General features: G+C 39.6%; 3 protein-coding genes across 5 annotated transcripts in view; 1 reads left to right on the forward strand and 2 right to left on the reverse strand.

The window, feature by feature from the left end:
* Positions 1-17626: 17626 nt before the first annotated feature.
* Positions 17627-40459, reverse strand: LOC126358517 (uncharacterized). Its single transcript, XM_050007556.1, has 4 exons — positions 40406-40459; positions 37017-37114; positions 34258-34633; positions 17627-18606 (listed from the first exon to the last, which is right to left on the reverse strand). Exons 2-4 carry the CDS (start codon positions 37106-37108, stop codon positions 18394-18396), a joined length of 681 nt encoding a protein of 226 aa, XP_049863513.1. The 5' UTR covers positions 37109-37114; positions 40406-40459; the 3' UTR covers positions 17627-18393.
* A 14228-nt stretch (positions 40460-54687) lies between these two features.
* Positions 54688-220132, forward strand: LOC126358481 (spermine oxidase-like). Of its 3 annotated transcripts, none has more exons than XM_050007553.1 (10): positions 54688-55015; positions 65238-65443; positions 94692-94956; positions 151556-151778; positions 158126-158374; positions 170562-170693; positions 172175-172374; positions 197036-197159; positions 201947-202053; positions 219955-220132. In XM_050007553.1, exons 1-10 carry the CDS (start codon positions 54981-54983, stop codon positions 219977-219979), a joined length of 1566 nt encoding a protein of 521 aa, XP_049863510.1. In that variant the 5' UTR covers positions 54688-54980; the 3' UTR covers positions 219980-220132. The 3 variants fall into 3 exon arrangements, with proteins under 3 accessions (XP_049863510.1, XP_049863511.1, XP_049863512.1); XM_050007554.1 differs by having other exon boundaries at positions 54975-55067; XM_050007555.1 differs by lacking the exon at positions 54688-55015 and adding an exon at positions 58071-60586.
* Positions 220133-242503: 22371 nt separating this feature from the next.
* LOC126363888 (glycine receptor subunit alpha-3-like) overlaps positions 242504-288358 on the reverse strand; it is a 163068-nt gene continuing 117213 nt past the window's right edge. The window contains exons 7-9 of the mRNA XM_050008005.1: positions 267928-268111; positions 258971-259417; positions 242504-242713 (exon numbers count right to left, since the gene is read on the reverse strand). Of these exons, the coding sequence (XP_049863962.1) occupies positions 242504-242713; positions 258971-259417; positions 267928-268111 (841 nt within the window). The remainder of the gene's footprint in view (positions 242714-258970; positions 259418-267927; positions 268112-288358) is intronic.

Genomic DNA, 288358 nt, shown 5'->3' on the forward strand with positions numbered 1-288358 from the left:
TAACATCATTGTATTTATTGCAGCATTATTTACAAGTGTTATATATGTTTAGGGGAATTTTTGCTGTAACTTCTGTGCAATACCTGAAAAATACTCATTTACATAGTTTGCTAAGTGCTGTGGATCATTTATTACTTTATTGCCCTCCCTTAGCGGCATGTTATTCTGCGTTTGTTTGCCTCTCCCCGTTTCCTTTTTTATAACATCCCAGACTGCTTTGCTTTTATTCTCTGCATTATATATTATTTTGTCATTAAATTACTTTTTTGCAGGAATCAGCACCTTCCTGTAGATGTTTTTGTATGTATGATAGAAATTTAAGAATTCTGGATCATTGTGAATCTTTTTCATGGAACTGAGGTGTTTAAGTGTTTGGGAGGACTTCTTAATACCTGCTGTTGTCCATCTGTTTTTGTGTGATGTTGATACAGACACGCATACTTTCGGAAATGCCTTTTCAAAGTTCAATTTAAACAATGTGGAGAATTAAAAAAATTTCATATTCACATTGGTTTTCTTATATACTTCGTCCAGGCTTTGTTTTTCTAGTTCCTTTGAAAAAACTTTTATTTTGATTTCTGATATTGTTGTTTGTAGGCTTGTAGGTTAGGGAATGATTCGATCCCTGACTTTACTGTTGTTTGACAGAGATGGTCTGATAGTCTCTATTTAATTAGTTTCATTATAACTACTATAGATAAGCACCAGATCTGAGCATGAATGGCTCCATAATGCATGAAACACAGGTGATCACTTTGGCACGAGAATGTTGTTGGCAGTGAATCAGTGTTTCTCTCAATTCTCCCATAGTAAACAATGAATCGTTAGTGAGCAGTGATGAATGAATATAGTTTACTTCAAATTTTGTGCATTGTCAGGTGTAAAAGTATAGTGAGCAGATCGAAAAACTGACCAATATTCATATGATGTGATTCTTCAGTTTCTCCTGGAGAATTTCTTGCTCGAACAGTCCATGGGTATACTGCCGGCCCATAGTGTCCAACGGGTACAATATTTCGATGATCAGACATGTCGCCACCATCAGGTGTACTGAAGAACTGAGCTCCTGAGGGCGGGCAGTTATACAGACACCACCACAGACGCTGATGCCAGCATCTCAGCGACCGCCGATGTGCAGAGAGAATGCCTCACAGGGGGAGGGGATTTAAGACAGCCACTTGCCCTCAGGAGCTCAGTTCATCAGCGCACCTGATGACGGCGGCATGTCTGATTGCTGAAATATTTTACCTGTTGGACATTGTGGACATTGTACACCCATGGACTGTTTGAACCATATTCATATGCTTTTTGTATCATATAAAGGCACAAAAACCAAAAATGAAAGTGGGGGAACTGAAAAACATTACAAGAATAGAGTGAGTCAGACACAAATATATTATGCTCAGAGTAATTGTACTGATGGAAGAAATATAGACCTAGACTGTACCACTGCTGGCTTCAAGAGCTTTGATGAAATGGATAATAGCCTCCTGGTCAACATTTCTGATGGCAGATATTAATGTAAATAAAAGGACATTGATGACAAATAAGTGCAAGGTTTTATTGTATCCATGACAAGTAGACAAAATTATAATTTCAAGAATGGTACATATAGCATAACAGAACATTTCCATTAGGCTACCTGTTGTACCCATGGTAGATTTATTTTAAAGCAATTAGAGGTGCTTTTCTGGCCATGCATAATTCATTGCATTCATCATGTTATAATTCCTGGCAATTGTCATGGTGCATTCATAAGCCATACATTCGCCAATTTCAAGAAGTTCTGTGAATGTTCAAAAATGTCTACGACCTCTGAATGGCATAAAAAGTCAAGTAATTTTGTTAATGTTATGACAGGCAAAACAAATAGCGTTGAGGTACCCATCAGTGAGACTCTTGTGAAGTTGTTGTTGTTTTTGTTGTTGTTGTTGTTGTTGTTGTTGTCTTCAGTCCTGGGACTGGTTTGATGCAGCTCTCCATGCTACTCTGTCCTGTGCAAGCTTCTTCATCTCCCAGTACCTACTGCAACCTACATCCTTCTGTATCTGCTTAGTGTATTCATCTCTTTGTCTCCCTCTACGATTTTTACCCTCCACTCTGCCCTCCAATGCTAAATTTGTGATCCCTTGATGCCTCATGACATGTCCTACCAACCGATCCCTTCTTCTAGTCAAGTTGTGCCACAAACTTCTCTTCTCCCAATCCTATTCAATTTAGTACAAACTAATCATCCAAAGTTGAAATCAGTTACTTTGTGCATATTTTTTGTGTGTTACATTATTACCCTTTAAGAAGAAAAACAAATTCAAACGCTGTTTTTGATTATTTATTTCAATTTAGAGTACAATCAGATAATAAAACATTGTGCAAACATTTTGAAAGTATTCCTAAAAATGCCAACTTTATTTCTCACTGAACCCAAAATGATTTAAATAATGCATGTCCTGAAGTGCTAATAAATGATATTGATTAATGCCATTAATAATAGCAAACCATTTTAGATTTTGTAATCCGAAACAATGGAACTGACAGGCATAGAACATCATCTTCTTGCTGCCCATTATTTTGAATGTGTAGCTAAAACTGTTAGAGGACATTTTCTTGGATTTACACCATTAACAGGGATAAGTGCAAAAAATATTTATAACATAGTAATATTCACTTCATCTGCTTGTGATTTAATTCTAGCTAAATGGTAAGTCAAGTTTATGGTGGATGCAGTAAATGATGGGAAAAATTGTCAGAGTCAGAAATTAATTATTGAGAAATATCCCAAAGCACATTTCTATCTCTGTGCTAGCCACAGGTTTAATTTACTTGTGAATGATTTGAATACCTTCCCAGAGATTAGGAACGTCATTGGTACCATCAAATAAGCAGTGTCTTTCTTCCAGAGATGGATGCAAAGGAAAGACGTAGTAGGGAACTGTCAAAACCTATGTGAGACATGCTAATCTGTGAGGAATAACTCCACAAGGAAAGTTAATGAACCATTTGTAGAAACTGCTGAAGCACTAACAGTTTCAACCAAAGGAGGAGATCAGAATACTAGTCAAAAACCCTGTACTACTTTAGTACACACTTACTTCTGCAACATTCATTGTTAGACTAAAAGTTATAGATAAATATTCAGCCAAAGTAGAACCTGTTACCAATATCATACAGTCATAAACATTGACTTCTTAGAAGTTTTGGAACCTATTTAAGGAATTGGGGAAATGTTAATGAGCATCGAAAAATGTGGAATCCGAATTTTAAATGTGGAAGTAAAGTGCTGAAAGTGATGTTAGTGCACTTAGAATAGGTGTCACTGGTATTTGACAATGATAAGTTGTTGCACAACAAACACATAATCTGAATAACCCATCAGCTTGCATCACTGAGTATCACAGATTTTTTAAAAAATTCTGTTTTGGGTTCCCTAGTGTAGTCCTTACCAGGCATCATTAGAGATTTTCTGTTTGCTCTAAAATTTATGAAGTCTCAAAGTGATGTAGCTGTAGAAAGAATAATAGAAAATATCACTAAATTTTATAGCTATCTTCTAAGCAATTTCACTGGAGAAACATACACCTAGATCTGTATCTGAAAATGTAATGCAGAAACTGAAAGAGATATTGCTGGATTATGCCTGATAGACCTAGTAATGGGCAAATTCTGCGCATTGTAGTTTCTGCCTTTCTGCCCTGGAGATGGCCCTTAACTTCCAGCAACAACCTGCTCCATGCAAAGATCATTCAGGTACTTAATTATCATGTTTATATTTTGTTTTAAGTGATTACTTAATGAGAACTATTTTTACACAATTTCTTAATTCAACTAAAATAGTAACTTCTTTATGTATGTGCATATTTTTTTCTTATTTCTTCTAATGATTTGAAACTCAGTAGAGTAACTGAAAAATATTGCGCAGTATAAGCTAATATAAACCATATTTGTTTGTAGCACTCCATAAAAATGTGTCCAAGAACAACCATGGCAGGTAATCATCTCACTGGTTTGTGTATGATGTCAATTCATTGCAACGAAATCAGATCAGTATTCCTCTATCGAAAAAGTGGTAGCAAGTTATGGGATGGGGCCAAGACAAATTCAGTTAATGTTCAAGTGATGGAGTTATTTGACTAGTTAAGTTGTGCACATTATTAATACTGGAATGAATTTCCACAATCCTATGCTCTTTCTTACTCTTAATATTAAATCAGTAACAAAGGTGAAACAATATTTCAAACTACAGCAACAATTTTATTACATTCTCCTTACAAATGAAATTACAAAACGTGTGAAAGAAATTTGCTCTGATGAATTTGTTGTGGATAATGGAAATTCTTTATATGTATTTAGTTTATTACTGCACAGAATAGAAAGTAAACTATGCTTATATACTTTTCAGTGAACTTGCAGAAAAAAAGTGTCAATTGCAGAAAAATGTAAAATATGGGCAGTCTCATAATACAAAATAAGGCAAAAAAGAATGAATTATTCTTACTTTCACATTGTTTATATGTCTTAAAAAGCTAAATTAATTTACTTTAACTGCTTAAAAATCCAAAACTGTAATTAGTTGTTTTCAACACCTATTAACTCTACTTCTCTCTCGTCAGTGGTATATTTAGTGACAAGGCACTGCACCTCACAATATGCCTTTCTAAGACTACATGCAGAGTATCGCCCCAACACAAACTCTTATAAATTAGACACCTCATTAGCCAAAAGCAAAATGTGTGCAACACAGAAATTCATCTTAAACCCATATGACAGAAACTAAAGTGACTATCAATAAGAATACAGCATTTCATATAAATGTACGCCTTTCAGAGTTCTCATATTTTCTTTCACTGAAATGCATTTTCAGTCTACTGCACTCATCTTCTCTCTACGACTATGCACTGTTTCTGCAATGGGACCAGGTATGGAGGTTTTCCCGCTTGACTTTTCCTTCAGTGTTGCTCACCAGGGTTGGCATTGATCAGTGTGGTATAGCAGTAGAATGATGGTAACTGATAAGTGAATGATAGCAGTAGAATGATGGTAACTGATAAGTGAATGATGATTATCTAGATAATAATGGCTTGGATGTGACAGGTTGAAATGATAATGAATAGGAAATGAGTGGTCTAACAGTCACAAGACCAACCTATGTTTCCAGTTTTGAGTTCCTGTCATGTGTCTTAAGGTTCCAAATGTGCTGGTTTTTTTAGGAAGTATGACAGGAAAGATAAGAACTGGTTACCAACATCCTGTATCTCCAGAGGAGGGATAGGATACCCTCTTTATGATGCAACTCAGCAACCCAAATGCAATATGGAGCTTGTAACACTCACTACAAGGCTATGTTCTGTAGCTAACGTAGCTTCTCAAACTTCTTTGGAGCAGCGTGGGCACACTTAGGATATGTGTATTCTAAAATTACATGATGACATTTGAAACAATCATTCGCAGTTACTACACAACATATTTACAAAACACTGCTGTTATGCACTTCCCATGAAGATTTCACAGCAGTGAATGTAAGCTTAACCAACTTTACGAAGGTGAATGTAATAATCTGATTTTTCGAAATTGTTAGTTTAAATCCAATTGTGTTCTAGCCATGTGCAGTGAATATTGCGCAAAATAGACAAATGAATAAAATTTGTTTTCATGTGTTCAACAAAGTTTCAAATTAATGCAAACATTACAACTGTTGCTGACTTGCTCTTAATTTGATGAACAGTGCTGCTCATCTAGTACTACCGAAAACATTGTTTGCCACTTTTTTTTTAGCACATAAAGTGTATTGGTTGTGACAAGTAGGAAAAAAGAACATTGTATTAAGATAAATTGTTATTTATTTTGCTTAATTCCTTTGTTTAAATATATATTTTTATTGCTTTTAGGAATATTTCACAAACGACTGTCATTTCTAAACAACTTCTCAATATCTATTCAGTCTGTATTTAAGAAACGAGGGTTGCCCAGAAAGAAATGCACTGTATTTCAATGCTGTGAGTGCGAGACATTACATATCTGATATGTATTATTTGAGGTCTCTTGAATGAGCGTGCCAAGTTTGTGTCACTTCCAACAGATGGCATAGTTGCAGGACTGTTCCAAAATGGCATCTTTAGTTGATGTATGTTAAAGCAACATCCCATCATTGAATCTCTCACTGCAGAGAAAGAAACTGTGGGAAATATTCACAAACACTTGTGCAAAGTTTGTGGAGCATCTGCTGTTGACAGAACAATTAGTCACTGGGCACAGACAGTGAGGTCTTCAGAAGGTGCTTTGGCAGAGTTCCATGATTTTCAGCAGTTGGGGAGACCATCCACAGCTGTCACACCTGACATTCTGCAGCAAGCTGATGTTGTCATTAACGAGGACAGATGTATTCATGGAAGATGTTTTGAGGATGATGAAGTGACGCACACAGTGAAACACTGGCTCCATCACCAGGGCAAGAATTGGTACTGGCAGGGCATACATGCCCTTGTTTCATGCTGGAAGAAGGTCATAGAATGGGATGAAGATTATGTGGAAAAATAGGATGTGCAGATAAAACACCATTTTTTGTGTATGTAATTCTCATTATGTTCAATAAAGAATTGTTGAAGAAACAAATGCAGTTTATTACTTTCTGGGTAACTCTACTAATAGATAATTCATTTTTTATCAAATTCAGATGTGCCTTGTTTCTTTCAGCTCTTCCCTTTATATTCAACACAGAAAGAAAGACTCTCTGTGAATGCTGAAGCGGTCAGAATTCACTCTAGATATGATATTAATTTGTACAAATTTGTGATATCAGAAATTTGTCCTATCAAATGTTTGTTGCAACTTCTTCGCAGTGGATAATGCTTCAAAACCTTCAAAAGCATTAGTTTTAATCATATAATTTGTTCAACAACGTAATTTTCTCAAAACGATCATTCATATTTAAATTGCTTAGTATAAATAATCAGTCTTTTGTCACTAAAATCAGACCACCTATTTAGATACTCAAAACCTTTGTCAACAAATAATAAAAATTTTATGTGAATTTTAGTAGTTTAATTTTTTAGCCTGTCTCGTATCCAAAGAAGAGACCCTGTTTTCTTTGTGTTAGTCCATTTTTAAGATTATCCATGATATTATACACATCCAAAATTGTTATGTAGTTTTGCATCCAGGCATTTTACAGTTATATTACACAAATTTAAAAAATGGCTAAAAATGCAAGTGAATTTCAGTCAAGTCATTGCCAGTGTTAAGGATAAATAAGTTTTGTAAAATCATTGAACAGTTTTCTCCTAAGCTTACAAAATAACTTCTGATGGCTTTCCAATTTTTGTAATAATGTATATATCCCACACAGCATATCTCTTCGTGAAAGTCTCCATCCATTGATTCTATAATTTTTTAAAATTCTTCTCATTTTACAATGAAGTTGGAAAAATGAGGATAAATTTACAAAATTACAGTCTCTTGTGTCATATGATAAAAAAAAAAATCCGGGAATGTCTCATACAGTTAGTAAGCAGTAGACCAGGTACGAAATCTGGTCCAGCACAAATTGTAATTTTGGCTCATTGATATAAATCAACATGCCCAATTGATATAAATGAATGTCCTCTGGCAGCTAATGTCTTCAATTTCTTTGTGTCTTGAGTTGTAATGGCTGTAGTATCAAAATTATGTCTGTTCTTTAGGATATGCCTGAAAGAACAGACACCACAAACGCACTATTGGTTATAACACAGAAATTACAGTACATGTATTGTTCCTATTACAGGCTGTCATAAGATTTGTTGAACAATGTAGTGGGTCAATGCTAGCTGGACTCCTTCTAATGAAGTGATGGTGGAACATTGCTGTTCGAAAACGTGTAGAGCACCATAAGAAACAAGCAAAGATTACTGAGTTTTTTGAATGAGTAGTTCATACACTACAACACAACCACCACTCCAGCATCTCAGGCCTAGGTGCTGGAGAGAGAGAGAGAGAGAGAGAGAGAGAGAGAGAGAGAGAGAGAGAGTGTGTGTGTGTGTGTGTGTGTGTGTGTGTGTGTGTGTGTGTGTGTGTGTGTGTGTGTGTGCGCGCGCGCACACACACACGTGCGCACTCAAGCATGCGAAGAAGTGCGCAAGTGCGCGCATGCAATTATTGTGTGTGTCCCTCTCTCTTACTGATGAAGGCTGTGACCAAAAGCTATATGTGTCTGTTTGTTAATTGTACCTGTCTGCAACTTGATGCATCTAATCTATGGTAAGTAGCAATCTGTCTTTTCCTACATCACTGTAATATATATTAGATGTTCATGGCTTAACTAAAAAAAACTGTTATCCAAAATGGCTACCCCTCTTCTAGTTCTGTTAAGTGGTCTTGCACTGTAATTAGATCACACGACAGCCTCATGCATCAGATCAGGTACAATTATAATACAATCAGAGCACACCAAAGCCTAGCTGTGCCTTTTCATTTCACATACAATTATATGAGGCGCAGTTCTACCAATACAGAAAAACAAAGGCCCCATTGTGTTTTGCAAATTGAACTCTTGGTCACACGTTGATGACAGTACAAATGCTATTACTGTATGAAAACCATTCAATGGTTATGCCCTGTTCACCACTCATTATCTTCTAGACACTGGGAGATACACTGTCAGCTGCTGCATCCCTATGATGTCTCCAGTTACAGCCAGCCACACCCCATATTGACCATTCACAGTACAACTGCATTGTTGCCCCAGTCTCTCTTTCTGAATACAAGGCATTGCTAAGCTTGTCCAGGCCCATATACATATCCCAATTCACTGCTGTTCACTGTGCCTCACCTCCTTTCTGATGGAAACTGCAGCTGTGTGACCACCACCAAGCAGGAACACACCCATGTCAGCTACCCAGACAAGCCACAACTCTGAAAAAACAGGCTCAGGTAGCTTGCCATACGAAGACCCTGGTGATGCAGCAAATGCCATCTGTGCATAGCAACCCCAAGGCAGAGGCTCCCAGATACTGCAATGTGGCCAAGCCTTTAGATTACACTCGCACTGCTGCTGCTTCTGTAACTGACAGCAGCCAATTTCTGGGCCTGCCATGCCAGGAAATAAGCAAGGTCTTGCCCATCACTGCTCATGTTGGACAGCCACAGGCATCAAGTTGTTGTGGCTGCTTCAGTTGGCTACTTCTGACTCACTTTTATTCTCCCAGAATGTGGCTTCACACCTCATCAAGTTGCTGTGCTATAATCATCAAGATGCAGATGCGCACTCCCTCTCTGGTGTGTCGGAGAGCATGGGCAATACTGGTGAGGGTCGCTGGATGGGCAGGAATTGAAACATGTTGTGAAATGCTATTTCAGGCATAGTAGCAAGAGCTGTTATCATGTAAGTGTTAAGTGTGTTTTTTGTGCAAGGACTGGTCCAGATGGATACGTTGAGAAATATAAAGATTTCTCATCGAGAGGCTAAACAACCCTATAGTATAGATTACAGTCAAATTTATGCACAGTAGCTAAGCTAAGCACAATTTGTTCAATCTTTAGTGTTAATGCAGCTGACACTGAGAATTCAAGATCATCATGAAACCAATATCACATAACCTCACACCTGAGATTAAATGCTTCAATGATGGTGCAATCAAGTTGAGCCAACAAGCTTAAACATGGAAAATTTTGGAGCATTTCAATTTTTAAGAGTGTAGAACTCTTTCAAAACCTTTTGTAAATGAGCAGAAACATCACAATGAAAAACAAAATATGCAGAGAAATTTAACTTTTCTTATTAAGAGTATTGTTCTTATTATTGTGGTCTTCAGTCCTGATACTGGTTTGATGCAGCTCTCCACGCTACTCTATCCTGTGCAAGCTTCTTCATCTAGTACACACTGCAGCCTACATCCTTCTGAATCTGCTTAGTGTATTCATCTCTTGGTCTCCCTCTATGATTTTTACCCTCCACGTTGCCCTCCAATACTAAATTTGTGATCCCTTGATGCCTCAGAACATGTCCTACCAACTGATCCCTTCTTCTAGTCAATTTGTGCCACAAACTCCTCTTCTCCCCAATCCTATTCAGTACCTCCTCATTAGTTATGTGATCTACCCATCTAATCTTCATCATTCTTCTGTAACATCACATTTCAAAACCTTCTATTCTCTTCTTGTCCAAACTAGTTATTGTCCATGTTTCACTTCCATACATGGCTACACTCCATACATATACTTTTAGAAATGACTTCCTGACCCTTAAATCTATACTCAATGTTAACAAATTTCTCTTCTTCAGAAACGCTTTCCTTGCCATTGCCAGTCTACATTTTATATCCTCTCTACTTCGACTATCATCAGTTATTTTGCTCCCCAAATAGCAAAACTCCTTTACTACTTTAATTGTCTCATTTCCTAATCTAATTCCCTCAGCATCGCCTAACTTAATTTGACTACATTCCATTATCCTCGTTTTGCTTTTGTTGATGTTCATCTTATATCCTCCTTTTAAGACACTGTCCATTACGTTCAACTGCTCTTCCAAGTCCTTTGCTGTCTCTGACAGAATTACAATGTCATCGGCGAACCTTAAAGTTTTTATTTCTTCTCCATGGATTTTAATACCTACTCCAAATTTTTCTTTTGTTTCCTTTACTGCTTGCTCAATATACAGATTGAACAACATCGGGAAGAGGCTAGTTGCACTTGATAATTTCAACGGAAAGAGAATGAAAGTATTTGATGTTATGGTGAGTAGAGATGAATATCCTTTGAACAAATTTATATGCGGGTACTTATTGGAGAAGTATACCATTTAAACAAATTTAGTTGTCAATAAATTAATTCAAATATTAAGTAACAAATAACATATAATGCCACTGTATTTTCTTTGTTTACTTCTTGTACAGAACTAGTATTTGTTCCCTTGGCTCAGTGCAATTTCCATTTGATAAATAACTTAATCATGCTTTGGCTAGAAATGTGCCTTGTGGTTTAGGGGCTTAAATTCCAGACTACAAAACTACTTTATAGTTCAATCACCAGTTAGTTATATGATTTGCTCTGTTACTTATCCCTTCTATCACCTACAGCAGCGACAGTAATACTAAGTCAGGTTGCAGAGTACTTTGGAGTACGTGTTGAAATGTAGATCGCCCTCTAATTAGCTGTATAAGGTGTCTTCAGATGTGGGAGGAATTCATGGGCATGCCAAAATGCATAGCAAAGCTCAAACCAACTTTCAAACTGAGCCTGGCTTTATTTGGTTTACAGTGTAACAAATGAAACATAAAAATACTTACAGGAGGATGGGCGTAACATACACTAGACAGCCTGGCTCAGGTAGCCGCAATGTTGAGCAGCCAGCTGATGGCCTCTTGATAGTGATCGGCTGAGTGAGATGGATGTGGATTAAGTTATGTCCTTTTATCTCATAACAAACACAAAGCCCTGTTATTCAGGCTCACTTTACTATAGTTTTAAAACCGTCCTTTTATTTTCTCTAGGTGATGTGGATTATATGTTCAACAATTACTAACAAAGAGATAGAGGGGCTGGCCAGTACTTACCTCAGCTCAGTACAGCCGATAGAGACACAAAAAACAACCGAAAATTTAAGCTCCTAGCTTTCGGAATAAATGTTCCTTCATCAGGGAGGAGAGAGGGGAAAGAAAGGGAAGAAGGGAAAGTAGATTTAGTTACTCACAACCCAGGTTATGAAGCAACAGGGAAAGGAAAACAGGGAAGGTAGCAAGGATGGAGGCATGGTTGTCAGAGGGAAGCCAAAGATATTCTACTGCAGGTACTGTGCCAGCTTCAAACCAAAGAGGATGCATACAGAAGTAAAGAGGTGTATAGTATAAAGATGTAGGATGGAAAGATGCATGAATGGCTAAAGAGGAAAGGGAAAGAGGAGAAGACTGAAAAGTAAATGGGAGTGAGGTTGTTTAACGTAGGTTTAGTCCAGGGGGATGGCGGGATGAAAGGATGTGCTGGAGTGCAAGTTCCCATCTCCGCAGTTCAGAGGGACTGGTGTTGGGTGGGAGAAGCCAAATGGCACGTACAGTGTAGCAGGTTCCTAGGTCCCTAGAATTATGCTGGAGGGCATGCTCCGCTACTGGGTATTGGACATCTCCTAGGCGGACAGTTCGTCTGTGTCCGTTCATGCGCTCAGCCAGTTTAGTTGTTGTCATACCGATGTAAAAGGCTGTGCAGTGCAGGCATGTCAGCTGATAAATGACATGTGTAGTCTCACACGTGGCCCTTCCTTGAATTGTGTATGTTTTCCTAGTAGTGGGGCTGGAGTAGGTGGTTGTGGGGGGATGCATGGGGCAGGTTTTGCAGCGGGGTCGGTTACAGGGGTAGGAACCGCTGGGTAGAGAAGGTAGTCTGGGAATATTGCAGGGTTTAACAAGGATGTTACGGAGGTTAGGGGGACGACGAAAGGCAACTCTGGGTGGTGTGGGGAGAATTTTGTCAAGGGATGATCTCATTTCAGGGGTTGACTTGAGAAAGTCATATCCCTGGCGGAGTAATTTATTGATGTATTCGAGGCCAGGATAATATTGGGTGACAAGGGGGATGCTTCTGTGTGGTCTGAGGCTAGGAATATTGTTGTTGGACGGGGAGGAATGTATTGCTCGGGAGATCTGTTTGTGGACAAGGTCTGCAGGATAGTTGCGGGAGAGGAAAGCACTGGTCAGGTTATTGGTGTAATTGTTGAGGGATTCGTCACTGGAGCAGATACGTTTGCCACGAATACCTAGGCTGTAGGGAAGGGAGCGTTTGATGTGGAATGGATGGCAGCTATCAAAGTGAAGGTACTGTTGTTTGTTGGTGGGTTTGATATGGACAGAGGTGTGGATGTGAGCTTCAACAAGATGAAGGTCAACATCCAGGAAGGTGGCTTTGGTTTTGGAGAAGGACCAGGTGAAATTCAGATTCGAAAAGGAGTTGAGGTTATGGAGAAAATTAAGGAGTGTTTCTTCACCACGAGTCCAGACCACAAAGATGTCATCTATAAACCTATACCAGGCCAGGGGAAGCAGCTGTTGGGTCTTCAGGAAAGCCTCCTCCATGCGGCCCATGAAGAGGTTGGCATAGGATGGAGCCATCCTGGTTCCCATGGCAGTTCCCCTGATTTGTTTGTAGGTCTGGCCTTCAAAAGTGAAGTAATTATGGGTGAGGATGAAGTTGGTAAGTGTGATAAGGAACGAGGTTTTTGGAAGATCTTCGGGTGGGCGTTGGGAGAGGTAGTGCTCAAGGGCAGAGAGACCATGGATGTGTGGGATGTTTGTGTAAAGGGATGTAGCATCTATGGTGACAAGAAAGGTTTCAGGTGGGAGAGGAGTGGGAATGGATTTGAGGCGTTCTAGGAAGTGGTTTGTGTCCTTGATGTAGGATGGGAGCCTGCAGGTGATAGGTTGGAGGTGTTGGTCTACCAGAGCTGAGATACGTTCTGTTGGGGCTTTGAAGCCTGCTACAATGGGACGGCCAGGATGGTTCTCTTTGTGGATTTTGGGTAATAGGTAGAAGGTAGGGGTACGTGGCTCAGGTGGAGTGAGTAAGTCTATGGAAGCCATTGTGAGGCCTTGTGAGGGACCTTGGATTTTTAGGATTTTCTGCAGCTCAGTCTGAATGGAGGGAATGGGATCCAGGGTAACAGCTTTGTAGGTTGAGGTGTCGGAGAGTTGACGCAATCCTTCTGCCACATACTCCACACGGTCAAGTACCACAGTTGTGGAGCCTTTATCCGCCGGAAGGATTACAATAGAGCGGTCTGTTTTCAGCTGTTTAATGGCACGGGATTCAGCTGGGGTGATGTTGGGGGTTGTCGGAATGTTCTTCAAGAAGGACTGGGAGGCAACACTGGATGTGAGGAATTCCTGAAACGTCTGCAAGGGATGGTTTTGGGGGAGGGGAGGAGGATCCCTTTGAGAAGGCGGTCGGAACTGTTCTAAACAAGGTTCAACACTGGGTCTAGTATTTGGGGGCTGTGTTTGGGTGGTGAAGTGATATTTCCAGTTGAGGTTCCGGGTGAAAGAGAGGAGATCTTTAACCAGGGCAGTGTGGTTGAATTGAGTAACTAAATCTACTTTCCCTTCTTCCCTTTCTTTCCCCTCTCTCCTCCCTGATGAAGGAACATTTATTCCGAAAGCTAGGAGCTTAAATTTTCGGTTGTTTTTTGTGTCTCTATCGGCTGTACTGAGCTGAGGTAAGTACTGGCCAGCCCCTCTATCTCTTTGTTAGTAATTGTTTCACATCTTTGTATGAGATTTTCCATTAATTAGTTGGATTATATGTTCACTTATATACAGTAGATGTTGTGTGATCCATCCATTTTCAAGCAATCAATTTTGCCTGAAAAACCCATTTAATAATAATTTACAAATATCAGACAAAATCTCCAATAGAGTACCAATGCTGAATATCATTATCAGAGATCAGGCAATTGGTTTATCTGAAGATTTAATGTGTTCTTATGGGAGGAAGAAACTGAAAAACACCAAAATAATCTTTAACTACCAACTGTCTCAGGCTAGGCAGTTTATAGTAATGACATTTAGTACTCTGGCAAATAAATGAAGTATTTTTCATCACCCAATGGATGTTCGAGAAGAATTTGTGATTGCCATAATAAAAACATGCTGTGTTTTACAAAATATATATGCCATAAATTTTAAGAGGTGTGTGTGTATCTCCTTACACAATTTGTTCATGTTTGCAGCACTACAAAATGATTAAACCAAGGAAGAACTCAGTGATTGCTAATGACTGATATCGCCAGACTATAGATTAGGAGTCTCCTAAAATGTTTATGGAATTCTACACGAGTTCCTAAGTCATCCAGAGTGTTTAAGGATTAAGCCTAAGTAAGTGTGCCATTAGAATATGGAACAGTTATTCGATCCAACAAGCTTCTATGCAATTACTTAGGGCTTTCGTATTCAAAAATTTCTGAAGACACACGGGTTCGAGTACATAAAGAAGCTCTAATATTACAGCATACTTGCAGCTTTTGTCCAGTGAAAGAGTCAAGAGATGATTGTATGGCAATTTTCACCTTTCTACACCAAACGCAATGAATCCAGCAATGTCTTACACATGATTTAAAAACAAGTACCGTATTTCCTACATATTGCTGTCCATGACCAAGAGATGATTACAACAACTTACAGAGGTATAATAGCCAAAGAAATGTCAAATAGATTGAATTTGTATTCATCATTCACATAAATTTCTTCCAAGTCTAGTAGTAAACAATGTGCATCGCACTTGTCCACACTGCATATTCTCTGCCCATGTGAAAGTGAGTGCAGGCACGTGAAATCTGCAAGGCTGTGGACAAGCCCTCATGTGGCTGTTCCAGCCTCATTGCCGGAGGTACATCCGCTCATGAGACTTTGATCATCATCGATAGTCTTTGACAACTACAACGAATGTTCATGAAGCATATTCACATTCTCACTCGCACACTGCAGGTGCACTTGGGCAAGCAGATAGGCCACACACTTTCAGTTTCCACACTTACCGCTAATTGTTTAGAAGTCTTTTTTATTGTGCCTGCCTGTGATTCAACATCTCCACTATGTGGTGAATAGTAGCTGTCTACCCTTTTCAAAATACTGTAATAATTCCATCCTGGAAATTCCAAAGTTTGATTTTTCCTATTACCAAACAGTTGGAGCACTGATGTACTAGGTGCTTGGAAAGAGGCCTGATTTGGCAAAAAGTGTGAGCTTCCTATTGACTCAGCAGCAACAGAAGATGTAGCGAGACTAAAATGAATATTCTGGTATGCAGTATATGTCACCTAGGTATAGTCTATTATTTCTGTAGTAGCATATTAGATTGCTACAGTGATGCAGACTTTGTGATGAAACTGGTCGGTCAACACCAGGTGTTTTTCTTATACGTGTAGGTAGTGCTACCTGCTAGCTTAGCCAAAGACAGGGAATAACTGTCGCTAGGATGACTAAAACGGTGTTGCGAGCTGCAGAAGAAGCTGCTAAGGAGGTAGATCTGTATAGAGGTTTTAGTGGAGTGAGGAAGCTCACGGAAGTTCAAAAGGTGGATCATAAGGCAACACTGAGATTCAAACTGAATCCCTCATTCCACCATTGCAGAAAACATTTATTTGAGAAAAGGTGACAGGAGTACAGTTAAACATTTCAACATATTTCATCTGATGATCGGTTAGCAGATATACAGTATTGACAATGTCTATAGCTAAACCAAGACTGTCAGTTTTACATTATAAAACTGATCTTTCATATTGTGATATGTGGGCTCTTTTTTCCCTTTCTCTCTTCATTAAATAAAGTTAAGTGTTATGGTTATAAATGTATTTGTATTTAATTTAGTATCGAGCAAAATTAGTAGCACTTTCTGATAAGAAAAGCATCTCCGTGTATGATATTCAACTGTTTCTAGAACAATGCATTATTGAGAATAAAAGTTTCAGTGCAACATAGTTAATCTTTAAACTACAGGTAAACTAAAAAACTCATGGCAGTATAATAAGGAAAGCGGTCTTGATGCCACAAACTTGAAGCCAGTGTCCACCATGTTAGTTGAGTAAAACATTAGCTTCTGATGGAAGTTCTTTGATCAAAAATGCCAGCTAATTTCATTTACAGGTATATTTTTGATTATAGTCTGAAGTATAAAGCAGTCACATTTTATTCATAAGTGAACTCATTCAAGTGATATTTTCTTTTATAAACTTGAAATTTGGTTGCTCAGTTTACTTGTTCTGTAGTAGTTTTATATCTTTCATATTGCTTTAGATTTTCCATCAGTCAACTCAAAAAGATCTCTGGCTGTGAGAAGGAAAGATTGGAAACCAAACACTAATAACAAAACATGTTCTCAGCAGTTTTGGGAAGAGAACATAGATCGAACCCAGTTTTTTCAGTCATTATTTAAGGATAATTCTAGATTATGAAAGCAAACTTGTCACATTACATATTTCTCTTTTTATTTATTCATAACTTATAACAAAAACGAAGTTACATAAACGTGGCAAAATGTCTCATATTACAGGGTCTTCCTGCCACTGTGTTATTCACAAAACCGCTTTAACATTTACTGTGTAGAACAACTGCTACACAACAAAAATTGAAAACAAGAAGCAATTGTAATAGTGTGCTATGTTTTGGGGTATCCAATAGGGTTGCACCAGCTCCAAAGCAATGTACAATTAAATAGTGCATCTCCAATTCTTACACCCACATGTAAAAACTGCTCAATTTAACAAGTGATTCAATAAACTACTTTGCCATCCAGCAAACAATGACAAATATCTCTGGGATACAAGTGTTGTACTCTCAAGGTTGCTTCTTTACTTTCCTCTTTTATTCCTTTTCTTGAGCAGATAACATTGCTAACCACAAAATCTTAAAGCTTAGCATTCCAGTTTTCGTTTCTCTTGAGTATAATAGTTGGTTCAATTGGTTTCTCTCTGAAGCACAACATTGCAAACTGATGCCCTAATCAGCAGACTCTCTCTTTGCTTGTGGGACATTATGTTGTTTACTGTAACCAAACTGAAGATATTCTTCAAAGATAAGTACTGACTATACGACAATTAGGTTAAACAAATGACTGAAAATACATGTTGGGAAAATAGTAGTCTAGGTTATGTAATGTCACACAAGAATATAGACATAAGCAGGCAACATAACAGAAAATTTTATTGTTGTTAAGTTTATACTCCATTAATTAACAAGTCAAATTAATGATGAAGACATCAATAGGACAAAGGGACATGTTCATTCACTCACTCATTCACATGTGATGATGAATGCAAGTTACATGGAAAATAATTATTTGTTCACATTTTCTTCTGCCTTGTCAGAGAGAGAATTGAAGGGTGAAGGGAACCAACTAGGTTATGTGCAGAGACTGCTGCAGTGAAGAAAGGGAAGTAGGATACTCTTTGTTTTCCCAAAATCTCTGCCTTTAGTGAATTCTGAATTGGGTTAATACAGAAGTGTAAAGAAATGATATACTGAAGAATCATAGGTAAGGAACACTTTTAAATCTACTGTAAGTTTAATGTGTAGAATTCTGCTGAGTCATCGATGTGGTTGGTTGGCATGCCAGTTACAATTTAGGCACAACTTGCAAAGTTGAATGTAAACTGTACAGGAAAAGTAGTCTCCCTTCACAGGATATAAATATCACAGATGACTTTTCCCAGCTAATATATTGAGTTCTGTTTACAATTATATTAATTCAATAAGATTTTTTATACAACATTAACAAATAAATTTTACTTCCAGTTACTCCAGATAACAACGAGCTCACAATGCACAAAAAATGGAATCATATATCCATTTTCAAAATTCTGAATACAAAATATAAAAATGAGTACAAAATATAAACATTAGTCAAAAGTGAAAACTAAAACCAAATGTAACCAAGATTTTAGTTATTTCATTTTTCTGCTTTGATCCAGTCTATTTCAAGTGATGACGTCCCTGACTGTTTCACTGGGAGATATACACCACCATAAACTTGAATTCCAAATGATGTTATGCTGCTTTTGTCTAATGGTCCAGCTTCTGATGAATTCAGAGCCCTCCCACGAAAATAAGGTTTAAATTCACTGAGAGGAAGTTCTACTGTGCCAAAGGAACCCATAGGTGCCTGAAATTTACAAAATCACATGTACAGCACAAAGGCTACTCATTTACTTACAGATGCAAAAAATTAGAGATTTATTTTTAAATAACAATTTTAGATTCAAACATTCTATTCACTATCAACAACGTGCATAGGTACAACCAGCACCCCCTCCAACACACACAAGCACATGTGCACAAGCGCGCGTGCGCACACGCGTGGCCACACACACACACACACACACACACACACACACACACACACACACACACACACAAAGAAAGAGACAGAGAGATTTTTTTTGTGGGAGGGGGGGGGGGGGGGGGGGGGAGCGTGTGGCAAAGAAGATACATCCAAAAGAAACAAAAGTAATAAATGTGACAAAAACGAGAAAGAACAAAAAATAATAGTAAGTATACCTCTGTTTTTATGTTTCTGGGATTACCAGTTTCTTGCTATTCATGTCTTTTTCAACTGTTATCATCTTAACTACCACTAAAGCAACACACAGTTTCATCATCATTAAAATGTTTGTACAAATTTTAACTATTTCCAACAATGTGACATTGCATTTGGTTTCTGAAGGAAATTCTCTAATTCCTTTTGAGAAAATTAGTTTCCATAGAAATGATTGTCACATTTTTCTAGTAGCAGACAGCAAAATTTTTACACAAAGCAAATGCATTGTACGTACACAATAAAACAGTAACACTTGAGTAACAACTTCATCACACTTATCACGGTGCTGCTGATGTGAAAGTAACTTTCTCTTTTATCTGCAGCTTTAACAGAGTCTAGGATGGAGAAAACTGAGGATCGTAACTTTTAAAACACTATGGCAGTCTTTTCCAACACTGTTCCATGGAGCAGGGCACTCTTGGATGTTCCTGATTGTGTTCACAAGCAGGTGCATATAGTATAGGCTGCTCACCAGAAAGCCCTGTTGGCATGTTCTGTGTGTGTGTGTGTGTGTGTGTGTGTGTGTGTGTGTGTGTGTGTGTGTGTGTGTGCAGGCTGCTTGGGCACCTGTGTCTATGTGCCATTGGCCGGTGCAGTAAGAGTGAATAGGCTACAATCCACACATCAGACTCTTCCTCACTTACCCATCCATGCCCACTTGGACCCCTGTACCAACCTGGCTGCCCCTGGGCAGACATGGGACCTGGAACAGCCTCCACTATGGTCTTCAAACAATCTTTTATGCAATGACTGGTTAGGGTTGACTTTATTTTATTCATACTAATAACATTAGTACTGAGTAACTGCAGCTTATTTGTGACGTAAATGAACTGCTTTCTTAGGCATACTGACAGAAGTTCAACACTATTATGCAATTCTTAAACCCCATGTACAAATTAGCAGTTCATTTACACCCCCCCCCCCCCCCCTCTCCTCCATCCCAACTCTCTCTCTCTCTCTCTTTCTCTCTCTTTCTCAGTAGCTCAACACTAATCACTCTCTTCTTTCTCAGTTATTGTTCATGTGATTTATTTGTAATAGCTTCTCTTCTTTGCCTACATCATTTGTTTATCTATCGCCCCAGTTAATCACAAATTTTCAGGTTTTCTATTTCCATCCATTTCTTTCATTTCACTTACAATTTAAATCTTTTCTTACCTGTACATTTGAGTCAAATTTTTGTTAGTGTTCTGGGTAAGTATCATGTCTAATATCTGAAAGTGGTATCTCCCCAAAAACTCTTCCTCCCTCTTTTTCTAAAGTGAAGGAATCCGAAATTCCTATCTGGAAAGCAAAGTGTTGCCTTCAATAGCTTAGACACAAAAACTGGATTATTATCTGACTCAATGTGAGGATAACAATTGCTTAAATGATAATAACTATCATGTTATCAAAGGGACAAACAAGTTTTGCAGTGAAGTATGTATTGTGCATGAACTAGTTTTAGTGGTATTTTACAGCCTGCTTGGAGCCATCCACTAATCCTTATCACCAAACTGTGAATTGAAAAACAGAAAAGTTATGTCAAAACCTATTTTTCATTAATTTTATGGACCTAAATAATTTTTCTTCCGTTAAACTGGAGTTTCCTTTAAATGCAGGTTTTACTCAAGTGCACTCAAGGAGTGAAACAGATCCATATTTGTAATATCTTTAGGCCATGAGTAGGCCAGATTCATAACTTGGATAAGTTAAATGTAAATTATCAGCAGCTTAATAGCTTTCCACTTTTAAGCCACATGTAAGAACATTTACTGGAATCTTGGTTTAAAGAAAGAAGCTAGAATAAAGAACAATTTTTTTATTCAGTTTTATTGGATTCCACTAATAGCACAGGATGAACATGACAAGTCAGGAAAAAATTCTCAAGCACTATCCTTTACTTATTGTAAACATCAAGAACAATTCCTGCCAGCATAGTGTGTTGACAGGTGTTGTCACTCAAGCTGGTTGATGCTGTCAAGAAATGATCAATTCTTACTGAAGAAAAGAAAGTTGCCCCTACCAGTATACAGTTCTCACATACCTTCAACAAAACTTGGTGAAGGTAAATCTTCTCACTCCTTCACATAACACCCCCCCCCCCCCCCACACACACACATACACACACGTAAATATACAAAACAACTACATATTTCGTTTCCTCAATGAGCATAACACAGCTCATCCCCATCCAAATTAGGAAAGTTTGGTTATAATATCACAGGAAATAAAGTCATGAAACATTACACCTGGTGAAACAAAAGTTATAATGTTCCACTCTTCTTCAGGTAAATAATTTGCTGCACAAAGTGATGCTGTACCACAACCTGCATTCAAAAAGCATTTCATCTAAATCTACTTCTATACTGTAATAGGTACTTTATGACGCATAGTGGAGGGTATGTCTCATACTTCTAACATTTCTCCTTTCTCATTTATTTCTACGATTCTCAGAAAGGCAGTGTGAACTTGAATTTTCGTTTTTTGCTATTTTCATCTTTTCCAGTACATACAATGTATGGGAAGAAGTAGTACCTTTCCAGATTCTTCTTGCAGCTATGCATCTCAAATTTTAATATTGAACCTCTTTGTGATATTACCACCTTTTTGTAGTGTCTCCCACCGGAGTCTGATGGTCACCTCCATTACACACTTGTGCTCACAAAGCAAATTCTAATGAATCATGTCTATTTTCTTTGGCTCACAACCAGACTCACAACCAATACCCTCAAGCAAGGGTCCTGTAAGCTACTTTTTTTTTTTTTTTTCATGGAAGAATTTACACCTCCTTAGCATTCTTTCAAAGCAGCTCAGTTTGGCATATGCTTTTCCTAGAAACAGCTAGTATTACACAGCTCTTCCACTTTAGATCACTCCCAATGGATTCTACCCAATCTATTACAATTGACTATAAACTGTATAATTATATCATAAAATTAAAAAGGAATAAAGATCTCAGGTGAGGCACAAAGATCATTAACAAACTTTATCATGTGATATAAAATGGTAGCACTAAAACATTACTAAGTCTGGAGTCAGTCATGCAATACTGGAGGTTTTAGAAGTGGTCATTTTGTAGCTTTGGTACCAGAGAAATGCTTCTTTCTCACTAGTAAAATAATGAGCATAAAATAATTTATGGCTATGAAGAAATGAAGTCAGTGAATAAAATACTACTGTCACTCGTTTAAAAACTTTGGCCATTAAATACATCAACATGAGAACAAAGAATGCCATGTACAGTAAAACCTCCATAATTTGAGCCCTGCCGATCCAAGCCTCCACTTGATCTGATATGGATGACAGATTGCTACTGTGTATAAAAAAAACACCTCATAAGAAAATAGAGATGAAATCAAAAATGTGCAGGGAGTGATTGTGATCAGCAGCCAAGATGCGCAAGCATGCATTGTTTTTGATCATGCCCATTTTAGTTCCTATTGTTGTTTCACCTGCTACAAGTGAGCCAGTGTCTACTCAGTCTCAGTGCAGTGTGTAGATGTAGTTTGGTTGTGTTACATATTTATTATTGTTCCTGACATTTTTTGCCAATATGAGCACCAACTCTTCAAAAGCAGAAGGAAATTTGTTTCCTTGGAGATAAAAATCCTAGCGCTGAAAAGATTTGACAGTGGGGAGACTATAAAAAGGTAGCAGCAGATGAAGTAGTGTTAGGTGACTGGCACGAAACAGAACCAAACTACATCAGACATATTATATCAAAGTGTCTTGTTCTTCTTCCAAAAAAAAAAAAAAAAAAAAAAAAAAAAAAAAGTTCACAGATCATAAAACTATGAAAACATTACACCCAAAAGTAAAATATGTACAGTATTAACAGTTGTACAGTTGTTTATTTAATAAATATGTGCTTATAATAAATGTCGAAGTTTGTACTAGAACATTATTTCTGAAACAAATTCTAAGTAATGTGTTAACTGATGAAATAACTTTGTTTACTGTAATAAAAGCGTAATATCAAGTACTATTTTTAAATGAAAGGTCTCTAACATTGTCACTCATCCTGTAATTCAAGTTTTCCCAAATTTTAGCTCTACTCAGACCCATTACCTTGAATTACTGTGGTTTCACTGTAAAATAGTTATATAATGGAACTGCTTATCTTTGTTAAAATTGTGTCAAATGTATTAACACAATCACACAGGATGAGTGTGATATATTATGTATACAAGAGAATTATTTAAACCAGCGGACAGAGACCTAGGCGATAGTTTCGCTGAGATGGGTCTCATGACTGATAACAGATGCAATGAAACGAACATTTCACTGATTCTTAGCTGTAACAAAAGTATTTTTTCCCAATGGAAATCTGAGGTACACATTTATGAATGTTCAACGTTTTCAAGATGAGCAAGTGCTGCCAACTTTTGGGAATCACTATGAAAATATTAGGAAGCCAATGCAGCAATGCACAACAGCTCAAGTCAGTGCGTAGTAGCTTGTAACCACTAGAATACAAAGATGTGGTTAGTTTTCTATATTATACTTATAATTGAATATTGTTATTGTTATTTTGCATGATAATTTTTGACTAATCATTTTACTATTTATTACAACAGAGACTATATCATAATTAGTTGTTTTAGTGCATGAAATGAAGCCAAGTGAACAAAGTATGTTCTGCAACTGGGTACATATTTTTGTATAAATCCTGCATCCAAGATAATTAAAATATCACCCAAGGGCATTAGCACATAAATAAAAATTTTCTTTCATCCAGAAAAAATCCAGGTCTGAAAGGGTTAACTCCATCAGATAAACTCTATTGCTCAGCTGAAATATCTCTACCCTGTATGCCCAGGTAAGTGCCTGCTGTTAACACGAGGTTTAAAGTGAGCACAACAGTACTTGCTCATTGCTTGGTCATACTTCCTCCTCAACGGTTGAGGTCTGGGAAGAACTTCCTGCAATAATCTAAGAAGCTTACTGTATATCCGGAGAAGTGAAATTGAACTGTAGAAGAAGAAGAGAACTCCACAGATCAATGACAGCAGCTGAGTAACTACCCCCCAGAACACAATGAAAATTGGTTCGTACAGAAGTTGCTTAACAGATTACAATTAAGAATGGAAAGATTAGGGCAATATAATGAAATGTGTTTCAATGCTGATGACACATACTGTGAGTGCAGACAAGAGAAAATCACAAACTTCGATTCAGTGCCTTCTGTGTTCCATTTCCTGCACAGGTGATAATGACATCGTTCACACTCCTTTAAAGCCTTGGAGATTGCTAAGTTCTGGGCACATATGACAGGAAGATAGTCTAATTTATCTCTTTCCTGATTTCTCTGTGTGTTTGTTATGTTTGCAACTTGAGAGTAAATAAACTGTGAAAAAAAGAAGCCTCTTAACCTGTCTCTCATGTAATATATGAGGTCTGATTAAAAATTAATGGTAATTTTTTAATTTTGCTGGCTTTATACATCCAATTCTCGAAAAAATGGAATAAAGTGCAGCACTGGCTGTGACTTTGGTGAAATTACTGTGTTGTAATACAAGGGTTTATGAGTGATACAAATGTTCCATTGAGAGTCGAGAAGATGCTTAATGTGACAACTGCCCTGGATGCCCTCGCAAATGAATTACTGATGAAAATGTGGAAGAAGTAAATAAAATAGCTTAGAAAATCACCAAATCACTATCATAAAGGTTGCTAATGATGTCATATCCTTCAGCCTATGCCAAGCAATTTTTTTTAGATGTTTTGGACCTGAAATATGCAGCACGAAAGTTTGTTCCAAAATTGTTGAATTTTGACCAAAAAAGACATCACACAGACATTACTCGGGAATTGCTGAGTGAAGTCAACAATGATCCAGAGCTTCTAAATAAAGTTATAGGAGGTCACAAAACATGGGTATAAGGGTATGACATCAAAACCAACCAACCATACCAATGAAATCTACCTGAAGAGCCAAAACTGAAAAAAAAAAAAAAAAAAAAAAAATGACAAGTTCATGTGAATGTTCTTCTCATTTATTTATTTTCCTCCCCAATTACAATGGGATGGCTCACGAGATCCTGCATTATGGTCATACAGCCAATAAGTAATACCAACTGGAAGTTACGCACAGTTTAAGTGAAGCAGTTTGAAGAAAATGACCAGAATTGTGGCAATGGCACCACGATAATGCTCCTGCTCATACCTCAATGCTGGTTCATAATCTTTAGGCAAAAAACAAAACTGTTATGTTGCCTTAGCCACTGTATTCTCCGGACATGACCACCTGTGACTTCTATCTATCTCAGAAGCTGAAGAGGTAAAAACGTAACTGCTAAAGGAGCTGAACATAATAAAAAGTGAGTTTCAGACATGTTTTCAAGATCGTCAAAAACATTGGCACAAGTACATTATATCTGTGGGTGATTAATCTGCATAGGACAAAATGATGTAGATGAATAAATAAAGATTCTTTAAGAAGAACAAAATTTCCTGTTACTTTTTGAGCACACGTTGTATATCATATGGCACACTATTCCTCACAGATACAATATACAAGGATTTTTTCATATGAATTCAGCCTCCTACAGACCAGATGATTTATTTATGTTTTAACTTCCAGTTTTTCAAATACTGTTTGTTTCAATCAAAATGTTGTGATTTTTCTGTTACCAAACATGTTGCAAAAAGGTCAATTAACATGGTACAAGCCCTCGTCCCCTGATATGAACAGCATGTGGCAGAGACTATACAGCGCAAGAATCGTATGATGGGCAATATTCGTGTTAATCATAGAGTCATTATAGAAGGAACATCTATCAGCACTTCAGATTGCAGATTCTTCAACTCTTCAGAGAAGGCTAATAGCTATTGTGTATACTTTGATCAGCCAGAAAATTAAGACCACCTACCTAACAGCCAGTATGTCCACCTTTGGCATGGATTACACCAAAGACACGTCATGAAATGGAAGCAATGAGGCCTTGGTAGATTTCTGGAAGGAGTTAGCACCACATCTGCACACACAAGTCACCTAATTCCCGTAAATTCCAGGGAGGGAGGCGATCACCTCTGACACAACGTTCAATCACATCCCAGTTGTGTTCAAACAGGTTCAAAGCTGGCGAGCTGAGGGGCCAGCACACCAATTGGAACTTGCCTCTGTGTTCCTCGACCAACTCAACCATACACTTGGCCTGGTGAAATGGCATATTGTCATATTGAAAAATAACACTGCCATCAGGAAACATGATCATCATGAAGGCGTGCCCATCTCTGTCACAGTTGTCAATGTAATGACATCGACAACATTGGCGCATGCATGGGTCATAGGTTGTTGAGGCCCATCCTCAGAAATGTACTGTGTGTTCACATACATTTGTACTCTGTCCACCATAATTGACAGGCTGTCCTGTTTTACCAGTAGCTCAACCTGCAACATAAAGCATCTCTAATGTGGGGTGGCTCCACAACTCCCATGACATCTGGATGTGGTTTCACCTTGGTTTTCCCCTGTGTTAGTGACACTCACCATAGCACTCCTTGAACACCCAACATCTCATGCAGTTTCCAAAATGCTCATGGCGACCTCCAGGACATCAGTCTGCCCTCGGTCAAACTCAAATAGATCATGCGCCTTCCCATTCTACACATGGACAGCACACTTACTGATACCACTTGCATCATGTGTGTGTGGGTCTGACTGGCAGTTATTCTACACCAGATGATGGTGCTATTTTGCCTGGATGGATTTACATTGATAGTAGGTCATTGGTCATAATGTTCTGGCTGATCAGCGTATGTACAATCCACTAACCGGCATGGAGTCCCACGTGTCAAACTATTAAGGTGATCACAAGCATGTCCACTGGAAAGGCTGTTGTCACCTATCTTGGAAGTCTGTGGAATCTCTCATTTTGCCACAACTGCAGCACCTTGTTAGCTCACTTGCTACCAACATCGAACAAACTTACCTGTGGACTGACTCATCCATTGTGCTAGTGTGGTTCCTGTCACCTATGTGGTGGAAAACATCCGTGGGAAACAACCATGTGTCTGAGATATAGGAAATCGCAACAGCTGTGATAGGGAGCCATAAATCTGCAATGGAAAATCCAGCTTATCCGACATTGCAAGGAGTGCCTCAAGCAGACTTGCAAGGAAACAGACTATGAAGGGAGAGCCAGTTGGCTTAAAGAAGACACTGCATCCTGGCCAGTATTAGATATCTCTAACAGTTATGCATTTAAAGAGGTGTCAGAAAAAAGAACAGAATTCCTATGTAATTCCAGCGGGAGTAATCCAAAATGAATGCATCAGTCGATTTGCAAAGTTATCATCAGAAATTATTTTATATTCCGGGCAGCCGCAATTGTAGATAGGCATGATGTTATGAAGAACCCTGTTTACAACTGGTAAAATTGTTGTCTGTTAAAACACTACTGGTTTCACAGCTTCAAGCTGCATCATCATGTGAAACCACATGGTAAAAAGCCAAGTACAGTGTCACCACATTTTGTTTATATTAAAAATTATAAAGGAATGTCTAAAACATACAAACAATATTAAAAAATGACACGGACACCCATCATTTCTATTCAAAATTTACTATTCAGAGAATATCATCAATACTAGAGTGAGCAAAAGGTAAAGAAGACATACTTCATTCTCTAAAATTTGTCTGCATCTAAAAATAAAACAGAAAATATTTACAGTGAGTAGACCCTAATTTTTTTTAACAAGGAGGCTGGATTGGTGATAACACAATTAATCGTGGCACATGCAAATTATTATGTGGAAAGTACGAGGTAGCAGTGTCTTACCAATGTGACAGCAAAGCTGCTGAGCACACGGTAAGGCAAGAGTGGCCTGCACAAATGACAAAAAGAGACTAGCTGGCTGGCAGTACGCAAGCTACCCATGTGGACAGTTTGATGACATATACTCATGATCAAGATTGCTATCTGTACAAGTGAAAATAATACAGAATTTTGTTTCACACTAACAACTACCAAACAATCAAAATTAGCCATAATACTGTAGTGCTTTATTTCCAATTGCGTATTCAACATAAACTGTGTGTTGTCTTTTTCATGTCTAAGAATTTCCCCTTTCTCTAATATATTCAAAAAATAGCTTTTTTTCTTTTTTTGTGAAGTAGTTTTTAATTTTCTGAAGCACTTGTGATGCTGTGGCTGTCATCGTGTAAATGCGTTCTTAATGCAGACCACAGGTTATTTATGTTAAATTGTTCCTTAAATCATTTTCTACCAATTTGTCCTATATATTTCTTAGGGCATTCACTGCATGTAATTCATTATACTCCCACTTCGTTATATCTATTTCCGACAGTTTTTTGCCTGTGATTTTCTGCCTGGATCTGAAAATGTAAAATATGCTGGAATAATTGTTTTGGATCTCATACATCTGCCAATTTTTTGGGTTCTGCACCCAGATGTGGTATTCTACAAAAAATTGAGCCTTCCTTTGTCTGCTTGGCTCATCTCAGGATTATAAGATGTGCCTCTAATCCACTATGGGAAGGCAGATGTTTCTTTTTCAATATACTTCTGTTAATTATGTTACCAAATTACGAACCACAACCATATACTATATAACCTCATATTACACCACTTGAGCTTCTCTGGTAAGGGACAGTTCATACATACGGTTTAACATATGCTTTGGTGGGGGGGTTGGGGGGGGGGGGGCGACCGCAGGCTATAAGAAGAAGAGCTCCTTGCACACTATCTGAATAAAAATTTCCAACATCTTACTAATTTCAGTAGAAAAAATAGGAAATACCTTATAAACAATTTACAGGATGTAATCATACCACCAACCACACATATGACAACATGTATGCTAATATACTTATTGTTCAGGTGGAAAGTATTGTCATGGAGAATCCGGGTACCTTTTCAGAGAGACAACCTAAAGAGGTGGAAGAAATGCTTGGCTTTGTTAAAAATTGTTTTATCTTTAATTATTTTAAATTTGGGGATGATTTTCATTCACAACAATAGGGATAGGCGTTGGGCTCTCCATTTGCCTATTGTAAAACAAATATTTTTATGGCCAACTTTGAGCAAGAATTTATGACAAAAGTCCCTCAACTGCTAGAAGATTAATTTTATGGAACAGGTATGTTTACAATGTTTTCATATTATATGATGGTAATAATACTGGAAGTGACCAGCTTCCTTGGCATCTTAATAGTCTGAATCAAAAGTACACTGGGCAGTGTATTTAGAATTAAAACATTACTATTTTTGGACCTCCAAGAGACTGAAAATGAGGCTCGATATTTACCAAAAGCCAATTACAGATCTTATTATACACAGGCAGTCATGTCAACCTATGAAATATAAAACCACAGCATTCTGAACCATGTTAAACCGCATGTATGAAGTGCCTCTTACCAGAGATGCTCAAGTGGCTAAATATGAGTTTATACAGTATTTAGTGTATCAAAAATGTTACGGTCCAGAATTTGTTAACCCAATTAACAGAAGTATATTGAAAAAGAAAAATCTGCCTTCCCATACTGGATTAGAGGCAGATTTTATAACACTTAGACCAGCTGAACAGACAATTTTTGTAAAATACTACATCTGGGTGCAATATCCAAAAAAATTGCCAGACACATGAGGTCCAAAAACATTATTCCAGCGTATTTGATATTTTCAGTTCTAGAAGGAAATCTCAAGCACAAGGAAGCTGTGGTATTTAAACATAATGAAGAGGAGGTCTACTGCATTACATGCAATGATTGCCCTGAGAAATACATAGGACAAACCAGTAGGTCATATCAAATAAGATTGAAGGAGTAACTTAACTTAAATAACCTGCAATCTGCATTAAAAGCACACTTACATGATGATGGCCACAGCATCACAAGCCCTTCAGGAAATTTAAAAATATTTCACAAAAAAAAAGGAAGCTATTTTTTTTAATATATTAGAGGACATGGAAACTTTTAGACATAAAAAAGACGTGTTCACGTTGAATAATCAATTGGCATTAAAGCACCATAGCATTTTGGCTAATTTTGATTGTTTGTCAGGTATTAGTATATAGTAAAATTCTGTATTATTTTTGCTTACGAAGGTAGCAACCCAGCGCTTCTACTCATGAGTATATGACATCACACTGTTCACACGAATAGCTTCCATTCTGCCAGTCAGTCAGTCTCTTTTTGTCATTCGTATAGGCCACTTCTGCCTTGCCATGCGCTGTTCTGCCATGCAGTCACACTGGTAAGTAATTGCTGCCCGATACTTTCCACAAAATAATATGCGCGTGCCGCAACTAATCATCTTAGCAGTGATAATTCTTTATCGCCAGACCAGCTTCTTTTTTAAAAAATTTTAGCATCTACTCACTATAAATATTTTCATCTTTCTTTTTAGATGCAGGCAGATTTTAAAGAATGAAGCATGTTTTCTTTATCTTTCGCTCACCAGAGTATTGATGATATTGTGTGGGTAGTAAATTTTGGCTAGGATCAATAGGTATGCCTGTGATATTTTAATGCTGTGTGTATATTTTAGGCATGCATTTATTAATTTTAATATCCAAAAAAATGTGGTGACACTGTACTTTAGTTTTTATCTGTAGATTCACCTGATGATTCAGCCTGAAGCTATGAAACTAGTCGTGTTTTAACAAACAGCAATCTTCCAAGTTGTACGCAGAGTTCTTCCTAACACCATGCAAAGTTATCAAAATTGCAGCATGCTGTTCCAGGTTTACATTAACTGCAGGACAGTGGAAGAAACAGGATTAATTATGCAAGTATCTAGCACTGAAGTACATCATCTTTTATCAGAATAGCATAAGAAGTTACATATGCAATGGAAAACCACCAACTGGAGAAGATGCTAATAGAAAAAAATACTAAGCTCAAATCATTGCTTCCCATCAGCAATGACGCAAAATTATTATGGGTTGGAGGCATACTACAAAATGCTGTCATATGAGGAGAAAAATCAACTTGTACTGCTACCTCGCAATCATCTGACAAGACTAATCTTGGAAGCTGAATAATGTCGACTTTCCCACACAGATGTCTGCTGTTGCTTAAATCGCTCAGGAAGCACACAATGAATGTCATATGGATGAAGTGCCATCTAGCATTTCTCCATTAGTACTTCACTTGTCAGGAGCTGAGGGCAAGGCCTGCACAACAGCTCTTGGGAGGCTTGCAGCACTAACTTGTAGAAGCTGTGAGACCTTTCTTCAACTAAGGTATTTAATCATTCTATGTGAAGACTAGCTCATGACTACACAAACTAAAGAAAAATTGCTATGTTGACCTAGTTGTAGCCTAAACAGATGCAGTGTAACTGGAGATATTAGAAACATGACTATTGAAGTATTCCTGTCAGACCTATTAAGATCTGTATCATGATGTAGATGCTAAAATCTCTACAGTTACAAAGGAGCAAATTTTGTTGGGGCAAGTCATGAATCCAGCAAGTTATGAGTTTCTGTGAGCATTCACTATAAGCAGAAACAGATGAAAACCTTTTGTGAATGAAGAATGTATCAACTAGCACTTCATACTTCATTCCTCTGGCATTGTGACTTAGCAGAATGTGGGAAGCAGGAGAGAAGTCTTTCAAGTACCACTTGCGGTGAACTTATGATTAAAATTCAAAGAGCTGACAATACTGACTTGTCAAATTGAGCTGCACGTGATTTCTTGACCTTTCACACCACTGTCTTGTGCTCCTACTGATCCCCAAGTCCTCACCCCAGGTCAATTCCTGATTGGAAACAGAGTCACAAGTATCCCTAAGCCAGTTCTAAGTACAACAGGTCTGAGCTTGCTCTTAAGGTGGGAACTGGTAAGGTGAGAGCTCCGGATGACTTGGCAATACTGACCCTCTGACTATCTACATCACTTGTGCTAGCAGGCCAAGAGGACAATCCCAAGTCAAAATGCAGTGCATTGGTTGCAGCAAGGTAGGACAGCCTGACACTCTACACTTGAAGATAGCCAACACTGAAGGAGTACATCCTGGATGCAATGGAATGGTGTGTGTATGCGTGTGGTCATCATTCGCACACCAGTGTGTGTGTATGTGTGTGTGTGTGTGTGTGTGTGTGTGTGTGTGTGCGTGTGTGAAGTCATCATTCGCACACCACAAGTGTGTTTTCAGGCAACCAATCTACAAACTGTGTCCTTTACCAAGTGAAGTGATGCTAAAGCACTGTATTTGTTCTTTTATCTTGAATGTTTTCTTTTCTGTGTGTGCTTCATTTCAACTGGCTCAGTGTACTGCTCATACATGATTGTAATTTTCAAGAACCAGTACCAAAACTCTACTTCTTCCCAAGTGCAACAAGCTTAGTGATTGACAGAATAGCTTGTTGAAGGGAATAGTGATCTGTGTACTTTCCTGATTTTTCTTTCAAGCTTCAGCAGGACTTCATATTATTTGTAGCATATTGTAAGAAAATTAATCTGTGTACGTTTGGTTGCTAAATTCAACTCAATCACTGGTGAGTGCTGCTTTCTCTGTAGTTACTTTTACTTGAAGTGAATGACAGTAACTCCGTTCATGGGTGCCTAGCAGTACAATCACTCCCTATGAGAGAAAAGCACTGAATGCAACATATTGGTCGCCTTTCATATCCTCATGGTCCACATGTCACCATACAGCTGACTGCCTTGTACATTAAATGACAAAGATGTGTGTCTTGATTTATGAGTACTCAAATATTTGTGAAGAAAAGTGCTTCACCACACTTTCCATTGCTGTTATGCAAATTAACTCTTCTATCTTGCAGAATTTCTTCAAGAATGTTTGACTGTCAGTATCTGCTTTTACAAAGCATGACATGACTGGCTGCTGTGACACATTGGTGTGCTCTACTGTTTCATACTGGCCTTATATGGTCCAATCCAGCTCAGGCTCCTGAAACACAGAATGATCAGCTCATCTAAAGATAGGTCTTGACTTCTGAATGTTTCAACAAAATTCTGCTCTTAGCAATAATTCAATCTTACCAGTTGACAAAAATTCTTGTTTCAGCAAATTTTATGCTCACAAGTTCCATCTATCAAGCTCGATTGTTTGTTCTTGCAAAGGGACAGTTGTCTCTGGCATAACTTAATATTTGACAGACAGGATAGTGTTGCTCATGCAGGAGCCACATCTATAGAGATGAGGTGTTTTGTTTCTAAGAGGGTTACACCTGTTCCTTAAATATGATGTGCCATCTCTGCAGGCCTCTGATATGAAACATGACTCCAGCCCAAAATCAAATAGAAAACAACAAGTATGCCATTTGCGACTGCTGTGTTGCAACTTTATTTTCACTGTCATAAGGAACAGGTGTTAACTCTTGCTTAACTTTAGTTAACAATAAGTCAGTATAACTTATTTGTGTTTATCGTTGTCCACATGATGCATCAGTCCTTCCTTGTGCCATCTTGTATGCATTGCGATCCTGTTTATAGCAATGTGTGATGACATTCTCTGCAAGTATGACAGCTAATGGATTTGCAATCAGAAGCCCTGTGAGCACTCTTAAGACAATTTAACACAAAGTATTGTACATCACAGCAGGTTTGCATTCACTTCCATTGTCCCTAGGTATAAATAACTTCAAAGATGGCAGCACACTCCAGTGACATGACTGAATATAGTGAGCAATCACTTCACCTGCCTCTCCTCCAGTTTATATATGTTGTATGGCTCACTGTTCCAGGCAGATAAAATTTACAACCAACAGTTTCATCTAAACTGGACCTCCTGTAGATCTGATGAATTATTTATGTTTTAACTTTCTGTTGTTTCAATACTGTTTCTTTTGTTCAAAGGGCTGTAATTTTTGACCACACTGTTCAAGTTCTTTTTAGTTTCTTAAGGAGGTAGGATTAAAAAGGTTCTTTTGAAATATACCCCTGTTTAGAACACCCAAATCTTCAGCAATTATGTCTTTCAGATCGTTTCTTTTAACTATCTCCAGCATGAATAGTTTTTTCTGGTTAACCAATCCAATAATTCTCATGCATAGCCCGCCTCCACCCATTGAAACCAAATGTCTGTCAGATTTTACTCTACATTTTTCTATGTTTACAATTAGCGGCAAAGCCAATGAATATGATGTCATGAAAATAATTTTGTTACAGAGTATATATCTGCAAGTTTTGCAAAACTGTGCACTATAGCACAGACTGAATGATTCATTCCGGAACAGTCCTTGAAAAGAGGAAAACAATTTTTGTATGTTATTTTCATTACAATACTAAGAACTCACTGTAAATAACTGTTCGTATGATGGATGTGGCTCAGAATTAAGTCCTTTATGATGAAGGACTACTTTGTAGCCTGAGTTACTGCCTTGACCCCGAACATGCAGCAAAAGCTTATTATAATCCTGAAGATTTATGTCAGTCCTCGTCTGTACACCAGCAAATCCTGCACCATTAGGCTGAGGATTCAACATTGTAAAAAATACAGCACGTTGAAATATCTGTGTTTTTTGCAGTGCAAGCACAGCTTTTGACATTCCCACAGTTCTCACTGTATCAGATACTTCATACCAATCTTGCAGAGATTTACTTGTTGTAAAGTCAAACAATGTCATGTTTTCTTGGGCAGATACATTTGTTAAGCTGAGCCCCAAAACAGACCTGTAAGAAAAAGAAAATTTTTATGCAGTCATCTCCAGGATAAAACAGTTACCTAAAAAAAATTGGCTATATCCATAGCTGCTCTATTAATTATTTTACTTGTGAATAGGCAGCAATGTTAAATGTGTGGGTGGGTGGGGGGGGGGGGGGGGGGGGGATATCATCAGAGTACATTATTTACCAAACAAATGAGTATTATAAGATTTTTTTAAAGCAAGATTTACAGTAAAGTTATAGTGTTGCATATCAGAGAAATTCACCTCAAGCTGAAGATGTTCCATATCAAAAGGGAGGGAGTGGGTTGATTTGAGGTAGGGGGGGGGGGGGGGAGGGATAAATATGTTCACACACACATTTACATATTATTTCCTATGCTTATGCCAAAGTTTTCTTTTCACTGGTAAATAGTGAAATCTGACATAAGGTTATACGCTGTAAACGATTTTGTTACAAAAGTTGTAATCTTTGGGTTTGATTAGCAATCTCATATTTATCAACATTTACTTATAGATAAATTGTAAAAACTGGGGAGAAGAACACAGAAAACATGAACTATTATTATTGAAGACAAATTAATTTGGCTGTGCTCTCACTAAATATGAAAGATGTGACTGACATAACACAAATGCTGTTAAGTAAATGTTGCCTCATATGGTCTGATACATTGGAAAATGAAGTGAAAAATATTAATTTTAGTATGCAGACCCACAAGAAATTTGGTTCCTGATACATATGCATATACCAATCATTTGAAAATGGCCATATTGGCCAAAATCAGCTAACTGTGAAAATAGGTTTTCAATCAATGTGTTACAAGTGTCACTCAGATTTGGAAAAAAGTACATGCACATTAAATTTATGATTTTCAATTCCTATGTTACAGAGAATAATACAGGATCTTTTTAAAAAAAAATATGTATACAAAATTTTAATGAGTTTAGATGAGATACAAAGAAAAACTTTTTTTCATGTCACAAAACATCAAAGGTGCACCATTACCCCATGCAGGCCCATGGCTTTTTTATTAGTGATATTTGGAGATAATATTCAAGCTGCAATGCGATTAATATCATTTTAGAAGTGTTGAAAATGTTCTCCATTTACACTAACACAATGCTAATATCTGCATGTCAATGACTGTCTCTTATGGTCAAAACAACCACGTGTTTCACAAACAATGGCTCCAGGTTCGCTCAAATGGGCAATCAGCTATTCTGGAGTATCTATTGGTATCTCATACAGCAAACACTTCATCTCCATTAGCATAAAAGAAATTCATAGTAACAACGTTGATCTAGTATGGTAGCCACAACAGGCTCTCCCAATCCAACAATTGGGGAAAACCTTGTCTCAATGTTCTCTGACATCAGCAGCAAAGTATGGTGGGGACACATCACGCTGGAGCCATAATCATTGTTTGACTGCTAGTAAGACATTTTCCAACATTTTTGCTAGTACTTCATGGAAAAGGATAACGTAATTTCCTCCACCTTCTGGTAGGCAGAAGATTCAGCCCAATCAAATGGTTGTGAACAATATTAGTCCACACATTTATGGTAAATCTCTGTCAGTGGAACATGTCATTTGCCTTACGATTTTCCAACTCCCAGACATGATTAGTGCCACTGTTGAATATTCCTCTCCTTGTTAAGGCAGTCATCTCAGAAAATAAAATGCATGTTTGGAGGTCAGAGATGTTTACTGCTAGGTTTAGACTCCATTGGTAAAATTCTATGGACCAAAGGAAGTTGTCAGCCAATAAGTTTTATACTTTTGATTTGGTAACCTCAATCCTGGGAAAAGTTGTGCTTACAGGTACCTGTTGTGCCAAGCCTCCCCATAAGTGAAATGCATGCCAACTAACACAGTTAGAGTGTAATCAGCACTCAAGAACCCGTGAACTTCATTAGATACTTTCTTGTAAACACAACATAACGTTAACAGTAATAATGTAATTGTTTATCCAAGAACATGGATACTGCTAGCAGTAATGAAAACTTACTCTTTCTAGCAGTAAGAGGTAACTACTGTAAATCAGTTTCCAGGGCCATTGTGTTGCACTTGAAGCTGTCAAAACAACTGTGAACGTTTGCCTAAGTGAACTCCAGTGTCCAACCTGCCAAGGGCCCCTAGGAATGAAACTGTGCATCTGTGACACTTGGAATCACATAACAAAAGTGTTTCTTTTTTCTTCCCTGTAGTAACTCTATCAATTTGTGTTAACAGTTTTATACATCCTGTACAATTCTAACTGCATTTTTAAAAGTGCTTCTCAGACAAACTTCTACCAAAACAGTGACTACAGGGAGTTAACTGATTCTTTACTAATACCATAATTTCTCACCGAGTTAACTGATTCTTTACTAATACCATAATTTCTCACCATGCTGTACATCTTGTAAAATAATCCACAGGCAGTATTCCTAGGAGACATCCAGCAACACTGGCAGCTCCTATTAGAAGTCTGGTTGACATTGTAACCTAAAATATACCAAAGCACAGATTATAATGTTGATTAAGATGTAATAACTGTCCCAACAGAATGCACAGAGCAGTAGTGGGATAAACAGGAAAAGCTTTACCCCCACCCCCACATCCCTGCACCCACTCACCAAAGTCAAATTTTCTGAATGTGAGACCTCTCCTGGTCTCTATCTCTGTTAGTCCCTTTTCTCAAACTCCTTTTACCCCAGTCTATTATCATTATTTCCAAAGTTGCTTCACATTCTACATGTTACATATATCTGCTTCATTTGGACTCACCAGTTTTTTTCCCCTCTCGTTTCAAATCCTCATAGTAATTTCCCACCTAAGATTTGCTGCAAAGGTTTAAACTATATTTCGTGCACATGCCCGTATTTACACAAGAATGATTTTCCCTAACACCTACATTATTACTCCATCTCCTCATCTTACAAGTTTTCTATGTTCACACCATTTAAATCCCAGTCATATATATATATATATATATATATATATATATAATAGAAAGAAACTTCCACATGGGAAAAAATATTAAAAACAAAGATTCCAAGACTTACCAAGCGGGAAAGCGCCGGTAGATAGGCACAATGAATAAAACACACAAACACACACACAGAATTTTGAGGTTTCGCAACCGGCGGCTGCTTCGTCAGGAAAGAGGGAAGGAAAAGGAAAGATGAAAGGATGTGGGTTTTAAGGGAGAGGGTAAGGAGTCATTCCAATCCCGGGAGCGGAAAGACTTACCTTAGGAAGAAAAAAGGATAGGTATATACTCGCGCGCCACACACACACACACACACACACACACACACACACACACACACACACACACACACACACACACACACAACCTGCTTGTGTCTGTGTATGTATGGATGGATATGTGTGTGTGTGTGTGTGTGTGTGTGTGTGCGCGCGTGTGCACGAGTACATACCTATCCTTTTTTCTTCCTAAGGTAAGTCTTTCCGCTCCCGGGATTGGAATGACTCCTTACCCTCTCCCTTAAAACCCACATCCTTTCATCTTTCCTTTTCCTTCCCTCTTTCCTGACGAAGCAGCTGCCAGTTGCGAAAGCTCGAAATTCTGTGTGTGTGTTTGTGTGTTTTATAGATAGATAGATAGATGGGGGGCATGAGGAGGGGTGAAGAGAGGGCCACACGAGTTCTTGCATGGAAGAGTATTTCTAAGTTTGGCACTAACTATTCATCTGCATTTCTTAAGGCAGTACTTACTGCTTAGCAATCCTACTTGTTAACATCAACCTTCTCACTTCATGTAGATAAGAGGTTTGTTCCCTGTTAGTCAGTGCTATTCTGAATTTCACTGTACTTGAACCAATAACAAAGATGAACATGTCAGCATAACAGATGAAACACATGGTCAAATTTATTTCCGATCATAGCTCCATAAGACCAAAAGCATTTGAGATAAAAACGTCTTTTAATGAAAAAGTACAGTTTACCAAAGACGACATTGTAGATATCCATTTGTTGTTTGTACTAACGCTGTGTTTGTTATATTGTAAGGCTCTGTTTTATGTTATTCCACTGCGGGAAAGAATGAGGGGGGGGGGGGGGGGGATTAAGTTTCACAGTTCAGATACTGTCAGTGATGTAATAATAACTTTTGCAGGGCTCGATATAAGGATAGTAAGAATGTATGCACTTCCTTTGAAATACCAACTGATTAAATAAGAAGTGCCATTAGGTTATATGGTAGATCAATCTCGAATGTTGCTGAAAAGTGATCAGTATCCCACATGTTTCCAGTTCTTAACAGTCTCCAGCAATTTATTTTAATAGAGTTCAAAACCAAACACCGTACTACATAAATATTTGTATCAGGCATCAATAATATACAATGGTAAACTGAGAAGCTTTGCCATACAGAATTCTACCAAACATTTTTTTGCAGGGTGCACCAGAAGATGGCTGCAGCTGCTTAACATGGAGGATGCAAGAGCAGAGCTGCTGACTACCATGAAATTTTGAACACAGACACCACATTATTTCCTAGACTAACAGATACAAAAACCATGGATCAGGGGAAATTTTCATGTTGCAGGTGAAAGGCTAAAGAACATTGACGTAATCCATAAGGAAACCAATCTGTTAACAAGTACAAGGGAGACAAATGAGCTACCAATTCATACACCAAACGAATGAGGTAATGCTGCCTCTGAATGTGCTTCTAGACATACAGAAGAACTATTGACATCTAGTATTGTAACTTCAAATTGAGTATCCAACAGTGATCACCATGATGACAACAACATAGGAAAATTAAACATCTACACAGCCCCAAAGATAGCAAGAGCACACAACCATGAGAACTGCTGCACAATCAGTTTAATCACAGATGCACCCAAGTTACTAACAGGAATAATAAATTAGAACTGAAAAGAAAATTTATGATTTGTTAAATGACAATTTGTTTGACTTTCAGAAAGATAAAGGCACAAGAAAGCAGTTTTCATGCTGCACTTAATAATGGAACCAGGACTTAAGAGAAATTAAGATACATTCTTAGGATCTGTCAAATTAGAAAAAGCATTTGACAACATAAAATGGTGCAGTATGGTTGAGATTCAGAGAAAAATCTGAATAAGGTATGGGAAAAGATAAGTAGCATACAATATGTACAAGAAGCAAGAAAGGATAATATGAGTGGAAAACCAAGAATGAAGCACTCAGGTTAAAAAGTGTCTATGACAGGAATGTACACTTTTGCTTGTCCTATCTATACATCAAAGAAGCAATGACGAATAAATGATAGGTTCATGTGTGCAATTAAGATTCAGGGAGACAGGGTATCAATGATTAAATCTGCTGGCGACATTGCTATCTCCAGTGAAAGTGGTAGACATATTGAATGGAATGAACAGTCTAATGAGTAAAAAATGTGGTTTGAGAGTAAACCAAAGAAAGACAAAAGTAATGAGAAGTAGAAGAAATGAGATTAGCGATAAGTTTAAGACAAAATTAGAAACCATGAAGTACACAATGACATGAAGTCTTGCTACATTGGAAGCAAAATAACACATGACAGACAAAGTAAGTGTCTATAAAAAGTAGACTACCACAGGCAAATAGGGCACTGCGACCCACGAGAAGTCTTATGATATCTAACATAGGCCTTAATTGGCAGAAGAATTTTTTGAGAATGTGTGTTTGGAGCCAGCAATGTACGGTACTGACTCATGGACTGTGGGAAAAAAGGAGAACAACAAAATAGAAGCATTTGAGAAGTGCTGTTATAAAAGGATGTTGAAAATTAGGTGGACTGACAAGATACAGAATGAAGAGGTTCTCCACCGAAGCAGTGAAGAAAGGAATATATGAAAACCACTGACGGGAAGAAGAGAGAGGATGATAAGATGTATGTTAAGACATCAGGGAACAGCTTTTGGGGTATTAGAGGGACTGTACAGGGTAAAAACTGAAGCGGAAGACAGAAATTGGAATACATCCAACACACAACTGAAGACATATGGTATAAGTGCAACTCTGCAATGGAGAGGTTGGCACCAGAGAGGAATGTGTTGAGATGCATCAAACTAGGTAGATGACTGATGATTCAATACACTTACTCAAAACTGGTGACCAAATAGTCGATACATATGCATTCATGGACATCGCTACCATTCCCACCAGGACACAGTCCTTTGGAATTACTGTAAACATGAGTGTTGTTGTTGTGGTCTTCAGTCCTGAGACTGGTTTGATGCAGCTCTCCATGCTACTCTATCTTGTGCAAGCTTCTTCATCTCCCAGTACCAACTGCAATCTACATCCTTCTGAATCTGCTTAGTGTAGTCATCTCTTGGTCTCCCTCTACGATTTTTACCCTCCACGCTGCCCTTTAATACTAAATTGGTGATCCCTTGATGCCTCAAAACATGTCCTATCAACCGATCCCTTCTTCTGGTCAAGTTGTGCCACAAACTTCTCTTCTCTCCAATCCTATTCAATACTTCCTCATTAGTTATGTGATCTACCCATATAATCTTCAGCATTCTTCTGTAGCACCACATTTCGAAAGCTATTCTCTTCTTGTCCATCCTAGTTATCGGTCATGTTTCACTTCCATGCATGACTACACTCCATACAAATAATTTCAGAAATGACTTCCTGACACTTAAATCTATACTCGATGTTAACAAATTTCTCTTCTTCAGAAATGCTTTCCTTGCCATTGCCAGTCTACATTTTATATCCTCTCTACTTCGACCATCATCAGTTATTTTGCTCCCCAAATAGCAAAACTCCTTTACTACTTTAATTGTCTTGTTTCCTAATCTAATTCCCTCAGCATCACCCAACTTTATTCGACTACATTCCATTATCCTCGTTTTGCTTTTGTTGATGTTCATCTTATATCCTCCTTTCAAGACACTATCCAATCCGTTCAACTGCTCTTCCAAGTCCTTTGCTGTCTCTGACAGAATTACGATGTCATTGGCGAACCTCAACATTTTTATTTCTTTTCCATGGATTTTAATACCTACTCCGAATTTTTCTTTTGTTTCCTTTACTGCTTGCTCAATACACAGATTGAATAACATCTCAATACACAGTTGAATAACATCGGGGAGAGACTGCAACCCTGTCTCACTCCCTTCCCAACCACTGCCTTCCTTTCATGTCCCTCGACTCTTATAACTGCCATCTGGTTTCTGTACAAATTGTAAATAGCCTTTCGCTCCCTGCATTTTACCCCTGCTACCTTCAGAATTTGAAAGAGAGTATTCCAATCAACATTGTCAAAAGCTTTCTCTAAGTCTACAAATGCTAGAAATGTAGGTTTGCCCTTCCTTAATCTAGCTTGTAAGATAAGTTGTAGGGTCAGTATTGCCTCACGTGTTCCAACATTTCTACGGAATCCAAACTGATCTTCCCTGAGGTCGCCTTCTACTAGTTTTTCTATTTGTCTGTAAGGAATTCGCATTAGTATTTTGCAGCTGTGACTTATTAAACTGATAGTTCGGTAATTTTCACATCTGTCAACACCTGCTTTCTTTGGAATTGGAATTATTATATTCTTCTTGAAGTCTGAGGGTATTTCACCTGTCTCATACATCTTGCTCACCAGATGGTAGAGTTTTGTCAGGACTGGCTCTCCCAAGGCCGTCAGTAGTTCCAATGGAATGTTGTCTACTCTGGGGGCCTTGTTACGACTCAGGTCTTTCAGTGCTCTGTCGAACTCTTCACGCAGTATCGTATCTCCCATTTCATCTTCATCTACATCCTCTTCCATTTCCATAACATTGTCCTCAAGTACATCGCCCTTGTGTAGACCCTATATATACTCCTTCCACCTTTCTGCTGTCTGCCCCGGTAGCTGAGTGGTGGTCAGCGTGACAGACTGTCAATCCTAAGGGCCCGGGTTCGATTCTCGGCTGGGTCGGAAATTTTCTCCGGGGACTGGGTGTTGTGTTGTACTAATCATCATCATTTCATCCCCATTGACGCGCAGGTCGCCGAAGTGGCGTCAAATTGAGAGACCTGCACCAGGCGAACGGTCTACCCGACGGGAGGCCCTAGCCACATGACATTTCCATTTATATACCTTTCTGCTTTCCCTTCTTTGCTTAGAACTGGGTTTCCATCTGAGCTCTTGATGTTCATGCAAGTGGTTCTCTTATCTCCAAAGGTCTTTTTAATTTTCCTGTAGGCAGTATCTATCTTACCTCTAGTGAGATAAGCCTCTACATCCTTACATGAGTAAGTGAACTATTCAACCAAGTTACAGCTCTACAAGGAGTAAGTGAACTATTCAAGTAAGTTACAGCTATACAAGAAGGGCACTCCACCTATGCATTGCAATGGCAATGCTCTTTGCACGTACGCGCGCGCCTGTGTGTGTGTGTGTGTGTGTGTGTGTGTCTAACACACTGGAGCTGCAATCCAACAATGTTGACTAACCTGTGCCATGGAAAATGCTGTGAAAAATCAGTCTTTCTGGCAGCATATTTTAAATTGGACAGCCTTTGACTGTTCATAACAGACAACTGTACCAAGCTACGATTCCTCATAGTTACAGGTTCTGTCTCAGTTTAATCTTCTTGTCATCAGATGTGGTGAAACACTGGTTGCAATCATCTGCACATTGTGAACATATCTTCCATTAACACCTACAGCCATGTCACCTTGCATCTCATCTTCAATCTTTGACACATGGAGTCTGCTGTCACCAACAAGTTGCACCCAGTTTTTGGAGCGGATTTTGTCAACTTTTATGGCATCTTCACAGATCTTCTCCATCAACATCTCCTAGACTCTACAACACAGCTGTCCAGCTGAGGACACTTATGTCATGCCAGACAAACTCAATATTGCAAAGCCAGAGTTCTCTTTCCTGTTAGCACAAAGGACCTGTCACCCTTTAGACAGTAGCTGAGCCTTGCCACTTCATGTTGTTCCTAAGAAGGTCCATGGTTAGTGACTAATGTCCGTTTACTGCCAGAACAATACCTAAACACTGTCCTAAGTGGTATACCAAAGAATTTGCTATCACATTCAGGACAAGACCGTTTCATGCACAATCGAAAATGGCCATGCTTTTTATCATATACTGACTGCTCTAGATAAAATCCACTGTTTGCACTCCATTCAGACTCCAGAAATTTCTGACGACGCCTGTCAGACTGTGCAATGTTGCCCAGACTTTTTAGCACTTAACTGACGAAATAACCAGAGACATCTGTTACGTCTATATTGATGAACTTGTGGGTCAGAGCTTTCAGCCCATCCACAGCAACTATTCACTATATTTTGGGAACACATTTTAGTCATTTCCATGGTCCACAATAATTTGTGAATTAAGTCACTCTCTGGCATGAATAAATCCTTATCAAGTGTTTTACAGGCAATCATGCATTGCTGTTAGTGCTTCTAAACTATTTCCTAAACAGTTCTCTTTGCCAACACCTGGAGACACACTGCATTTGATTGATGAAAACAAAGCATCTTTCATCAGCGAGAAAGCTGCTATTGAAGAGGTGCATTATTATTAGCTCATCCTCTTTTTATCACACCTCTTGCAATTATACTGGCTGCATCGTTGGAGCTGTATTACAACAACATGCACATGGCTGGCAGCCTTGGTCTTTCTCCACAAAAATTATTACCAGTACAAGCAAATTAGTCATCATGTGGCTGTGGACTCTAAGGGTCTACACCTCAGTTGGAAAGTTTAGCCACACATAAAAAGGTTAACATCCACCCTTACCACAGACCACAAATCACTGACTTGTTATCCTTCAGAAGCCAGACAAGGAATCAATGCACCATTTGGGACCTTTAGACTTCACTGTGCAAATTATATGGCTATTTGACATGTTGCTTAAGAGCTGAATGGACCAGCAAATGCTCTATCTCACATTACTGACACTGCAAAGGAACCTGACTACATAGCACCTGTCAATGCTCATGAAGGAGACAATGAACTGAAGACATTCCTTGCAGAGCCATCAGGTTTACAGCTCTGAGACGTTCATATAACACACTTAAACTGTGCTGTGAGCCATCAACACTGAAAGCATGAGTTTTATAGCAAACTTTTGCCAACACGCAATTTCCTCCATACACCTCACACCCAGGAGTGGCACAGTACCACACAAGTGGCTCGTAGTGAAATTGTGTGCATATGGAATATCGTCTCAGTTATGTGACAGGGTTTGTGATTTCCTGTCAGAGAGGTCACAGTTTGTAGTAATTGATGGAAAGTCATCGAGTAAAACAGAAGTAATTTCTGGCCTTCCCCAAGGTAGTGTTACAGGCCCTTCGCTGTTCCTTGTCAATATAAATGATTTGGGAGACAATCTGAGCAGCCATCTTCAGTTGTTTGCAGAGGACACTGTCATTTATTGAGTAATAAAGTCATCAGAAGATCAAAACAAACTGCAAAATGATTTAGAAAAGATATCTGAATGGTGTGAAAATTGGCAGTTGACCCCAAATAATGAAAAGTGTGAGGTCATCCACATGAGTGCTGTGTAATCTAAAAGCTGTAAATTCAACTAAATACCTAGGTATTATAATTATGAACAACTTACATTGGAAGTAACACATAGAAAATGTTGTGGGGAAGGCTAACCAAAGACTGTGTTTTATTAGCTGGACACTTAGAAAATATAACAGACCTACTAAGGAGACTACCTACACTATGCTTGTCCATCCTCTTTTTAGAGTACTGCTGCACGGTGTGGGATCATTACCAGATAGGACTGACAGAGTACATCGAAAAAGTTCAAAGAAAGGCAACATGTTTTGTATTATCACGAAATATGGGAGAGAGTGTCACAGAAATGATACAGGATTTGGGGTGGACATTATTAAAAGAAGGGCGTTTTTTGTTGTGATAGAATCTTCTCAAGAAATTCCAATCACCAACTTTCTCCTCCGAATGCGAAAATATTTTGTTGACAACGACCTACATAGGGAGGAACAAGCACCACAATAAAATAAGGGAAATCAGAACTCATACAGAAATATATAGGTGTTCATTCTTTTCGCACACTATACGAGAGTAGAATAATAGAAAATTGTGAAGGTGGTTCGATGACCCTTCTGCCAGGCATTTAAATATGATTTGCAGAGTATCCATGTAGATGTACTTGTACACTAGTGAAAATGGCTTTTGATGGCCACATATTAAGAAGTGTTCCAAGGAATTTGTCCACCAGTGCAATGCCTGGCAGCATAACAAAATAACTTTTCATGTTATAGCTCCATTTTGTACTTTTACCCCACTGAGCAAACGGCTTGAGCATGTTTACATTGACATTATTGGACCTTTACCACTATCAGAAGGATACCAATAATGCTCATTATTTCTCTCACTGGTATGAGGTTTATTCAAAGATAGATGGAACAGCAACAACTGTAGCAATGAGCATCTTTTGCTAGCACTTTGCCTGCTTTCCCTACATGTTACCACCGATCGGACAGAAAGTTTTGGGCCACATCTCTTTAAAGCACTTTCAGCACTGCTTGGTGTGAACCAAATCTGAATCCACCACACTATGCTAATGATCTTGTGGGACCGTCTCATCAACAGTTAAAGGTCTTCATCAGATATCCTTCGTATGGAAGTAAATATTTTGTAAACATGTTAGGATTCCTAGAAGCTTGAATTATTGTCTATAGAGTGGATGAAGATGACTACCATAAATACTCTGTTTTGCATGTTCCTGTTCACAAATATTTTGTGCCCATGTGTAAAACATTAATGGAGGAAAATAGCTGAACCCCCACAAAGAAACTCAAAAATAATTATTTTCTGCTTTACAACATGAAGTTACATTTCCTTACTTTCGGAAAATTGATGACACTACTTCTGGTTTAGATTTTGTATAATTCCCCTAGACATGTTCTTTACATCTACATCAACTATATACTGTTTAGTTCTTAGTAGACCTTCCTCACTTCCTGTGGTTGGGTGACCTGCAAGTCTCAATAATACATACGGCCACACCATACATGCAACCACACCAGAAGGACATCTGTAGAGAGGCAAGACAAACATATGCTTCCTGAAGAGGGGCAGCAGCATTTCAGTAGTTGTAGGGCCAATAATCTGGGCGATTGATCTCGCCGTGTAAAATTATCCAACATGGCCTTGCTAAGTTGGGACTGTAAACAGAGAAAGCAAGGGGAAACTACAAGTGTTATTTTTCAATAGGACATGCTGCTCTACTGTATGTCTTCTGAGTAAAACATTGCAGTGATAAAAGAGTATCATACAAGGAACTACAGGTAGGCATTACTCTGGGTGTCAGATTCCTTAATCAGGCAGATACGTTAGAGAAATTGAAAAATGAAATTGTTCCACTGAAGTTGAATATAGAAAGAATTAATGAAGTGAGGTGAAAACTTGGAAAACCCAATTTTGTTGCAGGGATCTTTTCCTTAAATAATTGGTATATTTCTTGCAAATTTTCCAACACTAGCCTCTTTTGAACCTGGATCTTTCCATCTTTATTTCTTATGGTCACACAATCTTTTTTCTCCGACATCATTCTAATAACGTCATCAGAATTGTAGAAGTCTTTTACACAGTCAACAATGTTCTCATTTAGAGTTCTTCCAGGTTTAGGATTAGGATTTGACAAAATTCCTTTTTCTTTTACTAACAGTTTTATTGCACGAGCCATGTAGTTTGTCACTCCACATTATTCTTCTATTTTCTGACAGCTCCAACTCATAGGTAAGATAGACAAAATCATCATGTTTTCACTTCTTTTTGTTGTACTTCCCAGATACCTCTCCCCTTTCTTACAAACTTCTGTGATGTTCACAAAGTGGGAGTGAGGACAGGAGTAACATTGTCAGAGCAGTTCAGGAGTTGTGCATGCACAGCAGTCGGTAGAGAAAATGTCTGCAAAAGGCAAAGGTTCCAGGCTCTAGATTGGCTGGGACACAATTACAGTCTGCCAGGAAGTTTCAAATAAATAGGCACTCTGCTGTAGAGTGAACTCATCCTGGGAACACAAAATCAAACAAAGATAACGCACAAGGTCTAACAATGAATAAGAAATTAGGAATGGTAAACTACTATGAAGATCATAGTCAACACATCACTGCAGCCAAGTTAAAGCCAAGACCCATATATATATATATATATAAAACAGAAAGAAACTTCCACATGGGAAAAATATATTAAAAACAAAGATTCCAAGACTTACCAAGCGGGAAAGCGCCGGCAGACAGGCACATGAACAAAACACACAAACACACACACAGAATTACAGGTTTCTGTGTGTGTGTTTGTGTGTTTTGTTCATGTGCCTGTCTGCCGGCGCTTTCCCGCTTGGTAAGTCTTGGAATCTTTATATATATATATATATATATATATATATATATATAGCGGGAAAGCGCCGGCAGACAGGCACATGAACAAAACACACAAACACACACACAGAATTACGAGCTTTCGCAACTGGCAGTTGCTTCGTCAGGAAAGAGGGAAGGAGAGGGAAAAATGAAAGGATGTGGGTTTTAAGGGAGAGGGTAAGGAGTCATTCCAATCCCGGGAGCGGAAAGACTTCCCTTAGGGGAAAAAAAGGACAGGTGTACACTTGCACACACACACACACATATCCACCCGCACATACACAGACACAAGCAGACATATTAAAAGGCAAAGAGTTAAGGGCAGAGATGTCAGTCGAGGCGGAAGTACAGAGGCAAAGAAGTTGTTGAAAGACAGGTGAGGTATGAGCGGCGGCAACTTGAAATTAGCGGAGGTTGAGGCCTGGCGGATATCGAGAAGAGAGGATATACTGAAGGGCGAGTTCCCATCTCCGGAGTTCGGATAGGTTGGTGTTGGTGGGAAGTATCCAGATAACTCGGACGGTGTAACACTGTGCCAAGATGTGCTGGCCGTGCATCAAGGCATGTTTAGCCACAGGGTGATCCTCATTACCAACAAACACTGTCTGCCTGTGTCCATTCATGCGAATGGACAGTTTGTTGCTGGTCATTCCCACATAGAAAGCATCACAGTGCAGGCAGGTCAGTTGGTAAATCACGTGGGTGCTTTCACATGTGGCTCTCCCTTTGATCGTGTACACCTTCCGGGTTACAGGACTGGAGTAGGTGGTGGTGGGAGGGTGCATAGGACAGGTTTTACACCGGGGGCGGTTGCAAGGGTAGGACGGCCAGCACATCTTGGCACAGTGTTACACCGTCCGAGTTATCTGGATACTTCCCACCAACACCAACCTATCCGAACTCCGGAGATGGGAACTCGCCCTTCAGTATATCCTCTCTTCTAGATATCCGCCAGGCCTCAACCTCCGCTAATTTCAAGTTGCCGCCGCTCATACCTCACCTGTCTTTCAACAACTTCTTTGCCTCTGTACTTCCACCTCGACTGACATCTCTGCCCTTAACTCTTTGCCTTTTAATATGTCTGCTTGTGTCTGTGTATGTGCGGGTGGATATGTGTGTGTGTGTGTGTGTGTGTGTGTGTGTGTGTGTGTGTGTGTGTGTGTGTGTACACCTGTCCTTTTTTTCCCCTAAGGGAAGTCTTTCCGCTCCCGGGATTGGAATGACTCCTTACCCTCTCCCTTAAAACCCACATCCTTTCATTTTTCCCTCTCCTTCCCTCTTTCCTGACGAAGCAACTGCCAGTTGCGAAAGCTCGTAATTCTGTGTGTGTGTTTGTGTGTTTTGTTCATGTGCCTGTCTGCCGGCGCTTTCCCGCTTGGTAAGTCTTGGAATCTTTGTTTTTAATATATTTTTCCCATGTGGAAGTTTCTTTCTGTTTTATATATATATATATATATATATATATATATATATATATATATATATATATATATATACTTTTTGATAGTATAATTTGTTACCTTACAGAAATGGCATCTCAGAAGAGTTGGGCGATTATTGCTGCTAAATGTTGTAACGCTTTTAAAGTGGAACAACATAAGATAGTCCATGTACAATCACTAAGAAATGTAACAGACTGGATGTGCTCTCTATACTTAGGAAGCATTAGTGGCATGAAAATGTGTGATGTATGTCAGTGACAAACACAAAACAGAAGAAGTAGTTATACGCGAAAATGTAAACGATTCTTTTATTGATCCTCAATCTTTCCTAAACTATTTGAACAAGGCACTGGATCTCATTGGTGAGTCACCACTAAAGAAGAAAAAGGTTGCTGTGACTACCTATACAAAAAAAAACTTGATAAAATAAAGTCTAGCTTAGACAAGAACTTACCACCAGAATCGAGCACTGAAGAAGTTATTACTGAACATTCCGAAGATGAATCGGAAATTATTCAACAGTTAAAAGAAAAGTTTGATTAAGACCAAGGGACTGTATCCTGGCTAGAAGTGGCGGCACACATATTGTTTGTGTGTGTACCTTACACCAAAACATTAAGCTAATGGTGAATGTTGCCAAGTTGAAAAATTTTGATGTGGATGGAGACAAAACTGCTTTGAAAGCTTATCATTCCTGATTAGTCTAGATGATGTGCAACCCACCATTGCAACAGTGTTTTATGGATATTTGTAAAGAATGTCCTGATGTTTCCAGACTTAAAGATCTATTGAATGCAAAGTTCACTGATGATACGATTGATGAAGTTACCTACAAAAAGTGGGTAACTGTAGATAGGTGTTTGATGGAAACTGTAATAAAAAGTACTGATGACTATGGATGAGTTTTTGGACTCTCCAATGAAGGTAAAAACTCATTCATTTATAGCTAGTCAGCAGAAAGAATACTGCAGCGAAATCAAGGACAATTTAACTGAAGGCCATGTAGTAGTCAACTGTAATTTTGCAGAAAACGATTCTTTCATAGTACAAAATGAAATACAATAATTCCACTGGACTACCACCCAAGCTACACTGCATCCTTTCATCATATATCATAAATGGAAGGGAAAACTAAAACATCTGCAGTATGTCTTCATATCAGATTGCTTGAAACAAAACACAGTTGCTTTCTATGTACTAAAAAAAACCTGCCAGAAATCATAAAGCAAACCTTTTCTTTTGCACTTACAAAGATTACTTACTTTTCTGATGGCAGCACTGCACAATATAAAAATTAGAAAAACTTCCTTAATTTGTGTTTGCATAAAACTGATTTTGAAGTTGAGGGAGAGTGGGAGTTCTTTGCAACATCTCATGACAAGAGTGCATGTGATGGCCTTGGCGGAACTGCTAGCTGCTACAGCCAGCTTACAAAGGCCGTATGACCAACAAATCTTAACATCCAAATCACTTTATGTATCTGCCATGGAAAACCTAAAAAAACATTGACTTTGAATATTGCACAACAGAGGACTATGAAATGACCAAAGAATACTTAATTCCTTGTTTTAGTGAATCAAAAGTGATTGTGGGAACACAGAAGTTTCACTCATAGAAACCCTGCACAGAGAGTCAAATTACTGTCAAGCCTTATCATTTTAGTCTGGATTAGTCTCTTGAATGTGTGACAACACTGAACCAAATAACACTGTCACATATTAAAAATACTGCTACTGGTTTTGTGACAGTAGCATATGATGACTATTGGTGGCTAGGATGCACTGAAGAAAAATACGACATGTACTGAATAAATTTTTTACACCCAAAGGGTTCAGCCCAGTCTCTTTACTATCCACAACCAAGAGATATATTAGATGGCCCAGGAAATACTCTTTTACAAACAAGCGAATCCAACAACAGCTATGGGAAGAACCTACCCTTTAAGTGCTAAAGAAATGAAGTTGTCCTCTCTTGCTTTGGAAAAATATCTTAAAAGATCATAAAAGAAGCACGTTTAAATATGTTACACCTATCCTCACTAAACACTAAGTTGTAAAAATACCATGTGTATTAACTTTGTAAATACCAATTAGTATTAGAAATACAGTTCTATCCATGCAAATATCAACAAGTTAATATTTTTCCAAAGTGAAATTACTTATATGCCAATTTCTAATATAAGGAACTTGTTGTAAACAATTACAAATAACACTGGAAAACCAAGAAAGAGATAATCTCTCCCATTTACATCTAAGGATGAAGGTGAGTGGCTTTATTCAAAATTTTAACTTGTAGCACATATGTTGTTGTTGTTGTGGTCTTCAGTCCTGAGAGTGGTTTGATGCAGCTCTCCATGCTACTCTATCCTGTGCAAGCTTCTTCATCTCCCAGTACCTACTACAACCTACATCCTTCTGAATCTGCTTAGTGTACTCATCTCTCGGTCTCCCTCTACGATTTTTACCCTCCACACTGCCCTCCAATGCTAAATTTGTGATCCCTTGATGCCTCAAAACATGTCCTACCAACCGATCCCTTCTTCTAGTCAAGTTGTGCCACAAACTTCTCTTCTCCCCAATCCTATTCAATACCTCCTCATTAGTTACGTGATCTATCCACCTTATCTTCAGTATTCTTCTGTAGCACCACATTTTGAAAGCTTCTATTCTCTTCTTGTCCAAACTAGTTATCGTCCATGTTTCACTTCCATACATGGCTACACTCCAAACAAATATTTTCAGAAATGACTTCCTGACACTTAAATCTATATTCGATGTTAACAAATTTCTCTTCTTCAGAAACGCTCTCCTTGCCATTGCCAGTCTACATTTTATATCCTCTCTACTTCGACCATCATCAGTTATTTTACTTCCTAAATAGCAAAACTCCTTTACTACTTTAAGTGTCTCATTTCCTAATCTAATTCCCTCAGCATCACCCGATTTAATTTGACTACATTCCATTATCCTCGTTTTGCTTTTGTTGATGTTCATCTTATATCCTCCTTTCAAGACACTGTCCATTCCGTTCAACTGCTCTTCCAAGTCCTTTGCCGTCTCTGACAGAATTACAATGTCATCGGCGAACCTCAAAGTTTTTACTTCGTCTCCATGAATTTTAATACCTACTCCAAATTTTTCTTTTGTTTCCTTTACTGCTTGCTCAATATACAGATTGAATAACATCGGGGAGAGGCTACAACCCTGTCTCACTCCTTTCCCAACCACTGCTTCCCTTTCATGCCCCTCGACTCTTATTACTGCCATCTGGTTTCTGTACAAATTGTAAATAGCCTTTCGCTCCCTGTATTTTACCCCTGCCACCTTTAGAATTTGAAAAAGAGTATTCCAGTCAACATTGTCAAAAGCTTTCTCTAAGTCTACAAATGCTAGAAACGTAGGTTTGCCTTTTCTTAATCTTTCTTCTAAGATAAGTCGTAAGGTCAGTATTGCCTCACGTGTTCCAACATTTCGACGGAATCCAAACTGATCCTCCCCGAGGTCCGCATCTACCAGTTTTTCCATTCGTCTGTAAAGAATTCGCGTTAGTATTATGCAGCTGTGACTTATTAAACTGATAGTTCGGTAATTTTCACATCTGTCAGCACCTGCTTTCTTTGGTATTGGAATTATTATATTCTTCTTGAAGTCTGAGGGTATTTGGCCTGTCTCATACATCTTGCTCACCAGCTGGTAGAGTTTTGTCATGACTGGCTCTCCCAAGGCCGTCAGTAGTTCTAATGGAATATACTACCAACTAAAATGTGTTCACTTCCTTCTGATACATAGTTAAAAGAATCATGAACATTAAATGAAAACAACACTATATCATTTAATGAATTAAGAAACAATAAGTGGGTATGTTGCATAAAAAGGCTTACATAATAATTTAATTTTGTTAGAATTACATAGGCCTACCTTAGTACTCATAGCCAAGAAATAGTATGTTTTTCACCTCAGTAGTGGTAGTGGTGGTGTTTAACGTCCCGTCGACAATGAGGTCATTAGAGACGGAGCAGAAGCTCGGGTTAGGGAAGGATTGGGAAGGAAATCGGCCGTGCCCTATTCAAAGGAACCATCCTGGCATTTGCCTGAAACAATTTAGGGAAATCACGGAAAACCTAAATCAGGATGGCCGGAGATGGGATTGAACCGTCGTCCTCCCGAATGCGAGTCCAGTGTGCTAACCACTGCGCCACCTCGCTCGGTCCTCAGTAGTGTGTATTGCAGTAGGCCTAGTAAAATATTATTTTATACAAGAACCCATTGAGATCCTATCTTGAAATTTTGCATGCATGTAGTCTGTTAGACTGAACAACACATATAACTTTTATAAAAAAAAATAAAAAATAAAAAAAAATCCGAGGGTATGTATTTTGGAAATTTCAAAAAATGTTTTTTTGAAATAGTTTAAAATTTTCAGATTTAGGTAACATAGTTATGTTACATATCAGATTGAAGGTAATTTTTAGAGGAAAACAATGGTGCAAGTCTGAGCTCTCTAGGTTGTATATTTCTTTAGCTACAGAAATTTAAAACAATCATCGATTGATCAAAAACAGAGGGTTTGCTTTTTTAGTTTTAAACCCTTGAAACTCGAAAACCAAAGGTCAGAAAAATTTTGAAATTTCAAATTTAAACTAGTGTTGGTTGGTACATTCCCTGAAAAAAAAAAAAAATCATCCAGATATGAGAGGTCATGGTTCAAATCATGTGTTACAATTGATTGATTTTGATTTGACATGGAATCACCCAAGAGGCAATGGAAAGGACTCATGACATATCCAGGAAGCATCAGTTTCTCCACTCCTATGTGCAAGGGTCATGCACTATCAATCTTTTGTGCATGAAGAAACTAAAGTTGAAAGATACAGTAATGCCACAAACTCAAAGTGTCCACATGACCAAAGCAATAATGCCACATTTACATCACTTCCTCATGGCACAAGTTTAAAATGTCCCAGAGCTATACTCATTAACATCATCTGACATATTTCACTGACTTACAGTAGGCTCTTTCGAGCACAACAATTTTAGTAATGCCTGAAATATGTTAATGACGTAAGCTGTGCGTCGCTCTGTGCCAACATCACTTAAAACTTAACTATGAAACTATGTCCTGCATACGAGAGACACAAAAAAAAAAAAAAAGACTTTGCAGTAGCCTAATGTTTATGTTTAATACTAAGGGCACGGTATAGTATATTTTTCTCCTTAGGGATCGCGTACTTAAAAATATAAATACATGGAACACATTGCACAAAATCAACACAGGCCAGCAGAGTTAGATTACCAGTCACCAATACTGATTGATTTTCATCCTTTTTTATTCATCGTACAGAAAATACTAGCGCTAATGAACAGCTCGTTAACATATTGTATATGGATTATAAAACGAGTTACAGGCGATTGAATCTCAAGGCTTTACGAATGACACTATTTTTTCTACGGCAATACATGTTCTTTCGCTCATACAACGCGTTAAACTGTTAATAAAGCAAGCGGAATGGATACATATAGTTATAACTTTTAAGTTCGGCGGAACCGGATCATGCATACGAGAAAAATTATTACACAAACGTTCACATGACTTCCTCTTCGGTACTCTTATCTGTAAACAGGTACATAAGAGGTCTTAATAAGAATTAAGTCAGATAACAGGTTCTACAACAGGTATGTGGTTACCAATTTCTTTCAAGACGTACTGTACTGTGGGCCTACTCTTTAATACATACAAATCTACAAAACCAGGGAGGGGGAAAAACAAACGACAGTGGCATATAGCCGCGTTTAAGAATCTTTGAAATTTTTCTTTAGCACTTCGTTTATAAATAATGATTGGTTACTTAACTTTTTGTGGTTTATACGTAAAAGAATGTTGACCTACTACGCGATAACCTTTTCCAGTCACCTTTATCTCTACGCGTGCTAAGTCTCTTTCTTAACTACTGATGTTTCAGACAGCCAAAACATTATTTCATTTTTATTTTGTATTAACAAAACTGCAACCATTTCTTCCACTATTATAGCTTTGCGCGGCTGATTTTTAACCTCAGTCGGTGTTTAAGCAACTCATTTTCTTCCGTCGTTGAGGCTGTAATATTCAACTGCAGCAGTCTAAATTCTGCTGTCACCTATCATGCGTTGCAGAGGGCAACGTGTTATTTAATCGCCAAATCCACCACATGGCAATACCCGATGTAGTAGTTGCAGTTTATTCATACATAGACAATTTACATTGCTTGGATTTCGTCAGAAAAAAAACATAGTATATAGAGATAAATTAAAACACATACACAAAAGGTTGTACGCTACACTACAACTACAAAAGTGCACGTTGCCCTACAGAATCTTACATTAAAAACTGTACATGCAACTTCAATTCATTACATGAAGGATGTTTTTCAGAGATTACTTAATTAAGATTTAATTAAAAACATATTTTAGTTGTAACACTTCTATTCAAAATACTGACTTGGATTGTAGCAAACATTTGACTGAAAATCCTAAATTGACTAAGTCATATAGCATCAAAATAGTACATTAATATAATTACTTGCTACTAAGTTGTTGAAGGTATTCGTTTACAATGTAGTAGCAGTAGGCCATTTAAGACTTGAATATTGCTGCCTTAAATGTAGATAATTTTTACATTTATTTTATATGCACTGGAAGTTTGTTATACAATTTTGTACTTTCAATATTTGTTTCTGTACAATAGTCTTATGCAATCTTTTTACATGGATATCATTGCACACTCTTGTTATTATATGAATGGTGATCAGAGTTGGTTTTGAAATTTTCAACACACTTTTTACATTAGTTACACTTTCTTGTTGGTAGAGGGATGGTAATGGCAGAATATTTAGCTGTTGAAATAGCTGCTTGGAGGGTTTTAGTCTTGGACTGTTAGTAATTATTCAAGCTACTTTTTTTTGTGTGAATATGGGTTTTAGATTTGTCATATTATGACCCCAGAAAGTGAGGCCATAGGTAATAGCTGTATGAATGTAAATAAAGTAGACAGTTCTCCTACAATGTTTACTATACACTTTGCTACTTACACATAGTGTAAAGCAAGCAGAACTTAACTTGCTAGTGGGATAGTGGATGTGAGCTTTTCAATATAAATTTTCATCTATGTGGAAACCTAAAAGTTTTGTGACAGCTATTCTCTTAACTTGTTTAGTTTGTTTTCTGAGGTCCAGGTCATTGTGTGACTTTGTTTTCCTATCATGAATGGAATTACTTTTTGAAATATTTTAAGTTAACGTGTTCGTTTCAAACCAATTTTGTAAATATGCCAAAAGTCTAGTTGCTGATGTTGGCAATACTTTGTTTACATAAGTTACATCAACATTTGTATCATCAGCAAACAGGATTATATGAGTACCACTGAATGGAATTTTTAAATCATTTACATAAATTAGAAATAAGTTAGGTCCTAGAACACTTCCATGTGGAACCCTAATTGGTACAATCTAAAAATCTGATTTGTAAGCAACAATTTGGTTTTTAATGTTAGCCGAGGTACTTTCTACGACATGTCTTCTATTATGGAGATATGACTGGAATTTGTTTTTTCCAACTCATCGTATACCACTAGTTTCTAATTTGTCTTGCAAGGTTTCATGTTGGACAGCATGAAATGCCTTCGATAAGTCCAAATTTCTTCTTCTTGTAGTGTTTTGTTTGTCTAGTCCCATTTTGATATTTCCAATGAATTGGGAAATAGATGATTCTGTAATCAATCCTTTGTGAAAAGGACAAGAGATCGATTTTTCTGTAGGAAATTTCTAAGTCTCTGTTTCATGAGTGTCTCTATTACTTTTAAAAATACAGATAATGAAGCTATTGGTCTATAATTTCCCTCTTCATATATACTGTCCTTTTTATACAACAGTTTTATGTTTGAAATTTTTAGTCTTTGAGAAAACACTCCTTCTGATAATTATAGATTTATGATGTGTGAGAGTGGTTCTGATATGACACTAGCATATCTTATTATGATTGAACTAGATACTTCTTCAGTCCCTGAAAATGTTTCATTCCTCACTGTTTTTATTATTATTAGAACTTCTGGTTTATTTATGGGGCATAGCAATATTGAACTGACACATTATTCTTTTGGAACAGAGGGTCCACTATTCCTAAGGGAATTTGTATTTAGATTGACAAGTAGTATGAAGTAGTCCTTTACGTAACTTGCAAGGATAAGATTTCTGAGTAACGCAACATGATCATTTTTTGAAACGATGTTTATTTCTTTATTTACTACATTCTGTATTGCTTTTTGTTTGTTTCCTGACCCTAACATTATTTTGTTGTTGTGCATTGATTTAGCTTTTTTTAATCTCCTCCCTATAAATGGTCTTGTATCTCTTAACATAAACTGCAAAGTGTTGATCTTTGTTGTATTTTTCAATTTGACTGAGATTATTTTAGAGTTTGACTGGGTACTCTGGTAGCAGATGATATCCAATGGCTGTTATCCCTTGATGTGACATTGATTTTTTAAGCTTTTTTGGAGTGTGAGTCATCAGTTGTTGCTTTTGAAAATACTTTTTACCAGGTTTCCTGTAGATGGTGGGCAGGGGAAAGTAAAAGGACTGGGTGTATTGGTGGAATAGAGGGCTGTGTAGTGCTGGAGGGAACGGAGAAGGGCCTAGATGGGTAGGGACAATGACTAACAAAGGTTGAGGCCAGGAGGGGTACACAGAATGTAGGATATATTGCAGGGGGAGTTCCTACTTGCACAATTCAGAAAAGCTGGTGTTGTTGGGAAGGATCCAGATGGCACAGGCTGTGAAGTACTCTTTGAAATGAAGAACGTCAGCATGCAAAGCAACAGGGTGGTCCAGTTGTTTCTTGGCCAGAGTCTGTTGGTGACCATTCATGCAGACTAATAGCTTGTTGGGTGTTTGGTCAGTTTTGGTGTGATCTCCCTATTTCATTTGTATATGTTCCTATCAAAAACTGCTTAGAACTCATCTCCCAGTTATTGTATAGTACAGTTGTTGGATTGTTTAAGCACACGTTAACACCATTGTGTTTTCTAGATGGTGGTCAGTATTTCAACTAGTTGGACAGAGTGGTGATGGGAAGTCTGTTAGCTCCACCTATAGGCAACCTTTTTATGGAGAAATTTGAAGACTTTGCTATGGACATGGCTGCAGATAAACCAGATTGCTTTTCTTTTTGTTGATGACACCTTTATCATCTGGCTTCATGGATGTGAAAAACTGGGAGAATTCTTAGAACACCTGAACGGTATTCATGACCAGCATAATTGAAGTTGAGATGAATGGTGCATTGCCCTTGATATTCTCATTTGCCAGATGGCCAATGGATGCCTCAGCTACAGTGTGTACAGGAAATCTACACATGCAGATCAGTATCTGCATGCCCTTAGCCACCACCATTGGCACAAAAATGCAGCATTCTCAACACCCTTATCCACTGTGCTGAAGTCATCTCACACTAGAATTAACCACCTCTGAAAATTCTTCCAGGAAAATGGCAACAATCAGCACCAGTAATGCCAGATATTTCTGGTGGGACACAAAGGCAGAACACTGCCAAAGAAGAGAACAAGGAACTTGCTTATTTGCCTTTCTGTGGTACAGTGTCAAGAAAGATTAGTCAGTTCCTGAAGAGACACATCTCATCAATGTTCAGGGCCCCAGGAAAAAAATATGACAGCTCATGAGGTCTGTGAAGAATGATTTGGGACTTAGAATGTCTGCAGTGTGCAAAATACCACACCAATGTGGCTGCTATTACATTGACCAAACAGCCCACACTGTGGAGCAATGCTGGACAGAACACAAGAGCAGATATCCTGAAAAATCGGCTATGGCAGAATATGGTTTTGGAAAAACAACAAAAAGTTCTATTTGATGAAACATCTCTCATTATGAAGATGAAGGGATTTTGGGATAGCATCATAAAAAGTAGTAGGAATATAAATATCGGAAAATGCCACCAACAAGGATGGTGGTTTGCAGATGAAGAGAGCACCAGTGACATCAGAAATCACAGCCACCAGTGCAGCTATATAAGAGCAATGCCACATCATTCACAGTAGTTACTTACCACTTGACAGTGGCCGAGGAGAGCTCAGTTGAGAGCTCATGAGATTTTAATCATCTGACACACACGGTAGCCCGAGAAGATTTTTTAATTCATATTACTCTGAGACCATGCATTAATACGAAGTTTTGTATGTCTCCAATGGGAGATCTATATAGGCATACCACAATTGTTTTGCATTATGATAATTCAGTGTCTGATATTTTAAAATACTTTATATTATTTAGTGTATTAAGTGGAACTAGATGTTTGTAAGGTCTTCATTTTTCAACAAAGATGCAGTTTCCATCAATGTGGATTTTTGTTCTCCAAGTGTAAGCTGCCAGTTCATAGTTGGTATTGCATTCTCTCTTAACCATGCTCATTCACAGTACTGAAGAATCATTGAATTATGGGTTGCTTGATTGAGCTCTTACCTTTGCTTTGCCTTCTGAGTCCTATTTCTTATGAAAGTCTTTGAGCACATGACTTATTTTACTGGGGTACAGAAATCTATCATTTTTCTGTTCTTATTTAAATTGTCACCTGCTTCATTAAAAATGAGTTTCCTTATTTTAATTTTATGTATTTATTTATAATTTATTTGATAAAAGTACACACATCTGGAAATAGTTTATTGCAAGTTTTAAAGACTAACCTATTCAGATGCATTCCACTTTTTGCTAGACACTTACTGATAACTAATTTATTAAGATGTAAAAATACTGCTCCTAAAGTATCACACTGTTCTTACACACAGTCATTTATCTTGTCTCTGTAGCTGTTACCCACTGATCTGTGCATAATTTCACTCATTACTATATCCTGGATAGACTTATTGGTGTTCTAATTACATTTCTTGTTTTGTTTGTGAGCTTACTTTCACTGCAGCTGCAATGACCATTCACCCCATATGCACAAAGAGATAAGTGCTCTGGTGCAAAGGCATTGCAAAAATTAGAAACATAGCAGTACCTCATAAACAACTTTAGAAATTATTTGACGTTTAGCTTCAAGAATTTAAAAATCCTGTTAGCAAGATGAAACACATCGTAGTTCATTGTAAAGATGCAGGACAAGTTGCAATATATTGTAACAGGACTCAATATTTAATGATATAGGTAACTACTTTCTATGAATGTAATCCAGTAAATATTAATCTACCAAATGGAAGATGAACAGTAGCTATTTTATGTGATTGAAGAAATAGCACCTTTTTCAAGTAGCAGTTTTCTTTATAATGCACTTAAATAAATTTAGCTGGCATATGCATGAATTGCATCAAGCAATACAGCCATATGAAACTTCCTGGCAGATTAAAACTGTGTGCCAGACCGAGACTCGAACTCGGGACCTTTGCCTTTCGCTGGCAAGTGCTCTATCATCTGAGCTACCCAAGCACGACTCATGCCCCTTCCTCACAGCCTTACTTCTGCCAGTACCTCATCTCCTACCTTCCAAACTTTACAGAACCTCTCCTGCGAACCTTGCAGAACCAGCACTCCTGAAAGAAAGGATATTGCAGAGATATGGCTTAGCCACAGCCTGGGGGTTCTTTCCAGAATGAAATTTTCACTCTGCGGTGGAGTGTGCACTGATATGAAACTTTCTGGCAGATTAAAACTGTGTGCCAGACCAAGACTCGAACTCAAGACCTTTGCCTTTCATGGGCAAGTGCTCTACCATCTGAGCTACCCAAGCACGACTCACGCCCCGTCCTCACAGCCTTACTTCTGCCAGTACCTCGTCCACAATATCCTTTCTCTCAGAAGTGCTAGTTCTGAAAGGTTCACAGGAGAGGTTCTGTAAAGTTTGGAAGATAGGAGACAAGGTACTGGCAGAAGTAAGGTTGTGAGGACGAGGCATGAGTCGTGCTTGGGTAGCTCAGATGGTAGAGCACTTGCCCACGAAAGCCATAGGTCCCGAGTTCGAGTCTTGGTCCGGCACACAGTTTTAATCTGCCAGGAAGTTTCATATCAGTGCACACTCCGCTGCCGAGTGAAAATCTCATTCTGAATATAGTCATAGGCTATTGTTAATACACTGTACATATTGAATGTATATTATTTGCTTGTTTTTCATTATTGTTTAGCTTTACTGATTTCTCATTCCTGAAGGTTCTCCTTTCAGTGTACTCTACAGATCACCATGAATTACTGAATAAATAAGTGGATTAGTTATTTGAGCTATTAATTTATCATTCAGCATTCTTCAGTACATTCATATTTCAAAAGGTTCTCTTTTTGTCTGTAATGTTTGTCAACCACAATTAACTTTCATGTAAGACTACACTACAGACAAATACTTCAAGAAAAGTCTTCTAAACACTTAAATTTGTTACATACTGCTTTGTACGTAAGACAAAAATAGCTAAAGAAAGTACATAGTTAATATTTAAGAATCTTCAGACCATCTTTTACTAAAAAAAGCTCCTGTGTATGTATGGGTTTCGCACTGAATGAAGACTCTTCAAGCCACTTCAGATGTAATGTGATCCTTTATTGGGAACATGACTGATTTTGCCTTGTTACAAATGCATTCTCAGGCAATGCGCTATTAATTAAAAGTTGTTTGTTTAGAACAGGATTTTATAGAAGGGGGGAAAAATTATAAAATTTTGTAAAAATATATGTTGAATGTTCATTAACTGAAAAATTATTAATTTTTTAAAAGGCACCCTTACTCACATGATTAGTCTAGGAGCTGTGATATCCCCTTAGTTTAGTTGCAGATCAAAAATGTTGATCCATTTTAGGCCATTGTAAACAGTCCTAGTAGGTGGGTGTCAAAATGAGATCATGGGATGATAAGATGTGGTGTAAAAGATAATTCCAGCCATTGAAATTTATATCTAAAGCATGTAAAAATACTTTTACAATGTTCACACTATGTAACATCTGCGGGTTCTACAGAAGTAAATAACAACAACCTAGAAAAAGTACTAATGCAGCTAAGAACCATTTAGCACTGAGCAAATGTGAAAATGGAAGATGTCTGTTATGCCATTGCTACGGTCTGGTAATTGGTGGTTTTGTACTATAAAATTGTAAAAAAAATGTTGCATTTTAATTAACAGTACATCAGCTGAAGATGCACCTGTGAATGTATAAATCCAGTAAGATTCCCAACAAAGGGTTACAGCAAAAGTGGCTTGAAAAGTCCTCATTCACTGTACTTAACTTGATACTAGACTAGCTAAGAAACCCAATGTTGCTTGGGTATTTTTTTATTCTAGTTTTCTGTTGCCCTATTGTCTCCTCCTTCCTCTCTTTGTCCACCTCTTCCTCCATTTATTTTTGCCCATCCCCTCCTTCTCTCTTTGTCCATCTCCTCCTCCTCCTCCCTCTACATGCCAATCTCCTCTTCCCTTCTGTCTCACTGTCCATTCCCCCCTCTCTCTGGCTTTTTTCCTCCCCTTCTCTGTATCCATCTCCTCCTTCCCCTTCTCTCTCTCTCCATCTTCTCATCTTCTTCTCTCTGTCCTCTCCCCCTCCCCCCTCCCCCTCTGCCCCATTGTCCCATTAGTGCCCTTACCTCCACATCATGATTCCTTAGTACTGTAAATGGTGGTTCCCCAAATGTTTCATCATTCATTTCATAGCCACTCTTTATTAGGGAGGCTTTCAGATGTAACAACAGGTTGACTATATACTTGGCTATCTGTGTGTTTCATTTGGTCACTTTTTGTGCTTTCTATGAGGTACAGTATTTTCTGAGCAGTACAGAGAAATTAAATCATTTTATACCATCCTATCACTGGCATAAATTGCAATGCCCGAAGGTGAGGTGATACATGATTTAAGAAAATGTATTTATAATTAGCTGAGACTGCCTTTAATTTCCATCAAATCTTCCTCATTTAGACTTTGAATATATACTGAGAGGTTCTTTTAGTAAGGCCACAGCTGTTTATTACTTCCATCCTTGTTCCACTGGACCAGAGCTTTGTTGGTGGACTCTTAAACCTAAAACATCAATGGCTGTGCGGAATTTAATCAAAAATATGAGCATGGAAGGTTTCTTGCTAGTTTACTCCGATTTTTAAATGCAACTATTCTAATCATTCTTTGTTTTCTCAAATACACTGAAATCAGATATATTAATTTAAGTGCATTGCTTCTGTTTTCATATCATTGGTAGAATTACAGGGTGTGGCAGCATTCATAGTGTAATTTGACTTGCATAGTACAATGACTTACTGCAGGAATGCGCGCCAATTCGTGCCGCATTTGTGTACTAATGAGCTGCTATATCGAGTGTGACTGATATGGAGCAGTGGAGTGCACACCATTGTGCCTTTGCTGTTGAAAGTTATTTCAAGAATATTGACTCTGTTATTGCTACCCAGCATCTATTTCGGTAACCTTTCAACTTGGGATGTCATGGGAAAGTTCCAGGTGGATGGACCATCGTGAGGTGGGTACATGCATTTCGAACAACAGATTCTGTTTGCAATGGCAAACTGGGGAGAAGTAAAAGAACTGTGTGGACAACAGAAGCCGTGGAAAATGTTCATGCTGCACTATTGCGAAACCCAAAAAGATCTGCTCGTCGTCATGTGCAAACTGTGCATATGTCCGATTGCTCATCCAGGAGAATATTGCACAAAGATCTCCATATAAGCTGCAGATTGTTCAGGAAATTAGGCCTCACGATTGGGTTTCATGTGAAACATTCTGCTTAACCATGTGTGATCTCCATCACCAAAATCCACAAATGTTGCACACCATCCTGATGTCAGATGAAGCTCATTTTGAGTTATGTAGGTCAGTGAATAAACGGAATATGTGTTATTGGAGTGATGTAAACCCTCATGAACTGCACATCAAGCCCTTGCATAGTTCTTGTGTCACAGTGTGGTATGGAGTTGCCTCCTTTGAGATTATTGGCCCTTACTTCTTTGAGGATGACAACAGTGTGGCTGTAACTGTCACCAGTGAATGCTACTTAAAGATGCTGCAAGACCTCGTTCTTCCCCAATTAGGTATGGTCGATGTGGATGTGGAACAATTATGGTTTCAACAAGATGGATTGACCTCGCATACAGCCAGAATTTGCATGGATTTCTTGTGACAGACATTTCCCAGTAGAGTAGTTTCCTGTTTTGGTGATATTTCCTGGCCACCTCGCTCACCTGACCTTTCATGTGCAGACTTTTTCCTTTGGGGCTACCTGAAGGCAAGAAGTGTTCCAAACACATTGTGCCACCATTCCTGAGTTGGAAGATCACATCAGAATTGCTGTTGGCAGTGTCCCAGGGAATACGTTACGCCGAGTTATGGAAATCTTCTAATGCCACCTATATGAGCGTGTTATGCAGAGGGGGCATCATTTGGCAGGAGTCATATTCAAAAAGTAACTAGTAACTCACATAGTGGACAATGACTTACACATTAGTAAATGGCATACCTTTAACTATTAATTGACATAAGAGGTAATAAATAAATTGCAGCTACTGACTGATGGTGTGTTTTGAATATCCCACTATGAACACTGCCACATGCTTTATTTGTCACAATGTAGCCTGCCAGAATTCAGTTATTACTCGTATTACATTAACAATTTGTTCCCAACCCTACTTTTTCTTTTTGTCTTATGATGCACAGACAGTACTCTCTAATCCATAAATGGGAGAATTAGAACAACTTGAATGTGATGGGAGAACTGAATCCACAATAACACTATATTATTAACTTGTTACATATATTTATCAAGAAAAATCTTAGTAGTACATAAAATTTTATTCTACTGATAGTTCTTGTACTTTTACAGGAGAAGTGGTTTCTCTGTATTCTTTACTTCCTGTCAACTGCTGGTCAAACATTCTGTCAAGATGATATCCACAAAGGCAGTAATCATTGGTGCGGGAGCCTCAGGAATCGCTGCAGCTTGTCGTCTCCTAGAGCGAGGAATGAATGATTTTGTGGTTCTGGAAGCAGAGGACCGCATTGGTGGACGGGTACACAGTGTAGATTTCTGTTAGTATAGAACATTGACTGAATATTTCTTATCATTGTTGAAAATGTGTTTTATATTACATAAATTATTATTTTGAAGAGATGTCAACTCATGAGTTCTGGGAGTCATAAAACAGGTAACTCTGTGCATGAACATGTATATGTTTCCTATAAATACCAATATCTGGTGTAGAATCAGAGCTGATTTATTTAAGAGTCAGAGAGAACATCTATCCATCCATCCATCCGTCATTCCACACATCCCATCCACCAAGGACAATGTTCATTCAGATATATGGGCAAGTCTTTCTTGTTATCCATTCAAATTCACCTGTTAGCCCTAACTGGTATGCATCCCACACACATCAGCAATATTCTAATATGGATCACATGAGTGTTTTATATGCCATCTCCTCTGAAGACAGATTGCATTTATCTTTCAGTGAACTGCAGTCTGCCACTTGCTTTACCTATGACTGAGACTGTATGATCGTTACATTTCGTATCCATACAAACTGTTGCACACAGACATTTGTATGAGTTGACTGACTCCAATTGTGACTCCTTGGTATTATAGTCATAGGATACTTTTTTTTTTCATTTTGTGAAGTGCACTGTTTTCGAATTCTCAACATTTAAAGAAATCTTTGCATCACTTAAATCTGATCAAGATCCTATTGAATATTTCTGAAACTTCTTTGAGACAGTGCTTTATTACATACAACTCCCACCTCTGCAAAAAGTCTGAGGTTACTATTAATATTGTCTACTAGGTCATTAATACACAACATGCACAGCAGTGGTCTCAACATACTTCCCTGGAGAAAACCCAAAGTTAATTCTGCATCTGTCGATGACTCTTCATTCAAAATAACATGCAGTGTCCTCCCTACCAAGAAATCCTCGATCCAGTTACAAATCTTTCTCTATACCACATATGATCATACTTTTCATAAGTGTAGATGTAGTACTGAGTCAAATGTTTTTCTGTAATTGAGGAATACTGCATCTACCTTGACCCATGGCTTTCAGTACGTCATGTGAGCAAAGTGTGAGTTGGGTTTCAAATGAATTATGCTTTCAGAATCTATGCTGTTAGGCATTGGGTAGGTCACTCTGTTCAAGATATCTCATTACATTTAAGCTCAGAATGTGTTCTAAGATACTACAATGAATCAGTGCCAAGGATACTGAACAGTAGTTATGTGGATCAGTTCTGCTATCCTTCTCTAGACAGATGTCAACTGTGCTTTCTACCACCCACTGGGGTTGGTTTTTGTTCAAGGGAGCTATGGTACATTGTAGCTAGAAGAGGAAATAACTCAGCTACATATTCAGTATGGAATCTGATTGGTGTTCTGTTGGGGTCTGAAGCTTTGTTCAGTTTTAATGATTTCAGGTGTTTCTCAACATCAGTGACACTAGTACCTATTTCACTCATCTCTTCAGTGCTGTTTATACCTTTCATTTGTTTGTAGTCTACAGTTTCATTGTAAAGCTTTCCAGTGTTGCCTCCAATTCATTGTTGTGTCATACATTCACAGACTCCTCTGAGAAATTTCTTCTATTGTAGCTTGTTGTAATTAGATGTAAGTACAACACAAGCAGTTGACTGAACAACTTCATTCCACACTAACATTAACAACTTGAACACAATACTTAAGTAACAGTCAGCAAGAACCAGTTATGTACACAAAGAACTGTAGCAATACACATAGAGCGTAGCTGAGCATAGCTTTGCTATCCTTAAATACACTGATTCCCATGGTGGGCTCTGATGCACACAGAAGTCTGAGATGCCCTCTGCAGATGATGTAGTACTGGTACGTGCAGCCTTTTGAAAGTATGTGCACGCATCACTGCATTCTTCCTCTCTAAGGGAGATCACTGATTCCTGAGATGTCCATGCTGTCCTCCTTGTTTGCTGAACTCTGGCTAAGGTGATGAGCTGCAATGGGAGTTTAGGGCCTGAAGTGCTTTGGGCATGGACACATTCTGCATCCACCTTCCCATGTCCAGCCATATGACAACACAGGTGATGCCTACGCTGTTTCCATGTCGACCTCAGGCCCTGGTAATGGTGCTTGTAGTGCTGATGATAGTGCTATCTTCGGTTGCTCAGGAAGAAAAATGGAATCCCTGACGATGGTGTCAGAAGCAATAGAGGAACTGCTGGTTTGACCACAGAGGACCAATGCCCTTGCCCGCATGGGAGTGGAGAAATGGCAGCATCAGGTGATGTGATGATGTGACAACCAATGTGGACGAGCTCAGAGGTGATGATGTGACATTAGTAGGCACCCGGCTGTCCATGAAGGTGCAGCTGATCATGGTGCCACAGGCACAGGCCATCCTCCATGTGGACGTCACAGAGATGCCATCCCTGGCATCAGGCAATGACAGCCGGAATCCATTTAGGGCTATGTTTAAAACATATGCCCAGACAGCCACACCCAGCTGGAAGAGGCAGGGCAGCTGCATGAGTTTATTTCCAGGTGGAGGATGCAGAAGGTGTAGCAGTGTCCTTGGCTGGAGCCCATAGATTAGCTCTGTTGGGCTCTTCTTCCCAAACGGCATTAAACCTTACGAGGAGGGAAACCTATCTAAAGTATTGTTAGATGATGAGTTGGAAACATACTTTTTCATCTGTTTTGAACATTAACAATAGGTGTAAATGTTCAAATGTAACCTTCAAGTTAGATTGTGGATGGAATGGCAGGGCATGGATGTGACGCATATAACAGAAATCGGAAAATGCTGTACACTTGTGATGAAAATTGTGGACCATTATTGGTCACTAACATTGTGGGCAAGCCTTCCAGTGAAAAATTTTGGACATGGCTGTGATGGTGGTAGTTGTGGATGTGGAAACACAATGAACAACGTATAAGAAATGAGAATATGCATCAGCAACCAACAGCCAAAAGCCTTGAGAAAAAGGCCACAGAAATCCATATGTATGTGGTCCCATGCATGTGATGACATTGACCAAGGAGACAATTATGCCTGGGGAGGTGCTTTGTGCATTGCACACTTTGAGCAGGAGGTTACAAGGTGCATAACATCACCTTCTGAGACGTGTCGAGGGTCCAAAGTTTTCATGCGTGATACATCCCAATGATCTGCATATAATAAACGAAGAACCTCTGAACAAAGCACTGAGGTGATCACTACCTGAGGGGCCACCTGATCCATGTCTAAAAGCAGAACACCATCCACAACAAAGAATCAATGTTCAAAGATGTAATAATTATGGAGATGGTCAGGTGCACAAGAAGTTGGTGAATCCAGCCAATTATTTTGCATGAATGTTATGATGTGCTGCAAAATGGTATCTGAAGCAATGGTCTTCATGATTCGTCAGCTAGTTACAGGAAAACCAACAACCGTCTGCTGTGTGGTGACATCAGTGTGGGAACAAAGCAATTTGATCAAATCCTGCATCTGGACCAGCATCTGGACAAAGCATCGGCATTTGTGAGGTGATTCGTAGGGCAGAAATGAATCTCATAGTTGTTACGTGAAAGAAAAAGAGCCCAATGTTGAAGGCAATGTGCTGCTTTATCTGGTAATGATGCAGAAGGACTGATAAGGAAACCAATGATTTGTGATCGGTGACAGGATGGAATTGGTACCATAGAGGAAAATGTGGAATTTCTGCACAACATATACAATGGCCAAAGCTTGCATTTCTATCAGAGAGTACCTAGTTTGAGTGGGAGTTGGCATTTTTGACGCACAAGCAAGAGGCTACTTGAAGCCATCAGGATACCTATGAAGCAGTACTTCCCCCAACCCGTACTGCAAAGTGTCCATCGCAAGGCACAAGTGGAGGTCTGGTTGGTACACCACTAAGTAGGGCACAGACTGCAACAGGGTCTTAAGGGTGGAAAATGCAGTTTCATAAGCTGCTGACTAGTGAAACTGAGTCACTTTACACGTAAAAACTACAAAATTGTCACTGCCCCAGCAGGTAGTAGGCGACTTGCCTAGAAAAACCTGAAGTTCTTTGATTGACATAGGCCATGGAAGTGACACAATAGCAGAAACATGGTGATGCAGGGGTTTGAGACCCTCATGAGAAACTTCAAACCCAAGATAAATGGTAGAACGTTGAAAAAAAAATTGACATTTTTCAAAATTACACTTGGAGGACAGGAAAAAAAAAGGGTATGGAGATTTTGTAAATGTTCCTCAGGGGAGGCACCAGAAACTACAATGTCATTCAAATAGTTTGCACAACTTTCCTTAGCTTAAGTGTAAGTTGCTCCAAAAAACAAAAAATAATGAAGCGCAGGTGACTCCAAAAGGCAACCACAAGTATCCATACAGTTCAAAAATGGTATTGACGATTAACGTATGTTGTGACTCTGTATCTAAAGGAAGTTGTAAATAGCCATCTGACAAGTTAGTTTTTGAGAAATGTTGACCATCTGATGAATTAGCAAACACTTTGTCTGGCTAAGGTATCAGATCTGTATCCACTATAGATGTGCATTCACATAAACTTTAAAATTCTGCAGAGGCATAACCAGTCCAACAGTTTCTTTACTATAACTAAGAGGGTAGATTTGATGCAATAGGTTGAATAATGCGGGAGTTTGTGAGGCGATCTAATTGATATTTGATTTGTTCCCTAATTGCCAATGGAATCAGACAGGCCCAGAAAAAATCAGGCTGAGCAGAAGATTTCATGGCAATGTGCACTTCAAAATTGTTGGCACACCTCAACCAGCAGAGAACAAAGAGGAAAAGTCATTACATAATTCATCTAACTGTGTATATGGCACTGGTTCAGACACTAAATTCACTTCACCTAGAATGGTAAAACCAAACAACTGCATAGCATCTAATCCAAAATGATTCTCCCTGTGTGCATTATCTACAATAAGAAATGAAAGTGACTGGACTACTGTTTCGTAGGTCATTGGGTCAGAGAATTGGTGGAATACTCTGTTTACTATAATTTACTAATTTTCGTGTTGCAGGAAGAAGCAGAGGGGAGCCCAAGTCCTTATAAGTTTGTGAGTTTGACAAGGTTACCCCAGCTCCTGTACCTATTTGCAAGTGCAGAACTTAATTAAAAACCATAACATCAGTGAAAAGCTTGTTTGGCATAACAGAAATAGCCGATGCAATGTTTACATCCATATCCGGATCAGCATCATTGTGTTGAATTTTTGCATTACAAACAAAAGCAATGTGACCTTTTTTGTTGTAATTATGATAGGTAGCTCAGCATTTTGAGTAGTCTGGATGCTCATGGCTAATGAAACAATAAGGGCAGCACTGAACATGGACGTGTACATTGCTGAAACTTCCTGGCAGATTAAAACTGTGTGCCCGACCGAGACTCGAACTCGGGACCTTTGCCTTTCGCGGGCAAGTGCTCTACCAACTGAGCTACCGAAGCACGACTCACGTCCGGTACTCACAGCTTTACTTCTGCCAGTATCCGTCTCCTACCTTCCAAACTTTACAGAAGCTCTTCTGCGAACCTTGCAGAACTAGCACTCCTGAAAGAAAGGATACTGCGGAGACTTGGCTTAGCCACAGCCTGGGGGATGTTTCCAGAATGAAATTTTCACTCTGCAGTGGAGTGTGCGCTGATATGAAACTTCCTGGCAGATTAAAACTGTGTGCCCGACCGAGACTCGAACTCGGGACCTTTGCCTTTCGCGGGCAAGTGCTCTACCAACTGAGCTACCGAAGCACGACTCACGTCCGGTACTCACAGCTTTACTTCTGCCAGTATCCGTCTCCTACCTTCCAAACTTTACAGAAGCTCTTCTGCGAACCTTGCAGAACTAGCACTCCTGAAAGAAAGGTTACTGCGGAGACTTGGCTTAGCCACAGCCTGGGGGATGTTCAGGAGTGCTAGTTCTGCAAGGTTCGCAGAAGAGCTTCTGTAAAGTTTGGAAGGTAGGAGACGGATACTGGCAGAAGTAAAGCTGTGAGTACCGGACGTGAGTCGTGCTTTGGTAGCTCAGTTGGTAGAGCACTTGCCCGCGAAAGGCAAAGGTTCCGAGTTCGAGACTCGGTCGGGCACACAGTTTTAATCTGCCAGGAAGTTTCATATCAGCGCACACTCCGCTGCAGAGTGAAAATTTCATTCTGGAAACATCCCCCAGGCTGTGGCTAAGCCAAGTCTCCGCAGTATCCTTTCTTTCAGGAGTGCTAGTTCTGCAAGGTTCGCAGAAGAGCTTCTGTAAAGTTTGGAAGGTAGGAGACGGATACTGGCAGAAGTAAAGCTGTGAGTACCGGACGTGAGTCGTGCTTCGGTAGCTCAGTTGGTAGAGCACTTGCCTGCGAAAGGCAAAGGTCCCGATTTCGAGTCTCGGTTGGGCACACAGTTTTAATCTGCCAGGAAGTTTCATATCAGCGCACACTCCGCTGCAGAGTGAAAATTTCATTCTGGAAACATCCCCCAGGCTGTGGCCAAGCCAAGTCTCCGCAGTATCCTTTCTTTCAGGAGTGCTAGTTCTGCAAGGTTCGCAGAAGAGCTTCTGTAAAGTTTGGAAGGTAGGAGACGGATACTGGCAGAAGTAAAGCTGTGAGTACCGGACGTGAGTCGTGCTTCGGTAGCTCAGTTGGTAGAGCACTTGCCCGCGAAAGGCAAAGGTCCCGAGTTCGAGTCTCGGTCGGGCACACAGTTTTAATCTGCCAGGAAGTTTCATATCAGCGCACACTCCGCTGCAGAGTGAAAATTTCATTCTGTGTACATTGCTCTTTACTGGTTGTTTACAGTGTCGGTGCGGCTGCTGCTGGGTGCAAGGCTGGCTGCCTTGATGCTGTAATCATGTCTTCCTGCTGTGAACTATCTGATGTTTGGTATGGAGGAGAGGGTTGGATTCCTGATACCTCTTGCCATGAGTCAATTTGCTTAGTTGCAGCTTGTGACTCGTTGAGTGGATGTGCGATGGTGAAAACCACAGAGAGGGATGGATTTTCACACTGGAGGGCATGCTCTCGCATCTCACTATCCAAAGCTAAACAAATGATAGCATCTCTCACCATCTGATCAGCTTACAGCTCTTTATGCACGGTGCACACAAAACGACAATGACAACTTAACCCATGGAGTTTATTCACCCATGCTCAATATGACTGATGTGTTTGCTTCCTATAGCAGTAAAACTCAATATGGAATGCAGTAACATGAGTGCATTTACAGTAATATTTTGAAAGTAGTTTACAGATTTGGTCAAATGTTAAAGAAGATGGATCCTGCTAAGGGGCAAGCAGACGTAGAATTTGATACATTCTTGGTGATATCGGTGCAAGGTACAAGGCATGACATAAAATAGCATAACTAATTGCAAAAGCTTGAAAGTGTTGTTACAAGCATTTCTCATGTGTGTCCCATCCCTCAATGGAATCATCATATGTAGAAAAGGCAGATGGATAAGCCTTGAGGGCAATGGAAGGCAAAATGAGAGGCAACACAAACTGAGGAGCATGCCGACTAGATAAAACAAAAGTCAATGATTGGAGTGCCTGAGTTTTATTGTCCAGCACCTGTGATTGGTGTTGCAACTCTTATACAGAAACTGAAGTTTCTCCTAAATGTGTGGCCATTATAATTGTTTCTTGGGCTGTATAAATGATTTCATACCTTAATAATATCCTAAATGTTTTCCTTGTTTACATCTGGCTGTTAAGTTCTGTTAAAACTCACTGAGAGTAATAAAGAACAAATGTTTTGAAAGTTTCCTACATTTCATCAGTTTGAACACTAATGATTGCACTGTTGAGCGTCTTATACACACCCAACACAATACATTTCATAACAGTTTTCTTGATAAGACACAATGCTCTTCCTCTATCCAGAATGTGCATTGCACTCATTATATGTGATGAGTGCATCATATGTGCCAGACCGGTACTTGGAACTGAGTCTTTCACTACTAACATTGTTTACAACATTGTTCATACAGATTACAAACAGTCGCAGACCTATTAGTGTTTTTGATGGTAGACGCAATGCTATGTTGGCTTCTAATAACATCTTCCCAATAATTTGCAACATATCCCACAAGGTAATTCTTTTGACAATCCAGTGACTGACATAGATATTGTAGCTTGATTCTTCTACAACTTGCAGTATACATTTACTGTTCATTTTCCTACAAATCTGTTCATTTATCGTGTTCTATAGGTCCCATGATTAAAGAAAACATTTAGGGAGGTGAACAAAATATGTTTGTAAGTAATATCTGTCATTCCTGTATTATGCCTAAATTCATATCTGCATGTCTGTACTCTTTATTCTCATACAACAACAGCAACATACATTATAAGTAGAGACTGAATTATGTGCATCATAAAAACCTTAAAATACACATGCATTTATGCAAGAAAAATGCTTAAAAATGCATGAAAAATGTTGAAATATGCAAGATCAAATAATAAAAAAAACATGGTAGTTACTGTGCACATTATATCTCAAAGTCAAATCTGTGCAAATCAGTTATGAGGAAAAGTGCTGGCCACGAGAAAAATAGGTATATTTAGAAGACTGATATCATTGTCTGAATACTTACTGATAGAGATTGGGAAGGGGGTCTTTCTGGGACTATTTTCTAAAAAGTTGCAAGATGGGGATGCATACCGTGTTTCAAGAATTGTTCCTTCTTTGCTGTGTATTGTAACAAGTAGATGCGATGCGAGTGAGTCACAGCAAAACAATCAATATGTAAAGGACCAAATTTGAGATATATCGCATGCAGAGGGGTATGAACAAAAACTGTAAAATTTTATATAAAAACAGCTTAAAATTATGATTTTTTTAACAGTATTAACTTTTAATTAATACTATTGGACCAAAGCATCATTTACAATTTATTTTATATTTTTCTACTATTGTAAATATAAATACCCAAGTACTGTTCCAACTGTTCAGTGTAAGATTGTGTCTTCGATTACTCAAAACATTTTAATGTGCAGAGAAGGACCGTTCTATGTCAACTGGAGTAACTGGGCAGTATTTCAATTTGGGTGCTATGTTGCCACCTATTGTGTCTGGTAAAAGTTCACCCATCCTATTAATAAAACTGTAGGGGGATTGCTTGTAATTTCACTTACGATTATTTGTGTGATGAGGCAGCCCTATAGTTGTGCCCATGCACTCTGCTCAGAGGAGGCCAAGGTGACTGAAGACAAATGAAACGCTGGTGTGAGGCAAACACATTTATTACAATGATTAAGATGCATAGAATTGAGCCTGATGTAGTCCATCACTGACTGTGGGACCATGGTTGACACCTTGAGGCGGAGCTGTGCACAATCCGGAGAGTGTACACTCCACAAGATGTCGCATAGCCATGTGCTCACGGGCAAGTCTTGGTGCAGCTGGCTTCCAGCACTATTTGTGTAGTGCGGTGTTTTTCACGGGCGAGGTGGAAGCAGCTGAAAAAACAGACGGGCTGGCTTCTGTGTGTGTCTGTGTGGGGAGTCCGTGATCGCTCACCCATGTGCTTCACAGCTAGGCAGGACAGTTCTTCGTGCAATGTGTCCAGCATGTTCCATTGCCTGGCTCACACTGTCTCTTGTTTTGTCTTCACATGTCCGGTGTGCACCGTGCCATTTCCAGGCTTTCGGCTAACAGTAAATCGGTGCGTGCACTGCGAATGCTGTGGTGGCTGTGATAGTAGTTCTAGCATTCACACGGCTGTGCAGCTGGCTGCTACACAGATCCCCCCTTGGAGAGCAGAGCTCAGGAACTGTGTGACAGCACAGCCATCACTCTACAGCTTCATCCTGTCGTAATTCGCATACTGTGTGGTGGCGTCAGCAGTAGTGCAATGGCTGCCATCTGGTAGAGCAGTGATTGGGAAGTGGCTGGTGACGTCAATGTGCGGTGCTAGCTGGCTCGTGGTGGCAAGTCCTCTCATGACGGTTAGTGGCGGCGACAGCAGGCAGTACTGCTGGGCACATGGGGAGTGTGTCCCCCATGCAGCGGCTATGACAAAAGCAGCAGGCGGCCCTGGCTCCGAACTGTCTGAAGCATTGCCCGGCGTAAGCACATGGCTCTGTGATGTTGCACGTAGTGTGTGAGTCTCGGAACTGCTATGGATGCATCCAGTGGCACGGGGGCAGCATCTGCAGCTTCATGGGGAAATGTTTAGGGTAACCGGCGCGAGAGTAGAACTTCTGTGACGCCCAGCATGATGGAGGCATCTCATCGTGGATGTGGTTCCAATCATGGGGACTGACATGGGGGAAACCTGCCTTGATGCCCAATGTGGTGCAGGCAACACAGTGCGGATATGGCCCCGAAGCACCAATGGATATACAATTGCTGACAAGGGCGACGGAGTCCAGGGCTCGACTGTTAATGCCTCTGTGGTGAGGTAGCCTCCCGGAGACAGGGTCTCACCGGCAGGTGGTGGCTGGCACACTGGGTTCCCCCCTGTTCGGTGTGTGGTGGCGTGGCGCAATTGTCACCCAGCACAGTGTTTGAAGTGGATGCACCAGCCAGAGTGCATGACTTCGCCCACTGGGGGCTGTGGTGGGGGTGCTTTGGGCCTCTGCACCAGCTGGCCTGACGGGGTGGGGTGAGGCGCACATGGCAGCGTGATGACAGTGGGCAGCAGGATGACAGCTGGTGGCATCTATGTGTTGTCGGTGGCGGGTATGGGAGCTGCCAGGCCAGCGATACAGGAAGCATCTTCCTCGGCGTCATAGAAATGTGCGGCGTCAGGAGTGGGGTTAAATGGAAGCTGGTTTGACATGATCAATGGTGACCTTCATTCGCTTGCTGTTGGCCTGGAGCTCCAGCGGGCTCTGTCGCCATGGGCGATGATGCGGTGCAACCCCAGTAAGCAGGCCAAAGTGGTGGCTGTGCGGCGTCGGTGTGCCACATGACGTGGCTGCAGCATTGCAGGTCGGTGTGCACAAACACTTTGCCTGTACCATGCCGTTTCGGTGCATGGAGTCGGAGGCCAGCCATGTATGCACATAAACATTCTATCAGTTGTGGGGAGGAATGGTTGTGCGGCAGTGGTGCTTCCTCCACGAAGTCCCCTGGAATAGCCAGCGACTTCCCATATACGAGGTCAGAGGATGAAGCGCTGATTTCCTCCTTGGGAGTATCTTGTAGGCAGAGCAGTACCAGGGGAAGTGCCTTTGTCCAAGTCGTGTCACAGCAAGTTAAGGCAGTTTCACCATCCTGTGGAGCCTCTCTACCATGCCATTGGACGCCTGGCACTTCACACTGTCAGGCGATTTGTGTGAAGAGCGCGCAGTCGAACTGGAGGCTGCAATCAGTGGTCACGTGACTGGGGCAGCTGAAGTGGAGCATCCATGTTTCAACGAAGGCAGTGGTGACTGTCTCAGCGGTGATGTCTGCAATCAGCGTCACTTCCGGTCAGTGTGTAAAACGGTCTACCATGGTCAGCAGGTAGTGCTTGCCATGGGACGAGGGAAGAGGACCCACGATGTCCACGTGAACGTGCACGAAGTGCCTTGTCGCATCGGGGAATGCACCGATGGGCATGTGGGTGTGTCTGCTGACCTTGGCATGCTGGCGTGCAATGCAGGCACATGCCCACTGACGGCAGTCTTTCCGCATCCCTGGCCAGACAAAACGTGCATCCACGAGTGATGTAGCACTGTTGACACTGGGGTGCAAGAGTCTGTGGGCACGGTCGAAGGTGCTGCAACGGAATTTCTCGGGGAGAAATGGCCACTGCGTGCCTGTCAAAGTGTTGCACCAGATCTTGCAATCAGTGCCAGGCACAGGCACCAGTTAGAGTTGTAGGCCACTGGAGGCAATGTGGCAGAGGCTATTTAGTTCATCACCCCTCTCCTGTACGTCGGCAGTGCCCTCAAAGTTAACAGGGGGAGAGATGATGGCACACGTGTGAAATAGGCAGTCAGCCATGATGTTGTGAATGCCAGAGATGTGGCAGATGTCTGTGGAGAACTGTTATATGTACTCCAGCTGCCGAAACTGGCATGGTAAACACTTATTGTGATTGTTCACGAATGCGTGTGTGATCGATTTATGGTCCGTAAATATAATAAAAGGACGAACTTCAACAGATGGGCGGAAGTGTATCACAGCCTCAAATATCGCTAGTAGCTCACAGTCATGAGTGCCCCAAAGGCAGATAGTGAAGGGTGATGAAAATTTAATAGTCATGGGTGACTGGAATTCGGCAGTAGGAAAAGGGAGAGAAGGAAACGTAGTAGGTGAATATGGATTGAGGCTAAGAAATGAAAGAGGAACCCGCCTGGTAGAATTTTGCACAGAGCGCAACTTAATCATAGCTAATACTTGGTTTAAGAATCATGAAAGAAGGTTGTATACATGGAAGAACCCTGGAGATACTAAAAGGTATCAGATAGACAGAGATTTAGGAACCAGTTTTTAAATTGTAAGACATTTCCAGGGGCAGATGTGGACTCTGACCACAATCTATTGGTTATGACCTGTAGATTAAAACTGAAGAAACTGCAAAAAGGAGGGAACCTAAGGAGATATGACCTGGATAAACTGAAAGAACCAGAGGTTGTACAGAGTTTCAGGGAGAGCGTAAGGGAACAATTGACAGGAATGGGGGAAAGAAATACAGTAGAAGAAGAATGGGTAGCTTTGAGGGGTGAAGTAGTGAAGGCAGCAGATAATCAAGTAGGTAAAAAGACGAGGGCTAGTAGAAATCCTTGGGTAACAGAAGAAATACTGAATTTAGTTGATGAAAGGAGAAAATATAAAAATGCAGTAAATGAAGCAGGCAAAAAGGAATACAAACGTCTCAAAAATGAGATCGACAGGAAGTGCAAAATGGCTAAGCAGGGATGGCTAGAGGACAAATGTAAGGATGTAGAGGCTTATCTCACTAGGGGTAAGATAGATACTGCCTACAGAAAAATTGAAGAGACCTTTGGAGATAAGAGAACCACTTCTATGAACATCAAGAGCTCAGATGGAAACCCAGTTCTAAGCAAAGAAGGGAAAGCAGAAAGGTGGAAGAAGTATATAGAGGGTCTATACAAGGGCGATGTACTTGAGGACAATATTATAGAAATGGAAGAGGATGTGGATGAAGATGAAATGGGAGATACGATACTGCGTGAAGAGTTCGACAGAGCACTGAAAGACCTGAGTCGTAACAAGGCCCCCAGAGTAGACAACATTCCATTGGAACTACTGATGGCCTTGGGAGAACCAGTGCTGACAAAACTCTACCATCTGGTGAACAAGATGTATGAGACAGGCGAAATACCCGCAGACTTCAAGAAGAATATAATAATTCCAATCCCAAAGTAAGCAGGTGTTGACAGATGTGAAAATTACCGAACAATCAGTTTAATAAGCCACAGCTGCAAAATACTAACACGAATTCTTTACAGACAAATTGAAAAACTAGTAGATGCTGACCTCGGGGAAGATCAGTTTGGATTCCGTAGAAATGTTGGAACACGTGAGGCAATACTGACCTTATGACTTATCTTAGAAGAAAGATTAAGGAAAGGCAAACCTACGTTTCTAGCATTTGTAGACTTAGGGAAAGCTTTTGACAATGTTTAGTGGAATACTCTCTTTCAAATTCTAAAGGTGGCAGGGGTAAAATACAGGGAGCGAAAGGCTATTTACAATTTGTACAGAAACCAGGTGGCAGTTATAAGAGTTGAGGGACATGAAAGGGAAGCAGTTGTTGGTAAGGGTGTAAGACAGGGTTGTAGTCTCTCCCCAATGTTATTCAATCTGTATATTGAGCAAGCAGTGAAGGACACAAAAGAAAAATTTGGGGTAGGTATTAAAATCCATGGAGAAGAAATAAAAACTTTGAGGTTCGCCGATGACATCGTAATTCTGTCAGAGACAGCAAAGGACTTGGAAGAGCAGTTGAATGGAATGGATAGTGTCTTGAAAGGAGGATATAAGATGAACATCAACAAAAGCAAAACGAGGATAATGGAATGTAGTCGAATTATGTCGGGTGCTGCTGAGGGAATTAGATAAGGAAATGAGACACTTATAGTAGTAAAGGAGTTTTGCTATATGGGGAGCAAAATAACTGATGATGGTCGAAGTTGAGAGGATATAAAATGTAGACTGGCAATGGGAAGGAAAGCGTTTCTGAAGAAGAGAAATTTGTTAACATCGAGTATAGATTTAAGTGAAACATGGACGATAAATAGTTTGGACAAGAAGAGAATAGAAGCTTTCGAAATGTGGTGCTACAGAAGAATGCTGAAGATTAGATGGGTAGATCACATAACTAATGAGGAAGTGTTGAATAGGATTGGGGAGAAGAGAAGTTTGTGGCACAACTTGACGAGAAGACGGGATCGGTTGGTAGGACATGTTCTGAGGCATCAAGGGATCACCAATTTAGTATTGGAGGGCAGTGTGGAGGGTAAAAATCGTAAAGGGAGACCAAGAGATGAATACACTAAGCAGATTCAGAAGGATGTAGGTTGCAGTAGGTACTGGGAGATGAAGAAGCTTGCACAGGATAGAGTAGCATGGAGAGCTGCAACAAACCAGTCTCAGGACTGAAGATCACAACAACAACAACTATGGGGAGCCATTTGGGGGCAAGGCGATGTGGGCGGTTTGAGATGGGTGGACCAGTTTGGGTTAATATGTGGCATGCTGTGGAACATTTGACTTCTTTTGGTGTGCCAGGAGGTTGAGTCAGTTTAGGAAATTGGTCTAGTATGTAGGTGTGGGGACTGGAGAACTGCACTGATTTCACATTGAAGAAGACAGTGTGTTCGTCGCTGTCCTGCTATCTTCAGCAAGGCATTCGCTGTGTCAGGTAGCAAATTGAAGTGCACCAGAAAGTCCATGCCCAGGATTGGCTTGTTGACATCCACCACAGTAAATGTCCACATGAGTATGTGATGCAGCCCAAGGTTCAATCCCCGGTAGTGCGTGCCATACGTTTTTATTGCGGAATTGTTAGCTGCAGCCAGTGACATTTTCTTAGCTGATCTTTTGTCCCTGAGTAGAGATCGCGATTACATAGACAGGTCGGAGCCTATGTCTACTAGGTAGCTGACACTGTCATCCCACTCTGCTATGTAGAGATGCCTTAATATGGCACCACAGCTGGATGCATCTAATTCCAGCTGCAATTGGCAGTTGGGTGCAAGCACGGCGGCCCGCAGTTTGTCGTGTCATTGCCAAAGTGGGCTTGGTACCAGCAGTAGCCATCGGGCATCAGCTTAGATGTCAGTGATGTACCGCCAGGCCAGCTACTGTGGTTTGGATAGCATCGTCCGAATACGGAACGGCTGTCACTGCACTTCCCTGTGCGCACTGGCGGTGAACACGCTAAGATCTGAAGATCACAACCTGCATGGTTAGTTATGCTGCCTGGGCAGCCAAGTCGCGAACTTCAGTGTGGAGCTTGGCATCCGCTGCAGTGTGGCTGGGGACAGCATTTTGACATGGGCCGAGCATTGGTGCCAGTTCTATGGCAACACAGGCTGCAGAGGCGGTGGTGTTTGGCGCCGTTATGAGCGCATTGAGGACTCTGTCGGCCAGGTTCGCTATGCTGTCCAACTCCATCTTGGGCTGGGCTGCAATCACTGCTTGTACATGTGTTGGTAGGCTGCACACCCAAATGTCATGTAATAGTTAATCGGGGACCATATTGGGCTGCTCCAGCCCCCAGAAATGGCACAGCAACTGCCAGGGCCTCTTGTCACTGCATTCTTGATATTAAAACAGCTGATGCACCCATTGTTCCTGCAATGTTGAAATACAGCAGATTAGTCCGTCCTTCAGCTGGTTATATGAGGACTATGTTGGTGGGATGGTGATAATGTTTCACACTTCAACAGTGCCATTCTGGTTGAGCTGACTTACAACATGGCCAAATTTTGCGAGCTCGCACGTCACGTTGTAGCTATAGAACAATGCCTCCACTTGGCTAAACCACAGGAATGGATCATGTGGCCACAATGGCGGTAGCAATTAACATGCGTCACGTGCTTGTAGTAGGGTTTGCCAGTTCGACAGTAGTGTGCTCGCGTGAATTTTCGAGGGCTAGCTCCTTGTGGGCTTTTCATGCTCGTAGCTCAGCCTCCAGAGCCTGGCTGCACCTTAGCAGGTCCTGGGCTGTCCTTCCCAGCTCCTCTGTGGTTGCCGTGTTACACAATAATAGACAAATTCATACAAAATTTTAACACAAAAATCAATGGTTAGTTCTCATTTATGCACGACTGTGGTTCACAAAAAGAAATCATCATTGCACGAGGTCATAAGTGTAGATAAGCAGTTTGTGGCATGGCAAATGTTAAAAAAGAAAAGTGTGTCACCACCTGTTGGCCTTTGGATCACGTCGGGGTCACCAGTTTAGCGGAATTGGTCATAAGTCCCCTTACAATTACTTGTGCGAAGAGCCAACCCTGTAGTCACGCCCCCGCACACTGCTCAGAGGAGGCCAAGGTGACTGAATACAAATGAAACACTGGTGTGAGGCAAACACATTTATTACAATGATTGAGATGCATACAATCAAGCCTGATATAGTCCGGAGCGTTTACACTTCACAAGAAGTCCTGTAGCCATGTGCCCATGGTCAAGTCTTGGTACGGCCAGCTCCCGGCACTATCCATGGAGTGTGGCACTTTTCGTGGGTGTGGCAGAAGCAGCTGCATAAACAGATGGGGTGGCTTCTCCATGTGTACGTGTTGGGAGTTCACTATCACTCGATGCACATGCTTCGTAGGTAGGCAAGTCAGCTCTTTGTGTGATGCATTCGGCGTGTTTTGATGCCTGGTTCGCAGTGTCCCTCACTTTTTCTTCACACGTCCTGTGCACGCCATGCCATTGCCGGGCTTTTGCCTAATGGTAAATCAGCATGCACATGCTGTGAATGCTGTGTCGGCCGCAATAGTAGTTCTAGCATTCACATCGCTGTATGGTGGGCCACTACAAGACTATCAATTTGCCACAAGCGTCCAAAGCCTGGGTTACTTTTTAAAATGTTTTCAAACATTTCTTTAAGGTTTCTTGAGAATATCTCTGGCAATGAGGGGTTCACTAGAATAACTTTATTCATTAACTGAACAGATCCATTCAGCACCAAACCTCGAGTTTCATGCTTCTTAATACTTGCAGGTATACGGTAAAAACAAGTGCTATCACAGCAATGTCTTCTTTAATACCAGAATCATTAAAAGCTTCCTTGCCCTGACAAACTTCCAAAGCCTCTGCACTATTGAAGTGCTAATGGCCACAAAATGTTCATTGTAAAACAACACAGCTTCCACCCACGTACCCCGAGTTACTAGTGGCTCAGGAGGTAAAGGCACAATTGGTAATTTTTCTTTGTAGGTCTTGATGCAAACAGGAACCTTTAGAAACACTTTCTTTGTGGATGAAATCAGTTTATTTACATTCAAAAACGTGGAACAAACTTTATTTTATTTTATTTACTCATCAAGTTCCATAGGACCAAATTGAGGAGCAAATCTCCAATGTCATGGAACATGTTAGTACATGAAATTACAACATAAATGTAATACAGATAAAAATATATGTTCATGAACCTTAAAAAATTCAGTCCATAAGTTTAAGTAAATGCTATCAGCAATACAATAAGAATCAGCTTAATTTTTCAAGGAACACCTTGACAGAATAGAAGGAGTGACTCATGAAGAAACTCTCCAATTTTGATTTGAAAGTGTGTGGATTATAGTATACTGCACACCTTTTTGCACAAGAGTTAAGGAAGTCCGATCCAAATGCAGGTTTGATTTGTGCCAAGTATTAACCGAATGAAAGCTGCTTATTCTTGGGAATAAACTAGTATTGGTAACAAGAAACGACAATAAGGAATATACGTATTGAGAGGCCAATGTCAAAATAACCAAACTCGTGAACAGAGGTCGACAAAAGGTTCATGAACTACACTAGTGGCCATTAAAATTGCTACACCACGAAGATGACATGCTACAGAGGCACCCCCCACTTGACAGTACCCCACACGATGTACTTCATGAGGAAAGCATGACACATGAATCAAATTGGGATAAAATAGTCAGAGGACTTTTCATGCATTGATCATATAGGGAGCAGCATCTGAAATAAACACAAACACCCTTTCATCTGCAGAAGATTCTGGAAATATTTTTCTAATACCCTCAGTCACAAATCTGGCAATTGTAGAATGATTTATTTTTCTAGTTCTTAGCAGGCCGCTAAATAGGAAGAAGAAGGTTTGTCTTTTAAAGCACCAACAATTAAATTTGCAATGTAACAGCCACAATTGCCTGTAGTTTCGTCAACTGAAATCCAGATATGCTGTCCTTGAGCTCATTGCGTATTTCTTCCAGAACATTCACGTAAATTATTGGTATGTAATTTTTTTGCAGTATTGATTCATCTGGCATATTTTGATTTAAGCAATATTTGTGCAGGAAGCCTTTGAGGGTATGGTTTGTAAGTTTGTGAAGAGGAATATTGCTTGCAACCGACTTTTTGGTTACCTTTGGACAAGTCACTGCTACTGCACCCTGTTGTTGTCAGAAGTTACTGTTGTGGTCCTTTCTTCTGCATCCCTATGATATGAAGACTTATCTTGTCATGCTGGTCTATTTGAAACTTTCTTCGCATGAAACATTTTTCTCACAAACCCGACAACATAAAACAATTCCGTCATATGTAAATGTTCCAGGATGGTCTGCTATCCACGAAATGATGTTTCTTTTTTCGGGTGGCGTGGTGTTCAACATGTTACACACTACACATAATAAAAATGCTCAACTGTGTACAAATAAATAGGAAGCTAAATTGAAACAATGTACACATGACTGAATGTACGTGTAATTGTTGCCAATGTGTGCAGTATGACAGCAGAGGGGATTAACCAGGGGTACGGGTGCAGGAACGTAGACTCTGTCTGCCTGTTCCTGTTTCTCTTCTGTAATGGTTTCGCTAGGCAGTGGCCTCTCAGTTAGCAATTACACACAGTTCTAGGTCATGGTCAATCCGTGAGACATCAAAACTAGCTCGAGCTACAGACCACCCATCTAAATTTTTCAAATATTGTAAACATAAGGTGAAAATATGCATTGTCACTAGTTTTTAGTTAAAATATGCAATAAACGGTGAAAAGGAGCCAAATGTGCAAATGCATATGCAACATTCAAATGCATATAATCCAGTCTCTAGCCATAAGAATAGAGGGTTGTATTCAATGAGAATTACCACTTGTTAATTTGTAATATGAAGGTTTGCATTCAGCACTCAACTAGTTTAGATCACTGGATGTAGATCTGTGATCAGAGTCTCCATATTGTTCTTCTGTTGATTTTTTTAAAATTTTATAACTGTTGTAGGCCTACTTTCATAAAGGTACAGCTGTTATCTATCCAAAGACTGGTGGGAACATCACGATGCTTCATTAGGTGTGACTCTGTTGAAGGTGGTATACCCATACTTTCCTCCATATTCTGATATTAGTAAATAAATAATACTAACAGTACTATTGAAATCTTGAACAGGTGTAGATAATTCAGTAATTTGTTGGACTGGCTAATGAGAAAAGGTTTTTAATTATATAATAATAATAATAATAATAATAATAATAATAATAATAATTGTTATTTAAAATTGAAACAAATGAGCCCTTGGTCACAATTTTTAGTGTTATTAACCAGGTTTCAACAAGAATTTAAACATTTAAAGTGGTCTGTAACATAATTACTAATTTATGGGAAAATAAATTTTTTATATGAAAGTGTAAGACTGACAAACATTACAAGACAGAGACAGTACTTACATGTCACTTATAAAAAAAGGCCAGAAGGGCCTTAGTCCCAATTTTTTTTTATAAAGAATGCATGAAGGCAAGCCACTATTTTTTAAAAAAAATTTGTGACTAAAGCCCTTCTGTCCTTTTATTTATTTTATAAGTGACATGTAAGTACTGTCTCTGTCTTATATTGTTGGTCAGTACTTACACTTTTATATAAAAAATTTCTTTTCCCATAAATTTGTAATTATGTTACAGACTACTTTAAACGTTTAAATTCCGATGAAGGCACTCTTACAAGTGTTGAAACCTGGATAATAAGACTAAAAATTGTGTCCGAGGGCTCATTTGTTTCAATTTTAATTTATAAACAGTCACTGAACCAAGCAGCCATGTTCAAAACCATGCAGTAATTGTTGTTATTAAAAGTAGGTGGAATTTTCCCCTTGATGTATTAATTTTATTTGTTTGCAACCAATTTCAACCTTCTAGGACATTCTCAAGTGCTTTTGTGGTTCTATGCAAAATGGAATACATTATATTACCTCTGTGAATACAAATCTAATGATGTGAATGAAGATGTATTTTAAATACATTTACCTGCAATAGAAAGCTTGGAAAAGGCCAGGTGGTATGAGAAGATTTCAGTTAGATTACATCATGGTCAGGCAGAGGTTCCAAAATCATATACTGGATTGTAAGGTGTACCCAGGAGCAGATAGAGACTCAGATCGCAATATAATAGTGATCAAGAGTAGGCTGAAGTTTAAGACATTAGTCAGGAAGAATCAATATGCAAAGAAGTGGAATACAGAAGTACTAAGGAATGACGAGATACGCTTGAAGTTCTCTAAGGCTATAGATACAGCCATAAGGAATAGCTCAGTATGCAGTACAGTTGAAGAGGAATGGACATCTCTAGAAAGGGCCATCACAGAAGTTGGGAAGGAAAACATAGGTAGAAAGAAGGTAACTTCAAAGAAACCATGGTAACAGAAGAATACTTCAGTTGATTGATGAAAGGAGGAAGTACAAAAATGTTCCGGGAAACTCCGGAATACAGAAATACACGTCATTGAGAAATGAAATAAATAGGAAGTGCAGGGAAGCTAAGATTAAATGGCTGCAGGAAAAATGTGAAGACATCAAAAAAGAAATGATTGTCAGAAGGACCAACTCGGCATACAGGAAAGTCAAAACAACTTTCGATGTCATTAAAAGCAAGGGTGATAACATTAAGAGTGCTACAGGAATTACACTGTTAAATGCAAAGGAGAGAGCGGATGGGTGGAAAGAATACATTGAAAGTCTCTATGAGGGGGAAGATTTCTCTGATGTGACAGAAGAAGAAACAGGAGTCAAATTAGAGGAGATAGGGGATCCAGTATTAGAATCAGAATTTGAAAGGCAGAAGGGTAGATAACATTCCATCAGAATTTCTAAAATCATTGGGGGAAGTGCCAAGAAAATGACTATTCAAGTTTGTATGTAGAATATATGAGTCTGGCGACGTACCATCTGGCTTTTGGAAAAGGAACATCCACACAATTCTGAACATGACAAGAGCTGACAAATGCAAGAATTATCGCACCACCAGCTCAACAACTCATCCATTCAAGTTGCTTAGAAGAATAATATGCAGAAGAAAGGAAAAGAAAATTTAGGATGCACTAGATGTCAATCAGTTTGGCTTTTGGAAAGGTAAAGGCACGAGAGGCAATTCTGACATTGCAGTTAATAATGGAACCAAGACTAAAGAAAAACCAAGACATGTTCGTAGGATTTGTCAACCTGGAAAAAGTGTCCAACAATGTAAAATGGTGCAAGATGTTTGAAATTCTCTTTTGCTCTTTGAGCAGCATCTTGCCTTTGTAAATGTGAATATGTCAACCCAATAAGATAGGATTTGTGAACCAAAATTAATAGAAAACATAAATTTAAAGACAATGTCATTTTAGCATGTAAGGCTTAGTTTGCTATTGCAGGTAAATAAATTTAAAATACTGTTGTATTCTTCGTGGTTATTAATAAACTGCTTTAGTTATATTTAGTCCTTTTTAATATTTATTTTTAAATTTAATTATTTCCCATACCTGTGTATATCTGTGGGTTGTTATTCCTTCTGGATTTATTGTTATAGAGATGTTCACTTGAAGATATGGCTTTTAGTGCCACAAAATTGGTAGTGATCCAGTAATAAAGGACTAAGTTCAGCTGAAGTGGTTTAGTGACACCCAAGATGACTGCTCATGGCTGTGGTTGCTCTACCTGCAAGGTTGTCTGCACATTTATATTCACTATAGTATTTCAGCCTAGTGAGTCTGAAGTCCCCCTGGAAGGCATGGAACGTGATAACAGCTACTGGTAAAACTGCAAGTGCTCTTGTCAGTGCTGCAAGCACCGTGCAGACACTCCTGCCATGCCACCTATCAACACTTGCAACTTGCTTTTAAAGCCAGCAGTGCAGCAGCTGCACAGTCAGTCATGATTTATCTGCACTGTTGTATTGATCTCACTACACATCATTGTCCTGGTTCTGAATTCACTATATCTTATGTTTTCTATCTTTGTTTACTTGCTGGATTTGTTATTCTGTCATGCCATCTCCATTGTTTGTATTTCTCTAGCTGTTGTCCACATGTTTACTCTCTAGTGACTCACTGTGACACCCTCGGCCTCATTCTTGAGTTGTTCTTGGTCTTGTCAGTTTCTGGTCACAGTATTCATATCATTACATTTACAGGAGCTGTTGGCTGATCTGGTCCACATTAAGCATCTGCTCAATTGGTTGTGAAAGAAGGGTGTTCAAATCAGGTGGGCAGTTGACCGTGGCTGTGCTTTCACAGAGCTGAAATGTCTGCTATGCTCAGCACCCTACTTTATGCCATTTTCTTCATCATGTCCCTGGTTTTGCCTCTGACACTTTTCCCTATGGCACTGGTGCAGTGCTAGCATGTAGGACTGACAACAGTACTGAGCAACTGATTGCCCATGAATCAAAGATGCTGACACTCACTCAAACAAACTACTTGTAAATCAAAAAAGAAGCTTTGGCAGTATTCTTTGCTTTTAGGAAACTCCTCGTTTACTTATTCAGGACCATGTTTACCCTCATTATGTATCATAAACCACTGACAAACTTCTTTTAGCCTCTTTGTGGCTTCCGAAGCAGACAGCACAACTGCTCCATTGTTGGGGGCTTTTCCTTGGCTCCTACAATTATACCATTAAATACAAGTCCATAGCACAATATGCAAATGCAGATGTTCTCGTCTCCCCTCGTGCCTGACCCAGCATTTAACAAACAGAAAATCTCCTGTTTCTGTATTGATGTGGAATACCAACAAATCTTGGACGTATTTCCCATTGAAGCTACACACATTGTTGCAGATACCTGCTGCAGGCTTCTATTAAGGCATGTCATGCACTTTGCACTCTTTGGGTGACCTGCTTATTTTTCGAAGTCCAGCAATTTGAAACTCTGGGCCTGTACTCACCAATCCCAACATTTCCCCATCATCTCCAATGTTCTTCTCCTTGATGCAGACTCTAATTGTATCACCATCCTGTCTTCCTGTGTCCTTAGGTTTTGCACATCTGACATCATGGATGTTGGGGTATGTTGTGGATGCATGCCCTTGCAAGATAACGTGACTATTGGCCATGAGTGATCAAAGACATGGAGGCCATGATTTGCAGCTGTTCTGCTTGTGCCAATAACCAGCCTGCTGCACCCCCGTCATTCACCCCCTGCCCCACCCCCATTGCCCCTGGGACCTCATTCATCTTGCTGGCTCTGTGTAGCTCATTGCCACTGACACTGAAATTTCTGCTATGCTCGGCACCCTACCTTATGCCCTATTTTCCACGCAGTCACAGTCAACTGCCCACCTGGTTTGAACACCCTTCTTTCACAACCAGTTGAGAAGATGCTTAATGTGCACCAAAACAACTACATATATGTTGTCAACATGGCATCCACCGCCACTGATGCCACCCTTGATGTCATTGTCCAGATTTTAGCCACCAAAGGGCTACCCCATGCTTTCACTTCATGGCGAAGCAGAATAAATGTTATGTACATTTCAACAATAAATGTTGAAGTCAGTGGGCACTTCCACCAACATCGCTGTGTTCATATGTTTATGAGGAGCTACAAGACCACCCATATACGTGACTGTAGTGTGGGAGAGCTTCTCTGTGGACGGCTACCACATACTCTCCTCCTCTTCCTAGCTCCACAGTGTACAGAACCCTGGAACTAGCATGTCGGGCACTTTGTGCCACCTTCAGCTGTGTGGGCATGCTCATATGGGGCAAAAACCATGTGGATGCCAACCATGGTGGTTGCCACCTATGGGTGCTGCCTACAATGGTTGACATGCAAAGGAATTTGGGGTGGCAGCATACTGACCAGCTCTGTCTGTGCCTACTGACTTCACTGCCGCTGGCTCAGTCAGATATGAATTGCCAACACTTGCTGCTCCTTCAACTGTGCTGGTACAACTTGTGTTCCAAGGCACCAGTGATGGTTCCTTAATATACAGGCATGGAAGTGATGGTCTCAGTGCACCTCTGTCCACTTGGCCATCATCGCCCACACTGTCATTGCCCATGGTGCTGTAACTTTAGCACATTGCCAGGTGTCCCAACTTTTTCCTCGCTGCTGGTGGGCTTCTAAGCAGGGCCTCGAACTTTGTCATTAGTTCATCGTCCCCAGATCGTCTGCAGTGCTTCCGGCCCTGTACCCATTTCAGGGGGAAGGGATGTGATATACACAGTGAGTTTGAAGGCCTGCCGGAAGGACTCAGTGACAGCCACTATATGACACTGCTACATCTGTGGGCCATGATGTTACTGCTGCGAGTGCAGCCACAAAGACATGCCCTCTGTACCAGCCCATCGACACCTGTAACTCTCCTTTAAAACCAGCTCTGTCAGCTATGATTTCTCTGCTGTAGCCATATTGTATTGATGTTACAGCATATCATAGTCTTGGTTCTGAATTCACTAAAATTTTCAATATGGTTTACTTGCTGGACTTGTTATTCTGCCATGCCATTATTGTTGTTTGTCTTTCTCTAGTTTTTGACCAACTGTTTACTCTCCAGTGACTTGCTGTGACTCCCTCACCCAGTCAACTTATTTCTACTCATTCTCAAGTCATTCCTGGCTTTATCACATTCTGGTCACACAGTATTCATGTCATTACATTTCTGTTTGTGGAGGTAATATTATAGTCACGTATATGGGTGGTCTTGTAGCTCCTCATAAACATCATGAACACAGCGATGTTGGTGGAAGTGCCCACTGACTTCAACATTTATTGTTGAAATGTACACAACATTTATTCTGCTTCGCCAGTGGAGGACACAGAAGAGGCAGACAGAGCAGGTTCTATACATAACCACAAAAGCACTCGACAACAACCTAGAAGGCTGAAACTAGCTGATAACATGCCACCTTCTTTTAATAAGTTCACTGCTGTGGTACTTGCTTTAAAAATTATTACTATTATTAATATTCTTTCTTTTCTCAGACATTATGTCTGGTCAAAAATGGAAAGTGACACGGACCTTGGTCAAGTGTGACTTCCTTATTATTATTATTATTATTGTTGTTGTTGTTGTTGTTGTTTAAGGGACATTCAGCAATTAAAAGGGCAAATTTATGTTGAAAGAAACTGCATGTTTGTGCAAAATGGTACTTTTACTACTTCTCAACACAATCCCTACCAATATTGATAAACTTGTCCAAACAGTGAACTAGTTTTTTTTTTTTTTATACTTGATGCAAAGAAGTCATTGTCTTGTTATTTGAACCACATTCTCACAATTTCTTGGACCTATTCATTATTCCCAAACTATTTTCCGTGTTATCCTTCCTTGTGTGACCAAATAAATGAAAATCCAAGGGAGCCAAACCTGGTCTGTAGATGCTGTATGTTCCTTGCTGGTAGCACTCTCACTGGACATAGATGTAATGGTCTTGTTGATAGTTCTGCATGTGCCAGGCCAAGTAGGTACTTGCTGGAGGAAGTCATTATGGTCATTTCTGGTGCAACAGTCTGGCCCCAAGGTGATGGTAGTGGAACCAAAGCTAGAAGCTCCAGAGACAGCATAGGAACTTTGGAAATTAGGTGAACTGATTCTGGTACCAGCATACATTGCTGTTCTTTTGATGGAGGTGCCAGATTGATGTCTATGGAGTTCACTGTAGTAAGTGGGATGGTAGTACCAAACACTCAATATCTGTGGCAAGTTGTTGAAGGATGAGAGCAGGTCTGACACTGTTATAGCGACCTACCAGACGGTCGAGATGTCATGCCAGGGTACCTTAACCAATGTTGGTTGTGTTATCTTCACAGCATTCCATCACACTAGCTGCTAGAACCAGCTGCTGTTACTTTAGTGCTACAATGGACAGCTGGATCCAATCTGTGGTCCAGTGTGTATCCAAACAATGGTGTCGATATTAAATGGTGTTGCTTTCTCTTTAGCTCGCTAGTGTTTCCACTTAGTATGAAGATCAGAATCTGATTTGGTTGACCCCTTAGCTTTTGCAATTTGTGTTTGAAAAGTGCAAACAAAACTTTCTGCTAAGTCACTAGAAGTTGGATGAAAGGGAGGGAGCCATTAAATCCGTAATCCTTTATGAATGGAGACTCGTTGGAGCTCGGATGCCATGAACTAAGGTCCACTGACAATGCCCAAGGTATAGGGTGCGTCTTAAATGACAGAAAATTTAATGGTCCCCATTGTCATTGATGTACTCATCATCTGCAACTTGATGATATTAGGCAAATGGTAAAGAGATTCACCTCAATAAACACTCCATTACAAGGATAGGGCTGGTGAAATTCATATGGACAAGAACCCATGGCTGAGTAGGTGTTGGCCACAGAGAACCCAAGTGATGTACTTCGCATTGTGTAAAGTGAGGGACTACCTATGTGATGCATTATCCATGTATGGCCAGCAAATATAATGAGAGGCCACCTACTTTATTCAGGTGGATCCCTAATGTGACTGGTGGAGTAGCGGTAACACTTGTTGTCGTAGGGATGTTGGTGCCACAAACCAACAGTTGTCATCATCTTTAATTAATAGAAGGACACCCTGCTAAATTTGAAGTTGTTATCACATGAAGCAGCAGTGGATAGCTGATGGTGCACTGGTGCACTGGCTGACAACTTCATGGGCCATCCTGTGCTGAAGAAAAGGGTCACACCTGAATGCTGCTGCAAAATTTCTAAGTTGATTATAGAAGGATTGTTATATTTAGATGTCCATCTGAAAATACACTGTATCCAAACTGTCGAAGTGTGTGACTCGACCTGGGGAAATCAAGACAAAATGTTTACATTTGAATGCAGGCTAGACAGATGACAGTGTAGAGAGAACTGTCAGTTAAATAAATACAAGGCCCACTTGTGCACCCAATGGGAGCATAGCCTTAGGCCTGAACAATGATAATAATGGCTTATAACCTGTAGTTAAATGGAGAACAAAAAAAATTGTACACACTAAAAATGATACCAGTGCATCTTTTTCTACATCTACCTCCATACCGTGCAAGTGCATAGCAGAGGATATGTGCCACTGTACCGGTTTTTGGGGCTTGTTCCCATTCCTTTCATATATGGAACACAGGGAGAATGATTGTTTAAATGCCTCTGTGTGTGCCATAATTAATCCAGTCCTCATGATCTCTATAGGAGGAAAATGTTGGGTGTCGTTTTATATTCCTAAAGCCATCATTCAAAGCCAGTTCTTTTAAGTTTGTTTGTAGACTTCCTCGAGATAATTTCCATCTAGCTTCAAGAGTATGCCAATTCACTTCTTTCAACATCTCTGTAGTTCAATGAAATTCACTAACAGCTGTGTAATTGAGATGGTATTTCATTTTATTTTGACTACTAGTTTCGGTTTTCCACTGTGCTATCTTCAGGCCCCAAATGCATTTCTCAAAAAGATACGATATTGTTATACAGTGGCATATATTCCTGGATGTTGCGAATTCAAACAGTATTCCAAGTGCACTGTATGGCAATATCCTTTGTTTTTGAGAAATGAATGTGGGGACTGTAGACGGCATAGTGGAATGCCGAAACTGGTAGTCAAAATAAAATAAAATAAAATACCATCTCAGTTACATGGCTGTCAGTGAATTTCATTGATAATTACTATATTAGTTGCTTAAATGGTTAAATAAGTATACCAGTCCATAATCACTGCGGGTTAACTTCACTCTAGCAGTCTCACCTCTAGACATAGTCAACCTTCACAACAGTGAGAGCAGTCCTATAAATATAGCATCATTGTCTAGGAAAACATTGGTTAGATCAGAACACATCAGAGAATGAGAGAATGAGAACAAGCTCATGGCCACTTGGACTTAAATCAGCCTGCTATCTGTTTTCACATGATCAGTCAAATGAACACGCTGCTCACCAAATGTAAAAGTAATTACATGTGTCAGTATTTCCACATTTTCCACTGCTATGTCTGCTACAGTTACAAGGTTTGTAGTATGCTGGAGCTTATGACTAAATTAAAGAACTTTCTTGTAGGCAACTCTTTTTTCTTCACCAAAGAGTATCTTCACAGGAACTCTTAAAATTAATGTTTCTTGTTATGTTTTAATTATTATTAACTGGCGTCAAATCGAAAGACTTGCACCAGGCGAGCGGTCTACCCGATGGGAGGCTCTCGTCACACGACATTTCATTTCTACTGTACTGCAGTAATATTTTGTAACATTAATTCATTGCATTACATCTGATAAAATGTGCATCCTTAACAGTTTTACACATCCCAGAGACCCATCATGATGGTGCTCATAAATATGACTAATAGTGTAATGTAATGTCAATGTAGTGGTACTTAATTTGTGATTAGAATTTAATGATTGAGATCACAGAATGTGAAAGATGCATTTAAGAGAAAGTTTTTGTGATTCAAACAGAATTTAGCTGTGAGCTATTTGTTGATAACTATATCAATCAAATCTGTTAATTATTCTTTCCTCTATTAAATATTATGTGGAAGTAGCAGAGAAGTGACTTAATTTGAAAACTTTCTCAGTGCCTTATTAGCCACAGTATGAAATATGTAGTAGCAATATGTGTTACATTTATACCTGTATCAGTATTCTAATATTTGCTCTATCAATAACTGTGATGATATTGCAAAAAAAAAAAAAAAAAAAAAAAAAAAAAAAAAAAAAAACACGTATGTTGAAATTCACATTCTGGTGGTTAAAAAGTTGTGTTCCTTCAGATTAAAACTTAAAATTATTTGAATAACAGTTTGTATAAGAAAAGACAGATATTGTGCAGTTAATAAACTAGATTTATTTTATTCTTTTTTTATTTGCTGTACTCCCAGTACATGTTACATGTGGTTTCTAATTGTGTTCCTTGCCAAAGGAACTCATGTCACTGGCAGTACTGCTGATACTCAGTGCTTTACTACTGAAAAGAAATCAAATAGTCTATTCAGCTAATTACATGTTGTTATCTTACTAAAATGTGTTTCCTTTATCAGGTGGCAACATAGTTGATCTTGGGGCACACTGGGTGCATGGTGAAAAAGGAAATGTAGTTTTTGCATTACTTAAAGATCTAAACATTCTTCAGACGTCAGTTACAAGTATTACGCAAGATAATGTTATGTTTGTGGATTCATCTGGAAAGCCAGTAGCACCTGAAAAACTAGCAAAAATATATGGTATCCTATCAGAAATTGAAGAAAACAGTAAAAGTGGCTTGAAAAATTTCTGGGGATCTGTTGGGGACTATTTCACAAGGGAGTAAGTATGTTTATCTGCACTAACTCGGTAAGACAAAATGTGGAAACAAAAATTTGCTTCTGAATGTTATAGAATTATAGGTTTTACAAATGAATGACTGAATATTACTGTAGTTATTACTTTATAAATGCTTAATTTTTACAATGTCTTCTGAAATCTCTACACAGATCATCAATTTTTTTTCATAAACCCAATAAGGAAAGTCCTCTTGTGTTGGTTACTTATCTGCCATGTGAGAAATGGATATACTGCAGGAAGAGTTACCACCTGTGTAACTTAGAAAAGCTGGTCTTGGCAGGAAGGGTCCAGATGGCACAGGCTGTAAAGCAGGCATTCAAGTGAAGGACATTGTGTTGGGTAATGTTCTTAGCAACTGGGTGGTCCAGCATTTTCTAAGCCACAGTTTGTCGGTGGCCATTCATGTGGACAGACAGCATGTTGGTCGCCATGCAACAATAAAATGCAGCACAGTGGTTGCAGCTTATCTTGCAGATCCCGTGACTGCTTTTGCAGGCAGCCTTGCCTTTGATGGGGAAGTTGATGCCTGTGACCAGAGTGGAGTAGGTGGTGGTGGTAGGACATATGGTTCAGATTCTGCATCTAGATCTATTACAGGGATGTGAGTCATGAGTTAGGATGGATGAAGATATTGTGTAGGTTTGGTGAGCAGCAGAAAACTGCTGTGGGAGGAGTGGGAGGGAGAATGGGTAGGACATTCCTTATTACAGATCACAACAACAAGTAATCAAAACCTATCACTATTCAAGGAGACATTAATCATTCCACAGTTGAATGGGATGATTAGTTTTGTAGAAGGGATTCCCAACAACACATCTTGCAAAACAGTATTAAATGCTTTCTCTGAAAAATGCTTGGAAAAAATAGTTTGGAAGCCTGCTCATGCTGGAAATATGCCAATGGAAAAAAAATTTGCAACACTGAGAAGGAGTTGTACTGCATAAACAAAAGTTGTTAGTCATGTTTCTACATCTGAAAAATGTCTAATATTATTTTACATCATTCATGTAAGAGTGGTGCTAGCAGCGCCACTATGAGGATATAAATAAGGTTTGCTTTAAATATATGGTGTAATGGCCATGAGCATTAGTTACCTGTGAGATTGGACGTGGTGAGTTGATGTTGTCAAGAATGCCTTTAAGGCGCCAAAGATGTCATTATCAACACCTCACTGAGATTGAATGAGGTCATGTAATAGGGCTACGAGAAGCTGGATGCACCTTCTGTGATATTGCAGAAAGATTTGTCAGGATTGCTGGCAGTGGTGGTCACAAGAATTTATGTTAACAAGAAGACCAGGCTCCAGGTGGCCATGTGGCACTACCAAGAAGGATGGCCATTATGTTCAGCTTAGGGCTCTGGCTGTCATACTGCATCTACAGTAGCACTTGAAACCATAGTGACACAATGAACTATTACATATCAGATACTTCAAGGACAGCTCCAAGTCACATGTTCTATAGTGTGCACTCCAGTGAGCCCAAACCACCACCATTTGTGATTTCATTGGTGTCAAGTTTATGCCATGCATGCTGACTGCAGATTTGTATGTCAATGTTGGGATTCAACCTCTTGTGCTGCCATTCATGAATTGCATTCCTGAGGGTGTCTTCCATCTGGATAACAATCGCCCACATACTGGTGTTGTCACTCAACATGCTCTACAGGGTGTCGACATATTGCCTTGGCCTGCTTGATCACCAGATCTGTCTCCAGTCAAGGACATGTGGGGCATCATCAGACAACTTCTCCATTAGCATCCACAACCAGCATTAACTGTCCCTGTATGGACCAACCAGGTGTAGGAGGCATGGAACTCCATCCCAAAAACTGACATGTGGCACCTCTCTGTAGGAAGAATACAGTTTATAATCACTTGCAGTCACATCAACACAAAGACTGGTGGAAAAAACAGATGGTTCCTGGGATCAATGATGGTGGAGTTCACAAAGTGAATGGTTAGCCAAAAGCAGAGTTCAGAGTGTAGTGAAATTATTGTATGTGTACACAGAGAGTCCAGGGAGCAATCCAAGTCATAATGAAACATAGGCAAGGCCAGTCACTCTACTAATGGGTGGTGCATATCAAAAGCTTTAAGGAACTAGCAAAACAACCAGTAAGTGGGGGCTGCAGTATTTACAAGCACTCTCATGTCAGTGGACAGGCCCATGTGATATGTCTGCAGCTGCAGCAGTGCTCCTTGCAGGAAGAAAGTGCTGTCAGAGTATGAAGCATAAGTATCTCCGAGCTGTCTTCCATATTGATGCTCACACTGGGTGGTGAAATTGAATCACTGTCAGATACTAAGCAGAAGTAATGACACAGTTTAATTCTCTCATGACTGCAAAGTTGAGTAATTCAGGTATTAGTGCCAGTGGTTTTGAGAAACAGCTGAAACTGCAAAAATGAAATAAGACACTGGGGCTGCAACCCCTGTTTTAACCATAGTATACTGTAAATCCATCAGATAGAAAGCTGTGCACAGCTTTTGTTAGAGAGCAGAAGCCACACCTTCAACAAGAAGGGTTGCAGAAGTGATTCACATGACTACTATCCAATCTCATTGGTGTCCATCTGTTGTAAACTCCTAGAACATATTCTGAGCTCAAACATAATGAGTATCCTCGAGCAGAAGGACCTCTTCCATGCCAATCAGCATGGATTCTGAAAACATTGGTCATGTAAAATCCAGTTTATGCTTTTCTCACATAGTGTCCTAACAACCAAGTCAGTCAGGTGGATGTAGTATATTTTTGGTTTTTGAAAGGCTTTTAACTCAGTAGCACACCTATGTTTATTAATGAAAGTAAACCCTATAGGCTGTCATGCAAAAATGGTGACTGGGAGGAGGATTCCTTGGTCAGGAGGACACAGCCCACTATCTTTGATGGAGATTTATTGACAAGTGTAGAAGTATCTTCAGGTGTACACCAGGAAAATGTGTTCGGGCCCTTGCTGTACATGTTGTATCTTAATGATATGACAGGCAATATTAAAAGTAATCAAAGACCTTTAGTAGATGATGCAGTTATCTCCAGGGTGCCCATAACTAAAGTTCAGTTTTAAAACACTGTAGAAAGAGTACCACAACTCAGAATGATGTCAAATTAGAACAGCATGTTACTGATGCAAGGGGGGGGATTTCAGTGAAAATTTGACCAATAGAGGGCATTGTAAGCATCAGGATATGCACACCAACAGACACACAGCATATGTCTGTTCCCCAGTTTGCATTTGAGATGTCCAACATGACTATTTCCATGAAGGATTGTGTGCTGCTGTAAAGCTCTTTTACAAGAATGGTACCATGTGCCAGTAACCCTGCAAAAGTTCCAGACACTCAGTGGTATGAAAATAGGCATTAGTCTGATTTCTGCTAAGGATTTGTAGAAAATGATTAGGTTTTTTGAAGCGTAGTGTGATAAAGGGAGGAAAGCAGTTGATCTGATTTCTGTTGAAGACGTAGCCACAGAGCTTTAGGAGGGGTTGGGTAGTGGTGTGCAAAGATGCAGGGCATGGGGAATTGGAATGTTAGACATGCCTAGCAGCCTGGTGCATAAAATCCTATGAAACATCCTGCATACCTATCCCTACAAAATCACCCATGTTCAGGAGTTGCTCCTGCTGACCTCCCAGAAAGACAGACAAGCATTCACTCTGGGATCTCTTGCTTGCATGGAAGTGGACAATGAAAGGCCATGGAATATTCTGTGGACAAACAAAGCCCATTTCCATTTCCAACAACATGTCAATATGCAGAATTGCAGAATATGGGCAATGGAAGAATCCACAAGCTCATCAAATGGCACCACTTTGGTGAGCAAAGGTGCCTTTGTGGTATGGGTTGACGATATCATGTATCATAGGGCTGTATTTTTGAAGAGGTGAGTCCTGTTACCTGTGTCATCATTGGAAAATGCAATGAGAGTCTTTTGTGCACCAACATCTTTCCAAACCTTCAACAGAATGGATGTGTGGATAGGATCATTTTTATGCAAGATGGCCCTCCTCCAGCCAGTGAACTGACTGCTGCAGGGGCATTTTCGAAATCCTAGAATTATCATCCATCATTTCCCTATAGCCTGTGGGGTTATCTGAAAGATGTTGTATTCAGTGTTCCATTTATGAACATAGCTGAACTGAAGGCACACATTGTACAACACATTCTGAATATGACCACTGAGACACTTCAGTTGTTGTGTAACATGCTGTTTCTCTGTTTCAACTTGTGGCAGAAAATGGTGCACAGCATTTTGAACATGCCTTGCACCAGTCTCACAGCAGTTATAAATTGTGTTATCTTGCTTTTTATGCCATTTGTAGTACCAGGCCAGTTACAAACAAATGTCATTTTGCTTTTTATGTGGTTTTTGGTCTCAGGGCAATTAAAAACATGTTTCTCTCGGTGGTACACCCTTGCCATAGTAGATGATCTTACCTGACAGTGCTACAACTGTTGACTACCAAACTTATGCAGTCAAGCACATTGAACACTATGGATGGTGTAATGTGCAACTCAAACCATAGCCAGCATATCACAATTCACCTGTCATTTGTAGCCAATCCCATTTATGGTAAGTGTTTACAACACCATCTATTCATAAAATTGCTGTAAAATTTATAATTCCATAGTGTTTCTCTCTGCATACATAATATGTTGTTCAAATTTTACATCATTTTGAGCAGTGATTCTCTTTCTACAGTGTTTTGAAACAGGAAATTTAAAAATGGACTCCCTATATAACAGAGCATGCATTGTGTGATAAATATTTATCTGTATTACATGACAAATTACAAAATTCGTATATAAACAAATATGTTGTAAGTTGTAATAAAAATATTCCTTGGAAAGAACTCACAAAGTTACTGGTTCAGAAATTTATTGAAATGAGTGCTCACCATTTCTATTTTTTTTTATAATGTCAGTTATCACACAAATATTACGTTACACAAACACTTCCAACTTCCATCCATGTAAAGTATCATATTTTCTGTTTTACTAAACTGTGTCAGTACTCCTGTTTAATATCAGATAGTGATTTAGACATAAGTCACTTAAATAATAAAATATTAATTAAAAATAGTATGAAAAAGATAGATTGCTGCTCACTGTAAAGATGACACACTGAGCTGCACTCGGACACAATGAACAGACTGTTACATATAAGCTTTTGGCCAAAATGTTTTTCAGAAAAGAGAAACATATGCACATACACACAAACAAACACACCTCACACACACATATGACCACTACCTCCAGCCAGTCTGGCGAGACACTGAATGTGTGTGTGTGTGTGTGTGTGTGTGTGTGTGTGTGTGTGTGTGTTTCACTTTTCTGAAGGAGTCTTTAGCCAAAAGCTTATATGTAACAGTCTTTTCATTGCACCTGTCTGTAACTCGATATGCCATCTTTACAGTGAGTAGCAATCTATCCTTTCTATAATATTGTTGATATTCCAATTTGGACTTTCCATTTTTCAAAAATGTTAGTTTAACTATTTTGCTAACCAAGCTTAGTAGTTTATTATTTGTATCGTAAGTACAATATGGCATATGTTGGTGCCATTATGATACAAGTCCTCTCTAGCTCTCCAAGACAACAGCAAAAATTTGAATCTTTACAAAGATGAAACGTCTTTTATATTTTTCTGATTGTAATGAGGAAAAAAGCTCATGTGCAGAATTTCTTTGGATCCTTATGATGATGACAGCAGTGATTCTGAGAGTCTGCTCAAGTGATTTATTACATAGTCTCCAATGGGGGAAGTCAGTTCTAGTATGTAAAGATATCTGTCACCATTCTACTTTCACTTGCCACATTATTAATTTATATCTTTGACTAAGGCCCACACTGATTTTTATAGTTCCTTTATGTAAAATTTCAATTTTTTATTTTATTTGATTTTGCATTAACAGGATAGGATAGAGATAGGGATGAATTGGAATTCAGAGTTATTTGACATACTGTAAGAATACAGGAAATCGCGGATATCCATTTGACCACACTACATGAAAGAAAGGGAAGAAATTTACAATATTGATCAGAAATATTCAAGTACGGTTACATTTTTCTCAGATATCACACAGTTTTATTTATTTTATGAATTCATTTACTTTACAAGAAATCAGCCAGATTATAATATTTTTCTCTTGTTTATGCATGAGGATGGATTATTTCTACACCCTTTATTAATAGTTTCTTATACTGCTCCACCATCTCCTCATGTCTTGTAGAAAACAGAAGAAAACCATAAGTGGTGCCCTCCATTTCACACAACATTTTATTTGCAATATATATGTTTCATTGTCATAACAGTTCTGTTATTTTTTATTCATTTATCCTTTTCTTGTAACAGACAATGGGATTTTTATACAATTTTACATTTGAATGATTTTTAAATATGATATCTTCAGTTTGTTAGTGGGGGTCAATAATTTACAAAGTTTCAAAGGTCAAAAAGAAAAAGTGTTCTGGTAAGATGTGATGGCAAGGTAAATCATGATGTAGACTGTCAGTAGCATTAGATGTATGTATGGTTGTTGGTAGAGCACCACCTTATACATCCAATGAAGGGTTGTAATATCTTGGCTCATCATGGGACAATTGGGATGGTTACAATCACAGCTCTCATTATTGCCATGCACCAGATATCAAGAGTACATGGAAAATTCATACAACAAGTGTCAACAAATGTGTACAGGCAAGATTTTCCTGAAAAGGAAACAGCATTAGAGTTTCAAAATCCTTTAAACTGCTGCAGAGGTACTTGTTCTCCACAAATCTTATCTTATCCTAACATAAACTGGAATTGTGAGGTTTCAGGTAAAGCAAGGTAAAGAACTTTGTGGAACAACTGTATTCAACAGCAACTAACATCTTTTATCTACTGCCCAAAGTAGTCTATCATATAATGACTCAGCAGAAATGATAGTTATCAATAGCTCAGGACTTTTCATAATGCTCACAATAACATGCAGAGATGCCCTTTACATAGCAAAGGTGTTCATGTCACCCAGTTTAACACCAACAGTGTTAAACACTGGCAACTGTGATTGTTGCCCCCAGCAAGTTTACACATAACAGAGACCCACGTTTACCAGCCTTTGTGTGTGGAAGGTTTATGTGTACAGTTAATGACACTTTTAAATTGATGTTCATGGATAATTTTGCATATGTCACACATAAATGGATCCTCTCATGAAAGGCAAGTTACCATTTACAGCTAAAAGTATTTAAAGTGATGTTTTATTGTTTGTTGCTTCAGTTCTATTGGGGATGCTTCAACAAGTGATCCACATAACCAATTCCTGAAAGCTTATATTGTCAATTTGAGAATACAAGTAGAACAGACTTCCACTCATAGTATTACAATGTTTTAAATTGCCTTCCTCAATTGCATGAGAAATCAGTCTGCTATTATGATTAGGTAAAGTTAATGTATCAAATATTGTTTAACCATTTATCCTTTAAATCCTAACTAATAAATGGCACCTCTGCTTGTTAAACATGATTTTGTGGACACAGCCTTTGCCTGTGTATTAAAGATATGTAAGTTCTGTGTACAGAGCATAAGCACTACAAAGTGCACTTTTTATTCCCAGTCTGTACTATCAACACTTGCAACAAGACTCAGAAAACTTGCTAATGACTTCATAATGAGCTAAGACAGTGAAATCATCAACATTAAACGTGCAATATGAACAAATGAGTCTACCAAACTTATTTTAATGTGCTCAACTTCAAATTTTTCAAAATACACCCAAAGTGTAGCTAATTCTTATCTTAGTTGGTAAGCAGCATTTGATACATAAATTCTAAGTTTAAAGACTTCACCCCCCCCCCCCCATGAACCATGGACCTAGCCGTTGGTGGGGAGGCTTGAAAGCTGTACCGTAGGTGCGACCACAATGGAGGGGTATCTGTTGAGAGGCCAGACAAATGTGTGGTTCCTGAAGAGGGGCAGCAGCCTTTTCAGTAGTTGCAGGGGCAACAGTCTAGATAATTGGCTGATCTGGCTGTGTAACACTAACCAAAATGGCCTTGCTGTGCTGATACTGCGAACAGCTGAAAGCAAGGGGAATTACAGGCGTAATTTTTCTCAAGGGCATGCAGCTTTACTGTATGATTAAATGATGAATCCTCTTGGGTAAAATATTCCGGAGGTAAAATAGTCCCCCATTCAGATCTTTGGGTGGGGACTGCTCAAGAGGACGTTGTTATCAGGAGAAAGAAAACTGGCGTTCTACGGATCGGAGCATGGAATGTCAGATCCCTTAATCAGGCAGGTAGGCTATAAATTTAAAAAGGGAAAATAGATATGTTAAAGTTAGATATAGTGGGAATTAGTGAAGTTCGGTGGCAGGAGGAACAAGACTTTTGGTCAAGTGAATACAGGACTGTAAATACAAAATCAAACAGGGGAAATGCATGAGTAGTTTTAATAATGAATAAAAAAATATGAGTGCTGGTAAGCTACTACAAACAGCATAGTGAACACATTATTGTGGCCAAGATAGACACGTAGCCCACACCTACTACAGTAGTACAAGTTAATATGCCAACTAATTCCGCAAATGACGAAGAAATTGATGAAATGTATGATGAGACAAAAGAAATTATTCAGGTAGTGAAGGGAGACAAAAATTTAATAGTCATGGGTGACTGGAATTCGAGAGTAGGAAAAGGGAGAGAAGGAAACATAGGTGAATATGGATAGGGGATGAGAAATGAAAGAGGAGCCTGGGAGAATTTTGCACAGAGCATAACTTAATCATAACTAACACTTGGTTCAAGAATCATGAAAGAAGACTGTATACATGGAAGAAGCCTGGAGATACTAGAAGGTATCAGATAGATTATATAATGGTAAGACAGAGATTTAGGAACCAGGTTTTAAATTGTAAGACATGTCCAGGGGCAGATGTGGACTCTGATCACAATCTATTGGTTATGAACTGTAGATTAAAACTGAAGAAACTGCAAAAAGGTGGGAATTTAAGGAGATGGGACCCGGATAAACTTACTAAACCAGAGGTTGTACAGAGGTTCAGGGAGAGCATAAGGAAACAATTGACAGGAATGGGGGAAAGAAATACAGTAGAAGAAGAATGGGTAGCTTTGAAGGATGAAGTACTGAAGGCAGCAGAGGATCAAGTAGGTAAAAAGACGAGGGCCAGTAGAAATCCTAGGGTAACAGACAAAATAATGAATTTAATTGATGAAAGGAGAAAATATAAAAATGCAGTAAATGAAGCAGGCAAAAAGGAATACAAACTTCTCAAAAATGAGATTGTCAGGAAGTGCAAAATGGCTAAGCAGGGATGGCTAGAGGACAGATGTAAGGATGTAGAGGCTTATCTCACTAGGAATAAGATAGATACTGCCTACAGGAAAATTAAAGAGACCTTTGGAGAAAAGGGAACCACTTGTACGAACATCAAGAGTTCAGATGGAAACCCAGTTCTATGCAAAGAACGGAAAGCAGAAAGGTGGAAGGAGTATATAGAGTGTCTATACAAGGGGTGATGTACTTGAGGAAAATATTATGGAAATGGAAGAGGATGTAGGTGAAGATGAAATGGGAGATACAATACTGTGTGAAGAGTTTGACAGAGCACTGAAAGACCTGAGTCGAAACAAGACCCCAGGAATAGACAACATTCCATTAGAACTACTGACGGCCTTGGGAGAGCCAGTCCTGATAAAACTCTACCATCTCATGAACAAGATATATGAGATAGGCGAAATTCCCTCAGACTTCAAGAAGAATATAATAATTCAATCTACAATTTACAATTTGTACAGGAACCAGATGGCAGTTATAAGAGTCGAGGGGCGTGAAAGGGGAGCAGCGGTTGGGAAGGGAGTGAGACAGTGTTGTAGCCTCTCCCCAATGTTATTCAATCTGTGTATTGATCAAGCAGTAAAAGAAACAAAAGAAAAATTCAGAGTAGGTATTAAAATCCATGGAGATTTTGAGGTTCGATGATGACATTGTAACTCTTTTAGAGACAGCAAAATACTTGGAAGAACAGTTGAACGGAATGGATAGTGTCTTGAAAGGAGGATATAAGATGAACATCAACAAAAGCAAAACGAAAATAATGGAATGTGGTCGAATTAAATTTGGTGATGCTGAGGGAATTAGATTAGGAAAGGAGACACTTAAAGTATTGAAGGAGTTTTGCTATTTGGGGAGCAAAATAGCGGATGATGGTCGAAGTAGAGAGGATATAAAATGTAGACTGGCAATGGCAAGGAAAGCATTTTTGAAAAAGAGAAATTTGTTAACATCGAATATAGATTTAAGTGCCAGGAAGTGAAACATGGATGATAAATAGTTTGGACAAGAAGAGAATAGCTTTCGAAATGTGGTGCTACAGAAGAATGCTGAAGATTAGATGGGTAGATCACATTACTAATGAGGAGGTATTGAACAGAATTGGGGAGAAGAGGAGTTTGTGACACAACTTGACAAGAAGAAGGGATCGGTTGATAGGACATGTTCTGAGTCGTCAAGGGATCACCAATTTAGTATTGGAGGGCAGTGTGGAGGGTAAAAATCGTAGAGGGAGACCAAGAGATTAATACACTGAGCCAATTCAGAAGGATGTAGGTTGCAGTAGATGCAACAAGTCGACTAAAGAGACAGCTTACACTACACTCGTTCGTCCTCTGTTAGAATATCACTGCGCGGTGTAGATCCTTACCAGGTGGGATTGACGGAGGACATCGAAAGGGTGCAAAAAAGGGCAGCTCATTTTGTATTATCACGTTATAGGGGAGAGAATGTGGCAGATATGATACACGAGTTGGGATGGAAGTCATTACAGCATAGACGTTTTTCGTCGCGGCGAGACCTTTTTACGTAATTTCAGTCACCAACTTTCTCTTCCGAATGCGAAAATATTTTGTTGAGTCCAACCTACTTAGGTAGGAAGGATCATCAAAATAAAATAAGAGAAATCAGAGCTCAAACAGAAAGGTTTAGGTATTCGTTTTTCCCGCTCGCTGTTCGGGAGTGGAATAGTAGAGAGATAGTATGATTGTGGTTCGATGAACCCTCTGCCAAGCTCTTAAATGTGAATTGCAGAGTAGTCATGTAGATGTAGATGTAGATGTAGATGTAGATGTACTGGGAGATGAAGAAGTTTGTACAGGATAGAGTAGCATTGAGAGCTGCATCAAACCAGTCTCAGGACTGAAGACCAGAGCAACAACAACAACAACAACAAAGACTTTGTAAGTAAATAATCATACTAATAACTTCTCTCTCCATAACCAGCAAAATAACATAAATTAGATGGGAAGATTGATAACCAGATGGGCCTAAAGTGCATTGTCGTCAGGTTTGAGATTGTAGTATGTATTGTGCTCCTCACATCTGTTGATATTGCAGTGAACCAGCTTTATCTGTAGGCTGACATTGTATATATGAACCTTCACAAAATGCTATCTCCCCAATTTCTAGGATGTTCTTTCCCATATCGACCTAAAACACAAAGCATAATTTTGCTTCTCAGTGCTTCTCAGGTGTTCCAAAGTAATTTAGTGTCTACATCATGTGTAGTAGTAGTAGCAGTAGTAGTAATAGTAGTAGTACTTCATAATCAGAGGCACATCAGCAGTTTTATATGAACTGCAAGTCATAGAATCTACTTAATGAAAATGATGATAGTGAAGACCATGAAGTGTGAGAATTGCTCATAATTGTGTGTTTAGTGCATTTGGTATCTGTTCTTTATGTTCTGATTCAAGTTTTACATTAATTACAAACTTTACAACTGTGAAAAATGCTATTGTCACTAGTCTATGTGTATAAATTTTAAATTTAATTCTAAATATTAATTAAAATTTCATAACTTAAAGTGCATACATATTTTTTTTCATAGAAAACATAGTATGCTGAGACTTGGGTAAAAAAAGAATTGTTACCTGTGACACTGGTAGTTCATCTACAAATTTGATTTTCACGAACATATATTTTTCTCAAAACTTTGTCTCTGTGCTTTGGGCCCTTACCGTACTCAGTGCCTCAAATCATTTGCTATCAGCATTGAACACAGCTTTTTCTTTAATGTAGTTCTTAAAATCTTACAACACGTAAGATGCAAAAGTAGCCTTCTGCACTCAAGAATACAGAGTATATTTCTGGGTCAAATATTATATAAAAAGCTATACCTATTTCTTTCAGGCACTGTTTATGTTTTACAGATCTTTTTGTTGATATCAGGTAATGCAGCACACTTTCTAAACGAATTAGAAGTATTTTGAATATTTTTGAACCCGCTTAGGGTTATTAAAAAAATTACAAAGAAATTGATACAATTTCCTTTTCCAAAATGCTTCCTCAAATTGAGGTACCATTTAATCCAGTGTTATACATTTGAAGGAGACCAAATTTTTAACAGATATGTATGACAGGATGGCTGAGGTACTAGACCTATTTAATTCCACCTGTTATGTATATGACAAGGATAAAAAAATAATCACATCTTACATTTTAATTTTTGTAATTTTTTCCTAATAAAAATGTTATTTTTTCTATAATGTAGTTGATTCTGCAATAAAGCTTAGGTCTACTACATAAGTATGGACTATTGCAAGTTACAGAAAAAAATTAGAGCAATGCTTTATAAACTTTAGGAAATATTTGTTTCTGGATCCTAAAATATAGAGCTTTTGGCATTTCTTTTAGCACTTCTTGCTTCTTTGGTAACTTGAAGAGTGAAGCTTTCAGCTTCATGCACCCGTTGTCTGTCACACGCAAGCAATTTATCTTCCATATTAGAGCCACATTTTATGCCTAAATTTCTCAGGACTTCCAACCTCCCGATCACTCCGTCATTGGATTATATCACTGCATCTACTACACCAACTTTTAATGTATTTAATCCTACAAAAATGCGATGGTTGAAACTTTCATTTGTATTCTGAGTGCCGCCATGAAGACATTTACTAAGCAAAACAGGGTCAATCAGGTCTCTAAAAATTGGTTTTATTTCATTCATAACAGGCTCATGAAGAGAATGCTTATGATGGTATATTTGACGATTTTCTTTTGCTTTTTGGTAACCACACCAAGAATTTGCTCCTTTAGGGCAAAGTCCATGAAAAGGGTAGTCATCTGTGGACAACTTATGAAACTAGGTGGCCCATACAGCTTTTCTCATTGCTGTAACAGCATTCAGAGGTGCAGTTCATCTAATGGCCAGTCCATAATAACTCTGAACAACATCTGTTTCAGTTTCTGTCAATCTGCCTCAGCCAGACAGAGATTTTCCATCAGGTAGCAACTTTCCTTTCATTTCTCTTCGTAGCTTCCTCAATGTAGCACTCATCCTATTTTGCACATGTCCACAACACTCCAGTTTTGTTACCAAGGTATCACTATAAACACTGAACTTATTAATTTTATTGAAAGTTTTGAGTCCCCATCATCTAGGTACTTCGTAAATCTATCATTATAAATGGGCACCAACCTCTGAAATATTTTAGAGCTCCATCACATTCCATACCTCCACTGCAACCATCATAATTCTCAGAACACTGCTGTTCAATATGTCCTTCAGTGTTACCATGGCAGGTGTGGCGGTATGTAGATGAGCACTCAACATCAACAGCTTTTCCATTCTTCAGAGAAGTAGCACTTACAACACCATTCAAGGAACGACGTCCTCAACATTGCCAAGTGCAAAAGCAATGCCCCTGGTTCCGCTAATATTTGCAGTTTCTTCTACTACATGTTGTCAAGGCACCTAAAAGTATTTTTATGTACTTGCTGAACCTTCTGTAAGGAGGAAGGTCCATCACACCACAAAACATTTGAGCAGACTTTTTTCCTTTTTCTATTGCGCACATTGCACACACTAACTTCAAACTCGTACTATATGAATTATGCACAATGTTCAAAGTCATTTTCAAGGTATATTTATTGCAAGATCTACACAGAACAACTAATTTTGATGCTAAACACTTCTTGCTACTTTGTTGTTCAGTTATTTCCAGATAGCCTACACCATCACATTGTTTACATTTCACCACTTCCTTTATCAAAGAAGATAAGATGCCCACATCAACAACAACAAATCCACTACAAACAGTGTCATTATTAACACACAACTTTGAATCACCTGGAGGCATGCCATGTTGGAGTTTCTTCCCTTAAGAACTGGTGCATAGGTTACCTTCAACAGTGTTGCTTGATTTGTTTGTGAACTGGTTACCACAAAATTTCCTTTTATTGAATTTCTTGATATGTGGCATGGTTTGTATTTATTGCACACTGAAGGATATGTACTTCCGCAAATATATGTTGCACTTGGGCAACAAGCATTCAGAAATACTTGAACAAACTGCTTCAGTGAAACAAAAGTAAATACTAGCAAAGATAATCATTTGCAGAAACTAAAAACTTGCACTGTTACCAACATATACAATACATCATACACATAATTGCTGGAAACAGAAAGTTAACAGTTCTTTTCGAAATAATGCTAGTGTCTGTAACAGAAATAAAGGAGACATGGCGTCTAACATTTTTTGGATGACATGAGACAGTGTGGTACTGGGGTGCAAGACTCACACGTCTCTCGCAGTTGACTTATGTATTGTGTGCAACCGATTCTCTTCTCTGGGTAATCAGCTACATCGATCTCCCAAAAGCTTTTTCTCTGAAGACTATAGTGAATTACAGGCATTTATTAAGCTACTTCCCAGTTCTTGAAATAATTTGTGTACTTGTGGAACACTTTCAGTTCATTCTTTGTATATTTTAATCTCTCAACACAAAGTAACATTTACTCCTTTTTTTTTTTTTTTTTTTTTTTTTTTTTTTTTTTTTTTTACATAAGTAAGTAAACTCTGGCAACTCAACTGGTGTCTTTAAAGATCAGACTAAATGAAACACAATAGGTGATCACCTATATGGTCCACATTCTTCATTGTTTTGTCCCTTTTGTTACCTATCACTTACATCTGGCATCTAAACACTTTCTCTTCTTCAGTGTTATATATATTCGTCACCAACTGTGCTAGTTTCATTTGCCTCCTATTGTCCTGTTCCGTTTATAGCCCACTTCTCCTTTTCTATTTATTGATTTATTTATTTAACATTCCATTATTTAACATTCCACAGTTATAACGTTCGTTATTCGCTGTTTTCCAGCCAACAATCACTGCCAACAATCTCTTCCACACCTACCAGTATCATCCAATTCCGTCGATTTCGTGTTGCTGGTGATATTTTTGTGCCATTGGCTATCTTTCTCTGCCACAGGAAACATTTTTTGGGACATTTCTGCGCCACCCGCGAACTTTTTTGCGGCACGCGCGAACTTTTTTTTGCGCACAAGCGATCTTTTTTGCGGCACGTGCAATCTTTTTATTCGCTACTCGCTATCTCTGTTTTTGAGCAGTGTGTGTTCTTTTTCCCCTGATCTGGACATACTTGCTTGGTCTGGTCAACTTTTTCCATATTTTTCTTATTTGGTGGTCTTTCTTTGGTATTTAACATTACCAACACAATTTCTTTCTTTCTCGCCCTTACTTCCGTGTTTTATTCCTTCTTATGATTACTATTTTAACTTGAGTTATTTAATTTCCCTACCCACCAGTTACCCACTATGTACCCTAATCCTATACCACATTATTTACATTCATTCTGGAAACATGCATTTACCGTAGCCAAACTGCAATCCCACATACTTTTCCTCCGTTCCTGCTTAACCTTTGGAATTACCCCTAAAGGACTTACCTTAAAAGTTCCCATCTCTGGCTGCAATTCCTCCTTCCACCAATCTCTCCTGGACTTCGAGAACCTTCAATCCTTAGCCCTTACCCAACTTATCCTGAATCTCTTCACTACTTCATGTAACCACCACTCCCAACAGCTCCTATCTCTCTTCAAAGTCTTCCACCTCTCAAACCCTTGCTTGGAGAACACACTCAGGAACATCATCCTAGAAGCCAGCCACAAACTTGAGTCCCATGCCTCACACCACCTGAAAAAACTATCCACAGTGCTAGTGCAACATCTAAGAAGTGGGGTCCGTCTCCCTATCCCTCACAAACACCAACCACAACAGAACCGTCAACAAACCCCCTTCATAGCCAACAAACCTAGCCTAGCCACCCTACTCAATCTCCACATCCCAGCACATACCCCACACAGACCAACTCTCAACTATAACCACAGTCAAATGCCACATATCACCAACCCCAATTCAGTTCTAAACCTCTCATCCAGATCCCTCTCTCCTCCAGAGACATCTGTTCTATCAAAAGGCTTACCCTGTAGCCCCACACCTAAATTCAACCACACTGCCCTGGTTAAAGATCTCCTCTCATTCTCCCGGAACCTCAACTGGAAATATCACTTCACTACCCAAACACAGCCCCCAAATACTAGACCCAGTGTTGAACCTTGTCTAGAACTGTTCTGACCGCCTTCTCAAAGGGATCCTTCTCCCCTCCCCCAAAACCATCCCTTGCAGACATTTCAGGAATTTCTCACATCCAGTGTTGCCTCCCAGTCCTTCTTGAAGAACATCCCGACAACCCCCAACATCACCCCAGCTGAATCTCGTGCCATTAAGCAGCTGAAAACAGACCACTCTATTGTAATCCTTCCGGCGGATAAAGGCTCCACAACTGTGGTACTTGACCGTGTGGAGTATGTGGCAGAAGGACTGCGTCAACTCTCCGACACCTCAACCTACAAAGCTGTTACCCAGGATCCCATTCCCTCCATCCAGACTGAGCTACAGAAAATCCTAAAAATCCTAGGTCCCTCACAAGGCCTCACACTGGCTTCCATAGACTTACTCACTCCACCTCAGCCACGTACCCCTACCTTCTACCTATTACCCAAAATCCACAAAGAGAACCATCCTGGCCGTCCCATTGTAGCAGGCTTCAAAGCCCCAACAGAACATATCTCAGCTCTGGTAGACCAACACCTCCAACCTATCACCTGCAGACTCCCATCCTACATCAAGGACACAAACCACTTCCTAGAATGCCTCAAATCCATTCCCACTCCTCTCCCACCTGAAACCTTTCTTGTCACCATAGATGCTACATCCCTTTACACAAACATCCCACACACCCATGGTCTCTCTGCCCTTGAGCACTACCTCTCCCAACACCCACCCGAAGATCTTCCAAAAACCTCGTTCCTTATCACACTTACCAACTTCATCCTCACCCATAATTACTTCACTTTTGAAGGCCAGACCTACAAACAAATCAGGGGAACTGCCATGGGAACCAGGATGGCTCTGTCCTATGCCAACCTCTTCATGGGCCGCATGGAGGAGGCTTTCCTGAAGACCCAACAGCTGCTTCCCCTGGCCTGGTATAGGTTTATAGATGACATCTTTGTGGTCTGGACTCATGGTGAAGAAACACTCCTTAATTTCCTCCATAATCTCAACTCCTTTTCGAATCTGAATTTCACCTGGTCCTTCTCCAAAACCCAAGCCACCTTCCTGGATGTTGACCTTCATCTTGTTGAAGCTCACATCCACACCTCGGTCCATATCAAACCCACAAACAAACAACAGTACCTTCACTTTGATAGCTGCCATCCATTCCACATCAAACGCTCCCTTCCCTACAGCCTAGGTATCCGTGGCAAACATATCTGCTCCAGTGACGAATCCCTCAACAATTACACAAATAACCTGACCAGTGCTTTCCTCTCCCGCAACTATCCCGCAGACCTTGTCCACAAACAGATCTCCCGAGCAATACATTCCTGCCCGTCCAACAACAATATTCCTACCCTCAGACCACACAGAAGCATCCCCCTTGTCACCCAATATTATCCTGGCCTCGAATACATATCCACCAGGGATATGACTTTCTCAAATCAACCCCTGAAATGAGATCATCCCTTGACAAAATTCTCTCAAAACCACCCAGAGTTGCCTTTCGTCGTCCCCCTAACCTCCGTAACATCCTTGTTAAACCCTACAATATTCCCAGACTACCTTCTCTACCCAGCGGTTCCTACCCCTGTAACTGACCCCGCTGCAAAACCTGCTCCATGAATCCCCCCACAACCACCTACTCCAGCCCCGCTACTGGTAAAACATACACAATTCAAGGCAGGGCCACATGTGAAACTACACATGCCATTTATCAGCTGCCATGCCTGCACTGCACAGCCTTTTACATTGGTATGACAACAACTAAACTGGCTGAGCGCATGAACAGACACAGACGAACTGTCCGCCTAGGAGATGTCCAATACCCAGTAGCGGAGCATGCCCTCCTGCATAATTCTAGGGACCTAGGAACCTGCTACACTGTATGTGCCATTTGGCTTCTCCCACCCAACACCAGTCCCTCTGAACTGCGGAGATGGGAACTTGCACTCCAGCACATCCTTTCATCCCGCCATCCCCCTGGACTGAACCTACGTTAACCAACCTCACTCCCATTTACTCTTCAGTCTTCTCCTCTTTCCCTTTCCTCTTTAGCCATTCATGCATCTTTTCATCCTACATCTTTATACTATACACCTCTTTACTTCTGTATGCATCCTCTTTGGTTTGAAGCTTACACAGTACCTACAGTAGAATATCTTTGGCTTCCCTCTGACAACCATGCCTCCATCCTTGCTACCCTCCCTGTTTTCCTTTCCCTGTTGCTTCATAACCTGGGTTGTGAGTAACTAAATCCACTTTCCCTTCTTCCCTTTCTTTCCCCTCTCTCCTCCCTGATGAAGGAACATTTATTCCGAAAGATAGGAACTTAAATTTTCGGTTGTTTTTTGTGTTTCTATCGGCTGTACTGAGCTGAGGTAAGTACTGGCCAGCCCCTCTATCTCTTTGTTAGTAATTGTTTTAAATGAAACACAAGTACAATATCACAGTAACAATCCAATAATTTATGGACATCACATGTGTCCTGCCTTATGCTGAGCTAAGACATGAAGTGAGATAAAAGGCTCTAGTCTCAAGCGAGTCCAATACATGAATGTGCATAGAAATCTATATTCAATTGTTCATTACTCTTTTTTTACAACCAACACAGACACTAACACACCAAAGAATACTACATAATTATTCCTTGAGTTTTCATCACACCTTCTGTGGTGCTGGTGGCAAACACTTGTTGTCATCAGTGACTCAACCCCTCTTACAGTCTTGTAATAACAAACTTCTGACCTGCACATAGAAACAGATGGATTGGTAGAAACGTTTTCACTCTCTCACATTCGTACCTAAAATATCAGGTGTTAAAGATGGTGGAAGGCCGAGTGTTTCTAGAATTTTCACTGAAATTCTTGAGGCACTATATATCCCTCCCCTTAGCTCGAACACATGATATCTTCTTTTAACGGTACATCTCTTTCTACTAATAACCATGCATATTTTACCACAATTATAAATTGAGAACCTTTCAATCCATGTTGGAGTTAGCTCTTTTCAACCGCCAAAAATTCGTGAGTACCAAATTTTTGTTTTCTGTTCCAATCATAAATTCCAGGTGTACCTGACTCACGAGTAATCTATTGTTGGTTCTTATTTTTTCCACTACCTCTTCTAAGTAAGTACTTATTCATCACATATTGTGTCACATATTGTAGTTTGGAGGAACTCTGAGTAAAATAAAAGTGTTATCTTCCTGGACATTTGTAACCTGAAACATAATATGGCTATTGATGCATAGAATTCAAGCTTGCCAGACTATTTCCTTTAAACATGTGACTTCTGTCATGATACTGCCCTTTTTCCGTTTAGGAACAGTGCCTATATCTTACATGGGTTGATCCTAGGAGTACCCTTTCTCCTTCTGTTTTGGTAGGTATGCCCCTCTCTTATTCCTATCCTCCTACGGTACTAGTGAATCCCCTTCTTGGTGCCCCTGTCCGCACAGTATAGGTCAGCCTTTCGTAGCTCTGCCTATCTGCCCTTTTTCTCATCCCATAAATGTCAAGTGCACCCTCCGTATCCTTCTTGAGTAGGCCTCCTGGCTCATTGCCCTAGCATATATGTATACTATTCTTAAATATTCTCTGGTAAAATTACAAATCTACTTGACACCTCAACTCCACTTTTCAAAACTTCATCTAAGGCCCTAGAGTCCTCTTTCACTCCACACTCCTACTATATAAACAGATATCATGCCTACACATAGTAGATGCTATGTCTACCTGTATTTACTAACTCCCAGTAGATACTATGCCTTTTCTCAGAAGACTAGCATGACTAACTCCAATTTAGCTTATCACTGTTTTATAGTCATTATACCCATTCTCGTGCTCCTGTCTCTCTAGGCACATTAGTTGATTGTTACCCTTCTTTCTTTATATACATGTATGTATATATAAGAAGTGACAAAAAAAAAAAAAAAGGAAAAGAAAATGGAGTGATGCAGAACCGTCACATATCAAACCATATAATGTGTGCATCTACCAAGATGTACATATATCTTTATTCCCATACATCACTCGCTTCAGTTTTCTAATCTGTTTGTTAATAAGTTTCTCTTTGTGTGTGTGTCTGTGTGTGTTTGTGCAGCCTGATTCTTCAGCCTACTTATGTGAAATAAGTTGTAGGTTCTTTGTAACCTCGGAAAATAAGAAGGACTTCAGTGATAGAAGTATATGCATATGAAAAGAGGGAAAGATAGACCAGTACTCAAACGAGAAGTAAGAAAGGAAAATGTAGAAATAATTGGTAAGATCAAAGAAGAAAAAGAAGATAGCCCCAAAGACAGGAAAACCCTTCCCACCCCCTTTCCCCAGGACCCCTACTTAGCCGGTATTTGATTGAGAAGCCGGAGGAGGTATGATGTTAACCATCTCCTACAGAATGGACACTCTCACCTTTACCTTTGAAGCCCCTGAAGAAAAATCTTAGCAACACCTATGGAATGGCAAATGGTGAAGAATCAGTTACACGTGTCTGTGAGGTTTGTCTGAAAGGTGGGGTGAGTGATTCGTGTTAGTCATGCTTGTACTTACACTACCCACCCCTTCCAAAAGTGATACAAACCCTTCCATTTACATTACTTCTTACAAAAGGTATAAAATAGTCTATAAAAATAGAAACTTATACACTATGGTAACATAGCTGTTTAGTCATTCAGTTTACACTGCACTCCTGGAAATTGAAATAAGAACACCGTGAATTCATTGTCCCAGGAAGGGGAAACTTTATTGACACATTCTTGGGGTCAGATACATCACATGATCACACTGACAGAAGCACAGGCACATAGACACAGGCAACAGAGCATGCACAATGTCGGCACTAGTACAGTGTATATCCACCTTTCGCAGCAATGCAGGCTGCTATTCTCCCATGGAGACGATCGTAGAGATGCTGGATGTAGTCCTGTGGAATGGCTTGCGATGCCATTTCCACCTGGCGCCTCAGTTGGACCAGCGTTCGTGCTGGACGTGCAGACCGCGTGAGACGACGCTTCATCTAGTCCCAACACATGCTCAATGGGGGACAGATCCGGAGATCTTGCTGGCCAGGGTAGTTGACTTACACCTTCTAGAGCACGTTTGGTGGCACGGGATACATGCGGACATGCATTGTCCTGTTGGAACAGCAAGTTCCCTTGCCGGTCTAGGAATGGTAGAACGATGGGTTCGATGACGGTTTGGATGTACTGTGCACTATTCAGTGTCCCCTCGACGATCACCAGAGGTGTACGGCCAGTGTAGGAGATCGCTCCCCACACCATGATGCCGGGTGTTGGCCCTGTGTGCCTCGGTCGTATGCAGTCCTGATTGTGGCGCTCACCTGTACGGCGCCAAACACGCATACGACCATCATTGGCACCAAGGCAGAAGCGACTCTAATCGCTGAAGACGACATGTCTCCATTTGTCCCTCCATTCACGCCTGTCACGACACCACTGGAGGCGGGCTGCACGATGTTGGGGCGTGAGCGGAAGACGGCCTAACGGTGTGCGGGACCGTAGCCCAGCTTCATGGAAACGGTTACGAATGGTCCTCGCCGATACCCCAGGAGCAACAGCGTCCCTAATTTGCTGGGAAGTGGCGGTGCGGTCCCCTACGGCACTGCGTAGGATCCTACGGTCTTGGCGTGCACTCGTGCGTCGCTGCGGTCCGGTCCCAGGTCGACGGGCATGTGCACCTTCCGCCGACCACTGGCGACAACATCGATGTTCTGTGGAGACGTCACGCCCCACGTGTTGAGCAATTCGGCGGTACGTCCACCCGGCCTCCCGCATGCCCACTATACGCCCTCGCTCAAAGTCCGTCAACTGCACATACGGTTCACGTCCACGCTGTCGCAGCATGCTACCAGTGTTAAAGACTGTGATGGAGCTCCGTATGCCAGGGCAAACTGCTGACACTGACGGCGGCGGTGCACAAATGCTGCGCAGCTAGCGCCATTCGACGGCCAACACTGCGGTTCCTGGTGTGTCTGCTGTGCCGTGTGTGTGATCATTGCTTGTACAGCCCTCTCGCAGTGTCGGGAGCAAGTATGGTGGGTCTGACACACCGGTGTCAATGTGTTCTTTTTTCCATTTCCAGGAGTGTATATTTCATACACACATAAAATACTCAGTTCAGTTTATCATGTCTAGATACCACTTTGTTTGAACAGTACCATGATATTATACTTTTTACTCAAATAATATTTTATTCGTTTTATTTCATGTCTAGAGATCACTGTTCATCTGTGATTCTCTTAAATTGTCCTAATCTTGTCATCATATCTGGTTTCCTAATTGCTAACATTATAGGATAGTTTAAGAATTCAAGAATAGCTTACAGAATAGTTTAAGAATTGAAGGGAATTCAGTGCAGGAAAACTAAGTTTGAAGAAACCAAAAACAACTAGGGATCTGACGGTCATCACTCCACCCATTAACACAGAACGTTAACGTCCCTGGGGGATAAACAACTTCAACTTTATATCTTTTACATTCTAATTTTCTTTTTCTGATCCTGTTAGAGGATCCACTAAAACTAAGGCCTTGGGATGTACCAATGGAAGGCTGAGTGTTTCTAGAATTTACACCGAAATTCTTGAGGCACACATGACCGTAACTTTAAATTTGGTATATGAAGGTCAGTTTTCATTTGAAACCCTATAATGTATATATAAAAGTGGTCAGGAAAGACTACAGAATTTAATAAAGTCATAAAAATTCAATTTTTCCATCATTTATAAGTACCCTGTATCCTCAAGTGCATAGTAATATCTCTTCCTCAGTCTGCATTGAAATTGTTACTGTACAGGACGAGTCTCGTAAGACATAATATCTTTTTTACTTAATGAATAATTAGACATATCGAAATGTGGTTTTGGAAAATGTTAGTGTGTTGATGGGCATATATTTTTTTTGTTTGATTAATGTTTTTAGCACTGGTACCAATGAAGATATTGAAGCAAGTACATTTTTATGTATAATGGGACCATGTACTTTTTATAGCTGATTTCAGTAGTTCTTGAGAAGGCAATTACAGTGATATATTGTTTGTTGATGTTGACATTGAAATGTCCTAGAATTTTAGAGCACAGTGGCTGGAATCGCCATTAGCAGTGCAAACACCAAGCAGAGCTTTCATGCTATGCTGTGTCAGAATGTGTATACATTTGCCTGTTTACTTGTCTGCACTACAGGCTGATCATTTCTGCTTCAACATTTATTGTATGCAGACATGTTCACCATTGAGGAGAAGTTGGATATACTGCTTTTATGCAGTGAATGTATAAGAAATGGCATAAAAACAGTACAGTGGCATAGGGCTATCCATCCGGATTGCCAGTGTCAGACATTGCAGGCAGTGGCACAAATTATTAAGATGTTAGTTTGAACAGGCTGCTTGAGCATCAAAAAGAGGACAAGAAAGAAGACTGCAACTGACAGAGAACACAAAGCAGCTGTTCTGGCTGTAATACTAATGAATCTGCACAGTGGAACAAGACTACTACCAAGGAATATGGAATCAGCCAGACAAATGTCAGTTGCATCCTTCATCGACAGAATTTCCATCCCTATCATGTGTCACTACCTCAGGTACTCCATGCCAATGATTTTGAATGTCATACATAATTTTGTTGGTTTGCCTTTCAGCAACTGGGAAATGACATTACGTTTATCCAATGTGTGTTGTTACCAATGCAGCAGTGTTCACTAAGCGCACTAATGTGATTTTACATAATGTGCACTACTGGGCAGCTGAAAAGCCACAATGGTTTTGTCAGCTGCAACATCAATGGCTATGGAGCATAAACATATGGTGTGGCATATTAGGAAATTATATTGTGGGACCTTACTTCATCTCAGGCATTCTAAATGGAGATTGGCACACTTTCTGACGAACATTTTGCTGTTTTTTTTGTGGATATTCAGCAGTGTGTGTGGCTGCAACATGATGGTTGTCCAGCTCACTCATCCCCTGTTACAATGAAAATTCTGAATGAGAACTTTCCTGGATGTTGGATAGGATGAAATTCTGTTGTAAAATGGCTTGTGAGGTCCCCCAGTTTGACTCCTCTTGATTTCTTTATTCAGGGAGCACTCAAACATGCAGTCTATGAAGAAGACCCAATGATGCCAAACGATACATGTTGTTGAACTGCCAGAACATGCTCTATCATATCCTTCACTATAATTACATCTTGTTATCATTCTTTTAAATGGCAATTGTAAATATGCATTTCAGTCCATGGTCAACAGTTTGGAAATTTGTGGTAAGTTCCTATGGGATCATGAGGTCATCGGTCCCTAGGCTTACACTCTACTTAATCTAATTTAAACTATCTAATTTACACTAAGAATAACACACACACCCATGCCCAAAGGAGGACTCGAACCTCTGACAGGCGAAGCCGCGCGAACCATGGCAAGGCACCTCAGACCGCACTGCTACCCCGCATGGCTCAACAGCTTGAACAAATGCGTAAATAAAGAATAAAGTTTTTTTTTTTTTGGAAAACAATATTTTTTGTTATGTGTTGTGTGGTTAGCAAATCATTGTAAGTAAATTTAATTTTTTTCCCCCATTTACTAGTGTAGAAAATTGCATTGCAGTGTCAAATAAGTTGACAGTGAGTATTGCATCTAGCTGGTAACACTTTCATTACACCCTTATGTTCAGCATGAAACGACGTTTTGTTAACAAGAACATTTATTTTGTGGTGTACAGGTGGTTATCAAACTATTTTTTTTAAAAATGTTTAGTCCAATGAATGTGTCCCATATGACATAATGTAGAGCAGTGTAGTTAGAAACAGTTGTCTGACAACATGTATTTTGCATCTAAGAAGCACACAGCCATGTACAGGAAAAGATAGGTCAGTTAAATATTTAATACAGAAGTTGATTTTTGCAGTAAATAAGTCCTCTTTATATTTGAAGAATGAACAGTTGACTTCTGATTCATCTCATGTAAACCTGGGAGGATACACAAATGTGAAATAGTTTGCCTAAACCCTTCGCGATATGCTAGATTCTAGCATATGTCATATTTCCATACATTTGTAGGTGAATGTTCATCTTGCTTGTAAGTTGGTTCAAGAGATAATAAAGCTTTATAATCATAATGCAGGCCTACATTACAGTATACAGCTACGCAGCCTGGTCCAAGATACCTGCTTGGCAGTATTTGCGCCACAAATACTATTTCCACCATGCTCTCAAATTCTAGAACATTTCTCAATTTTTTTGTGACAGGCTTCAATATCAACATTAACAAGCATTATATCACTGTAATTGTCTATTCAAGAGCTATTGAATGCAGTGATAAAAAGTATGCAGTTCCATTTAAAAAATGTATTTACTTCAGTATCTCAATTGTTACCAGCACTAAAAACATTAACCAAACAAAAACATATGTGCCCCTTGACACTCTAACATTTTCCAAAATATGTGTACCAATACATGTAAAACCATTCATGAAATAAAAGAGATGGTATGTCTTACATGACTCACCCTGTATATATTTACACACCAGTATTTTTTTACATGATGTTTTCATCTAGGATGTAAAATGTTCTCTTACTGCTAAAGTTCATTAATATTTTCAGTCCATTCACTAACTAAAAATCATCTTCAGTCAATCTAGATTTCCTCCACTGTGAAAAGAGTTTGATTGGCACCTACACACAGACACTATACTCTTAATTCGTTTCACATGTACATACTTTTTAGAAAAGGTGTAAAGCACTATAAAATAGTTTGTTGACAGACTGCATCCAAATATCTATTCACTGTGCAACTAAAAATATTCAGTAACATAGATTCAAAGCCCAGTAAACACATCTATGTATCTAATTGTGTACAGCATCACTGAAAGTATCTTTTCATATCCTGATGGGGGTGTAGTCCCTAAATCATGTTAGTTCCAGGATAAGGGAGCAAGTAGGCTCCATCATGAGAAATCTTAGCTTTTTCAAATGGTCCATTGGATAACAGTAGCCACTTCTTATTCATTTTATGTAGAAGTGAGGACTTGGGATGGTTTCTAATTAGTATCTTCTCTTTCACATGAAAATTTTGTAATTTGGGTGTTTTGCTATCAAAGTGTTGCTTCCTGTAAGTAGCTTTGTCAGTTGACTACAGCTCATTGCACTTCTTCTTGCCAAAAAATGTCATTACTGGAGACTAGTGGATGTGGACCCATCCACTTATTCTTTTATAATTTGTTAAGCAGTAACTCATTTTAATTGGTAGAATTATGCTGTAAGTTACTAATTATTTCCTCAAAAAATGTTATATAATTTATCTCGTTAGTGTGCTCAGTGGAAAAGTATGACCCAATGAATCGATTAAATTCTCTAAATATTCTCTCATCTGGACCAGCTGCAGGATTCTAATGTGAAATTGGTATTTGTTTGATGCTATCATCATGGATAAAACTTTTCCAGCATAGTCTGGTGAAGCCACTGTCATCGACTGATAAGACTGTGTAGACTTGGTAAACTTTTTGACTTAATTGTTCTCAAGTCTTCTAATAACAGGAGAGCTTGTAACACTTCTGATTGTGTATAGTGTTATAACCTTTAATCACCAATAATTGTGTGGATATTCAAACACACTCACTTAGAAACAAAGCTGGTTACATGATAACAACTCAATATCTCTTATTCGACGGCCATGCCCGTGACATGCAGCCAGGGCTGTTCGTAGCTAGATGGTGCTCCCGCACTCAGCCGAGTTGCGGAGCGCCTCTATCGCCGTTTGCGCGTACTGTTGTGGCGGCACTGTTAAATGTCGTGGCACTGTCACAACACTTTTCCCCCGTTGAAAAAAAAAGAACACTCAGTTCCTTGGAGACATGGACAGTGCGGAGATATCCATGGCCTCTTGTGAGGCCCTGAGAAGATCCCATGGAGAGACACGAGAGTATGGTCAAAAATGTCCAGGACAGAAGCTCGTGCATGGAATGTGCCTCCTGGACGAGATGATGGGTGAAAACTCCGGAGCAGCATCCATAGGTGTCGTGGACCTGGGGGTGTGCTGCAGCGAGATGGGTTCCGGAGAATGCGGCATCGCGACTGAGGCCGGTTCCAGCGTACTCGGAAGCGGTAGCGACGTCGGCTGCATCAACACGTATGGTAGATCGGGAGCAGCGACAGGACTGGCTTCTCGGGCTGGTGGAGGCGAAGGAAGGGGCGGTGGCACCGGCGTGGCCACCACTTGTGGGCGCATCTGGTCGTAATGGCAAACAACCATGCCATCGTCCGTATGTATTTCACAAAGCCGACGGCCGCGAAGAGTTTTGACCAACCCTGGAATCCATTTCGGGTGAGATCCATACCCTCGTGCCACATGTCGTCGGCGCCCACCGAGTATTTTCCCGCTCTAGGGGACACAGCACAAGGCCTGACAGGGTGAAGCAGGTGCAGTAGAGTGCACAGTTGGTGGCCATGCAAGAGTTCAGCACTGCTGCGATCACCCAGAGGCGTGAAGCGATAAGAACTCAGAAATTGCAGCAGAGCGTCATCTGTGGTGAAATCACTAAGGAATTTTTTCATCTGGCTTTTGAAAGTGTGCACAGGGCACTCGACCTCCCCATTTAATTGCGGATGGAAAGGCGGTGCTGTAACATGATGGATCCCTTGTCCAGTACAAAAATCACGGAAGGCCTGCGAAGATAACTGAGGGCCATTGTCCGTGATGTCCGTGGGATGGAAGATTTTGGAAAAAGCCAGTGTTGTCACTGCAGTGGTAGGCGACAGACATTGAACAACAAATGGAAGACATCAATCAACAGTAGCCAATAAGTACCGAGGAAGGGGCCGGCAAAGTCAGCGTGCACCCGTTCCCATGGCTGCGCCAGATCAGGCCACGGAGAGGGCATTGTACAAGGTGCAGCCAGTTGTTGAGCACACTGACTACATGCAGCAACCATGTGGGCGATGCCCGAATCAATACCGGGCCAATAAACATGCCTGCGGGCCAGGGACTTAGTCCGAGAAATACCCCAATGGCCTTCATGCAACAGTTTGAGAACATCTTTGTGAAGAGAGGCTGGCACCACGACACATGGAGATGCGCCATCCGTGGCCAGAAGAACAACACCATCATGAACAGACAGACGAAGGTGCAAGGCATGGTAGTTGCGAAGGGGATCCGATGCCCGGCCCTTGGTCCTGTCCGGCAAACCCCGTTGAACAAAACCGATCACCTGATGCAGGACCTGGTCCCGCGCAGTAGCCGACGCAACCTGCGAACCTGTAAGTGGAAAACCCTCAACCGCACGACATTCTTCCTCATCAATGTGGAAACAGAGTAGTTCATCACAATTGAAAACCGGGTCGGGGCCCATCGGCAGTCGCGACAATGTGTCAGCGTTGGCGTGCTGCGCCGTGGGGTGATAGTGAATCTCATAGTGAAAGCAATACAAGTATAAGGCCCAACGTTGCAGGCAGTGAGCTGCCTTATCCGGAAGCAATGCCGATGGGCTGAACAGAGAGACCAGCGGCTTGTGGTCGGTGATGAGGTGAAACTTAGAACCATACAAAAAAACGCTGAACTTTTTTAGATCACAAATGATAGCGAGCGCTTTCTTTTCGATTTGAGAGTAACGCCGTTGCGCATCCTTAAGGGTCTTGGAAGCATAGGCGATGGGTCGTTCCAACCCGTCCTCATACCGATGGGTGAGAACAGCACCTAGGCTATACTGTGACACGTCAATCGCCAGAACCAAGTGCTGACCCGGACGGAATGTGGCAAGACAAGGCGCCGAATGCAAATGAGCCTTCAGGTGGACAAAAGCCTGCTCACACTCGTCAGACCAACAGAAAGGGACGTTTTTGCGTAACAGCTGATGCAGAGGATGAGCTACCGCCGCTGCGGATGGAATGAATTTGTGATAATAAGCAATCTTGCCTAGAAACGCCTGAAGTTCTTTGACCGTAGACGGCTGGGGTAGAGCGTTAATGGCCGCAATGTGCTGACATAGAGGACTTATACCCTGACGGGTCAAGTGGAAACCAAGATACACAGTGGAGGGTTGGAAGAACTGTGACTTGTCCAGATTGCACCTCAACCCAGCTGAATGCAAACCCCGAAACAGTGAAAGCAAATTGCAAAGGTGCTCCTCAGTGGAGGCCCCTGTGACAACAATGTCATCCAGATAGTTTATGCAGTTGGGAACGGAAGCCGTGAGCTGTTCCAAAAACCGCTGAAAAATGGCCGGCGCGCTAGTGACGCCAAATGGTAACTGCTGGTGCTGATACAACCCACAAGGAGTGTTGATGACGAGAAATTCCTTGGAAGAAGCATCCAACAGCAACTGATGGTACGCCTCAGATAAGTCAAGTTTGGAAAAGAACTGGCCCCCAGCGAGCTTGGTAAATAACTCCTCAGGACGGGGAAGACGATAAGTGTCAATGAGGCTCTGAGCATTGACAGTGGCTTTAAAATCACCGCACAATCGTAGACTCCCATTTGGTTTAGAAACCACCATGATTGGCGATGCCCATTCGCTGGAGGTAACAGGAAGGAGAATCCCTGAAGCTGTTAATCTGTCTATCTCAGCCTTGACAGGTGCACACAACGCCACCGGAATAGGGCATGCCCGGAAAAACTTAGGGTGAGTTGTAGGTTTAAGAGTAATGTGGGCTTCAAAATCCTTGGCACGACCCAGACCAGCAGAGAACATGGACGAAAATTCAGAACACAATCCATCCAGCTGTTGATACGGAATATCCTCAGATATGAGGTGCACATCATCATCAATGGAGAACCCGAACAACTGGAAAGCATCATAACCGAACAGGTTTTCAGTGCCCACATGATCCACCACATAAAACGTGAGGGGCCTAACAACAGACTTGTAGGCAGTGGAAGCATCAAACTGGCCAATGATAGGAATTTTCTGTTTATTATAAGTTCTCAGACTTCGCGTAACTGGAGACAAGCGAGGGGAGCCCAACTCCAAATATGTGCGAGAATTAATGAGAGTTACTGCAGAGCCAGTGTCCACTTGCATGCGAATGTCTTTATCCAGAACATGAACAGTAACAAACGACATATTTTTTTGAGAAAGCACACAGTTAATATCCATGTCCGATGCCTCGTCCTCGTCGACAGGAACTTTAGGGATCTGACACACACAAGTAATGTGGCCTTTTGTCCTACATGAATTACATGTGGCCCAACATTTTGGACACACGGCTCTGTCATGCTGTACAAAACGTTGTGGACAAGAAGGAAGTGCGGAACGAACCTGCTTCTATGGTTGCTGTTTTCGTTGCGAGTGTTGCGGCCTAACGCGATGTTGTTTGCACAAGTGAACCGCCACCACATCTTCGTTCTCCTGTGAAACAGGCAAATTGTCCGTGTCGAAAGTTGACTGTACAGTGCCTACATCACACCATGCGTCTATTTGCATGCCAGCAGCGTGAGATACTTCAAAAGATTGAGCGATGCTTAGAACTTCCAACAACGACGGGTTTGGCAGTTGTAGGGCACATTGCCTAACTTCTTTATCAGGAGCAAGCCGTAGAATAGCATACCTAACCATTGAATCAGCATAAGACTCATGATGAGAGTCTATGACAAACTGACATTTCCTATTCAGACTGTGTAGTTCCGCCGCCCAAGCCCGGTAAGATTGATGGGGCTGTTTATGACACTGGTAGAATGCCACACGGGCGGCAACGACGTGGGTGTTTTTTCGGTAATAGTTAGACAATAAGTCACACATTTCTTGGAAGGACAGAGAGGCAGATTCCCACAGAGGGGCTAACTGAGATAGCAACTGATAGATCCGTGGGGAAATCCAAGATAGAAATAACAACTTACACATAGGAGCATTGACAACACCAAAAGCCAAGAAGTGTTGTCGCAAACGCTTCTCATAATCCTCCCAGTCTTCAGCGGCCTCGTCGTAAGGAGGGAATGGAGGCAGAGAAGAGGGAGACAGATGATGAGTAAGTGACGTCGACAATGCCTGAATAGCAGCCATCAGCTGTGTTTATTGTTCAATGAGTGCTTGCATAACCTATTCCATGTCTGCCCCGTCACGAACACACAAATCCACAATGCAGTGAAAATATCCCATCCTCATCACCAAAAAGTGTTATAACCTTTAATCACCAATAATTGCATGGATATTCAAACACACTCACTTAGAAACAATAGCTGGTTACATGATAACAACTCAGTATCTCTTATTCAACTGCCGTGCCGTGACATGTGGCCGGCACCATTCGTAGCTAGGTGGCGCTCCCGCGCTCAGCTGAGTTGCGGAGCGCCTCTATCGCCATTTGCGAGTACTGTCGTGGCGGCACTGTTAAATGTTGTGGCACTGTCACAACATATAGTTTAATGGGTCTTGCAAAAATGTTGTAAAGATCTACTATATATTTCAGTCTAGCATGTGCCTATGCAGGTGGACCACAAACACCAGTTGACACAATTGGCATGGGTTTACTCAGTAGAATGGTATGTAACACATCCTTGCATGTGAGGATTTAATTTTTGGACAGATTAAGCATGTCTTTTATATCTGTTACACTTTCCGTCTCATACTGGGACAGTAACAAGATGGAGCAATTTTCTTTGCATATTTAATATCACCAAAGTGACCCAACACATGATATTTATACCATATTAATTTGTTCTAACAGTCAGTAGGAATGTGCACACACCAGTGATCAGATTTAGGGTAATGGCTGTAAAATTGTTTGTCATTGTAAACTACATAATGTTCAGTATTTTTTTTTTTTTTTTTTTTTTTTTTTTTTTTTTTTTTTTTTTTTTTTAGAATGGTCTCATTGTAATTGTTGCTTAACATGATACCACATCAGATCTGCATCCATAATTTTCCCATATTCTTACACATATACAGATACTATTTTCTATGTGTCATATCCTTCATTAACAAGGTTTAGAAGTTCAAAGATTGTTTGATGCAATCCAATACATAGTGCAAACTGTAGGTATGCTGTCATCTACATTCTTTATAGAACAGAGAATCTCCCATGCCTATGCAGGAAGCATCTGTAGAAAGACAGAACTCAAGTAACATATGAGAGTGATATAATGTATTATATGTTACAAGAGCTTATTTAATTTTGATGAATGCCACTTGGCAGTCCTGAAATGAGTACTATGATATATATTATCTCAATAAATTTAACAGAGGTTCTCCATTCAACAGTTGATTTGGCTCAAACCTTCTGTAGAATAATGCCAGCCTAACTGTTGTTTAGTCAAAGAACCCAGAAATTTATTTATTGCACATAGCTTCTCACTGTCCAGATGTATGCCACAATATGTAACCAAATGTCCCAGTAATTTCTTATATTTGTGCTCTAACTTTGAGCTTTCTGAGCTGACTGTAAAACCAGCCTCCAAAAATCTGTATAATACCTTCTCAATATGATCAAAATGATATTGCCATATTTCTGTCACTATTAATAAGTTGTCTACAAACAAGCATCTCAAGGCCTAGTACAGAACTGATGGCTGTAGTAACACACATGAACGAAGTTCGGCCCAAAGTTTAACACCTTAAATTGATAGCTCCTAACTGCATAGATAAAAGTCATGTATTTCCTTGACTCCTTAGTTAGTGGAATCTGCTTGTAAAAGACATGGAGATCTAAGCTAGTTAGAAATTTAACCTGATAAAATTTTGGAATTTGTTCTAGTTCAGACAGGAACAACAATTTTGTTAATGTTTCTGACATCTGAAGCAAGTCTAACATTTCCTCCCAGTTTTTTCATAGCAATTAGTAGACTATCGTAGATCTTCGATGATACTTTTGTGTTCCAATCTAGCATTTTATGAATTTCCTTGGTGATAGCTAGTGTTTTTGCCCAGGGATTGGAGTAAGAATTACGACATAAATCTTGTGTTGATTGTCATCAGAGTGGCATTTATAGCTTCAGACTATAGCAAATTTTTCTTCAGTAACATCTGAATATTTTAACAAAATCCTTGTGAAATCAGACTCCTGGTTAAGGTTCTAGTATGTAGACTCATTTGCTTCATTCCCAATGTAGTCATTTATACAAGGGGCGGAAATTAAGTCAGATTGCTGCTTATGCATACAGCCACTCTCACTGCTGATTTTAACTTTACATTTAGGTTTTTTTTTATAAATAAATCTTCTGCTACTAGTCAAGATTTTTCTTTATTTTACTTTTTGCATGACGCATTTTGGGAAATGATTACAGTGTTTTTTTAAGCCATTTCTATTGATGTTGTCAATGTGTGAGAGTCTGCTTCATTTCATTGACTTTTAAGTTTTCTAATGGTCCATTGGTGTAGAGTCTCACACACACTACACAACACACACAACTTGTTATACACTTTACACATGAAAAAGACATATACATGTGTTGGAGAGGCATCCAATTCTTATGGATCTTGGGTAGGCTATAGAGTCTAGGAGTAACTGCAGCTTGTTGACACAAACCCTTGGTGACTTGCACTGAATCGAGCTTTTCCTGATGAGTTCCAAGGCCTTTCTGTGGATTCTACCCATTGTCAGATCACTTTTTAATGTTTGGTATGCAAGATCTTTGAGTAGCTTATGTATCTTGCTGCTATGTATAACAATGAAAATAATCAATTATTGACAGTATACCATAAAACCTTTTCTGATAACAATCAAAGTAGTGCAGGTATATGTAAGACATCTCCAGCTTGAATTCCAGCTTTACTAACAGAATTTCCTCAACTCAGTGTACAAATTTGTAATTTGATCAGTTACATTCTGGATTACAATATATTTTTTTTTAGTTTTTCTCTACTCAAAAAATTGGAATATTTTTTTCATGAAATGGAAAGAACAATAGTTGTCATTACAAATTATTTTCTGTAATTATAAAGTATTTTAAAAACGTAGAACTATTACAAAGGGTGATTATAATTAAACTTTCAAAACATTGTAGAAATAACATCACTGGTGAGAATGACGCCAAATTGCAATGGAATATTATCATAGAAGGGGGAAAATGTATGTCAAAAGAAAAATAATAGTCTGAAAATTGATCAATAGATGGCGCTGAATATTTCAGAATATGCTGTATGTGTCAGAATATGTAAATGAAAACACCTGTCATGCATATGACCCAATGAAGTTGGTATAAACACGCTGGGTATATGGCTTTCTCTTTTCGCATCTGCGATTTTTGCCATGACTGTCTCAAAGCAGGATCGTGGTCTGCTTGTAAAGCTGTATTACAAGAATGATGACTGTGCACACATTGTTCTGCATAAATTCTGCACACTGAAGGGTTTGAAAAAAGGCATTGGTCTGATGACTGCCATGGGTCTGGAGAAAATGATTCGGAAATTTGAAAATACAGGTTCTTTTGGTGTGCAACCTGGTAGAGGGAGGAAATGAATTGATTCAATGTCAATGGAAGCAGTGGCTACAGCCATGCAGGAGGAGATGAGTGGTGGTGTGCAAACATGTAGTGCACGGAGAATTGCCCGAACATTGGACATAACCATGAGCATGCTGTGTAAAATCGTATGAAACATCCTTCTTTGCTATCCATTCAAAATTACCCATGTGCACAAGTAGCTTCCTGTTGACCTGCCATCAAGAGAGACCTTTGCTTTAAAATTTCCTGCTCGCACAAAAGTGGACAATGATTGGCCATGGAAGCCTTCGTGGACAGACGAAATCCACTTCTATCTGACAGGATATGTCAATACAAATAATTGTCAAATATGGGCAATGGAAAATCCACACACAAATTAACCAGTACTACTTCATCCTGAATAGGTCACTGTGTGGTGTGGGTTTACATCATCATTTATCATAGGGCCATATTTTTTTCAAAGAGACAGATGCTTCTTGTCCTCTTACTTGTACTGTCACTGGTAAGCACTATGAGTGACTTTTGTGCACTGCATCATTCCAGATCTCCAACAGCATGGATGTGTGGATGGGATCATTTTTATGTAAGTTGACACACCTCCACACATTGCAGATCCAGTTAAGGAGCTGCCGAAGTGCCATTTCAGAAATGCTAGAATTATCAGCCACCATTTACATACAGCCTGGCCATCATGATCAGCTGATCTTAATCTTTGAGACATCTGGCTGTGGGGCTATCTGAAAGATGTTGTGTCCAGTGTTCTGACTGCAAACTTAGCTGCATTGAAGGCACAAATTGCGCAACACATTGTGCATGTGACACGGAAAATACTTCGATCGATTGTGGAACATGCTGTTTCTTGATGTTAACTTGTTGCAGAAAATGGTAGACAGCATATTGAACATGTTTTGCGCCAGTCACTCAGAAATTAATAATCTGATTTGATTTTGATTGATACTTTTTATGCAGTTTTTGGGCTCAGGACAATCGAAAACTGATGTGAGTGATGCTTTGTATGTGGTTTTTGGCCTCAGGACAATTAAAAACTGATTTTTCTTATCCGATGTGATATGACCTAGCCATGGTGGATGGGCTTACGTAACTAATAGTATCACACTTGTACACCCATGCACACTCAGTAGTACAGTTTGTTTAACATCAAATGTACACCTTAGGCATCGTTGTGTGATTCATTTGTCATATGTAGTTGACCAATATTCAATTATGATACTTACAGCACCATCTGTTGCTACATTTTGAAACTATTTAGTTTTCTTCTGACACACATTTCCCCCCTTCTCTGATAATATTCCATTGCAATTTGATGTCATTCTGACCATTGGTGTTATTTCTACAATGGTTTGAAAGTTTAAGTTTAATTATGATCACCCTGTATTTCAACTTATTTTCTATTATTTACAAGACATTGACAATGGTCAACAAATGTAATGTGAGGGTATCAGCAGTTGTGTAATTGGACTTGCAGCACATCTTGACATTGGTTCGACAGCTGTAACATGTGATAAATATTTGCCTTATCACTAAACGACTTATAAAATTGAAGTATAATGAATGCAATGTAAGTTATAATAAAAGTAATCTTTGGAAAGAAATAATAAAGTTGTAGGCTTGAAAATATACTAAAAGGAATGAATATTTAATGTCTCAACTGGTTGTAGCATCAGACACACAAACACTACACATGACACAAATACTTCTAACTCCCAGTGATGAAAAATGAAAAAGAAGATACAATGATTAGTTGAATCAGGTCAGTTAAATAACAGAATGTTAATTAAACTAGCCCACCAACTAAGCTTTGTGGTTTGTCACCAGTATAGTAATTACAACATGGCATACATGGTTCACCAATACATAGATATATCCTCTGTAACTTTCCAGTACATACAAAAATAAGCAGTGGGGGATATTACAAAGATAAAATTTCTCTAATAGTTTTCATAATGGAGCTAGGGAACAAAGGATAATGACAAAGGTTTAAAACCCAAATACAGTGTTTTTGGGTTCCTATGATTGAGATAATAGAGATTATTATTATGACAGATTATGAGAGTGTTCTCAAGTGGTGTTAGAAATACTATCTGAAAAAAAGAAACCTGCACAGTTATTCGATCAGATTTTGATAAGATTTCAGAGAGGCACAAACAGTGGTGATTTATTTTAAATGTAAAGCTATACTTGTCACATAATGATGAAACATAATATCCTATGACTACAACATCATTGGGTCACAATTGGAATCAACTTGTGCAAATGCCTGGGTATAATAATTTTGGGAAAATGGAATGAAGATCACATAGGCTCAGTTGTAGGGCAAGTATATGGCAGACTTCAGTTCATCAGCAGAATACAGGAAAATACAGTTAGTCCACAAAGGAGAACTTGTGTATCCTGTCAGAGACTATTGCTGATGTGTGTGTGACCCATAGCAAATAGGACTGACAGATGTTACTGGGCATATTCAAAGAGGGTCAAAACGAATAGAAGGAGAGCATCATGCATAAAAATTTTGAAAAACCTGAACATAAACACACTTGAAGATAGGTGCCAACTACTCTGTGAAATCTTACAAAGTTTCAAGGACCATTCTTAAAGAAAGAGAAACTCATCAGTCTGATAAAGATCTGTCTGAGTGAAACATGTGCAAAGGTGAAGATGGAAAATTGCGTAAGTGAGGAATTTGAAATTGTGACAGGACTGAGGCATGGAGATCGTTTGTCCCTTATCCTGTTCAACTTTGTCTTCGAGAAGATTGTACGCAAGACCTTCCAAGAGAATGAAGGGATTAAAATCAAAGGAAAGAGATTGACATACTTAGCCTATGCAGATGACATCTGTTTACTCTCTAGGTCTGAAGAGGAGTTGGAGCAAATGACCAGAGCACTAAAGGAGGCTGCCAGCAAATTTGGGCTAAACATAAATGAAGTCAAGACAGAGTACATCATTATGATGTGATGTCAGACTTCTGGTCACTTACAATCACTGCAGGTGGGAGACCAGTTCTACAAGAGATTGCATGAATTTAAATACCTAGGGGCACTTTTCACTGAGAACTCATCATTTGAAGCAGAGATCAATGCTAAAATACAATCAGGAAGCCGATCTCACTATGGCCTAGCACAACTCCTTTGGTCCAGATATCTCTCCAGACAGTTCAAGATTTGACTATCCAGAACTGTGATCCAGTCTGTTGTTCTATATATCTGTGAGAAATGGAGTATCCAGAAACAAGACTTCCGCAAGCTCCTCGTTTTTGAATGAAAAGTGCTTCGGAAGATCTTCGGTCCAATTCTGGATGCAGACACAGGGGAAAGTTGGATCAGATACAACCATGATCTTGACGAGCTATACCAGCAGCCCAGCATAGCAAGAACTGTCAGAGCCAAATAAATGCAGTGGGCTGGCCGTGAGGCGAAGATGGAAGGTCACAGATGGCCTGGAAAGCTCTTGGATTTCACACCTACAGGAAAGAGACCCCCAGGAACACTCAAGAAGTGTTGGAGGAATGGCCTTCATGAAGATTTAAACCAAGCATCAATAGATGTGGACAGATAGCAGCAATGGACAAAATACAATGAAGGAAGAAACTTATAGCAGGTGTGGTCTACTTGGCCTGATCATGTATAAGAAGAAGAAGATTATTATTAAAGAATGTATCAAGAACTATATTTTGGCCTCCTAAATGTTGTTCCTGTAAGGAACATGGAGACACTTTTAGATCAATCACAGCACACACAGATCATTTTAAAGTCATTCTTCCCCTGCTCAAATACAATGTAAACAGGAAGAAACCCTAGCATGTGCTGCAGTGGTAAATCCCATCTACCAGACACTTCACATTGGTTCACAGAGTATTTATGTAGAGTTAGATGTATAAATAGTTGTAAAGTGGTGGTAATGAACAAGAAAATTCCATTGAGTCATGTGGCATGGTGTTTAGATCATTGAATTTGCATTAGGATGAAGTGGAATCCAAATCCCTATGTGGTCTTCTAGATTTGGGTTTACCATGGAGTTCTTAAGTCATTTAAGGCAAGGACTGTGATGGTTTCTTTTCATATTCTAATGACCTTGCCAGTAGTAGAACAGCAGCCTGATTTTCTTTCTCACTTTCCAATGTTTTTAGTTATCCAGATTCAGTTTCTCTATGTTAGTAATGAAAAATCAAGACAATAATACACTGAAGAGCCAAAGAAACTGGTACATTTGCCTAATATCGTGTAAGGCCTCCCATGATCACACAAACGTGCTGCAACGTGACATGGCATGGACTCGAATAATGTGGAGGGCTGTCCATACATCCGATATGCGGGGGTGGAGATGTGTTCTGAACAGCACCTTGCAAGGCATCCCAGATATGTTCAATAATGTTCATATCAGGGGAGTTTGGTGGCCAGCGTAAGTGTTTAAATTCAGAAGAGTGTTCCAGGAACCACTCTGTAGCAATTATGAATGTGTGGGGTGTCACATTGTCCTGCTGGAATTACCCAAGTCCAACGGAATGCACAATGGACGTGAATGGATGCAGGTGATCAGACAGGATGGGAACGTACATGTCATGTGTCAGAGCGTATCTGTACGTATCAGGTGTTCCATATTGTTTCAACTGCACATGCCTACACCGTTACAGAACCTCCACCAGCTGGAACAATTCCTTGCCGACATTCAGGGTCCATGGATCCATGAGGTTGTCTCCATACATGTCACATTCATCTGCTCAATACAATTTGAAATGAGACTTGTCCAACCAGGCAACATGTTTCCAGTCATCAACAGTCCAATGTCAGTGATGATGGTCCCACATGAGGTGTAATGATTTGTGTCATGCAATCATCAAGGGTACATGAGTGGGCCTTCAGCACCAAAAGTCCATATCGAGAATATTTCGTTGAATGGTTCTCATGCTGACAGTTGTTGGTGGCCCAGCACTGAACTTAAGTGCAAGTTTGTGGAAAGGTTGCTCTTCTGTCATGTTGAATGATTCTCTTCAGTTATCATTAGTCCCATACTTGCAGGATCTTCTTCCGGGTGCAGCAATGTCAGAGATTTTATGTTTTACCAGACTCCTGTTATTCATGGTACACTCATGAAATGGTTGTATGGGAAAATCCCCACTTCATCGCTACCTTAGAGGTGCTGTGTCCCATCATTTGTTCTATAACACCAAGTTCACACTCACTTAAATCTTGATAATCTGCCACTGTAGCAGCAGTAACTGACTAACAATTGTGCCGGACACTTGTTGTCTTATATAGGCATTGCCAACCACAGTGCCATATTCTGACTGTTTAAGTGTCTCTGTATTTGAATATGCATGACCATACCAGTTTCTTTGGCATGTCAGTGTATTTCTCATAATGATATTGAACATTCTCTTTCACGAGAAGATAGTACTAAAATTTCAAGAGACATTTCATCTTGGGCTATATCATAATTATATGATAAATATTTTTCTGTCAAATGTTACAAGTGGCAATGTGGCAGTGTGGCAATGGTACTAATCTGTTTGTATACAAGAGCCATCTGCAAAGTTACGACAGTTTAAAACCAAGCAGCATATCAGAACACACCTGTCATCTTAGAAACCTTTCTTTAATAATACTTGGGAAGAAATTTTGGAGAGTGAGTGTGTGTGTGTGTGTGTGTGTGTGTGTGTGTGTGTGTGTGTGTGTGTGTGTGAATCTCTTTATTTTGCCTATTGCGACTCAGCATCCCTTTCTTTAATAATACTTGGGAAGAAATTTTGGAGTGTGTGTGTGTGTGTGTGTGTGTGTGTGTGTGTGTGTGTGTGTGTGTCTGAATCTCTTTATTTTGCCTATTGCGACTCAGCATCTCCGCAATATGGTGAGTAGCAACTTTCCTTCTCTGGTATTGTCACATTCCATCCAGGATTTTCCATTGTTTGAAAGGAAAAGTGAGTGAGATAGCTACGCAGCGAAATACCAAACTCATATTTCGAAGAACAGTGGTTAAAATCACTGTCTTGCTCTGTAGATTTAGATATTCCATGGTTTCTTGGAAAAGGATATGGCCAACTTCCTTCTCCATCCTTCTTCAATCTGAGCTTGTGCTGTTTCTAATGGCTTTCTTTGATTCTGAAATAAATGAGTATTCGAGTACTAGAATATCCTGATTGTCCAGCATCTGTACTTCAAATAACAAATCTTTGGGAGAAAAGAATTCTTATGTAACTTTCTCACAGTCACTGTAAATCATATTCAGTAATTATCTTTCAGTTGATATCTTTCTTATAGGAAGGTTGTAAACATGTCATTTATCTTTTTGAAAAAAAATGATGGGAAAAGGATACATCAAAAGAGATAATCATCATATGCTAACTGGCTGCTTCTTATCTTATGGAATATATTACAGCTAAATATTGATCTGCTCAGGAGAAAATGTTATGTATTTTTGTTGTTCAACTGACATATATATGTCACACTTCCAGATATAATTATTATCTCTTTTTAAAGTAGGCTGGTTCCAATCTAAAATTTGTATCAGTTTGATTCTGCTATTTGATAACTCAAGTTTTGTTATTTTCTTGTCTATCTTTTTCATTTCATAATTATTTTTTGTATTGTGCATTACATTTATCCTGGCCCAAAATTTGGAGTTACTTTTCTCTCCCTCCAATATGTGTGTATACATCCCTCCCTTTTCCTATTGTCCTTATTTATTCAGCTGAATACAGTTTTAGATAGTTTTAAATCTCATATTTTTAACTTCAGCTATATTCTTAACTTTTTAACTGATCTGGTTTAGTTGTCCATGAGTGATGAGTAAATGGATTGGCCTCTGCTGTTGGAAATATCACTAATGTTCTTTCTTTCTATCTCTATTTCAGTTGGTGATCATTTTCTTAGTGTATGTCAAATCTGAAAATAGTAATGTCTTGACATAAATCTCAAGGAGACTTGTGCTCAAGAAATAAGAAAGCTTTCTGTGGATAAACTGAAATATGATATTAATTGATGTGTCTACTGCATGCTTGTCAAAAAATTGTGTTTTGGGATAAGGTTACATGACAAATTTTGGTATAAGTCTGTATGCTGTTATACATATGTCAGCAGCCATGACACTGTTTCAAACTGTTTTGTATGAACATAAGTTTTAAAGCAACCTTTGTTCATAGAAAGCCGATGAAAGTAGGTGACTGAGGTTTCAAAAGGGTGGGGTGAATCTAGTTTGTGAATAGGATTCCAAAAGAATTTGGGTGGGCCTTAGAAGTAGTATAGTTTGCACTTTCCTGAGCTGCAAACAAAAAGAGTTCAGTATTCTTAGTTGTCCACAACTTTCAGTACAGTATTTGTATGGTTTCTCTCCATTGTCACTGCTCTTCTTATTATGCATTGTGAACTTAGCTTTCCTTGTTTCTGCTAATTATTTTTTTTATTTTTTTGTTTGTGGATTACATGCAGAGTGGGATTACTGGTATTACACAACTAAACATGACCTGTTCTTTCCTCAGAATCTTAACAATCATAAATCCTGTATAACTGTATTTCTGGACCAAGACAAACATCCAACCTCATATGGCATTCTGGATTCATCTTTAAGCCAAAGAGTCCAGACATATATATTTTCAATTAACTGTGATCTTGTTTCTATCCAGCCTGTTGTTAAGTATTGTGCTGGTTAAGGTGCAATGTGAACACAGCCCAGGCAAGCAATATAGAACAATTTTATTGAAAAGTACATAAACCAAAATACTCCTATTTTGGAGAAAAGGTAGTCAGTACAATAGTTTGTGAAAGTTTGTGATTGTCTCTGAATTTACACAAGTCTGGACTTAGGCTGAAGGCCATTCTGATGAAACAGTCAAAGTTTGATATTTACTCAGAAGTAGAACAAAACAATGCGGTGTATGTTGATAGCTGATAACAAATTCGTGATTGTCTCCAATGCAGCACCTAAGACCTGTTGATGATGAAGCCAGACCTGGCAGTTTTCTCGGATTGTGGTGACTGGTGCAGCTTGGCATTATGTATAGGAAATGTTCCAATTGAAACTCTGGCTGAAGAACTCTGGGTGGAGATGTCAGATGTCCCAGAGCTCAGTGGACAATTTCCCAGAGCAGCTTTATTCTGCCACAGATATCCAGGTCATGTAGAGATACTAGAGGAATTATTTATGGTTGTGTGACATTGGACTTGATTGAAGCTCTGTTGTCTCTGATGTAAAGCCTTAAAGGCTAGGCCATTGGTACATGACTGCTTTGAGAAGGGTTGCCAGTCTGTAGGGTGTATAGCCTATACACAGCACCTGTCATTATTAACAACACCATTATTGTAATATCTACCACCTCAGTCCTCCATTAGTTTCAGAAATAGCTCCAGCTCAATATCAGTCTTTTTGGCTCATCATCATCATCATCTAGTGATAATACAATGCAATAGAAACTTTATATGTTCTGAAAACATAAGAACTAGTCTACAAGAGCCCTAAGAAGTAAATAATACAGTTATACAGTTTTGGAAGTTTTACGAGAATTTTTCATTCGATTGTGCATATGTAATGCCCATAGAGCTTATCATGAAGTAGTTCCAACAATATCGAATAATGCACAATATACATTATGTTATTATTGTGCCAGGTGGAATGGATGAAAGTAATAAGAGGGCAGGAAGAGAGGGTGGAGGGAAGGGGTGTGTAATTCCTTCAAAGAGTGCCCCCCCCCCCCCCCCAAATCCTGACTCTCAGAAAGGAAAAATATATAGTGTACTCAGAGGTTTTTCTTCCAGTAAAGTGATTTAAAAATCAGTATTACACAGGTTTTTTAACAGAGTAGGAACTGGAACTTTTTTCATTGCTACTTACAATTTGGCATTTGTCTTCCAAAATATTAAAAATATTCTATATCCACAGGTTTGCCCATCCTCTTGCTTAGTAGTGTGAAAGTCTTGCTGAGGCCTTCACAGGCAGATATTATCCTCCAAAACTTCTCCACGAACAGATCTGTAATTCTATAATCACTCTCATAGATCACGCACTCGTCTCCTCTTCATTTCCCAAAATCATTCTGGATTGAAACAAATTAACTGCATTGTTTACCAGGACTTTGACTACGTTTTATCATATTGTGGACTGAGGAATGTCATTTCAAACACTGCTAAAATGATATTCTACCATTCACTCAGTATACTATATCTTCTGGTCCATTCTTATACTGTACCTATTTCCAACCCTTTGTTACATAACTCATATTCCTGTAGAAAATAAAGATGCAGGATATGACCACTTCAGCCCCCAACCACATCCTATGCCAGTCCCATCACAAGCATATCCTACTCTTTGGAAGAAATGAAGTGGTGCCTTGGAGATTAAATTATTGACTTGTGTTGTTTATTGTTTATATTTTTATGACATGATCACACGAGTGTTTCACATAGTTGACAATACAATGGAAACCATGTGCAGCATGTTCCGTTAGTCTGAAAGTGACCACTGGCTGGTCATAACTGGTCATGCCATTGTGAAATGTTCATGTGATTGTGCAGTGAAAAATAAAAGATCTTTCTGCTCTGTCAGAGGCAAGGATACTTACGAAATGCAGTATATCATACACCAACTCTAATGTTACTTCTGCAGAAGCTTTTATGTGGACATGACCACTAGTTGTCTGTGTGAATTAGTTTTATGACTACTGTGAGACTCTGGTCAAGACCAAAGCTGAACACCCAGCACCAGAATAATCTACTGAGCAAAACATGCTTGACCTGTTGCTGCTTCAAACTATACCACCTAGATTCCTGCCCCCTCCCCCACCAACATTAGTCTCTCTTAATTGCAGAGACAGACCTTGTCCTTGCAGCATATCCTTAAATCGCACAGTCCTTTTGCTAACAATCTCCCGTAGCCACCGTTCCCACCCCATCTCTATCCCTGCTCTGTCAATTAATCTGTGCCCACAATCTCTGCTGGCTCTTTTTCCCTTTGATGGGAAAGACTGTGGCTAGACTGTGCCTCATGTTCACGAGCTACATTAATTCTGATGCTCCTTTTTGCGAGTCCATGCATAAAGACTCATTCATTCATGCCGTTTAAAACCAAATCCCATTGATGTAGCAGTTTTTCTGAGAGTTTCTTTGCTAACCTAGATGACTAGTTCTGTGGAATAAAAGCTGTGATGGTTTTTCAAAGATGATATTGTGTTATGTTGTTTATAACATCACAGGAATTGCTGCCTAATACCACACTTATCTATATCAGTAATGAAATATTTATTGTGTAAATTTTTCTTATTCTGCTTTGGGAGAGGTACTTGAATCATGCTTCACTTGACATCACATCCCTCCTTCTGTAATTTGCACACCACTGAATTACTTAACTTTTGGTTATCAACATTTGCTTGCACATTCCTTCACCTTCTCTGTCATCACTATCACATCTTTCTTGTTTTCAAGGCCAGTGAAATTAATGTTATTGACACCAAGTTCTCATGGCTTCCCGTGAAGTCTTTTTTCTGGAATCGCTTTCTCTGCCCATGCTGTGAGATAACAATGCAACTATTTGATAAGTTGTGGCCTTACCTCTGAATGATTTGCGTTCTGCCAGATAGATTTACTTTCCCTCATTAAGCTGTTATTCATGCTGTTTGTTTCAGTTACTTTATTATTTGATGGCTAGTTGTAAGATTTGAGATGAGGCTCTTTGGACCTGCTGAGGGGACCAGTGATAATTGTACTGGATTAAACTGTAAAAGTAAGTCTATTGGCCACATGCAGCTTGATTGAAATTGGTAAGTGAATTCAGCTTTTCAGCCATAATCAGATCTAAAACTGACAGCAGTGACATGTAGGCATGTAGATAGTATGTATGTACTGGCTGAAAAGCTGGAACCAGTTATCAGTTTTAAAAAAGTAGCATGTGACCGAGACATTGACTTTTATAATCTAATTATAAATATCCCTGTTGTTTTCATTTACCTTATGTAACATTAGTTCTGGTGTTTTAATTTTGTTTGCAATGGTTCTGTAGTCAACAGATATATTTTCTCCTATGACTTTCCTTTCTTGGAAAGTCACTGATTTATAACAATGATAGTAATAGTCCTCATGTGCTAATCTGAGGAACCCCTGCATTTTGGATCATAAAGTTTGGGACCTACGCGGTCTCAAGTTTCTGGCTCCATTTGTCAAGCTATGATTGTGTGACGAAGCAAGCTGGGATATTTTTATTTCCTCTCTTGTTTTGCCATCTGCCTCCTTAAAATTCATTTTCTCACTTTTTACTAATTACCATTAACATATGTGAGTATAATCTGAATTTTCATAAAAGAGAAAGGTTGGCCACCTGTTTGAAAGAACATATACCAGATCTAATTTTGTGCTTAGTTTTACGTATGTAGTTGATTTTCTAATTTATTTTGACTGTTTGTAGCTAGTATCTTTCTTTATAGGGTGAAATCAGTAATTGTTTCACAACTTAAATTCTGTTGTTGACTTATAAACAAATATAAATTCTATAATAATTATAAACATTTGGAAGACAAAACACTAGCGTTCTTTAAGTATTTATTTGGCTCTATTCAAAAACATGTTAGCAAATCCAGCCCTTAATTAATTAAAAAGTAACTAACAGTTTTGTAAAAAGTATTGTTTGTGTAATGATATTTGTTAATTTCATGATTTAAACAAATAATTTGGCCTAACTCCTGTAGTAGACAGAACTGTTAAAAAGAACAAATTTTTCATTGTATTCAGTTAATTTAATGAGCTAAGTTTTAATCGTAATTTCTGTAAATTTAACTTCGAACAATGCGTAGTTTCAGTACCTATTATTGTGAGGATATATGAGGTCCCAATTTTTGGACCCAAGACAGTCAGTCCATGGCCGAGTTTCAGATGAGGAACCTGTATTGGTTAGATCAACAACAATGCGTATGTGAAATAAGTGTAAGACAAGTAGGCTATGTTAAAACAATGACAGTGTCTGTTCCATACATACCTTTTTATTCTTGAAGAAATGTGTACTATGTGGTTAGGCTTTTGCTGCGTGTAGATGTTCAACAGTAAACTACTGTAGCAGTATGCGGCTGTTTGCCTGCAACCTATTAGTAAGGCTTATCAAAAGTTAAACAATAGTGCACTGGCCATATAACTATGTATTATTGTGGGGGGGGGGGGGGGGGGGTTGTGAATTGTGGAAGTAAATTACTGTGAAATGCAAGTGTGCACCTGTCAGTACATTATTTAAGTAGTCAGTGTTGCACTTCCACACTCCATTTTTCAGCCAGTATCACAACACAGTCAAGGACAACAAACAAAGAAATAAAAGTGGATGAACTGTCACAATTGGTACCATTCATTTGCTACTTCTTTATTCCTTATGCGCCTAGCTTCTTTTGTAGAATTTCTTTTCACCTGTGTCAGAGGCCTTGGGTAAATCTAAAAACATGACTGCTGCAGTCTTAGTTGTGTGGTGCATCAAATACCCATTCTGTGAACTCTGTGATGACTCACTACCAAATGCACTGAGGAGGTTACAGAGATTCAAATAATTCATTAACAGAGGAATCATAATTGATTTGATTGTTTTTGGTAATGGTGATAGCAGAAAGACAGGCATGTGGGTTTCTGCATCCTCTGTTTTACCTTTCTTTAGTAGAGAAAAGACTCTTGGCATTTCAACTTTGTTTCTGACTTTATAGTTTCTAGTAATTCTACTGTTTTCCTGGCTTTATGTTTTGTGGTGGGTAACAAAAACATTATGTTTATTGCATTTATTTATTTTTTGTATAGAAGATACATTTGGTTTTAGAATTTGTATTGTACTTCTAAGCAAAACAGAGAAAAGATTCACTCAAAAAATTTGCTTGTTCTTGTTGATCCACAACAATATAAATATTTGCTGTGATCAGCAAGTGATGAAATGTAATCATGCATGACAGCTATATGATTACTGAACACTTTTTACTGTGTTGGCTGAAGGAAATGGCAGGGAAAGAGCAGAAGTTAATGTGGCATTGCTTGTAGTTCTCTGTAGGCAGTTCACTGACTGGCTGCACTGAGAGTCAACAGAATTGTTGCATATGATCCATTACCTACTGGAGCTGCAGTTGTTACTGCAGTACCATGTGTTTTTATTGGTATTTTTCCTATTTCATTATGAATTTGAGGGAATATCAAATGCTCTGTTAATTACAGGTGGGAATGTTTCTTAATCCCTGTTAACACTACTACATCATGTAAACAGTTTTTATTAGAACTCTTTATTTGAAATCATATTGGTGGAGACACTGCCTAAACATGAACAGTAACTGCCTTAGTCCAATTGAATCTTATTCTCTGTTGTAATCAGTCAAGGCAACAAAATGCAGAGTCCAGTTCATATTCATTCTTATACATTTTACATTAAAGTGTTTGTAACTGTGACACAGAGTGAAGAACAACTGCTTTGACAGAACTGGGTTTCTTTTTCATCTCACCTTTGAACCACAGGGACAACTAACTGAATGTGCCATCAGTGGCAATGACTATGGGCACACTGGTTATGGTTTCCAAATAACATAGATGTTCTGAGATTTATAGCAGGCCACCTGAATGCTCTGTATCTGCCTGTGACAACAACATTGTTAATAATGATATAGTGCTTTTTATCATTGTATTTGAAATATCATTGCTTCTTTAATGATAAATCAGTCCTCTCCTGCAATTTTTGTTCATTCATTAACAACAGGTACCAATGGCTGTTAAAGTTTGAAAACATTTATGTTCTTGAATACACATTTAAGAAAAATTAATGCTGGTCATTTGTGTCTTGTGGTTGTCAGTTGAAAATACAGTGAGAGAAATTAGCTTGCAGTATGGTGCAATCCATTTTATGTATTTACCTAGGCAATTTTACACAATCTGAGAAACAAAAATTATTTATCTTTAATTGTATCCTGAATATTAGAACAAAATTAGTTGAAGAAAACAAGTATAAAGACTTACAATGTATTTGATCAATGAAGAGCAAGCTGTGACACCTGATAAAGAGTGTTAGTGGATGCAAAACAATACTCTCTCATTATGCTCAACAAACACTGAAGATAAAATGGAAAACTGTAGAGTTAATGTGATACAAGTGACAAAAACTGAAATAAGTTAGGAATAGCTGGTTTCTGCAATGACAGTCTGATTCATGCTGCACAAACTGAAAATCTTCAGGCACATGAGAAATACTATGAAGGCATGAACATGTTGCATGAAATTATTTGGTTATATGTCATGGAATAACAATATTGGGTAATAATTGTGTGGTTGAATAGGTTGTTCTTTGGCTTGAGTTGAACAATGTATCTTGTTTATAGATGAAGTGTCTTTGATTGCTTAATTTTGGCCATTAAATGTGAATATGGCTCTGGGACAATGTGCCTCAAGCAGCTGATATGATTCTCTCTAAAAATAATGTCATCTTCAAGGTGACCAACACTACTGCCTCTCTTCAGCTATGCTTAGATGAGCATGTGGACAGTCACATACCCTGACCTGCCAAGTCGTCTGACACAAATGTTATCAAACATGTGTGGTCAGTTTTACCACAGTTTACACCAGGTTACCTCTCCATCAGTGGTACCCTAGTAGGACTGAATACCAGTCTGTATTACTATAAGGGTCATCCAGAATATAAAGACTGTTTAGTTATACAAAATGCAAAACACATTATTTATTGAAAATGACACTTCTCCTGCGCACAAGAAGTTTCTTTCACTTCCTACATTTAAACATTCATTGAATCTAATCATGAGCTTCAGAATCCCTATGTTATACTCTTCTGATGACAGTTCATTAAGCCAGGTGCTCAATGCATTCTCCACCTCTTCATCACTCACAAAATATTCACCAACCAAAAACTCTTTCAGCTTTGGGAGAAGGTGCAAAGTCTGGACTATGTGGTAGATGATAAAAATTTGCCTTTTTGCTTGATCCAGCAGTTATTGAGTTGGATTAGTAGTGTGAGGATGGATGTTGACATGAAGAAGTGTAGTGCTTCCCGAAAGCATTCCTCATCTGCTGTTTTGGATGCCTTATTGTAGTTTTCTTAGAATCTCACAATAATGATTTGAATTGATTGTAGTGCCTTTTGGCACAAAATCCACCAAAAGAACACCTGTAGATCCCTAAAGATGTTTGCCACAACCTTTCCTGGTGACAGAGTCTGTGTGAAATTTACCAGTTTTTTTTTAAAATGATGAGGGATGATGTCACTCAACAGATGGGTGCTTGCTCTCTGAGGCCTCATCACCAGTCACAGTTTCACCAAGCTTAGAATAATCAGTGTCTGAAAATACAAAATGCATAATTTCAGTGAGAGCTATATGCCTGTCTATCAGGATTCTGTTGTTCACTGCAGTCTTCAGGTTTAATGTGATGAGCAATAGGCATCCAGGACTAGTTTCATTGTGCACATTTGTTCACCCATTATTGAACATTTCACATCATTTTCTCAAGTTTCTTTTGTTCTTTGTGTTATCATCATATGGTGCTTTCAGTTGCCATTAAATATCTCCCAATTTTGCCTTTTGAGCATTCATAAATTGAGTAACCCCCCTTACCTCATTGTTGGTGGGATTTTCAGTCATGCAGCTGATTTTGACCACACACAAATTGCACAAGGGCCACTTATTACAGCCTCCACAGCATTATGAGTGCCGTTGTTATAGAAGCCAGTTCAGTCTGAAAAGCGAAAAAGGAATGTTTTTTGTGGTAAAAATATGAGTGGTGTTTTGTTTAATGCAGTGACCACCTGGCTGAATAAACTGGTGGCAGAAGAGTATAACATGGGAGTTCTGAAGCTCATGACCAGATACAACAAATGTTTCAATGTAGGAAGTGACTTGCTTCATATATGTAGAAAAATTGTTTTTTTCCCTATAAAGATTTTCTTTTTTCATTTTATGTAACTAAAGGGTTTTTATTTTCTGGAAGACCTCAAAATTAATAATATTTTCTCAAAGTTATTGTCAGTTGCCACAGTACACCATGTTAGGGTTTCTTCCTGTTGTCCTTGAGCTGCTGGCTGTCCTCTGCAAAGAAATGCTGCAACTTTGGTCTCACAGAGCACTAGGATTTTGGTATTCACCAGCTTGTTATCATGTTCATGCTACTAGTCTGCCATGCAAAACAATGGTCCTTTTCCAGACATAGATTTGTTTCCATGTGACATTCAGTGAACTTGTTTGTATATGGATATCTAATATAAACTTTCACAGACCTACAAGTAGACAATAGACAGTTTATTATGCCAACAAGAGTTGTGAGTTTTGCAGTTGACTATATTATTTGCAACTCATTGAGCATTGTAAAGTGTCATTGTATTATGTTTACAATAAATTTTTTCTTGTTACTTATGTACTTGGGAGTGAATTCTTCTTTATTGAGCTCTAGTCCATAAACTTTGCATTGCCCTCTATATAGAAAAATGTTTTTCACTAAGCATCTCTCTGTCTATAGCTCTGTGCTGTATTTTACACATATTATGGAGAAATCACTGTTTCTTTAGAAATTTTTTAAAACATAATGTGTACCATCTAGGGTCCCACTAATCATGATTACATACAGGGGATCCAATGGAGAGGTTCCTGTTTTCAAAATTAAGTATTTTAAAGACTAGGATCGACAGATGATTGTAACAAAAAGTATGTTTATGGAGAAACATTGAAAAAAAATTGTAGAGAAATTATACAAAAGTTTCAGAATAGTTCAACAAGCTGCTAACAGATGGCACTGTACATTGTGCAGCTCTTACAGTATCAGTAGGCAAAATCAAAACCTGTCCCCTGCAAGCAGTCTTTGCAATCTTATCACAGTCTTTTTAAATGTTCACCACTTGCAGTATGGAGGTGGTGCAAATGAACAATGAAATTTTCCATCACATCTTGTCAAGTCTCAACTGAAATGAGTTCAAATGCCACAGAGATAATCAATTCAAGCTCACCCAGCTTGGTGGTATGGTTCTGGTAGAGAGTGTCATTCAAAGAAGTAACAAGGAGTTGGATTGGGTGAATATTTAGGCCAATCAATCCCTGTACCAGTAAATTTGCAGTACAAGAACATTATCCCCAAAGCATTCATCAAGAAAGCAAAACACCTGTCCGGTGCCATTTGATCTGGTCCCATCTTGCCTGGTCGATCCTCCAAAGCTAGTTGCGTGGCTAGAGGTTGTTCAAACACTGCGATGTAACAACCAATAGTGATCATTTCTCACATGAAAAAATGCCAATAGTGTCTCTGGTGCCCACTCAAACCCAAACAGTAACTGGGAGAACACTATGGTTTTGCTTCACACAAAAGGGAATTTTCAGAATCCCAAAATCACCATTCTGTTTATTCTTGACTCCACTGAAGATGATGTGTGCCTCATTGGTGGAATGGATGCAGTGACCATCAAATCCTTCATTATCAATAATTGTGAGAATCCTGTTTGTGAAGTTAGCCCTCTGTCATACAACTCATACAGGCTGGCGGCCTTGGATTTTGAATGGAAATGTGTGTAGGTTCTTTCTAAGTATTTTCTGTGTATTGGAACACTTCAGACTGGCCTCTGCTGTAATTCTTTGGACAGATATCCTTAGATTCTGTTGAATAATTCCAGAAACCATGTTGACATTTTGAGGAGTAAATACAGTTGGCCTGGGGCCAACATTGCCCTCTAGCCACAATGCCTGTCCATAGGAATTTGGCAAAGAGTTTGGAAATAATTTTCATATCAGGTCCCTTTTTGAAAACTAAATCATTGTTTAAAACTGTCCCTTGTTGCTGTAGGACAGTTACACCTGTGGTATACCAATACAGAAAAACATGTTGTTCAATGGAATACTGATTTCAATCTCTTCCTTGAGTATGCTAACCTCCGTTCACCGTAAGTTGCATTGCATTATTTATAGGGTCTATGTATTGTGAATATAGTGCTGTATGTTAGCAGTTTTGTTAACTATTTGAAAACTTCTGTATAAAATTTGTGCGTTTTTCACAGTAAACATATTGTTTGTTGCTCTTGGAATTGATCTTAGTTTTAGAGATATTAAATTTTGAAATTTGGGACTCCTCACTGGGCTCCCTGTAACTACCCAATGTATGGCATCTTGTTCTTTGAAAGGTGAGTCACAGTCTTTCCTCGTGCTCCTGCCCAGACGAAAAATGTTTCGAATTCCTCTATGAGATATGACATAACTACTTCTTTGTCTAACTTACTGAATGTGCAAATTTTCTTTCTTGATTTGGCTGCTCTTAGTAAGTGCCAGAGAGATTGGTATTTGTAACCAACTAAATGATCTTCCAATGACTTCAAAGAGCAGTTCAGAAACTGTAATATTTGCTGATGTCACAAGCATACTAATTCAGTCTTAGCAGGAGCAGCTCAGGTGATAGATGTACAGGCCTACAAGTGGTTCATAGCTAACAGTTAAGCCTTAATCCCACAAAAACTCATTTTACACAATTTCGAACAAGCAATAGTGACCTAGCACCAGATGTACACATTAATGAATGTGTATGAATTTGGATGAAGTGCATTGTGCAGAATTACTTAGGATCAAGCTGAATTACAGCTTAACTTGGAGTTAACACAGGGATAAAAGAATCTGAAGCTCATTTGAGTTTTTTATGGCCTTAGAAGCATCTCTCAGTGTGTTGACTTATTTTTCATGTATTCATTCCCTGGGATCATACAGAAGCTTTGTAAGGAGCTTGGAATTCTTGCCTTCACTTCCCAATATATTTATCCTTTAAGGTTTTTGTTGCTAGTAATAAAAATCAGCCTCAACTGTATGGTGAAATATAGAAATTCCATAATATAAGACACAAAAATAATTTCCATGTAGATTTTGCTTCCTTGTCTAGGGTTCAGAATGGAATTATGTACTCTGGTAGTAAGGTAATCAAAAAGCTCCCATCTAACATAAAGCAAGAAACTGGAATCCCTGTCAGTTCAAAAGAAAAGTAAAAACTTATGTCAGTAGGAGCTGTTTCTACAAATTATCTGAATTTATGGATTCAGGTATTGAAAAGTTCTGTTAGTTACATGGCAAATAAGATTCAGTATTTATTGATGTAAAAACATTTTCTTTGAAAAATATCGCTGTAATAAGGTAAATAAAATTTATCACAAAATCTGTTAATTTTGCTTTTGACAAGCTTTCAGTATCTATTCTCACATGAGCTCCACTACTTTTTCGGAGACTTTGTGACTTTACTGAGATGGAGTCCATTTCTGTGAATACTAATACTTAGTAGCCTCCTATGGTTACCATTACTTGGAATGTATTGAGAGTTAGAAAGAACCTTTTGTGCACACCACACAATCTCCATGATCAAGGATGGATACCTCATTCCTCTCTAGCACTTCCTGTAATGATGAAAGAATAAACTCAGACCTCAGAAGACAAGCATCATTCAGTCCAATGTGCACCACAATTTGCAGTATGTTGTACCTTTTTCTCCCAGTGATTGCTAGAATAGCTTCTTCAACACTCTGAATGAGACCTTGAAGCATACACACAAGGTGCACAGTGTGATCATGCACATCCTTTGCTGCCGTTTTCCTAAGGGGTAAGATTATTATTGTATATTTAAATTTATGATGAGTAACAGCTCCCTACTCTGTATCAGAATGAAAGTTTCACTCTGCAGCTGAGTTTGCACTGACTCAGTTCAGTTCAGTTCAATATCTTTATTCATCTGTTAACAATGTACATTGTATAATGTAGTTCATTACAATATAATTTCTTATATTCAATTTGTTTCAAAAACTTGGATAATAAATACAAATATTTTATATCAGTATATATAAATAATATCACTTTTACATATTCAGATATTCTTCAATGTTATAAAAACTTTGTGTTAGTAAAAATTGTTTAAGATCTACCTTGAATTTACGAAATTCTTTAATTTTCTTTATTGTACAAGGCAATGCACTAAAAAGTATCTTGGGCTGGTAGTTTACACTTTTTTAGTAGAGCACTCCTTTGTGGGTGTCTCTATGAAAATCATCTCTGTTCCTTGTTTCATGGTTATGAACCTGATTATTTAATATTGAAAATTCCTGGTGAGTTTTCAGAAAACATACACATTCACAGATGAATAAGCTAGGAAGAATCATTATTTGAAATTCTTTAAATATTTTCGTGCATGACACTCTGCTGGGAACCCCTTCCATTATTCTACTACTCCTTTTCTGAACTTTGAAAGCTTGTTTTGCCATACCTGTATTTCCTCAGAAGATCACATCATATTTAAGCAAACTGTTCATATAAGCATAATAGGCACACAGCAATGATTCAGTGTTGCAACATTCCCGTAGAATTCTTAACACATAACAGCATTTACTTAGTTTTTTACTCAAAACTTCTAGATGCTTTTCCTTTCTCAAGTGCTCATCCACCAATATAACTAGGAATTTTGTGTGGTGTTTGTGCAATAAAGCTTCCTGGCAGGTTAAACTGTGTGCCGGGCTGAGACTCAATCTCTGTATATTTGACTGTCGTGGGCAAATGCTCTACTGACTGAGCTACCCCAGAATGGCTCATGATCTCTCACAGCACTATTTCCACCAGTACTTCACCTCCTGTCTTTCAAAGTTTCCATAAGCTCTCCTGTGAAACTTGCAGGAATAGCTCTGCTGGAAGAAAGGGAATGGCAGAGACATGGCTTAGCCACAGATTGGGGGAATGCTTGTCCTACAAGTTTTGCAGGAGAGCTTCTGTGAAATTTGGAAGGTAGAATTTGAGATAGTGATAGAAGCAGAGCTGCGAGGACAGCTCGTGAGTTGTGCTTGGGTAGTTGGTAGAGAAGTTGCCTGCAAAAGGTGAAGGTCCTGAGTTCAAGTCTTAGTCTGGCACACAGTTTTAACCTGCCACGAAGTTCCACTTCAGAATGAAAATTTCATTCTTGAAACATCCCCCAGGCTGTGGTAAGCCATATATCTACAATATCCTTTCTTCTAGGTGCACTAATCCTGCAAGTTTCGCAGGAGAGCTTCTCTGAAACTGGGAAGGTAGGAGATGAGAGCTTGGCAGAAGAAGAGCTGTGAGGATGGGTTGTAACTCCCTACATAAGATCCAGCAGCCTGATCAACAGGTGAAGTGGTGTTACTGGCTTAGTTGAGTTGCAGTGGAAGGCAGCACATTGAAATTGCTGGTTAGTGGATGAGTGTAATTGTCTTCTCCTGCACAGTGCCTTGTGATGTACCGTGGACATTCCACTGACACTCATGTGGACAAGTGTTGATGGATTAATTCCTGGAGAGGAAACAGTAACCACTGGAGAGGATAGTACTCTAGGTACCTTTGCTAACGCTGGTACATGTCATCTAGTGTGGTGCCCAACATACACATTGGATGCAACTTTCTGTTGCTTGACATCAGTCTGAGCACTTTTCTGATCAACTGTCTGTAATAACTGCTGCTGTTGACAAAGACAAAAAGCTCAGCATTTTACTCTAACTTGTTGTAGCAACATAAGGTATTTGTTTAAAAAAAATTCTTAACTGTAAGACTACTGGTTGAAACTGCCTGTGGAAATAATGAATGAGTTGTAGGTATCCACTGTAAGGTTACTTACTGCTGTGGAACTGGCTAAATGTTGTCAAATAGAGCATTAATCAAGATTATTTTCCTGTTTCTAGTGTTGTTGTAAATATTCAAGTATGTGATGTTAATAAATTGTTGAAAACTGTGCAATTATACTCTCATGTATGAGTGCCAAAGAGCAAATTAAAAGTTATTAGCCAAATTAGCATTTCATTTTCACCATAACATTTAATTTTTTTAAGATTTCAGAGACAAATTACACAACCAGGATTAATTTCTGCAGAAGATCTACCTCTTGCATATTCTTTCCTCGAGTGGTATTCCAAATTTGAACAATCGATTGATGGTTCTGATAGCTGGTTCCAAACATCTGGAAAGGGTCTCACAGAGTACTGGGAATGTGAAGGAAATCCGCTTTGGGCCTGGAAACATGGAGGCTACAGAAACATTTTGGATGTTTTGATGGTTAGTGTTTGCTATTAAAACTGTTAATCCATTGCAATACAACTTGACTTAATGTTCCATGTATTTCTTATTATTTAGAGCACTTTCCTCTGAATATCATGGTTGGTTAGATTATGTTCCATGTGTCATCTGCATGCTAAATTGTAATAAAAAAAGGAGAGAGAGAGAGAGAGAGAGAGAGAGAGAGGAAAAGAAGACATTTACAAGTGAGTCAGTAATTTCTGTCATCATCTTTTACATATTATGGTAATAGAAATGCTTCCGTGGAAAAGAAGGAGTTGTCAAGGGGAAACTTTTTCAATGTATTTTCAAATTTTACTTTTCTTGTGCATCAGATGCTTTGTATCATTGGGTAAATGATCAAAACTTTTGGTTCCAGCATTGTGACTCCTTTCTGTGCTAAAGACAACCTTAATGTGGTGTAATGAAAACCATGTTTTTCTTCTCATTTTGTAATTATGTAGGAGGTGCATCCAGATAGTAAGTTTATAAATGTTGTTTCCTTTAAAGCAGACAATTTAGCGGGGAAAATTGTGCATGTGCAACAGATTTATGATGTGACAATCATATACAGGCTGGACGGGTCCCACCTGCAGAACCAGAACAGCAGTGCCTGGAAATGGTGTCTCTTATTCCTTCTCCTGCTACCTGCGAGGTTTCATCAGTAATAAGGTTCCTTAATGCACAAAACCTAATGCCATCGAAATTCAGTGTCGGCTCTGTCAGGTGTATGGGCAGGACACCATGAGCAAATGGACAGTGTGTCGCTGTTGTAGGCTTTTTCCAAAGGTTGTCAAAGTGTACATGGTGAAGAGTGTAGTGGGTGACCACCCCTCACCAATGATCACCTGGTTGAGCTGATATGGCAGCACATCCTGGAGAACTGTCACTTCACAATTACAGAGCTCAGCAGCATTTTCTGCAGATCCTTTTGCATGAAATGGTCACTGAACACCTGCTGTTCAAGAAATTGTGTGTCACATGCTGGGTCAATTCACAGGAGCAGACTTCTATGACACAGGAATGTAAAAGTTGATCCCACAGTATGACAAATGTCTCAGTTCTTTTGGTGACTATGTCAAAAAATACCATAAACACTGCTGTACCTGTTGCCAATAAAGTTTTTCATGTAACTATGCTGTCTTTGTTTTAAAATGTAGGGAAACTTATTTTCTGGATGCACCTCATACAAAATTGTTCCTTTTGAACTACAGTGGATATTTTTGAAACAACTTCATGGAGGGATAAATATATTGTGGAACAGAAGTCAAAATGCCTGACACCTTAAACAGATGTCTGCAAGATATTATAGCAGAGAGGTTCAAATTATTTGTACATACATAAATGTTGTTATAGTCATGTGCATACAATGCTCATCCATGTATCTGTTGCCTTGTGTTCTGCATTTGGATGTATCTTATTTGCTGTTTTTGTTTATTGAGTCTGTCGTATTTAGTGTATAACATATAACCAGTCACCCATTGCAGCAAACAGACCCCGTAGCCACAGCTTAAGGCTTGTTTTCAGAATGAATCTTCTGCTCTGCAGCAGAAATTGCATTATTTAGAAATTTCTTCTCAGATTATAACTGTGTGCAAGCTTAGAACTCCAACCCATGCACTGCAATCAAAGTGTTCCCTGTTTTGAAACTTTCTGGTTGTTTAAAGCTTTGTTCAACATATGCAGGAGGACATTAGAGAAGATTAAAGTGAATGAGAGAGACACTGGCAGAATTAAATTTTGAGGGTCATGCCTGGATAGGTCAGTTGTTAAGAGTACTTGTTTTCACAATAGGATCCAATTGCATCACACAGCTGTAATCTATCAATGAAGCAGTATGCACTCAACTGCAGACAGAAAGATTCAGTCAGTAAACAGCTCTTAGACTGTGTCCAAGATATTTCTCTGTAATATCATTTTCTGCAGCCATGTTAGACTGGTGAAGTGTACAGTACAGCTTCTGTAAAGGTTGAAAAGTATGAGAAAAACCTTGGCAGTATTAAGCGTAGAAGGCAGATCATGAGTTGTGAATTAATAGCTGCCAGTAAAAGCAGTGTTCAAAAAATGTGACATTAATGGCGCAGGTTCCAGTCTGACACATAGTTTTAATTATGTGGAAGTTTCATTTAATCGATTCTACATAATGTTCCCTTATGTTCAACACCACTAGCTGTGAAATTCCCCTCCCCCCCTCAAGAGGCAGAATTAGTCCTGTTCACAGATTATATAAGCATTGCTAAGAAGCTAAGCAAAGAAACATCAACAGAGAAATGGTGAATGATATTTTTGTGAAAGTTATTGAATGGTTTTGCACAAATGGGCTAGCTTTAAACTTTGAAAAATGCTGTAGAGCAACAATAAATAATAAACAACATAGAAAGTTGTAAGTGCTTAGGTTTTCACACTGATGAAAACTTAAATTGGATAAATCATACAGCAGACCTAAATGTTCAGCTTCACCTACTTTTGCCATAAGGACAATTGCCAACTTTGGGGATATAGAAGTCAGTAAGTCAACATATTTTGAATATTTCCATTCATTGATGACTTATGGAATGGTATTCTGGGATAACTCCTCGATTAGGCAAAAGGTGTTCATTGCACAAAAGAAAGTAGTTAGGATTATGTGTGGATTTCACACATGGTAGGCCTGCATGTTGCATGTGTATCTTTAAACAGATGGGAATATTAACCACACACCCACAGGTCAGCATACTCCACTTCCAAATGTTGTTATCAATAACCTATCCAAGTTTGAGAATAACAGAGATATTCAGAAGTACAAATGCTAGGAAAAATGATCTGCATTACCCTTTAATGTATATAAATTTGGCACAGAAAGGGGTGAAAAATGCAGTTATAAATCACTTTGATGCTCTTCCCACTGAAATAAAATGCCGACATATAGCAGACGTGTTTTCAAATGCAGTTTAAAGAAGTTTATCCTTAATAACTTCTTTTACAGTGTAGAGGAATTCTTCAGTAGAGATGATTAGTCATTAAAAACCTGTAATAACCAGCATATAGCAAAATAAATATTACTTTTTTTGGTTGTGTGTAAGTCTTCTACATTTGTTGTGTTGACACATTCCACATCATAACTTTTATTGTGAATTTGATCTGTGGAACAAGCTGTTAACTACTTTAAGAATGAAAACATGCATCACACTGGTGTAATATTCATGTGTATTTCATTCATAATGTATAAAATATTCTACCAAGAACTGATGAAACAGTCAATCATTGCAGATACTAACTTACTAACTAACTAACCAACTGCCATCTCTTCCACAGGTAAAGCCTTAATTTTTCGAATCTCGTATAGTCCTAGCATTTCATTGTTGACCCTCCTGTCATGTCCTCATGTTCTGTCTTCCTGGACCAAAGCTGCTGATCAACCTTCTCACTTATTCCTAATCATTAATTAACCTTGTAATATTTCCATACCCTTTGCTCCATAATACAATTTTATTATCTGTACCTGAAAATATCCTCATGAGATAGGTGTAGGAAAAAAATAGTATGTTTGAATCATTGGTAACTATTCAGTCAGAATGTCTATAGACTACACAGGAAGTGAAATAGGGTAAATGTGAATAAAGAAACATCACATGCAAGAAGTTTATATATATATTAAAAACAGAGATTCCAAGACTTACCAAGCGGGAAAGCGCCGGTAGATAGGCACAATGAATAAAACACACAAACACACACACAGAATTTCGAGCTTTCGCAACCGGCGGGTACTTCGTCAGGAAAGAGGGAAGGAAAAGGAAAGATGAAAGGATGTGGGTTTTAAGGGAGAGGGTAAGGAGGCATTCCAATCCCTGGAGCGGAAAGACTTACCTTAAGGGGAAAAAAGGATACATATATACTCGCGCACACACACATACACGCATATCTATCCATACATATACAGACACAAGCCTTTAAATATGTCTGCTTGTCTCTGTATATGTATGGATGGATGTGTGTGTGTGTGTGTGTGTGTGTGTGTGTGTGTGTGTGTGTGTGTGTACATATACAAAATACATATACATATACAGAGACAAGCAGACATATTTAAAGGCTTGTGTCTGTATATGTATGGATGGATATGTGTGTGTGTGTGTGTGTGCGCGCGAGTATATACCTATCCTTTTTTCCCCCTAAGGTAAGTCTTTCCGCTCCCGGGATTGGAATGACTCCTTACCCTCTCCCTTAAAACCCACATCCTTTCATCTTTCCTTTTCCTTCCCTCTTTCCTGACGAAGCAGCCGCCGGTTGCAAAAGCTCACAATTCTGTGTGTGTGTTTGTGTGTTTTATTTATTGTGCCTATCTACCGGCGCTTTCCCACTTGGTAAGTCTTGGAATATTTGTTTTTAATATATTTTTCCCATGTGGAAGTTTCTTTCTATTTTATTTACATCATCATTATATATAGTAGTCATCAAAGTAATTGTTGTACTAGGAGAAAAAAAATTAAACAAATCTGGGACTCAGTGGAAAGTGAATGCCAAATTTTGTAATCTGTAGCCAGCTGGCATAATATTATAATTGTGCAATGGAATGTAATAGAGATGAAAGTACTCACTTGATACGGCAGAGGTGACTACATTTTTCCTCCACAGGTTCCACCCACATACGCATTGCACATTGTTTCTTCTTATAGAAATATGGAAACCATGAAGTCAGCGTATTATGGTTACTTTCATGCAATTATGCCATTTGGAATTATATTTTGGGGAAATGAGCCACTGGCTAAAAAAGTACTGTGTGTACAAAAAAGAGCCGTAAGGATCATGTGTGGAGTCTATCCTAGACCCACATGCAGGAATCTTTTTAAGAACCTTGAAATACTTACATCCACTGCGCAATATATATTCTCGTTGATGTGCTTCATAAGAAAAGAAAATTCCATCTTTAAGCTGAATAGTGCATATCACAGTCACAATACTAGAAGGAAACATGATATCCACTATGAACAGCCAAATCTAAGTATGGTACAGAAAGGAGTCCATTTCAGTGGCTGTAAGAGTTTTAATTCCCTCCCTTCAAGAATTAAGTGTTTCGTAGATGATGATCTCTTGTTTAAAAAAAACCTTAAGGCAGTTCCTATTGCAAGGATCATTTTATACATTAGAAGAGTTCCTGAACTACAGTGTTTAACATCTCTTGTATTGTAAATTGCAAATGTATGCCCAAATTTGTATTTGTAATACCAAATATTTTGATTGTAAACATATATTTTGCAATATTTATTTCTCTGTAACATTTATTATTTTGTAATGTTTATCTCTCTCTAAAATGTATTTTTGTAGTGGGACCTAAGTTACTGTTTACTGTTTTTTTGTTTTGTAATCTCTATCTATATCTAAAATGTATTTTTTGTAGTGGGACCTAAGTTACTGTTTACTGTTTTTGTTTTGTTTTATGTATTACCATAAATTCTGGCCAAAAGCTTGTAAAATTGACATGTTCCATATCCTGTGATAGTGTCACAACATGGGTCACTGGAACAAGAGGTAAATAAATAAATAAATAAAATAGTAAGGACTCATTTAGTTTTAAATATTTATAGTTATCACTGAATGTCTATTTTGCTATAATAGTAATATCAAGTATTAGCAGGTCCTGTGTTATCACTGAACGTCTATTTTGCTATGGTAGTAATATCAAGTATGAGCAGGTCCTGTGTTTTGTACATTTAGAATATCAGTAACTACTACCTTTCACATGGTCAGCTCTAACTGATTTTCTTCTGTGCCAGTTAAGGAAAAAATTCACTGTGCAAATATTAAAAGTGACACAAGTTAAGTCATAACTACAGTTAGTTCAGAAATAATTTAAAAGCATGAATACTGAATATCCAAAAGTTAAGTGTGAAGATTGCTTTCATTACTACACCAATTACTTTTTATTATGAAATACATATGCACTGTAGTGGAAAATAGGGAGTTATTTTTCTTAGCTATTTATCCATACTAAGTGGCATAAATCAGAAACACATTATGAGACTAAACAGTGGCAGAGAGATACAAAAACTGGATCATCAAATTGGTATTTGGTAACGCCAACCTTTTTAAAGCAGCTATTTTTTCTGTGTTGTTGAATGTTTAATATTTTATTAGTTTACAGTAAAGCAACTATCTTGGATTGAAATGAATAAATGCTATTATCACTTTTGTATTGAATAAATGTCATTGTCACTTTTGTATTGAAATCTATAGGACATTGTGTGGCATGAACAGAAAGAGAGAAAGAGACAGAGAGAGAGAGAGAGAGAGAGAGAAGCTTTTTTTAATGACAATTATTTAACACTTATATTTGTCCATAAATAATAATCCTTTTCTGTGAAATTTTTCAGAAAAAGTATCCAAATCCTGACCAAGAACTTCCTTTGAAGGAACGTTTACAACTTAGTAAGGAAGTAACAAAAATTGAATGGGATTCATTGCCTAATGAAATCAGAGGGAAAGTTATTGTCAGTTGTCTTGATGGATCACAGTATATTGCAGACCACGTTATTGTGACTGTTTCTCTTGGTGTGCTTAAGGCACAAGCAAAGGCAATGTTCAGTCCCCCATTACCTGCTTACAAGATGAATGCTATTAAGGTGCGTTCACTGACATGTTCTTTATAATTATTGATGTTTCATGATAACAACGGCAAAAATTATTTTCAGGACAATATTCAAATTTTAAACATACACTTGTTTATCATCTAATTTAAGATATAAACAAAAAAATACAGCATTGCATACATGTTTAAATAAATGCAAAGAATGTGCTTATCAGTCTTCAGAACAGGAACAGTTGGTGCAGTACTTAATGGTAAAAAATGAATATCACTGAGCAGCCCTGGATCTATGATATTTCCGAACTGGGCTAAAAACTTCATAAACTTCAGGCACCCCCCCCCCCCCCCCCCCCCACCTCCCACCACCCACCACCACCTCCTCCCACAGACAGCAGATAACAAATTTAAAAAACAATCAATATTTCAAAAATATGTTCATTTTGTATCACACATTTTCCTGAAGAGTTTGATGTATAAAACATATTTGTTCGGGGAAATAAAAGATGTGTTATTTGGTCTTAAGTGTGCCAAAGTATAATGCCTCTTCACACAGCATTCTTCTATTGCACGTCACTGTATTTTGCCCTGTGGAATTCAAACTTGTTTATTTTGTAATAGAAGCCATCAAATCTATATTTAGGACAGTGAAAATTAAAAAAAAAAAAAAACAAAAACCAAACAAAAAAAACACCCTCACAATTTATACTCGATGGGATACCAGCAGGAGAATAAGAACTCTCCAGAAAGTTTGCACTTTTTATTGCCTATTAGCTGATAACTTTCTCTTTTGTGTGACATAAAATTTAATATAGAAAACATAAAACAAGTAAAGACAAGAGACAAGCAAGACAGTACACATTTCTTCAATCCTTAGGTCCTACAATGTTTCTCTATAAACGTGCTACAGTTTTAAAGGCATGCTGTCCTTTCTGCAAAATAATCTATTGCCTCATCAAAGTTTGTCAGGCTTTTGCTACAGGAAAAATCAAAATGTCATTGTCTAATACTGAAAAAGTTGTTAATACAAATAGTACTCAAGACTGATGTGGTTTCTCAATTTGATTATGTCTGTTTTGTCACTGTCTGTTAGATGAAATGAAATGTGCCTTTCCAATATTGCAGCAGCTGCACTACACGGCATATAAGCAAGACTGTTTTGGCACAAATGGGATTTTAATCTACCTAATTTACACAAATAACATGATAGAATATAATTAATGAAGTAGCAGTGTCTAATGCCTATTAGGCCTATTACAAGCAAAAAGTTTTATGTTAGGAAATAGTATCACATTTCATTCATGCACACCAGTTTCTCAAGTGTGAGATAAAAAAGTAGAAGTACGAAATTTTTATATAAATTAGGAATAGTCATATTCTTCCTTATAATATGTGTGATATTCCTGTTTCTTCCTCTTACTCATTCTAACAAAAATCTAGTCATCACCAATTCTGTAAGAATTCCTGCCATTGTCAAAACTTATTCTCTGGTTAAATTCACTAACTGCATCAGAATCACTGGTTTAGTTATCCCACATTTATTCTCTGGTTAGGCATTATTATGTGTTTGCACAACATGTTTTCCATGCTATTCCGAGAATAGAAAGTAAGTAGCTGCGAACTGGGACTGTACAACTGGCTCTTAGTAGTGTAGCGAACTGTCAAAAATTTTCTGTAAAAATTTTCTGTTATTCCCATTAGTCACTTATGTATGGATTTTGTTAATAATTATAACAAAACTGATCATTTGCACATCCAATTAACCTCATAAACAAACAGCGATTGGCATTTACCTGTTCAGGTTTATTCAGCTGAGTTCATATAACCCCATCCCCTTTTGTCTACAGGAAAGTTTATTTTTATTTCTAGATGAGACAGGGATCTCCATGGCAGAGACATAGTGTACACTAACCACACATTCAAAAATCAACTTTTTATTGGTTCAGAAATCAACTTAAGGTTTTTTCCTTCAAGAATATGAGTTTGGCACCCCCTGAAATTTTCGTCCAGGACAGATATCCTGGGATTTCACTCATGATTGTTATTTTGGTCTTTTCTCGTGAGCTCATGCTCTCTTGGCTATTTTTACATTTCTTTGAAACATGAAAGTCATACTTTGTTTTTCTCACAGTTTCTGCAAAAGTACAAAGTTATGAACTTAGACAATGCTTTGCTACACTACTGTGATCGATCAGTGTGTAACTTACATTATCTGGTTTTTAACCTTTGATGGCCTTCTATCACTTCAATGTTTTGGATTACACTCTTGTTATTGTAACAATATTATGAGAAGGAAAGTTGCTACTCACCATGTAGAGGAGATGCTGAGTCGCAGATAGGCACAACAAAAAGACTTTCACAGTTAAAGCTTTTGGTCAGTGGCCTTCATCACCAATACACACACACACACACACACACACACACACACACACACACACACACACACATACGACACTACAGTCTCAGGCAACTAAGACCACCACACACAGTCTTTTTATTTCTCTCCTTTGTCACTAATTCCCCGCCCCCCCCCCCCCCCACTCCCCCCCTCCCCCTTGCCGTCCATCTAATCTGTAGCACTTTACTGTCTGCCATCCCCACCATACTATTGCTCCCCCTCCCCATCCCAGCCTCCTCCAGTTTTCACTCTCATCATGCACTGGTGCTGCTGCTCGCAGTGTGGTTTCAGTTGCCTGAGACTGTATTCATGTGTGTGTGTGTGTGTGTGTGTGTGTGTGTGTGTGTGTGTGTGTGTGTGTGTATTGGTGATGAAGGCCATTGGCTGAAAGCTTTAATTTGAATGTCTTTTTGTTATGTCTGTCTGCGACTTGTTGCATTCCATCCTGGATATTCCATTGTTTCACTCTTGTTATTGTGGTTGAGTTGACATTTGTTAAATAAACTACAAAGCCCTGCAGCATATAGTTTTCAATCTTCATTGCATGTGTAGTAATACACATTTATTTTTATGATGATCAGTTTTATGATGGTCATGAGCTTCAATAATTACAGCAGATAGGTAAGCTACTCTCATCAGCAAACAATGTGACATTTCATTGGGGACAAATTAGATCCCATTTACGTGGAGATGGTGCATGTAAATACTTCTTCCCCACACTAGGTAATGTTCATGTAACATCCAGTATTCCCAGACTAATTATATGATGCTGTGAATGGCTTCAATAGTACTGTACTATGTTGCTATTTGACTTTGAGAAGCTCAAGAATTCATTATAGATTTTTATTGATAGCAGCTGTGATTTGTTAACAATATAACTAGGTGACGACACTACAATATTGTCCTACACAACTATGTATAGAAGTGTTTATGGTTAGTAATTCAAATTTTTTATATTGTGTGTGTGTGTGTGTGTGTGTGTGTGTGTGTGTGTGTGTGTGTAGAAACTACAATGATCAAAGAAGTTAACCTGTTTAACTATTGGTTGGATAATGGGAAAATTGAGAAAATTATAGGAACTATGTTATGAATGTTATGTATACTCCTACAGGGATTCATAAATCTCATGTAACAATCATGTTCTAAATATTACAGCAAAAGTAGGATTAAATGGTTAAGTTGAAGTAGTAAGAGGATATGAAAAATGTCTTTCCATTTGATGTAGCACCAACATCCCTCATTGAAATCAGTAGAATTATACAAATTCTAAAAAACAAAGGCTCATATGATGTTGATGGAATTTCAAACAGAATTCTGAAAAGTTATTCTAAGTTAGGTATCATTCTTAGTGACATTTATAATGAATCACTGACACAGGGAATTTTTCCACACAGGTTAAAATGTGCAGTTGATTAGCCTGTTTGTAAGAAAGATGACAAGGAGGACTTAAATAATTATTGCATAATTTCCATACTGAAATCTTTTTCCAAAATAGTTTAGTCTCACATTTGGTGGACAAAATATACTTAGCATGTCACATTTTGGATTCAAGGAGGCCTAATTGACTGAGAATGCTATTCACACATTCACTCACCATATATTACAAGCTTTAAATAACAAATGTCATCAGTTGGTATTTTTTGTGATCTTTCCAAGGCGTTTGATTATATAGGTCATGTAACACTCTCAGAAGAACTCAAGGTTCATTGAATTAATGGCCTTGCACACAATTGGTTGGAATCATAGTTAATAAACAGGACACAAGAAGTTGTGCTGAATAATTTAGACAATGATGGAGAGATGGAAAATTTTAGTGAATGGAGAGAAATGACAAAGGGAGTTCCATAGTGTTTAATTTGGTACACTCCTATTGTTTACATATGTGAATAATCTCTCAATCAACATTCAGCAAGATTTTTGCAGATGATACTGGATTTATAATAAATCACACACCTCAATAAACAATCGTGACTATCCAACTGGAAATATGTGAAGAAGATATCAACTAAACATTCTTTACCAAGCTGTGCTGTATGAACTAAATAGCTCTTGACATGTCAATTAACCAACTGGAACATTTAAGATACTGGACAGATTATGTAACAGGATGCATTATTAACATGGCTCCAATGATACTGGATGCCACTGAAATCTGGTTGTGATGACACCTATTCTGCAGCACAACCTGAAGTGTAGGTTAGGTTGAAAGATGATTATTTGGTTGTGAGTTGGCAAAGCCAATGATTGTGAATACCTAATAATGGGAAAAATTAACCCATAGAAAAACAACGTAGATATGCTTCTTACAGACAGATAACTTTTTAAACATGAAAACGGCAATTTCAACATTCCTTAGCACCCATGATAACTAACGTGAGAGAGAAAAACAACACCCACTCACAAACAGTGAATAAAACATATCAGTAATGTGTAATAAAATACAAATTAAAGAGATTTATATTTCATTTATGAAATTTTAAAAAAAAGGCCACTTGAAAATGAATACTATTTACTGCAAACTTTTGCCCACAGTTTTAGTCGAATGCATCCAAAATTTAAGATATTCTACTAGCAAATAAATAAGTAAATGCACTAGGTAGATATTTTATGTACCTTCAAGTGCTGAGTGGGTTGGAAATTGTCCCGATGAATAACTGAAAGCTATTTCTGATGCAGATTCAAATCTTTCGGAAAGGAAAACAGGATTACTTTTGGTCCAGTTCTGTAATTCCCACAATACCTTGGCACACAACATTTGTAAACCATGTTCACAGTAGATTCACTGGAAGTAAACACTATAATCATTAGTTTTAAGCATGAATGTAGCACTAGAATCCAACAAATGTGTGGATACGCATCAGCCTCTAAACACAAAATGGTGGCCCGCTGGGAGTGACATCATGATCTGCTACAAATTTTGCACTGCGGCCTTGTCTCTAGGTGGTACAGGTGGTGGTCAACACTGCTGTGAGCAGTGTGGACACTGAGTTAAGCATCCTTTCTGTTGACTGAAATGAAATCTCATATGAGTGCAGTGCCTGTTGCTACAATTGGGAGGTGGATATTTACTAGACATGGCCAGGAACTGAATAGGAGAGAGAAAGATAGGATGGCAGAACAAAGCAAATAATAACTGGATACCACCATCACACAAAGTAAGATCCCTGTGGCTACTGGTGTTAGAGGAATACCTTTTTTAGATTAGAATCAAGATTGAAGCACCCTGTTTTGAAAGAAGTCAAAATAGAAGAAGAGCCTCACAAAATGCTCAAGAATGGACAGAAAAGTAAGCTTAGCTTATTTCATCAAAATGTTAAAGGTCTGAGTAATAAAGTAGAGGAACTTCTTGTCAGTTTGGAAAATTTGGAAAGCTCTGAAAACATAGAGAGCCTGTGCCTGAGCACAACATAACCAAAGGGGTAGATAAGTTATGTGCACAAGGTTACAATCTTGTAGCTTACACATGCAGAACTAAGTGTGGGAAAAGGGGAAGTTGTTACATATATTAAGACAGACATGAGTTGAAAAACATTGAGACAAGTAGATTTTGTAATGATCAGCACATAGGAGCATGTGCTTGTTAATTAATACTCTAAAGAGTTCACTACTGATTGTAACTGTATTTAGATTCCCCACTGGGGAATTTTAAACTGTTGATGAGGAATGTGGATTCCTTACTGTGCTATCTGTCAGACAGCAGGAAGCAGTTTATAGTCCATAGTGACTCCAATGGCAGTTTTCTAAAAGATTCTGAGAGAAAAAAACTGATCTGAAAACCTTGTTTGAACCCTACAATTTGACCTCAGTAATTAATTTTCCAACTCAAGCGGATAAAGAAAGTAGGACCCTAATTGATAATGTTTTCTTTGGTGAAGCTCAGAGCAAGAAAATAACTGTTTACTTAGTAACAAATGCGCTCTCTCATCATGAAGCACAGTTTGGTGTGATAAATAAGAAAGTGCCTTACAGTATGGATACTCCCCAGTGGAAATCATTTAGAAAATTAATGACTCAAGGACAAATGTTTCTGAGAATAGTTTCCAAGAGATGACCTGAGATGAAATTTATAATGAACCAAATGGTAACATAAAATTTAATCCATTCCATTATAAATTCTTATCATTATTTGAAAATAGCTTTCTATGAAACTAATCAGGCCATGTAAAAGACCATGTATTACTAGAGGGATTAAAGTATCTGGTGAAAGGAAAAGGGAAATGTGTCTGTTGACAAGAACAAATAGGGATTCTGCAGTTGTTGCACACTACAAAAACTACTCAAAATTACTACAAAAGCTTATTAAAAAATCAATAAACATGCACATAATGTTAGAAACCAATAATTCTGACAACAGACATAGGTGCATAAGGAATGTAATCAAATGAGAGACAGGACAGCCAACCACAGAACAGGATATCAGTACTGAATTGAAGGGCTATAAACAAAGAGTCACAGGCAGCAAATACAAGGGTTGCCCAGACAGTAATGCTCCACATTTTTTTCTCAGCCAGAAACAATAATATGAACGCAAAACGGTACGTATGTATTATTTGAAGTATCCTGAGTGAGTGTGCCAAGTTTCCGTCACTTCCGACAGGTAGCATAGCCGCAGGACAGTTTCAAAATGGTGCCTGTAGGTCACATACGTTACAGGCAACATGCTGTCATTGAATTTTTCACTGCAGAGAAAGAAACTGAGGGGAATATTCACAAACACTTGTGAAAAGCCTATGGAGTATCTGCTGTTGATAGATTACAGTTAGTCACTGTGCATGGAGGGTGAAGTCATCAGAAGGTGGTTCGACAGAGCTCCATGATTTGCAGCCACACTGTCACACCTGATATGTTGCAGTGATCTGATGTTGTCATTCATCATTAAAGGATGCCATTTGTGGAAGACATTTTGAGGATGATGAGGAGGTGATTCACACAATGAAGCACTAGCTCTGCCACCAGGACAAGGATTTGTACCGACAGGGCACATACGCCCTGGTTTCGTGCTGGGGGAAAGCCATAGAATGGGATGGAGATTATGTGGAAATATAGGATGTATAGATAAAACACCATTCTTTCATGTGTGTAGTTCTCATTATGTTCAGTTAAGAATTGTTGAAGAAAAAGATGTGCTGCATTACTTTTTGGGCAACTCTTGTATATTTAATAATGATTTCTTAAATATTGTAGGAAGCATAGGACAAACAGTTCAAGAGAAAAATTGCAGTAGTCTGTTGAAAAAGTAACTCCCATAAAATTCAGTCATATGAATGTATCACCAGCTTCTCCTTCTGAAATTAAGAAAATTATACATTCTCTCACAAATAAAAGCTCATCTTGTTTCAGTGATTTTTCCAATTGAACACTAATGGTTTGTTCCTATATAATAAGCCCAGTCTAATCTGAAAAGCATCACTAACTGAAGGCGGTTTTCCACAGAGACTGAAATATGCCATTGTTGAACCGCTCTTTAAGAAGGGTGATGAGAGAGATGTCAACGACTACTGACACATTTCACTGCTGACAAATGTTCCAAAATACTTGAGAAGGTGATTACTGTAGAGTAGTATCACACCCTAGCAACAATAATATCCTCGGCAAATTGCAGTTTGGGTTTGAGAAGAGTTGCTCTGCTGATATGCCATTTACATGTTCACTCACCAAATTTTACAAGCATTACATAATGAAACAGTGCTAGTTGGTATTTTCTGTGACCTTTCTAAGGCATTTGACTCTCTGACTCAGGTATTCTCCTAGATAAATTGAAGTTTTGTTGGATTGATGGTATGGCTAACCAATGAATAATGTCACATCTAACACAAAGAATGCAGAAAGTTGAAATTAGTCATTCAACCAATACAGTCTGGTGATATAATTCTGTGAATGGTCTCACCCTCAATTTTAGACCATCACTAAATAGGGTGGAAACTTCAAAATTATATGGTGTCCATTATGATGAGAATTTAATGTGGAAAAAGCACATCTTGGAACCCCTAAAAGAATTTTGTTCTGGCACATTTGCACTTAGAATCACTGAAAATCTTGGGGAGAGACAAATCAGTAAGTTTATTTGTTTTACATATTTTCATTCAATAATGTCATGTAGAATAATGTTCTGGGATAACTCATCTTTAAGAAAGAAAATTTTCATTGCTCAAAAACATGCTGTAAGAATAATGTGGGGTGTTCACCTACAATATTTATTCCCTCATGAAGTATAAATAATCCACAACAATTCAAAACAAACAACGATTTACATAATTACAGTGACAGAAGGAAAAAGACATTCATTACTCCACATATATATAAAACTTAAAAATTTTCAGCATGTAACCATATTTACAGATTAATTTGCGATGGGAATGTAAAATGACTCATTTCACTCCATTAAGACTTATCATGTAAAATGACCCATAGAATATGAAACAACCTAACTAGACAATACACAGAGCAATTTTTGAGAACATGTGTCTCTAGGGTACAGTGGTTTTTTATCTATTTAACATTGAATATAAACAATCACAACCACAATAAACTTATTTGTATTTTTTTTTTGTATAAGTTTACCAGTTTCAGTCTGTTTTAGGCCATCTTCAGACCCACACCACGAAGTAGATGGTGGCTGTAAACTAGAGCAGGCCCTATACCTCCACAAATGCTAACAGCCGTTAGCACTCATGGAGGTGTAGCATCTGCTTAATTCATAGCCACCATCTACAACCTGCTGTGGATCTGAAGATAGTCGAAAACAAACTGAAACCCTTAACCTCATATAACAATATATATATATATATATATATATAAAATGTTTACTGCAGTTGTGACTGTTTATATTCAATTTCAATACACTGGGTGTATCAAAAAGAGTCATCCAATTTGGCACATTTATATTTATGAAACTAATGTATGTATACAATGAGTTTTGTTTTTTGATAAATGGGAAACTCAAAAAGTTTTCTCATATCTTTTCATAGGTGTTCAATATGCCCCTCTTGAGGTGCATGGCATATGTCAATGCGTTATTCAAATTATTCCCACACTGCAGCGGGCATGTCTTGAGTCACAGCTTCCACAGCTGTTGTTATGCGATGTCTTAGTTCATTTATTGTTGTTGGTAATGGAGGCACATAAATAGAGTCTTTTCATAAACCTCCATAAGAAATAATTACATACAGTCAGGTTCAGTGACCTTGGAGGCCAGTAATGTGAGGCTGAATTATTTAGTCCTGTGCAACTGATCCATCATCCAGTAATCCTTTGATGTAAAAACTCTTGCACTTACAGATGCCATCCTGTTGGTAAATTAAGTCATTTGAATCAGTCTACAAGTGTGGGAAAAATAAAGTTCTCAAGCATATCAAGATAGTGCTTCCTGTAACAGTGTTCTCGGCAAAGAAAAATGGACCATACACATTTTCCTGTGAAACCGCACAAAACATATTCAGTTTTGGAGAGTCCCTCTCATGCTATACAGCTTCATGTGATTGTTCCATACACCTTATTCTCACTTTATGACAGTTTACCTATTCATTTAAATGGAATGTTGCCTTGTCACTAAACACTAAGCATGGAAGAAAACAGTCGTACTCCATCTTGCCAAAAATGAATTTACAGACCTCCACACATTGTTGTTTGTCACCTTATGAAGAGCTTGCAGTAGCTGACTTTTTTGTGGTTTCCTGTGTAAACACTGATGCAAGACATTCCAGACAGACATCGGGGCATGTTGAACTGTCAGTCTACACAGTGAATGGATTTCTGCGGACTCCTTGTGAAACTTTTGTGGATGCATTCAACGTCTGTGTTAGAGAGGAATTGTTCATGCCGTCATCTAATGCTCTTTGCTATAGGAGGTTTCACACCATACCTAGTACGAAAGTCACGCTGAACACACACTGTGTGAAACATAGAACACAAAACACTTTCTGTTATCCAGACATCATTTTTACTAGAAATGAAGTGAGTGCACACTGCTGCTACCTAGCAGGAACCATGCAAAACTTGAGAGTTTACTCTTCCCAACAGTACATAGTCCACACACGTATCTCAAATAACATAATAGTTATGACTTTTTTAAAATCAGATGACTCTTTTTGATACACCCTGTAAAATAGATTTATACCTGATTCTGTTTTTTGAAGAATTTATGGTCAAATTAGCTGGAGCCCACTATTTTGCAAAAATATATTTAGCAGAAAGTGGCCATTGTTTTCAGGATCAAGAACTCCACATTTGCTTGCATGGATCAAAATTCCACTTGATTATGGACCCCAATTTTCCTGCTTGGCCCTTGATTCAAGCTCCCAGAAAAGACAACATGATGTTTGCAGCAGAGGATACTGTGACTGGATAACTACAATTATAACAATCATTATTGTTTTACCACCCCACAAGCCTTCTCCCTGCTACCCATGGGCCCAGATACTGACTTCTTCTGGCAAAAAGCAGATCAACAACATTCTGACCCATGTACTGGATGACTTCCTCATTATCTATTGTGAAGTATCCCATCCACACACAGTAATCTGCTATTTTGCCAGGTACTGCTATCCACACAGCATAGATGACCAGAGCATTTACCTAAAATGATAGGCCCTATTTGCTGCACTTTTATTTCTTTCCGTCATCCCCTGAACATCATCAATGCCATACTTCACTTGGCCACTGACACACCATATGTCTGTCAAAATCTCACAGATCAGCCATCTATGTTCAAACATTTCTGCCACCATAAATTATCTAGTTTAACATACTATACTTTCTACTGTGATATTACGGACTGCTCATTGGAACTGTGGTCAAGGTGTATATGAAATTTCTTCACCAGTGGTAGCCAGGATATTGTAATAGTGTTGGATTTTTGTAGAATGCAGAAGATAAGTCTGTATTAGAAACAACTGGAGGTAATGTATTCAATAACTGACTACTTTTACATTCCACTCAGTGTTGAATATAGAGGTGGAATGATTGGTAAGAACTCTCAAAACTCAGATGTCCAAAATGATGCAGGCAGTGCCTGTGAGACAAACACTGCTGAGTTTCCTTGGAATGTACCAGTCCTCATCTGCCAGTGGCCACAGATCAGCAGAGCTCGTTCTTAGGCATAGGCACTGTGCTTCATTAGACCTCCTGTGTTCATCTCAAGCTGTTTGGCATCTAAGCCTTACAGCAAGTAATTATGTGGACTCCAGCATCTGGGCCTGCATGTTTGGCTGTGTCCCTTCATAGATTCCAAGTACCACAGTTAGAAACCAGAGGCATCAAGTGTTTTGGACCGCAGATGGGCAGGATAATCTGATCTGATATCACACTCGCATCTGGCAATGCGTCCTAATGCACCAAACAAACCCAGAAAGCCTGACACAATTCCCAGCCAGTTGCCTTGCCCCACTGATGTCCCCATTATGGTATGTCTTAACTGTTGCAGGCCATTCCCTCTGCTGCCTGCCCCACAGTAATATAGTAGACTGTATGTGGCATGCCATGTCTCCTTGCCAAACTTCCGCCAAGCAGTCAGCAGAAAATTTGTGATTATTGTTTCTTAATTTGGTCTTTAACATTATATATGACAACCATATCATGTATACCATGTTTTTAGAATAACTCAGCGACCTTAAACTGTCATAAGAACAAAAGCAGGTTAACACAATAAAAGTCTGTGAGGCTGTTTATATTAATAATTAAAATCCTTAACTAGCTTTTCCACTGTTGCTTTAGAGTTTCAGAATACCTGAGTGGTCACTGCTCATTTGTGACACTAGAATGTGTTCCACACCAATATTGTGATTATGTAAGTTCTCTAATTTAATGCACTATATTTTCTTTGTGATATTAGGGGCTATCCATTGGAACAGTAAACAAGGTGTATATGAAATTTTCTCATCAGTGGTGGCCAGAAGATTGTAGTGGTTTTGGATTTTTGTGGAATGCAGAGGATAAAGCTGGATCAGAAACATCTGGAGGTGATGTATGTATTATACTATTACAATTACACAATGCATTGCTCCATGTGTGGCAACTATAATAACAACATTCTGATATATTTCATGATTATCTAGTAAGGTACTGTGAATCTGTAATTATATAACACCATTTTATGTGTTTTTTTTCTCAGTGAACACATTTGCTCATTTTTTTATTGCAGGAACATGTTATGTTTAGAGAAAAAATATTTAGTACCTGCAATATTCTGAAACTGGATGCCAACTACTTTCTTCACTTGGTAATCTTCTGTTCAGCAACCTGCCTTCTCACAAAATTATCACCATTGCTCTGAAGATTTCATAAAACTCTCAGTCCCAACAGTACCTCCACTATGATAGTTGCCACCAACTTCACATATTAAAAATGTCACATCTATATCCCTGGCATCCATAGACTCTTGTTATGGTGAACAACAGCTGTTCCAGTATAATGAAAGCCCCACCTAGGCCTTTACAGACGGGTTTTACCTTCCACACCCAGTCAAAGAGGCTTATCATACCATATCCTTTCACACAATGAATAACCATCTACAATGGAGTAATCCTCTAACAAGTCTTTAGTTATGTTTCATCGTCTCCTAGAACGAGGAATATCTTCTACAAAATTTGTCCTATTTCTCCCAAAGCAGTATTTTATCACCCCCGTGACCTATGAAATATCTTGGGTCTGCTAAGGATCGTTTGCAGCATAGGTTGTACCTATATCAGAAACTTAAGCAGGTCATCTACATCATGTATCCATCTATACAGCACATTCTATTCTAGGTAGGTCAACACATTGTCCTGTCACATTCCTAGCAGGACTACCTCTCTAGACATCCATATCATACTTGATTATCATCTTTACTATGGCTATTTTATGTGGACCTCAATACCAGCCAGTTGTTTGCCAGCTGACAAAATGCTGCCAAGGACTAATATAAATAGTCAGTAGCAGAGCATGTCACCCAGCTTAATTCCTTTTCTATGCCACGTGGCAGCTGGTTGGCCTTACTTGTGCCATGGGTGCACATGTTTGATTAAGATTCATTCCCACATCTCTCTCCTTGAATTTAATGCACTTGTGGGAACAATATGGCAGAAACACCCTTTCCTATGAGAGCAAAATCCTTTCTGTCGCACTCTATCATTCAGCCATTATCTAGAAGCCTGTCTCAGTAGCAGGAACCTTACTGAAATAATGGTTGTCTTCACTCATAATGATTGTCTTCACTAATGCCATGGGTCCTCATTAAGATTCACATCTGGCAGTATTTTGCATATTTATCAGTATCTTACTTAGTAACTGTTTACTTCTGTTCAGTAAATCATCTAAAGTTGTGAGGAAAGTTACCAAATACAAACATTATTGATCTGTATTTGACCATATTTACATTTTCTACCAGTTATTTTTTTTATAACTACACATGTACTATTTTGTTGTATGTGTTAATAAGCCTGTATATGTTTGTGTGCCATGTTTCAGGAGCAGAATTGGTTGAAGGAGGTGTTCACATTTAATACTGTTGATAATCATCCTCTTTGTTTGTGTGGCTGGATTGTTGGTCCTGAGGCTCGAAAAATGGAACTTATGTCTGATACAGAAGTCTGTGACAGTTTAATGAGTTTGCTTAAGCGTTTCCTTGGAAAGCATTTCAAAGTGCCATATCCTGAAAAAATATTGAGGTAAGTTAGGTACACACTTCTGTGCATGCTGTAATATGTCACTACATCCATGTCTGCATCCACAAACTGTCTTATGATAAGTTCATGATTTTGCTTTAAAAGTTTTTTTTTGTTTGAAACTCTCTTTATTTTTTATGGTTGTTGTTGTTGTTGTTGTTGCTGTTGTTGTCTTCGGTCCAAAGACTAGTTCGCTGCAACTCTCCACGCTACTCTAACCTGTGCAAGCCTCTTCACCTCTGAATAACTATTGCAACCTACATCTTTCTGAATCTGTTTACTGTATTCATCTCTTGGCCTTCCTTTTCAGTTTTTACTCCCCATACTTCCCTCCAGTACTAAATTATTGATCCTTTGATGCCTCAGAATGTGTCCTACCAACTGACACAAATTTCTCCTCTCCCCAATTCTATTCAGTACCTCCTCATTAGTTATTTGATCTACCCATCCAATCTTGAGCATTCTTCTGGAGCGCCACATTTCAAAGGCTTCTATACTCTTCTTGTCTAAACTGTTAATTGTCCATGTTTCACTTCCATACATGGCTACACTCCATACAAATACTTTCAGAAAGGACTTCCTGACACTTAAATCTATACTCAATATTAACAAATTTCTCTTCTTCAGAAATGCTTTTCTTGTCATTGCCAGTCTACATTTTATATCCTCCCTACTTTGACCATCATCAGTTATTTTGCTTCCCTAAATAGCAAAACTCATACATTACTTTAAGTGTCTCATTTCCTAATCTAATTCCCTCAGCATCATCTGATTTGATTCAATTACATTCCATTATCCTCGTTCTGTTTAGCCGATGGAAATCTGTTACTTGATTAATGTATATAAATCCAGTGCATGTCCAGCTATGAGTTGCTGTTTTAAGTTCTGATAATAAAACTTTTGTGATTGTTACAGCTAAGCAGGGCATAACTAGTGGGCATTAGTTATTCTTTATTTTCTTTACCAAGTAAAACTCTTGTAATATGCTTGATTTTTTTTCTTTTATCACTAATACTGTACCAGTCAGTGATCCTGTTTCATTTGAAAACACTATCTGTAGCAACCTTTTCATCAACAGTATGTTAAACTCTGATCGTCCTTCCTTCCTTTAATTTGATAATCATGCCAAAAAGACAGTTATATTTCAAACAGAGAGATCTAAAGTACAGTGTGTGGAGTGTTAGATATGCTCCCGCATTAACTGAGGAATGCACTGAATACTATCTTTATTGTTGATGATTAATTCATAGTTACATCAAATTGCAGTCTCTTGATGCTATTTCTGCATGATCAATACATTTTAATGTTATTAAGCTGTAGATTCTTCATAAAAGATAACCTGGTTATTGAAGCTATTTTCTGGGTGATTAAAATGTCTAGTTATCAGTTTGTTGGTTATTCTCAGTCAAATAAATCCATAATTGGATTGAATTTCACTCTCAGTAAACTTAATATTTATGATTGCTGCTATATTCTCGCTCCTGAGGAGTCTATCCAACATTTATGACATACACTCCATGTTCTGTTGTAAGTTTTGTGACTTTCTGCCTGAGTTTTCAGCCCGCTCATAACACCTAATAGCTCTGAATATTTGTTTTGCTGACTTCACAGAGGAAGGTGAATTCGCCTTTTATTAATTAATTTCTGCAAACTTGATATTTTTATTCTCTGCACTCAATCAGCAGTCCAGTTTGCTATTTCACTCCTAGATCACAACTGTTTATTGATCTTGAAATTCAGCCTAAACCAAAAATCGCCATGTGCATTTGTCAGCTACACTCTCAAGTAAATTGCCAATTTTTATTCATAATACAAATCTGGAATATTCACAACAATCATGAAATTCCCTCCTGTACAGGGCAATTGAAAAAAATGATCTGGGGAAAGCCACACAACAATCAAAGTCTCTGATTAATCCTAGGAGTATTTATTTAACACTATTTACTGCCAATTACTTTCTGGTAAACACTACCCTTTCATATTTAGGTCTGATTTGTGTTATGTTTCAAAGTTTACATAACTTCTTTTAACCAGTTTTTCAACTTGTTCGTTACACTACCAGAACTATAACTCTTATGCACACTCTTAAGAAACTCTGCTCTTGATAAGCACATAAACAAGACTGAGAACTTTGCTAAGCTTTTGATAATACCCATCCTCAGAGCTAACTTGTGCCCAATACCTCTCCCCTGCCGCACACGTGCACTGTAACAAAGCCTCAGCTGACTACATTGGACTGGCACAGCAACTTGACTAACGAATGACTTGTTTGGGATGGAGTGGGTGAGTAGTGAATGGAAGTAGGGAGGGTGGCTGATGATTGGGAAGGAGAGGCAGCAACAAAATAAGAATGTGATAATAGTGAGCTCACAATGATGTCAATGAGTAGATTGAGATGGAAGACATAACAAAGGAAGAGGGAGACTATGGAGATGAATGTTTAAGTGTAAAATGATTGCTGCAGAGGCCATGGAGTTAGGTATGGGACATAGGCTAATAGGGATTGATGAGGCCAGGAGGGTACAGTATCAAAGGATGAAATGTAAGGAGAATGCTTATCTGTGTAATTCAGAGAATCTGGTATTGGAAGGATGGAGGGGAAACGGGGGCCACTGCATCCAGAGGGCTTGGGGTGTGAAGCAGCTGTTGAAGGCAAGCAAGTTGGACTCAGCAGCTTTTTCTGTCACTGGGTGGTCAACTCTGTTCTTGGTCACAGTTTGTTGCTGCCCATTCACTTTTTGACAGTTAGTTGCCAGTAATGCCCACATAAAAGTCTGTTCATTGTTTACAATAGAGGTAGTTTATGCTAAGACTGCTTTCATTTGTGACCCTGACTTTGATAGGATAGGATATTCCAGCCACATATAGGATTTAGTCAAAACTCTGACCAATATCTGTGACCTGTGGGTCATCTAAGATTTCATGGACAAAGAGCAATCCATGATACTGTAAGTATTTTGTGGAGTCAAAGCCACTGTGTCACTGTTGCCACTAAGGTGAAGGAGGCTGCTACATGCTTATAAGGTTGGTGGTTGTAATTCAGTTGCTCAGCACTTTACATATTTCTCTCTCTTTAATAACTAATTATATTTTTCAGTTGTTTATCTTTGCTATGCCTACTTTTTGCCTAAAAATATCATTGTTGATTCATTTTAGTTCAGTTTTGCATGTTTAGAGCATCATTGAGTAATTTTATAATTATTGTAAATTTCTGTAATTTTAATTGGAAAGTACGGAATGAAATAATAACAATATCTATCCTTTTCATAATGTTGTTGTAATTTTCATTGCTGAGAAACAGATAATATTATTGAAATCTATGTTAAAGTGCCCTTTCATTTGATTTGTTTATGCTTAATGCTACATGTATTTCATAAATATTCTGGCAGACCAGGACTCGAAACCCAGAAGTTTGTCTTTCATAGGCAATGCCCTTATTAACTGAGCAATCCATGTGTGACCCTTCTTTGTAACTGAGTTGTGCCAGTACTTATCTCCACTTTCCAAAATTTGTAGGATTTCTCCTACACACCTTACTGGACCATAACCCCTCCAAGAGAAGATATTGATGAGAAATGGCTTAGTCACAATCTGGCACTTGTTTCCAGGGTGAATGTTTCTCTTTACAGCAGAATGTCCTCTGTTATATAACTTCCTGACAGATTAATACTGTGTGTCAGACTGGGACTCAGGTTTTAGCCTTTACCCTTCATAGGTACTGTTCTGGAACTATGAATATGAATCTTCATGGACAATACAGGTAGTGTGTGTTTGGGTGTCTGTCCTCTGCATTGATAGTAAGATTTTTAGTTATTTTAAATGTCCATGTTCTCTGTACATGCATGTGTGTGTTTGTTCTCATCCCATTTTTTCCCATCATGGAATTTCCTTTATCATATTACACCTATTTCCTCTTGCATGGGCCACTGAGCATACTCATTGTATTAGAACATAGACTGTGGATGCCTGTCAGATAAAATGTGAAATTTAGAAGTTATAGGAGATTTCTGAGAATGGTATACATTTTGTGTGAAACACTCATGCTTACAATTATATAAAATGTTTCATTATGATGGAGGTGTGACATACCCACAATCAGAAACAAAAATGAAATAACTTCAAACAATTATGCATGGTTGTACATGGTTGCACATTAAAATCAAAACACAGGACCACCAGCAGCAGTTCCAACATCAGCAAAAACTGATGCAGAAATTGTAGCAATGACAACAGCAGCAGTAACAGCAGCATGAACTAGTTACAGAGCAGCAATTCTCACACTCAGTGTGATTCCTTGTTGAACAGTGGCCATGAGGAATTAACTTCATATGCACCCTGTTTGCACTATTATCTCATGGCGGAACATAAATTAGTCCAACACTACAACCATTGAGTGCATGTGGTATCAGAATGACTGTATTTCTTTCAGTGAGCTAGGCAACCAGCACAGATGTACTTACTATTGAGACCAGATGCAGCTACTTTCATCCAGCCATATCTGTGGGTTCTTTGATTGCTCTCACCATTCTCTGCCAAAAACTTGCTCAATAATTTACAACTATCATTGACTGTGGAAGCATCACTTGATGCGCTAAATAACAAACTTCTCTTGAGATACAATCTTTGACATTAACAACAGTACAAGTTCATCTGAACAACTCGTTGGTCCTACGCTGTGACGTTAACTGTTGTAGCTGAGATCACAAACTGGGCTCAGCTGTTGCATGCTTGACACTGTACTGGCCTCAGCTTGAGAGCACTGCTATGCTGGAGAGGGCAGTGTGATCAGGAGCAGTAAATGAAGCACAGAAATAAGCCTGTTTGTGCAAGTTCATTTTAATGTGTAACGGCTTATAACTGGTGGCAGACAATGATGCACACACAGAATAAACAGCAAAATCCAGAGCATCTAAAGAATGGAAGATAACACAAATAATAATAATAATAATATAATAACAATAATAATAATAATAATAATAATAATAATAATAATAACAGTGTTCCTTCCTTAAGATAAAATTAACATTGCACCATTAAAAACCTTCCACAATGTTAATTATCAGTGCTACAAAAACAAATTACAAGCTCCAAGTAAGTCTTAACAAGGATCAAAAAATTTTAAATGTTATTTTATGTAGTGGCTTTGTCAGAACATCAGATTGTTGGTTTAACATAACTTTCTTAGAAAAAACTTGCTCGCTCACATATATATGCATTAGTTTATGATGGTGCTGTGTGTTCTTGCAAGGGCTTTTAACTGGGATGTTATCTTCATTAAGTACAACAGCTCTTTGACTGCCAGGAAAAATGTGATACAAATTACCGAGCCATTGAGCTTCACTAGTTGCCTAGCTTAAGGCTACAAATTCAGATTCTGTTGATGACAGAGACACTGTGGGTTGCTTCTTAGATGCCCATGAAACACTACAACCAAACACTTTGAAAAGATAGCCACTTATAGACTTTCTGTCTGTTTTGCCTCCACCCTAATCAGAGTCCACATAACCAATTATAGTATCAGTACATGTTTCATCCATAAAATACAACACACTCAGTCTTACAGTTCCTTTAATGTAACACAAGACACTTTTTGAAGCCTTTCACAAATCCAGACTTGCACATAACTGGTACCTGCATAGAACACTTATGGCTATGTAAATATCTGATCAGGAACCTAACATAGCATACATAAGTAACCCTATTAGTTTTATACACCTTTCCTCAATGTCTTCATTTTTCTCTTTTTAATATTCTGTGATCAAAATTTTCCGCCATGGAGATTGAAACAGGGCTACATTGAAACATATCAAAAACTTTCAACACTTTTTCAAGGTAGGTACTTTGGCAAAATAGTAACAGTGCCCTCCCTTAAATTTTGAACAATATTGATTCTAAAATACTTTCTAATCATACCCAAATCTTTCAGTTTAAAGTTATCACTCAATAACAGCTTTAAATTGTCAGTCTCACTCTGGGAAGTTGACTCTATCAGCAGACCATCAATGTAAACAAGTATACAGGGTGTTACAAAAAGGTACGGCCAAACTTTCAGGAAACATTCATCAAACACAAAGAAAGAAAATATGTTATGTGGACATGTGTCCGGAAATGCTTACTTTCCATGGTACAGCTCATTTTATTACTTCTGTTCAAATCACATTAATCATGGAATGGAAACACACAGCAACAGAACGTACCAGCGTGACTTCAAACACTTTGTTACAGGAAATGTTCAAAATGTCCTCCGTTAGAGAGGATACATGCATCCACCCTCCGTCACATGGAATCCCTGATATGCTGATGCAGCCCTGGAGAATGGCGTATTGTATCACAGCTGTCCACAATACGAGCATGAGGAGTCTCTACATTTGGTACTGGGGTTGCATAGACAAGAGCTTTCAAATGCCCCCATAAATGAAAGTCAAGAGGGTTGAAGTCAGGAGAGCATGGAGGCCTCTACCAATCCATCGGTCACCGAATCTGTTGTTGAGAAGCGTCCGAACACTTTGACAGAAATGTGCAGAAGCTCCATCGTGCATGAACCACATGTTGTGTTGTACTTGTAAAGGCACGTGTTCTATCAGCACAGGCAGAGTATCCCATATGAAATCATGATAACGTGCTCCATTGAGTGTAGGTGGAAGAACATGAGGCCCAATCAAGATATCACCAACAATGTCTGCCAAAATGTTCACAGAAAATCTGTGTTGATGATATGATTGCACAATTGCGTGCGGATTCTCGTCAGCCCACACATGTTCATTGTGAAAATTTACAGTTTGATCACATTGGAATGAAGCCTCATCCGTAAAGAGAACATTTGCACTGAAATGAGGATTGACACATTGTTGGATGAACCATTCGCAGTGTACCCATGGAGGCCAATCAGCTGCTGATAGTGCCTGCACACGCTGTACATGGTACGGAAACAACTGGTTCTCCCATAGCACTCTGCATACAGTGACGTGCTCAACGTTACCTTGTACAGCAGCAACTTCTCTGACACCGGCATTAGGGTTATCGTCAACTGCATGAAGAATTGCCTCATCCATTGCAGGTGTCCTCATCGTTCTAGGTCTTCCCCAGTCACGAGTCATAGAATGGAATGTTCCGTGCTCCCTAAGATGCCGATCAATTGCTTCGAACGTCTTCCTGTCAGGATACCTTTGTTCTGGAAATCTGTCTCGATACAAATGTACCGCGCCACGGCTATTGCCCCGTGCTAATCCATACATCAAATGGACATCTGCCAACTCTGCATTTGTAAACATTGCACTGACTGCAAAACCAAGTTCGTGATGACACTAACCTGTTGATGCTATGTACTGATGTGCTTGATGCTAGTACTGTAGAGCAATGAGCCGCATGCCAACACAAGCAGCGAAGTAAACATTACCTGCCTTCAATTGGGCTAACTGGCAGTGAATCGAGGAAGTACACTGCATACTGACGAAACTAAAATGAGCTCTAACATGGAAATTATGCGTTTCTGGACATATGTCCACATAACATCTTTTCTTTATTTGTGTGTGAGGAATGTTTCCTGAAAGTTTGGCCATACCTTTTTGTAACACCCTGTATATGCTTCATGGCTATTTTCTGTCTTTACATACAAGCAATACTAAAAATCACTTGTTACAAATTCTAAGCCATTTATTATTGTGTGAAATTTAACATTCCAATTTCTGGGTGAATCCTTTAAACCATACAGATCCTTTCTAAGTTTACAAACTTTATCGTTAATTCTACTGCAGTATCCAGTACGTAATTTAACATAAGTCTCCAACTATCTCTCCATAGATAAATGCACTACAAACATCCAGTTGATAGATGGGGAAGTTATTCTCATTACAAAAAATGAGAAACAGTCTCACTGAAGTTAGTTTTGCTACTGGACTGCATATCTCTGAATAAGGCAAGCTTTGTTGGAAACATTTTGCTACAAGACGGGATTTATAAGGAACAACATTATGTTTTTCATCTCTTTTTTTGCCTAAAAATCCACTTTGCATCAATAACATCACAATCATTTGGTTTACATACATAATCCGATGTGCTGTTTTCTTCCAGCACTTGCAGCTCTCTTGCCGTCGCAACTTTCCAATTTTATCTTCGCTACAAGACACTGCTTCAGCGTAGATACTGGGATCTTCATCATTCACTGGAGTCAATAGGCTCAACTCATAATCTTCCAAGTAATTTGGGTGTTGAATTTTCCTCCTGTGTCTAACATTGTATGTCTTCTTGTCATCCAAAACTATAGTTTCCTCTGCATCCTCAAAACCAGTGTCTTTTTTTCATTCTCTTCACTGGCAGCTTTATCTATGTTCTCTTTACCACAACATATAGTATCTGATTCTTTTACATGGCCAACAGTTTTCTTCTCCCTTTCACATACTGCTGGTGGCAAGAAAATTATGCCTTGATGCATCTCAGTTCTCTTTGTGTAAGGTATAAATATTCTGTACCCCTTCACATCATTAACATAACACATAAATAAACCATTTCGTTTCTGGGCTCTAGTTTCAGTCTCTTTTGTTTGGGCACAAGGACAGACATACAAGTTCCAAATATTTTCAGATCTGCTAAGGGTAATTCTCTGGCATAAAAAGCTTCAAAAGAAGTTTTACCTTTTGCACAACTTGGACTAGTTCGATTTAGTATGTAAGCCGCCATGCCAACGCCTTCAGCCCAGAAATGTTTGGGCATTCCTGAAATCACTGAACAAGCAACTTAACCCAGGTGTGCACTTCCCTATCAGTTCTACAATTTTGCTGTGGTGTGCATGCAATGATTCTTTGACGGGTTATGCCATTTTCACTCAAAAATGTACGTAAGTCAGTATTCATGATCTCCAGTCCATTATCACTCCTGAGAAATTTAATTTTCAGACCAGTTTCTCTCTCAGTTTTTTCAATAAAATTCCTAATTGAACCTTTAACTTCCTTTTCTGTTTCATAAAGAAAACTTTGCAATAACCAGAGCAGTCATCTTTCAACAGCAAAAAAAAAAAAAAAAAAAAAAAAAAAAAATTTGCTCCTCCAAGCGAATGCATCTCTGTGAATCCACTGAAGTCTGAATGAACCAGGTCAAGTGGGGCATTAGCTCATGACTGACAGGGAAAGGCAAGCGATGTTGTTTACCTGCCAAACATTCTTCACAAGTGACGAAGTTGTCAATGAAGCTCACTCCTTTATGTAACAAAACTCTCTCACATGCGTAAAGTTCTGATGGCACAATTTTTTATGACAGACATTCAAGTTTTCTACACATTTAGACAAATTGACTGGGCCACTATCAATATTGACTGATGAAAGCTCACTAGTGTTGTTACTGTCAACTGCAGTGTGTGTTTCATCCAGACATATCAAAGTAACCATTGATAGTCCTGATCGTGCTCTGTTTACTGAAAACAATGCAAGATACAATTTGTTGACGTGTTTGGATAATGCATGAACTTCACCTTAACTGCTCTAGAATACAGATTGTTCCTTGTTTGATACTAATCACATATCTTTGTCTAATACAGTTCCTACATAAAACAGAATGAATTTCAGTTCAGGCACAAAAAGTACTCCACTAAGTACTGTTTTGATAAATTTAACTCTCTTCCATGCATACAGCTTCATAGTACCATGCCCAGTCACATCAGGAAGTTTACTAGCACCCAAAGTAACTTCCATTGAGCTTTGCACACTGTCTAGATTCATAAACTGTTCTCTCTTGTTGCACATATGCTCACTAGCACCTGTATCCATAATCCAATCATCTTCTAGGTCAACTACTTGATTTGTACACATCCTGAGCCTTTTTGTCTTTCTTTGATTTCAACAACCTGCAATCTGACTTCAGATGACCTCTTTTCTTACAATAATTGCAGCTGCTCATTTCTCTCTTTGCTTTACTTTTCAGTCCTTTGAATAATGGCCCCCCCTTACTAAAAGCATCACAGGTAATTTTTTGCTGCCTGCTTACACTAGCCAAAGCTACCTCCAGCTGACCGGACTGATTATTTCTCTCTTCCTCAATGAGCAATCTTGAAGTTAACTCATAAATGTTTGCTTCTCAAAGGGGGGTAGCATGTGAAAACTGCTGGATTTGGACGGGTTACTCCTGTAACTGAAATATCAGATCTGAAGATGTTTCTGAATGAACCGAAACCGGTCATATGAATAAAAATATTTGCAATCAAGACGGTTTTTAAGTAACTGAATTAAAATGTTTACATCGCTCTGGTAATGACATTAACACTTTTATTATTATCATTTTATCTGAAAGTGGTTCACCTGCTTGCTTCAGGTTCATGTTGATTTCTTCTAATTCCAGCATAACTGTAACCATTGCGTCATCACCATATTGGAGTGAGAAAATTTTTGGCTGAAGTAGGTGAATACCCACTGCGGACTCTTTTTCATACACTGTCTTCCGTTTTGTCCACGTGCTGGCTGACGTCGTACATGAAAGTACATGAGTGAATGGTGCCACCTCCATCCACATCACAAAAAGTTTCTGTGCTTTTGTGTCCTTTCCCAGCCATGTTTTTACTTCAGCTTCTTTCTGCTGTAGGGGCTTAATAACAGTGGCATTGACAATATCTAAAAGGCCTTTCCCTCTGAATATCACTTCAATTTGGAATTTCCATACCACCCAATTGTCCCCTCCAGACAACTATAAATATTGAAACTGATGCATAGATTGTTTGACTGCACCATGATAACACTACGCTGGTAACATCAAATTTTGCTGTTATACATGACATCACCAAACAAATCTCTGTCACTACATTGAAAAACAGATTTATGCATCTGTGTCTATAACCTGTGCAGTAAATGAAGCATGAAAATAAGTCTGTTTGTGTAGAGTTTATTTTACTGTGTAACAGCTTGCAACTAATAGAAGACAACAATACATAAACACAATCAGCCCGATGTCTGATGTCATGTTCACTGAGCCATCCACCACAGGCCATGCTCCCTTCTTGCTCTGGGTGCTTCTGCAACCACACTGCAGAGCTGTCTGCACAGATTATGGTTGGACATACCATATTTTTACCGTATGTCATAATGCCGGAGCATGGACTGCAAGGCCTTTCCCCAAAATTGGACGTCTTCAATGTCTGTACAATGCATACAATGCAGGGAGGGTCCACGACAAATGTCTGTGTGTGCACCTCCACGTTACTGGCTACCGGGCATAGTTTCAATCAGATACTGGTGCTACAGCAATATTGTTGCCTCTGTCTTGGCATGTACAAAGCCTTCGCTTTGTTATGGCCAGGTACCAATTCCAGTTTTAGGCATATGGCATGCCTTTGTCACATACAGATCAATTACTCACCATCATGGAGTCTTTATGGAACTCACTCAATTGTCTCATGACAAGGGGCACTCTGCACCAAGTTCCATCAAGTCTCTGATTATCTTCCATCATTTTAGTCCATAAACCATATGGATCTCTTTGTTATTTTTGTGAGGACTTCAAAGCCACAAAATTGCCCAAGCTATAACAGATATCTCTCACTGTTACAGCCCAAAGCATTATTTTCTCTCCTTGCATATGAGCTTTACTGCCCAAAGATCAACCTTTTGGAATGTAAAATTGATGCAGAGTCTCAAAGTTTTATGGTAATCAATATGCCGTTTGGATTATACCAATACCTTAGGGCATCATTTTGTGTCACAAGTGACCCAGCAATATTTCAAAGGTTCAGGGAACAGTTAATGTGGAGCATTACCTAGTGATACAATTATTTTGAATAAACCAACAAACTGATGAAGAAGAACACTTATCCAGCATGCAGTGAGTTTTTATTCTGCTGGGCCTAACAGGCCTTCATTGCAACCTCCAAAGTCATTCACTTTTTCAGCCATAAATAAGGTACTTAGGGTGTATTACAAGAAAAGGTGGAGTGAGACCTACAGAATCAGATGTACCAGCTGTACAGAAAACACTGGAACTGAGAAATCTGAAAGAACTTCAATATTTGGTAAAATAAATAATTATTAATGCTTCATTCCAAGTGCCACCATGATATCTGCAGCTTTGAACAGATTCTAGAAAGCTGATTTTGAGTGGTCTTCTCAAAGTAAGGAAGCAATCTCTGCTCTCTAATAGTGTCTAGTACAAGCACTCTGCTTGCTTATTGAGTTCCCTCTCATCCTGGTAATGGATGCCCCAAATAGGGAATTGGAACAGTATTGTCTCATTGCACAACCAATGGATCTGAACATCCAATTGTGTATGCATTTCTACAAAACTACATAAATGTTGATAAATAGCCTCTCTCAATCATCAATGGCACACAGAAGAACCATAAGTATCAGTTCAGTAGTAATTTGAGTTGGTCACCAACCACATCTCACAGCTGGTAGTATTTACACATGGTTAGTACATCCAGAATGCACTGCCAATTGTGGACAGTGTTGGCCCTTGCTCCTCAGTAATTACCAATATGAGACAATGTATGGTATAGATTTATAGATCGCTATGCTAATGCAAACACTTTATCCTGGTTACCTTTGGGTCCAAATGAGGTATTTAATGCCTCCTCTCAGATCTGTTGGCAAATAGACAACCAACCCCCAGCAGGCCTAACAGATCTTCTGCAGACAGCTGCATAAATAGCAGATGTGATGTCTATAGGCCATCTTGTATCACATATTTGCTGTTATTCATGCACTGAGTGACCATCATGGTTTCAAGAAACACAGAAGGCTTCCAAAAGCCTTTTCTCCCTCTGTGACCAGCTTAGAGTGTGCCAAGGTGTACTTCTTCTGTCTGCAACTGCAGAAATTGGCCAGCTGATTATTCCAGAAGATCTAAGTCAGAGGTATTAGCACTCCTCCATCAAGGGGACTGAAGTGTATTCAGTTGCAAACAACTTGCACACTGATATGCAGGGTGTCTGTAATTAAAGTTCCAGTTTCAAAATGCTGTATAAAGGGAAAAACTGCTCAGAATGACATTAAATTCGAACAGCGTATTTTTGACACAGGGGAAATTTCAAGAAAAAAAAAAGAAGAAAAAGAAAACTGGACAAAAATTTGCACAGTATACGGCGCTGTAAGCATTAGAATATGTCCACCAACAGATGTGCACCACCCAGCTGTTACTCAGTTTGCATCAGAGATACTCAACATGATTGATCCACGAAGGATCATGTGCTACTGGTAAAGCTCTGTTACAAGAATGGTGACTACCAGTAGCACTGCAGAAGTTCTAGACACCCAAAGTTATGAAAAAAGGCATTAGTTCAATGTCTGCTAAGGGACTGGAGAAGATGGTTACAAAATTGAAGAAGACAAGTTCTTTTGAAGTACAATGTGGCAGAGAGAGGAAAGCAGGTGATCCAACGTTTGTCAAAGATATGACCATGGCATTGCAGGAAGGGCTGGGCAGTGGTGTAAAAATGTGCAGTGCACAGGGAATTGCCCAAACATTGGACATGCCTGAAAGCATCATGTATCTACAAAACATCATGCATTGGTATTCACACAAAACCATCCATATTTAGAAGTTGCTTCCTGCTGACTTGCCAGCAGTACAAATGTTCACTGTGGGATTTCTTGCTAGCATGGAAGTGGACTATGAATGGTAACTGAATATTCTGTGGACAAACTAAGCCATTTTCCATCTCCGAGGACATGTCAATACACAGAATTGCAGAATATGGGCACCAAAAAATCTAAATGTGTGCTAACTGGTAAAACAATTCTGCAAAGGAATCTGTGTGCTGCAGGTTGACGTTATCACTTAATTGCAAATTTAGACTTTCTCAGTGTATCTTGATGATGAAGTCTTCTCAAGTTATCAGTAAAATCAAGGCACTATTCTGTGGCAGCATTTCAACAAGTTTCCTACTTGTCATCTTCAGGAGAAGGGTCGGGTTCTTCTTCTGTCCATTTCTTTATAGCTGCTGGACTGCAGGCTCCTCTGCATCATCTGCACTAACCACGCCCCTCCAGAAGGGGTATTGTGGCCTGTGCCGATTGGGGGGGGGGGGGGGGGGGTGGAAGGTGTCGGTCAGTGGTAGTGGGGGCTTCCTGCATGCTAGCAGTTGCAGATGTCGTGTCCTGGTGAGGCCTGTCCACTCCATCTCATTCCTTGCCAGTTTTGCATCAGAGCATTCTTGTCATATTTTTGTTATCGCTGCATCTCATGTGGTGCTAAGTTGGAAATCACTGTCTCATTGATGTTGTCATGGATCCTTATTTTCACATCCTGTTTAATGATCAAATCCCAGAACCCGAAATCCTGCACAGCAGCTTTGTTCAAAATCAAACATATGGTTTGCCTTGAGACTGTGTTCCACCACCACAGATTTCTCCATTTGGACTAGGTGAATGTTCTGAGCAGTGCTGTGAAAGATGGTTTCAATGTTGGCCTTTTCTAATATCCTAGCAATCTCTGCCATGGATGGTCCAGCATACCAAAGGAATGTCAAGTGCATTACTTTTGCTCATTGGCCAAAATAAAAAATATGCTGGGCTCAGTGAAGGATAAACTAGGAATACAGACATCTGGAGTCTACAGCATCAGTTGCAAGTGTCGCAAACAGAACATTGGGCAGATGCAGTGATGTATATCACAGCACTACTCAGAATACATAAGCAGTGTTTGCTTAGACCAAATGGAGGTATCTGCAGTGGTGCAACACAGTCTCAATGAATACCATATATTTGATTTTGATCAAACAAAGCTGCTGTGTGGGGTGAACAGGTTCTGAGATTTGGCCTTTAAAGAGGCTGTGGAGATGTGCGTCCATGACAACCTTGTCAATCAGGATAGCGATTTCCATCTTAGCACCGCATGGGTTGAAGCAATAACAAAAATATGACAAGAACACTCCGATGTGAAACCAGTGAAGGCAACAGATGGAATTGACAGGCTCAATCAGGATGTGACACCCCCACCTACCAGCATGCTGAGCACCTCCACAACCACCAGCCACAACTCCCCCCTCTGTGATCAGCAACATCCCTTCTGGAGGCACTGAATTGCACACTGCCGATGCAGATGATGCAAAGGAGCCTGCAGTCCAGAGGCTATAAAGAACCAGATAGTACATGAAGCAAACACTTCATCTGCAGATGCAAGCAGGAAACTTGTTGAATAGTTGCCACAAAATGACACCTTGACTCAGCAGAGAATCTGAGAAGACTTCATCATTGACATTCGCTGAGAAAGTCTGAATTTGCATGTAGCTCACTTCTACAGAGATGAGATACAGTGCAGCTTCAAGATGCTGCAGAAACTTTGTAACAAGAAGCCGAATCTGCTCAGTAGACTAGCCTTCCTTCAGTGATGTCAGGACAAGGAAGTACTGCTGTAGTTCACTCACCTGCAACATGCTGCCACATGACAATGACAAAACGCATTTTACAGCTTGCTGGCTGGGTATTGGTGCATGAGCACATATCCATCATGAGGCTTGAACTTGACAAAAGTTTGCACTTTACTCACATAACACTTGGAACTGGCATCCAAAATCTCACCATGATCATTGGAGTGGGTAGATGGTAACTCATTCACAACCAGTGAACTCTGTAAATGCAAAGCCACCATAAAACAACAAGACAAATTCCATTGACTACCAGTAGTTCAAGCGCAGAACACCAATACAAAGGTTTTGAAGACCATTATCAATTTAACTGGGAACGAACTGGACAAGGCAAAAACATCCATGCTGTCAAAAGGTTTAAATTTTGCACTGGTTCCAACTATATTACCTAAATGGGAGATCATCAGTAGCATCAAGCAGGCCATCTGTGGGCTTCTCTCTCACACTGCTGAAGAGATCAGGAGGGAGACTTGCAAATTCGACGGAGTTTTTGAAGATACTTTGAGGGACATGTCTGGACAAAGGTGACATCCTGGTCAGCTTTGATGTCAAGGTCCCTCTTCATACAGGCACATCTTGAGGACTCCTTGACATCACTAAGGGGGCCACTTCGATGAAGACACAGTGAAACTGTTCTGCCACACGTCATCGCCACACCACATACTTCCAATGTGGTGGTAAATTCTACCAACAGATAGATAGGTTCTCTCCTGAATCCATGTATTGCAAACCTATACAGGGAACACTTTGAAGAAATGGCTCTCAAAATGGCATTACTGAAACCAAAGGTGTTGGATGATGGACAATATGTTCATGATTTGGCCACATGACAAAGAAGATGTACAAAATTTCTTATCACCTCAACAGCATATAAGACAATATTAAATTCACCATGGAAGTGGAAGGAAATGGATGTCTGCCTTTCCTCAACATTATGATAAAGAAGAAGACCGATGGCACGTTATGTAATTCTGTTTACAGGAAGAAGACACACACAGACCTGTACCATAATGCCAGTAGCTGCTACCACCCAGCACAGCACAAATGAGCACTCACCATCATGGTGTGCAGAGCATAAGATATGTGTGACAAAGAAAATCTACCTGCTGAACTACAGTACTTGCGAAATACTGTTTGCAAGAATGGCTATTGTGAGGTGCAGGTAAGACATGCTTTCCTACTGAACGAGAAGGAGAGGGAAGACATATGGAACCATCCACAGAAAAATTTGCCCGGATATTAGAAAAGAGCAACATTGAAACTATCTCCCACTCATCAGCCAAAATCAAGAATATGCCAGGCTCAGCGAAGGATAAACTAGGAATACAGACACCTAGAGTCCTCAGCCAGACACAGTGATGTATATCACAGCACTGCTCAGAATATGTAAGGAGTGTTTGCCTAGGTCAAATTGGCAGTGGCAGAACATGGTCTCAAGGAAAACCATATGTTTGATTTTGAACGAACAAAGATGCTGTGTGGGATGAATGGGTTTTGGGATTCAGTCTTTAAAGAGGCTGTTGAGATACAAGTCCATGACAACCTTGTCAACTGAGATAGCAGTTTCCATCTTGGTATTGCATGGGTTGCAGTGATAACAAAATACGACAAGAATGCTCCGATGTGAATCCAGCGAAGGCAGTGGATGAAATGGACAGGCTCCACCAGGACACAATGCCCACACCCAACAGCACTCAGGAAGTCCCCAGCACCACTGGCCATGACTCCTTCCCACCGTGGGCCACAATGCTCCTTCTGGAGGCACATAATTGGTGCTGTTGATGCATTTGAGGCAGTGGTCAAGTGACTATAAAGAACCGGACAGAACACAAACCCAACACTTCACTTGAAGGTAACAAGCAGGAAACTTGTTGAAACATTGCCACAGACTGACACCTTGACTCAGCTGATAACTGGAGAAGACTTCATCATTGGCATCATATGCGGCAAAGCCATATTTTTTCAAGCAGATGAGTCCCAAATGTCTTGTTACCTGTACCGTCAAATATTTTGAGAGTCTTGCATACCAATGTTGTTCCAATCCCTCAACAGTGTAATCATTTTTATGCAAGCTGGCAGTCCTCCATATATTGCTCAGCCAGTGGCGTAATGCACAACTCAAGTGCTGCTGAAGAGGGATTTTGGAAATTCTACAATTATCAGCCTACCCCCATGAACCATGGACCTTGCCGTTGGTGGGGAGGCTTGCGTGCATCAGCAATACAGATGGCCGTACCGTAGGTGCAACCACAACGGAGGGGTATCTGTTGAGAGGCCAGACAAACGTGTGGTTCCTGAAGAGGGGCAGCAGCCTTTTCAGTAGTTGCAGGGGCAACAGTCTGGATGATTGACTGATCTGGCCTTGTAACACTAACCAAAACGGCCTTGCTGTGCTGGTACTGCGAATGGCTGAAAGCAGGGGGAAACTACAGCCGTAATTTTTCCCAAGGGCATGCAGCTTTACTGTATGGTTAAATGATGATGGCGTCCTCTTGGGTAAAATATTCCGGAGGTAAAATAGTCCCCCATTCCGATCTCCGGGTGGGGACTACTCAAGAGGACGTCGTTATCAGGAGACAGAAAAACTGGCGTTCTACGGATTGGAATGTGGTATGTCAGATCCCTTAATCGGGCAGGTAGGTTAGAAAATTTAAAAAGGAAAATGGATAGGTTGAAGTAAGATATAGTGGGAATTAGTGAAGTTCGGTGGCAGGAGGAACTAGACTTTTGGTCAGGTGAAGACAAGGTTATAAATACAAAATCAAGTAGGGGTAATGCAGGAGTAGGTTTCGTAATGAATAAAAATTAGGAGTGCCAGTAAGCTACTACAAACAGCATAGTGAATGCATTATTGTGGCCAAGATAGACACGAAGCCCATGCCTACTATAGTAGTACAGGTTTATATGCTAACTAGCTCTGCAGATGACGGAGAAATTGATGAAATGTATGATGAGATAAAAGAAATTATTCAGATAGTGAAGGGAGACGAAAATTTAATAGTCATCGGTGACTGGAATTCGAGAATAGGAAAAGGGAGAGAAAGAAACATAGTAGGTGAATATGGATTGGGGGAGAGAAATGAAAGAGGAAGCCATCTGGTAGAATTTTGAACAGAGCATAAATTAATCATAGCTAACACTTGGTTCAAGAATCATAAAACAAGATTGTATACATGGAAAAACCCTGGAGATACTGACAGGTTTCAGATAGATTATATAATGGTAAGACAGAGATTTAGGAACTAAGTTTTAAATTGTAAGACATTTCCAGGGGCAGATGTGGACTTTGACCACAATCTATTGGTTATGAATTGTAGATTAAAACTGAAGAAACTGCAAAAAGGTGGGAATTTAAGGATATGGGACCTGGATAAACTGAAAAAACCAGAGGTAGTACAGAGTTTCAGGGAGAGCATAAGGGAACAATTGTCACAAATGGGGGAAAGAAATACAGTAGAAGAAGAATGGGTAGCTCTGAGGGATGAAGTAGTGAAGGCAGTAGAGGATCAAGTAGGTAAAAAGACGAGGGCTGGTAAAAATCCTTGGGTAACAGAAGAAATATTGAATTTAATTGATGAAAGGAGAAAATATAAAAACGCAGTAAATGAAGCAGGCAAAAGGGAATACAAACTTCTCAAAAATGAGATCGACAGGAAGTGCAAAACGGCTAAGCAGGGATGGCTAGAGGACAAATGTTAAGGATGTAGAGGCTTATCTCACTAGGGGTAAGATAGATACTGCCTACAGGAAAATTAAAGAGACCTTTGGAGAAAAGAGAGCCACTTGTATGAATATCAAGAGCTCAGATGGAAACCCAGTTCTAAGCAAAGAAGGGAAAGCAGAAAGGTGGAAGGAGTATATAGAGGGTCTATACAAGGGCGATGTACTTGTGGACAATATTATGGAAATGGAAGAGGATGTAGATGAAGATGAAATGGAAGATATGATACAGCATGAATAGTTTGACAGAGCACTGAAAGACCTGAGTCGAAACAAGGCCCCGGGAGTAGACTACAATCCATTGGAATGACTGATGGCCTTGGGAGAGCCAATCCTAACAAAACTCTGCCATCTGGTGAGCAAGATGTATGAGACAAGCGAAATACTCTCAGACTTCAAGAAGAATATAATAATTCCAATCCCAAAGAAAGCAGGTGTTGACAGATGTGAAAATTACCGAACTATCAGTTTAATAGGACACAGCTGCAAAATACTAACGCGAATTCTTTACAGACGAATGGAAAAACTGGTAGAAGCTGACCTCAGGGAAGATCAGTTTGGATTCCGCAGAAATGTTGGAACACATGAGGCAATACTGACCCTACGACTTATCTTAGAAAATAAATTAAGGAAAGGCAAACCTACATTTCTAGCATTTGTAGACTTAGAGAACGCTTTTGACAATGTTGACTGGAGTACTCTCTTTCAAATTCTGAAGGCGGCAGGGGTAAAATACAGGGAGCGAAAGGCTATTTACAATTTGTACAGAAACCAGATGGCAGTTATAAGAGTCAAGGGGCATGAAAGGTAACCAGTGGTTGGGAAGGGAGTGAGACAGGGTTGTAGCCTTTCCCCGATGTTATTCAATCTGTATACTGAGCAAGCAGTAAAGGAAACAAAAGAAAAATTTGGAGTAGGTATTAGAATCCAGGGAGAAGAAATAAAAACTTTGAGGTTCACCGATGACATTGTAATTCTGTCAGAGACAGCAAAGAACTTGGAAGAGCAGTTGAACGGAATTTACAGTGTCATGAAAGGAGGGTATAAGATGAACATCAACAATAGCAAAACGAGGATAATGGAATGTAATCAAATTAAGTCGGGTGATGCTGAGGGAATTAGATTAGGAAATGAGACACTTAAAGTAGTAAAGGAGTTTTGCTGTCTGGGGAGCAAAATAACTGATGATGGTCGAAGTAGAGGGGATATCAAATGTAGACTGGCAATGGCAACGAAAGCGTTTCTGAAGAAGATAAATTTGTTAACATCGAGTATAGATTTAAGTGTCAGGAATTCGTTTCTGAAAGTATTTGTCTGGAGCGTAACCATGTATGGAAGTGAAACATGGATGATAAGTAGTTTAGACAAGAATAGAATAGAAGCTATCGAAATGTGGTGCTACAGAAGAATTCTGAAGATTAGATGGGTAGATCACATAACTAATGAGGAGGTATTGAATAGAATTGGGGAGAAGAGGAGTTTGTGGCACAACTTGACAAGAGGGAACCGGTTGGTAGGACATGTTCTGAGGCATCAAGGGATCACAAATTTAGCATTGGAGGGCAGCGTGGAGGGTAAAAATCATAGAGGGAGACCAAGAGATGAATACACTAAGCAGATTCAGAAGGATGTAGGTTGCAGTAAGTACTGGGAGATGAAGAAGCTTGCACAGGATAGAGTAGCATGGAGAGCTGCATCAAACCAGTCTCAGGACTGAAGACAACAACAACAATTATCAGCCATCATTTCCCTGCAGCCCAGTCATCCTAATCACCTGATCTTAATCCATGTGACTTCTGACTGTGGGATTGTCTGAAAGATGTTGTGCTCAGTGCTCCAATTACAACATAGCTGAATTGAAGGCACACATAGGGCAACACATTCTGAACTTGACCCCGGAGACACTCCAGTCTGCTGTGGAACATGCTGTTTCTTGATTTCAACCTGTGACAGGAAATGGTGGACAGCGTATTGAACATATCTTGCACCAGACCCACAACAATTAGAAACCGGTGTAATTTTGCTTGTTATGTGGGTTTTGTCCTCAGACAGTTAAAAACTTCTCATGTTACCTTGTATGACCTTGCCATTGAGGATGGGCTTACCTACCTAACAGTGCCATAACGGTTGAATGCAGAACTTGTGCAGTCATGCACGGTGAACAGTATGGTTGGTGTAATGTGCAACTCAAACCATAGCCATCATATAGTGATTCACCTGTCATTTGTAGCCACCCCATTTACATTAATATGCTTACATCATCATCATCTCTTTGTTGAATTTTCATTATTTTTTTTGGTTCCCCAATGTTTCCCCCCATGTCAATAATATTGTATTCAGATTTGACATCATTCTGGACAAGCATTCTCATTCCACAGTGTTTTGTAACTGGACCTTTAATTATGGACACCTTTAACATACTGGTATGGTATAAATCAAGACATCATCGAGATGGTCAAATGATGAAGGATAAGTGCCACATCCTAGCCAGCACCAGTCACCATTTCCATTCACGACAACCACTGCTGGTTCCCTGGTAACATCTTCACATAGATTCAGTGGGATCATTTCTACAGTGTATGTGTATGGTAGTGATGGATACATGTTCACATTTCCTCTGTATGATACAGATGTCCACATCAGCAGAAGCTGCTGCTCAAGTTTTAGCCTATATATCTGCAATATAACATCTTTTGAACATCATTGTTTCTGACATTGGACTCCAATTCTCATTCCAAACCTTTTCAAGCGTCTATACCCTCAAGTCATACAGCATTTTCCATCTGTTCCATTGCATTCCCCTTCCAACAGTACATCAGAATGTCTGGTGAGGAGGTTAAAGGCACACATTACCCATTTCATCCACTGAAGAACTGAAGAATATCATTGGCCATATTTCTAAGTACTTACTATACTACAAACTATGATGGAAAAAGCCCAGCAGAATTGCTTCATGATGGACAACTGAGGACAGGACTTTAGTATCTATAGCTGGATGAACATCAGCCATCACCATGAGTCCAGTATGTCTTCAGAGAACAAGATACAGTCATCATTTGTAGGTATCAAAATAAACCTTGTTGGTTCCCTGGCACCATCATCAAGGTCCAGGGTACAGAAATGACCACTGTGTAAACCCAGACAAGAGTGATTTGGTAATACATCAAGCAGATGTACCTTTGAAGAGTTTCTATGCCTAGAACTCATTGTCATTTCTAGCAACAGCGTAAAATCCACCATTACCACCACCATCACCACTCAACCCAATGCCATCCCATCAGCTTCAGAAAAGCGGGAATATTTAATATGCCCAGGCTTGGAAATGGTGAAAGCTAACACATCAGATCCATCATGATCCCTGGCAGAAGATGAATCAATACTAGCACCAATGGTGACCATAGTGCATAAAATTGCCACCAGCCACACAAATAACTGTACCTCCAGGCCAATGCCACACTGATCACTTGCAAGACAACAAGTAGTATTTCAGCCTTACGTTGTGTCTTTTGAGGAACGGGGATCTTTTATCTTCTCCATCAATGGGTGAAGATGTATTGATAGTGAACTCTGTATAGCTCTGTTGTAAGCTGTGGTGACTCCACCAAATGACTGCCGGCCACAGAAGTTGGCTGCCTGGGGAATATGAAAATGCCAAAATAACCAGTCATAGAGTAAGCAGAAATCAATTTCTCTTGAGGCAGCTCCCTGAAACAGATCACTAGCTGTGCTGCATGACCACCTTCTCACTGCCTCTGCTGCTGGATTCTGATTACATTATCTCTACACTCTACTGGGTTCTCAGAGTTCATTGTCTCATCTGGTGTAATGCCAAGGGACTTTGTTGATAGTGCTCAACAACAGGTGAAAGACTCTGAAACATTTCCTCATGATATATATGCTGTCATGGTCTATGTTGTGTGTAACACTCTGAACTTGCTCAAATTACTATGACTGTCACTGATTGCATCCTGTGATAGAAATTGAATGTCTGGAATTTCCAGTGTCAGTTTCTTGTACTTCACTTAATTTCTTTTGGACTTTAAATTTTTACTGGACAGGCAGACCTGGTGATTTGAGTTGTATTAATATTTGATGTACAGTAAATTCTGTAATCATATAAGTGTGTATTCATTTGTTGTGCATTACACCAAAATATTTTATGACTTCTTTTATCACTACAAATCTTTCGTGTGTATTACTTTCACACATTGTTTTGCATATGTCTTTTCTACCATATACACTATGTGATCAAAAGTACCCATACACCTACAAAAACGTACATTTGTTATATTAGGTGCATTGTGCTGCCACCTACTGCCAGGTACTCCATATTAGTGACCTCAATAGTCATTAGACATCATGAGAGAGCAGAATGGGGCACTCTGCGGAACTCACAGACTTCAAACATGGGCTTGTGATTGAGTGTAACCTTGTGTCATATGTCTGTACGTGAGATTTCCACACTCTTAAATATCCCTAGGTCCACTGTTTCCAATGTGATAGCGAAATGGAAATGTGAAGGGACATGTACAGCACAAAAGCGTACAGGCTGACCTCGTCTGTTGACTGACAGACACTACCGACAGTTGAAGATGGCCATAATGTGTAGTAGGCAGACATCTATCCAGACCATCACACAGGAATTGCAAACTGCATCAGGATCCACTGCAAATGCCATGAGGTATTAGCAGGAGGTGAGAAAACCTGGATATCATGGTCGAGTGGCTGTTCAAAAGCCACACATCAAGCCAGTAAATACCAAATGACACCTCGCTTCGTGTAAGGAGCATAAACATTGAATGATTGAACAGTCGAAAAATGTTGTGTGGAGTGATGAATAATGGTACACAATGTTGCTATCCCACTTCAGGGTGCAGTTATTGCGAATGCCCAGTGAATATCATCTGGCAGCTTGTGTAGTGCCAACAGTAAAATTCAGAGACGGTGGTGTTATGGTGTGATCATGTTTTTCGTGGAGGCGGCTTGCACCCTTTGTTGTTTTGCATGGCACTATCACAGCACAGGGCTACATTCGTGTTTTAAGGACCTTCTTGCTTCCCACTGTTAAAGAGCAATTTTGGGATGGTCATTGCATCTTTCAACATGCTTGAGCACCTGTTCATAATGCACAGCCTGTGATGGAGTCGTTACATGACAATACATCCTTGTAATGGACTGGATTGCACAGAGTCCTGACCTGAATCGTATAGAATACCTTTGGGATGTTTTGGAATGCTGACTTCATACCGGGCCTCACCAACTGATATCAATGCCTCTCCTCAGTGCAGCACTCTGTGAAGAATGGGCTGTCATTCCCCAAGAAACCTTCCAGCACCTGACTTAGTGTATGCCTGTGAGAGCGGAAGCTGTCATCAAGGCTAAGGCTGGGTTAACATAATATTGAATTCAAGCGTTACCGATGGAGGTTGCCATGAACTTGTAAGTCATTTTCAGCCAGGTGTCCAGATACTTTTGATCAAATAGTGTATAAAATGCTAAAAAGGAGCAGTTTTTCTTAGAATACTATGAACCAATGTCTTTGTTCTTCAGTCCATTTCCTCTATCATAATTCAGATTACCATACCATACATTGTTGTTGAATAGGTCAAGTTGGACAGCAAATCCCCATTTTCGTGGGTCCTACAGTTTCCGAAGTTTGGATACAGAAAGATATGGTACAAATGCTGCTAGTCTGGCAAAACCAATATCCAACACTGATGGCAATCAGGTAAGAGAGCATACTAACTTGTATATGGTGTTCTTAGTCATTATTTTAAATTTTTAGTCTTGTGTGTAACTCATAGAGTATATTAAGGAATTTTTTACATCACAACAAAAAGCTTGAGTTGTGTCCAAAGGGACTGTTTCTCTTTATTGTATTCATAAATAATAACCAACCTCTCTCTTAGGCTTGACAGCCAACCAGAGTTGTTGTATCATGTTGTCTCACATAGTCTTCATCTTCACCAATAGCTCTGACGCCAACCTTGTCCAACAGCAGAATCGTATTGCATAAACTGTGGTAACTAATTCACTATGCTTAAATGAAATTGTCTTTCTTGTAGTTATTTAAGCACTTCAGAAACAAAGCAAACTGTAAGGATTCATCAAATTACTCTTGATTAACTTTGGAAATTTGTGGTAAGGTCTATGGGACCAAACTGCTGAGGTCATCAGTTCCTAGGCTTACTCACTACTTAATCTAACTTAAACTAATTTACACTAAGAACAACACACACACCCATGTCCCGAGGGAGGACTCAAACCTCCGAAGGTGGGAGCCGCCTGAACCATGACAAGGCACCTCAGACCGCATGGCTATCCCGTGCGGCTACTCTTGATTAATTTAAAGATGAAAGGTTCTCACTGAAAGCTGAAGAACTTTAAAATTATTTAATGAAAACTCACCAATATGCATTTTGATACATTGTTCACAAACAAGTTGTAGGTTGGCACAGCTTCTTTTGTGGACTTCAATTGGTGGCCATTAATAATTTACTGTCTATTTGAGAATAGAAGGGAATCTAATAGTGCTAAATTTTGACTGTATGGTAGATGCAGGAGTCCCTGGAATTCGGAAACTTCAAGATATATCCATGGTTTTGCTCACTATGTGAGAAGGCAACATTATCATGCTGGATTAATATTCCCTGCATGCTACATGCTTCTCTTTGTGACTTTTGAACAGTTTTGGAAGTCACTTTTTAGCACATGCATGCACTATTCCATGATATTTTCTGCGAAGACTGTTGGGAAAGGGAGACTTTTCACATGTCAGATGAGTTACAGAGTATGAAGGACAGAAGATGTTATAAACTCTTGTGGATTACACTATAAATTAATTACAGAATTGATGATGTTATTTGTTATTTATAAATAATTATATCAGAAGGCTTCTGAGTAGTGTGTTAGCTGATTAACAGAAAAGTTGTTGGTGGGAAAAAAGCTACTGGTTTTCTGTTTGTTTCTGATGATGGACTAATAGTTATGAATATATGCTGATAACTTAGTCAGAAAAAAACCCACTGCTAGATATAGTCAACCATGCTCACATACTGGACAGACTTCCAAGCATTTGACATTGATTGGCTGTTGTTTTATGGATGAAACCCACAATGGTGTATTTTCAGCCTATGGTTATCTGTAAAAAAAATTTTCTTTGCAATGAAATTAAAGGAAAGTTACGTATAGAAATATATTTATTGTCTTTGTGTTAAAATCTCAATATATGTCCCCATGGACAGCAAAATATAGATAGATATGCATAATGGAGTAAGTAAAGACAATCCCTCACTGATCTGTGTAGGATTTGAATGGTTGGTAGGTAGGGTCATAAATCAGATCTAGAATACAAAAGATCAACTTATGAACTTATAATGTTCTTAGATTTTATATGTTCAGGCTCTTGTGCACAGGGTGAATTCAAACTCAAATGACAAAATTTTGATACTTTCTGAGTATTTCGTTGTATGAGACATGGTATCCAGTGACTTGTTACAGAGTAATAGCATTTAGTTTGATTTCTTACCCCCATTAATATTTATATCTGTATTGGATTCAAAATATATCAACAATATACACTGTGTGCCTTGTTTGGAAACAAACTTGCTGCATTCACTTACAGTATTTGCTGACAACAGTAACGCCTAGTGCACTTTTTGCCCCCAAGCTACTATTCGGCACTACTTTGTTCTGTCTTGGGTTTGTTATTACAGTAGTGTTCGTTTTACATTGCAGTAAAGAGGAATATGGATAGGTTTATGAAGGGTCAGCAAATATGCACTTTGTGTGAGAGTAGTTCACTGAATGCAATTGAAGGGTGACACAATGTTGCAATTCTGGACTTGTTCCTGAAACAACAGTGACCACTACACAAAGTATGTGATCCATCCAAGGCTTGCCATCTTACTCTGTGATTTGTGTTGTTTGTTTTGATAATTGTATATTATAGACATTGTCACTGTTAAGAAGGTATTTTCACAAAGCCAAAGGTAATTGGGGTAACAAACTGAATAAACCATAATTAAATTATTACTCTGTAATAAACCACTGGAGACTACATGTTCCTTGTACTAAGATAATCACAAAATTATCCAGAACATCCTTCAAAATGCCGTAATTCTTCAGACTTTCCCAGTCATGTGTTGACATGTTGAATAATTGTCTCTTTTCCCCTTTGTTCGTGTTGTTCTTGCTCAATATTTTGATGGAGTGACTCGCTGTCTTCCTCAGGTGTCCCCTGAGCCTCAGGGAGCACCTGAAGATGGCAGTGAGTCATGTCTTCAAAATATCGTACAATGCCAGAAGATCTGGTTATTCAATGTGTCTCCAACATGTTGTCAGTGCAGTTTGTGTTTTCCTCCTTACTTAACACTCAACACCTCCACTATATCATCTCTCCATAGTAAGGCAAGGAAAATTAACCTGTTATCTTATTTTCTTTCCTTCCTCTGCCAACATAAAAGGAGTTTTTGTATTTAATCAGTGATTACAATGCTCAGGATATGCACCTTAAGATTCTATGGGCAATTGCAAGGAACTGTTGCAAAATATCAGAAGTTATAAAACATTCACTACATACAAGTCACTTGGTAGATAGTGTGACATGTATTCATTCTGAAAATTGTTTTGAAATATTCACATGGTTTCAGAGTTTCATTTGATTTTATATTAAAAATATAAAGAAGAGTGTATATTTTAGTGCAAGTTACATTTAAATATGGTGTAGCCTCATATGCATAACGGGATATTTTATAATGTGAAAAGGATGGATATATAGGAGACATTGAGTCACAGACAGGCACAATGAAAAGATTGTTGTACATTTAAGCTTTTCAGTGAAAGTCCTTTTTCCAAAGTAGAAAACACACACATTCACACAAGCACAACACACACACATGTGACACAACTTTCTATGGCTGTTGTGGCCAGCCAGAGACACTCTCTCTCTATCTGTGTGTGTGTGTGTGTGTGTGTGTGTGTGTGTGTGTGTGTGTGTGTGTGTGTGAGAGAGAGAGAGAGAGAGAGAGAGAGAGAGAGAGAGAGAGAAAGAGAGAGAGAGAGAGAGAGAGAGAGAGAGAGTGTTAAAAGTATCTGGACACCTGGCTGAAAATTACTTACAAGTTTGTGGCGGCGCCCTCCATTGGTAACGCTGGAATTCAATGTGGTGTTGGCTCACTCTTAGCTTTGATGAAAGCTTCCACTGTCACAGGCATATGTTCAATCAGGTGCTGGAAGGTTTCTTGGGGCAGCCCATTCTTCATGGAGTGCTGCACTGAGGAGAGGTATCGATGTTGGTCGGTGAGGCCTGTCATGAAGTCGGCATTCCAAAACATCCTAAAAGTGTTCTATAGGATTCAGGTCAGGACTCTGTGCAGGGTAGTCCATTACAGGGATGTTATTATCGCCTGATCATGTTGAAAGATGCAGTTGCCATCCCCTAATTGCTCATCAACAGTGGGAAGCAAGAAGGTGCTTCAAACATCAATGTAGGCCTTTGCTGTGATAGTGCCATGCAAAACAGCAAGGGGTGCAAGCCCTCTCTATGAAAAAACACAACTGCACTATAACACCGCTGCCTCTGAAATTTACTGTTTGCATTACACACGCTGCCAAGTGATGTTCACTGGGCATTCGCCATATACACACTCTACCATTGGATCGCCACATTGTGTACCATGATTTGTCACTCCACGCAATGTTTTCCCATGGTTCCATCATACAATGTTTACGCTCCTTACATCAAGCCAGGTGTCGTTTGGCACTTACCGGTGTGATGTGTGGCTTATAAGCAGCTGCTTGGCCATGAAATCCAAATTTTCCCACCTCCCACCTAACTTTCATAGAACTTACAGTGGATCGTAATGCAGTTTTGAATTCCTGTATGATGGTCTGAATAGATGTCTGCCTATTACACATTACAACCCTCTTCAACTGTCGGCGGCCTCATCTGTCAACAGACGAGGTTGGTCTGTACACTTTTGTGCTGTAAGTGTCACTTCACATTTCCACCAAATTGTCACATCAGAAACAGTGGACCTAGGGATGTTTAGGAGTATGGAAATCTTGCATACAGACATATGACTCAAGTGACACCTAATCACCTGACCACGTTCAAAGTCCATGATTTGTGCAGGGTGCCCCACTCAGGTTGCTGATATGTACTACTTGGCAGCAGGTGGCAGTACAATGCACCTAATATGAAAAACGTGTGTTTTTAAAGGTGTCCAGATACTTTTGACCACATAGTGTATGTATGTTTTCCACTTCAGAAGGTCTTTTGTACAAAAGCTTAAATGTATACATAACAATCTTTTTGTTGTGCTTTTCTCTGTCTCATAGTCTCCCCTATAAGGCAATTAGCAGTCTATCATTTTCATAATATTGCTGTTATTGCATCATGGACTTTCAAATATTTGAATATTGTGTGTATATATATATATATATATATATATATATATATATATATATATATATGAGATTTTTTTGTGTTTGTTGTTTATGCTTTCTGTGCAGGTTTTACTGTTTGCTGGAGAGGCCACACATGATCACTACTACTCTACTGTTCATGGGGCAATAGAGACAGGCTGGAGGGAGGCTGACCGAATTCTTAATGAGGCCAGGTAGATTTGTGCATTTCATCCATATTACGTACAAAAGTTTTGCCTTTTATTTGAATACACTTATTAAAAGCAAAAAAGAATTTTTCATTTGATCATGAAAAATGTGTGAAACGTTTTAAACACAAGTTAAAGTAACTTTTTAATTCTCTAGATTCTTTCCTCTTTCAACTCTTCTGCACGTTTTGATTGCTGTTCATTTGTATATCATTGACAGTGTGTTGTCATTTAGTGTTGCTCAGTCAAATGCACATCCAGCTTAGGTGTTCAAGTGCTGTTAATCAGTATTCCTGATAGGGTACTGATCACTGAAAGGAAAATTGACCCACATTTGAATGACTTTTGTGATCAAGATGTAGCACAGCATCGTCAATGCATTTCTGAGAAAATGCATATTGGTCTTGGTAAAATTTAATATAGTAAATGTCTACTTTAGCAATACTACCTGACTTTTACACAAAAAAATTTGACTCTTAAAACTTGTTTTTACTTTACTTGTTTAATTATTTGCATATTCTACGGACTATAATCTCGAGCTCTCACCATCACGTGGAATATGTTAATTTACAAATGTAATGAAGTGTCCAAATGGGAAGTATGGCAATGCATGTTATACTGAACACTATTATTGAATGATATCTGACAAATCTCAAATAAATTCTGCTCATATGCAAAGGCTTCTAGTGGTATCAAAGTTAGTGTCCAGACTCACGAATGAGACAGAGACTGAAATTCAGGGTAGCAAAGCAAAAGTGAAAATGATCAACTTGGTTTTGAAATGTTCCTTTACAAATGAAAATCCTGGGATATTTCTCAGATTTCATTCTTGCACCAGTGTGAAGGATAGTGATATCAGGATTGCCACAAGTTTCCCCAAGTGAAACTCCCTGAGATTTTCCAGATTTCCAGACAAGTTTCAGCATTTTTCCCTGACAAATTTTAAGATCTCAAGGATAAGTTAAGGAGTAAGTTGACAATCTGTCTTTGCAGCTATGGTACAAAAAACAATAGTGCAGACAAGGAAATATCCAAAAACACTTGCAAGCAGATGGTGTTTTCTGATGTGGGCAAAAATCTTAAATACTAACATCAATATATTTTGTAATGAACTGTTTTTAAGTGAAGAAAGCAAGCCAAATAGTACGTTTGTTTCATTAAGACCTCTGATGTTATTTTATTTCAATAAATCAAAACACACTTGGTGACAAAAATGTCCATTTCCTTGGAGTCACAAGACAGATTTAAAATACCTTCACTGATTTCAGAAATAACCTCATAAAAAAGTAAGCATCTTGAAAGAAGTGTATTAGTTGGGGAAGAATTGTGTAAACCAACACTGTAGGTGACCACCAATAAAATGGTAGTTATATTATGTTCATTATTGTCAGCTATTACCCACTGTATTATATATACTATTCCACAGGTATTATGTGATTCTTCTTTGGAGAAATGTATGAGTACACATCATATAAACCACCAGCAGCTGACAAAATTTTCTTCTTCTTCTTCTTCTTATTATTATTATTATTATTATTCATACTTTCTAAAATATAAACTACTTTTGAAGTGCCAAAATGTACTACAACAAATAATATGTCTATACAATGCCACACTGTACAATGTGCTTGTGGTAAGATGGTCACAATTCCTAAAATTCATTAGTCATTGCCTCTGGCCTGCTGAGGAACACCACAGTCCTGGGTCCATGGAAAAACGATGAAATTCTGCTGCATTATGCTACCCACAAACATACCCAGCCTGCAGGAAGACTAGATCCAATGGACAGGGCCTGCACTTTAGTGGGAACTGAATGGCTTCAGATAGGCAGATCCATTACACATACCCACAGAAATGGCCTTTGGTTTCTGTCCATCACAGAAATCACCTCATGTCACCAGCTATTCATGAGTCACAGACAGCATGCTGATGAAATGAGACCACAGTGATCAATCCATGCAACAGACAACTTGTTCAAACACTCTGAAAATCAATAATACTCTAGACTCTTGCTAAACTGGCCATTCCTCGCACATATGGGTGCTGGATTAGCAGAAGTGCCAGATTGTTGAGAATGTCTAAAATTTAGTATGAACACATAGGGAGTGTACTTTATCAAATTGAAAGATACATTCATTTTTACAGAAAACTTAGTCCTTGAGTGTGTACATACATATTAGTATCGCGTAACATTCACTATGAAACGTGTTCCAAATTTTTAGTTGTCACCATGATGATGCATGACGGTAGTGTGCTTTATCACACAATAGCCTTACAAGCATTTCATAGGTCCTGTGATGTTTATGATTGGTGCATAATGTACTTCAGGAAGACATCTCCAGCTTCATCACATTCTCTCCTCCTATGTCCTCTTCTTCGTCAGTTTCATCGTAACTGTCCTGTGAGCTTATGATTACCTCTTAGTTTACTTTATACCTAATTTCGGGTTTCTGCTTGAGGCCTAGCATAACATGTTTCCATTTAGAAGCCATGATAATGATCCATAAGGAAAGCCACAATTTCAAAGTGTACAGGAATGTTGAACATTATAATTAATTGACAACATTGTTGCAGATGAAATTTCATTATTGTAGGCATCATTTCAGGTTGAACGACTAGAAGCTGGAAGTGTGCCTGATTACTGAGAGGGCGGACTACTGAGGGCCATGTTAATGAGAGTTTAGTGCAACGAGGATAGGTAGCAACTCACTGTAAATATGATTGATGAGCCACAGACAGACATGTAGAAAAAAAATCACACTTTCACAACTAGATTTTCAGCCATAGCTTTTGTCAGAAAATGAGAGCACACACACATTCACACAATCACTCAGACACAACTCATGCACACATGACCACTGTCTCCAGTCACTGTGTTTACAGTCTCTGAGAATCAGATCCAAACAAATCACTCCACACACCTCCCTGCCTGTCATTGGCAGCTGCCAGGCTAGTGACAAGAAGTGGTGGCAGCACTGACTGCAAGCTGAGGGAAGTGGCAAGAAGAGGAGAGGCAGTAAGAATGAGGGAGAAGGGAAGCAGTGCACGTACTCAGCTGCACCTAGCCACCGATAATGCATGACACCTTAGTAAACAAATCATTTCATATACTGAGACAAAAACGAGATTTTTCCAGTGTTTTTTCAAATTCCTCTGATATTTCCCTGATTTCCCTGACATGTTTGAAATTCTATGATATGCCCTGATTTTCAGAACCTGTGGCAATGCTGGATATAGATATTAGTTTTAGTGTTGTTGAGAACCAGCTGAAATCACTGAAACTGAACCAAGTTCCAGAGCCTGATAAAGTCCTTACTAGAGTCTATACCAAATTTTTGATTGAGATAGTCTCTCTTTTAATTGTATGCTACCTTAGATCCCTTGAACAAAAACCACGTCCAGTTGCTGGAAGGTAGTACTGGACACACTCATCTGGATCCACAGATCTACCATCCCATCTCATTGATATCCATCTGTTGTTAACTCCTAGAAAATCTACATCTACACTATGCGATCAAAAGTATCCAGACATGCCCAAAAACATGTTTTTCATATTAGGTGCACTGTGCTGCCACCTACTGCCAGGTAATCCATATCAGCAACCTCAGTAGTCATTAGACATCGTGAGAGAGCAGAATAGGATGCTCTGCGGAACTCACGGATTCTGAACATGGTCAGATGATGGGCTGTCTTTTGTGTCATATGTCAGTACATGAGATTTCCACACTCCTAAACGTCCCTAGGTCCATTGTTTCTGATGTGATAGTGAAGTGGAAACATGAAGGGGCATGTACAACACAAAAGTGCAAAGGCTGACCTCATCTGTTGACTGGGACAGACTGCCAACGGTTGAAGAGAGTTTTAATGTGTAATAAGCAGACATCTATTCAGACCATCATACTGGAATTTCAAACTGCATCAGAATCCACTGCAAGTACTATGACAGTTAGGTGGGATGCGAGAAAACGTGGATTTCATGGTCAAGCAGCTCCTCATAAGCCACTCATCAAGCTGCTAAATGTCAAATGATGCCTCGCTTGGTGCAAGGAGCATACACATTGGATGATTGAACTGTGGAGAAACATTGTGTGGAGTGACAAATCATGGTATACAATGTGGCTGTCCGAAGGCAGGGTGTGGGTACGTCGAATGCTTGGTGAGTGTCATCTACCAACGTGTGTGGTGCCAACAGTAAAATTCGGAGGCAGTGGTATTATGGTGTGGTCGTGCACCCCTTGTTGTTTTGCATGGAAAAATCCCAGTACAGGCCTACATTGATGTCTTAAGCACCTTCTTGCTTCCCACTGTTGAAGAGAAATTCGGGGATGGCAATTGAATCTTTCAAAATGATCGAGCACCTGTTTATAATGCACGGTCTGTGGTGGAGTTGTTACACGACAATAACATCCCTGTAATGGACTGGCCTGCACAGAGTCCTGACCTGAATCCTATAGAACACCTTTGGGATGTTTTGGAATGCTGACTTCATGCAAGGCCTCAAGAACTGACTTCGATACATCTCCTGAGTGCAGTACTCTACGAAGAATGGGCTGCCATTCCCCAAGAAACCTTCCAGCACCTGATTGAAGATATGTCTGAGAGAGTGGTAGCTGTCATCTAGGCTAAGGGTGGGCAAACACCATATTGAATTCCAGCATTACCGATGAAGTATGCCATGAACCTGTAAGTCATTTTCATCCAGGTGTCCAGATAGTTTTGATCACGTAGCGTACATCAGTATTGCGCAAGCCATCTAAGAGTGTGTGATGGAGGGCACGTCTGGTACCACTAACTGATACTGCACTTCCTGTTCCTCTTGAGAATGGCATGTGGAAAAACTGACTGTTGGTAAGCCTCTATATTAGTTCTAACTTCTTGAATTTTCTCATTGTAATTTCATAAGACATATGTCTGAGGAATTAATATGTTGTCTGACTCTTCCCAGAAAGTACTCTTGAAATTTCAGTAGTAAATCTGCCTGTGATGCACAACAACTCTCTTGTAGCAGCTGACAATGTAGTTTATTGAGCATTTCTGTAAGCCTCTCAAACTGATAAAATGATCCTGTGACAAAATGCACCACTCTTTGTTAAATCTTCTCTATCTCTTCAATCAGTCCTACCTGGAAAGGGTCCCAAATGGATGAACTCTATCCAAGAGCCAGTTGATCAACTGCCTTGTAAGCCACTTCTTCTTTTTTAAGATTCTTCCTGTGAATTTCCATCTCACAATTATTTTTCCTACTGTTTGTTTTACATGATCATTCCACTTAAGATTGCCCCAGATAGATACTCCTAGACATTTTACAATGGTTATTGTTTCCAGCAATTAGATTAGATTTTCATTCCATAGATCCATGCTGATGAGATCCTCATGAATGTGGAACATGTCAATTTTTTTATTCTTTTATTTTTTAAAGATGAAATAACAATACTAATAGTATGAATATATACAATACATCATTTGTTTCTATTAAAAAATTCGTCAGTGTAGTAGGAGTTGGCCACTAGTGAGACTTTCAGGCTCCTTTTAAACTGATCTTTATTTGTAACTAAATTTTTTATGTTTGCTGGCAAATGATTGAAGATGAGTGTTCCTGAGTAGTGGACCCTTTTTTGAACTAAAGTAAATGCTTTTAAGCCCTTGTGCAGATCGTTTTTGTTCCTGGTATTGTATGTATGAACTGAGCTGTTTGTTGGAAAAAGAGATATATTATTTAGGACAAATTTCATTAAGGAGTAAATATACTGAGAGGCAGTAGTTGGTATACCCAGTTGTTTGAAGAGGTTTCTACAGGATGTCCATGAATTTACTCCATAAATAATATGTATTACACGCTTTTGGGCTCTCAAAACTATTGTTTGACTTGAAGAGTTACCCCAAAATAGTATACCATATGACATTATGGAATGAAAGTAGGCAAAGTATGCAAGCTTTTTCGTTTTTATGTTACATATGTCTGCTAACACTCGAATTGCAAATACAGATTTGTTAAGGCATTTCTGCAGTTCTGTGGTGTGCTCCTCCCAACTGAATTTATTATCAAGTTGTAACCCCAGGAATTTATGACTGTCAACCTCTTCTATCTGCTCTTCTTCATACTTTATGCATATGCTGGGTGGAAACCTCTTACAGGTTCTGAATTGCATATAGTGAGTCTTTTCAAAGTTTAATGTCAGTGAGTTGGCTTTAAACCATTTATTACTATCTATGAAAATATCATTAGCAGATCTTTCTAGATCTACACTCGATATACTATTTATTGCGATACTTGTGTCATCTGCAAACAAAATGAACTCTGCTTCTGGCAGTGTAACTGATGAGAGATTAATGTACACAAGAAAAAGCAATGGCCCTAAGATGGATCCTTGTGTGATAACACATGTAATTTCTTCCCATTATGATGATGACTGGTGACTTAGTCCCTTGCACTGACACCCTTTGTTTCCTGTTAGCAAGGTATGACTTGAACCATTTTGCAGCACTGCCCATAACACCATAGAATTCTAATTTATTTAAAAGGATGTTGCGGTTCACACAATCGAATGCCTTTGACAAATCAAAGAAAATACCTGCTGCTTGTAACTTGTTATTTAATGAATTAAGTACATTTTCACTGTAGGTGTAAATAGCCTTCTCGATATCAGAACCCTTCAGAAATCCAAACTGTGTTCTTGATAATATGTCATTTGTGGTCAGATGGTTGAGAAGCTGCCTGTACATTAATTTCTCTAAAATTTTTGAGAATGCTGGCAAAAGTGAAATCGGTCTGTAGTTTGATGGGATCTCTTTATCCCCTTTCTTGAATAGAGGCTTAACATCTGCATATTTTAGCCAGTCAGAAAATGTCCTAGTTGTAATTGACTGGTTACACAAGTAACTTGGAATTGTACTAAACTCACAGGAATGTTCTATAACTAACTTTGTTGATATTTCATCGTAACTACTAGAATGCCTTGTTTTTAAAGATTTTATTATGGAAGTTATTTCTTTTGGTGAAGTGAGTGACATATTCATGTACCTGAAGCTATTTGTAAAGGCTAGTTTCAGATATTCAAGGGCATTATTTACTGATCCTGAGAATCCCATTCTATCAGTAACGGATACAAAATACTTGTTAAATAGATTTGCCACACTATGCTTATTGGTTACTAATGTGTCATCTACCCTTAGGGCTATTAGCTCCTGTTCCTTTCTGGTTCTACCAGTCTTCTCTTTTGCTATACCCCATATTGTTTTTATTTTGTTCCCTGACATTGCTATCTTCTTCTCATAGTGCATCTGTTTAGATGTCTGAATTACTTTTTTAATATTTTACAGTATTCCTTGTATTTAGCTAAATCAGCAGCATTGGAGCTATTATTGGTTCACAGATACAGTTTCCTTTTGGTCTTACAGGAAATCTTTATTCCTTGTGTAATCCATGGTTTTATTATAGACTTCTGCTAATTTGAGTAACTTTTAGAGGAAAACAATTTTCAAACATGGTACTGACATTGTTCATGAATGTGTTATATTTTTCATTCATGTCATGAACACTATACACATCTTTCCAGTTCATATCTTTGAGCAGTTTTCTAAAACACTCAAATTTTGGTTGATTGACTGCTCTCCTGTACTCAGATTTAGCAGTCTTGATAATCAGCTTAGAATTCACATCTAAAACAAGGAGCTGCATGTCACGATCTGTTAGTCCATTTATTACGGGTTTATGATATGATTTTGTTCCTTCTATTTGTCTATAAAAATGTTATCAATGGCTGTCCTTGAGGATTTAGTGATCCTAGTTGGAAAGTTTACAGTGTGAATTGGATTGAAAGACAACATTACTAACTACAGTAATAGTTTACTGGAAGATTGCATTAGAAAATCTCTATTACAGTTACCAGCAATCAAAATTTCTTTGTTTCTTCCTGTTAAATAACCCAAAAGAGCTTCTAGATGATTTATGAATAGATTACAATTTCCTGCAGGTGCTCGGTAAATAGTTACTACTATATAGGATCTGTTATGGAACTCTTCTTCTGTTGCACATGCTTCTAGGTGCTGCTCTAAACAGAATTTATTAATGTCAATGTTCTTGAATTTATGACAGTTTTTAATAAATGTGACAACTCCTCCTCCCTCCATATCTACTCTGCAGAAGTAGGAAGCTAGCTTAAATCCTGAAATGTCTAACATATCTATACCAGGGGTCACCTGATGTTCAGAGAGGCAGATTATGTCAATTTCGTTAGATGAATTCATTTCATCGATGCAAATGAGTAGTTCATCAACTTTATTTCTGAGTCCTGGAATGTTCTGGTGTAATAAAGATAACTGATACTGCATACTAATGCGATTATAACTGCTTTGGTGAAGATGAACTGGCAGTTTCTGATTACTTTCTGTTAAACATTGATTAAATGGAGGCTGTATGCTAAAATCTGACTTCTGTTCATCTATTTTCTCAAACTGAGTCTGTCTGCCAATCTCTCTTAAAACTCGTTTTCTATCCCCCTTCCCTATCCTAAAAAAGGCATCCCTCTGACACCTGTGACCACTGGTATTTTACCACTTTTGACAGTGTCCTCCCTTAAGTTTTCTGCAATCAAGCCAGACAGTTTTCCCTTCCCTTTCCTATTGAGGTGAAGGCCATGCTTAGTGTAGTCCCTCCTATCAGTAGCATCCACAGGAATCAAACCAATATGGGACCCTATATCCGTCCTAAGCAGCCACTCCAACTCCAAGTTCACCCTCCCTACAGAAGAGTTCAAATGAGGCTGATCATGGCTTCTCAATACAGACACAAATCCCACACCTGTATGCTTCATTGCTGATGCTATCTTCACCAGGTCACTCTCTATGTAATATTCAGAGTCTCTGTCAGTGCTATTTCCTGGATCACGCACTATAACCACAGCATCCTCCTTTGTGAAATCCTTGCATAAAGAACCTACATCCTCTGTTACCTGAGCCAGATCTGCACTAGGCTTGAAACAGTTTGGACCTAGATTTTCCTGCAGTAGTTGGCCAACACCTCTACCATGGAACTACCTAACAACAGAACTTTCTTTCTCTTTACAAATTTCCCTACCTTTTTAAAGTTCTTGAAAGCTTGTTGTGCCCTATCTACAGCTTCAGCTACATGAGGTTCATCCGATTCTGACTGAGGCAACAGGTCAAATCTATTTTCAAGATTTATGACAAAGCTGTAATTTTACAGTAGTGGGTTCCTTTCCCTACGCACACACAATACATTACCTGTATTTACATTTAGGTGTCAACTACCAGTCCCTGCACAATTCATCAATCCTCTGTAGAGCTTTCTGCAAATTGTTACTGTCTTCTGGCATTGCTACCTTCATGGAGACAACACCCTTAGAGAGCTTTGAATGCACTCTACAACATCACTTTCATACATTTAAACACTAATGGTCCTATCATATTTCCTGGGGATACACAAGAAATTACCTTTACATATGTCGATTTTGTTCCATTATGAGCAATGTGTTGAGTTCTGTCTGCAGTAAAGTCTGTCTGCAAATCTGAACTCAGTAAGCTCAAATTTTTTCACTAAAAGGCATTGCAGGATTGTGTCAAATGCATTATTGAATACAAGGAACATGGCATCAACCTGAGTATCAATGTCTACAGCACTGAGTATCTTATGGAGGAACAGGACGAGCTGAGTTTCACAAGATCTCTCTTTGCAGAATCCATGTTGAATCTTCTGGACCCAAACACAGTTAGGTATATCAAACAGAATGACTTCTGTGCCAACCAGTATGGATTCCAAAAATATTGATCATGTTAAACCCAATGCACCCTTTTCTCACATGACATCCTGAAAGCCATGGATCAAGGCAGATGCTGGCAGCATTTCTCAACACCCAATAAGCATTTGTCTCAGTGCCACCTCTACACTTACTTACAAAAGTGTGGTCATATGGGGTGTCAAGCAAACTCTGTAACTAGACTGAGGATTCTTTGCTGGAGAGTAATAGATTGTGTTCGATTGTGTTCTAGGGAAATATTATGTTAGGACCCTTGCTGTTCATATTGTATATTAATAATCTTGCAGATAATACTAGCAGCAACTTGAGATTTTTTGCAGATGGTACATTTAACTATAATGATGTACTGTCTGAAAAAAACTGCATGAATATTCAGTCAGATCTTGATAAGATTTCAAGGTGGTGCTGAGATGGGCAACCTGCTCTAAATGTTTGTAGGCAGCTTCCATCATTTCAGCTGTAAATATACAGACTTATACAGGAACTCAAATTAACAAAATTTATTCACTTGAGTAATCATAATGGAATTCAACAACCAACAAAATAGAGAACTTTCAAACTAGAAATAAGAGTAAACACAACAAGGCAAACCTAACCATTCAGCCAAATGTAATATATGTGTTTTTAATCACTGTCCAACTCGGCACTTCCCACACATCTCTTACACCTTTGCATTGTTGACATATTGCATACACTCTCAACCACTGGCAACAGTTTTTTTAATACTGGGCCACACACATTTCTCCATCATTAGTTTAACTGTAGCTTTTGTGCTAGAATGGACGAGGTGACGAACATTGTCAAAAACTGTTTTTCATAGCATTTCAAGTGTGAAAGGAATAGGTGTAGTAAGGTCCTTTGTGGCTAGCAACCACACTTGTTAAGTTTAAGAGCTGTTGAACCATTGTCCAAAAATTGTTGCATTGCTCATATGTAGCTTGTGCTGCTCTGTGTCAATCATAATTTATTGCAAAAGGAATTGTGCAGACTCTAGGAAAAAAATCAGCCACTACATCTTTTGTCACTCTTATGTGTCTTATGTCTGTTTTGAATTGCCCAATAAAAAGTAGCTGTCAGGACTGACAGGTTGAACAACCTTCACTAACCTTGTGAAAAGCAAAAGTGATTGGCTTATGATCAGTGTAGATTGTAAATACTTTAGTTACATATGAGAGCAAAACTGTTGTATGGATTCATAAAAGGCCAACAGCTCTTCATCATATGCACTCCAATTAGTTAGCTTCCAGGGGAGAAACTTCAAAGGTTTCCAGCTATCCTTGACGTTTTGATGGGGAGCTGCCCTGATAGCCTGTTGGCTAGCTCCACCACTATCACTAATGGTGCATTATGAACCAGATGGTATAAGAGGATAGCTTTTTGCAAACTAGTCCTTACCTTTCCAAAGGGTGTGGATATCCATGGCAGGCAATGCCTGCCAATAGTGTTGTTACTTACCAGTCTGCCAGTGGTTCTGTCAGGGGCACCTCCATCTCCACTGCTCCGAGTGGATGATGTTGATAAAAGTTGATGATTCCCAGAAATCTTCTTAACTGCTGGTAATCCATCAGCTGACAAATGTTTTAATGGCCTCTATCCTCTCTTTGAGAGGAGAAATACCAGCAGCTGAAACTATATGTCTGAGAAATGTCAACTCATTTGATACAGAACACATTTTGTGTCTTTTATACTGAACGAGGTGTTGTCTTTCTTTTTAACTAGGTAATGATGGTGACCATAGTTGGTGGAACCTCTGTATGACACATGCTTGTAACATCTCTTTGAATTTTGCTTTCTCTACTGTCAAATGATCGGGTGCTGGTTTCCTTAGGTGACCAGTTGGCTGGGTGTCTTAATATGATGTACCAAGGTATACTTTGTGTAATTTCCAACAACCTCTTCTCTAGCTAATGGTATAATGGGGAGGGTATGGTACTGTTAACACTTCTGCCTGTAAGATCCATTACCATTTCTCTGTCCATCTTACCTTGTGCTGTATTTAGCTTATTTTGAGTCCTTGGTGGTGCATGAATGTCTGCCAGCATGAACCTCCACTTGAACATTTAAATGAAGACAGTATCCATTGTCACTTCACACTCACCATAAGTTGTGATGAGCAAGTTGTTAGCTACTGTAAGATGAAGAATTGCACCCACCACTGTGGTCTTATTTTGCCTGAACAGCAGTGCACTTACATTTGAGCTTGAATTGATAAGGTAACACCTGACTGCATTCCTGTCTTTCACATAAAAAAGGCATGGTAATGTGAGCAGGCACACTTGCTTCACTATATGTAAGGCCACAGTCAGTTTGTCACGAATAACTGGGCTGATTTTGAGTGCTGAGTCTTGTCTGCTTCTGATTATATCACTGCCAGTGTCTGAAGAAGTAGCAGCAACTCCCTCATTACACTTTGGCACTCTTGGGGAACTGTGCACCCTGCTGAGCCTACTGCAGGCCATTGAGACCATCTGTTAGTGTGTGGGAAAATGTGCCTCTTGTGGCCTGATCACCAAAATGCTTGTGGTACCAACAAGCTTGGTGATTTTGTTTTCCTTGTACCATCTGGCCCTCAGTTTGATTCTGTTGGCTGGATGGATATCTCTCTTGTTTACCTTTCCTTGTGCAGTCCCGCTCATTCATATGCCAGTGCCAACATTTGCTTCTGAATTGCATCTATCTGGTGCTCAGACTTCAGACATACTTGTTGATGTTCATCTGTTGCTTATGCCACACAGCTGTGGTCTCTCCAGTGCTGATGTCACTAGCTACCTATGTCATCATCAAGGTACTCACCTGCCCACTATAGCATGCACCTTGTCTGCTGCTAAAAACACAGAATTAATGTCACTCTTCCCATATACCACCACTACCATTTTCACTGAAAGCAATAGTTGTGTTAGTCAGACATGCTGTAATGTTTTATCTGACATTGCTTCCTCTTCCAAGATGGTCTGCAGATGCTACCAGTATTCAGATGGCTTTCATTCTATTGCCAATATGCTGAAACTGTAGGACTTGTTGCATTTGTTGGCCCAGTGAATACACTTGCATTTGTTGGTCCAACGATTTGCACGTCTGTCTGACCACAGTGTCCTTTAGGTGGAGATATCATTGTTGTGACGGTGGTTTCAAAATAACATCCAATACCATTTTGACCGCTTAAGTATCCAAGCTGTTAACTGCTGTAGCAAACTCTATACAATCACTAGTACCATTACTTTACATACATGCCAAATCTAGCATTGTGAACCACAGTTCAGGCTTCTCTGGAGGGAACTTCAGTATCCATGTTTTCATCTTCGGAGTGTAAACCATGATAGACTCAGCAGACAAACTGTCGGTCACATTCAACATTTGATGGTATAAACTTGTGTCATATAATGCTGCAATTGGATTTTGTGGATCCCTAGTCTGATTCTGTAGACCCTTGTGTAAGCATAAAAACTATCCTACCTAGCTTCATTTAGCAAAATGACAAGAAGTCACTCTTTCACTCTGTACATTGCTTAAAGACTCTGCTTATTCTTGTAATTTTGGGATCACAAATTCGTAAGCAGCTTCCATCATTTCACCCATAAATATTCAGAGGCACAGAAGAACACAAATTAACAAGTTTTATTCACTTGATTAATTGGAATGGGGGTTGACAACCAACTGTAAGCAGAGAACTGTCAAGCTAGAACTAATAGTAAACATAACAAAGCAAACTCAGATGATTGGCCAAAGAATAATATAACAAAGTCAAACAATGGAAACTACAAGTTGGAATGACAACAGTATAAGGAATAGAATAGATACTTGCTGTAAAGATGACCTTTTGAGTTGCAGACACACACAATGGAAAGACTGTTATGCATGCAGCTGTCAGCCAAAGCCTTCCTCAGCAAAGAAAATATACACACATACACACAAGCAAGCACACCTCAAGCTCACTCAGCTGCCACCATGAGCAGCTCCAAACCGAATGTGTGTGTCATATGAATAGCATTCTGGAGCGGGATGGGAAAGGGGGAGGGATAGCAAGAAATGGGTGGGGGTGGGGGAGAGAAGAGCACTGTCTGTCAAGCAGGGCATGCAGGGGCTAGAGACTGTCAGCACAGTGTCAGGAGGTGGGTGTGGGATGATTATCTACCCCCCCCCCCCCACCCTCCTGGTCATCTTCGAGGAATTCTTACCTCTATCGTAGTGTCACCATCCTTGCCCAGGTCCCTCCCTGAGAACATCAACCTTTCAACAGAGGAAATGACAGCCTTATTCAGCCTCTAAACTGATCCTCAAGTAACCAGCCTCCCTGTTGACACAGGCTCCACCACTGTTTGATAAGTTGTGGCACCCACCAGGTGGAAGGACTCTGCTAATAGGTTGACTCTTCCATCTCTAAACTCTGCCAGAGTGATCCCGTTCCAGAAATCCAACATAACTCCAATTCCTACTTAAAGCCTGAGATCCTTCCCAGAACATCTTCCCTGAATCCATTCCCTTCCTCACCCCTGTTACACCCCACAACCCATCTTATATGTGATCCCCAAAATTCAGAAACCCAACACTGGAGGCCTCATTGTACCTGGTTATTGTGCTCCCATGGAAAGGTTTTCTTCCCTCAATAACCAACACCTTCAACCAATTGCCCATAATGTAGCCTCCCTCATCAAAGATACCATTCACTTCCTTCACTGGCTCTCTGTCATCCCCATTCCTATACCCTCTGGTTCCCTACTGGTCACTGTTGATGCCACTACTCTATATACCAATGTCCCTCACACCCATGGTCTTGCCACAATTGAACTGCTTCTCACAATGTCCTTCAGACTCCAAACTCACTACCTCATTCCTTATTCAAAATCTTAAACATGGCTGCAATTCAGCCACTGTATAAACTGGAAAAGGTTGAAAAAATCAGCTAACCAGTTGCAAACCAAAGGTTTAGCCCTTTGGTTTGCATCTAGTTGGCTGATTTTTTCTACCTATTCCTCATTCACCTAACTAACTTTATCCTAACACATAACAACTTCTCCTTTGAAGGAAAGGTATACAAAAAAACTCTGTGGCACAGCCATGGGCACCCACATGGCCCCCTCCTATGCGAATCTGTTTATGGGCCTTCTTAGCCTCCCAGAGCCCCAAACTGCTGGCCTGGTTCAGGTTCATTGATGATATTTTCATGATCTGAACTCAAGGATGAGACACCCTGTCCTCATTCCTTCACAACTTCAGCATCTCTTCTTTCATCCAATTCATCCGGTCCTCCTCAACTCAGCATGTCATCTTCCTAGATGTTGATCTCCTCCTCTCCTATGGCTCCATCCACATCTCTGTCCACATTAAACGCACCAACCACCAACAGTCCCTACATTTTGATGTCTGCCATCCATTCTAAATAAAAAAGTTCTCTCATTAAGACTTACTACCTAGGGACAGCATATTTGCAGTGACAAGAATTCTCTTTCCCAGTGTACTGAAAGTCTCACCAAGGCCTTCTTGGACAGGTACGACCCCTCAGACCTAGTCTGCAAACAGATTTCCTGTGCCATTTCTCCACTGCCCTCCAATCTACCCTCCACCCGCAAGAGCCACCTATGAAAGAGTGCCCTATTCATAAATCAATACCAGCCCGGACTGGGACAACTAAACTGCATCCTTTGTCAGGGCTATGATTATTTACTATTGTGCCATTGAATGAGGGCCATCCCATGCAAGATCCTTTCCATCCCTTCTAAAGTGGAGTTCTGTCACTCAGCTAACCTTCATAACATCATAGACCATCCCTATGCCTCTCCCAATCTCAACCACTTGCAACGGGAATCATATCCCTGTAAAAGACCTAAATGCAAGATCTGTCCAATCACACACTCAGTATTTCCTATTTCTGTACTGTCACAGGTTTATCTTACCCCATCAAATGCTGGGCCACCTGTGAAATCAGCCATGTTGTGTACCACCTCGGCTGCAACCACTGTTCATTGCTTTAAATTGATTTTACTACCAAGCAGCTGTCCACCTTAATGAACAGCCACCACAAATCTGCCAACAGCAGAGCAGATGACCATGTGGCATATGCTTAATTTCACTGCCTTCTACCCAGTCTGGACCATTTGGATTCTTCACTCCACTTGCAGCTTTCTGAACTGTGCGAATGGGTTTTATCCTTAAAATACATTCTTTGCTCCCAAAATTATCCTGGCCCCAGACTGTGGTAACCTACTGCCCCACACCTTTCACGCAACAAGTTCCACCCCTTATCCTATCATTTCCTCCCCTCTCACATTCCCTCAACCTCTTTGTGTGCTGCCCTCTCCCAATGTACCTGCCCATCCTTTCCCCTTCTCTGCTGCCCTCCTTTTCCACTCTCCTCCTTTTCTTCTCCTCTCCTCTTCCACACTCCTCCTTTTACTCTCCTCTCCTTTTCCACTCTCAACCTTTTCCCTCTCCTCCTTCCCCTTTCCCGCTCTCCTCCTATTTTGCTCCCCACTTCCCCTTTCCCTACCCCACCTTCTGATGCTGTGCCTGGCAGTCTGTAGTCCCTGCACACCCTACTGGACAGCACTGTTCTCTCCCCCCACCTGTACCCTGTTATCCTTCTGCCTTCCCCGCTCCACTCCAGATTGCTATTCAGTTGACAGTCACATTCTGTCTGAAGTTGCTGGTGTTGGCAGCCAAATGTGCCTGCTTGTATGTATGGGTGTATGTTTTCTGTGCTGAGGAAAGCTTTGGCCAATAGCTGCATGTGTAACAGTCTTTTTTGTTGTTCCTGTCTGAAACTCTGCGAGTCATCTTTAAGGTGAGTATCATCTATCCTAATCCTTACATCAAAGAATAATATATGCATTCTCAGTTACTGTCCAAATTTGGTGCTCCCCATATGTTCAAAAATGTAAAATTGTGCACTTCAATAAATTTAAAAAATGTAGTATTCTATGACTACGCCTCGTGATGACTGGGTGTTGTGTGATGTCCTTAGGTTAGTTAGGTTTAAGTAGTTCTAAGTTCTAGGGGACTGATGACCATAGATGTTAAGTCCCATAGTGCTCAGAGCCATTTGAACCATTTTTTCTATGACTACGGTACCAATGAGTCACAGTTGTAACCAGTCTACTTTTACGAAACATGAGTGTAACACTTAGAGTGATATGAAATGGTATGACCATATAGGCTCAGTTGTAGGTAAGGCAGGCAGCAGCCTTTGGTTTATTGTTACAATACTAGAGAAATTCAATTAGTTTACAAAAAAGGTTGATTGTAAATGATTTGTGCGAACCATCCTAGAATATGCTGAAATGTATGGAGCCAGTTATCATATAGGACTAAGGGATATTGAAGGTTTGCAGGGAAGGGCAGCACAAATGGTCACAAGTTTGTTAGATCTGTGGATTAGTGTCACAAAGATAACTGAACTGGAAGCCACTTAAAAATTGACATAAACTTTCTGTAAAAAGCCTACTAATGAAGTTCAAAAAACAGCTTTATGTGATGACTCTGGGAATGTAGTCAAAGTTCTGTGTATCACATCCACAAGGATCGTGAGGACAAAATTAGATTAATTATGGTTTTCACATAGGGATTTAAACAGTCATTCTTCCCATACTCCATGAATAGTGTGAGGAGAAGCCCTATCAACTGGAACAATGGGAAGTGCCCTCTGTCATGCCCATCACATGGAAAGTATGTGGATCCGTTATTGAACAGCCATTATTTTTATTAAGGTATGATCCCCAGTAAGAAGATGCAGATCAGATATCAGATTTTTTTAAATCATAAATTAAATCATATGTGTTCTGATTTCCAGTATTTGAACACTGTGATGTCTAGAAAGACAGAGCAGTATTATGATGATACAGAATTAAGATAATACAGAATTATTAATTTTTATGCTTTTAATTTTGGCATCCGTTCTCTGGGAAGTGAAATAAAATAAAAATTTTAATGCATTCTTACAAAATACATGCTTACATATTTATTACTCTGTGGCTACATATAATAAGTGACATTTTTATTTGCTTTACAATATATATTATAATTATATTACAGTCTTTTACTCCCTATAAAGCAAGTATTTTAATTCTGTGCAACTTTTTTCTAGTATAAAATATTTCCTTACATCAGTCTGTCATTATTTTATGTTTGTTATTCACAGATTATTTAAGAAATCATCTCTCTGAATTTGCCAGATGAACCTGTCTGAGACAACCCAAGTAACTTCATTGGCATCCAAGTGCTGTGATACACAGTTTTCCAAATATTTGCTTAATAATGTTATGTAACTCTGTTTGAGACCTTCAAATTTAATAAATATACAATTCCATAAACAGAAATATGTTTGTTTTGATTATTCTGACTTTTTAAAGAACATTTTCATATAAAATGTGTAATTTCTATTTTTTATAGGAATTAAACCTCTTATGCTTAACCTAATGTTATACAGTACAAGTTTGTGGAAACATTTCTTTTATCTTCTTAGGAATAAAATGTAGCATCACAGAATTTATACTGGCCATCATATTCCCAAATTCAATGTAACTGGATAGAAAAAAATCTACTCACCATATGGTGGCAGGAGAAAGCATGTATAAAGGAATTAAAATTTGCAAGCTTTTGGAGCCAGTAACTCTTCCTTCTGGCAGAAGGGTTGAAGGACAAGGAAGAGGGGTAAAGAAAAAGGACTGGTGTGGTTTAGGAAATGGGGAAAGTTCAAAAACATCACACAGAACTCCAAGTCAGGGGAGACTTTCCAGATAGATTGGCAAAGAAAGAAGAAACTGTAATTATTAAATGTGGCATGTAGTTTGAGAATATTTCATATGTTTAATCTATCTTGCTTTCCAAATGGATTTTTTTTGGCATGGATGGCTCCCCCAAGGCCCTCAATAATGCTGAGGGAATGTCATTTTCTCTGGATACCTTGCTTCATCTTATGTCTCATAATCCTCTGTCAAATTATTCTTGCAGTATCATATCCTCCATTTCATCTTGATCTACTTTTTTTTCTTTTCTTTGTTCTCTGTGTACAGAGGTTCTATATCTCTCTTCCATCTTTCAGTTTTCCCTCCTTATCTTAGTACTGGTTTGCACCTGAGCTCTTTAACATTTGTACAGATGCTTCCCTTTCCTTAAAAGGGTCTTTAATTTTCTGAGAGGTGGCACCTGTCTTCCCCACAGTCATGCATGTTTCTAGAGCCTTGCCTTCATACTTTGACTGTTTCGCATTTTCTGTGAAACTCCTTATTTAGACACATGTTTTTCCTTTGCCTGCTTCATTTCTATTTTTTTCCTTTTGTCTCTTGTGTTATGCAATGGTATCTATTGGAGCATGTTTTCTTTTTGCCTATTTGATCCTCTGCTGTCCCCACATTTCATCTCTCAAAGCTACCAAGGCCTTTTCTATTGTTTTTCTTTTTTGCATTTCACAAGCAGGTATTATCCCCCCAAACATAACTTGTAAACCAAATTCCTCTGATGTAACTGAACATGCCCCTACTCCTAAGCCACTCCCAGGGACCAGCTGCAGAGGAGCATCTGGACTGGAACTGCTGATGCATATCCTTTACCAGGACTGACTAAATAGCATACTGAGAAATGAGGAAAATTATACCTACAATCTTTCTTGTTCCTTCCAAAGCAATGTTCCACTGCTCACCTAATTTACACAAGTCCTAGTCCATGCTTATGCCACACTTCCTTACAAACTCTTAACACATGGGTCATACCTCTGCAGGAGATTATTCCCCTCCAGTCTCACACAGGATTATTCTATTGTATCAAAGGAGGGCCACATGTGAAAGCTCTCTTGTCATGTAGCCTACCAGTTCTGTTGTCACTTCTCCACAGTATTTTAGCTGCTCACCCAAATGAGTGACCTCTGACAAACTGTGATTAAGAGAAGAGTCAATCACCCAGTGGGAGAACATGTTGCTAAGCGCAACATGCTTGATATCACAACCCCCCCCCCCCCCCCCCCGCCTCCCCCGCAAGCTTCTCTGAATTGTCCTTGAAATGCATAACATGTGCTCCTGTCTCATGACCCTCCTGGCCTCTAACTCCACTAGCCCCACCCACATCTACCTCACACATCTGCCCCGCAACCTTCACCTCCCTCAACCTAAACTCATAGCTCCTTCTCCACAGTCTACAGTCTCACTCTGCCTCTGTTCTATTTCCCCCTCTACATCCAATCCTCCACATCCCTGTGCACAGTGCACAACTTTTACTGGCTGCAAGTACAGTGAGCTCACTGGTGCCAGAGTCCCATCCTGTGTGTCTGCTGCTTCTCCCAATTCCTCAATCATCCCTCACCTCCTTTTCTTCCATTACTCAGTCCACTACATAGAACCCCTCATCTCTGTCAAGCTACAGTGCCACCAAAATGTTGTCAGGCGTGACAGCATAGCCATGCAGGTTGAAACATAACAGCTAAGACCTTTCCTCTTCTTTAGAGTTCATTATCACTAGATATTCACTCACATTAATTAGTTGAAAAGCTAATAACAAATCAACAGTAATCCGAAGCATAAACCTGTTAAAAGTTTTCAACACTATAATGAAAAGGATAGTTGCTACTCACTATAAAGTAAACATGCTGAGTCACAGAAAGGCACAATAAAAAGACTGTTAGATTGTCAAAAAGGTAGCTTTCAGCCAATAAGGCCTTTGTCAAAAATAGACAACATACAAACATGCACAGACTCATGCAAATGCAACTCAAACACACATGATCACAGTCTCTGTCAGCTGTCAGTATTCCTTATGCTTCAAGTAGACATTGTAATAGGTAAGAATGTGTGAAACCATACTATTTACTTAAAATCACTAAAATACAGTTAAGATCATTGTTTGTGTCACATATTTTAAATCCAAACCCAATGTTATCTGAAACTTTTTTCAGAAAAGAAAAAAGAAAGAATGAAAAAAAAGAAAGAAAAACATATGTGGAGTAAAATAAAAGTCTTAATATGGAATTGCAGAGCATTATCCAGTCTGTGGAAATGTAATTATTTTAATTAGCAGAAATGATAACTGCAAACATTGCAAACAAACTGTGTTAAGGAATTTCCTGACTGTTTTTTGAAAGACTATTACTACTAAAATGAAGTAAATTTTTATACCAGGATTTAGACATTTTTTCTCTTTTCTGCAGCAACAACAGCAAATCAACTCTATGCTGCAGATAACTTAAGTTCAACTAGTTCACCCATCAATTTGTTTTCTGCAGATACTGATAATTAACTGATAACTTCAAAAATATTTATTACAGCATTATTACACAATGTGACCCCCCCCCCCCCCCCCCCTGCAAAAAATACGTTTTTCATATTAGGTGCATTCTACTGCCACCTACTGCCAGGTATCACCATATCAGTGACCTCAGTAGTCGTTAGACATCGAGAGAGCAGAATGGAGCGCTTGGCAGAACTCACGGACTTCAAACATGGCCATGTGATTGGGTGTCACTTGTGTCATATGTCTGTAAGTGAGATTTCCACACTCCTTAACATCTCTAGGACCACTGTTTCCAATGTGATAGTGAAGTGGAAATGTAAGTGGACATGTGCAGCACAAAAGCGTACATGCTGACCTCCACTGTTGTCTGACAGAGACTGCCAACAGTCGAAGAGGGTCGTAATGTGTAATAGGCAGACATCTATCCAGACCATCACACAGGGATTCCAAACTGCATCAGGATCCACTGCAAGAACTATGACAGTTAGGCAGGAGGTGAGAAAACTTCAATTTTATGGTTGAGCAGCTGCTCGTAAGCCACACATCACGTCAGTTAATGCCAAATGATGCCTGCTTGGTGTAAGGAGCATAAACATTGGACATCTGAACAATGGGAAAAAATTGTGTGGAGTGATGAATCTCAGTACACAATGTGGTGATCCGGTGGCAGGGTGTGGATATGGCAAATGCCTTGTGAACGTCATCTACCAATGTATGTAGTTCCAACAGTAAAATTTGGTGGCGGTGGTGTTATGATATAGTCATGTTTTTCATGGAGGGGGCTGGCACTCCTTGTTGTTTTGTGTTGCACTATCAAAGCACAGGCCTACACTGATGTCTTAAGTACCTTCTTGCTTCCCATTGTTGAAGAGTAATTTGGGGATGGCGATTGCATCTTTCAACATGTTCAAGCACCTATTTATAATGCATGGCCTGTGGTGGGGTGGTTACATGACAATAACATTCCTGTAATGGACTATCCTGCACAGAGTCCTGACCTGAATCCTATAGAACACCTTTGGGATGTTTTGGGATGCCTACTTTGTGCTAGGCCTCACCGACTTACATTTACACCTCTCCTCAGTGCAGCACTCCATGAGGAATGGGCTGCCAATCCCCAACCAACATTCCAGCACCTGACTGAACGTATGCCTGTGAGAGTGGAAGCTGTCATCAAGGCTAAGGGTGGGCCTACACCAAATTGAATTCTGATGGAGGGCGCAACGAACTTGTAAGTTATTTTCAGCTAGGTGTTTGGATACTTTTGATCACATAGTGCACATTCAGTAACTATATTAAGTACAGTGCATGAACTGGCTTTCAGGTATTGGATCCCATCAAGAGATGAACACACAACTGATAAGTCAGTGTTAATTTATTTGGTGTGGGACCAGTGAGAATAAGTGATCTGATTATAGTATGTGATAATGTAAATTATAATCAGGGTAATGTTGGGTAATAACAATTCCATTAATTTAACTGCAACTTTGCTCATTGACAATGAATTATTTATCACAATTCTGTAAGCAATAGCACAGGCAGAATCGTTAATACGGGGTTTGCAATATAATATTAATCAAATGGAGAATATGCTACTGGCCATTAAAACTGCTACACCAAGAAGAAATGCAGATGATAAACAGGTATTCATTGGACAAATATATTATACTACAACAGACATGTGATCACATTTTCACGCGATTTGGGTGCATAGACCCGAGAAATCAGTACCCAGAACAACCACCTCTGGCCGTAATAACGGCCTTGATATGCCTGGGCATTGAGTCAAACAGAGCTTGGATGGTGTGTACAGGTACAGCTCCCCATGCAGCTTCAACACAATACCACAGTTCATGAAGAGTAGTGAGTGGCATATTGTGACGAGCCAGTTGCTCGGCCACCATTGACCAGACGTTTTCTGAACCAATGCGAGCAGCAGTGTTGCAATACGATAAACCGCGAATGCAATAGGCTACAATCCAACCTTTATCAAAGTCAGAAACGTGATGGTACGCATTTCTCCTCCTTACACGAGGCATGGCAACAACGTTTCACCAGACAACACTGGTCAACTGCTGTTTGTGTATGAGAAATCGGTTGGAAACTTTCCTCATGTCAGCACGTTGTAGGTATCGTCACCGGCGCCAATCTTGTGTGAATGCTCTGAAAAGCTAATCATTCGCATATCACAGCATCTTCTTCCTGTTAGTTAAATTTCTCATCTGTCACACATCATCTTCGTGGTGTAGCAATTTTAATGGCTAATAGTGTAGATTAACTGGGCAAATCAAATATTACAACAAAGGCTTAACAAGGTGTTAAATAATTTGCAGACTCCAGATCATCAGGTTTAGGATGTTGAAGATTGTGTAACTATGCATTATAATAAATTAACTGATATAAATAACTAACAGTTATGAAAAGAGATTAAAAATTAATCAGAGATAGTTTTAATTAAAACCAATGAAACAAAGAAATTATGAGCAATTCATGGGGATATAACAAGAATAAGAATTGGAATAAACAGAGGGGTTATATCAACCCTAAACTGGAGATCATTCAGTAATGAAGGCAGATACAGAGAGAAAAACATTTGGGCTCCTGGATTGGTTCTTGGGTCTCAGAGACTTATTAAACAGAGATACAGAAGTAAATGAAGAACAATTATAACCCATTGTTATAGGATTAACTGTGATTTGACCTGCCAAGATATTAAATCATGGTAGTGCTACTGTCATAATACAAAATGAATTTTTTCCTACATTCCCTGTAATAGGAGTCACCACAGTGTGTGTGACAGCAACAATAGGACATCAGTAAGGAAAAAAACCTGTATGGAAAGACCATTCAGAAATGCATAACAGTTGCCAATAAATTACATACTATGTGAACATCAGAAGTTCTTCTCAGCCTATCTTTCAAAGGTGTCTTGCAAATCTTTCAGTGGAAAAACAGTTGTAAATAAGGAGTGTGATATTCATATGCTTGTTCCACTGTTCATAGTACTTACGTTTGCTGGCACCAGAGAATCATACACACAGATTTATAGCAAGTGTATTCGTATGTGTTACTTGAACACATCAGTGAGACACTGTAAATGTATATAACAGTTTCATTTAATCTAGAGAAAAGATTGTCTCATTCACAATTAGAAGGGGTCAATACCTAAAAGAAATTTTGAAGTTTACTGAATTTAAAAGAGCTGTTTCGTGTATGAAAACTAACAATGTAAATATTATGAACTATGAAATAACAAAAAATTCTTAATATTTTATTTGACATTTCGTATCGTCGCTAGGCAATGAAAACCTCGTACCTCCATCTGACAATGAAATCCACATAACTCCATTACCAAATGTAGACAATTATGGCACATAGCCTGTTGAAAACTTCCTTCTTCGAGTTGTATGGTGTCGCCATCTAGCGGCAATAATGAAAAAAACACATCTCCAGCGAGATGTAGTTTGTGCTGTCAACCTTTAACTCCGGTAGTCGCCACGTGAGCAGGGCGAACATATGCTCCGAGATTAAAACGTTTTTTGATGTGGTAGTAACCTTTTTGACTGACAGACCCGACACTGCTTTATTACTACAGGTACGTGTTAGTATTTGTAGGTATTTATGTATTGTATTTTAATATACAGAATTAATAATGACCTCATTAAATACAATGTTGATTTACGAGTTTTTAATCGCACGTAAGGCAGACTGCACTCGGTACATACTAGGTTTTAATTTTAGAACTTAACAGAATCCTATACATTCTACAGTAACTACTTTGTTTTCAGCTATGGGTAAAAAGTAAATTCACTCTTCTCCTTGCGAAACATGCCAACAACGGGTCAAATTGTATACAATCACCTGAAGAAAATTCTAGTTAGTTCCTCCTTGTCCTGCACCAAAACAAAGAGTAGACTCACAAAATGAAGGTAAACCGTAATTTATATTGTTGTAACTTCGAGTAAGGTCCTTGTTTGAAAGTTGAGGTGATTAAATTATTTAAATATTATTGATGACATTATTGTTTACACTACAGATAATGCGGAAGAAGAAGCCAATACAGAGTCGAATTCCACTTCTGAGTTTGAAAGTCTTTTCGAACACAGCAGCGAGGATAACATCTCCAGTGGCAGTAGTGATGTGTATGATCCAGATAAAAACAAAAATGACCATATCAATAACAACAGCACGCAAGACGACGATGATCAAGTTGATGTGCGAGTAAAAAGTGCTAAGCAGCTCCGTAAAAGGAAAAGCAACCAATCACTTCAAAGTTTGAACAAAGAAACACATATGAGGGGACAGGATTATTTAGGAATGAAAAAAGATGAGTTTGGCAAAAAGAGGCCAACAATGAGCAGAAGTAGGAGGGAAATAAAACCACGTTGGATTTGTGAACATTCTCCCTTAAATAAGAACAGGAATTGCAAGGGTATTACAGAAGATCAGAGACAGCTAATATTTAATCATTTCAGGCAGGATATGTCTTGGAGGGAAACAAACATTTTTGTTAGAAGCCATGTCTACTACGTTCCAGTTAAAATACGCAGAAATAATTCAGAATCTAATAAATCTCAACGTTCTAACGCATTATATTACAATTTTTTAATAGAAGGACAAAGAAAAACTGTCTGCAACACTATGTTTCTGAATACTTTGTGCTTAGGCGAATGGAGTGTCAGTACATGGGGATCTAGTGAATCAAGGAAGAGTGCTTGCAGAAGGGCCTCAAATGCAGGAGTGACCCACAAAGATTTCATGTGGACGACAATCAGCATCACATTTTTTTGCACAGTTGCCGAAACTGTAATCGCATCACTGCCGTCGTTCTTCCACAAAACTCTACTTGGAACCTAACTGGCAGAGTAAATCAGAACTACGTAGGAAATATATAGAATTTTGCAAGAAAAGAGGACAAATCCCATCTGCTTACAAACAGTTCTGCGAGGTATTCGATGAAAATAATCTTAACTGTCTCACCAGACAGAAAATATCTCAGACAATGAATACTCTTTGCATATGGCCCAAAAAACTGAGGCAAAGGAAGCGAAAAATAGTGATAAATTAGGACCAGCTAGAGTGTTTACTGTGGACCTTCAAGTACTTGTGCTTTCACCCAGACTAAAAGCATTTGAACTGTACTATAAAAGCAAACTAAAGGTCCACAACTTTACCATATATGATTTAAAAAGTAACGATGGTTATTGTTACCTTTGGCACGAGAGTGAAGGTGGACTAACAGCTTCGGAATTTGCCAGTATACTCGTGCACTTTATAGAAACGTACGTCCAAAATGATTCAGAAACTATTTTCTATAGCGTCGGATGCACGTACCAGAATCGAAACTCAGTCACAAGTATGCACTGGCTCATCTCGCCAATCAGAAAGGCATTACAATGGTGCAAAAATTTCTGGAGAAAGGTCACAGTCAAATGGAATGTGATTCTATGCACTCCACCATAGAAAGGAAGTTAAAAACAGACGCATTTATACTCCTGCTGAATATGTAGCAGTTTGTACTACTGCAAGACAAAGTCCTACACTTTATGTTGTCAATTATTTGGGACACACGTTTTTCGAGTCCTATGATAAACTTTCATTGTATTTGTCTATTTGACCAGGATCCAAAATTGGGGATCCAACAGTGACTGATATCCGGTGTTTCAAGTATGAGCCCTCCAGAAAAATGGAATATAAATTGAAATTCAGCGATACATGGGAACCACTTCCAAGAAGGATGTAAAACATACTCAGCTCATTTACAGTGCCCCCTCTCTACAGTTCACGACTAAAGATCAGTGCAGAAAATATTTACGCATTTGCCACAACTAAAGTTTGTCCTTCCTAAGGATGTGCATTCATATGATGACACACTGCCTCACATTTGTGATGAGAGAACAGGTCCGTGCCTAAAAAAATGCAGCCGAAAATAAACTTATTTACAGCCACCTGTGACTGTGATTGTGACAGTAGCAATAACAGTAACAATAATAAATGTTAATAAGCTGCACAAACGTTTACAGCAATAAAAGTTTAGTTAAAGCTAACGACATTGTTTCCATGTTTTTTAAACACTGTAATTTATTAACATCCAGATTCCAATATTTTGACCAATGTAAAATTATTCATTCCACTTTATATCTGTAACAATGTATCATTACAGATGTTTCATAATACACAAATAATGCAAAGTTTCAGTAAGTATTTTTAAAACAAATTGAACATTCATTCATTTCAATTCTTAACCGTACACTCATGGTTACATGCCTCTTATTTCCATCACTACAAAAAAAAAAAAAAAAAAAAAAAAAAAATAAACGTGGAAACCTCATAACTCCGAAAACCGACAGACAATTTGAAGTGCATAATAAAGTATTATGTACCAATGACCCGATCCATACTGTGTAGCAGAAACCACTGCATTTGGCTAATCAGGTCCCCATCTGATTTCTATAATTAGTTTTTTGTTTCTGCTGTAAAACTTGAAAAATTTGAGTTACGAGGTTTCAATTGCCTAGTGACGATATGACATATGATATACTGTACAGTTTTCATGAAATTAAATCAATATGTGGATGTTACAGTCAACTGAAATATCAACAGTGATTAAAACTGAGTGCCAGATTGAAACTCGAGAGGGGGGGGGGGGGGGTACAGTATTTTTTTTTTTTTTTTTTTTGCGTCTTATACCATCTGCATCTACACATGCTTCACAAATTTATTCACAGATTCATTTTCACACTGTCTTTCCCATTTTATCAGACTCTACAGAGACAATTCTGAGTTCCCATTGGACTTGGTGTCCTATCTAAGGATAAGGCAGAGAATGCCGCATTTACTCGAATCTAAGCCGCACTTTTTTCCGGTTTTTGTAAGCCACCTGCGGCTTAGAATCAAGTGCAAAGTAAGCAGAAGTTCTGAAAAATTTTGGTAGGTGCGCCACAACTAACTTCTGCCGTTGAATATAAGGCATACTTTGCAGGCACAAAGTTAAATACTGGCGCCAAAACCTCTGCGTCAGTAAATACATAAAAAAAAGGTGGAAGATGAGCTTTTTTCTCATCCCCGAGTTTCGACCACTGCATTTTCATACATCATCCAATGAAGTAAATACAAATTCCGTATTGTTCATCTTCGAATATAGCAGCCTTCAATGTACTACGAAAACCTGACTGGCAAGACTGTTCGGGATGTTTGTCAATATGCCCTACCTGTGACAAGAGATGGTTGCTAATAGGAGCTTTTATGAATTGCGAATCATATGCAGTATTCTCTTCACCATAAAAATAACACGAATGTGAACATTTTGCCACGTATTCATTCGTGTTTGCTGCTATCACATGTAAATCCTGTCTGTCTAATAAATTACGAAACTAGAGTGAGACAACAGCAAATGCAGAAGAATATACATAATACGTGATGTTTATATTCGTATTATTCTTATGCTGAATAGTGGTACAGTCAGAAATGAAGCACGGCAACTGACTAGATTTTTAAATCTAAGATGACTAATTTCTATAAGGAATGTAATGTACTAAAGAGACGTCTGCAAAGATTTTCAAACGGAAAAAAATTTTCGCTGAACTCTCGTTTAGAACATTTTCTATCATACACAGTCTATTATCTGGTTCTTGTTGATCATTATCAGAGAAAGCAGCAGTGTAAGTAACAACAAATGGCAGTCTCTTGACATTGTTTTGCTAATGAGACAAGTCCTATCTTTTTTTATGGTAAGCGGCGGTAACGCGCACAAAAGCAAGCCATGCCGAGAGCAGTGACAGGCCGTAAACACTCATTGTCAAAATGCGACAAACAATGCATGACACAGTACAATAATGCATTTTCAGCTTAGAGTGACGTAAACACCTATAACAAAGAGAACGGCACTTGCCAGATCAAAGAAAAGTAAGCAATCGATTCAAACCAGACGAAGCACGTGAAAAAGAAAGGGTACCTGTTTAAATACGGACGGAGCGCTGGCGCATAGCAATGGCTACCTGGTAAAGCTGAACTGCTAAGCTTGGCACTCGAACCAAACTACTGTATCTGTATCTTCATTCATTTGACCTAAATTGTGTCTCATATTACAATGGACCAACCTTGTTTCGATTTAGAGGTGCGGTCTAAAACTTTTCTATCCCCTTCAATTTCGAGTCTCAAATTTCAGGTGCGGCTTAGATTCGGGAATTTTCTTTCCCTTGATTTGGACATTTGGAGTCTAATATTTCAGGTGCAACTTAGATTCGAGTGCGGATTAGATTCAAGTATTTATACGGTAACTAAGATACAGCATCATAGTTCGTTTCAAAATGAAACGTCCGATCTGCAAAGGACAAGCACTGAATGAGCCTTCATTATAGAGCAGAACACTGTGCCAAACCAAGGCTTTAACTCAGATTCTGCCTCTTATCAGCAACACTTGATTTATAAAATGATGCACGCTTGTGGACAAATTCGGAGCTACAGTTTACCTGTATTTTTCACCTAATTTACTAAACTCTAGTTTGCCAAGATTATGGCTGAATATTTTTGTGACTGTACTGGTCAACGAAAAGCATGACTGCCTACTGTGATAATTTTTGTGAATGATACTCAAGTCCTGTGATTCAACAGTACTCTTTGTGTTTAAGATTCTTGATACTAAACATAAAAATTAGGCAAAGGTCCTGAGTGGGCGTCTTGGTCCAGCACAGTTTTAATCTGCCAGGAAGTTTCATAAAAATATTTTTTTTTTCAATGTGGTAGGAATTTTATGAAAATGAAATCCAATTGAAAAATATGAAATATTTTTATTTACAAGAATTTACAGTTTCTTTAATCAACAAATCAAATAAAAACCGGTGTATTATCACTACATTTGTACTATTTATTTGGCACTTTGTCCTTCAAATAATAACATGTATGATATTAAGGCTGCATATTTTCACAAGACCACAACCGTAAATAAGGATTACCAACTTTAATTCCATTGTTGTATTTTTTTAAAAACATTGAACATATTAAAATTGTAAAAACTGTAACAAATAACAGTATCACAAACAATCGCATGAAATGCAGCTATGTAGATTCATCATTATTTTCTGTTAAAAAAAGGAAGTACTGTGTATATACCTGTGTTAAACTGCTTATTATACAAAGCTATATACATTTTTTAAATGAATATTGAAGTTTTTCAGTCTTTTTCTCACATCATGTGTGCATACTGAAAAAAAAGTTGCTGATGCTCTTTTAAGATCTGTACTGCATGCCAGAGTTATGTGAACATCTCAAAAATACATATCCTCTCATGCTTATCAAAAATGAAGTGCACTTGTCATATTGTATGACCCACAGTCAGCTGCTTTGTGAACAGTCTGCTTCCATAAATGTTAACAGTCCATTGGAACAATTATTAGAGGTTTCCTTTAATTTACTGCACTCTAATGGTCTAGCACAAAATTATTGTGATACAGAAACAGCAACTCCACAGTATATAGCAAGGACACAAAGACTCATGATTTATACACTACATGATACATTATTAGGGACTGCGCACAAAGGAATGCTGAATGAAGGAGACACTTGGTGAAAGCAGTTCAACTTGGTGTAATGATTCTGTATAGTTGTAGTCGGTCACTGATGATGAGCAACTGAACTCCTAGATGCAATATAGAAATAGAGCTGGCACTAAATGATAAACTGCACTTTTTGCATGAGGAAATAACTGAAAAGTAATTCATTTTTATCAATTTTGAAAATGTGAACACTTTTTTTCTAATTGACAGAAATATTTATCTTACAAATACAGGCACTAAAGAATTTGAAAAAGACCAAAGTCTCCACTTTTATTATTGCAACATTTTTGTTATTTATGCCTGATATAAAATTGGTCTGTGTGAAGTATCTAGAGTTTTCACAACTTGGCCATTTGATATTATGGAATGGACATTACACTATTTTCCAGATAACATGTAACTGGAAAATATTTTCTTTTATGTAAAGGCACTATTTTTCCAGGGATATATACACCTGAAATACAGTAAGAAGATTCTGCTTTTATAAATGTGAGTTGGTCTAAGAAACAGTTGGTGATATATGAACCACAAGGAAAGAAAAACTTAATACTTACTAATATGAACTGTCTTAATAGAACAAGCTTACAAAAAATTGCCAATTAAATCCATATGATATAATTGTATTATTGCATCCTATTTTTCCCACACCAGTATAAAAATAAAGCTGACAAACATAATATTTATTAGCCCATGACTAGATGTTGTTTGTTTCAAGATTACCTGGTCTTTTCATACTATATTTTAAGTAATGTAGCTACCTAAGGTGAATATTGCTACGAGACATGTAGAAAACTTACTTCTAATACAAGGCTGTAATATGATAGTATCACATTTTTCTAGTTCATCTAGATCAAAAAATTTAATATACCTTACCATAAGAAGATATACACTGATTTGCCTTATTAACTACAGAGTTTATATTAACTAGAAGTTTTTAAGTGGAAGCCACAAGATTATTACCTATAATTATTATTATTCAGAAAAATGTTGGATAGCAGTTTCTTTGGTGCAAGGTGAAATGGAAGAAAACTACTAAATACCCATGCAAACACGAGGATCAGTTTTGTGCAACACAAACATAGCAAGCAGCATTAACTTTGAGTTAGCACTTTACGCAATTTAACTGAAAATCAATATTACTCAATGGAGCAAATCGTATGCAAATGGGTTGCATTATTGATTGCAACTTTGAGTATCATCATGAGAAGGTCAGATCATGAAAGAGTAAATGGTTTTGCCCATATAATCTTGACTGAATCAGTGTGAGTCATAAATATATGTTAATTGTAATTATATTTGTATGCAACCAAGAAAATTTAGCCTCATAATGTCAGTGAATTTACAAACCAAATGAAAATATAAGGAAAAGTGGTAACAGAAAAATGGTAAAGTCCTTAGAAAACTAATTCTGATTGACTTATCAAGTTACTAATTCAAGTCTCAGAAACATCAAAATATTGAAAATAACTTGCAGATCAACTCTCAAAACTTGAGAAAATAAATGTCATAAAACTGCAGAAACAAGACAGTAACACAACAAGGAAATTGCAGTGTTAACCAAGCTATTATGAGATTTAAGAACTGTCTCACATGGTTTTCAGGCATTGCACTTTGAAAACTGGTTCGAGAGAGTAATACTTATCATGGAATCCACTCTAAAAACATGCCATTTTTTCTAATGAACAATTTAATGGCAGTAGGAACACATTTGATTTTCTGTATGTTTACCTGCTTCAAAAGTTCTGTTTTACAGGTTTGTTAAAACTGTGTATTTGTATATGTTGTGCAATATAGTTTTGATGTAATTTTTTATGAACTAGCCCAACAAAAAATAAATACTCATTGTGAACTAAGCTCAGCAAGAATTTTCACACTGGTCAGAAAAATGATATATAAGTTTTCTATGCGAGAATATTCATGCTGTGTAAAGCAATATTATAACTCAATTAGCAAAATCTTCAAATTTTAGCTGTGGAAAAGCAAGGTTTGTATTCAGCTGCTCAGGAATTTCACCCACATGTATTGCCATTCTGAGTGTCTGTCCAGTTTCAATGCTTACAATGTGTAATGGCTGCATTCCCAGTGGGTGACACTTCATGCTGACAGCTTTTAATATAGTTTCCATTCATAGTTTAATGTCTAGTAATCAATAAATGGTAGTGATGTTGAGTTATATATTACTAGCTTGAACACTGGAAACTCCAGGTAGGCATATCAACAATGTAGGGACAGACAGATTGCTACTTCCGTAATGGAGGCCTGAGATGCTGGAGTTGGCGGTCATGTGTGCATGAGGTGTGCTTGCTTTTGTGTATGAATGGTGTGTGAGTTTCTCTTTTGCTAATGAAAGCTGTTGTCAAAAGCTTTATGTAAGTGTCTTTTAATTGTGCCTGTGTACAACTTAACATGTTTTCTTTACGGCAAGTAGCAATCTGTCTTTTCCTACATTGTAGATCACTGGTTTGATGAGACATAACAGTGTGGAGTTTATGCTAATTACATAGCTATGAAAGATGCTACAGTTAGCATTACAGTTACCAGAAAACTGATGGCTGAAGGTGTGAAGTTTGTTTCAGTAAGTAAAGATAAATGCAGGTAGTTTCAAACAACCGAATCATAATAATTTTTAACCAGATATACTAGAGACAGTCATATCGTAGAGATTTTATTAAAAAGGAGCATTTAGTATCCTGGGAAGAAACCTCCAGTAATATCACTGAAGCACCAAGAAGACTTGAAGACGCAAATAAGGTGTATCCTAAATCAACACTGATTTCGAAGCTTATACCATTACACCAGTGTACTGAAATTAAATTCTCATGCGAATACTTTAATTCTCTTGAGTGAATGATAACTGTGAAGAAATGGCCTAGAAGAATAAGAACAAACTTCTGAGAATTAAAAGTCGTAATATCTGGTAGCATTTAGTGAAGGAACTAACTGCACCAGAAGTAACTGTATTTCATAAGTACAGGAAGGAAAATTCTGGCAGAATGTGAATAATTCATGAGTAAAGGAGATTACTCACAAAACAGTATCAGTGTTGAGTTGTTGATGGGCACACAAAAAAATAATGAAAACTTTGCTAGCTTTCAGAAGAAATACTTTGATGAGCTGGAGTACAAATACACAAAAATTAAAGCACAATGTAGGCACACAGGGTACGTGTGTGTGTGTGTGTGTGTGTGTGTGTGTGTGTGTGAGAGAGAGAGTGTGTGTGTGTGTGTGTGTGTGTGTGTGTGTGTGTGTGTGTGTGTGTGTGTGGTGTACTCCTGACTTATATTGTAGTAAAAGCAAAGGAGACAGAAGCATATATTTGCTTATGGTACCAAAATGAACAATAGTGACACAGTAGTATATAAATGGTAATTGCGAGCAGTATTTCAATAAGTGAATTACTCTAATTCTGGGAAATTCTGATAACCAAAAACTTTGTTATGCTGGTGTTTTTATGTAAAGTTGACCACTATGTCTATGCCCAGTTGTTTCTACAGGAGATTTACGTCTGCCTTTGTATACAATTATTCTGTAATGAGTCTTTAAAATACCCAGTGAAGTTCAAGATGTTCAAGATTTTGCATGACTGGAAACGGCAACCAATCTTTGAAACAAGGTAATCTCTAATAATGATGAGCTTCTTTTGATAGCAAAAATGCTTAAGTGCCAATGTTCAAATGTTCAAATGTGCGTGAAATCCTATGGGACTCAACTGCTAAGGTCATCGGTCTCTGGTGCCAATTAATTTCATTATTATTTAATTTGTTTCAATGTGACTTTGGGTACTGACAACGCTAGCTGAATGCAGTTTATGGTTCAATATTTATTTACAGTGCTATATTTTAAATAGGAAGTGCATTGTGTTCAAGTTAAGCAAGTATCTTTTTTTCTTTTTTTTTTTTAAAAAGAAAAAAGCATTTAAGTTTGCTGTTAAAAAGAACTGTGTGGAAACTGTAATGACGAATTTAGCAGACGAAATAATGCATAACGAGTTTACAGTCTATTATCGGATATTGCGAAATTACAGCTCGTAAAAAGTGAATTGAACTCTCTGAAATTTCCGCATGATAGTGGGACCGTTACGGAAAAGCAATAGCACCAAGAAAAAAGTGCTAAATCGAAAGAAAATTGCGAAAGAAAAACAAGGTTTGTACACGAAAACTTATTTCAAGTACTTTCTACCGACGATTGTGAAAGTTCTGGCCTATGCGGTGCTGGTTCTCGTGAATGAGGTGAAGAAGAAAAGGGAAATATGAATAAAGCACGAGAAGAAAATTTATTGACGGTGAGAATAAAGAAACTAACCGCAAATGCAGACAGTGTAAATGTCGTGCTTAAGTGTTTAGTGAAACAACACTAAAGCGGACTTTCGGACTGTAAACTCCAATACGGTAGACAGCCATGGTCGTGGTCTTTAAATAAACTAAGAGAAAGAACTAATATATGTTTGTGTGGTATAGTTAAACTGGAAACCCACTTGGTGAAATCAAAAATCGGGTGATAATTTACAACAATTTTTGATAGCACAGATCGATGAGGATGACCAAGGACGAAATGTTTATTTCTTCCAAGATGGTGCACCACCTCATTGCTTGGCTGACGACAGGGATTTCCTCACTGACCGCTTTCCAGGTCAATGGATTGGCCGTGATGAGCCGTGATGATGCATGCCCCCATGTTCCCCGAACCTGGCACCATTCGATTTTTTTATGGGGAGTCATCAAGGATATCGTGTTTTTGCCTCCTGTGCCGGCTTCTCTACCTGAACTTAGAGCAAGAATTTACGCCGCCACTGAGCAAGTTACACCTGCAGTGCTACAGCGAGTTTGGGAACAAATTGACTTCCAGTGGGACGTGAGCAGTATAACCAACGGAAAGCACATACAGCAAGCATCCTCAGTTCGCCGGCCGTAGTGGCCGAGCGGTTCTAGGCGCTACAGTCTGGAACCGCGCGACCGCTACGCTCGCAGGCTCGAATCCTACCTCGGACGGACATGGATGTGTGTGATGTCCTTAGGTTAGTTAGGTTTAAGTAGTTCTAAGTTCTAGGGGACTGATGACCTCAGAAGTTAAGTCCCATAGTGCTCAGAGCCATTTGAACCATTTTTTCTGCAGTTCAAGGTAAAAAGCTAGATGTGTTTCCCTATTAAAAAAAAAACACTAAACCCAGCTCTGTATCTTCTTTCAATACATTTATATGAATTTTTGAAGTTGCAAAGTCCTTTTTGAAACACCCTGTATGTGACAGCTCTCGACTGTTGCATGTAGACACAGACGCAGACTTCAGAAGCTGCGTATAGCGAGAAAAAAAAGTCACAGTCATTATTACTCTGTAAGCACAGGAATTGAAAAAGCATTCCATAAAGGCAGGTCATGATGTGATGCATAGAAGTTATTTTCTTTTTATAAGAGAGCAGTTAGCGTATGACACTAAAAAAAACCCGTTTCAAGGCGGTAATGGGAAAAAATATTAATTTTTTTGTCATGAATTTTGGCTATAGCTCAAAAGTGATTTTTAAAAGACATGCAGAATTTAATATTGAGACTAACGCTGGTCAAAAGCGACGTAAATTAAATAAATGCTGTAAGATTAATAATAATTCAGAAAACTGCTTCCTCATTTCGACGCTCTGCCAGAGTAATGTCTTTATTCATTCTATTTACGGAAGAAGTTACTGAGTTCAGAATAAAATATCATAAACAATCCGAATGAAAGTTTCAATTTAGGTAGCAAGCTATTAGGTTGATGCATAAGTTGTAGCGTTTTTATTTTGAATGTTGTTATTCCGGTTGCTATGGGTTTATTTATTTATTTATTTGTTTGCAGCTCACTGTAGCTATTTGAGTTTACATATTATTTTGTAATCTGGGGATAGTGAATGCAACAGTGGAAGATAGGAAATGGAGTGCCATGTGGAGAAATCGGAACGTTTCCGACATACTCTTCGTTTTAGTTCAATAGAGTGGTCACAGCAGCGGAAGCAGCCAGAAAGATTTGCGCCATGTGTGTGGACAATGCCACGGGACAGAACACGGCATGGTTTTCTCATTTTAACGAGGGATGCTTTGACATTAGTGACTCTCCACATCCACGAAGACCTTCGGGGTTTGATTAGGATCGTTTGAACGCATTAATCAACAATGATCCACGTCCGTTTATCGAGATCTGGCAAAAGTGATGAACTGTCATCAATCCACCATCGTGCGAGATTTGTGCCATTTGCATGCAATGGGGAAGATACAAAAATTGGGTGTATGGGTACCACATGCTCTAAGAGAAAATCACAAAAGTCAGTAGGTGGCCAAATGTGCATCTCAGATAGCTTGTCATGAATTGGTTCTTGAGCAACATCAACTGTTCCTATCCTGTGTCCTTACTGTTGACGAGCAATGTTGCATGTATGCTAACGTAAGGAAAAGAATGGAATGGTTGAGTTCAAACAAAACAGCAACTCCCTGTACAAAGACCTGCGCACATCCTCAAAAGGAAATGTTATTTATCTGGTGGAACAGCGACGGTGTGGTTATTACGATTTGCTTCCTCGATGTGTAATCATCATTGCTCACATTTATTGTCAACAACAGAGACGTTTTTCAGACGGAAGAACAACGACCAGGAAGAATGCGTGAAGTAATGCTACTCGACAATAACGCCTGCCTGCGTTCTGTGACAAAAAACACTATACAGGCGTTAAGTTGTGAAATCATTTCGCACCCACCTTATTCATGTGATCTTGCGCACTTATATTTTCATCTTTTTCGCTCTCTATCGAACAACCTACAAGGAAGTTTCTTTCTGGATGTAAATACGTTTCGAACATGGCTCTACCAGTTCTTCGCCTAAAAACCACGTGGTTTCTACAGAGCCGGAATCGAAAAGTTACCTCAGCATTGGCAGATTGTTGTAAATAGTGAAAGAGAATGTATTGTTGGTGACTAAAGTCTCTGTTATTTGTAACTGTTGTGTTTATGAAACTTACGAAAAAACGTCACGAACCGATGCACCAACCAAATACATCGCATAAAATTTATCTGAAAAAGATTTTCAGTGGTAAGCACACAAAATCGACATATTTCCAAGAAGAATAACGTAGTTAATAGTATTGTTAAATAAAAACTTCGTCTGAAATGGATTTCTGTGATAAGCATGACGAATATATTTTAAGTCTTCCTACCACTACACGATACTGTTAATGTAGCAAACAACATTTTGAAAGAAAGAAAATGGTATTCTGTGGAAAAAATAAACTTAGTTAACGCTGCCGTGTCATTCTTATTGGGAAATGTAGGTGCGTCAAACAATTCTGTACCTGATTTTGCTACATCTTGGCTATTTCTTTTTTGTTTCTTGCTTGCCGGTACATCCACGTCGAAAAATTTTCCTTTTTACACATATTTTTAACGATGTGTCCATTATCATTATTCGGGAAGGAAAGGTCGAAGGCAAAATATACAGGCGACTTTTACGATGTGCACTGTCAGGATTTTAGATCATTGAGAAGAGCAGAGACTTTTGCATCTCTACTGGTGCAGTAAACAATGTTTCATGCAAAATAGGAAACGTTAGCGACAGCCCCGGACATTTGCACAAGCCTCGCCCATTCCCCCCCCCCCCCCCCCCACACCGCACCTACCCCTCGCCACACCAACTAAGAGCGCATCAATATGATCTTTGGTAGTCCTCGTCGCTGTCATGTTTTGTTTGTCGTTTTTTCTTTTACTGCGGTTGTTCGCACTAGCAGTGTTGTGCTGTCAGTACTTCTTAGCAGTTTGTGTAATACTGTCAAAATGAAACATAGATATGCACTCTCAATAAAGTTATCATACACAACGTACCTAATCTTGACTGTTGTGGCCAAATGCTGTCAAAACTGATATCTAACGGACATTAAAGTACGATAAGATGTGTTGGAATGACACACGAAATTATGTACATATGTTTAACTATAGACAGCTCTAACGCTCTCAAACACTGAAGAATAACTCAAAGTAATATCGTGTCTGCTAAAAGCAAGCAGTCATAAGAGTTCACAAGTAAAAAATGAAAAATGTCACTGTATAAATATCTGACTGCTTGCATTACGCATTTCTACATTATCCCACTCTTATATTCTTTAGTGTTAATAAGGTAATCAGAAACAAACCAAGACATCGACTTTGCCTTGTTTATGCACAACATTGACTTTAGACAATGGAGATATTGGACAGCATCCTTGGCGACACTACCAATTAATATTTCCCAATGGAATATCTTACACTACTTGAGGTGACGGAAATTTGCGCTCACTGCAGTTAACAAATATCAGATTTTTTGATATAGTGCAGATGAAAGCTCATGCAATAAGAAAGACAGTGTGGATACCATTTTTATTGTTCTTTCTTATTGATGATTTTTCAACTCGCATATTCAATGAACATATTTCCAATTCTTTTCATAATGGTACCGGAAAAACTGTATTTCGTACTAACTACTGATTTTCTCCCTTGTTATGATTGGCATATCTGTGTACGAACAGCTTTGATGTTGGAACATGCGTCAGATCGTGGGCGGAACTTAGGATATGGATTGGTGTGGAGGTTGGGTGATTGGGTGGGACTTGTGCACCGTTCGGGGCTGTCGCTAACGTTACCTATGCAGAATCATTCACTTCGTTGTTTTGGTGAAGTCCCGTCTGAAGTCAGCGAATGTGATGACTTCGAACATGATACACTTTCTGAATTAAATGATTACTTAAAAAGCAAAACACGAAAATTAAAAAGGCTAAGATTATAATAAAAATGATTATTCCAACGAATCTAGAAGCGATTTTTGGGTTGGAAAGAAACAGCAAGAGAGCCAGGTTAAAGCTCCAGGAATCAGATTTCCTGCAATAGGAAGGGATCAGACTAAACCAGTAACATTAAGAGAAAAAGACAAGCATCAAAGGAGTAAGGAATAAAATTCAGTAAATCAGAAGAATGGTAATTATTACAAGAATGAGGAGCAACAGCTTACCGCTGAAAAGTATGAATAGGGGATAGAAGTATATGCAGTCTACGAAAGCGATGGAATCGACTAAAGCTGATGATGAAGATGACATTTTAGTTGGGCAAGATTAATGAGTTAAGTGTAAGCTCAGAGAATGAATGGAATAGTTCAACGTTACACAAAGAACACCTTTCTTCAATCAGGGACTAATCAATTATTAGCTATAAAAATAGAATACAGAACAAAAATTGTATATGATTTGTGAGGGAGGACTGCTTAAGCGGTTAAGAATGCCGCTCCACTACTATTTTTTTTATTATTTTTTAAGTACGTTAGACTGAATGACAACCGGAGATAGCCATGTCTCTTTGATCTAATAAATAGCCGTCGACGTTCTTTAAATATGACTACTAGAGTTTAAGTTATAAGTTAGCAGACGTATTGCACAGATAGTAATAGAACGCTTTGTATAACGTATTCTTTTACGGAAAAAGATAATTATGATTTGTAAACAGATTTAAGCCTTAATACCAGTATTTACAGTTGATTCTCATTTACATTAAAGCGAAAAATCCTGAAGTTACGACATTTTTTGAACCATATTTTAACGCCTTGCTTGCGTATTGAAAAGAAATACGAAATCTTCAAAAATCTGTTGTTTCTATTACCTGAAAAGCTCATAGGGAGTCTCAAACGTTGGAAAATCCCTTAGAAATCACAGCATGTTTTGTTAACTACACAGTAGTCGACGTAGGTTAGAAGTTCTCTGACAACAGTGGTATCAGCTGCGGAAGCAATAAAATGAAAGATGTGTGATTGAAAAGAGACACACTCGTCCAAGCACAAAAACGGGCGAAGTGTAGAGGAGCTGAACCGTAAGCAAAGAGTAGTAACTCCACTGTGCCCTGTGCCCTTCGCACTACACGACTGCTCCAAACCTGGGCCCAGAGTCAGCCATTCATGCGCATTCGTGATTCGCTTACATAGGAAATCCAGTACACTGTCGTAAAGAGGAAGAAGCACACTGGGAACAGCACCAGAGACACCTGGTCGACCATCCCACGCTGTGAGCCGCAGTATAGCACCACATATTCCGCCACTGCACGGAATTTGAGCCGCCCTCGTAGTTCAGAGTGCTCGCTGGACAGCACGTGATTCTCCTGAAATGACAGAGCGTTGTGTAAGACTATGTTTCACCTCAATTCTGAAATCGTGTCATGAAATAAAAATTAACAGACTCTAGAAAACTGGATTCTAGCTAAATTCCGAGCTGTTTGAGAGATTCATCGGCTTTTAATCCTCGTCAGGTCACTTATAATGTAAAATCTGTCGGCAGTTTGTGAAACATCTGCTAGGAAAGAGAAATAGGTCTAGCAGTCGGTGGGTATCACAGATGACCGAATTTCACAATGATTCTATAGCGAGGTGGCCTGACTTGCACTCGGTTCTTAGGCAAATGCTGGACTGGCTTGTAGTTTACAATGAGATGCAGAACGATAAACGAAACTTTGACACAAGACTTTGGCGCACGATGTACCCCACGTATTTGGTGTAGATGTCAATTCAAAGGTGTTTTAGAATAGTATGTGCAGCTACACTACTGTGGCCATTTGTAATATCCAAAGTAGCTCGCATTCGAAGCAGTGTGATACTACTATAGAAGGTGGAAGTCATTCAGTAAGAAACTTACAGGTTTTCACGACATTTCTTGCTGAGGGGTGACGCCAGGGATTCAGACAGCTCTCACAACGACTGACGTTCATTTGTGATAGTATTCGGCGAATTTATCGTTCAGGGAAGTACTTCGAAGTCTTGAACCTTGTTGTTCCAACCGTTTGTGGACATCTGAACTTGTGTGACAAGATACAAGGCCTTACTGGAAGGTTTCATCGCCCAAGCGGAAACAACGACCATTCACAAATGATCGTGAACTCTGTGGACGTATTCGCAACCTAATTTGTCAGTATTGCTTACCAAGGATGAATGGTTCTCAGGAATGCTGCGAAATCATTCCACAGGTCATCACATATGTATGTGGCCAGAACGCTGTCCCGAGTGCTATAGACATTTTCATTTCATTTATTATCATCCTTTGTATCACTTACTTGATATAGGAATTGTCATAATACTGTCCAGAACATGCACAGCAGACTATTACAAATTTCTATCAAACACATAAAACTAACATTATACAATATGTTGGAAATTAAAACATTGAATTAATGGGTTATTCTTTTACATGCCCTTTTAATGTGTACCATACGTGATAAATTCATGTATATTTAGTGCATTTTGGAAAACACATTACTCATAATTTAGGGTTAAAATAGTATAAACGAGACATAGAACTGACAATGAGACATAGAACTGACTATGAGAACAACATGATATTGACAATACAACGATAAATTGGTGATTTAAGGACTCAAAATACTCCTCTATGCTATAAAACATTTATTTATCAGATACTCTTTTAATTCTGACTTCAATTTTTCTTAATCTTCTGTTTCCCTGATGCAGATCGGCAGAGTATTATAAAGCTTTATTCCATAGTGGCTCACATGTTTTTCAGTTTTTTTTGTTCTTACTGCATGCAGATTCTTACAGGTACGTGTATTGTAGTCACGAAGTTCTGAATTTACACGTAAAACCAGTCAAGTGTGTTCTTGAATGTAGTATGTTTTTTAATATGTACAAAGATGGTACTGTAAGTATGTTTAGCTGCATGAGCAAGAGCTTGCAGTGTGTTTGTGGAGGGCTGTGTGTAATAATTCTAATGGCACTTTTCTGTAATTTAAAAACCTCTCTCAAGTAACATTTAGTTGCACCCCAGAATGTTATTCCATAGGATATAATAGAATCGAAATAAACCATATACACTAAGCTTGTACACTCTGGACTGCAAACTCTAGAAATTATTCTCAGTGCAAAACATGCTGAATTGAACTTTCCAGCTCTAGTGCTGATCAATGTAAATACCTAAAAAGTTTGTAGACCAGACTTTCTCTATTTCATGGTCACTTAATGATATATATTTTGATCATCCTTCCCATTTACTTTACTGTACTGTATGTAATTTGTTTTTTTAAATTGAGTGTCAACTTATGAGCGTAAAACCACTGTTGCACACTCTTCAGAACTTTTTCAGCTGTAGTGAATAAGAATTTGCTGTCATCACTTATACTTATGCTTGTATGATCTGCAAATAACATAATTTTTGATGATCTTTTGGGCCTTTCAATGTCATTCATATAGATTAAGAATAATGAGGGGCCAAGAACACTACCCTGAGGGACAACTACTGCCACTTTCTTAGCAGCAGATACCCACCTTATTCTTTGCTTATTCTTTATTCTGAGATGAGGAGAGTTCCACAACCTGCCTTCTATCTTGGAGGTAGGATTCAAACCATTTCCTCCCAATTCCTCTGATGCCTATTGCTTCCAGTTTGTCAAGGAGAATTGTTTGATCTACTGCGTCGAAGGCCTTGGAAAGGTCTAGGTTGATTCCTATCACACATTTGTTAGAGTCTAAATTTCCAATAATTTCTTCCATATAGTCCTGTTTAGCTGTTTCTGTGCTGTGACCTGTACGAAAACCATGTTGATTACAATTTAGAAGATTGAAAGTGTCATGGTAGCTTATGAGTCTAATTTTCATCACTTTTTCAAAACATTTTGATAAAAATGGAAGGGGGGATATTGGTCTATAGTTTTCTATCTTTCAGTTGTAGACTGCTGGCCACAGTAGTCGTCAGGAAAAGAAGTTATTTTCATGTATCACACGTAATACCACAGATCAGATTGACTTCCAAACCCTTTCCTGCACGAGGATATCATCCATCATTCTATCCATTTGTGAAAATTTTGAATTATTTAATATACACTGTTTAAAACCCCCTCTGTTCCATTTGGCCTACTGCAAAATTCCGATTGAAAACGGTCTGCTGCAGCCACTTGGTATTGTTTCAGATACTGGAGCATCAAGGCTCCTAGAAAATATGTCCAGAAAACAGAGCAACAAACATGGGATTTTCTTGCAATGGCATTGGCGTCGTTATCTCTGAGGTTGGGAAAAGCGGTCACTATGTAAGACTTTTGAAAAATGCATATAGTTACTACATATTATTTTCTCTTTCTCTTAAAAATATTTGATGTGATGCATTATAATATTTAGATTCAAAATGTGGAAGCTGAACATTCAATTTCCCATATGGTGGCCACCTGACCCAACCTTCCTCTACTTGTTCAACTACCTTTCTTGCTCAGACTCAACCATAACAGACACAGCCCAGATGACAGCTGAACAGGGCCGCAAGTGTTTTACAGCAAACAGTTTCAGTCTTAATCTCTCAAAGATTCATGTTATATAATTTCAAACAAGCAATAATGACTGTTAGTACCTGAAATAGGCATTGGTGGCCATACCCTGAAGAATGAAGCACAGTGTGTAAAACTGCGTGGTGTCCGGCCGGTTGACAAGTTGTAATGGAGTCAACACATTGATAAAACAGTCAAGGAGCTCCGTTCAGCGTGTCTTGTGCTCAGTGTGGCACCTATCTTGCATTGACCCAAGGCGAGAATGTTGGCTTTCTTTGGATAAGAAGCGAGCAGTCAGAATGTTGTGTACATCTTGTAGAAGCTTAAGGAGCTTGGAATTCTTAAACTGACTTCTGAATACATTTATTTCTTAATGGTTTTTGTTATTGATAGGAAAGATCAGTTTCAACTGAACTGTGATATACAGCATCACAACACAAGGCACAAACACATTTTTCATGTGGACTTTGCCTCCAATGGAGTTATGTACGGTGGTGATAAGATATTCAACAGTTCTAAAATAAAGCTAGAGACTGAGAATCCCTACGAATATGAAAGAAAATTAAAAAGATGCTTCATAAGAAACTTTTTCCACTAATTATCTGAATATCTAGTTGCAGTTCTGTTAGCTAAGTGGGTAAGGGTGTTTCTTATAAAGCTGTGTCACAAGTAAGTATTATATAGGTCTCAGTATGTATGTAGGTAAAAAAATATTTTCTTTGAAAAGTACATGGTAATCAAGTAAATATACTGTGCTGGCAAACAAACAGTAGTTATATAGTAAAAATGCTGTGTCGGCAGCTTTTTCCAAAGTAGTAACTTGTTCAGTAATGAAGTCGATTACATTCATATACCATAAGCGTGAAATGCATTAACGACAGTTTATTGTGAATATACACTACTGGTCATTAAAATTGCTACACCACGAAGACGACGTGCTACAGACGCGAAATTTAACCGACAGGCAGAAGATGATGTGATATGCAAACGATTAGCTTTTCAGAGCATTCACACAAGGTTGGCGCCGGTGGCGACACATACAGCGTGCTGACATGAGGAAAGTTTCCAACCGATTTCTCATACACAAACAGCAGTTGACCGGCGTTGCCTGGTGAAACGTTGTTGTGATGCCTTGTGTAAGGAGAAGAAATGCGTACCATCACGTTTCCGGCTTTGATAAAGGTCGGATAGTAGCCTATCGCGATTGCGGTTTATCGTATCGCGACAGTGCTGCTCGCGTTGGTCGAGATCCAATGACTGTTAGCAGAATACGGAATCTGTGGGTTCAGTAGGGCAATACGGAACGCCGTGCTGGATCCCAACGGTCTCGTAGCACTAGCAGTCGAGGTGACAGGCATCTTATCTGCGTGGCTGTAACGGTTCATGCAGCCACCTCTCGATCCCTGAGTCAACAGATGGGGACCTTTGCAAAAAAACAACAACCATCTGCACGAACAGTTCAACGACGTTTGCAGCAGCATGGACTATCAACTCGAAGACCATGGCTGCGGTTACCCTTGACGATGCTTCACAGACAGGAGCGCCTGCGATGGTGTACTCAAAGATGAACCTGGGTGCACGAATGGCAAAATTCATTTTTTCGGATGAATCCAGGTTCTGTTTACAGCATCATGATGGTCGCATCCGTGTTAGGCGACATCGGGGTGAGCGCACATTGGAAGCGTGTATTCGTCATCGCCATACTGGCGTATCACCTGGCGTGTTGGTATGGGGTGCCAATGGTTACACGTCTCAGTCGCCTCTTGTTCGCATTGACGTCACTTTGAACAGTGGACGTTACATTTCAGACGTGTTACGAGCCGTGGCTCTACACTTCTATGATCCCTGCGAAGCCCTACATTTCAGCAGGTTAATGTACGATCACAAGTTGCAGGTCCTGTATGGGCCTTTCTGGATACAGAAAATGTTCGACTGCTGCCCTGGCCAGCACTTCTCCAGATCTGTCACCAACTGAAAACGTCTGGTCAATGGTGACCGAGCAACTGGCTCGTCGTAATACGCCAGTCACTACTCTAGATGAACTGTGGTATCGTGTTGAAGCTGCATGGGGAGCTGTACCTGTACACGCCATCCAAGCTCTGTTTGACTTAATGCCCAGGCGTATCAAGGACGTTATTAGGGCCAGAGGTGGTTGTTCTCGGAACTGATTTCTCAGGATCTATGCACCCAAATTGCGTGAAAATGTAATGACATGTCAGTTCTAGTATAATATATTTGTCCAATGAATACCCGTTTATCATCTGCAATTCTTCTTGGTGTAGCAGTTTTAATGGCCAGTAGTGTACTATGTAGACTAAGCTATTATAATGTTGACCAATAAAATTATTATGCTTGTTGTACTGTGTCACTATATAAAATACTTTTAAATATTAGCTTAAAACCAACATTTTGACAATTTTACAACGCTTTTTCTGAGGGCAAGACTGTATTTGGTGGAGTCAAGGTGACTGTATTTAATGCATGCGATCGGTGTCCATACGTCATTTTTTAAAATTTTATTGGCCCTAAAATATAATATGCTAGTCTTGACGAAAGGAGGAGCATAGGAAATAAGCTATACGAGGGCTAGCCGATTTGTTAACAATTGGCGACAGTGTGCAAATCAGCGCTTAGCTTCTAGTGGGCACATTTTGTTTCTGGTGTGCGCGCAAGTGCTTTGACAGTTTCCTTATAGCGGTTTGTTTAGACCCTTCTGTTCCACGTCAGCCCCTGGGACACGGGCGTTCGCGGGCGCTGACGGTCTCGCCCGGCGAACATGCGATAGGGGTAGGGTGCCCGCAAGGGACCGTTTCACAGCGCATGCGCGCTACTCCGCTAAGTTCCACTTAGTTACGTCTTTTGCTTCGTAGTGGCCGTGTGACGGAAATGGGTTCTAGAAGCAGCTAGTTGCAATTTTCGCCAAGTCTGGAAGAACGGTTTTTGTTTGTTGAGAAAGACGAGTTGCTTCAGTGTCATGTGTGTCACAAAGTTCTCAATACGACGAAGAAGTATAATAATTAGCTGGACAGTAATACAAAAAAGCAACTAATTGTCACACTGAAGGGCGAAGTTCAGCGACAGGTAAATCTGACGCAGAAAAATAAATGTAACAAATGAGTACATACTACTTTTACGCAATCTGTATAAGTATTGAGTTTCTTTATTACATACGTATTATGCAACTACTGTAGATTGCTGACGTCGACGAAGATTCAACTGATGCAGCGCTTTGAGCTAACTACAAAGTTGCACACATCATTGCAACAACCGAAACACCGTTTTCAAAGGGTCCCTTTTGGTGAAATCACACCTGCTCGCCGTCGTCGAATACTTAGCGCCAGCAGACATTATGAAATTTGTAGGAGTTTGTCCGTCCAAGCAAATGGTATCTGCTTGCGATATGGGCACGGTTTTGGAAAATCAACTGAAGTAGAAGTGCCATACTTTTATTGCTTTTTCGTTAGCCCTTGACGAAACCACAGAAGTTGCTCAACTCGCAATTTTTTGTGAGTGGCGTTAATTTGGAACTACAGGTCATGACATATTTGACACTGTCTGTGAGTCTGTAGAAGACATGTGCTTGCCATGGGACAAGCTCTGTTCCGTGGCAACAGAATGTGCACTGCAAATGGTTGGGAGCCAGCAAGATATTTTCGCTCTTGATGCCATCTATGGGACATGTTGAATGAATTAACGAATCAAATGTCAGAGTACATTCATCTCATTAGGCTGTTACACTATGGCTTTCCAAGCAGATAATTTTTATGAATTTTTGCGTTCTCTAAAATCAGTAGTTTCTATGTGCAGTCAGTCTGAGTTCAGCTTTTACCGTATAGTGATATTTTGTTGTCTGTCTCTGTAATGCTTTTCAGTATTTAATGTCTCAAATTAAAAGAAACGTTTTTAATTAGAAAGCTAAAATTATCCATGCGTGGTTAATGTGATTAATTTTCTATTATCATTTAAAGTATGTAGGCCTATTATAGTATGTAACTGCTTTGGCGGTCAAGTGAGCATTATTATTGTTTGAGAAAATCAGGTAAAATCAAAATACAAATGCATTGCAAGTATAATAATTATTGAAAGTACTAAAATGCTAAACGTTACAAGACGATTCACTACCAGTCACATTACATTTTGCACTGTAACAGTGCTTCATAAGCTTATGATGTTGCTACACGAAATGTGGCTATAAAATAATGATACTGTTGCTGTAAAACATAAATTGTTTCTAGAACATAGATATTTAGTTGCTGCCCACCTAAATATATTCCCCTCCTCTACCCGCACAACGCTCCATGCGAATTATCCATTGATGCAAACAGTACTGGAAGTTTTCTTCTGTGAGTTCCTTGACGACATGTGCCGCTTTTTCTTTAACTGCTTCAGTCTGGAACCGCGCGATCGCTACGGTCGTAGGTTCGAATCCTGCCCCGGGCAAGGATGTGTGTGATGTCCTTAGGTAAGTTAGGTCTAAGTAGTTCTAAGTCTAGGGAACTGACGACCTCGGATGTTAAGTCCTATAGTGCTCAGACCCATTTGAACCATTCGTAATCACATGGAGTTTGTTCTTGGCCCACTGCACTTTGTAAATAAGTGATACAACTAAAAAAGTGACGACTTAAGTTTTTTTGCATGTGGGAATTCTAGAAACACAGACTAAAGTCCATGATTCTGACCTTAGTGGATGTATCAAAATTTTCAATTACATGTCAGTCTGCCATGTATGGATACTTCAGCGAATGTTGAGCAGAAACGAATGTAAGATCATGTGTGCTCCAAGAAGGCGTTATAGGATCTCTGTATAGACAAACGATTTATCGTAAAATGTCAAGAGCACCCCCAGATTTTCCACTGACGCAGCTGTTGTTGTATGCATGAAAGTATCGTTGGACGGTCGTAACGAGATGCAATGCAATGTAATAAACTGCTCCTCTCTTTAAATGTAAGTGTATGATAATGCCTATATCAAAAATATAGAACTCAGTAATAGCTGATTAAAGGATTAACGGTGCAAATATTGTGAGTATTTAAGGGTGTTTCAGAAACTATATGAAATGCAAGCTAAACCTAAATTCATTAAAAGGTAAGGTGGATAGAAGCCTCAGATTTGTTGAAAGGGTTTTGGGAGAAAGTAACGCAACTGTAAAGCAAATCACACACAAGACGCTACTGCACCCAGTTATAGAGTATATTTCCAGCGATGGAAGTCCTTATCAAGTAGGCATGATTGCAGACATGGAAAGAATTCAGAGACATGCAGCTAGGATCGCAACGAATCGGTGAAGCCCATATAAAAGTGTAATGGATATGTTTGGGGAACTTAAATAGGATTCTCTTGAAGAAAGGTGACGTATTTCTTACGACACCCTGTTGGAAAAATGTAGAGAGCTTTTATTCGAGGAAATAAGTGCGATTATTTTGCTACCGTCATCTTATACGTAGCGTAACGATCATGATAATACAAAATTTAAGGGGGCGTACGCGTACAGAGGCATACAGACAACCATTCTGCCGGCCGGAGTGGCCGTGCGGTTCTCGGCGCTACAGTCTGGAACCCCGAGACCCCTACGGTCGCAGTTTCAAATCCTGCCTCGGGCGTGGATGTGTGTGATGTCCTTAGGTTAGTTAGGTTTAAGTAGTTCTAAGTTCTAGGGGACTGACGACCTCAGAAGTTAAGTCCCATAGTGCTCAGAGCCATTTCAACCATTTTTGAACAACCATTCTACGCGAATGGAACAGGACTGAAAATACCTGGCCGGCAGGTGTGGCCGTGCGGTTCTAGGCGCTTCAGTGCGGAACCGCGTGACTGCTCCGGTCGCAGGTTCGAATCCTGCCTCAGGCATCGATGTGTATGATGTCCTTAGGTTAGCTAGGTTTAAGTAGTTCTAAGTTCTAGGGCAATGATGATATTAAATGTTAAGTCCCATAGTGCTCAGAGCCATTTGATTTTTTAAAAAATACCTGATATTGGTGTGAAACAGACTGCACAGTGGCTTATGGAATAGAAATAATAATATTAATCTCACTCCCATCTACGTAGATAGGCGAAGGAAGTATCAGTTTGACGGTGTTCGATATAGCCAAGAGTGTGGTGCTTAAGTGACTGCCACTAGGGTGTGTGAAAGCAGTAACTTCTCCTTTCAGCGACTGAACGTGTAATTAAACGAGGTCCGGGCCACACCCAGCTCTGTGGTGTAATGGCTGAGGAAATTACCCCAGCCATCATTTATGATCCATAAATCATATGGGTTGAGTAATGGACGCTTAATTACAGAGAGCCGTCAGCGTCGTTGTACTAAACTAATTCTGAACCCGTGTGAATGAGTTTCGCAGCTGAGTGGACGAAAATAGATTGCGTGAAAGTTGGCTGGAGTCCGAGTATCCAGCAGGAACCAGGCAACGTATTCCAGGCTTCTAAAAAGAGTTGCTAGGAAAACACTTACTTAGATATACTTCACCGCACTTGACGCTTTCAACACTGTCTGTTTTTTGTCAGCGGGACGGGGTTTGGGATACTAACTAGTAACACTTACACAAAGATTCTGTCAGATCATTAGACAGCATGATAGGTTGTAAGGGTGTGCTAGAGCGGCACCCTAAACCAGAGAATCGACTCTCAGTAGTAGTTCACTTATCGCGTCAACTATATAGGCGAACTTCAGTTCTGCCAGTACTACTGTCATACTTTCCAAATTCCACGTAAATGCTCCAGCGTACGTTACTTGACAACTAGTCTTGTGTGAAACGATATCGGGAAAATAAGCTTACCCGTCAACTAGCAGCTGTTTCGAGAAGGAATCACTACCCAAAATAGCCACACGGAGTGGCCACGCGGTTTGAGGCACCATGTCATGGAATGCGCAGCCTCTCCCGCCGGAGGGTCGAGTCCACCCTCGGGCATAGGTGTGTGTGTTGTTTTTAGCATAAGTTAGTTTAAGTAGTGCGTAAGTCTAGAAACCGATGACCTCAGCAGTTTGGTCCCTTAGGAATTCACATGCATTTGAGCTGTCCACCATATTTTTTTACTGTATCCGGGAGTTTCAACTTGACAACAGAGAGCAAAATTCAATCAGGAGTTATTCTACTGACAGAAAAGCAAAGCAAAACAGATAATTCTTATTAATGAAACACATAGGGTATTGTGCGTTATCTGTGCCCCTAAGAATGAATTCATCTGAGTTTGAAACAGTTGGGTGTGTTGTAGTTTCAGGACGCTCAACTACGGGGTATTAACACCCTTACTTCGAGCTCAGTATCCAACAAACCTTGCACAGCTCGTAGGCCCAGGTAACACACGTTCTGAAAATGTTTTACAATATGAAGAACTTAAGCAGCTCTGAAGAGTTCAGTTCATTGAAAACTCTGATGTTTTGTAAACTAAAAACCTATTCTTGGCCATAGTTAATCTTGTAACTTCTCTGTTCTAAAATTTGTTTGAATGAAAACGTTAACACTTATCAGTGAACCAATATGGCTGTGATTTTCTCTCTCGCAACCGTCTCCATGAAGCTGGGCTACGATCCCGCACACCGTTAGGCCGTCTTCCGCTCACGCCCCAACATCGTGCAGCCCGCCTCCAGTGGTGTCGCGACAGGCGTGAATGGAGGGACGAATGGAGACGTGTCGTCTTCAGCGATGAGAGTCGCTTCTGCCTTGGTGCCAATGATGGTCGTATGCGTGTTTGGCGCCGTGCAGGTGAGCGCCACAATCAGGACTGCATACGACCGAGGCACACAGGGCCAACACCCGGCATCATGGTGTGGGGAGCGATCTCCTACACTGGCCGTACACCTCTGGTGATCGTCGAGGGGACACTGAATAGTGCACGGTACATCCAAACCGTCATCGAACCCATCGTTCTACCATTCCTAGACCGGCAAGGGAACTTGCTGTTCCAACAGGACAATGCACGTCCGCATGTATCCCGTGCCACCCAACGTGCTCTAGAAGGTGTAAGTCAACTACCCTGGCCAGCAAGATCTCCGGATCTGTCGCCCATTGAGCATGTTTGGGACTGGATGAAGCGTCGTCTCACGCGGACTGCACGTCCAGCACGAACGCTGGTCCAACTGAGGGGCCAGGTGGAAATGGCATGGCAAGCCGTTCCACAGGACTACATCCAGTATCTCTACGATCGTCTCCATGGGAGAATAGCAGCCTGCATTGCTGCGAAAGGTAGATATACACTGTACTAGTGCCGACATTGTGCATGCTCTGTTGCCTGTGTCTATGTGCCTGTGGTTCTGTCAGTGTGATCATGTGATGTATCTGACCCCAGGAATGTGTCAATAAAGTTTCCCCTTCCTGGGACAATGAATTCACGGTGTTCTTATTTCAATTTCAATATCTGGTACACTGCGTTATATTCCACAATTTCTTTCTTGTGAAGTCATGCATATGCTTTTCGACTGGTACCATTAACTTCCATTGCCTGTTTCTGCCGAAAGTTAATCTTTTCCGATCTACATGTCTTCCACATCTATGTTCCATGAGAACCCATACTTGTTCTAATCTTCGTCTACGATTGAAATACTTCGCCATTGCTGTCCCTTACACACTCAAATCAACTAGAATCTATGTATATTATTTACCTATACTCCAAGTGGCTCTTGTCTTATTTAAAAGTTATCTGTCTCTACTTAAATAACTCCCTTCTAGTCTATTGAGTACCGTTATGTCACTCATATGCCTGCTTCGTCTGTGTTCGCCTGCAGTATTCAAATGGACAAATACTTGATCTGTCACACAACTAGAGGCTGGGCGTTGCTCTGGTTAGTATAGCTACACTACTACAACTGAAAATGAATAAATGTATCCGAAATTGTTAGTACTTATACAAGGAAAAAGCGGTTTTGTTTGTATTTAAATGGTGTGTTAAGAACAGATCGTCATTTGTTCCTTCAAGTATGTAAAAATATTTTTGAATGCACTCGCTGTCCCACCCATAATTACGACTAGAATTTTACACAGTTTCTTATTCTCGCTTATTCCGCGAAGGACCTCTTTGTTTTGTACCGTTCACTCAAACATCTAACATTCCATGTTTCGATTAATGCAGCGCGTCCCAGTAGGAATGGTGAATTTACAGGGGCTTGACTGGAACCATCATTCGAAGCAAAAAAGTCTAGCAAATACGGGTTCTAAAGTGCATACCTTAGCAACTATGAACACTTCTTCGTCTTCGGTACTGTGAAATAAATTTCTTCTACTGCATGCTCTTCTGCTTTCCATATTTTTAGAGGTGGTGGCGTAGATCAAAACAAGAAAAAAGTCCAGCAAACATGAGTTCTAAAGTGCATATCTTTAGGGCTTTGAACGCTTGTTCGTCGTTGCTATTGCGAAACACATTTCTTCTATGGAGCAAGTGCTCATGACTCTTAAGGTATGCATTATACAGCTCTTGTTTACTAGAGAATTTTTTCTCATTTTAGTCCATACTACTTCATCTGAAAATATGGAAAGAAGAGAGTCTGCAGTAGAAGACATTTGTTTCACAGTATGAAAGACGAAGTAGTGCTCAAGACTCTTATGGTATGATTTTAGAGTTCATGTTCGTTAGACTTTTTGCCTTCGAATGATCGCCCCTGTCATATCCCTGAATACTGACCATTCTTTCTGGGACAAACTATAGAGTGATAGCCTGATGAATTGCCTTCCTGAGTGTTTCAGCTTCAGATCGGTTCTCGCCTGGCGGCTGCAACCGGTGGCCGGGGAAATGGGGGAGAGGGGAGAAGGGGGGCGGGGCAGACAGTGAACCTTCCTTCCAGGTACCTTTGCAAGAAATAAAATCATTACGAGATTATATTGTAGGACTACAAGTCTTGAGACATGTAAGATAGTTTTCTTTGTTCGGTATTCTAATGCCTATGATCATTGTCGATTACTCTATCTTTAGCGATAGTTTTCCACAGCATGGATGGGATTACCTAGATTCTTGACCTACTCTTGGTCTTGTTTTGATAATGTTGTGGCGAATCCTGTTTGTGACCGGGCACATGTTATTTTCATCTGAAAATAACCGGGATATGACGAGGGTCGTAATCACAGATGTCCATCATCAGAAGTATGTGAAATTATCAGTCTGTTGATGAGCTGTAAGCAGACGTGCCTATCTTGTTATAATCTTCTTAGCTTTACGTCCCCACTACGACCAAGATCCTTTATAATACGTCTACAATTTCTACTCTTTGTTCATACAATGTTCCCTTTGACTGTGCCGTCCAGGACCAAGTTAATTATTTTTGGTTTCTGTAACACATCCCCCAAAGATCAGCCCCTTTTTACTGGAAAGGATTGTCCATCGTCTTTGATGGTAACCCAATTTTTCTAGTGCTTGTTCTTTCCTTCCTCATCGCTCTACCTAATCCCTAGTGTTCCTCGATTTTATGATATTTGAAACACATCCAACTTCTTCTTCGGACTTCCGACGGTCTACGTTTCACTTCTTTACAACGTTGTATTTTGGACACTTTTAGGAGCTTCTACCTCATTTCCATGTCAGTATTTGATAATACAATGGTTTTTTTTTGTTGAAGAAAGTCAGATGATATTTCTCTCCATTCCTATACTGAGCATAAAGACAGTTGTCTGCTATGTGCGGGTGATGTACGTACTTTACAATATTGCTCGCTGCTCCTTGACAGCTACTACGGACGTTTTTAGGCATACTCGTATTTTGGAAAGCTATGTGTTCATGCTGAGGGATACAAATTAAACACATACATACACACACACACACACACACACACACACACACACACACACACAAACACACACACATACAAAGACAGATTTCTAGGGCAATCAAAAGAAGGGAATGTTGCAAATTTCTTCTGTTTGTAATATGTAGTTACATTATTATTATTATTATTATTATTATTATTGTCATTAGTATCAATATTTTATTATTGCATTGGACATCTGTCATCAGTTAAAAAGGCTTAACGTTGAGGGACCCGACTCCACCAAGTAAGTATATACCACCCTCGAGGATAAAGTCCTTTCGGAAGACTTAGACTACGATTCTTTGGTAACATGAGAGAAGATGTGATTATCCTAAGTGTGCGGAACTGGAAAATTAAATGCCGTCACAGAACTGCCTGACAAAGTAGTGTGAAGTCAGCATGTAAGAGCTTTTATTGCTTGTTAACAGAGATATAGAGGGACGTGAACTTAAACAGCTTCTCATCATATTCTTCCACTTATGGGTGCTGGTCCCATGAAATTGTAGAGAGCCCCTGTGAAAAATGTGGGTAGGTATTAAAATATAAAGTGCTGACTTAAATTTTCCAGTTACCAGAGAAGTGCGCTCAAATAGCGTAATAGGTAATGCATTGCTTGCGAGAGACAGAATCTGGGTTCGAGTCCCGATCTGGCACACAGTTCCAGTTCTCTACAAATACTCATCACAGCGTATATTCCGCTAAAGAGCAAAACGTGCCATCTTAGTATTGCTCCGTGACCGTTTGACGATGACGGAAGATTATAATTAAAAGTTCATTCTTGATCGCAAATCAAGACCATGCTTTAAATTATAATATTACTAAAAGATCGCTGATTATGGTTAAAAAAATTTGATAACAGAAGAGTCCTACTTGTGCTACAGTATGTGTAATATCTACAAATTATCATTTAAATCAAACATTTTAAACCTCTGACTAAATACCCCACAAAAAGCTGTCAGCTTGTCTTTTACGCTAGCTTATTGCGTATTTGTCAAACTAAATTATGGAACGTGACGCTCTGATACTAGGGTCACCTGTTTTATATAACTGCATATATTTTGGTATTTTGTTATTTATTACCCTTTTTCCAACAGTTTCCCTACATGTACATGTACGAAAGGTATGTTCCACGCATCTCCTTCTCTCTCTCTGTCCATTTTGTCCTCCCTCCTATCCGTTCATCTTCTCCTCAACTCTCTGCCCAGCTCATACTCTGCCCTTTCTGCCCATCTCACTGAGCGATGTGGTGCAATGGTTCGAACACTGGGCTTGCATTTTGCAGCACTACTGTTGAAATCCACCTTCTGAAATAAAGATTTAGGATTTAATGTAATCGCACCAATTGCTGGGACGGTTCCTTGAAAGGGCATGGGCGATTTCCTCCCCCGTCCTTGTTGAAACATTTCATGCCTGTGTTCCGTCTCTAATGACCTCGATGTCGTTGGACGTTAAACCATAACCTTCCTTCTTTCCTACGCCCATCTCCTCTTCTCACTCTCTCTGCCCATTTTCTCTAAGTTTTCTCTGGATTTCTCTCTCCCTACTCTTCTTCTACCTCCTCTTCCCTCCAGTCTCTGTCTATCTACTCCTCCCCCTATTTCTATGTCCATCTCCTCACCTCTCCCTGTCCCTCCCCTCCTTCCTCCTCTCTCGGTCCCTCATTCCCTCTTCTCTGAGTCCATCCCCTCCTAGCCTTTCTCTGTCCATCCCTTCCTGCCTCCTTCTCTCCACATTTGTCTCCTTTTGCCTCACCGCCTCTTTGCTCATTCCCTCCTCTACTGATATCAGTCTAGCTCCAGGCATAGCACGTAGCTCCTGAAAAAGAAATAGATAACACAGGCTGTCACAACTCCCACAATGCACCTATTGTGCAGGGCAGCCTATATAATTATTTTGTTTCTGACGAGTAGGCTGTGCTGCAGATCAAGTCAATAGGGCAACTGATACTGCTTCAGCTCAACAAGCCTGTTGTACAGAGCAGTCTATACGGAGGGACTGAGAAACACCTTTTTGCCCATATCGCCACTTCTATTGGAACTGAGAGGTTATAAATCCCTCAATGATGATACCTGGTAAGTGTGCTGTTTGTTTGCAAAATTTAGTTAAAATCGATCCAGGGCAAAGGGTAGATCCTGGACATAGATACTTAAATGCAATGTGCTTGTACACGTGATCGAAGGAATGTCCCAAGAGACATCTTCCTGCATTATAAGCCGGAATGTTAGGTACAGAAACATGCCTTGGACCACAGTGTAATGCCCACACAGCAAAAATCGCCAGGGATATAAATACTGACCGGGCAAGTCTACACTGTGTTATTCATTGGTTACTGCCATGCGTAATATGTCTTCATTTAGCATCAGAAACTTACCCTGAGAACTGTTCTAGATGGGAGGACGATGTCCTTAGAGGCATCGACGTCGAGATGCTGTGGCGCCACCTTGCTGGTACCGCCAAAGAGCCGAAGGTTATCGATGCGCGAACTGCCGACTCCTCCGGGACGACCGCCACCACCACCACCGCCGCCACCACCGCCACCTTCCCCTCCTCCCGGATCGACAGTTCCTCCGCCCCCTCCCGCAGCTGCGCCTGCTGTTCCTGCAGCGCCGCCTCCGCCGCCCCCTCCTGGGCCAGCTGCAGTGCCAGCCTCCTTAGCGCCAGCCAGCTTGCCGATCCCTCGGCGCAGCAGTGGAGGAAGCTGCGACATGTGCCGGATGGGGGCGACCGGAGACACGTGATTGTGGTTGCTGGCGGCCGGCGACGGTGCTGGAGCCTGCAGCTGGTTGCGACTGGGCATCGCCGAGCTGTTTTGCTGGCCCTGCCAACACAGAACTTGCTTCTGCCCAAAGTTCTCCTTTTGATGATTCGCATCACACGGTATTCAGTAGAGCACAATGTACGTGAGGAAGAGTCTGCAAGACAGCTTGTCGTACTGGTGGTCAGAGTGACCTGAAGAACCTGAAAGACTGGTGCTCTGGATTTCTTGACCTCCAGAGACTGTACAGTACATCGCTGTCATCAATATGACTTAATAACCTATCAAAATTTCTATATAGATGAACACTGTATCAGATTGGTGGAACTTACCAACATATAGAAAACATTTTCAATGGTACCATACAAGATCTTATGCTGTAGCTGATTTAGCGCCTGAAAGGAATTAAATCTGATCTCTCAGTAAATGGAGTTATAATGGATAAAGTGACGGCTGGTTTGTTAAGTATGCATATAGCTTAGGATCATAAAACAAACTGAACTTTGCTACAACTATGAATGGAAAAATGTGCATCTAGTGATCTAAGTTTGTGTGATCATAGCAGTAATTAGGTTATTTCTCTTTAGAGAAACAATTTGAAGCTCCTGGCGCTAGTGGATGTGGTTTCTAAACCTGATATTAATGCTGCGGAGAGATGTGTGCTCAAAATCTCTGTGAGCGTTGAGGCAATCATCCTACCAACACACAGGTTAAAGATACCCGTTTGATAAAACACTGTGTCCTGCTGTTTGACAAAATTTTCATAACTGCGAGGTACACATTCTCGTCCGAAAGGAATTGTCGACCCTCCCAGGCCATTTCTAAGGGACGGAATGTGTGATAATCGCGTTGGGAGAGATGAGAAGTAAATGATGGATGCTCGAGTGTCTCTCACACCTCCGTAATGGATGAGGTTGGCCTCCCAGATCGACCGGCAGCTTGTTTCGAACCGCGACCAGCACTAAACTTGGCGCACCTGTCCACAACGGTTGTTTTCGACAGACATAGTGCTCCTTAAACGTTCTTCGATCTCCAAAGGATGGTTCAAATGGTTCAAATGACTCTGAGCACTATGGGACTTAACATCTGAGGTCATCAGTACCCTAGAACTTAGAACTACTTAAACCTAACTAACCTAAGGACATCACACATCCATGCCCGAGGCAGGATTCGAACCTGCTACCGTAGCGGTCGCGCGGTTCCAGACTGAAGCGCCTAGAAACGTTCGGTCACACCGGCCGGCTTCCAAACGATGTCTGCCGGGATTCGCCCTTTGGGAGCCAAGGAAAGAATAACAGCGCCTTGGTCCGGTAAGGACACGTTTGGCACGTCGGAAATATCTGAATACCACATTAATCTCTTGTCTAAATGTCGCTGCTTATATAGCCGCATCGGAGTCGCGCTACTTTGCATATACACTTTGCAGCTACACCCTGAGACAGAAACTTTTTGAACATTCCTTATAATGTAATTCTTCTTTTTCCTGGCCTTATTCCGTATTTCACGCAGTTGGCATGTTTATCTGCAGCTGGCACTGCTAGTTGTAGAGGGTGGTCAGATGCCCATGCTGTCCTACCTCCAAATTCAAAGTTCTTCATGAACTCATTTCGCAATATCAACGAAGTATAAATTATTACAACATAGACATGGAAACACGATATGCTCTAGTACATAAAACAGAAAGGAGTGGTAACCATCCCCTTCCTTCCCAATTAGAAAAATAGCGGTGTCTGCGCTGTGAAATTTATGAGAAATAAGTGAAATGCTTTGCGTTTATCCTACCAAGCTGCAAGCCAAATTTATTCAACATGTCAACTGCAAACAGTTAAGATGTCTATGAAACACATACAGGAAATCTACGATACCTCTTAACGTGACCCTTCTGCAGTAGCGAAGTTTCTACCATACTTCTGAATGAGAGCTGTCTGCACTAGTGATTCAAAATCTGCAGAGTACTTACGGACAAACCTTCCGCCACAGCATACTCACGTGTCCTTTGCAACCAACATGCACTGTCTGATAAAAAAGTAAAGCTTCCAAAAAACAAGGTCAGGTGTCAATGTAACTTCGTATGCATACACACCTTCTGCAGGCATGTAAGCGATTAGAGTGGCAATTCTCTTCGACAAGTAGAACAACCAATAGAGCGCATTAATGCTGTTCATGTTTAGTGTTGTTACCACGGCTGGTAGGGTGCTTAAGAGATGTGAACGGCTACGATTTCGAGTGTTCGCTGTGGAGGACGAGGAGAAGCCACGTACACGTGTGAGACAGCAATATCAGTACCTGACGGGGTTTCAAAGGGTCCGTTTGGCTGACTGATCGAATTGCACAGTACCAGATTTATGGGATATTCAGATGTAACATTGCCCGGGAACACGAAGGAAAGCATACTCATTATGAAGGTTCCAACCGGCGAAGTCTGACCATCACAAGAGAGAGCTGTCGTAGTTTACACAAGCATATCGTACCCACTTTACATCTGTGCTTGCCGTCCGAGAATCTGTAATAGCTTTCCTGCAACATTCTGCGTCATCCTGCACCACTGATCGTAGACTAGCAGCAGGCGGACTACGGAATTATCGTTCCATGCATCGGCTACTGTTAACAACAGAAAAAAGCTGCTTTTGTAGTTGTGCCGTGACCGAGAAGCACGTATTGCTGATGAATGACATCGCATTGTGTTCCGAGACGTATCGCGTTTCTGTATGGTAGTACGTAGTACAATCAGCCTAGGCCAATATGGTGGCGACTTTGAGAGAGGTCCCACTCTTCCAGTGTTTTGTGGAGACACAGCGGTGTTACTCCTAGCTTCATGGTTTGGGTGTGACTGCAGGTCACGGCTGGTTGTGACTCAAGAATCTCAGACAGCACAACGGTATGTCACGGGCATTATGTGTTACATATCATGTGACATTATTTGTGTTTACATTTTCCACAAGGACGATCATAGTCCATACAAGGCAAGTGTTTCTGTGAACTGTTTGCGTGAAACTGAGGTACTCTCGTGGCCAACAAGATGCCCAGATCTGTCGCCGATAGAACACATGTTGTATGATCTCGGATGTCAACCATGTTTGAGTGCCAGTGTCCAGGATATTGATATCAAGAAGCACATATAGCAGTTGTAGGCTATCTTGCATCAACACACGCTTCCCAATAGAGTTAGCGAGTGCAACCAGGTCAGAGGATGCAACGTCATACTGACAGGTGGGCTAATACAGCCAAGTTCTTCGTGAGTTTGTAAGGTGGTCAAGTCATTTTGGTTTATGTTATCGATGTGCTCGTCAGAGAGAGAGCAAGTTACGTTACCTTTAAACAATCTTTCATCTTGTCGTGGCACAATCTTTGCCTCTACGCAGACTCATACATCCTTATTTGAAGTGCGGTAGGTGATGGACATGTTCTGCAGTGCTGTGTTGGCGTGTGATTGTATCTCTCAGATGAAGAGAGATTAGCTTTAAAGGACAGCAAGGATGAATAAGATATACACTGAAGAGCCAAAGAAACTGGTAGAACTGCCTAATATAGTGTAGGGCCTCCGCGAGCACGAAGAAGTGCCGCAACATGGCGTGATATGAATTCGACTAATGTCTGAAGTAGTGCCAGAGTGAACTGACACCCTCAATACTGCTGGGCTGTCCATAAATCCGTAAGGGTACGAGGGTGATAGATATCTCTTCTGAACAGCTCGTGTCTGGGGAGTCTGTTGGCCAGCGGAAGTGTTTAAACTCAGAAGAGTGTTTCTGGAGCTAATCTGTAGCAATTCTGGACGTGTGGGGTGTCGCAGTGTCCTGCTGGAATTCTTCAAGTCCGCCAGAATGCACAATGGACATGAGTAGACGCAGGTGATCAGACAGGATACGTGTCATTTGTCAGAGTCGTATCTAGACGTATCAGGGGTCCTATATCACTCCAACTGCACACACCTCACACCATTAGAGAGCCTCCAGCAGTTTGAACAGTCCCCTGCTGACATGCACGGCCCATGGATTCATGAGTTTGTTTCCATACCCGTACACGTCCATCCACTCCACACAATTTGAAACGAGACTCGCCCGACCAGGCAACATGCTTCCACTTATCAACAGTCCAATGTCGATGCTGTCGAGCCCAGGCGATGCGTAAAACTTTGTGTCGTGCAGTCATCAAGGGTACACTAGTGTGCTTTCGGCTCCAAAAGCCCATTTCGAAGTTGTTTCGTTGAACAGTTCTCACGCTGACACTTGTTGATGGTCCAACACTGAAATCTGCTGCAATTTGCGGAAGAGTTGCACTTCTGTCACGTTGAACGATTCTCTTTAGTTATCGTTGGTCCTGTTCTTGCAGGATATTTTTCCAGCCGCGGCGATATCGGAGATTTTTTTTTTTTTGCCGGATTCCTGAAATTTACGGTACACTCCTGAAATGGTCGTGCGGGAAAATCCACACTTCATCGCCACCTCGGATATGCTGTGTTCCATCGCTCGTACGCCGACGATAAAGCCACGTTCAAACTCACTTAAATGTTGATAACCTGTCACTATAGTAGTATCAACCGATATAAAAACTGCGCCAGACTCTTGTTGTCTTGTGCAGGCGTTGCCTACTGCAGCACAGTATTATACCTGTTTACTTACCTCTGTATTTGAATACGCATGCCTATACCAGTTTTATATATTAGAAAGCGAAGATCACATACATTTTGAGTACTATTATTATTTTTGAAGCGAAGACGTTTGAGGTAAGACTGCAGCACTGAGCATCTAGTTTGTAAAATTGATTATCGGGGGGTAGTTAACTTTGTTCATTTGTTCAGAGCTGAGAGAAATACCACCTCACTTCCGTGAGTCATGCACTAACATATTAATTGATTGAGCTGTTTGATTTTTATGGGAATTCTCTGTTAACATTGTGTCCATTTTAAATCATTGTTCATTTGTTAAACATAGTATTGCTTAGACCATTGTTATGCCTGAAGTTCACGCGAAGTTTTAGTTTGTATTTTTGAATACAAACTTCATTCTAAAATCGTTGTCTTCGAACATAATTTTATAGGAATAATTACTCTCCCCAGCCCACCGTTTGTCATTACGCATTACCATAAGTAGAATGCAACAACTGGAAATTTTATTTAGAAACAGAAATCTAGCTTAGCATCTGCCTGCTTCCTGTTTTACTGTTGTGCTTTCGAGAAATCTGCAACAATGTTGTCAAGACGCGATGTAAGTGAAAATATTGATTAGGGCCAGATAATTGTTTTTCAATAGTGGCCATTAACATTGCTACACCACGAAGATGACATGCTACAGATGCGAAATTTAACCAACAGGAAGAAGATGCTGTGATATGCGAACGATTAGCTTTTCAGAGCATTCACACAAGATTGACGCCGGTGGCGACATCTACAACGTGCTGACATGAGGAAAGTTTCCAACCGATTTCTCATACACAAACAGCAGTTGACCGGCGTCGCCGGGTGAAACGTTGTTATGATGCCTCGTGTAAGGAGGAGAAATGCGTACCACCACGTTTCCGACTTTGATAAAGGTCGGATTGTAGCCTATCGCGATTACGGTTTATCGTATCGCGACATTGCTGCTCGCGTTGATCCATGGACTATCAGCTCGGAGACCATGGCTCGGTTACTCTTGACGCTGTATCACAGACAGTAGCACCTGCGATGGTGTACTCAACGACGGACCTGGGTGCACGTCATTTTTTCGGATGAATCCAGGTTATGTTTACATCATCATGATGGTCGCACTGTGTTTTGCGACATCGCGGTGAACGCACATTGGAGGCCTGTATCGTCATCGCCATACTGGCGTGTCACCCGTCGTGAATGTATGGGGTACCATTGGTTACAGGTCTCGGTCACCTCTTGTTCGCATTGACGGCACTTTGAACAGTGGACGTTACATTTCAGATGTGTTACGACCGGTGGCTCTACCCTTCATTAGATCCCTGCGAAACCCTACATTTTAGCAGGATAATGCACGACCGCATGTTGCAGGTGCTGTATGGGCCTTTTTGGATACAGAAAATGTTCGACTGCTGCCCTGGCCAGCTCATTCTCCAGATGTCTCAACAATTGAAAACGTCTGGTCAATGGTGGCCGAGCAAGTGGCTCGTCACAATACGCTAGTCACTACTCTTCATGAACTGTGGTATCGTGTTGAAGCTGTACCTGTACACGCCACCCAAGCTCTGTTTGACTCAATTCTGAGGCGTATCAAGGCCGTTATTTCGGCCAGAGGTGGTTGTTCTGGGTACTGATTTCTCAGGATCTATGCACCCAAATTGCGTGAAAATGTAATCACATATCAGTTCTAGTATAATATATTTCCCCAATGAATACCCGCTTATCATGTGCATTTTTTCTTGGTGTAGCAATTTTAATGGCCAGTAGTGTACTTCAGTGGCGCATTTAATAGAAAGACAAAGTTACATCAGATCAGTTACAGTTCAGTTCGTTCAAATTAGATGCTGTTTAGTCAAAAGTTAGCATACGAGTTTAAGTTGGATAACAGTTTTTGGGAACATAGTATTGATAATATTTAGACTTTTATAGAGTGTGTGATGAAGTTCGGCTACATTCCGTACGGAAACAAAATATAGTGGGTGGTTACAAGTTTGACACGTTTCTGTACTTACTACAATAACATCATTCATTCTCTCAACCCGTGAAGTTTCATTTCGCTTCCTGCAGCCCTTCTCGGTGCTTCACTTTCTTTGTCAGGCAGTGCATGTTGGCGAAAAATATTCTACTATGAGCACCTGAATGGTTACTCAACGCGAATTCCTACTGTATGTCCGAAACGCACGCGCCTTCAAATCGTAAAACTTACATTATCATCACGAAAATTTCCAAAGGATTTATTTATTTATTTATTATTCCGTGGAACCAAATTAAGGAGAAGTCTCCATGGTCATGGAACGAGTCAATACATGAAATTATAACACGATGGTAGAAACAAATAAAATAAATTATAAGAAACATATTCAGGTGACAAGTCGTAAGTTTTAATAAAGAAAATCAACAATGTAACACTGGAATTTGTTTAATTTTTCAGCTCTTCCAGGAGCTCCTCGACAGAATAGAAGGAGCGAGCCACGAGGAAACTCTTCAATTTAGACTTAAAAGAGTTTGGGCTACTGCTAAGATTTTTGAGTTCTTGTGGTAGTTTATTGAAAATGAATGCTGTAGAATACTGCACTACTTTCTGCAGAAGAGTCAAGGAAGTGCATTCCATATGCAGATTTGATTTTGAACGAAAGCTGCTAACTCTTGGGAATAAGCTAATATTGCTAACAACAAACGACATTAAAGAAAATATATACTGTGAGGGCAATGTCAGAATTCCCACAGTGTTGAATAGGGGTCGACAAGATGTTCTCGAATTTACACCACATATAGCTCGAAAAGCCCGTTTTTGAGCCAAAAATACCCTTTTTGAATCAGAATTACCCCAAAAAATAATACCATACGAAATAAGCGTTTGAAAATATGTGAAGTAGACTACTTTTCGTGTTGAACTGTCACTTATTTCAGATTCTGTTCTAATGGTAAATAAAGCAGCATTTAGTTTCGGAACAAGATCCTGAACATGGGACTTCCACAACAGCTTACTATCTATCCGAACGTCTACGAACTTGAACTGTTCCGTCTCGCTTATAATATGCCCATTCTGTCTGAACAAAATATCGGTTCTTTTTGAATTGTGAGTTAGAAACTGTAAAAACTGAGTCTTACTGTGATTTAGCATCAAATTATTTTCCGACGCAGGCCGCGGTGGCCCTGCGGTTCTGGCGCTGCAGTCCAGAACCGCGGGGCTGTTACGGTCGCAGGTTCGAATCCTGCCTCGGGCATGGGTGTGTGTGATGTCCTTAGCTTAGTTAGGTTTAAGTAGTTCTAAGTTCGAGGGGACTTATGACCTAAGATGTTGAGTCCCATAGTGCTCAGAACCATTGGAACCATTTTTTTTTTTATTTTCCACAAGCCACGAACTTATTTAATTATTTGGTACTGTTTCAATATGACACACAAGATCCTTCACTACCAAGCTAGTGTCATCAGCAAACAGAAATATTTTTGAATCACCTGTAATACTAGAAGGCATACCGTTTATATAAATAAGAAACAGCAGTGGCCCCAGCACCGACCCTTGGGGAACGCCCCACTTAACAGTGCCCCATTGGGACTGATAATCACTACCACTCTCAATATTGCTTTCTGTTCCTAAAGTAAGAGACGAACTAATTGTAAGCTACTCCCCATACTACATAATGGTCCAACTTCTGTAGAAATATTTTGTGGTCAACACGGTCAAAAGCCTTCGTTAAATCAAAGAAAACACGTAGCGTTCGCAGCCTTTTATTTAATCCGTCCAAAACTTCACAGAGAAAAGAGAATATAGCATTTTCAGTTGTTAAACCATTTATAAAACCAAACAGCACACTTGACAGCCATCCGGTAGATACAGTATGCTCACATTGACAAACAAGCAGAAGCAGAACTCGAATACAATTAATGGACATTACACGAGAGGCAGCGTTCCCCAGCTGTTCCGCGGCAGTGTGCGCTCGCCTACCTGCGTGGCGAGGGGCGGCGGCGCCGCTCGCTCGGTGTCTCGCTTCTTGTGGCGCCAGTGCTTGTCGTAGCGGATGCCGAACAGCACCACGAAGTACTCGATGAGGGCGAAGAAGACGAACAGCGTGCACGATATCAGCCACACCTCGATGCACTTCAGCTCCAGCGCCGGCGGCGAGTTGTTCCTGTAGCACACCACAACACACCACACCAGCTGCACCTGCCCTCTTGCTAGGAGGTTCGCGCTTGCGTCCGGCACGACCGAGTCGCAACATGTTATTGGCTTATTTATCGCTAACGGAAAGCATTTTATACAAACATGCAAACTGGATTATTGTTTACTAATTGATAGCAACTGCGATTAATAACACCGAAGTGTCCGCCCCCGGTAGCTGAGTGGTCAGAGCGACAGTATGTCAATCCTCAGGGCCCGGGTTCGATTCCCGGCTGGGTAGGAGTTTTTCTCCGCTCAGGGACTGGGTGTTGTGTTGTCCTAATTATCATAATTTCATCCCCATCGACGCGCAAGCCGCCGAAGTGACGTCAAATCGAAAGACTTGCACCCGGCGAACGGTCTGCCCGACGGGAGGCCCTAGTGACACATTTATTTAGCACCGAAGTGGTCATTCACAGGGAGACCTTTATAATGTTAAGGCATCTAATGAATAAATATTTGAGGATGGCATTTGTTAAGGCTAACCTGCTGATGACCTTCTTCAGTGTGGATCCACATGATTTGCATGAACTCTAACGGGACTCGGTAAATTGTCTACCGCAAGTAATGGGTATAATGGCAGGGACACTACGAATGTAGTGTGTGGACTATTAAGTTGAGAATGTGGGTATCACGGGGAGTGTGCCGGAGATAAATCCATGCAGTCGCGCTATCCTCTGTGCCCTCGGTGTCTCAGCTGGATCTGTCAGCTCGAAGACACCGACGAGCATCGTCTTATGTGCCCCCTGAAACGAAATATATGGCTCCTCATCCAACGAATCGTGGGCTTTTACATCCGTGCCCCGCCAACGATGGTAGCCCCGCATTTCTTGTTGTTGCCCCAGACTTTTCACTACCCTCTTGCTAAGCAACATACCCTAATCTGGTTTCGAGGACAGGCTTTAGAATATCTCTTTCAGAATGGTCCGCATACAGACCTTGACTTCCGGTACAAAGTTGTGACCGCACATAGCATTCTCACCCGAAAACCATCTTATCGACAAACAATTGCCAGTTATCACCGCAGCGGCTTCCTTGACCCCCCTCAAAGTTGGGGTATTCCATGCCTACCTGTCACATGATGCAACACCCTTATCCACTTTCTCATGCATCAACAAAAATAAATAAATAAAGAAAATAGGAATAAGACAGAATATGTTATATTTTCTTGTATTTAATGTTTTCTAATATTTTTGTTTAACTAACAGTTATTTGTATATGCTTAAATGGTACCTTCAAAAACTCTTGCATAGTCTATATATATGTACTGTTAGTTTGTTCAATAAAGATTATTGAAAAAAAAAGGAAGAAGACAGAATAAGTTATATTTGGTTGTATTTAATGTTATTCTAATATTTTGTTTAACTAACACTCATTTGTATATAATTAAATTGTACCTTGAAGAACTGTTGCTTTGTGTATATATATGTACTCTCACTTTGTTCAATAAAGATTTAAAAAAAGATAGTGTGTCTGCCATGTAAATAGGAGATCGCGGGTTCGAGTCCCGGTCGGGGCACACATTTTTAACTGCCCCGTTGTATATATCAACGCCCGTCAGCAGTTAATTGTAATTTCATAGTGAATAAACGCAGGGTATTTAAATAAAGACTCATTTCATTTTTTGAACAATTTCTATTCATTTGTGGACACACGATATAAAACAGAAACAAACCGAAAAATGCTCACAACACCTTTTTTTGCAATAGAGTTTTGTTACGTGTTGTTGAGATATTACAATTGCTTTAATTGCTGTATGACTTGATTATAAAACGTTTCCCATTAAGGCAAAATGGGAATGTTGTTGTTGTTGTGGTCTTCAGTCCTGAGACTGGTTTGATGCAGCTCTCCTTGCTACTCTGTCCTGTGCAAGCCTCTTCATCTCCCAGTACCAACTGCAACCTACATCCTTCTGAATCTGGGTAGTGTAGTCATCTCTTGGTCTCCCTCTACGATTTTTACCCTCCACACTGCCCTCCAATACTAAATTGGTGATCCCTTGATGCCTCAGAACATGTCCTACCAACCGATCCCTTCTTCTGGTCAAGTTGTGCCACAGACTTCTCTTCTCCCCAATCCTATTCAATACTTCCTCATTAGTTATGTGATCTACCCATCTAATCTTCAGCATTCTTCTGTAGCACCACATTTCGAAAGCTTCTACTCTCTTCTTGTCCAAACTATTTATCGTCCATGTTTCACTTCCATACATGGCTACACTCCATTGAAATACTTTCAGAAATGTCTTCCTGACGCTTAAATCTATACTCGATGGTAACAAATTTCTCTTCTTCAGAAATGCTTTCCTTGCCATTGCCAGTCTACATTTTATATCCTCTCTACTTCGATCATCATCAGTTATTTTGCTCCCCAAATAGCAAAACTCCTTTACTGCTTTAAGTGTCTCATTTCCTAATCTAATACCCTCAAATTACCCGACTTAATTTGACTACATTGCATTATCCTCGTTTTGCTTTTGTTGATGTTCATCTTATATCCTCCTTTCAAGACACTATCCATTCCGTTCTGCTCTTCCAAGTCCTTTGCTCTCTCTGACAGAATTACGATGTCATCGGCGAACCTCAAAGTTTTTATTTCTTCTCCATGGATTTTAATAGGGAATATCGGAAATACATGTGTGTCGAGAGAATGGACGTGGCCTAGATGCTGGATGCTAGTAAACGCATTGACACTGGTGGAAATGTGAACACCTTGACCAAACGCTGCCATACTGATAATACATTATTTCCATTCCTGAGCGAAATGTTGATTAAAATTTGTTGTGTATTGGGGGCGTCCAATTTGATGAAAGTCTTGCTGCCGCTGTAAAACACGAGTACATGTGCTTGGTAGGACGGTCGAGTCGTTCTAGGGTAGCGTACACAATGGGCGTAACACAAAATAGAGAAATGCAGGTATGTTACGCAACTTTGGTAACGCTATTGACAGCGATTGTAGATTGCATGTTTAGCCTGTATGTCCTGAGTGACTACGGTTCCACGGTAAGTAATTAAATAATGCTCTCTGGACTAAAGTCGGAAGAAAGCTAATTTTCTGTCCTGATGTACAACTCGAAGAAGAGTTGCAAACTAACAGTACTCAGTTAAATCTCTAGGCAGGCGGTCTCTGTCCATACACTATAATTCTATGCACAGTTTTGTTTCTACCGGAGAATAACTACTGTCTATCTATTGGTCACTGTTTCTGTCTCGCTCGACGACATGAAGACTTAAAGACAACACGAACGTTCTGCAGTAACTCCCTAGTAGGTCCCTAACTGTTTACAACTTGCAACTAACAACTTCTGCTCATGCACGGTTACTTAAGCGCGCGTCTCTCTTCCTGTTTGCGGTGTTTATCCTGGGGGCGATATGAAGGCTTATTTCAATAGTGGTACAAGACAAATTACCTCCAAGTTTCCGCCTATAATGCTTCTGCAATTAATGATCCAAACAATCAGAACGAAAGGTTCATCTCTAGCAAGAAGCCATATGCTTGGATATTTCTGGTATCTCAACTGCGCTCATTTAACTTTAGGACTCTGTATCTAACAATGAATAAAAATGGATTCTCGCAGCCAGCGTGATTGGTTTGCTCGCAGAGATGATCCTGTTGCTGATAGACGTCCACTGTACTTCTGATACCAACAGTCGCAACCTCTTCTTGCGTGGTATCTCAGTACACCACAAAATTTCGACCTGATACATTTTCAGTACAGAAAAAAGACATTTGTATAAAAAGAAAAACGGCGTTAGTATATAATAGCTGTTGGATGCGACTAACGTTCCGGATCTTTGTAGCTGGAGTTCGGAACACAGCGCCACGAAACGAAGTGTATCCACCTCTAATCGCCATCTTTCGGACTTCAGAAAGGTCGAATCATTGCCAGGAGAGTCGCGTTAGCATCACGCCAACAGATCGCACATATAGGTAGCTGTAGTGCATTGTCTGTAAAAGGAGTGGTGACGAGGTAGACTCTGGATAACAGTTTGGGAAGATAAAAAGACACGAATATTTCTGGAAGGACTACCTTGTAAGGAGACCGTAGGATTGCTCGATTGGGTCTGCAGAGTAGAAACATGATAAAAGTTAAAATCCGAAAACAGTCTACAGCGTGTCAGCACGAAACGTCTGGAACATATTTTTAGAAACTGAGTTGAGATTTCGAGTTTCACTCGTTGTTTAACTGTAACATCATACCACGCGCAACAGAGACTTACACAGTGTACAGCCAGAATCTGTTGGGACATTGTGTGGAAATCTGTAATGTTCAGTGACGTCTCGCTTCTGTTTGTGACGGTCAAATCGACGCTAACGTATCTGTAGACTAACGAAAGATCACAGTAAGTTCCCTTTTGTCATGACCTTCATGACAAGTGTACCAAATGACATTTTCCAGCAGGATAATGCAAGACTGTACATTACAGTTCACACTAAAAACGCCCTAGATTGTCCTGCACATTCTCATAACTAGTTACTTATAGAGTATATCTAGAATGCGGCCACCCAGCAAACTTCATAACCAACGTGGCCATTTCGTTCAGGCATGGCAAGAAATTTCTCAAGATGACATTCGTGGACCGTTTTCTCTCATGCCACAACGAACAGAAGATTGTATTCGTGTCTTTGGGGATCACATCTCATACAAATGTTAATGAACGACATCGGTTCCGAATGGAATGGAATTTAATCATGTAATACCCATTATGTGATCAACATCTCCGCGAAGAAGGATAAATGTCGGACAGGTACTTAATGCTGTAACACTTTACATTTTCATCGATGTGTTGATAATCTCAGTCTGAAGAATGATGGTATTCGTGCTACGTGCTTCAGTTAAACAAATGTGGGACAGTGATTGCGGCGAGCGTGGTTTTAGTCAGTGTTTTGGAATTCTTTCGCCTGTGGAGGAAAGCACTCGTCGTTAGTATTGTCGGTCTGAAGTGAAAGGATGTGCATGCAACGACAAAAGACCAGATGGACCTCTAAATTATGATGAAAGAATTGAAAGGTTTGGGAAGCTACCTAGTCGAACCCACTAAAGCCTTCTCGGCACACAAGCAGAGAACTTAGTTCCCCAAACGACTATCTGGCGTGTGTTATGGCGATGTTTGATCTACAATCCATACCTACCACAATTAGTGTAAGCTCTTCTTGTTAGTGATAAAAGAAAAATGTTGACATCAGCAATGCTCTTTTACAGGACAGGAAGACGACGCATTTGTATGGCAGCTTTCAATGATGAAAATAATTTTCACCTTAGGATTAAACTTAACCGTCATAGCATGCACTGATGGGGACTCGAAAATTCGTAATAAATCGATGAGTGTGAAAGTGACTTGGCTAAAGTGAATTCCTTTTGTGCCATGTCTTATGAAAAGGAGTGTGGCTTATTTCGTTTGAGGATAACACAGTGACTAGGATTAACCGTCTTGAAATGCTGTAAACGTAGATTTTTCCACACCGTAATAGTATATAACGAAATCATATTCCATGAGAACGGATCTCCAGCACACGGCACAACAGCGTACAACAGTTTCTCAGTGGCACAGTACCTCAGCGCTGGATTGGGTGCATGGGGCTAGATGCACTTAACTACGTTTCTGGTATTCAGGATCTCCAGACATGACCTCTTACAATCTTTTTATTGTGGTGACGTGGAAAAAAATTGTCTTCTCTCCCCTTTGGCTCGTGGCGTAAATGAGCTCAAATACTGGATGAAATTTATATCGATTAAAAAATCTTACTGTAAGTACAAGACGAATTCAGCCCATGAGACCTTTACAAAACCATAGCAAAAACCACAGTCCTGTGCTAGGGATCTCACGGAAATGTGGACTCATAGCATATTCTGACACCACCATCGGTCAAGACGTACTTACGGGCTACTGATAATGTCTTGTTAGACGAAAAGAGCATAGGTAAATAAAATTATGTTAACACTTGAATGCAATTCATCTTCCTGTTAAAAATAATGTATTCACTTATGCATTCTGCCAATATCAAAGAAAATAAAAGATCTTTAGGGTGTTGTGGCATTTTTTAACATGTCACTATTCTGAAGTAAATGTCCATCAAAGAACATAAATTTTTGAAATAAGGCAATTATTTTTGAAACGTGCTATACTGTGCAAAAATTTCAAGGTATAGAAAGAAGATTTAAGACGAATTACTAATGGCGGCTACGAATCATCATGTAACACTGTATCCCAATAGCACTGGGATGCCAAGAGGCACCGTTGGAGAGTGATGGGCGAACAGTGGCCTGTGTTGGAATACAGTAAAGGATGATTCGTCGTGCTGACATATCTGCTAGTTATGTCTGGGAAGACGTCTACTAGTGGAATGAAAGAGGTTTCCTATATCAACATTCACATTATCGTTAAGGTGGGGAAACGACAAAACCTTGGTGCTACTCTGTGGGACTGCAGAGGTATGACAGTCGAGGCAAGTAAGGAATGACATGCAGACAGAGCCACAGGAAACAAATAATGACATTGACTCTATCAGTATAGTATGCGACAGAGGAATATAATATTTTTTAGAAATCGTAAAATCAGGCATAGATGTGTTGCATCACTGGGTGATAACAGTTCTGATTAGTGGCATTATAGTATCACGTACACCAAATATTGGGTAATGTGATCACTGATAATACAATGCCTGACAATAAAAAGCCGAGCACGCAGAAGGGGAAGAGGAAGTGAAATGAAGCTTCACGGCTTGAGAGTATGTGACATTCTGCAGTGACTACAGAATCGAGAACTTGGCATTGTGAGCCCACTGATCATCAAAACCTGGATTCAATCAGTGATTCATCTGGGAAGGGTGTCATAGAGCTGTTTTCTCCTCTCGTGAGGCAAGCTGGCTCACAAATGTTGTAGCTGTCCGTTGACATCTTGGGCACTGTTACTGAGACAAGTTGAAATCCGAGTTGGTCCCACACTTGTCCTATAAGTGGCATGTCGGGGGCTCTTGCTGGCAGTGGGAGTGCGTCAACATATCACTGGCAGTTCATAGAATCAAGAACCAATTGCGGACAGGCATTTTCCTGTTTAAAAATGGCGCCACGATAGTGTTGCAGGAGATGTAACACAAGGGATGCAGGATGCTCATGAGGTCCACTTGCGCCGGGACAGTTCCCGCAACATTACCAGCAGTAGACTGATGTCATACACGATGGCTCCTCGCACAATAGCACCAGGAGTAACAACTCTGTGCCTCTCCATTCATTGGAAGAATATGACCTCTTCCAAAGTGGCCACCGCATATGCCTTTTTAGGGGCCTATTGTAACTGTAACCATGGCCGAAATGTTAGTTTCACCAGTAGCAGTATTTTATGATACGATACGGGTACCGTACCCAGAAAATTTTCACGTTAACTGGCTCTGGCTACAGAAGCTTACACAGCTGTATTTGTAAAGGGTTCAAGGTACATATTTTTCATTCTATGTGCCACATTCACACATTTATTGAAAGACAATTGTATTTTCCAACGTAGTTGTTATACAATCACTGTCATTTTCAGCCGGCCGGTGTGGCCGAGTGGTTCTATGCGCTTCAGTCTGGAACCGCGTGGCCGCTACGGCATCAGGTTCTAATCCTGCCTCGGGCATGGATGTGTGTGATGTCCTTAGGTTAGTTAGGTTTAAGTAGTTCTAAGTTCTAGGGGACTAATGACCTCAGATACTAAGTTCCATAATGCTCAGAGTCATTTGAACCACTTTTTTGTCATTTTCACCGTGATTAGCTGATTTCGACTGATGGTAATTTTCAAGTCTGTAGTCCTATACTCGAAAATTTTCACCAACATCCTTTGTGCATGCATGCAAGCGTACATCTGTCATTTTAATATGTAACTGCTGTTGTAGTAAAGCTGAGCAATAACGATGTTCCATATTCGTCTACGCTTTAAACTAACGTTGCTGTTCCAGTGGTTCACATATGTAAACATAAAAACTCATAATATATTACACGGAGCATTGTTCTACCGGGGTTGATTCGACGCTGTATTTTTTACAGAACAGCTGTTCAAAGATACTGACAAACTGTGACCACTGCTAACTTCACCACTTCCCGGCTGACTGCACCGACTGGTACGTGCCGGCAACATGGCGCCTCACTACTCTCGTATTTTTCATTGTTATGTATTCCATATTGCATGCACAAATATGTTCATACTCACATCATTTAATGCAGAAAAAATAAAACATTCTACAAACTGAAGTCAAAACTTCGAAACAAAGCCGCTCGAGAGAGTCGTGAGGTCTAGGGCGCCTAGCCACGGTTGGCACGCCTGCCCCCGTCGGAGGTTCGAGTCCTCCCTCAGGCATGGATGTGTGTGTTGTCCTTACTGTTAAGTTAGCTTAAGTCAGATTAAGTGGTGTGTAAGTCTAGGGACCGCTGACCTCAGAAGTTATCACAAATTTCAGAATTTTTTCTAAACAAAATATTCTCAAGCATTGAAATTTAAAATTTTCGCGAGCTTGACGAGTTTCTAATTGCAGACCGTCTGGGCACTTACTTGCAACAACTGTAGTCCCTCTACCACAGATTACTTAGTTTTTTCGAATAGTTTAGGTTACACGTTTTTTCTGAACATGTGTGCATGTACGTAATGGGTACAGAGATGATTGAATACATTTAGGAATACAGAGATTCAAATCGTAGAAAATGTTGCATTCATGCAAGATGTTTTGCATGGGAGTATTAAGGAGACATTTTTCTGGTAGTTATAGTAAGTGATTAGGCTATAGGTCAAACGCACTTCTAGGTGAGATGTCTAATTAAGGGTAATGTGTACTGTTCATGTGTGTAGCGGGATCTTAGCGTATTTATTTTAGTCTGCTAGGGAAGCGTTGATGTTATGTATTGCATGTTGATCAATTTTTTAAGTTTGGTTACTAGCCCAGGATAACTGATATGTTTTAAGTTGAAGCAGGGCAGCAGGTGAGAAAGAGTGGGTACGTACTTCTGTAATGTTGTAGGATGCGACCCAGATCCCACACTCTTATCCTTACGAGATGGTTTACCACTGTTCCTGCATGGACAAGTGAATGTCATGAACTCTTGAGTGTTAGCCTATATGGCCTAGCTCTATCTAGGGGCTCAGTGGGACAGCATAGAAAATTTTGCAGGAAGCAGTGAGTGGACTCCTAAAAGTGGACCGAAGAGTAAATGGTGTGTGGCAGAGAGGCCGTCAATGTTTTTCCTGCTGAAGTCTGCTGCTGTGGGGGCAAGACTAGAACCGATGCCCTCCTAGTCACTGGGACACTTGAAGAAGGCCAGCGCGCGACATGCGTTTCAGCTGGGAGGGACGCAACTGACCCGCCAGCAATATATTAACAATACACGTCCGCCACATCTGACCAGCTACTGTCATGCTCATGACGCCACTTCTCGCCACCATGGGACGCTAGATCCACGCGTGACCACCACCATGGAAAGGAGACGGCGTGAGTTGACATGGGTGCGGGCTTTCAAATAATAAATGAGGTGGTGTGGATGTGGCCCTCAAGTACGTACCCTCCAACTCCGAGTTGAAATATTAAAAGTTTTGGCTGGTTTTGTTGTCTATGGGCTGGGATACGTAGTTGCCGCATTACAAGCCAAATACTGAGTCTACAGTATATAATATGAATACACATATGAATCGAATGGTCGCAGTTTCCCATCAGTCGTCGATTGCGAATTAACATAGAAATTTATAAATGAATGATTGCAATTAAATAAACTCTGCAGGTACTATTTTAACGACTTTAAATGATCAGTACGATAGTAGAAGTACTTTTGAAAATGCGGTATATTCCTGCAAAGCACTTATCGGTGTCGATGTTCCAGCAAATAAATAAAACATAAGCTGAATAACAGGGAAACAATAGATTCCTATTGCACGCAATTAGTTATGAACGATAACATAGCTCGCGAGATATTCGCTTCTAAACGCACACTACGTCTTAAATGTAGAAGCCACGGAAATCTCCAAAGTGCACAAGTCGGCACTATAAAGTATTTTTATCTGCCGCGAACACGCGCAAACCGCTCCACACTCCCCAAGTCTCTGTCACGAATGTGCACCTGTCGCGCCGTCACGTCCATCACCCCCCCGTATCCTCTGCGACTTTCATCATGAGTCGAATTTGTAACATTCTTGTTTTGATTGCGCATAGTGTCTAGATCAGGGAATAATATCAAAGTAGCATTAACTTGGACAAAAATGAATCATCTAAGATGAACCTGATGTTTATGTTCAAGCAAGGTGTACAGATATGTGTGTATCTCACACTCTGTACTGGAACCAGTCGCTATCAGTGAAACTGGACAAAGTCGGTAGTTCTGCTTCCATTCCTCAGAGTACGACAAGTCCATATCTGAGAACATCACTACTGTAACAGATAGTAGTAATAATTTAAGTTTAGTGTGCACTACATAATTTCGACTGGACTAACAAAAGAATTTACTGGGGGATTTCAGTAGAGTCTGTAGTTGAATTGTGTTGCGAATTCAGCCATTTTAGTATTGTATTTAGGTAGTGGCATATCTAGCGTTACTTCAAGATACACCGCCCGTCTGACAAGTTCCAACACTGATTATAATCCTGGTGTGCAAGCGACGTTAGCGCAGTAAGTACGGTGGCAGCTCGAATCAGCAACTGTAAACAACATACAGTATGTACAATCAACCACTCAGTCGTGAGCTGGCATCGTTAAGTAGTGGATGTGTGGCCGTAGTATGTTGACGTTGACATCGCAATGCAGCAACGAACCAAACATCTCTCAGTGTTCAAATCATTGGCCATACTGGTTTGAAGAGAGAAAAGAGTACGCAAAGTTTGTCCTGCACATCTTGAATCCAGAACAAAAACAACGACGTGTGCGCACCTGCTGCAACTCGATTGAAATGAAAAAGGCGAACAGGTTTTTTCTGAAAAAAAAAAGGCATCACGGTTGACCAGGTTTGGTCTTATCAGTACGAACCTACCACAAACGGACAAAGTGCAGAAACTCACATGAAGGGTCAACGCTTTGGCGATGTAATCGACATTGAAGACAATTGACGCACGAGCTGACCAACACTCCATTGAAGTTTTCTGACGGTCTCTCAAGGTTGTATGCACGTTCTGTGTTTGTGTGTGTGTGGGGGGGGGGGGCAAGAGGGGGAGAAGAGGTTATGTAGAACACATGAAGCAGTAAAACCACCATGTTAACTTCTCTCTATTTTTTATTGATCCACTCTAGAAACGTTTTGGAGTTGCGGGGTATATCAGGATTATTTACTCTTTTTTTCTGACGTGAGGCTTTTAATTGAAAACGCAAAAATATTTTCAGCCGTGTACACTTGAACGAAGTAAACTCACTTGTAGATAATTCCTACAGCCATCTGCACATTAACTAATTAAGCCTTCTAATGGATTTATTAGCATCACAACTTACTACGTTCTTCAACGCTATGCTGACGTTCTTCAGTGATGGTAGTTAATGGTGTATAACTTTGCTTTCGACTGATGGCCGGCCACGGTGGCCGAGCGGCTCTAGTCGCTTCAGTCCGGAACCGCGCGACTGCTACGGTCGCAGGTTCGAATCCTGCCTCGAATATGGATGTGTGTGATGTCCTTAGGTTAGTTAGGTTTAAGTAGTTCTAAGTTCTAGGGGACGGATGACCTCAGATGTTAAGTTCCATAGTGCTCAGAGCCATTTGAACCATTTTTTTTTTCGACTGATTACTGCAGTACAGTCAACATCTTGTCATACTTGTGGTGCACTTTGTTGAAAGTTTTAACTTCTTTTCACACGTGTTAGTGCGGCGGAAGAGTCAAATGTGTCATCTCAAAATAGTGTACAATCAGTAGTCTGTTCTTTCTCATGCCAAAAGCCGTGTGAGCAAAACGAACGATACCCGCTATATTTTCCAGAAGAGTAAAAATTTGTGGGTTTCCACTGAAAAGTCTATAAAGATCAAAATCACTTTACAGTGATGTACTGATTTCGATATGTTATAAATGTTATGCAGATTATGTACGTTGTATTCTGAGTTTAAACCAATAACCTTTCAACATGGAAGCTGAGTGTTTCGTGTAGTAAGTAAGAAACTTAGAAGCTGTAACAATGCACTTCCTATTCATAGTGGTCATTGGTCTAACTCCTCAGCGTTCGTAATATTCTTCGTATACTCTGATCAGTCAGAGCACCGAGCTGCTATTGTTATAAATCCGTCCAACCGATAGCAGCGTCACCTGGTGAGGAATAACGCTAATCAGACACAAACACCTGCATGTAGTATCAGTGAGTATGCTGTGCGTATGTAGGATGGGAATGGCACGTGATTTATCTGAGTTTGACCAAGGGTAGATTGTGATGGCTCGGAGGCTCGGCACGAACATTTTGGGAATTGCACGACTCATCGAGTTTTCTAAAAGTGCTGTGGTAAGTGTCTTCAACACGTGGCTGATCCCAGGTCAAACCACGTCCAGACATTTTGGGGTTGGATGGCCATCCCTCATTAGAGATGTCGGACGTTGTAGGCTAGTCAGACTGGTAAAACAAGACAGGCAACGAACTGTGGCAGAATAAATATCAGATTTTAATCCTGGACAGAGTAGAAGTTTATCTGAACAGACCATGCACCGAACGCTTCTAACGATGGGCTTCCGCAGCCGACGACCCTTGCATGCGCCAATGTTAACACCATGACATCGATAACTACAATTGGAATGGGTACGTGGCCATCGGCACTGGACGTTGGCTCAGTGGCAGATCATTGCATGGTCTGATGACTCTCGATATCTTCTTCATCATGCCGATGGGAGGTAATGAACCTATCTTCTTCCAGGGAAACAGCTCCTTAATACTTGTATAGCGGGACGGAGACAAGATGGTGGCGACTCCATTATGCTCTGGGTGACATTCACGTTGACATCCATGGTTCCACTGTAGCTCTTGGTAGGCTCCTTGACGTCCAAGGAGTTTCGTACACTGGTTACAGTACACATACACCCCTTAATGACGATCATGTCTCCATACGGCAGTGGCATTTTTCTACAAGATAATGCGCCTTGTCACAAGACCAATGGGGTTGAGTGGTTTCAGTTGATGTGCGGTCCGCCAAAATCGCCAGATCTGAACCCGATCAAACACATCTAGGATGTGATTGAACGTGACGTCAGGGCTCATCGCCCCTCTCCTCTGAATTTTCGAGAATTAGGTGACATGTGTTTACAGATATGGTACGAACTACATCCAGCGACCTACCAAGGTCTCACTGCTCCAATGCGACGGCGCGCCGCCACTGTTATTCGTGCCAAACGTCTACATACCAGCTAAGGTAGTCACCAAGTTATGGCTGATCAGTGTAAATGGGTGGCTTTTGGAATTAAAAGATGAAAAAGAAACAACTATCATTTCCTCTGAAACCAGTGTGTCACAATAGGATTTACACAGTTAAAAAGAGAGTTCGAGAAATTTTGTCTGTTGACACTATTGATCTGAGGCCCACTGATTCGTAGAAGAAGAAGAATACATGCAGCTATCCATTCGAGATGAACAGAGACAGGCTGTTCGACAGAAGAAGCAAATCAAAATTGATTTTTCACAGTTGTTTAACGTTTTTCGTGGAAGGGTCATAACTAGATTTGTAACTGCACTGGAACCGTAAATTTCGGGAAACACGAAGTGTCGTGTGACATTCTTGGAAAACACCGAAACCCGATTCCTACAAAATGATGTCGCCTGTACACAGGCATCTTTTGTAAGGATCTTTAAGAAGAGTTTTGGTGTGGTAACAAGGTAGCTGAATATACCCAAATCCACGGCTAATGATTACCACGAAAGCTTGTATCTATGGCTTCCCAAACTACAGCTACTTGGTGCTGTGCTGCCAGATGTGAATGAGAAGACTTTGGTCGGATACATCTGAATCGAGTATCCAGTGTGCGTCTTAGAGAACTCACAGTTGAAGCTGTCAAACAATATTTTTTCCACTAGGAAAAAGCAGAAAGCTTTTACAGGGTGCTGTCACAAAAAGTACAGGCTCTTATCCAGCTTACCAAAACGTTATACATGCTCAAACAAAAGATTTGTCATGTAATACCTTCTTCCAAAATAATAAAGTATAACGAGCATGACATTCTCATTTTGGCTGGGAAAACCAACTATACGGGGGAAACTCTCATTCGCAAAAATTCTTGTGCAATGCAAGCAGTACTAAACGTAACGTATATTACTGTAAAGCACCATGTTGCTGTTACGCAAGAATCAGAAAGAGGAATGAAGACTTTGTATACCTTAGTGGAAGATGTAGTCGAGAATCCGAGGAAATTGTGGTCTTATGTAAAAACAGTAAATGGGTAAAAGGCTTCTGTCCAGCTACACGTCGACCAATCTGGTGTGGTGACAGAAGACAGCAAAAGGAAAGATGAAGTTTTAAATTCGCGTTTAAAAAATCATTAAAGCAAGAGGATCGTACAGGCATACCAGTGTTTGACCGTAGCATAAACTCCTATACGGAGGACGTAGTAATAGGCATCCCTGGCGTTGAGAAGTAACTGACACGGATGAAAAGAAATAAATCGCCAAGTTCCGTTGGAACTCCAGTTCGGCCTCACAGAGAGTACTCGTATAGGGTAATATTAACAGCGACCATAACGACGTAGCAGGACTACGATTTGTTATGAATATGATGATAGGGCGGAGAGTGAGGTACTGTGAACATTTCAGTGACAGTGTTATTCTCTTCAGTATCGACAGGACAACATCACCGACAATAATAGTTCAAATATACATGCCGACGTCGCTAGCTGAAGATGAAAAGGTAGAGAAAGTATACGAGAATTTTGAGAGAGTAATTCAATGCTTAAATGGAGATGAAAATCTTATAGTTATTTGGCATTTGAATGGTGTTGTAGGAGGCGGATTGGAAGAAAGAGTTACGGAATAATATGGGATGGTAGTAGGAATGAGGGAGGATACTGGCTAATTGAGTTCTGCAATAAGTTTCAGATAGAAAAGCGAATACTTTGTTCAAGAATCACTGAAGGAACAGGTATAATTGAAAAGGCCGGGAGATACAGGAATATTTCAGTTAGATTACATCACAGTCAGCCAGAGATTCCGAAATCAGATGTTGAATTATAAGGCGTACCTTGGAGCAGAAATAGACCTAGATGACAATTTAGTAACGATGAAGAATAGGCTGAAGTTTAAGAGGCTACTCGGGAAGGACAAATGCGCAAGGAAGAGGGATACAGAATTACTAACGAATGAAGAAATACGCTTGAAGTTCGGGGGCGATTCAGTAGAAGAGGAATGGACGTCGCTAAAAAGGGCAATCACAGAATTTGGAAAGAAAACACAGATAAAAGGAAGGTAACTGTGAAGAAACCATGGGTAACAGAAGAGATACTTCGGTTAATCGACGAAAGAAGGTAGTACAAAAATTATCAGGGAAATCCAATAATAAAGAAATACAAGTCAGGAATGAAATGAGTGTCGGGAGGACTGACACAGAATGTAGAAACATCAAAACAGCCTTTGGTGAAATAAAAGGGCGGTAACATTAAGAGTGCTACGTGAATGCCACTGTTAAAAGCGAAGAGTGAGCGTATAGATGGCAAGAGTACATTGAAGGGCCCCTGCAAGCGGGATGACTTGTCTGCCGACGTAATAGAAGAAGAAGAAACCAGCGTCGACAGGGAAGAGGTAGGAGATTCAGTACTAGAATCATAATTTAAAATAACTTTGGAAGATTTAAGATCAAGTAAGGCAGATGGGATAGATGACAAAATATTGAAATTTCTAAAACTATTGAAAGAAATGGCAACCAAACAACTATTTAAACTACTATTACCTTATTTATAGAGCAAGAGCGGCACCACCCCACGTTTCATTGTTGCTAAATTTATTCAACATGCCCTGTCCAAGACGACGGTAATAGATGGGGCAATGTCATAGTGCTGTCATGGCGGGAAGTTCAAATTTTGGCGGGAAAATAGGTCAATTGGGCTACCTCCACTAAACTAATACTCCTCCCTCCATCTTCTCCTCCCCCTCCCCTCTCAATTTGGAAATTGAGGGAAAAGGACTCAGTCTGTGCTGGGCTGCTGGACAAGATGGACATAAGTATGCATTGTTTCTTTAAACAGTCTGAGTTGTCATAGGCATTAGCTACATCTGACTAGTTCATAGCATCACCACTAAAGGGTGCTACAGTCCCTTTCCCTCCTCCCTCCTGTGACATGATCCAAAATGGCGTTCCGGGGGAAAATAGCGGGACAAGGTCTCAGTCTGTATCTAGATGCTGGTCTGGGAGGACGGGTATAATTGCGTACTGTACTCAATGGACGAGATATCTGTGGTGGATGCATCGATATTAGCACCTGAGGACTGTGTCGATGGCAATGACATTTGGTGAAGATGAATACGCTTCATTAAATAATGAAGATGGACTAAGCTACACTTTGTAACTCATGCTGCTAAATGTGTGCTGTACCCACAAATCATTCGATAAACGTTCAGTCAGTCAGTCTTCCAAAGCGTGTCTCTGAGCTCTCAAACAAAAATCACATTACTCTCAGATGACTCAGAACTTTCCATAGATACCCTGTCCTGTCTTGCTTGAGTCAGTCTGTAGAGGCTCATATGCCCCAAACAAAGGATGTCTTCTGAATGGAGCATTCAGCTTGGTTCTTACTCAATTTACCCGCCAAACTGCTGCTGCTGCCTATGTGGGAGCACTGGCTGCCATTTTCTGCAGACGAGACATTCAGTGGAAAAGCTATTTTGTACAGATCGAAAAGAAAAAAAAACCTACAGCAATCATAGTACACAGGCAGTAAAACCCTGCGAAAGAGCTCTACAGATTATAAAATATGGTAATTATCGCCAAAGGCACGTCCTCAATTACACTGTTCTGCTATTGTCGAGAAAATCTTGAATTTTTCGGTGTGAAACCCGCCAAACTGCTGCTGCTGCTTGTGGTGTGGGAGCACTGTCCACCATTTTTTGCCGCAGACGGACCAATTACGAGACTTTCAGCGTCAAAACTATTTTATATCAATCGAAAACAAGATATAGCGGTCAGATTGACTAACAATTAAATCTTGCAAAATTGGCCTACAGATGATTAGTTACACTGTTCTGCTACTGTCGAGTAAAACTTAGAATTTTTCAGCGTGAAACCGAGCTCCAGCTGGGTTATATCACCCATACCATATCGATGTGGCAAATATACAATTCGTATCGTGCACCATACAATTTCATCACTTATGCGCCCTGTATGTAGCTATCGACCGCCAGACCGCGAAGACAGACAGATCTGAAAAAAGAAACATGAGCATATGCACCGCACATAGTCGTTGCAACACTAGACATCTCCCACGAGGTCGGTCGGTTATCCAACGCCGCCAACGGTCACGAGTCAACTGTCCCCGCACACACGCTGGCCCTACACGCGATCAGAGCGCCCTCAGTGGACCGTGATCAATCTCCGAACCGTTGTATCAAGGCTGGGCTGGTTCCCCTCGGCACGAATGCGTTACTCTTTCTGGTCCTGACCTGCTTGCTTGCTTTCTGCCATGCTTTCCACACCCATCTCCATACTCTGGGATTACAAGAACACATGTATTTTCACATGATTTGCCAGAATGTCATACCATTTACACGATAGTTCTCGATATCAAGCTCATAGCAATATCACTTGCATAGATGTATCACTTGCACAGTAGAATTCCGAAGATAAAGAGTGGAAATTATTTATCTAGAAACCGAAACTATAGCGAGATGCAGCAAGATGGAACGAGCTGTAAACCATTGAGTAACTAGGTAGTTATCTGATCTGCGCGAAAAAAATAGAGGAAACTGCTATTTCCATTCACGAATACCAATGTCAGTAGTATAACAGGCTCCAAATCCTCTAGTCTGTGAGGACTGTACACAGTGCATATGCTTATGTTTTTATTTATTTTTTGATAGATCTGTCTGTCTTCACGGTCTGGTGGTCGATAGCTATATGCAGGGTGCAGAAGTGATGATTTTTGTATGGTGCAGGATACGAATTGTGTTTTTACCACATCGATATGGTATGTAGTAATATAGCCAGGTTGGAGATCGGTTTCACGCTGAAAAATTCAAGTTTTCCTCGACAGTAGCAGAGTAGTGTAATTGAGGAAGCGTCTTCCCACATTTCATGATCTGTAGGCCACTTTTGCAGGGTTTAACTGTTAGTGCAATATGAGCGTTGTAAGCGTCGTCTTGGTAAGCTGTTTTTTAACATCAAAACAGTTTCCGCAGCATTTTTACCGAGTAGAAAACAAAATTTCACAGCTGCACGTTGTTCACTTAAACTTGGCATCATAAAAAACGAAACACGAACAAAACAGCGCTAGTAAAAACAGTCACTGCAGACGAACAGAAAAACCAGGTCCACAACACAGGCGGCACTGAACTGGCAATGAATTACGCTACACCCGCCTAGCGGCAGGAATGCTTCTACACAAGCTCCGCCCGCGGCAATGTTATTCCGTTTCTATCTATTTATTTATTTTTGTATCCCCTCGTATACAAACGACCTGATGTACAGGGTAGGCAGAAATCTGCGACTGTGTGTCGGGAAGTGTTGTCGTTGGATGACTGTAGGAGAATGCAACTTAGAACGTATATTTGGTGTGATAAACGGCAGATTGCTCTAAATGTATAAAAATGTAAGTTAATGCGGATGAATAGGAAAAAGAATCGTCTAATGATCAAATACAGTACTAATTGTGTGGTGCTTGACACAGTCACGTTGGCTAATTATGTAGGCACAACGTTGCACAGCGAGAAGGAATGGAACGAGCACGTGAGGTAGCTCATCTATACAGGAGCCTGCATACAGAACACAGGACCGGCCCAGTCCTGAGTATTACTCGAGTGTTTGGGACCCCAATCCAATAAGATTAAAGGAAGCCAACGAAGAAAGTCAGAGGCGTGCTCCATGATTTGTGACCGACTGATTCGATAGACACGCAATTATTAAGGAGATGCTACATGAACTCAAATGGGAATCTCTAGAGGAACGATTATGTTTTTTTTCCCCGAAAGATTAATGTGAAATGATAATCAAATCGAGCCCCTTAGCTGCCGACAGGCGCTGTTGATATACATCTATGCGGACGGCTGAAAATGTGTGCCCCGACCAGGACTCGACCCCGGGATCTCCTGCTTACATGGCAGACGCTCTATCCACCTGGGCCACCGAGGGAACAGAGGAGAGTGCGACTGCAGTGGCTTACCCCTTCGTAGTGTTCCTTGTAGATATTTGGCCATTCACTCATTACTCTCGCCAGACTAAGCTGACGAGTCCCGTAAGATTTCGGGGAAAGCGTGCGCATTCGCACAGAAGAAGTTCAATGGCCAGGTAGCCTTTAACTATATGAGGATGGTACCTGTTCCCGAAAGAACAGATAGCTTTGATGGCCGTGCAGCTTCTCTAGAATGAAATGATAATTAAATCTAAACTCTTAGCTGCCGACAGGTGTTGTTGATATCATCAACGGGGACAGCTGAAAAGTAGATTATGGACGGTTGGGAATGTGGTTCTCACGGGAAGCGTGCAAGGGATAAGTCCGTGCAGTCGCACTGTCCTCTGTGCCCTCACTAGCTCAGATGGATAGAGCGTCTGCCATGTAAGCAGGAGATCCCGGGTTCGAGTCCTGGTCGGGTCAGACTTTTTCAGCTGTCCCCATTGATGTTTATCAACTACACCTGTCGGCAGCTAAGGGTTTCGATTTAATTATCATTTCATTCTAGAGAAGCTGCACGGTCATCAATGGTATCTGTTCTTTAGGGAACAGATACCATCCTCATACTCATTAATGTAACAGTTTGTAGAATCGGTTATTACGGCTGACTGCAGAATGGCTTTTCTGTCACCAACGTACATTTCGCCTAAGGACCACAAAGACGAGTTAAGAGAAATTAAGGCTGTCTTTGTTTGCGATTGGAACAGGAAAGGGTACTGGTACTGGTACAAGGTAGCCTCCGCCATCCACCGTAGCGTGACTTGATTAGTAGGTGTACGTGGAATAATGTGAAAAAATGCATTGGATAGCGATATGCAGATACACATATGGTGGTAGTAACGCGTACGTAAAGTGTAAACAGGGAGTAAACTGGCGGAGTTGTTATTTGCAATCATGTGGTTTATGCGAAATATGTAAAAAGGTTTACGACGTGATTATGGCCGCAC

This window comes from Schistocerca gregaria, chromosome 1 (assembly GCF_023897955.1).
Source record: "Schistocerca gregaria isolate iqSchGreg1 chromosome 1, iqSchGreg1.2, whole genome shotgun sequence".
Lineage (NCBI taxonomy): Eukaryota > Metazoa > Arthropoda > Insecta > Orthoptera > Acrididae > Schistocerca > Schistocerca gregaria.

Coding starts and splice junctions, on each gene's coding strand:
- LOC126358481 (XM_050007553.1), top strand. CDS start 54,981: ATGACTTCCTCTTCGGTACTCTTATCTGTAAACAG. Junction 151,779..158,125: donor ACATTTTGGATGTTTTGATG/GTTAGTGTTTGC, acceptor GAAATTTTTCAG/AAAAAGTATCCAAATCCTGA. Junction 170,694..172,174: donor CAGAAACATCTGGAGGTGAT/GTATGTATTATA, acceptor GCCATGTTTCAG/GAGCAGAATTGGTTGAAGGA.
- LOC126358517 (XM_050007556.1), bottom strand. CDS start 37,108: ATGTCAACCAGACTTCTAATAGGAGCTGCCAGTGTTGCTGGATGTCTC. Junction 34,634..37,016: donor TTTACAAGATGTACAGCATG/GTGAGAAATTAT, acceptor TTTTTCTTACAG/GTCTGTTTTGGGGCTCAGCT. Junction 18,607..34,257: donor CATACGAACAGTTATTTACA/GTGAGTTCTTAG, acceptor TGTAAATTTCAG/GCACCTATGGGTTCCTTTGG.